The 243,555-nt window shown below is 47.3% G+C and overlaps 13 protein-coding genes, 2 long non-coding RNA genes, 273 other non-coding genes and 1 pseudogene across 296 annotated transcripts in view; 103 read left to right on the top strand and 186 right to left on the bottom strand.

Moving 5' to 3' along the window:
• The window catches only part of LOC134013877 (platelet-derived growth factor receptor beta-like), a 19,901-nt gene extending 8,823 nt beyond the window's left edge, over positions 1–11,078 (top strand). For 3 of the 5 annotated variants that reach the window (XM_062453634.1, XM_062453635.1, XM_062453636.1), the window contains exons 6-23: positions 500–659; positions 1,063–1,246; positions 1,486–1,601; positions 1,783–1,900; positions 2,121–2,329; positions 2,543–2,637; positions 3,089–3,221; positions 3,510–3,614; positions 4,221–4,331; positions 4,742–4,886; positions 5,001–5,152; positions 5,487–5,590; positions 5,903–6,025; positions 6,566–6,677; positions 6,953–7,052; positions 7,781–7,886; positions 8,146–8,363; positions 9,962–11,078. In XM_062453634.1, coding sequence (XP_062309618.1) covers positions 500–659; positions 1,063–1,246; positions 1,486–1,601; positions 1,783–1,900; positions 2,121–2,329; positions 2,543–2,637; positions 3,089–3,221; positions 3,510–3,614; positions 4,221–4,331; positions 4,742–4,886; positions 5,001–5,152; positions 5,487–5,590; positions 5,903–6,025; positions 6,566–6,677; positions 6,953–7,052; positions 7,781–7,886; positions 8,146–8,363; positions 9,962–10,103 — 2,433 coding nt within the window. In that variant the 3' untranslated portion in view covers positions 10,104–11,078. Of the gene's footprint in view, positions 1–499; positions 660–1,062; positions 1,247–1,485; positions 1,602–1,782; positions 1,901–2,120; positions 2,330–2,542; positions 2,638–3,088; positions 3,222–3,509; positions 3,615–4,220; positions 4,332–4,741; positions 4,887–5,000; positions 5,153–5,486; positions 5,591–5,902; positions 6,228–6,565; positions 6,678–6,952; positions 7,053–7,780; positions 7,887–8,145; positions 8,364–9,961 lie in introns of those variants that run through there. The other 2 variants (XR_009928990.1, XR_009928991.1) reach the window with 2 other exon arrangements.
• A 216-nt stretch (positions 11,079–11,294) lies between these two features.
• csf1rb (colony stimulating factor 1 receptor, b) lies at positions 11,295–23,233 on the top strand. The gene is made up of 20 exons (XM_062453070.1): positions 11,295–11,556; positions 13,378–13,659; positions 13,815–13,957; positions 14,230–14,401; positions 14,556–14,820; positions 15,181–15,296; positions 15,559–15,670; positions 15,785–15,954; positions 16,911–17,026; positions 17,447–17,573; positions 18,209–18,313; positions 18,485–18,595; positions 18,983–19,145; positions 19,526–19,593; positions 20,072–20,178; positions 20,303–20,425; positions 20,733–20,844; positions 21,077–21,176; positions 21,846–21,951; positions 22,305–23,233. Exons 1-20 carry the CDS (start codon positions 11,295–11,297, stop codon positions 22,512–22,514), a joined length of 2,970 nt encoding a protein of 989 aa, XP_062309054.1. The 3' UTR covers positions 22,515–23,233.
• Positions 23,234–26,737: 3,504 nt separating this feature from the next.
• On the bottom strand, positions 26,738–27,821 carry LOC134013825 (uncharacterized). Its single transcript, XR_009928986.1, has 3 exons — positions 27,786–27,821; positions 27,275–27,358; positions 26,738–26,845 (listed from the first exon to the last, which is right to left on the bottom strand). It is a non-coding gene; the product is annotated as an uncharacterized LOC134013825 (long non-coding RNA).
• Positions 27,822–28,746: 925 nt separating this feature from the next.
• LOC134013914 (vascular endothelial growth factor C-like) lies at positions 28,747–37,979 on the top strand. Its single transcript, XM_062453681.1, has 7 exons — positions 28,747–29,715; positions 32,137–32,347; positions 33,573–33,763; positions 33,942–34,078; positions 34,465–34,568; positions 34,676–35,012; positions 36,150–37,979. Exons 1-7 carry the CDS (start codon positions 29,614–29,616, stop codon positions 36,262–36,264), a joined length of 1,197 nt encoding a protein of 398 aa, XP_062309665.1. The 5' UTR covers positions 28,747–29,613; the 3' UTR covers positions 36,265–37,979.
• Positions 37,980–43,117: 5,138 nt separating this feature from the next.
• Positions 43,118–46,783, bottom strand: LOC134013882 (ladderlectin-like). The gene is made up of 6 exons (XM_062453643.1): positions 46,728–46,783; positions 46,493–46,568; positions 45,489–45,865; positions 44,733–44,867; positions 43,800–43,911; positions 43,118–43,656 (listed from the first exon to the last, which is right to left on the bottom strand). Exons 2-6 carry the CDS (start codon positions 46,545–46,547, stop codon positions 43,574–43,576), a joined length of 762 nt encoding a protein of 253 aa, XP_062309627.1. The 5' UTR covers positions 46,548–46,568; positions 46,728–46,783; the 3' UTR covers positions 43,118–43,573.
• Positions 46,784–52,048: 5,265 nt separating this feature from the next.
• LOC134013570 (uncharacterized) lies at positions 52,049–61,576 on the bottom strand (annotated as a pseudogene).
• Positions 61,577–66,495: 4,919 nt separating this feature from the next.
• On the bottom strand, positions 66,496–66,567 carry trnae-uuc (transfer RNA glutamic acid (anticodon UUC)). The gene has a single exon. It is a non-coding gene; the product is annotated as a tRNA-Glu (tRNA).
• A 109-nt stretch (positions 66,568–66,676) lies between these two features.
• trnay-gua (transfer RNA tyrosine (anticodon GUA)) lies at positions 66,677–66,766 on the top strand. Its single transcript is given in 2 exon segments — positions 66,677–66,713; positions 66,731–66,766. It is a non-coding gene; the product is annotated as a tRNA-Tyr (tRNA).
• Positions 66,767–66,859: 93 nt separating this feature from the next.
• Positions 66,860–66,931, bottom strand: trnae-cuc (transfer RNA glutamic acid (anticodon CUC)). Its single transcript has one exon. It is a non-coding gene; the product is annotated as a tRNA-Glu (tRNA).
• An 84-nt stretch (positions 66,932–67,015) lies between these two features.
• trnae-uuc (transfer RNA glutamic acid (anticodon UUC)) lies at positions 67,016–67,087 on the bottom strand. Its single transcript has one exon. It is a non-coding gene; the product is annotated as a tRNA-Glu (tRNA).
• Positions 67,088–67,197: 110 nt separating this feature from the next.
• On the top strand, positions 67,198–67,287 carry trnay-gua (transfer RNA tyrosine (anticodon GUA)). Its single transcript is given in 2 exon segments — positions 67,198–67,234; positions 67,252–67,287. It is a non-coding gene; the product is annotated as a tRNA-Tyr (tRNA).
• A 93-nt stretch (positions 67,288–67,380) lies between these two features.
• trnae-cuc (transfer RNA glutamic acid (anticodon CUC)) lies at positions 67,381–67,452 on the bottom strand. Its single transcript has one exon. It is a non-coding gene; the product is annotated as a tRNA-Glu (tRNA).
• Positions 67,453–67,561: 109 nt separating this feature from the next.
• trnay-gua (transfer RNA tyrosine (anticodon GUA)) lies at positions 67,562–67,651 on the top strand. Its single transcript is given in 2 exon segments — positions 67,562–67,598; positions 67,616–67,651. It is a non-coding gene; the product is annotated as a tRNA-Tyr (tRNA).
• A 436-nt stretch (positions 67,652–68,087) lies between these two features.
• Positions 68,088–68,177, top strand: trnay-gua (transfer RNA tyrosine (anticodon GUA)). The gene is given in 2 exon segments: positions 68,088–68,124; positions 68,142–68,177. It is a non-coding gene; the product is annotated as a tRNA-Tyr (tRNA).
• A 93-nt stretch (positions 68,178–68,270) lies between these two features.
• On the bottom strand, positions 68,271–68,342 carry trnae-cuc (transfer RNA glutamic acid (anticodon CUC)). Its single transcript has one exon. It is a non-coding gene; the product is annotated as a tRNA-Glu (tRNA).
• Positions 68,343–68,426: 84 nt separating this feature from the next.
• trnae-uuc (transfer RNA glutamic acid (anticodon UUC)) lies at positions 68,427–68,498 on the bottom strand. The gene has a single exon. It is a non-coding gene; the product is annotated as a tRNA-Glu (tRNA).
• Positions 68,499–68,608: 110 nt separating this feature from the next.
• On the top strand, positions 68,609–68,698 carry trnay-gua (transfer RNA tyrosine (anticodon GUA)). The gene is given in 2 exon segments: positions 68,609–68,645; positions 68,663–68,698. It is a non-coding gene; the product is annotated as a tRNA-Tyr (tRNA).
• Positions 68,699–68,791: 93 nt separating this feature from the next.
• trnae-cuc (transfer RNA glutamic acid (anticodon CUC)) lies at positions 68,792–68,863 on the bottom strand. The gene has a single exon. It is a non-coding gene; the product is annotated as a tRNA-Glu (tRNA).
• Positions 68,864–68,972: 109 nt separating this feature from the next.
• Positions 68,973–69,062, top strand: trnay-gua (transfer RNA tyrosine (anticodon GUA)). Its single transcript is given in 2 exon segments — positions 68,973–69,009; positions 69,027–69,062. It is a non-coding gene; the product is annotated as a tRNA-Tyr (tRNA).
• Positions 69,063–69,498: 436 nt separating this feature from the next.
• On the top strand, positions 69,499–69,588 carry trnay-gua (transfer RNA tyrosine (anticodon GUA)). The gene is given in 2 exon segments: positions 69,499–69,535; positions 69,553–69,588. It is a non-coding gene; the product is annotated as a tRNA-Tyr (tRNA).
• Positions 69,589–69,681: 93 nt separating this feature from the next.
• Positions 69,682–69,753, bottom strand: trnae-cuc (transfer RNA glutamic acid (anticodon CUC)). The gene has a single exon. It is a non-coding gene; the product is annotated as a tRNA-Glu (tRNA).
• Positions 69,754–70,024: 271 nt separating this feature from the next.
• trnay-gua (transfer RNA tyrosine (anticodon GUA)) lies at positions 70,025–70,114 on the top strand. The gene is given in 2 exon segments: positions 70,025–70,061; positions 70,079–70,114. It is a non-coding gene; the product is annotated as a tRNA-Tyr (tRNA).
• Positions 70,115–70,207: 93 nt separating this feature from the next.
• On the bottom strand, positions 70,208–70,279 carry trnae-cuc (transfer RNA glutamic acid (anticodon CUC)). Its single transcript has one exon. It is a non-coding gene; the product is annotated as a tRNA-Glu (tRNA).
• Positions 70,280–70,550: 271 nt separating this feature from the next.
• trnay-gua (transfer RNA tyrosine (anticodon GUA)) lies at positions 70,551–70,640 on the top strand. The gene is given in 2 exon segments: positions 70,551–70,587; positions 70,605–70,640. It is a non-coding gene; the product is annotated as a tRNA-Tyr (tRNA).
• Positions 70,641–70,733: 93 nt separating this feature from the next.
• On the bottom strand, positions 70,734–70,805 carry trnae-cuc (transfer RNA glutamic acid (anticodon CUC)). Its single transcript has one exon. It is a non-coding gene; the product is annotated as a tRNA-Glu (tRNA).
• Positions 70,806–71,076: 271 nt separating this feature from the next.
• Positions 71,077–71,166, top strand: trnay-gua (transfer RNA tyrosine (anticodon GUA)). Its single transcript is given in 2 exon segments — positions 71,077–71,113; positions 71,131–71,166. It is a non-coding gene; the product is annotated as a tRNA-Tyr (tRNA).
• Positions 71,167–71,259: 93 nt separating this feature from the next.
• Positions 71,260–71,331, bottom strand: trnae-cuc (transfer RNA glutamic acid (anticodon CUC)). The gene has a single exon. It is a non-coding gene; the product is annotated as a tRNA-Glu (tRNA).
• Positions 71,332–71,421: 90 nt separating this feature from the next.
• trnae-uuc (transfer RNA glutamic acid (anticodon UUC)) lies at positions 71,422–71,493 on the bottom strand. Its single transcript has one exon. It is a non-coding gene; the product is annotated as a tRNA-Glu (tRNA).
• Positions 71,494–71,754: 261 nt separating this feature from the next.
• On the top strand, positions 71,755–71,844 carry trnay-gua (transfer RNA tyrosine (anticodon GUA)). The gene is given in 2 exon segments: positions 71,755–71,791; positions 71,809–71,844. It is a non-coding gene; the product is annotated as a tRNA-Tyr (tRNA).
• A 93-nt stretch (positions 71,845–71,937) lies between these two features.
• On the bottom strand, positions 71,938–72,009 carry trnae-cuc (transfer RNA glutamic acid (anticodon CUC)). The gene has a single exon. It is a non-coding gene; the product is annotated as a tRNA-Glu (tRNA).
• A 90-nt stretch (positions 72,010–72,099) lies between these two features.
• On the bottom strand, positions 72,100–72,171 carry trnae-uuc (transfer RNA glutamic acid (anticodon UUC)). The gene has a single exon. It is a non-coding gene; the product is annotated as a tRNA-Glu (tRNA).
• Positions 72,172–72,280: 109 nt separating this feature from the next.
• On the top strand, positions 72,281–72,370 carry trnay-gua (transfer RNA tyrosine (anticodon GUA)). The gene is given in 2 exon segments: positions 72,281–72,317; positions 72,335–72,370. It is a non-coding gene; the product is annotated as a tRNA-Tyr (tRNA).
• Positions 72,371–72,614: 244 nt separating this feature from the next.
• On the bottom strand, positions 72,615–72,686 carry trnae-cuc (transfer RNA glutamic acid (anticodon CUC)). The gene has a single exon. It is a non-coding gene; the product is annotated as a tRNA-Glu (tRNA).
• Positions 72,687–72,957: 271 nt separating this feature from the next.
• trnay-gua (transfer RNA tyrosine (anticodon GUA)) lies at positions 72,958–73,047 on the top strand. The gene is given in 2 exon segments: positions 72,958–72,994; positions 73,012–73,047. It is a non-coding gene; the product is annotated as a tRNA-Tyr (tRNA).
• Positions 73,048–73,140: 93 nt separating this feature from the next.
• trnae-cuc (transfer RNA glutamic acid (anticodon CUC)) lies at positions 73,141–73,212 on the bottom strand. The gene has a single exon. It is a non-coding gene; the product is annotated as a tRNA-Glu (tRNA).
• A 90-nt stretch (positions 73,213–73,302) lies between these two features.
• Positions 73,303–73,374, bottom strand: trnae-uuc (transfer RNA glutamic acid (anticodon UUC)). The gene has a single exon. It is a non-coding gene; the product is annotated as a tRNA-Glu (tRNA).
• Positions 73,375–73,483: 109 nt separating this feature from the next.
• trnay-gua (transfer RNA tyrosine (anticodon GUA)) lies at positions 73,484–73,573 on the top strand. The gene is given in 2 exon segments: positions 73,484–73,520; positions 73,538–73,573. It is a non-coding gene; the product is annotated as a tRNA-Tyr (tRNA).
• A 244-nt stretch (positions 73,574–73,817) lies between these two features.
• On the bottom strand, positions 73,818–73,889 carry trnae-cuc (transfer RNA glutamic acid (anticodon CUC)). The gene has a single exon. It is a non-coding gene; the product is annotated as a tRNA-Glu (tRNA).
• Positions 73,890–73,998: 109 nt separating this feature from the next.
• Positions 73,999–74,088, top strand: trnay-gua (transfer RNA tyrosine (anticodon GUA)). Its single transcript is given in 2 exon segments — positions 73,999–74,035; positions 74,053–74,088. It is a non-coding gene; the product is annotated as a tRNA-Tyr (tRNA).
• Positions 74,089–74,181: 93 nt separating this feature from the next.
• Positions 74,182–74,253, bottom strand: trnae-cuc (transfer RNA glutamic acid (anticodon CUC)). Its single transcript has one exon. It is a non-coding gene; the product is annotated as a tRNA-Glu (tRNA).
• Positions 74,254–74,362: 109 nt separating this feature from the next.
• trnay-gua (transfer RNA tyrosine (anticodon GUA)) lies at positions 74,363–74,452 on the top strand. The gene is given in 2 exon segments: positions 74,363–74,399; positions 74,417–74,452. It is a non-coding gene; the product is annotated as a tRNA-Tyr (tRNA).
• A 436-nt stretch (positions 74,453–74,888) lies between these two features.
• On the top strand, positions 74,889–74,978 carry trnay-gua (transfer RNA tyrosine (anticodon GUA)). Its single transcript is given in 2 exon segments — positions 74,889–74,925; positions 74,943–74,978. It is a non-coding gene; the product is annotated as a tRNA-Tyr (tRNA).
• Positions 74,979–75,071: 93 nt separating this feature from the next.
• Positions 75,072–75,143, bottom strand: trnae-cuc (transfer RNA glutamic acid (anticodon CUC)). Its single transcript has one exon. It is a non-coding gene; the product is annotated as a tRNA-Glu (tRNA).
• A 90-nt stretch (positions 75,144–75,233) lies between these two features.
• Positions 75,234–75,305, bottom strand: trnae-uuc (transfer RNA glutamic acid (anticodon UUC)). The gene has a single exon. It is a non-coding gene; the product is annotated as a tRNA-Glu (tRNA).
• An 80-nt stretch (positions 75,306–75,385) lies between these two features.
• On the bottom strand, positions 75,386–75,457 carry trnae-cuc (transfer RNA glutamic acid (anticodon CUC)). The gene has a single exon. It is a non-coding gene; the product is annotated as a tRNA-Glu (tRNA).
• Positions 75,458–75,566: 109 nt separating this feature from the next.
• trnay-gua (transfer RNA tyrosine (anticodon GUA)) lies at positions 75,567–75,656 on the top strand. Its single transcript is given in 2 exon segments — positions 75,567–75,603; positions 75,621–75,656. It is a non-coding gene; the product is annotated as a tRNA-Tyr (tRNA).
• A 249-nt stretch (positions 75,657–75,905) lies between these two features.
• Positions 75,906–75,977, bottom strand: trnae-uuc (transfer RNA glutamic acid (anticodon UUC)). The gene has a single exon. It is a non-coding gene; the product is annotated as a tRNA-Glu (tRNA).
• Positions 75,978–76,057: 80 nt separating this feature from the next.
• Positions 76,058–76,129, bottom strand: trnae-cuc (transfer RNA glutamic acid (anticodon CUC)). Its single transcript has one exon. It is a non-coding gene; the product is annotated as a tRNA-Glu (tRNA).
• Positions 76,130–76,421: 292 nt separating this feature from the next.
• trnae-cuc (transfer RNA glutamic acid (anticodon CUC)) lies at positions 76,422–76,493 on the bottom strand. The gene has a single exon. It is a non-coding gene; the product is annotated as a tRNA-Glu (tRNA).
• An 80-nt stretch (positions 76,494–76,573) lies between these two features.
• On the bottom strand, positions 76,574–76,645 carry trnae-uuc (transfer RNA glutamic acid (anticodon UUC)). Its single transcript has one exon. It is a non-coding gene; the product is annotated as a tRNA-Glu (tRNA).
• Positions 76,646–76,754: 109 nt separating this feature from the next.
• Positions 76,755–76,844, top strand: trnay-gua (transfer RNA tyrosine (anticodon GUA)). Its single transcript is given in 2 exon segments — positions 76,755–76,791; positions 76,809–76,844. It is a non-coding gene; the product is annotated as a tRNA-Tyr (tRNA).
• Positions 76,845–77,253: 409 nt separating this feature from the next.
• Positions 77,254–77,343, top strand: trnay-gua (transfer RNA tyrosine (anticodon GUA)). The gene is given in 2 exon segments: positions 77,254–77,290; positions 77,308–77,343. It is a non-coding gene; the product is annotated as a tRNA-Tyr (tRNA).
• A 93-nt stretch (positions 77,344–77,436) lies between these two features.
• On the bottom strand, positions 77,437–77,508 carry trnae-cuc (transfer RNA glutamic acid (anticodon CUC)). Its single transcript has one exon. It is a non-coding gene; the product is annotated as a tRNA-Glu (tRNA).
• A 109-nt stretch (positions 77,509–77,617) lies between these two features.
• trnay-gua (transfer RNA tyrosine (anticodon GUA)) lies at positions 77,618–77,707 on the top strand. The gene is given in 2 exon segments: positions 77,618–77,654; positions 77,672–77,707. It is a non-coding gene; the product is annotated as a tRNA-Tyr (tRNA).
• Positions 77,708–77,956: 249 nt separating this feature from the next.
• trnae-uuc (transfer RNA glutamic acid (anticodon UUC)) lies at positions 77,957–78,028 on the bottom strand. Its single transcript has one exon. It is a non-coding gene; the product is annotated as a tRNA-Glu (tRNA).
• A 218-nt stretch (positions 78,029–78,246) lies between these two features.
• Positions 78,247–78,318, bottom strand: trnae-uuc (transfer RNA glutamic acid (anticodon UUC)). Its single transcript has one exon. It is a non-coding gene; the product is annotated as a tRNA-Glu (tRNA).
• An 84-nt stretch (positions 78,319–78,402) lies between these two features.
• On the bottom strand, positions 78,403–78,474 carry trnae-cuc (transfer RNA glutamic acid (anticodon CUC)). The gene has a single exon. It is a non-coding gene; the product is annotated as a tRNA-Glu (tRNA).
• Positions 78,475–78,583: 109 nt separating this feature from the next.
• Positions 78,584–78,673, top strand: trnay-gua (transfer RNA tyrosine (anticodon GUA)). The gene is given in 2 exon segments: positions 78,584–78,620; positions 78,638–78,673. It is a non-coding gene; the product is annotated as a tRNA-Tyr (tRNA).
• A 93-nt stretch (positions 78,674–78,766) lies between these two features.
• Positions 78,767–78,838, bottom strand: trnae-cuc (transfer RNA glutamic acid (anticodon CUC)). Its single transcript has one exon. It is a non-coding gene; the product is annotated as a tRNA-Glu (tRNA).
• A 246-nt stretch (positions 78,839–79,084) lies between these two features.
• Positions 79,085–79,156, bottom strand: trnae-uuc (transfer RNA glutamic acid (anticodon UUC)). Its single transcript has one exon. It is a non-coding gene; the product is annotated as a tRNA-Glu (tRNA).
• Positions 79,157–79,236: 80 nt separating this feature from the next.
• trnae-cuc (transfer RNA glutamic acid (anticodon CUC)) lies at positions 79,237–79,308 on the bottom strand. The gene has a single exon. It is a non-coding gene; the product is annotated as a tRNA-Glu (tRNA).
• Positions 79,309–79,417: 109 nt separating this feature from the next.
• Positions 79,418–79,507, top strand: trnay-gua (transfer RNA tyrosine (anticodon GUA)). The gene is given in 2 exon segments: positions 79,418–79,454; positions 79,472–79,507. It is a non-coding gene; the product is annotated as a tRNA-Tyr (tRNA).
• A 93-nt stretch (positions 79,508–79,600) lies between these two features.
• On the bottom strand, positions 79,601–79,672 carry trnae-cuc (transfer RNA glutamic acid (anticodon CUC)). Its single transcript has one exon. It is a non-coding gene; the product is annotated as a tRNA-Glu (tRNA).
• Positions 79,673–79,762: 90 nt separating this feature from the next.
• Positions 79,763–79,834, bottom strand: trnae-uuc (transfer RNA glutamic acid (anticodon UUC)). Its single transcript has one exon. It is a non-coding gene; the product is annotated as a tRNA-Glu (tRNA).
• An 84-nt stretch (positions 79,835–79,918) lies between these two features.
• Positions 79,919–79,990, bottom strand: trnae-uuc (transfer RNA glutamic acid (anticodon UUC)). Its single transcript has one exon. It is a non-coding gene; the product is annotated as a tRNA-Glu (tRNA).
• Positions 79,991–80,251: 261 nt separating this feature from the next.
• trnay-gua (transfer RNA tyrosine (anticodon GUA)) lies at positions 80,252–80,341 on the top strand. The gene is given in 2 exon segments: positions 80,252–80,288; positions 80,306–80,341. It is a non-coding gene; the product is annotated as a tRNA-Tyr (tRNA).
• Positions 80,342–80,434: 93 nt separating this feature from the next.
• On the bottom strand, positions 80,435–80,506 carry trnae-cuc (transfer RNA glutamic acid (anticodon CUC)). Its single transcript has one exon. It is a non-coding gene; the product is annotated as a tRNA-Glu (tRNA).
• Positions 80,507–80,615: 109 nt separating this feature from the next.
• trnay-gua (transfer RNA tyrosine (anticodon GUA)) lies at positions 80,616–80,705 on the top strand. Its single transcript is given in 2 exon segments — positions 80,616–80,652; positions 80,670–80,705. It is a non-coding gene; the product is annotated as a tRNA-Tyr (tRNA).
• Positions 80,706–80,798: 93 nt separating this feature from the next.
• trnae-cuc (transfer RNA glutamic acid (anticodon CUC)) lies at positions 80,799–80,870 on the bottom strand. Its single transcript has one exon. It is a non-coding gene; the product is annotated as a tRNA-Glu (tRNA).
• Positions 80,871–80,979: 109 nt separating this feature from the next.
• Positions 80,980–81,069, top strand: trnay-gua (transfer RNA tyrosine (anticodon GUA)). The gene is given in 2 exon segments: positions 80,980–81,016; positions 81,034–81,069. It is a non-coding gene; the product is annotated as a tRNA-Tyr (tRNA).
• Positions 81,070–81,162: 93 nt separating this feature from the next.
• Positions 81,163–81,234, bottom strand: trnae-cuc (transfer RNA glutamic acid (anticodon CUC)). The gene has a single exon. It is a non-coding gene; the product is annotated as a tRNA-Glu (tRNA).
• A 423-nt stretch (positions 81,235–81,657) lies between these two features.
• trnay-gua (transfer RNA tyrosine (anticodon GUA)) lies at positions 81,658–81,747 on the top strand. The gene is given in 2 exon segments: positions 81,658–81,694; positions 81,712–81,747. It is a non-coding gene; the product is annotated as a tRNA-Tyr (tRNA).
• A 93-nt stretch (positions 81,748–81,840) lies between these two features.
• Positions 81,841–81,912, bottom strand: trnae-cuc (transfer RNA glutamic acid (anticodon CUC)). The gene has a single exon. It is a non-coding gene; the product is annotated as a tRNA-Glu (tRNA).
• A 109-nt stretch (positions 81,913–82,021) lies between these two features.
• On the top strand, positions 82,022–82,111 carry trnay-gua (transfer RNA tyrosine (anticodon GUA)). Its single transcript is given in 2 exon segments — positions 82,022–82,058; positions 82,076–82,111. It is a non-coding gene; the product is annotated as a tRNA-Tyr (tRNA).
• Positions 82,112–82,204: 93 nt separating this feature from the next.
• On the bottom strand, positions 82,205–82,276 carry trnae-cuc (transfer RNA glutamic acid (anticodon CUC)). The gene has a single exon. It is a non-coding gene; the product is annotated as a tRNA-Glu (tRNA).
• Positions 82,277–82,385: 109 nt separating this feature from the next.
• trnay-gua (transfer RNA tyrosine (anticodon GUA)) lies at positions 82,386–82,475 on the top strand. Its single transcript is given in 2 exon segments — positions 82,386–82,422; positions 82,440–82,475. It is a non-coding gene; the product is annotated as a tRNA-Tyr (tRNA).
• Positions 82,476–82,568: 93 nt separating this feature from the next.
• On the bottom strand, positions 82,569–82,640 carry trnae-cuc (transfer RNA glutamic acid (anticodon CUC)). Its single transcript has one exon. It is a non-coding gene; the product is annotated as a tRNA-Glu (tRNA).
• Positions 82,641–82,730: 90 nt separating this feature from the next.
• trnae-uuc (transfer RNA glutamic acid (anticodon UUC)) lies at positions 82,731–82,802 on the bottom strand. Its single transcript has one exon. It is a non-coding gene; the product is annotated as a tRNA-Glu (tRNA).
• Positions 82,803–83,402: 600 nt separating this feature from the next.
• trnae-cuc (transfer RNA glutamic acid (anticodon CUC)) lies at positions 83,403–83,474 on the bottom strand. Its single transcript has one exon. It is a non-coding gene; the product is annotated as a tRNA-Glu (tRNA).
• Positions 83,475–83,583: 109 nt separating this feature from the next.
• On the top strand, positions 83,584–83,673 carry trnay-gua (transfer RNA tyrosine (anticodon GUA)). The gene is given in 2 exon segments: positions 83,584–83,620; positions 83,638–83,673. It is a non-coding gene; the product is annotated as a tRNA-Tyr (tRNA).
• Positions 83,674–83,766: 93 nt separating this feature from the next.
• Positions 83,767–83,838, bottom strand: trnae-cuc (transfer RNA glutamic acid (anticodon CUC)). Its single transcript has one exon. It is a non-coding gene; the product is annotated as a tRNA-Glu (tRNA).
• A 90-nt stretch (positions 83,839–83,928) lies between these two features.
• On the bottom strand, positions 83,929–84,000 carry trnae-uuc (transfer RNA glutamic acid (anticodon UUC)). Its single transcript has one exon. It is a non-coding gene; the product is annotated as a tRNA-Glu (tRNA).
• A 417-nt stretch (positions 84,001–84,417) lies between these two features.
• trnay-gua (transfer RNA tyrosine (anticodon GUA)) lies at positions 84,418–84,507 on the top strand. Its single transcript is given in 2 exon segments — positions 84,418–84,454; positions 84,472–84,507. It is a non-coding gene; the product is annotated as a tRNA-Tyr (tRNA).
• Positions 84,508–84,600: 93 nt separating this feature from the next.
• Positions 84,601–84,672, bottom strand: trnae-cuc (transfer RNA glutamic acid (anticodon CUC)). Its single transcript has one exon. It is a non-coding gene; the product is annotated as a tRNA-Glu (tRNA).
• Positions 84,673–84,781: 109 nt separating this feature from the next.
• On the top strand, positions 84,782–84,871 carry trnay-gua (transfer RNA tyrosine (anticodon GUA)). Its single transcript is given in 2 exon segments — positions 84,782–84,818; positions 84,836–84,871. It is a non-coding gene; the product is annotated as a tRNA-Tyr (tRNA).
• Positions 84,872–84,964: 93 nt separating this feature from the next.
• trnae-cuc (transfer RNA glutamic acid (anticodon CUC)) lies at positions 84,965–85,036 on the bottom strand. The gene has a single exon. It is a non-coding gene; the product is annotated as a tRNA-Glu (tRNA).
• Positions 85,037–85,145: 109 nt separating this feature from the next.
• Positions 85,146–85,235, top strand: trnay-gua (transfer RNA tyrosine (anticodon GUA)). The gene is given in 2 exon segments: positions 85,146–85,182; positions 85,200–85,235. It is a non-coding gene; the product is annotated as a tRNA-Tyr (tRNA).
• Positions 85,236–85,328: 93 nt separating this feature from the next.
• trnae-cuc (transfer RNA glutamic acid (anticodon CUC)) lies at positions 85,329–85,400 on the bottom strand. The gene has a single exon. It is a non-coding gene; the product is annotated as a tRNA-Glu (tRNA).
• Positions 85,401–85,509: 109 nt separating this feature from the next.
• trnay-gua (transfer RNA tyrosine (anticodon GUA)) lies at positions 85,510–85,599 on the top strand. Its single transcript is given in 2 exon segments — positions 85,510–85,546; positions 85,564–85,599. It is a non-coding gene; the product is annotated as a tRNA-Tyr (tRNA).
• A 93-nt stretch (positions 85,600–85,692) lies between these two features.
• Positions 85,693–85,764, bottom strand: trnae-cuc (transfer RNA glutamic acid (anticodon CUC)). Its single transcript has one exon. It is a non-coding gene; the product is annotated as a tRNA-Glu (tRNA).
• Positions 85,765–85,854: 90 nt separating this feature from the next.
• Positions 85,855–85,926, bottom strand: trnae-uuc (transfer RNA glutamic acid (anticodon UUC)). Its single transcript has one exon. It is a non-coding gene; the product is annotated as a tRNA-Glu (tRNA).
• Positions 85,927–86,343: 417 nt separating this feature from the next.
• trnay-gua (transfer RNA tyrosine (anticodon GUA)) lies at positions 86,344–86,433 on the top strand. The gene is given in 2 exon segments: positions 86,344–86,380; positions 86,398–86,433. It is a non-coding gene; the product is annotated as a tRNA-Tyr (tRNA).
• Positions 86,434–86,526: 93 nt separating this feature from the next.
• trnae-cuc (transfer RNA glutamic acid (anticodon CUC)) lies at positions 86,527–86,598 on the bottom strand. Its single transcript has one exon. It is a non-coding gene; the product is annotated as a tRNA-Glu (tRNA).
• A 109-nt stretch (positions 86,599–86,707) lies between these two features.
• trnay-gua (transfer RNA tyrosine (anticodon GUA)) lies at positions 86,708–86,797 on the top strand. Its single transcript is given in 2 exon segments — positions 86,708–86,744; positions 86,762–86,797. It is a non-coding gene; the product is annotated as a tRNA-Tyr (tRNA).
• A 93-nt stretch (positions 86,798–86,890) lies between these two features.
• trnae-cuc (transfer RNA glutamic acid (anticodon CUC)) lies at positions 86,891–86,962 on the bottom strand. Its single transcript has one exon. It is a non-coding gene; the product is annotated as a tRNA-Glu (tRNA).
• Positions 86,963–87,052: 90 nt separating this feature from the next.
• trnae-uuc (transfer RNA glutamic acid (anticodon UUC)) lies at positions 87,053–87,124 on the bottom strand. Its single transcript has one exon. It is a non-coding gene; the product is annotated as a tRNA-Glu (tRNA).
• Positions 87,125–87,541: 417 nt separating this feature from the next.
• trnay-gua (transfer RNA tyrosine (anticodon GUA)) lies at positions 87,542–87,631 on the top strand. Its single transcript is given in 2 exon segments — positions 87,542–87,578; positions 87,596–87,631. It is a non-coding gene; the product is annotated as a tRNA-Tyr (tRNA).
• A 93-nt stretch (positions 87,632–87,724) lies between these two features.
• On the bottom strand, positions 87,725–87,796 carry trnae-cuc (transfer RNA glutamic acid (anticodon CUC)). The gene has a single exon. It is a non-coding gene; the product is annotated as a tRNA-Glu (tRNA).
• Positions 87,797–87,905: 109 nt separating this feature from the next.
• Positions 87,906–87,995, top strand: trnay-gua (transfer RNA tyrosine (anticodon GUA)). The gene is given in 2 exon segments: positions 87,906–87,942; positions 87,960–87,995. It is a non-coding gene; the product is annotated as a tRNA-Tyr (tRNA).
• Positions 87,996–88,088: 93 nt separating this feature from the next.
• trnae-cuc (transfer RNA glutamic acid (anticodon CUC)) lies at positions 88,089–88,160 on the bottom strand. Its single transcript has one exon. It is a non-coding gene; the product is annotated as a tRNA-Glu (tRNA).
• A 109-nt stretch (positions 88,161–88,269) lies between these two features.
• Positions 88,270–88,359, top strand: trnay-gua (transfer RNA tyrosine (anticodon GUA)). The gene is given in 2 exon segments: positions 88,270–88,306; positions 88,324–88,359. It is a non-coding gene; the product is annotated as a tRNA-Tyr (tRNA).
• A 93-nt stretch (positions 88,360–88,452) lies between these two features.
• Positions 88,453–88,524, bottom strand: trnae-cuc (transfer RNA glutamic acid (anticodon CUC)). Its single transcript has one exon. It is a non-coding gene; the product is annotated as a tRNA-Glu (tRNA).
• A 109-nt stretch (positions 88,525–88,633) lies between these two features.
• Positions 88,634–88,723, top strand: trnay-gua (transfer RNA tyrosine (anticodon GUA)). Its single transcript is given in 2 exon segments — positions 88,634–88,670; positions 88,688–88,723. It is a non-coding gene; the product is annotated as a tRNA-Tyr (tRNA).
• A 93-nt stretch (positions 88,724–88,816) lies between these two features.
• On the bottom strand, positions 88,817–88,888 carry trnae-cuc (transfer RNA glutamic acid (anticodon CUC)). The gene has a single exon. It is a non-coding gene; the product is annotated as a tRNA-Glu (tRNA).
• Positions 88,889–88,978: 90 nt separating this feature from the next.
• On the bottom strand, positions 88,979–89,050 carry trnae-uuc (transfer RNA glutamic acid (anticodon UUC)). The gene has a single exon. It is a non-coding gene; the product is annotated as a tRNA-Glu (tRNA).
• A 417-nt stretch (positions 89,051–89,467) lies between these two features.
• Positions 89,468–89,557, top strand: trnay-gua (transfer RNA tyrosine (anticodon GUA)). Its single transcript is given in 2 exon segments — positions 89,468–89,504; positions 89,522–89,557. It is a non-coding gene; the product is annotated as a tRNA-Tyr (tRNA).
• Positions 89,558–89,650: 93 nt separating this feature from the next.
• trnae-cuc (transfer RNA glutamic acid (anticodon CUC)) lies at positions 89,651–89,722 on the bottom strand. The gene has a single exon. It is a non-coding gene; the product is annotated as a tRNA-Glu (tRNA).
• A 109-nt stretch (positions 89,723–89,831) lies between these two features.
• On the top strand, positions 89,832–89,921 carry trnay-gua (transfer RNA tyrosine (anticodon GUA)). The gene is given in 2 exon segments: positions 89,832–89,868; positions 89,886–89,921. It is a non-coding gene; the product is annotated as a tRNA-Tyr (tRNA).
• A 93-nt stretch (positions 89,922–90,014) lies between these two features.
• trnae-cuc (transfer RNA glutamic acid (anticodon CUC)) lies at positions 90,015–90,086 on the bottom strand. Its single transcript has one exon. It is a non-coding gene; the product is annotated as a tRNA-Glu (tRNA).
• Positions 90,087–90,176: 90 nt separating this feature from the next.
• trnae-uuc (transfer RNA glutamic acid (anticodon UUC)) lies at positions 90,177–90,248 on the bottom strand. The gene has a single exon. It is a non-coding gene; the product is annotated as a tRNA-Glu (tRNA).
• A 417-nt stretch (positions 90,249–90,665) lies between these two features.
• Positions 90,666–90,755, top strand: trnay-gua (transfer RNA tyrosine (anticodon GUA)). The gene is given in 2 exon segments: positions 90,666–90,702; positions 90,720–90,755. It is a non-coding gene; the product is annotated as a tRNA-Tyr (tRNA).
• A 93-nt stretch (positions 90,756–90,848) lies between these two features.
• Positions 90,849–90,920, bottom strand: trnae-cuc (transfer RNA glutamic acid (anticodon CUC)). Its single transcript has one exon. It is a non-coding gene; the product is annotated as a tRNA-Glu (tRNA).
• A 109-nt stretch (positions 90,921–91,029) lies between these two features.
• On the top strand, positions 91,030–91,119 carry trnay-gua (transfer RNA tyrosine (anticodon GUA)). The gene is given in 2 exon segments: positions 91,030–91,066; positions 91,084–91,119. It is a non-coding gene; the product is annotated as a tRNA-Tyr (tRNA).
• A 93-nt stretch (positions 91,120–91,212) lies between these two features.
• Positions 91,213–91,284, bottom strand: trnae-cuc (transfer RNA glutamic acid (anticodon CUC)). Its single transcript has one exon. It is a non-coding gene; the product is annotated as a tRNA-Glu (tRNA).
• A 109-nt stretch (positions 91,285–91,393) lies between these two features.
• Positions 91,394–91,483, top strand: trnay-gua (transfer RNA tyrosine (anticodon GUA)). Its single transcript is given in 2 exon segments — positions 91,394–91,430; positions 91,448–91,483. It is a non-coding gene; the product is annotated as a tRNA-Tyr (tRNA).
• A 93-nt stretch (positions 91,484–91,576) lies between these two features.
• trnae-cuc (transfer RNA glutamic acid (anticodon CUC)) lies at positions 91,577–91,648 on the bottom strand. Its single transcript has one exon. It is a non-coding gene; the product is annotated as a tRNA-Glu (tRNA).
• Positions 91,649–91,757: 109 nt separating this feature from the next.
• trnay-gua (transfer RNA tyrosine (anticodon GUA)) lies at positions 91,758–91,847 on the top strand. Its single transcript is given in 2 exon segments — positions 91,758–91,794; positions 91,812–91,847. It is a non-coding gene; the product is annotated as a tRNA-Tyr (tRNA).
• A 93-nt stretch (positions 91,848–91,940) lies between these two features.
• trnae-cuc (transfer RNA glutamic acid (anticodon CUC)) lies at positions 91,941–92,012 on the bottom strand. The gene has a single exon. It is a non-coding gene; the product is annotated as a tRNA-Glu (tRNA).
• Positions 92,013–92,102: 90 nt separating this feature from the next.
• trnae-uuc (transfer RNA glutamic acid (anticodon UUC)) lies at positions 92,103–92,174 on the bottom strand. The gene has a single exon. It is a non-coding gene; the product is annotated as a tRNA-Glu (tRNA).
• Positions 92,175–92,258: 84 nt separating this feature from the next.
• Positions 92,259–92,330, bottom strand: trnae-uuc (transfer RNA glutamic acid (anticodon UUC)). Its single transcript has one exon. It is a non-coding gene; the product is annotated as a tRNA-Glu (tRNA).
• A 90-nt stretch (positions 92,331–92,420) lies between these two features.
• trnae-uuc (transfer RNA glutamic acid (anticodon UUC)) lies at positions 92,421–92,492 on the bottom strand. Its single transcript has one exon. It is a non-coding gene; the product is annotated as a tRNA-Glu (tRNA).
• Positions 92,493–92,576: 84 nt separating this feature from the next.
• On the bottom strand, positions 92,577–92,648 carry trnae-uuc (transfer RNA glutamic acid (anticodon UUC)). Its single transcript has one exon. It is a non-coding gene; the product is annotated as a tRNA-Glu (tRNA).
• An 80-nt stretch (positions 92,649–92,728) lies between these two features.
• Positions 92,729–92,800, bottom strand: trnae-uuc (transfer RNA glutamic acid (anticodon UUC)). Its single transcript has one exon. It is a non-coding gene; the product is annotated as a tRNA-Glu (tRNA).
• A 109-nt stretch (positions 92,801–92,909) lies between these two features.
• On the top strand, positions 92,910–92,999 carry trnay-gua (transfer RNA tyrosine (anticodon GUA)). Its single transcript is given in 2 exon segments — positions 92,910–92,946; positions 92,964–92,999. It is a non-coding gene; the product is annotated as a tRNA-Tyr (tRNA).
• A 93-nt stretch (positions 93,000–93,092) lies between these two features.
• On the bottom strand, positions 93,093–93,164 carry trnae-cuc (transfer RNA glutamic acid (anticodon CUC)). The gene has a single exon. It is a non-coding gene; the product is annotated as a tRNA-Glu (tRNA).
• A 109-nt stretch (positions 93,165–93,273) lies between these two features.
• Positions 93,274–93,363, top strand: trnay-gua (transfer RNA tyrosine (anticodon GUA)). The gene is given in 2 exon segments: positions 93,274–93,310; positions 93,328–93,363. It is a non-coding gene; the product is annotated as a tRNA-Tyr (tRNA).
• Positions 93,364–93,456: 93 nt separating this feature from the next.
• trnae-cuc (transfer RNA glutamic acid (anticodon CUC)) lies at positions 93,457–93,528 on the bottom strand. The gene has a single exon. It is a non-coding gene; the product is annotated as a tRNA-Glu (tRNA).
• A 90-nt stretch (positions 93,529–93,618) lies between these two features.
• Positions 93,619–93,690, bottom strand: trnae-uuc (transfer RNA glutamic acid (anticodon UUC)). The gene has a single exon. It is a non-coding gene; the product is annotated as a tRNA-Glu (tRNA).
• Positions 93,691–93,774: 84 nt separating this feature from the next.
• Positions 93,775–93,846, bottom strand: trnae-uuc (transfer RNA glutamic acid (anticodon UUC)). The gene has a single exon. It is a non-coding gene; the product is annotated as a tRNA-Glu (tRNA).
• Positions 93,847–93,926: 80 nt separating this feature from the next.
• On the bottom strand, positions 93,927–93,998 carry trnae-uuc (transfer RNA glutamic acid (anticodon UUC)). Its single transcript has one exon. It is a non-coding gene; the product is annotated as a tRNA-Glu (tRNA).
• Positions 93,999–94,107: 109 nt separating this feature from the next.
• Positions 94,108–94,197, top strand: trnay-gua (transfer RNA tyrosine (anticodon GUA)). The gene is given in 2 exon segments: positions 94,108–94,144; positions 94,162–94,197. It is a non-coding gene; the product is annotated as a tRNA-Tyr (tRNA).
• Positions 94,198–94,290: 93 nt separating this feature from the next.
• Positions 94,291–94,362, bottom strand: trnae-cuc (transfer RNA glutamic acid (anticodon CUC)). The gene has a single exon. It is a non-coding gene; the product is annotated as a tRNA-Glu (tRNA).
• Positions 94,363–94,471: 109 nt separating this feature from the next.
• trnay-gua (transfer RNA tyrosine (anticodon GUA)) lies at positions 94,472–94,561 on the top strand. Its single transcript is given in 2 exon segments — positions 94,472–94,508; positions 94,526–94,561. It is a non-coding gene; the product is annotated as a tRNA-Tyr (tRNA).
• A 93-nt stretch (positions 94,562–94,654) lies between these two features.
• Positions 94,655–94,726, bottom strand: trnae-cuc (transfer RNA glutamic acid (anticodon CUC)). Its single transcript has one exon. It is a non-coding gene; the product is annotated as a tRNA-Glu (tRNA).
• A 109-nt stretch (positions 94,727–94,835) lies between these two features.
• On the top strand, positions 94,836–94,925 carry trnay-gua (transfer RNA tyrosine (anticodon GUA)). The gene is given in 2 exon segments: positions 94,836–94,872; positions 94,890–94,925. It is a non-coding gene; the product is annotated as a tRNA-Tyr (tRNA).
• A 93-nt stretch (positions 94,926–95,018) lies between these two features.
• Positions 95,019–95,090, bottom strand: trnae-cuc (transfer RNA glutamic acid (anticodon CUC)). The gene has a single exon. It is a non-coding gene; the product is annotated as a tRNA-Glu (tRNA).
• A 90-nt stretch (positions 95,091–95,180) lies between these two features.
• On the bottom strand, positions 95,181–95,252 carry trnae-cuc (transfer RNA glutamic acid (anticodon CUC)). Its single transcript has one exon. It is a non-coding gene; the product is annotated as a tRNA-Glu (tRNA).
• Positions 95,253–95,478: 226 nt separating this feature from the next.
• On the bottom strand, positions 95,479–95,550 carry trnae-cuc (transfer RNA glutamic acid (anticodon CUC)). The gene has a single exon. It is a non-coding gene; the product is annotated as a tRNA-Glu (tRNA).
• A 109-nt stretch (positions 95,551–95,659) lies between these two features.
• Positions 95,660–95,749, top strand: trnay-gua (transfer RNA tyrosine (anticodon GUA)). The gene is given in 2 exon segments: positions 95,660–95,696; positions 95,714–95,749. It is a non-coding gene; the product is annotated as a tRNA-Tyr (tRNA).
• A 93-nt stretch (positions 95,750–95,842) lies between these two features.
• trnae-cuc (transfer RNA glutamic acid (anticodon CUC)) lies at positions 95,843–95,914 on the bottom strand. Its single transcript has one exon. It is a non-coding gene; the product is annotated as a tRNA-Glu (tRNA).
• Positions 95,915–96,023: 109 nt separating this feature from the next.
• Positions 96,024–96,113, top strand: trnay-gua (transfer RNA tyrosine (anticodon GUA)). The gene is given in 2 exon segments: positions 96,024–96,060; positions 96,078–96,113. It is a non-coding gene; the product is annotated as a tRNA-Tyr (tRNA).
• Positions 96,114–96,206: 93 nt separating this feature from the next.
• Positions 96,207–96,278, bottom strand: trnae-uuc (transfer RNA glutamic acid (anticodon UUC)). The gene has a single exon. It is a non-coding gene; the product is annotated as a tRNA-Glu (tRNA).
• An 80-nt stretch (positions 96,279–96,358) lies between these two features.
• On the bottom strand, positions 96,359–96,430 carry trnae-cuc (transfer RNA glutamic acid (anticodon CUC)). The gene has a single exon. It is a non-coding gene; the product is annotated as a tRNA-Glu (tRNA).
• Positions 96,431–96,539: 109 nt separating this feature from the next.
• On the top strand, positions 96,540–96,629 carry trnay-gua (transfer RNA tyrosine (anticodon GUA)). Its single transcript is given in 2 exon segments — positions 96,540–96,576; positions 96,594–96,629. It is a non-coding gene; the product is annotated as a tRNA-Tyr (tRNA).
• A 93-nt stretch (positions 96,630–96,722) lies between these two features.
• On the bottom strand, positions 96,723–96,794 carry trnae-cuc (transfer RNA glutamic acid (anticodon CUC)). The gene has a single exon. It is a non-coding gene; the product is annotated as a tRNA-Glu (tRNA).
• Positions 96,795–96,874: 80 nt separating this feature from the next.
• trnae-uuc (transfer RNA glutamic acid (anticodon UUC)) lies at positions 96,875–96,946 on the bottom strand. Its single transcript has one exon. It is a non-coding gene; the product is annotated as a tRNA-Glu (tRNA).
• Positions 96,947–97,055: 109 nt separating this feature from the next.
• On the top strand, positions 97,056–97,145 carry trnay-gua (transfer RNA tyrosine (anticodon GUA)). The gene is given in 2 exon segments: positions 97,056–97,092; positions 97,110–97,145. It is a non-coding gene; the product is annotated as a tRNA-Tyr (tRNA).
• Positions 97,146–97,238: 93 nt separating this feature from the next.
• On the bottom strand, positions 97,239–97,310 carry trnae-cuc (transfer RNA glutamic acid (anticodon CUC)). The gene has a single exon. It is a non-coding gene; the product is annotated as a tRNA-Glu (tRNA).
• A 90-nt stretch (positions 97,311–97,400) lies between these two features.
• Positions 97,401–97,472, bottom strand: trnae-cuc (transfer RNA glutamic acid (anticodon CUC)). The gene has a single exon. It is a non-coding gene; the product is annotated as a tRNA-Glu (tRNA).
• Positions 97,473–97,581: 109 nt separating this feature from the next.
• trnay-gua (transfer RNA tyrosine (anticodon GUA)) lies at positions 97,582–97,671 on the top strand. Its single transcript is given in 2 exon segments — positions 97,582–97,618; positions 97,636–97,671. It is a non-coding gene; the product is annotated as a tRNA-Tyr (tRNA).
• A 93-nt stretch (positions 97,672–97,764) lies between these two features.
• trnae-cuc (transfer RNA glutamic acid (anticodon CUC)) lies at positions 97,765–97,836 on the bottom strand. The gene has a single exon. It is a non-coding gene; the product is annotated as a tRNA-Glu (tRNA).
• Positions 97,837–97,945: 109 nt separating this feature from the next.
• trnay-gua (transfer RNA tyrosine (anticodon GUA)) lies at positions 97,946–98,035 on the top strand. Its single transcript is given in 2 exon segments — positions 97,946–97,982; positions 98,000–98,035. It is a non-coding gene; the product is annotated as a tRNA-Tyr (tRNA).
• Positions 98,036–98,128: 93 nt separating this feature from the next.
• trnae-cuc (transfer RNA glutamic acid (anticodon CUC)) lies at positions 98,129–98,200 on the bottom strand. The gene has a single exon. It is a non-coding gene; the product is annotated as a tRNA-Glu (tRNA).
• A 109-nt stretch (positions 98,201–98,309) lies between these two features.
• Positions 98,310–98,399, top strand: trnay-gua (transfer RNA tyrosine (anticodon GUA)). The gene is given in 2 exon segments: positions 98,310–98,346; positions 98,364–98,399. It is a non-coding gene; the product is annotated as a tRNA-Tyr (tRNA).
• A 93-nt stretch (positions 98,400–98,492) lies between these two features.
• Positions 98,493–98,564, bottom strand: trnae-cuc (transfer RNA glutamic acid (anticodon CUC)). The gene has a single exon. It is a non-coding gene; the product is annotated as a tRNA-Glu (tRNA).
• An 80-nt stretch (positions 98,565–98,644) lies between these two features.
• Positions 98,645–98,716, bottom strand: trnae-uuc (transfer RNA glutamic acid (anticodon UUC)). The gene has a single exon. It is a non-coding gene; the product is annotated as a tRNA-Glu (tRNA).
• A 109-nt stretch (positions 98,717–98,825) lies between these two features.
• Positions 98,826–98,915, top strand: trnay-gua (transfer RNA tyrosine (anticodon GUA)). Its single transcript is given in 2 exon segments — positions 98,826–98,862; positions 98,880–98,915. It is a non-coding gene; the product is annotated as a tRNA-Tyr (tRNA).
• Positions 98,916–99,008: 93 nt separating this feature from the next.
• trnae-cuc (transfer RNA glutamic acid (anticodon CUC)) lies at positions 99,009–99,080 on the bottom strand. Its single transcript has one exon. It is a non-coding gene; the product is annotated as a tRNA-Glu (tRNA).
• A 90-nt stretch (positions 99,081–99,170) lies between these two features.
• Positions 99,171–99,242, bottom strand: trnae-uuc (transfer RNA glutamic acid (anticodon UUC)). The gene has a single exon. It is a non-coding gene; the product is annotated as a tRNA-Glu (tRNA).
• Positions 99,243–99,468: 226 nt separating this feature from the next.
• On the bottom strand, positions 99,469–99,540 carry trnae-cuc (transfer RNA glutamic acid (anticodon CUC)). The gene has a single exon. It is a non-coding gene; the product is annotated as a tRNA-Glu (tRNA).
• A 109-nt stretch (positions 99,541–99,649) lies between these two features.
• trnay-gua (transfer RNA tyrosine (anticodon GUA)) lies at positions 99,650–99,739 on the top strand. The gene is given in 2 exon segments: positions 99,650–99,686; positions 99,704–99,739. It is a non-coding gene; the product is annotated as a tRNA-Tyr (tRNA).
• Positions 99,740–99,832: 93 nt separating this feature from the next.
• Positions 99,833–99,904, bottom strand: trnae-cuc (transfer RNA glutamic acid (anticodon CUC)). Its single transcript has one exon. It is a non-coding gene; the product is annotated as a tRNA-Glu (tRNA).
• A 109-nt stretch (positions 99,905–100,013) lies between these two features.
• Positions 100,014–100,103, top strand: trnay-gua (transfer RNA tyrosine (anticodon GUA)). The gene is given in 2 exon segments: positions 100,014–100,050; positions 100,068–100,103. It is a non-coding gene; the product is annotated as a tRNA-Tyr (tRNA).
• A 93-nt stretch (positions 100,104–100,196) lies between these two features.
• Positions 100,197–100,268, bottom strand: trnae-cuc (transfer RNA glutamic acid (anticodon CUC)). The gene has a single exon. It is a non-coding gene; the product is annotated as a tRNA-Glu (tRNA).
• A 109-nt stretch (positions 100,269–100,377) lies between these two features.
• Positions 100,378–100,467, top strand: trnay-gua (transfer RNA tyrosine (anticodon GUA)). The gene is given in 2 exon segments: positions 100,378–100,414; positions 100,432–100,467. It is a non-coding gene; the product is annotated as a tRNA-Tyr (tRNA).
• Positions 100,468–100,560: 93 nt separating this feature from the next.
• Positions 100,561–100,632, bottom strand: trnae-cuc (transfer RNA glutamic acid (anticodon CUC)). The gene has a single exon. It is a non-coding gene; the product is annotated as a tRNA-Glu (tRNA).
• A 109-nt stretch (positions 100,633–100,741) lies between these two features.
• On the top strand, positions 100,742–100,831 carry trnay-gua (transfer RNA tyrosine (anticodon GUA)). The gene is given in 2 exon segments: positions 100,742–100,778; positions 100,796–100,831. It is a non-coding gene; the product is annotated as a tRNA-Tyr (tRNA).
• Positions 100,832–100,924: 93 nt separating this feature from the next.
• Positions 100,925–100,996, bottom strand: trnae-cuc (transfer RNA glutamic acid (anticodon CUC)). Its single transcript has one exon. It is a non-coding gene; the product is annotated as a tRNA-Glu (tRNA).
• A 90-nt stretch (positions 100,997–101,086) lies between these two features.
• Positions 101,087–101,158, bottom strand: trnae-uuc (transfer RNA glutamic acid (anticodon UUC)). Its single transcript has one exon. It is a non-coding gene; the product is annotated as a tRNA-Glu (tRNA).
• Positions 101,159–101,242: 84 nt separating this feature from the next.
• On the bottom strand, positions 101,243–101,314 carry trnae-uuc (transfer RNA glutamic acid (anticodon UUC)). The gene has a single exon. It is a non-coding gene; the product is annotated as a tRNA-Glu (tRNA).
• An 80-nt stretch (positions 101,315–101,394) lies between these two features.
• Positions 101,395–101,466, bottom strand: trnae-cuc (transfer RNA glutamic acid (anticodon CUC)). Its single transcript has one exon. It is a non-coding gene; the product is annotated as a tRNA-Glu (tRNA).
• Positions 101,467–101,575: 109 nt separating this feature from the next.
• On the top strand, positions 101,576–101,665 carry trnay-gua (transfer RNA tyrosine (anticodon GUA)). Its single transcript is given in 2 exon segments — positions 101,576–101,612; positions 101,630–101,665. It is a non-coding gene; the product is annotated as a tRNA-Tyr (tRNA).
• Positions 101,666–101,758: 93 nt separating this feature from the next.
• trnae-cuc (transfer RNA glutamic acid (anticodon CUC)) lies at positions 101,759–101,830 on the bottom strand. Its single transcript has one exon. It is a non-coding gene; the product is annotated as a tRNA-Glu (tRNA).
• A 90-nt stretch (positions 101,831–101,920) lies between these two features.
• trnae-uuc (transfer RNA glutamic acid (anticodon UUC)) lies at positions 101,921–101,992 on the bottom strand. Its single transcript has one exon. It is a non-coding gene; the product is annotated as a tRNA-Glu (tRNA).
• An 84-nt stretch (positions 101,993–102,076) lies between these two features.
• On the bottom strand, positions 102,077–102,148 carry trnae-uuc (transfer RNA glutamic acid (anticodon UUC)). The gene has a single exon. It is a non-coding gene; the product is annotated as a tRNA-Glu (tRNA).
• Positions 102,149–102,228: 80 nt separating this feature from the next.
• trnae-cuc (transfer RNA glutamic acid (anticodon CUC)) lies at positions 102,229–102,300 on the bottom strand. Its single transcript has one exon. It is a non-coding gene; the product is annotated as a tRNA-Glu (tRNA).
• Positions 102,301–102,409: 109 nt separating this feature from the next.
• trnay-gua (transfer RNA tyrosine (anticodon GUA)) lies at positions 102,410–102,499 on the top strand. Its single transcript is given in 2 exon segments — positions 102,410–102,446; positions 102,464–102,499. It is a non-coding gene; the product is annotated as a tRNA-Tyr (tRNA).
• Positions 102,500–102,592: 93 nt separating this feature from the next.
• Positions 102,593–102,664, bottom strand: trnae-cuc (transfer RNA glutamic acid (anticodon CUC)). The gene has a single exon. It is a non-coding gene; the product is annotated as a tRNA-Glu (tRNA).
• An 80-nt stretch (positions 102,665–102,744) lies between these two features.
• trnae-uuc (transfer RNA glutamic acid (anticodon UUC)) lies at positions 102,745–102,816 on the bottom strand. The gene has a single exon. It is a non-coding gene; the product is annotated as a tRNA-Glu (tRNA).
• Positions 102,817–102,925: 109 nt separating this feature from the next.
• trnay-gua (transfer RNA tyrosine (anticodon GUA)) lies at positions 102,926–103,015 on the top strand. The gene is given in 2 exon segments: positions 102,926–102,962; positions 102,980–103,015. It is a non-coding gene; the product is annotated as a tRNA-Tyr (tRNA).
• A 93-nt stretch (positions 103,016–103,108) lies between these two features.
• On the bottom strand, positions 103,109–103,180 carry trnae-cuc (transfer RNA glutamic acid (anticodon CUC)). The gene has a single exon. It is a non-coding gene; the product is annotated as a tRNA-Glu (tRNA).
• Positions 103,181–103,270: 90 nt separating this feature from the next.
• On the bottom strand, positions 103,271–103,342 carry trnae-uuc (transfer RNA glutamic acid (anticodon UUC)). The gene has a single exon. It is a non-coding gene; the product is annotated as a tRNA-Glu (tRNA).
• Positions 103,343–103,568: 226 nt separating this feature from the next.
• trnae-cuc (transfer RNA glutamic acid (anticodon CUC)) lies at positions 103,569–103,640 on the bottom strand. The gene has a single exon. It is a non-coding gene; the product is annotated as a tRNA-Glu (tRNA).
• Positions 103,641–103,749: 109 nt separating this feature from the next.
• On the top strand, positions 103,750–103,839 carry trnay-gua (transfer RNA tyrosine (anticodon GUA)). The gene is given in 2 exon segments: positions 103,750–103,786; positions 103,804–103,839. It is a non-coding gene; the product is annotated as a tRNA-Tyr (tRNA).
• A 93-nt stretch (positions 103,840–103,932) lies between these two features.
• On the bottom strand, positions 103,933–104,004 carry trnae-cuc (transfer RNA glutamic acid (anticodon CUC)). Its single transcript has one exon. It is a non-coding gene; the product is annotated as a tRNA-Glu (tRNA).
• Positions 104,005–104,113: 109 nt separating this feature from the next.
• trnay-gua (transfer RNA tyrosine (anticodon GUA)) lies at positions 104,114–104,203 on the top strand. The gene is given in 2 exon segments: positions 104,114–104,150; positions 104,168–104,203. It is a non-coding gene; the product is annotated as a tRNA-Tyr (tRNA).
• A 93-nt stretch (positions 104,204–104,296) lies between these two features.
• trnae-cuc (transfer RNA glutamic acid (anticodon CUC)) lies at positions 104,297–104,368 on the bottom strand. Its single transcript has one exon. It is a non-coding gene; the product is annotated as a tRNA-Glu (tRNA).
• Positions 104,369–104,477: 109 nt separating this feature from the next.
• On the top strand, positions 104,478–104,567 carry trnay-gua (transfer RNA tyrosine (anticodon GUA)). The gene is given in 2 exon segments: positions 104,478–104,514; positions 104,532–104,567. It is a non-coding gene; the product is annotated as a tRNA-Tyr (tRNA).
• A 93-nt stretch (positions 104,568–104,660) lies between these two features.
• trnae-cuc (transfer RNA glutamic acid (anticodon CUC)) lies at positions 104,661–104,732 on the bottom strand. The gene has a single exon. It is a non-coding gene; the product is annotated as a tRNA-Glu (tRNA).
• Positions 104,733–104,841: 109 nt separating this feature from the next.
• On the top strand, positions 104,842–104,931 carry trnay-gua (transfer RNA tyrosine (anticodon GUA)). The gene is given in 2 exon segments: positions 104,842–104,878; positions 104,896–104,931. It is a non-coding gene; the product is annotated as a tRNA-Tyr (tRNA).
• Positions 104,932–105,024: 93 nt separating this feature from the next.
• Positions 105,025–105,096, bottom strand: trnae-cuc (transfer RNA glutamic acid (anticodon CUC)). Its single transcript has one exon. It is a non-coding gene; the product is annotated as a tRNA-Glu (tRNA).
• A 90-nt stretch (positions 105,097–105,186) lies between these two features.
• On the bottom strand, positions 105,187–105,258 carry trnae-uuc (transfer RNA glutamic acid (anticodon UUC)). The gene has a single exon. It is a non-coding gene; the product is annotated as a tRNA-Glu (tRNA).
• An 84-nt stretch (positions 105,259–105,342) lies between these two features.
• Positions 105,343–105,414, bottom strand: trnae-uuc (transfer RNA glutamic acid (anticodon UUC)). The gene has a single exon. It is a non-coding gene; the product is annotated as a tRNA-Glu (tRNA).
• An 80-nt stretch (positions 105,415–105,494) lies between these two features.
• Positions 105,495–105,566, bottom strand: trnae-uuc (transfer RNA glutamic acid (anticodon UUC)). The gene has a single exon. It is a non-coding gene; the product is annotated as a tRNA-Glu (tRNA).
• Positions 105,567–105,675: 109 nt separating this feature from the next.
• Positions 105,676–105,764, top strand: trnay-gua (transfer RNA tyrosine (anticodon GUA)). Its single transcript is given in 2 exon segments — positions 105,676–105,712; positions 105,729–105,764. It is a non-coding gene; the product is annotated as a tRNA-Tyr (tRNA).
• Positions 105,765–105,857: 93 nt separating this feature from the next.
• Positions 105,858–105,929, bottom strand: trnae-cuc (transfer RNA glutamic acid (anticodon CUC)). Its single transcript has one exon. It is a non-coding gene; the product is annotated as a tRNA-Glu (tRNA).
• Positions 105,930–106,038: 109 nt separating this feature from the next.
• Positions 106,039–106,128, top strand: trnay-gua (transfer RNA tyrosine (anticodon GUA)). Its single transcript is given in 2 exon segments — positions 106,039–106,075; positions 106,093–106,128. It is a non-coding gene; the product is annotated as a tRNA-Tyr (tRNA).
• Positions 106,129–106,221: 93 nt separating this feature from the next.
• trnae-cuc (transfer RNA glutamic acid (anticodon CUC)) lies at positions 106,222–106,293 on the bottom strand. Its single transcript has one exon. It is a non-coding gene; the product is annotated as a tRNA-Glu (tRNA).
• A 90-nt stretch (positions 106,294–106,383) lies between these two features.
• trnae-uuc (transfer RNA glutamic acid (anticodon UUC)) lies at positions 106,384–106,455 on the bottom strand. The gene has a single exon. It is a non-coding gene; the product is annotated as a tRNA-Glu (tRNA).
• Positions 106,456–106,535: 80 nt separating this feature from the next.
• Positions 106,536–106,607, bottom strand: trnae-cuc (transfer RNA glutamic acid (anticodon CUC)). Its single transcript has one exon. It is a non-coding gene; the product is annotated as a tRNA-Glu (tRNA).
• Positions 106,608–106,899: 292 nt separating this feature from the next.
• trnae-cuc (transfer RNA glutamic acid (anticodon CUC)) lies at positions 106,900–106,971 on the bottom strand. The gene has a single exon. It is a non-coding gene; the product is annotated as a tRNA-Glu (tRNA).
• An 80-nt stretch (positions 106,972–107,051) lies between these two features.
• Positions 107,052–107,123, bottom strand: trnae-uuc (transfer RNA glutamic acid (anticodon UUC)). Its single transcript has one exon. It is a non-coding gene; the product is annotated as a tRNA-Glu (tRNA).
• A 109-nt stretch (positions 107,124–107,232) lies between these two features.
• trnay-gua (transfer RNA tyrosine (anticodon GUA)) lies at positions 107,233–107,322 on the top strand. The gene is given in 2 exon segments: positions 107,233–107,269; positions 107,287–107,322. It is a non-coding gene; the product is annotated as a tRNA-Tyr (tRNA).
• Positions 107,323–107,415: 93 nt separating this feature from the next.
• trnae-cuc (transfer RNA glutamic acid (anticodon CUC)) lies at positions 107,416–107,487 on the bottom strand. The gene has a single exon. It is a non-coding gene; the product is annotated as a tRNA-Glu (tRNA).
• A 90-nt stretch (positions 107,488–107,577) lies between these two features.
• Positions 107,578–107,649, bottom strand: trnae-uuc (transfer RNA glutamic acid (anticodon UUC)). The gene has a single exon. It is a non-coding gene; the product is annotated as a tRNA-Glu (tRNA).
• An 84-nt stretch (positions 107,650–107,733) lies between these two features.
• trnae-uuc (transfer RNA glutamic acid (anticodon UUC)) lies at positions 107,734–107,805 on the bottom strand. The gene has a single exon. It is a non-coding gene; the product is annotated as a tRNA-Glu (tRNA).
• Positions 107,806–107,885: 80 nt separating this feature from the next.
• Positions 107,886–107,957, bottom strand: trnae-cuc (transfer RNA glutamic acid (anticodon CUC)). Its single transcript has one exon. It is a non-coding gene; the product is annotated as a tRNA-Glu (tRNA).
• Positions 107,958–108,066: 109 nt separating this feature from the next.
• trnay-gua (transfer RNA tyrosine (anticodon GUA)) lies at positions 108,067–108,156 on the top strand. Its single transcript is given in 2 exon segments — positions 108,067–108,103; positions 108,121–108,156. It is a non-coding gene; the product is annotated as a tRNA-Tyr (tRNA).
• A 93-nt stretch (positions 108,157–108,249) lies between these two features.
• trnae-cuc (transfer RNA glutamic acid (anticodon CUC)) lies at positions 108,250–108,321 on the bottom strand. The gene has a single exon. It is a non-coding gene; the product is annotated as a tRNA-Glu (tRNA).
• A 109-nt stretch (positions 108,322–108,430) lies between these two features.
• On the top strand, positions 108,431–108,520 carry trnay-gua (transfer RNA tyrosine (anticodon GUA)). Its single transcript is given in 2 exon segments — positions 108,431–108,467; positions 108,485–108,520. It is a non-coding gene; the product is annotated as a tRNA-Tyr (tRNA).
• Positions 108,521–108,613: 93 nt separating this feature from the next.
• Positions 108,614–108,685, bottom strand: trnae-cuc (transfer RNA glutamic acid (anticodon CUC)). Its single transcript has one exon. It is a non-coding gene; the product is annotated as a tRNA-Glu (tRNA).
• A 90-nt stretch (positions 108,686–108,775) lies between these two features.
• trnae-uuc (transfer RNA glutamic acid (anticodon UUC)) lies at positions 108,776–108,847 on the bottom strand. The gene has a single exon. It is a non-coding gene; the product is annotated as a tRNA-Glu (tRNA).
• Positions 108,848–109,264: 417 nt separating this feature from the next.
• trnay-gua (transfer RNA tyrosine (anticodon GUA)) lies at positions 109,265–109,354 on the top strand. The gene is given in 2 exon segments: positions 109,265–109,301; positions 109,319–109,354. It is a non-coding gene; the product is annotated as a tRNA-Tyr (tRNA).
• A 93-nt stretch (positions 109,355–109,447) lies between these two features.
• trnae-cuc (transfer RNA glutamic acid (anticodon CUC)) lies at positions 109,448–109,519 on the bottom strand. The gene has a single exon. It is a non-coding gene; the product is annotated as a tRNA-Glu (tRNA).
• Positions 109,520–109,627: 108 nt separating this feature from the next.
• On the top strand, positions 109,628–109,717 carry trnay-gua (transfer RNA tyrosine (anticodon GUA)). Its single transcript is given in 2 exon segments — positions 109,628–109,664; positions 109,682–109,717. It is a non-coding gene; the product is annotated as a tRNA-Tyr (tRNA).
• Positions 109,718–109,810: 93 nt separating this feature from the next.
• Positions 109,811–109,882, bottom strand: trnae-cuc (transfer RNA glutamic acid (anticodon CUC)). The gene has a single exon. It is a non-coding gene; the product is annotated as a tRNA-Glu (tRNA).
• Positions 109,883–109,991: 109 nt separating this feature from the next.
• On the top strand, positions 109,992–110,081 carry trnay-gua (transfer RNA tyrosine (anticodon GUA)). The gene is given in 2 exon segments: positions 109,992–110,028; positions 110,046–110,081. It is a non-coding gene; the product is annotated as a tRNA-Tyr (tRNA).
• A 93-nt stretch (positions 110,082–110,174) lies between these two features.
• trnae-cuc (transfer RNA glutamic acid (anticodon CUC)) lies at positions 110,175–110,246 on the bottom strand. Its single transcript has one exon. It is a non-coding gene; the product is annotated as a tRNA-Glu (tRNA).
• A 109-nt stretch (positions 110,247–110,355) lies between these two features.
• On the top strand, positions 110,356–110,445 carry trnay-gua (transfer RNA tyrosine (anticodon GUA)). The gene is given in 2 exon segments: positions 110,356–110,392; positions 110,410–110,445. It is a non-coding gene; the product is annotated as a tRNA-Tyr (tRNA).
• Positions 110,446–110,538: 93 nt separating this feature from the next.
• trnae-cuc (transfer RNA glutamic acid (anticodon CUC)) lies at positions 110,539–110,610 on the bottom strand. Its single transcript has one exon. It is a non-coding gene; the product is annotated as a tRNA-Glu (tRNA).
• Positions 110,611–110,700: 90 nt separating this feature from the next.
• On the bottom strand, positions 110,701–110,772 carry trnae-uuc (transfer RNA glutamic acid (anticodon UUC)). The gene has a single exon. It is a non-coding gene; the product is annotated as a tRNA-Glu (tRNA).
• Positions 110,773–110,856: 84 nt separating this feature from the next.
• trnae-uuc (transfer RNA glutamic acid (anticodon UUC)) lies at positions 110,857–110,928 on the bottom strand. Its single transcript has one exon. It is a non-coding gene; the product is annotated as a tRNA-Glu (tRNA).
• Positions 110,929–111,008: 80 nt separating this feature from the next.
• On the bottom strand, positions 111,009–111,080 carry trnae-uuc (transfer RNA glutamic acid (anticodon UUC)). Its single transcript has one exon. It is a non-coding gene; the product is annotated as a tRNA-Glu (tRNA).
• A 109-nt stretch (positions 111,081–111,189) lies between these two features.
• Positions 111,190–111,279, top strand: trnay-gua (transfer RNA tyrosine (anticodon GUA)). The gene is given in 2 exon segments: positions 111,190–111,226; positions 111,244–111,279. It is a non-coding gene; the product is annotated as a tRNA-Tyr (tRNA).
• A 93-nt stretch (positions 111,280–111,372) lies between these two features.
• trnae-cuc (transfer RNA glutamic acid (anticodon CUC)) lies at positions 111,373–111,444 on the bottom strand. The gene has a single exon. It is a non-coding gene; the product is annotated as a tRNA-Glu (tRNA).
• A 109-nt stretch (positions 111,445–111,553) lies between these two features.
• Positions 111,554–111,643, top strand: trnay-gua (transfer RNA tyrosine (anticodon GUA)). The gene is given in 2 exon segments: positions 111,554–111,590; positions 111,608–111,643. It is a non-coding gene; the product is annotated as a tRNA-Tyr (tRNA).
• A 93-nt stretch (positions 111,644–111,736) lies between these two features.
• trnae-cuc (transfer RNA glutamic acid (anticodon CUC)) lies at positions 111,737–111,808 on the bottom strand. The gene has a single exon. It is a non-coding gene; the product is annotated as a tRNA-Glu (tRNA).
• Positions 111,809–111,917: 109 nt separating this feature from the next.
• Positions 111,918–112,007, top strand: trnay-gua (transfer RNA tyrosine (anticodon GUA)). The gene is given in 2 exon segments: positions 111,918–111,954; positions 111,972–112,007. It is a non-coding gene; the product is annotated as a tRNA-Tyr (tRNA).
• A 93-nt stretch (positions 112,008–112,100) lies between these two features.
• On the bottom strand, positions 112,101–112,172 carry trnae-cuc (transfer RNA glutamic acid (anticodon CUC)). Its single transcript has one exon. It is a non-coding gene; the product is annotated as a tRNA-Glu (tRNA).
• Positions 112,173–112,262: 90 nt separating this feature from the next.
• On the bottom strand, positions 112,263–112,334 carry trnae-uuc (transfer RNA glutamic acid (anticodon UUC)). Its single transcript has one exon. It is a non-coding gene; the product is annotated as a tRNA-Glu (tRNA).
• An 84-nt stretch (positions 112,335–112,418) lies between these two features.
• On the bottom strand, positions 112,419–112,490 carry trnae-uuc (transfer RNA glutamic acid (anticodon UUC)). Its single transcript has one exon. It is a non-coding gene; the product is annotated as a tRNA-Glu (tRNA).
• Positions 112,491–112,570: 80 nt separating this feature from the next.
• On the bottom strand, positions 112,571–112,642 carry trnae-cuc (transfer RNA glutamic acid (anticodon CUC)). The gene has a single exon. It is a non-coding gene; the product is annotated as a tRNA-Glu (tRNA).
• A 109-nt stretch (positions 112,643–112,751) lies between these two features.
• trnay-gua (transfer RNA tyrosine (anticodon GUA)) lies at positions 112,752–112,841 on the top strand. The gene is given in 2 exon segments: positions 112,752–112,788; positions 112,806–112,841. It is a non-coding gene; the product is annotated as a tRNA-Tyr (tRNA).
• Positions 112,842–112,934: 93 nt separating this feature from the next.
• Positions 112,935–113,006, bottom strand: trnae-cuc (transfer RNA glutamic acid (anticodon CUC)). The gene has a single exon. It is a non-coding gene; the product is annotated as a tRNA-Glu (tRNA).
• Positions 113,007–113,086: 80 nt separating this feature from the next.
• On the bottom strand, positions 113,087–113,158 carry trnae-uuc (transfer RNA glutamic acid (anticodon UUC)). Its single transcript has one exon. It is a non-coding gene; the product is annotated as a tRNA-Glu (tRNA).
• A 109-nt stretch (positions 113,159–113,267) lies between these two features.
• trnay-gua (transfer RNA tyrosine (anticodon GUA)) lies at positions 113,268–113,357 on the top strand. The gene is given in 2 exon segments: positions 113,268–113,304; positions 113,322–113,357. It is a non-coding gene; the product is annotated as a tRNA-Tyr (tRNA).
• A 93-nt stretch (positions 113,358–113,450) lies between these two features.
• On the bottom strand, positions 113,451–113,522 carry trnae-cuc (transfer RNA glutamic acid (anticodon CUC)). The gene has a single exon. It is a non-coding gene; the product is annotated as a tRNA-Glu (tRNA).
• A 90-nt stretch (positions 113,523–113,612) lies between these two features.
• Positions 113,613–113,684, bottom strand: trnae-cuc (transfer RNA glutamic acid (anticodon CUC)). Its single transcript has one exon. It is a non-coding gene; the product is annotated as a tRNA-Glu (tRNA).
• Positions 113,685–113,793: 109 nt separating this feature from the next.
• Positions 113,794–113,883, top strand: trnay-gua (transfer RNA tyrosine (anticodon GUA)). The gene is given in 2 exon segments: positions 113,794–113,830; positions 113,848–113,883. It is a non-coding gene; the product is annotated as a tRNA-Tyr (tRNA).
• A 93-nt stretch (positions 113,884–113,976) lies between these two features.
• trnae-cuc (transfer RNA glutamic acid (anticodon CUC)) lies at positions 113,977–114,048 on the bottom strand. The gene has a single exon. It is a non-coding gene; the product is annotated as a tRNA-Glu (tRNA).
• An 80-nt stretch (positions 114,049–114,128) lies between these two features.
• Positions 114,129–114,200, bottom strand: trnae-uuc (transfer RNA glutamic acid (anticodon UUC)). Its single transcript has one exon. It is a non-coding gene; the product is annotated as a tRNA-Glu (tRNA).
• Positions 114,201–114,309: 109 nt separating this feature from the next.
• trnay-gua (transfer RNA tyrosine (anticodon GUA)) lies at positions 114,310–114,399 on the top strand. Its single transcript is given in 2 exon segments — positions 114,310–114,346; positions 114,364–114,399. It is a non-coding gene; the product is annotated as a tRNA-Tyr (tRNA).
• Positions 114,400–114,492: 93 nt separating this feature from the next.
• trnae-cuc (transfer RNA glutamic acid (anticodon CUC)) lies at positions 114,493–114,564 on the bottom strand. The gene has a single exon. It is a non-coding gene; the product is annotated as a tRNA-Glu (tRNA).
• Positions 114,565–114,654: 90 nt separating this feature from the next.
• Positions 114,655–114,726, bottom strand: trnae-cuc (transfer RNA glutamic acid (anticodon CUC)). Its single transcript has one exon. It is a non-coding gene; the product is annotated as a tRNA-Glu (tRNA).
• Positions 114,727–114,835: 109 nt separating this feature from the next.
• Positions 114,836–114,925, top strand: trnay-gua (transfer RNA tyrosine (anticodon GUA)). Its single transcript is given in 2 exon segments — positions 114,836–114,872; positions 114,890–114,925. It is a non-coding gene; the product is annotated as a tRNA-Tyr (tRNA).
• A 93-nt stretch (positions 114,926–115,018) lies between these two features.
• On the bottom strand, positions 115,019–115,090 carry trnae-cuc (transfer RNA glutamic acid (anticodon CUC)). The gene has a single exon. It is a non-coding gene; the product is annotated as a tRNA-Glu (tRNA).
• Positions 115,091–115,199: 109 nt separating this feature from the next.
• On the top strand, positions 115,200–115,289 carry trnay-gua (transfer RNA tyrosine (anticodon GUA)). Its single transcript is given in 2 exon segments — positions 115,200–115,236; positions 115,254–115,289. It is a non-coding gene; the product is annotated as a tRNA-Tyr (tRNA).
• Positions 115,290–115,382: 93 nt separating this feature from the next.
• Positions 115,383–115,454, bottom strand: trnae-cuc (transfer RNA glutamic acid (anticodon CUC)). The gene has a single exon. It is a non-coding gene; the product is annotated as a tRNA-Glu (tRNA).
• Positions 115,455–115,534: 80 nt separating this feature from the next.
• trnae-uuc (transfer RNA glutamic acid (anticodon UUC)) lies at positions 115,535–115,606 on the bottom strand. The gene has a single exon. It is a non-coding gene; the product is annotated as a tRNA-Glu (tRNA).
• A 109-nt stretch (positions 115,607–115,715) lies between these two features.
• trnay-gua (transfer RNA tyrosine (anticodon GUA)) lies at positions 115,716–115,805 on the top strand. The gene is given in 2 exon segments: positions 115,716–115,752; positions 115,770–115,805. It is a non-coding gene; the product is annotated as a tRNA-Tyr (tRNA).
• A 93-nt stretch (positions 115,806–115,898) lies between these two features.
• trnae-cuc (transfer RNA glutamic acid (anticodon CUC)) lies at positions 115,899–115,970 on the bottom strand. Its single transcript has one exon. It is a non-coding gene; the product is annotated as a tRNA-Glu (tRNA).
• Positions 115,971–116,060: 90 nt separating this feature from the next.
• On the bottom strand, positions 116,061–116,132 carry trnae-cuc (transfer RNA glutamic acid (anticodon CUC)). Its single transcript has one exon. It is a non-coding gene; the product is annotated as a tRNA-Glu (tRNA).
• Positions 116,133–116,241: 109 nt separating this feature from the next.
• Positions 116,242–116,331, top strand: trnay-gua (transfer RNA tyrosine (anticodon GUA)). The gene is given in 2 exon segments: positions 116,242–116,278; positions 116,296–116,331. It is a non-coding gene; the product is annotated as a tRNA-Tyr (tRNA).
• A 93-nt stretch (positions 116,332–116,424) lies between these two features.
• Positions 116,425–116,496, bottom strand: trnae-cuc (transfer RNA glutamic acid (anticodon CUC)). Its single transcript has one exon. It is a non-coding gene; the product is annotated as a tRNA-Glu (tRNA).
• A 109-nt stretch (positions 116,497–116,605) lies between these two features.
• On the top strand, positions 116,606–116,695 carry trnay-gua (transfer RNA tyrosine (anticodon GUA)). The gene is given in 2 exon segments: positions 116,606–116,642; positions 116,660–116,695. It is a non-coding gene; the product is annotated as a tRNA-Tyr (tRNA).
• A 93-nt stretch (positions 116,696–116,788) lies between these two features.
• Positions 116,789–116,860, bottom strand: trnae-cuc (transfer RNA glutamic acid (anticodon CUC)). Its single transcript has one exon. It is a non-coding gene; the product is annotated as a tRNA-Glu (tRNA).
• A 109-nt stretch (positions 116,861–116,969) lies between these two features.
• On the top strand, positions 116,970–117,059 carry trnay-gua (transfer RNA tyrosine (anticodon GUA)). Its single transcript is given in 2 exon segments — positions 116,970–117,006; positions 117,024–117,059. It is a non-coding gene; the product is annotated as a tRNA-Tyr (tRNA).
• Positions 117,060–117,152: 93 nt separating this feature from the next.
• On the bottom strand, positions 117,153–117,224 carry trnae-cuc (transfer RNA glutamic acid (anticodon CUC)). Its single transcript has one exon. It is a non-coding gene; the product is annotated as a tRNA-Glu (tRNA).
• An 80-nt stretch (positions 117,225–117,304) lies between these two features.
• On the bottom strand, positions 117,305–117,376 carry trnae-uuc (transfer RNA glutamic acid (anticodon UUC)). Its single transcript has one exon. It is a non-coding gene; the product is annotated as a tRNA-Glu (tRNA).
• A 109-nt stretch (positions 117,377–117,485) lies between these two features.
• Positions 117,486–117,575, top strand: trnay-gua (transfer RNA tyrosine (anticodon GUA)). Its single transcript is given in 2 exon segments — positions 117,486–117,522; positions 117,540–117,575. It is a non-coding gene; the product is annotated as a tRNA-Tyr (tRNA).
• A 93-nt stretch (positions 117,576–117,668) lies between these two features.
• trnae-cuc (transfer RNA glutamic acid (anticodon CUC)) lies at positions 117,669–117,740 on the bottom strand. The gene has a single exon. It is a non-coding gene; the product is annotated as a tRNA-Glu (tRNA).
• Positions 117,741–117,830: 90 nt separating this feature from the next.
• trnae-cuc (transfer RNA glutamic acid (anticodon CUC)) lies at positions 117,831–117,902 on the bottom strand. Its single transcript has one exon. It is a non-coding gene; the product is annotated as a tRNA-Glu (tRNA).
• Positions 117,903–118,011: 109 nt separating this feature from the next.
• trnay-gua (transfer RNA tyrosine (anticodon GUA)) lies at positions 118,012–118,101 on the top strand. The gene is given in 2 exon segments: positions 118,012–118,048; positions 118,066–118,101. It is a non-coding gene; the product is annotated as a tRNA-Tyr (tRNA).
• A 93-nt stretch (positions 118,102–118,194) lies between these two features.
• trnae-cuc (transfer RNA glutamic acid (anticodon CUC)) lies at positions 118,195–118,266 on the bottom strand. Its single transcript has one exon. It is a non-coding gene; the product is annotated as a tRNA-Glu (tRNA).
• A 109-nt stretch (positions 118,267–118,375) lies between these two features.
• trnay-gua (transfer RNA tyrosine (anticodon GUA)) lies at positions 118,376–118,465 on the top strand. The gene is given in 2 exon segments: positions 118,376–118,412; positions 118,430–118,465. It is a non-coding gene; the product is annotated as a tRNA-Tyr (tRNA).
• Positions 118,466–118,558: 93 nt separating this feature from the next.
• Positions 118,559–118,630, bottom strand: trnae-cuc (transfer RNA glutamic acid (anticodon CUC)). The gene has a single exon. It is a non-coding gene; the product is annotated as a tRNA-Glu (tRNA).
• Positions 118,631–118,876: 246 nt separating this feature from the next.
• On the bottom strand, positions 118,877–118,948 carry trnae-cuc (transfer RNA glutamic acid (anticodon CUC)). The gene has a single exon. It is a non-coding gene; the product is annotated as a tRNA-Glu (tRNA).
• A 109-nt stretch (positions 118,949–119,057) lies between these two features.
• trnay-gua (transfer RNA tyrosine (anticodon GUA)) lies at positions 119,058–119,147 on the top strand. Its single transcript is given in 2 exon segments — positions 119,058–119,094; positions 119,112–119,147. It is a non-coding gene; the product is annotated as a tRNA-Tyr (tRNA).
• Positions 119,148–119,240: 93 nt separating this feature from the next.
• Positions 119,241–119,312, bottom strand: trnae-cuc (transfer RNA glutamic acid (anticodon CUC)). The gene has a single exon. It is a non-coding gene; the product is annotated as a tRNA-Glu (tRNA).
• Positions 119,313–119,421: 109 nt separating this feature from the next.
• trnay-gua (transfer RNA tyrosine (anticodon GUA)) lies at positions 119,422–119,511 on the top strand. Its single transcript is given in 2 exon segments — positions 119,422–119,458; positions 119,476–119,511. It is a non-coding gene; the product is annotated as a tRNA-Tyr (tRNA).
• Positions 119,512–119,604: 93 nt separating this feature from the next.
• Positions 119,605–119,676, bottom strand: trnae-cuc (transfer RNA glutamic acid (anticodon CUC)). The gene has a single exon. It is a non-coding gene; the product is annotated as a tRNA-Glu (tRNA).
• A 90-nt stretch (positions 119,677–119,766) lies between these two features.
• On the bottom strand, positions 119,767–119,838 carry trnae-cuc (transfer RNA glutamic acid (anticodon CUC)). Its single transcript has one exon. It is a non-coding gene; the product is annotated as a tRNA-Glu (tRNA).
• A 109-nt stretch (positions 119,839–119,947) lies between these two features.
• On the top strand, positions 119,948–120,037 carry trnay-gua (transfer RNA tyrosine (anticodon GUA)). Its single transcript is given in 2 exon segments — positions 119,948–119,984; positions 120,002–120,037. It is a non-coding gene; the product is annotated as a tRNA-Tyr (tRNA).
• Positions 120,038–120,130: 93 nt separating this feature from the next.
• Positions 120,131–120,202, bottom strand: trnae-cuc (transfer RNA glutamic acid (anticodon CUC)). The gene has a single exon. It is a non-coding gene; the product is annotated as a tRNA-Glu (tRNA).
• An 80-nt stretch (positions 120,203–120,282) lies between these two features.
• trnae-cuc (transfer RNA glutamic acid (anticodon CUC)) lies at positions 120,283–120,354 on the bottom strand. The gene has a single exon. It is a non-coding gene; the product is annotated as a tRNA-Glu (tRNA).
• A 90-nt stretch (positions 120,355–120,444) lies between these two features.
• trnae-cuc (transfer RNA glutamic acid (anticodon CUC)) lies at positions 120,445–120,516 on the bottom strand. Its single transcript has one exon. It is a non-coding gene; the product is annotated as a tRNA-Glu (tRNA).
• Positions 120,517–120,635: 119 nt separating this feature from the next.
• On the bottom strand, positions 120,636–120,709 carry trnat-agu (transfer RNA threonine (anticodon AGU)). The gene has a single exon. It is a non-coding gene; the product is annotated as a tRNA-Thr (tRNA).
• A 230-nt stretch (positions 120,710–120,939) lies between these two features.
• On the bottom strand, positions 120,940–121,014 carry trnan-guu (transfer RNA asparagine (anticodon GUU)). Its single transcript has one exon. It is a non-coding gene; the product is annotated as a tRNA-Asn (tRNA).
• Positions 121,015–121,116: 102 nt separating this feature from the next.
• Positions 121,117–121,188, bottom strand: trnaw-cca (transfer RNA tryptophan (anticodon CCA)). The gene has a single exon. It is a non-coding gene; the product is annotated as a tRNA-Trp (tRNA).
• An 11,697-nt stretch (positions 121,189–132,885) lies between these two features.
• LOC134013848 (uncharacterized) lies at positions 132,886–136,195 on the bottom strand. The gene is made up of 3 exons (XM_062453592.1): positions 133,658–136,195; positions 133,365–133,440; positions 132,886–133,243 (listed from the first exon to the last, which is right to left on the bottom strand). Exons 1-3 carry the CDS (start codon positions 136,145–136,147, stop codon positions 133,095–133,097), a joined length of 2,715 nt encoding a protein of 904 aa, XP_062309576.1. The 5' UTR covers positions 136,148–136,195; the 3' UTR covers positions 132,886–133,094.
• Positions 136,196–137,907: 1,712 nt separating this feature from the next.
• Positions 137,908–140,581, bottom strand: sra1 (steroid receptor RNA activator 1). Its single transcript, XM_062453815.1, has 5 exons — positions 140,451–140,581; positions 139,930–140,061; positions 139,416–139,687; positions 139,203–139,311; positions 137,908–138,858 (listed from the first exon to the last, which is right to left on the bottom strand). Exons 1-5 carry the CDS (start codon positions 140,473–140,475, stop codon positions 138,641–138,643), a joined length of 756 nt encoding a protein of 251 aa, XP_062309799.1. The 5' UTR covers positions 140,476–140,581; the 3' UTR covers positions 137,908–138,640.
• Positions 140,582–141,048: 467 nt separating this feature from the next.
• Positions 141,049–143,350, bottom strand: LOC134013954 (uncharacterized). The gene is made up of 2 exons (XR_009929006.1): positions 141,621–143,350; positions 141,049–141,590 (listed from the first exon to the last, which is right to left on the bottom strand). It is a non-coding gene; the product is annotated as an uncharacterized LOC134013954 (long non-coding RNA).
• An 8-nt stretch (positions 143,351–143,358) lies between these two features.
• Positions 143,359–154,320, bottom strand: apbb3 (amyloid beta (A4) precursor protein-binding, family B, member 3). The gene is made up of 12 exons (XM_062453740.1): positions 153,727–154,320; positions 148,800–148,981; positions 148,399–148,472; positions 147,724–147,775; positions 146,677–146,823; positions 145,817–145,944; positions 144,967–145,081; positions 144,788–144,875; positions 144,501–144,584; positions 144,234–144,349; positions 143,880–144,059; positions 143,359–143,624 (listed from the first exon to the last, which is right to left on the bottom strand). The coding sequence occupies exons 1-12, from the start codon at positions 153,773–153,775 to the stop codon at positions 143,397–143,399; spliced, it is 1,443 nt and encodes a 480-aa protein (XP_062309724.1). The 5' UTR covers positions 153,776–154,320; the 3' UTR covers positions 143,359–143,396.
• Positions 154,321–155,028: 708 nt separating this feature from the next.
• Positions 155,029–158,144, top strand: LOC134013652 (SLC35A4 upstream open reading frame protein-like). The gene is made up of 3 exons (XM_062453243.1): positions 155,029–155,304; positions 156,078–156,176; positions 157,452–158,144. The coding sequence occupies exons 1-3, from the start codon at positions 155,290–155,292 to the stop codon at positions 157,644–157,646; spliced, it is 309 nt and encodes a 102-aa protein (XP_062309227.1). The 5' UTR covers positions 155,029–155,289; the 3' UTR covers positions 157,647–158,144.
• Positions 158,145–158,209: 65 nt separating this feature from the next.
• Positions 158,210–177,023, bottom strand: LOC134013651 (organic cation/carnitine transporter 2-like). Of its 4 annotated transcripts, none has more exons than XM_062453240.1 (10): positions 176,379–177,023; positions 172,697–172,800; positions 172,089–172,243; positions 169,709–169,880; positions 167,444–167,570; positions 166,077–166,174; positions 165,350–165,564; positions 165,075–165,257; positions 163,772–163,907; positions 158,210–160,662 (listed from the first exon to the last, which is right to left on the bottom strand). In XM_062453240.1, the coding sequence occupies exons 1-10, from the start codon at positions 176,772–176,774 to the stop codon at positions 160,548–160,550; spliced, it is 1,701 nt and encodes a 566-aa protein (XP_062309224.1). In that variant the 5' UTR covers positions 176,775–177,023; the 3' UTR covers positions 158,210–160,547. The 4 variants fall into 4 exon arrangements, with proteins under 4 accessions (XP_062309224.1, XP_062309225.1, XP_062309223.1 ...); XM_062453239.1 differs by lacking the exon at positions 158,210–160,662 and adding an exon at positions 160,693–161,713 and having other exon boundaries at positions 176,379–177,021; XM_062453241.1 differs by lacking the exon at positions 166,077–166,174 and having other exon boundaries at positions 176,379–177,021.
• A 14,095-nt stretch (positions 177,024–191,118) lies between these two features.
• On the bottom strand, positions 191,119–194,051 carry rps14 (ribosomal protein S14). Its single transcript, XM_062453746.1, has 5 exons — positions 193,916–194,051; positions 192,535–192,685; positions 192,109–192,270; positions 191,621–191,697; positions 191,119–191,230 (listed from the first exon to the last, which is right to left on the bottom strand). Exons 2-5 carry the CDS (start codon positions 192,681–192,683, stop codon positions 191,163–191,165), a joined length of 456 nt encoding a protein of 151 aa, XP_062309730.1. The 5' UTR covers positions 192,684–192,685; positions 193,916–194,051; the 3' UTR covers positions 191,119–191,162.
• A 1,959-nt stretch (positions 194,052–196,010) lies between these two features.
• Positions 196,011–208,784, bottom strand: ndst1b (N-deacetylase/N-sulfotransferase (heparan glucosaminyl) 1b). Its single transcript, XM_062453522.1, has 14 exons — positions 207,724–208,784; positions 206,924–207,418; positions 206,535–206,622; positions 206,153–206,307; positions 205,738–205,923; positions 204,829–204,957; positions 203,369–203,551; positions 203,005–203,101; positions 202,700–202,823; positions 202,374–202,548; positions 200,246–200,416; positions 200,005–200,114; positions 198,664–198,766; positions 196,011–198,544 (listed from the first exon to the last, which is right to left on the bottom strand). Exons 1-14 carry the CDS (start codon positions 208,285–208,287, stop codon positions 198,425–198,427), a joined length of 2,700 nt encoding a protein of 899 aa, XP_062309506.1. The 5' UTR covers positions 208,288–208,784; the 3' UTR covers positions 196,011–198,424.
• A 19,876-nt stretch (positions 208,785–228,660) lies between these two features.
• Positions 228,661–234,033, bottom strand: LOC134013846 (ADP-ribosylation factor-like protein 3). Its single transcript, XM_062453590.1, has 6 exons — positions 233,718–234,033; positions 233,394–233,537; positions 231,572–231,688; positions 231,112–231,162; positions 229,080–229,265; positions 228,661–228,869 (listed from the first exon to the last, which is right to left on the bottom strand). The coding sequence occupies exons 1-6, from the start codon at positions 233,733–233,735 to the stop codon at positions 228,825–228,827; spliced, it is 561 nt and encodes a 186-aa protein (XP_062309574.1). The 5' UTR covers positions 233,736–234,033; the 3' UTR covers positions 228,661–228,824.
• A 4,859-nt stretch (positions 234,034–238,892) lies between these two features.
• The window catches only part of LOC134014043 (regulator of G-protein signaling 14-like), a 6,990-nt gene continuing 2,327 nt past the window's right edge, over positions 238,893–243,555 (top strand). Inside the window, exons 1-9 of one of the 2 annotated variants that reach the window (XM_062453875.1) lie at positions 238,893–238,973; positions 239,408–239,429; positions 239,886–240,064; positions 241,439–241,531; positions 241,649–241,789; positions 242,227–242,430; positions 242,872–242,995; positions 243,363–243,433; positions 243,521–243,555. The exon at positions 243,521–243,555 is cut by the window's right edge and continues 151 nt beyond it. In XM_062453875.1, the coding sequence (XP_062309859.1) occupies positions 238,929–238,973; positions 239,408–239,429; positions 239,886–240,064; positions 241,439–241,531; positions 241,649–241,789; positions 242,227–242,430; positions 242,872–242,995; positions 243,363–243,433; positions 243,521–243,555 (914 nt within the window). In that variant the 5' untranslated portion in view covers positions 238,893–238,928. The remainder of the gene's footprint in view (positions 238,974–239,407; positions 239,430–239,885; positions 240,065–241,438; positions 241,532–241,648; positions 241,790–242,226; positions 242,431–242,871; positions 242,996–243,362; positions 243,434–243,520) is intronic. The other variant, XM_062453876.1, reaches the window with a different exon arrangement.

Genomic DNA, 243,555 nt, shown 5'->3' on the forward strand with positions numbered 1-243,555 from the left:
GTGAGCATCTTGTGTCGCATTAAGCAATGCAGAGTGCCGTGATATCCTGTTTAAGTACCCCGCCCTGCTAAGAAGGTGTGCCCCCGACTGCGTGATATGACGAGATGCTAGTGACGCGCTAAGGTCTCGGAATCTCCTGCATGAACCAGCTCCGCCTGATTCAGACAAAATGGCAATGACCATCAAAATGTGGATTTCATGGGATCACTTTCCAATTCAAAGTCAGCTAATCTTGACATCCACCATGTTGTCAGCCAATGCTGGCCCAATGTTGGTGTCCATGAGCAATTTATCTCATAAAAAAATACACTAAGAGTCATGGGTAATGAACGTGTCTCATCCTTCATACTGTATATTAATCCTGGACCAGGAAGCAGGAAGTAGGTGTGTGGTGCGGGAAGTGTGTAACAGTAAGTGGGTGTGTGTCTTGATCCTCGACTTGGCATGTTTTTGAGGTATGATTGATATGAACTCCCTGACATCTTGTTGGGTTCCCCAGAAAATCGAACCGGTGACAGAGCTGATGTCCAGGAAGAAGATCCGGTCGTTTCTCAGCATTCCAGATGCCAGACTGGAGGATTCTGGGATATATAGCTGCACGGTTCAGGAGTCTGTCGAGGGACACACCGCCAAAGACAACCTGACTGTTATGGTCGTAGGTGAGCTTCCACACACACACACAAAGACACACGCATGGAAACTCACACACACACAAATGCATCATCATCATTGGCGAGTCAAGTATGATTGTCCTCCTGCTGGGTCCTTTTTGTGGATCTTCAAATGACTGAAGAGGCCAATTCTGGAACCACAAAAGTTCTTGCAGTGTTCACACTGATGTGAGGGGCTGGGAATGAGATATGGGAGAGCCTTTTTGGCGGGAACCCTCTCCTTTCTTTGCTTTCTATGCACACACATACACACACACCCAGACACACATGAAAACACGCACACGGGCATACACACACATACATGCACACACAAACACATGCACAAACACGTGGTCTAGCGGTCTGCTCCACAAGGGTTAGGGTGCATTTGATTTGTCATGGCGCTCTGCAGAGCGGGGCTACGTGGAGCTGGAGCCGAGACAGCCCACCAGGGTATCAGTGATGGTGGATGAGAGCGTGGAGATCAGAGTACAGGTGGAGGCCTACCCCGAACCCTCCGTCACCTGGATGAGACACAACTCCACCCTGATCGGAGACAACGTCTCGACGAAAATCAACAAGGTGCATGAAACCAGGTAACGGCCGCACGAGGTGGCAAGCACGCAGAGCACACAAGCACCAAGCGCACAAACACGCAGCTACACACACATACGCACAGAGTCTGCTGTGCACACACACACACACAGAGAGCCTGCTACACCCACGCAAACACAAAGCCTGTTACACACACACTCACACAAAACCTGCTTCACAACCACACACGTACCCACACAGAGCCTGCTATCCCCAGCCTGTGTGTGTTTTTCCTCTGCAGGTTGCTCAGCACTCTGACCCTGGTGAGGGTGAAGGCCGGCCAGGCTGGGCTCTACACCATCGTGGTAGCCAATGAGGAGGAGGCCAGGAATGTGACCTTTACCCTGCAGGTGACAGGTGAGGTGACACCAGGGACCAAAGAAAAGCGTTCAGTCACACACAGTGATGATGCGTTTCCTGTGTGTGTGGGGTGATGGCGTGTTTCCTGTGTATTGCGGGGTGATGATGCGTTTCCTGTGTGTCGCGATGAATGTGTTTTCTGTGTGTAGAGGGGTGATGATGCGTTTCCTGTGTGCAGTCCCTCCCAGAATTCTTCACCTGTCAGACGAGAGGGGGCCGGGCCAGGACATGCTGTGTGTCACCGAGGGCGTTCCCACGCCAACTATCAACTGGTACAGCTGCTCCAGCACTAACAGGTTGGGAGCCTGTACACACACATACATACAAGCATACATACACAAAAACATACACACACATGCACACACACACAGACACACACCGACACACACTCCATCACACACTTACACACACGCTCAAACACACACACACACACACAGAAATACACCCACACAAAGCTATCCGCTAAATGAACAATATGTAAATAAGATGTTTTGTGAACCCCTTCCCTCCCTCCAGGTGCAGTGACCAGTCCACACCCTGGCAACCTCTGACCTCTGGCCCGGAGGTCGTGGTGGAGGACAACGTGACCTTCGTGGAGGAGAGAGGGCTCAGTCGGGTGGCCAGCCGGCTCACCCTAAACAACATGGCCGCCGTCACTGCCTTGCGCTGTGAAGCTCACAACGAAGGAGGGATTCGTGCCCGGGACATACGCCTGGTCTCTAACTGTGAGTGTAGAGGGCGTGGTTGGGGGCTGCATAACATTGGTCTTTTTGGTCTACTGGTAGACGCGGGCTTAGAACAGAGTTTGATCAATATTGATTAGAAATGAGAGTACCCTTCCACTCTCCCCCCTCCTCTCCCATCACCCCTCCCCCCTGCTCCCTCCTCTCCCATCCCCCCTTCTCCTCCGTCTCTCCTCTCCCCCTCTCCTTCCCCAGCTCTATTCTCCCAGGTAGCAGTACTGGCTGCAGTACTGGCTCTCGTGGTCATCGCTATCATCTTCCTCATCATCCTCATTGCTCTGTGGAGGAAGGTCAGTCAATCAATCAGCAGGACTCTCAGTTGTCACAAATTGTAACATTTCTTCAACACCTTGTATTTCTCACATTGAGAAGTAGGGAATAGCTTGTCCCGCTATTACAATTAATGGATTAATGATCAACCCCCCCCCCCTCCCCCCCCCTCCCTCCCCCCCCCTCCCTCCCCCCACCCACCCACCCACCCTCCCTCCCCCCGCCCACCCCCCCTTCGCGAACACCAAACGTTGAAGTGGTAATATCGTGCTAAACTGTTTATCAAACTTGAGAGCCCTGAATCAGGTAACCAATCAATCACTTGTTCATCAAACGATGAACCAAGCAAATTGAATTCATATTCCACAGTTGCACTCTATCTAAATGTTACCTGTGTGTGTGTGTGTGTGTGTGTGTGTGTGTGTGTGTGTGTGTGTGTGTGTGTGTGTGTGTGTGTGTGTGTGTGAGCAGAAGCCTCGCTATGAGACCCGTTGGAAGGTGATAGAATCTGTGAGCTCGGACGGTCATGAGTACACCTACGTTGACCCTGTGCACCTCCCCTACAACCCCGCCTGGGAGCTACCCCGAGACAGCCTCATCCTGGGTGAGAAAACAAACACACCCCCATCTCACTGTTGAACCTGGTGACCACAGTCCTTCTGGTGCTGGTCTGCTGATCGGGGCACCGAATCAAGTTCTCCTCATGCTGGAGATGATCTTTGAACTAACTAGATCTGATGTGTGATTAACGGTGTTACAACAGTGTCATAACAACCCCCTCCCCAAGACTGTGAAGCTGACCACCCCCTCCTTGTCTCCCCCTTTCCACCCCTCCCCCACCATTTAACCCTCCCCCTGTCCCCCCCACCCCCTTCCCTTCCCTCCCCCCCAGGTCACACTCTGGGTTCGGGGGCTTTTGGCAGGGTGGTGGAGGCCACGGTTTATGACCTGGGACACAACCACACCTCCACCAGGGTGGCTGTCAAGATGCTGAAGAGTACGACTCTAGTCTCCTCCACTGTACTCTACTGGGCTCTACTCTGCTCTGCTCTACTGTACTCTGCTCTACTCCACTATACACTTCTCTACTTGACTATACTGTACTGTACTGTACTGTACTGTACTCTACTGTACTCTACTGTACTGTACTGTACTGTACTGTACTGTACTGTACTGTACTCCACTGTACTGTACTGTACTGTACTATATTGTACTCTACACTTCTAGACTGTCTCAACTGTCAACTGTATTACACTCTTCCCTGCTGGTAGGACATGTGCTGTGGTCGTCTGTGTGTGTGTGTTGTGGTTGGGTGTGTGTGTTGCTGTAACAACAGCTGAGCCCCATTTGTTCCAGCGACATGTGGCCACAGACCTCTCTTCTACTGCCCTGGCACAGTCACGCAATGTCTTTGTTTTTGTGTGTGTGTGTGTGTGTGTGTGTGTGTATGTGTGTTTGTTTCTGTGAATGTGTGTGTTTCCTCATGTACGTGTGTTTGTTTCTGTGTGTGTGCGTGAGTTTTGTGTGTGCGTGCGTGTTTGTGTGTGTGCCTGTGTGTGTGTCTCTCTGTGTGTGTGTGTGTGCGTATGTGTCCACTCTGCAGCTACAGCCAAGAGGAGTGAGACCCAGGCTCTGGTCTCAGAGCTGAAGATCATGAGTCACCTGGGCCCTCACCTGAACATCGTTAACCTACTGGGGGCCTGCACCAAGACAGGTGAGCACACACACAGACACTCACAGTCACACACACACACACAAGCACCAAGATGAGTAGGTCACCTGCCTACCCTACACCCCTTTCTTTGACCATCTCTCTCTCTACCTCCTTCTCTATAAACCCTCTCTCTCTCTCTCTCTCTCTCTCTCTCTCTCTCTCTCTCTCTCTCTCTCTCTCTCTCTCTCTCTCTCTCTCTCTACCTCCCTCTCTACCTCTCTCTCTCTACCTCCCTCTCTACCTCTCTCTCTCTTCATCTCTCTTTCTCTCTCTTTGCGTCTCTCTGTATATGTATATCACATCTCTCTCTCTCTACCTCCCTCTCTACATCTCTCTCTCTTCATCTCTCTTTCTCTCTCTTTGCGTCTCTCTGTATATGTATATCACATCTCTCTCTCTCTTCTCCTCAGGTCCCATCTACCTGGTGACGGAGTACTGTCGTCATGGTGACCTGGTGGACTTCCTGCATCGTAACAGAGCGTTGTTCCTGCAGAGCCAGGCTGACCAGCAGGGGGTCATCCTCACTGAGGAGAGCTCACCTGGAGGGGGACGCAGGTAAGACTGGACCCCTGGACACACACACACGTACACACAAACACACCTGCACACATAAGCTCACTACACACACACACACACACGAACACAGACACAGTGTTCGCTGTGTTGCAGTGGGTCAGATGGAGGCTACATGGACATGTCCATAGAGCAGTGTCTGGAGCATGAGGCCATGAAGGAGCAGAGCGATGCCATCAAGTACGCCGACATCGAGCCCTGCGACTACGAGACGCCCTGCCAGCACAGCAACGGTTACCAGGAACAAGGTACCGTTGCCATGACAACATCATATGGTTTCATAAAGTGCAGGGATGTCAGTCAGCTAGATGTGAATGCTTCTCTTGTCTCCAGTGGCCTAAAGATCCTCCTGTCTATGGTTCTAAAGTTCCTCATTTTTCTGAATGTTGGACTGTCCAGTGTTCTAAAGGTTCTGCTGTTTTCTAAAGGTTCTAATGTCCAGTTTTCGAAAAGGTTCTCCGGTGTTCTAAAGGTTGTAATGTCCAGTGTTCTAAAGGTTCTCCAGTGTAGTAAAGGTTGTCCAGTGTTCTAAAGGTTGTACTGTCCAGTGTTCTAAAGGTTCTCTTGTTTTGTTCCCCCCAGCTCCAGTGCTGTCTCTCAGTGACTCCACGGGCCTCAGCCTCCCAGACCTGGTGGCCTTTGCCTTCCAGGTGGCCCAGGGCATGGACTTCCTGTCTTCTAAAAATGTACCTCCTCATTCTCACTAGATCTTCATGACCTTTTTGCAGTATTAATCCGGGACACAAATCACGAAAGCGTTGATTTAATTCCACAATTCAGTTTGTCACGTTTCCTTAACCAATCACCCAAAAACACACACACACACCCCCACTGAATTTCTGTGCTTGCGTAATATAGTTCAGGTGTAACCTGACATCACACATCTAATGTGCCCATGGGTGCATCGGGTTTGTTCTTGGGTGCGCACCAATCTTTGGTATGTGTGCGTGTGTACATGTTTGTGTGCATTTGTGTTTATGCGTGTGTGTGCTCTCCAGTGTGTCCACAGGGATCTGGCAGCCAGGAATGTGCTGGTGTGTGAGGGGAAGCTGGTAAAGATCTGTGACTTCGGACTGGCCAGGGACCTCGCCAACGACAACAACTATGTCGCTAAGGGCAACGTGCGTTTGTTTATAAGTGCCTTACCTAGCTTACCATCAGTATTCTGTGTGAGCGCGTATGTCTGTCTGTGTGAGTGTGTGTGTGTGTATGAGTGTGTAGTTGTGCATGTGGGTGTGTGTGGCCAGGCCAGTGAAGGGCAGTAGTGGCCAGTCGGGGGGACCGTATCAGGAACGACCACACACACAAGTCAACTCAACTCACGTACATCACTTCCTGTTCCATAGTCATCGCTTCCTTTTTTTTGTAGGAGAGAGGGGGTTTATGTGGATATTCCGAGGCATTGTGTCAATAGAGTGTGTTGGTGGTGGCTTCTTCATTGGAATTGTACACAGCAATGTAAAAAACGTGTTTGTCTGTGTGCGTGAATATGTTGGTGCTTGTGTGTGTGTGTGGGGTCTGAATGTGCATGCTTGCACTCATGTATGATGTGTGAATGTATGTGTGTGCACGTGTGGTGTATGCATGTGTGCGTGTGTGTGATGTGTGTGCTTGTTAATGTGTGTGTACATGTGTGTGTGTGTGTGTGTGTGTGTGTGTAGACATTCCTGCCAGTGAAGTGGATGGCTCCAGAAAGCATCTTCCACAGCCTGTACTCCAGCCTGAGTGACGTCTGGTCCTACGGCATCCTGCTCTGGGAGATCTTCTCTCTGGGTACTCCACACACACTGAACTAATACACACACTGAACTAATACACACACTGAACTAATACACACACTGAACTCAACTGGACCAAACTGAACTGAACTAAACTGAACCAAACTCAACTGAAGCACATTTTATTTAACTGAATTGAATGGATACATACATTGAACGAAACGGTACTAAACCAAACTGGACTGAATCCGATTGAGTTGATACACACACTGATTGAATTGAATTGATCCTAATTGAATCAAAGTGAATCCCGACTCCCTGTGCCTCCAGGAGGCCCTCCCTACCCAGAAATCCCCATGAACGAGCAGTTCTACACTGCGCTGAAGAGCGGCTACCGTATGCCCAAGCCCGCCCACGCCTCCCAGCCCATGTGAGTCCGTCACGGCATCATCATGTCACGGTATCATCATGTCACGGCATCATCATGTCACGGCATCATCATGTCACGGTATCATCATGTCACGGCATCATCATGTCACGGCATCATCATGTCACGGTATCATCATGTCACGGCATCATCATGTCACGACATCATCATGTCACAGTATCATCATGTCACGGCATCATCATGTCACGGTATCATCATGTCACGGTATCATCATGTCACGGCATCATCATGGCACGGCATCATCATGTCACGGCATCATCATGTCACGGTATCATCATGTCACGGCATCGTCATGTCACGGTATCATCATGTCACGGCATCATCATGGCACGGCATCATCATGTCACGGCATCATCATGTCACGGTATCATCATGTCACGGCATCGTCATGTCACGGTATCATCATGTCACGGCATCATCATGTCACGGCATCATCATGTCACAGTAGCATTACGTCACAGTAACATCACGTTACAGTGACATCACAGCACAGTAACATCACGTTACAGTGACATGACAGTACAATATCAGCACATGAACGTAACAGTCAAACGTGTCACTCAAACATGAAACTAGGATTCATCACGCTTTACGGTTACATCAATTTACAGTCACAACACAACCCCCTTCCCCCGCTTTCCCCCGGGTACGGGGTAATGGGCAGCTCCTGTGTCCCCTCCCCCAGTCTAACCCTAACTGTAACCCTGCAGGTATGAGGTGATGTGCAGGTGCTGGGAGGAGAAATCCGAGTCGAGGCCTGGGTTCTCCTCCCTGGTCCAGACCACTGCTGACCTACTGTCGGACTCCTACAGGGAGGTAAGGTGTGTGTGTGCATTGTTAGGGTGTGTGTGTATGTGTGTGTGTTGTTCGTATGCATGTGTGTGTAGGTGTATGAAGTTAGTGCATGTGTGTGAGTGTATTTGGTGTTTGTGTGCGTGTGTGTGTTTGTAGTTAGTGTGTTTTGCTTGTTGCTTTCTGCTGAACTGCAGGGAAGCGGTTTTTGCGACCGCTTCTCTCGGACACCAGCAGAGTCGAACGTTTACGATCTCCTTCTTTTGGTTCTACTTCCTGTCAGCGCTACATCCAGGTCAGTGACAACTTCCTGCGCAGCGACCATCCTGCGGTGGCGAGGACCAGACCCCGGGCGGCAGACACACAGGCTGCAGACCCCTCAGAGGGGGTGGAACTAAAGGAGGCTGGCCCCTCCCACGTTGCCTACATCATACCTATACCTGACGTCACCATCGAAACCATAGTGGACGTGCTGGACACTCCCAAGGAGGATTCAGACAGGTACAACATCAACCTATGTACTGTGACTGCATCTATACATCCTAGTCCTAAACTCAGCCCTAACCCTAGCCTCTAGCCCCTTAGATCCCCTAGTTCCTAAGCGCCTATCCTAAATCCTTACTCCTAGTCCCCATCCTAACTCCTTGCGTCCCTAGCCCCTATCTTAATTTCTTACTCCTTTTAGTTCCCAACCTAACTCCTTGCTCCTCCAAGCCCCTATCCTAACTCCTTAATCCTAGCACTAACTCTTTACTCCTCCAAGCCCCTATCCTAACTCCTTGCTCCTAGCCCCTATCCTAACTCCTTGCTCCTAGCCCCTATCCTAACTCCTTGCTCCTAGCCCCTATCCTAACTCCTTGCTCCTAGCCCCTATCCCAACTCCTTGCTCCTAGCCCCTATCCTAACTCCTTGCTCCTAGCCCCTATCCCAACTCCTTGCTCCTAGCCCCTATCCTAACTCCTTGCTCCTAGCCCCTATCCTAACTCCTTGCTCCTAGCCCCTATCCTAACTCCTTGCTCCTAGCCCCTATCCCAACTCCTTGCTCCTAGCCCCTATCCTAACTCCTTGCTCCTAGCCCCTATCCCAACTCCTTGCTCCTAGCCCCTATCCTAACTCCTTGCTCCTAGCCCCTATCCTAACTCCTTGCTCCAAGCCCCTAACCTAATTCCCTATTCCTCCACCCCCTATCCTAACTCCTTGCTCCTAGCCCCTATCCTAACTCCTTGCTCCTAGCCCCTATCCTAACTCCTTGCTCCTAGCCCCTATCCTAACTCCTTACTCCTAGCCCCTATCCTAACTCCTTGCTCCTAGCCCCTATCCTAACTCCTTGCTCCTAGCCCCTATCCTAACTCCTTACTCCTAGCCCCTATCCTAACTCCTTGCTCCTAGCCCCTATCCTAACTCCTTGCTCCTAGCCCCTATCCTAACTCCTTGCTCCTAGCCCCTATCCTAACTCCTTGCTCCAAGCCCCTATCCTAACTCCTTGCTCCTAGCCCCTATCCTAACTCCTTGCTCCAAGCCCCTAACCTAATTCCCTATTCCTCCACCCCCTATCCTAACTCCTTGCTCCTATTCCCACTAGCCACTATTTCCTGTCATCTGACCTAGAGGAGATAAACATTGTTGTGTGCTCAGGGAAGTTGTGTGACTCACAAGCAGCAGTCAGCTACGCAACGATATTTCCCAATTCTGCCTGCATTTAGATGGTGAAATACTCACCGCAACCATGGCCCCCCTAGAGCACTGAAATCTGTGTAATGTTGTCGTTATCATATATAACTATTTTTTGACTGTAGAATACCACACACTTTGTCTTATTCTTTATGTGTGTTTTTATGTTATTATTTCATAATGATAATGTAACTATTTCATGTAACATATGTAAAGTCTGCAATCGTTTAGCAGATGTTTTGGATAACAGCAACAGCACGTACGGCAAACGCACAGGGGCAATCTCAAACTTGCGACCCTTTCATCTGCGGTCAAACATGAAAACAAATGTTTTAATAATATTTGGGATGATCTTTATCTGTCAAACCTACTGTTCTGATTCAATCAACCATTCAATAAATTACTTGATCAATTACCAAATCATCCAGCCCACAGGAGTCTGGTCTCCATGGCGATGGAGACCCCACCACATCTGAGCCCTTAACACCAGTGATGCAAACCCACCCAGAGGAAGAGGAGGAGCCAAGCCAGTCTCCCTGCACTCCTGAGGAGGAAGAGAGCTTCCTCTGAGGTCACCTGATGAATGTCACATGACTATGGTCACCTAACTAAGGTCACCTGATTAAAGATCTCCGTGACAACCTTTGTCTGATAATCATGTGACCACCACAGGAAGCGTTTTAGAAGAATATTTTGTGTTGGCTTTGTATATTGGTATTATATGTATGTCTAAGGAATGCTGCAAAGTGGAGAAGAATGTATCAATCGCTGTATTATTTTTCTATAATCTGTGTTATACTGCAGATGTTAGGGTGTACAAGGTTTGAGAACACCATAACTACACACAGTATCACCACATCTGCAAAAGCACTGAGGAGAAGGTAGACTTCTGTACTCCTGAAGGCGATAAAGGAGAAGGTAGACTTCTGTACTTATGAAGACTCCTATAGAGGAGAAGGTAGATCAATGTACTTCTTAAGACTCCGCAAGAGTCTGGAGGAGAAGGTAGACTTATATTCTGGGTCAGGGGGGAGTTTCCTGGTTAGGAGTTTCAGTCAGTTTCCCCCTCTGAGCAGCATAAACATGTTGACTTGGTCTGTTATGTGTGTTATGGTACACAGCCTAGGCACAACCTGTAACCAGCCAGAACCCTGAGTACCTCTTTGTCCTGCAAACGTTATATTTACAACGTTGTATTAATTTAGCAGACGCTAAATTCTTTAATGGAAGGTACAGCAGAACATCAAGGATCAGAAGTGTATAGCTCTAACATTATTACAGCAGTAACAGTCCAGCATACCAAAGTTGATATCATGCTACCTGATGACAAGCGTGTGTTTATATTTTGTAAAGGTACCAAAGCTAATACTTTTCTAAAATACTTTAACCAAAGACAATGGCAGGACCAGCTGAATAGATTAGAAAGGTGAAATGATTAGAAGTGTATTTTAGTGTCTGAGTATTTCAGATGGGGTTCTATGCTATGATGCTTTGCTTGCATATGTGTCAATTTTTAACAACATTAAAGGAACACTTTACAGGAAACGTAAGATGTTTTACTCATTATTATACAACATTCTATTTTACGACATTCTGTTCCATTACATTGCATTCAATCATGTTATATTCCACTCTTTTAAATGTATTTCTAGAATGTGAAATTATATTGTTTTTTATTCTGGAATGTTTCATTCTGCAGGAGTCTGTTCTATTACACTCTATTCCATTCTAGTATGTTCCATTGTAAGACGGTAGCTTGATATGAAAGGGGTCCTCTCTAACCACGAAGGGGGCTGGGGTACCGGAGGAAGTTCTGACAGCCTCGTACAAGGGAATGGAGGAGAAGTGCTGATTGAGCAGTTCAGGAAGAACAGAGAGGAGGAGCGCAGACAGCCAGCCGAGAGACCCAGACGCAGGCCGACTGAGACAGACCCACAGAGACGACACAGAGAGGTGGAGACTGAAGGAGAGATGCTGACCTTGCTGGCTCTACTCCTGGGGGTACTACCCTGCTCAGCCCCAGGTAAGCCCCCCATCCTGCTCCCTGCCCAGGCCCTGGCCCCAGGCTGGGGCTGGTGTGTGGCTGTCTGCAACCCCCTCTGCTCGTCCCTGGTCAGCTCAACCCAGGCCACAGGTGCGGGGGCCGACTGGTGCGTCTGACAGGATGAAGGCTCTGTGAACAGTTGGTTCAGTGTGTTTTCCACACATCAGGATACTCAGTGTGTTTTCAGGATACTTGTGATGCTGTGTGTGTGTGCGTGTGTGTGTTAGCATTACCCACCTGATCCGTCTCACACATCCGCTCAGGTGGGCAATGTTAACACACACATTGTTCTCCTGCTGAGTTACAGTTCAAAGGCTTTACCTGCATTGAGAGATGGAGCCCACTGCTGTACACACAGACACACACACACGCCTTATGTGTTTGGTACTTAAAACGTTTATTCGTCTTTCTATGTGGTAAACCTGAAATGGTTGTAATTGTTGCACTGTAGTTAAGATGTTATTATTACTGCACTGTGCCTGGTATCTGAAACAGGGATTTTGACTGTGTCTGAAAAATACGGACCATTCTTTGACGCTGACTTTCAAAATGCTGTTAGAACTTTGCACTTCTGATCCTCGATTTTCTCCTCTGAATGCACTATTTTTGTATCTCACTTTGGATTAAAGCGTCAACTAAATTGATAAAATTAGGTTTCCTGTTAGTCTTCTGAGGGTGCTTGTGATTTGAACAGACCGTTACCGTGGGAACAGGTGTGAATCTTTGTGGGTTTCACCTGGGAGAGACGCATATGTGTGTGTGGGTGTGTGTGTATGTGAGGGATGTGGTTGTGTGTGAGTGGGTGTGTGTATAGGTGGTGGTTGTGTGTGTGTTAGGGGTGTGTCTGTGTGTGTGTGTGTGTCTGTGTTTGTTTGTATGTGTGTTAGGGTTGCGTGTGTGTGCGTATATGTCTGACACGCCACAACCACCGCAACCACGACCCCTACACACACCCACGTACACACACACACACCAGAGGAAGGAGAAGTGAAAGTGGCAATGGAATCTGGAGACACTTTGTATCACCAGCGCAATGTGTTTCCTGGAGCCAGCACTGGACAAAGTTCCGTTTGAACCATAACCACACACCCACACCCACCCACACACACACGCACACCACAAAGCAGGCACACACAACCACACACACTCACCACAAAGCATGCATGCATGCACACACACACACACACACACACACACAGTGAAGACCCCTGCATTATTCTCGTTTCTCCTTTCTTCCGGCAAACTACAGAAATATGTAAAACGCACACACATTGTGAATCTCTTTACTCAGACAGACCAATTTAAAAAAATGACATAATAATATACCATAATATAAAGTATAATATTTCTGTAATAATGTAAAAATAATTTAGTAGGCGTACACAGTTTGAAGAGTACATAAAACAAGTGATTTATGCTTTTTTTGTGGTACCAGGTAAGTTAAGTTGTTCAGTTAAGTTGTAGCTAAGCAGTTCAGTTGATCAGGCAATTTCAGTTCATTTCAAATAACGTCATTGTCCAAAAAATCCAATATTGTGATGGGATGTGAGGTGAATGGTTTTGTAATGTGATGTTGCATTAATGTGGTGATATTGTAACGTCCTGTTGCTGTAATATGATATCGCTGTTATATGATGTTACTGCAATTAAAAAGCTGGCTTTTGACACAACAACAAAAACTCATGGATGCAGTACATCCACAAAACGTCCTCTGGCTTGTTCACATGTAAAGCGTGTTCGCTAACATGCAGAGCGTCTACATACATGGCGTATTTATGTAAGTGTGTTGTTGCTCTACAGACCCCACTACTAGCTTCGTTGTGCCTCGGAAGCTGAAGCCAGTGAAAGAGGGGGCAGACCTCTCCCTTGGCTGCCTACTCAGGGACCCCAGCGCCACCGACCTCAGGCTGAGGTCGCTCGGTGGCGGGGCCCTACCCGCCGGCATCAACTACACAGCCGACCCCCGGAAGGGTGTGGTGATACACAACGTCCAGGCCAATCATGGCGGCCAGTACTTCTGCAGCGCGAGGATCGGTGGAGTGGAACAGCGGTCGTCCAACTTCCTGGTTCAGGTCGTTCCAAGTGAGACGTGAACGCAGTCTAGTCTGAGTTTAGAATAGATGGATAGGACTTTATTCGAGTGCGGCTGTTCTGGACTCCCTCACCTGAACACCCGCAGTAACACCTGTACACCTCTTGTGCCGGCCTCCTCTCAGAACCATGTGACTGTGTTTCAGGGCATTATCCGCCTCCGCCTCCGCCTTCCTTGGAGACGCAGGAGGAGTACGTACGCATCGTGGGAGAGCCACTCAACATCACCTGCATGGGCAGCGACTCCTCCCACTTCTACACCCTGACCTGGAAGCACTCCTCCCTCAAGGTCAGAGGTCAGGGGTCACCTGGGGATGGCATGGCTTAGTGGTTAGAGCACTTGACTACAGATCAAGAGGTTGCAGGTTCAGATTCTCCCTTTACTGTAAGTCGCTTTGAATAAAAGCACCTGCTAAATGAGTCCATTAAATTATTATTATCTGGGGTGTTGAACCCATTGATGGTGTTAGCAGTGGTAGTACCGGGTACAGTAGTATGTGTGTGGGGTGGGGTCTGGGGCCTTTATCCCAGCTGTATTGACCTGTTGGCTGTGTCTCCCAGGTTCTGGTGAGCTCGTCCAGGTTGGTGAATTCATCCAAGGGCTCAGGCAAGGTGATTTTCCACAGAACCGTCTCTGTCCCTGCTGTCACCCACAATGACACAGGGACCTTCACCTGCGTGGCCACCAACAAGGGCGGAAACAGCACCACTTCCACCCACCTCACCGTCGTAGGTATGCACCAGGTTCAGGACTGGATGACTGGTTTATATAGATTAGACAGACAGACAGACAGATACATATGTACATACGTACATACACGCACACATGCATACATGCATACATACATAGAAAAACTCCGTCACGTGTTCCTCTCTCACCTCCCCAGATGAGCCCTACATCAGGCCTCTTCTTCCAGCCTCCACTCAGACGAACGTATCGCGAGATGAGGACACAGGAGATGAGGAGGGAGGACACAAGGACGCAGGACACAAGAGGACGTTTGGAGGAGAGGTGGAGGTGGCCGAAGGGAAGGACTTGGACCTCCAGGTGGAGCTGGAGGCCTACCCCCCACTCCTGACCCAGAGGTGGGAGACCCCCAGGCCCCTCAACACCTCCAGCCTGCAGCCCTCCTTCTCCAGCCACAACCACAGGTGCTAACGGGTCCCTCCACCCAGACACTTTACAGGGTGAAAATTTGGATGACAACTAACCCTGTCTTGCTCCCTCCCTCTCCCCGTCTCTCTCTCCCAAACCACCTCACTCTCTCTCTCTTCCAACTCCTCTTTCTCCCCCCCCTTCTCTCTCTCTCTCTCTCTCTCTCTCTCTCTGTGTTCTTTCTCTCTAACCCCTTTCCTCACTCGTCCCCTCTTTCTCCCCCCCTTCTCTCTCTCTCTCTCTCTCTCTCTCTCTCTCTCTCTCTCTCTCTCTCTCTCTCTCTCTGTGTTCTTTCTCTCTAACCCCTTTCCTCACTCGTCCCCTCTTTCTCCCCCCTTCTCTCCCCCCTGCTGTAGGTACCGTGCCAGGCTGCGGGTGATCAGAGTACGGCCAGAGGACAGAGGAGTGTATGTCCTCCACAGCGGCGGCCGTCTCCTCTCCAGCTCGGTGCACTTCCTCCTGCGTGTCGCCTGTACGAGACACCGCCGACACGACACCGCGCTCTGGAGCTTCCCCGCCAAGCCCAGCATGACCACTAACTCGGTTATCTGATCCCTTATTGCCTTATTAATCCCTCGTCCACGCTCTCTCTTCCCTCCCCCTTGACCTCTTCCCAACCCCCCCCCCCCCCCTTCCCCATCTCCCTCTCCGAACCCCCATCCCCTCTCCCTCTCCCTCTCCCTTTCCCCCTCCTTCCCCTCCCCTCGCATCCCCCTCTCCTCTCCATCCCTCAGATAAGCCCAGTGCAGTGATCTTGAAACAGAACTCCTCCTTTTTGACCTGCTCCTCCACTGGATACAGACTACCCACAATCCTATGGTACCTGTGTCCGGGGAACCAATACTCGTAGGTTGAACCCTCGTTCCCTCCCCCCCAATCTTCTCATCCCTTACAACCTCCTCCTGTTAATAGGTTGCCAGGTGTGTCATGAAAACCCTCCTGTTGTCACTGTGTTGCCAGGTGTGGTGACAATGACACCCTCCGTGTGCGTCCCACTCCTGAGATGACTCTCTCAGATGATGGGGAGGTGGTCCACAGCCAGCTGCCCTTGCCGTCCACTACTGATGATGTCACAGTTGAGTGCGTGGCTTCCAACAGTGAGGGAACTGCCAGAGACATCTTGGTCACACGTGAGTGATGCTGGAGAAACCTGGGTTAGAGTCCAGGTTAGAATCTGCTGTCATTTACTGTCAATCCTTTAGGTGTCTTTCATTTATCCTGCGCCAGGGCTAACTCAATCTATTATAGTTTTTTTCGACTGCTTAGATACATTGGTCAAAACTGAAGCCACGTTTTCAAAACTCTTCACAGATTTATTTTTACTATCATGAAATACTGATTAAAATGTGTAATGTGTAAAATAATTTACGGCTGTAAACTGCAAAGATAAAAGTTCATAATTTTTGTAATGCTCTCTGTTGTTAGTGTTTTTGTATTTCAGTGTGTTGTTTCAATGTATGCTTTTGGAGAGAGAACTGTTGTCTTTTGAGATATGTATAAAGTGTTTTGGTGGTTAGATCACTACTGTTTAGCCAACCTGCATGTTGCTAATGCAGACTGTGTTTTGGAAAATGTTTTGGAAAATGTGACTTCAATTTCAATGCGTGTAAGCAATTGAAAAAAACTGTAAATAGTGTCCCTCACTGATTTGTCAAAACTCACGCTAAAAGAAAAAAACGACCCCTTGCGTAGTTATCCGAGAACCCAGATCAAGAGTGGAACAGCCACGGGCCATTTCTCACATCCTCACACACTCTCTTAGGTCCAGGAGAAAGCAGAACTGAGCCAGTTAGGCACCTCTGGCCCTCGATACCAGCGCTGGGGGTTGTGGTTGTCATTGCTTGTTCTGAACCTTCTGAGTTGCAATGCTTTGTGTTGATGTTTTTGTCGTTGTCATTGTTGTTATTGTTGTTGTTGTCGCCGGTGTCATCGTCGTTGTCGCCGGTGTCATCGTCGTTGTCGCCGGTGTTGTGTCGTTGTCGCCGTCATTTTTGTTGTTGTCGTTGTTTTTGTTGTTGGTGTCCTTCTTGTTGTTGTTGTTGTTAATGTCGTTGTTGTTGTTGTTGATGTCGTTGTTGTTGCTCAGACATGGCTGCCACTGGAGTGTTGTCCCAGCTGGGTACACCCATAGTGATAGGAGCGAGCTGTGCGGCTGGTGTCCTCCTTCTTCTGCTGGTCATCCTGCTGTACAAGTACAAACAGGTACATACGCCTGGATACACCTGGGGGGTATTCCAGATAGCAGGTTATGCAACATAACCGGGTAAGTTAACCCACCAGCTGATTCACAATGTTGCAGCAACCTACTGGCAATGTTGCTACAACGCTGGGTGTCAGCTGGGGAGTTAACTTACCCGGGTATGTCACGGAACCTGCTTTCTGGAATACCCCCCTGGTTACACAGTTACACACACACCTGGATAAACAGGTACACACACACCTTGATACAACTGGATACACAGGTACACACACACATGAATACACTTGAATACACAGGTACACACAAACATGGATACACAGGTGCATACACACATGAAAACTTAGATATAAGTACAAAGGTAAAAATTCTCCAGGATACACAGGTACACTAAAACACCTGTATGTACTGTATGTGTCTTCCAGAAGCCCAAGTATGAGATCCGCTGGAAGATAGTAGAGAGCAGCGATGGGAACCAGTACACCTTCATAGATCCTAGCCAGCTGCCCTACAACCAGCAGTGGGAGTTCCCCCGGAGCCGGCTCAGATTGGGTACCACGCATAACATGTATACTAACATACATGACATAACATGTTAACTAACATACATGACATAACATGTATACTAACATACATGACATAACATGTATACTAACATACATGACATAACATGTTAACTAACATACATGACATAACATGTTAACTAACATATCATACATAACATGTTTAATAAAATACATCACATATACCAACATGTACGGCATAACATGTTTACTAACACAACATACATGACATGTATACTAACATGTATGGCACAACATGTATACTAACAGAACATACATAACATCACAGGTCAAGATCACAGGTTAACATGTATGAACATGATCACAGGTTAAGATTTGTATGACCACAGGAATACACGTATGATCATTGGTTAATGGTTTAACATGTTTGACCACAGGTTAACATATATGTCAGTAACCATGGGTTGGAGTATTGACTGTAACATACTTTAATTGAAACGGCCTGTGTATGTCTGTCTGCATTCTGTGTTTTGTGTTGTGATGAAGCAGGGCCAATCTGAAAGAGCAGATCAGTGTCTCTTGTGAAACATTGAAATAAACAGAGCACTCCCAGCTGCCGAAGGTTTAATGTTTACCTGTGTTTACCCCCCCCCTCCCCACTAGGTCCGGTGTTGGGTGCTGGTGCATTTGGCAAGGTCGTGGAGGCCACCGCCTACGGCCTGGGTAGTCATGACAATGTCACCACAGTGGCTGTTAAGATGCTCAAACGTAAGTAACCTCAACTTCAACCCCACATAAACCCGACCCTAAACTGTTCCCCTCAACACCAGGCTAACCACAACCTTGCCCTAATCCCTAACCCCAAAAATGAAGTGTGTTAAGGTGATGTCATAACAGAAGTTCCGTCGTCCTCTGCATACCCTTCCCCCTCACAAACAGCAAGCGCCCACTCGGAGGAGAGAGAGGCACTGATGTCAGAGCTGAAGATTCTCAGTCACCTGGGTAACCATGACAACATCGTGAACCTGCTGGGGGCCTGTACCCAGGGAGGTGAGTCAGGCTCAGGACACCTGGTCTGAGCCTGTGGATTTGATGAACTGAACAAAATTGTATTTATGTGAAGTTTGGACTTCAGCTGTACTGCACTGTGGACTACAGGTCCCATGTTGACAGAGTTCTGTAGTCATGATGAATTTAATGAATGTCAGTTGTCTGCAGCATAGTGACTTGACAACGCTGTGTAGTAATGTACTTGTACAATGTACAACAGCATGTATTTTATGGTATGGGTTGGTAAGAAGTGTGTATGAGGTTTGTCCATGTAATAAGTCTCTATATTCTGTACAGCTGTGTATAAACCTAACGCCATTAATGTAGAGCACAACAACAGTTTGTTTTGATGTTTGGACTACAACTCTACTCCACTGTGGACTCCAGGTCCCATGCTGATGATCACGGAGTACTGTAGCCATGGCGACCTGCTGAACTTCCTGCGAGGGAGGGCCCAGGACTTCCTGGAAGCCAATCTGAGTTGTCCGGAGGCTCCGGAAGACAAGAGCCTGTACAAGAACACATCTATCTCCACTGCTCGCATCCGAAGGTGAGAGGTCGCTCTGCACCAACGCAACAGGCCAGTTTAGGGTCAGAGGTCAGAGGTCGCTGGGTTAGAAGGTCAGGGAGCTGGAGGGAGAACCAGGCTGGCGTGGGGATGAGTTACACACATTTCAGTGAGTTAGTTGTCTTCAGTTCCTGCATCAGTTAACATGAAGCAGTGGTTACAGTATGTGCATGCACTTTAGCCACAGCGTGAAGGAAGGTTATTGTTCCCTGTAGCAGGATCTGAGAAAGGGGAAGCTGATCTGAGACTGTGTGTGCGTGTGTTTTCACCCAGCCTGGACAGTAATGAGTGTGCGTGTGTGTGTTCGTTCCCCCCAGCCTGTCAGTAATGTGTGTGTGTGTTTGTGTCTGTGTTTTCCATAGTGACAGTGGGATTTCCTCGTCAGACTCAGACCACTACCTGGACATGCAGCCAATCAGAAGCCCCCTAGGTAATCCCTTTACTGCTTCATAATGATTTTGTGATGTGTTCATTTAGCAGATGCTTCTATCCAAAGTGATGTAGAGAAGAGAACTTGAACCTGCATCCTTTTGATCTGCAGTCAAATGTTCTGTACTGGTCCCATCCACAATATACAGTATGCATCCAATCAATGACAAGACTGCCACATTCAATTAAAGACGAGACTGCCACATCCAATTACAGACAAGACTGCCACATCCAATCGATGACAAGATTGCCACATCCAATTACAGATGAGACTGCCACATCCAATCACTGACGAGACTGCCACATCCAATTACAGATGAGACTGCCACATATAATTGCAGACGAGACTTAGCATCTAATCACAAACCAGCAACAGGGGTGGGGAAGATAAAATCCACCTGTCTTTTTTCTCAGTCATTCTGTACTTTTGTTCTTCCTATCTCCCCCCTCCAAACTTCCCTCCCCCCCTCTCCCTGCAGAGCCCCAGTGTGAGGATGAGCAACCAGACTGGACTCTGGAGATGGATGACCTCATCCTGTTCTCCTATCAGGTTGCAGAGGGGATGGATTTCCTTGCTTCCAGAAACGTAACTTTTAATTTACAAAGATGCACACACACTCCTACGCAATGCACACACACACACCAGACACATCCCCCCCCCAACACACACACGCACACACACACGTCTCAGCCCAGCGTGTGTGTATCAGTGTATCCACAGAGACGTCGCAGCCAGGAATGTCCTGCTGACGCATCATCGCGTGGCCAAGATCTGTGACTTCGGCCTGGCCAGAGACGTCATGAATGACGCCAACTACGTGGTCAAAGGAAACGTGAGTTCAGTCTGACAGAAGACCTAAGAACGGCCAGCGTACAGACAAACCCTTTACTGCCTTCGAATTGCAATGATGTACCTTCGGTGTGTGTGTGCGTGCGTGTGCATCGTGTGTATGGGTGTGTGCTGAGTGTGTGTATTTGTGTGTGTGCATGTTTGGGTGTGTATGGGTGTGTGTGTGCATGTGTTGTGTGTGTATGCTTGTGTGTGATGTGTGTGTGTGTATGTATGCATGCACGTGAGTGTGCATTTGTTGTGTGTGTATGCTTGTGTGTGTATGTGTGTGTGTGCGTGTGCGAGCGCAGGCTCGTCTGCCAGTGAAGTGGATGGCCCCAGAGAGCATCTTTGACTGTGTGTACACGGTCCAGAGTGACGTCTGGTCCTATGGGATCCTGCTCTGGGAGATCTTCTCTCTGGGTAAAACTCTCTACTCTTTACTTTAATTCAATAATGTATTCCATTTGATCACTTTATTTGTTAACTGACTGTTGTTTGTTTGTGAATTGACTGGTGTTTGTTGACAAGTGTTTGTTTGTTGACGGGTGTTTGTTTGTCAACAGGTGTTTATATGTTGATGAGTGTTCATGTGTTGATACGTGTTTGTATGTTTGTTTGTTGACGAGTGTTTCTTTGTTTCTTTGTTGTCCAGGTAAGAGCCCGTACCCCAACGTGGTGGTGGACTCTCGCTTCTACAAGATGATCAAAGATGGCCACCATATGTCCCGCCCCGACTTCTCCTCTCCAGAGATGTGAGTCACTGCAGTCTAACCCTCACACAGAGACACACACGTATCACTGCAGGATGAGAGGCCAGTCTAGTCCAGTCCAATCCAGTCTGCAGTCTGGTCTAATTCAGCCTAGTCTAGTCCAGTGTTTCTCAACTGGTGTTTCCACACCAGCTCGCAATCGGTGTGGAGTGGGTCCGTACTTAGGCTCCGTCAAATATTTTTTTAAGTTACCGAACTTCCGATGGTGCACTTTTATTTTGAAAGCCGTCTAGAGTTATACCTGCACCCCCCCTCCCCCACCCCCTCTATTGTGACTTGATGACCAAGGACAAAAGTGGGTCCTGAGGTTAAACCAGTTGAGAACCATTGGTCTAGTCCATCCCCACCCAATTTAACATAGAAGTTTCACTACAGTCTAGTCAAGTTTAGCATGGTGTAGTCCAGTACAACATATAGGTTGTACACTGCAGTCTAGTCCAGCTTAGTATAGTGTTGTACAGTCTAATATAGATAGCTCAGTGCAGTTTAATCTAGTGTAGTTGTCCAGCCTTGACCAGGCTGGACCAGTACAACAGAGACATTCATTCCTGCATCTGATTCTCAATAACAACTCACACAGCAGCTCATGCACAACCAGAACTGGTTTTCCCCTCTGGTATTCAAACTAGCAACCTCCTCTGTGTTTCCCAGGTTCAGAATCATGACGCAGTGCTGGAGGCTGGAGCCCACGGACCGGCCCACCTTCAGAACCATCGCAGAGCTCATCCAGAACCTGCTGCCAGAACACACTCAGCAGGTCAGGGTTAAGGTCTACTGCTGTCAGCTGAAGCTGGGGACAATCCTGGGTTGGAGCTAGCCTGGGAGCTAACCTGAAGGAATGGGTGGAGCTAGCCTAATAGCTAACCTGAAGGAATGGGTGGAGCTAGCCTGGGGGGATGGGTGGAGATAACCTGGGATGCTGGGTGGAGTTAGCCTGGGGTGCTAGGTGGAGCTAGCCTGGGGGGATGGGTGGAGCTAGCCTGGGGTGCTATGTGTAGCTAGCATGGGGTCCTGGGTGAAGCTAGCCTGGTGAAGTGAGTGCTGGGTACTGGGTTGGATGGCCAAAACTGTCTCCAGCTGTCTGGTCTAATGTCGGTGTCTTCTCAACAGGCCTACAGGAACATACAGGCTGGCAGACCAGCCCAGTGGAGAGGAGGGGAGGAGAAGGAGGAGGATGGAGAGGAGGGGGAAGGAATGGAGGAGGGGAAGATGGAGGAGCAGGTCATTAAGAGCTGTGAGGAAGACTGTGGGGGTCCCACCGTGAACCAGGAGGAAGAGGAGGAGACTCTGATGAAGGGCAACAACTACCACATTTGCTGAGGTTAGAGGTCGGGAGGTCAATTGATCACTGCTGGCAGCTTGGGGTCATGGGGGTCAGGGTCAGTGTTAGGATTGGGTCTATGGTTAGGGTAAGTGGTTGGGGTTAGGGTTGAATTAAATTCAAACAGTAGCATTAATCATTATCATCAAAGCTGAGCTGTATGAGTTAACATTGCAGGTACTAAACTAGGCAACAATGTAAACAGACAGGTACTAATGTGAGTTTTGTTTTCTGTTTTACAAGTAAATAATTGTAGCTTTGTTGTTTTCTAACCTTTGAGATATGTCTTAAATGGTAATGTGATAGTATCAGCCATGTGTTACCGGGCAGAATTCATAAGGAGAATGTTCTCAGTTAGGAGTGTTGTCTCTTGCCTGGCCTTTTATTCAAAGCCACGTACAGAGTGGTTTTGAACCTCATCTTCAGTCAATGCTGTACTACTGAGGTAAACGGTGAGAAATATAACAATACAAATGAGATGCTTTTATCCTAATCGATGTATGGGGGGATTCTTGATCTGAAGTTAAATGCTCCACCACTGGCATAGACTCCCAGCATGTTCTCAATGGATCTTAATCTGGTAAAATGAAGGTTAAATAAAAAATGTTTTAAATTATCAATTTTTTTTTACTTTACAGTGTATGCAAGCAGGAAGGTTAAGGGTGCTAATGTCTCTATGATGTCATTATGTGTTTCTGAAATAAACTGTCTTTACAAACATCGACATCCACTGACTTCTTGCCGGGGAGGAGGGGGGTGAGAATGAGGGAGAGAATGAGGGAGACTCATACCGGTGTGACGAAAACATGTCCAAGTCTAAATCACCACTGCTGGGTCAGCATCTTCATGAGCTCCACCAAGCAAGTTCTCAGTTTGAACATCAGGAATCGGAACTTCCAGAAATACTGTGTCTTGAAAGCAAAGATTCCTATTGCGTAACTCAGTGTAGTTCTTCTTCTTTCTGTTCAGGAAGTGTTTTGTAAGCTGGAGCAGATGTTCAGTCACCCCGCCCCCCACCCCCCCCGCCCCCCACCCCCTCTCCAAAATCCCACTAGTGACTAGTGACTAGTGCTACTTTTACAATCTCAGTTTTGGTTGTTGAGCAGCAGTACAAATATCTGTAATTGTACTTCTGTGTTGTCATAGAAAGTTGTACCCCCCCCCCCCACACACACACTCGGAGGTGAGCTAGGTGTGGATAAAGGGCCCAATTTGTTTTGAATTTACATAACTAGTAATCTAGTGAGTTTTACCAACTTTTCAGAGAGCCAATAGTGACTTTTGGTAAGATTGTTTTTGACAACACTGCATAGTAGGTAACAGACATACCAACCCACAATGTTGGTAGATTCAAATTAATGGGTTGTAGCTCTGCAGAAGCCTGCTAACAACCATTCATTGGGTGTGCTCAAGCCTTCGGCGAGAGCACAACCTTTGTTCTCACACATATATATTATTATTCTTTTTGCCCCCCTAAAACTCAGTCAATATTTGGCCTACATAGACAAAGTAGGTGTCAAAAGTTTCGTCTTGGTAGCGATTGAGTTGCTTCTATTGGAATTTACGTTCCGTTGCATGGTTTAGGCTGAAGTTAAGTTTTTGTGGCGAAAAGTGAAGCTAACGGTGGCTAATTTGCTAGCCACAGTCACTGACGTTACTAACGTCACTACGTCAATAACGTCACGAAAACACGCGTGACTACCTTTGGCAGAACATTCGTTTCGCATCTGTTAACTTGGGGGATAGCTAGGCTAACTATAGCTTTACTGCAAGGCAGCTGCAGAAACGCCACAAGCAAAGAGGCCAGGGTGATAACTATTTACTCATTGGGTGTGCTTTGCCTTCGGCAAGGGCACAACCTTTGTTCTTTCACATATATATTATTGGGTGTGCTCAAGCCTTCGGCGAGAGCACAACCTTTGTTCTCTCACATATATATTTATTATTGTTTATTTTCGCCCCCCTAAAACTCAGTCAATATTTGGCCTACATAGACAATCTAGGTGTCAAAAGTTTCGTCTTGGTAGCGATTGAGTTGCTTCTATTGGGATTTACGTTCCGTTGCATGGTTTAGGCTCAAGTTAAGTTTTTGTGGCGAAAAGTGAAGCTAACGGTGGCTAATTTGTTAGCCACAGTCACTGACGTTACTAACGTCACTACGTCACTAACGTCACGAAAACACGCGTGACTACCTGTAGCAGAACAGTTGTTTCGCATCTGTTAACTTGGGGGATAGCTAGGCTAACTATAGCTTTACTGCAAGGCAGCTGCAGAAACGCCACAGGTAAAGAGGCCAGGGTGATAACTATTTACTCATTTTACTTTGTGATGTGAAACACAATTGTGAAATGTAATGTACAATATTAGCTGATATTATTAAGGAAGTAGGCCCACATCTACTTTCGGAAACGGTAGTCTACTATTTCACTGAAGCATTAGCATCATGACATTAGCCTCTGTAGCCCGGGCAACACATACTACAGTGGTCTATGATGCATCTGTTTTCAATTGTTAAAATAAACATTCCTCACAAATACATTTTCGTTGTAGGATTTATTATGACATTACATTACAAGTAAACGATTTGTTGGTGACATTATCATTACCTGTGGTTTCAAACCAGTGTTGCTCACTGCAATGCTGTAGCCTACGCGAGACACACTACAAAAACATCTACACTACACAGCTGTTTAGGAAGTCAAACGGCGACAGAACATGTTCGGCACTCCCCTTACTTAAATCAAAAGTCTATCTAACTACTAACCTGAACTTCATTGCCACAACCTAAACGTTGTCAATCTGTTCATGAAAATAATTAATTTCAGCTTAAACCGTACAACGGAACGTTAAATCCAATTCAACCAACGCAATCGCTACCAAGACGAACACAGCAGTAGTCTAGTACTGTACCGTAGTAGTACAATTTACCGGGGCAGCTTCTCCACACAGGGCTATATCGCATTTTGCGTTGTTACTGACAATGATCGCTACCAGTGAGCTTTTTATGAAAGCGATTTTCCACTAAATAAATGTCAAGTTTATTTACGTTTTGGGGGGCATATTTTCAGTTAGAAGATGGTACTGTTTGAATCGCGATTCAATCTTCTACTGCCGGTAACGTCGTAGAATAATCTTCAAAGGGGGTTCTTTATTCATGAATGAATGCAATATGTGTAGGCTAAATTCCTTAAAATATCACGAGAAGGGAAAAACTTAAAAGGACATTTACGTCATAGAGATTAGGTCAATTTTTACACCGGTCTGCCAAATTTATTCGTTTTGATTCAACGATGAGGATGCCTTTTGCAGGGGAATAGAGAAGATCTATTTCATTCTACACTTCACTCGTATTTTCAGTTGTAAATGAGCAGCAAAAAAAAAAATGCTTTTAAATCTATGTAATCTTTATAAATAGTAAGTATGCATTTTTATATAAAATATAGCCTACAGAAATATCAGTTTTAAAAATGTCATTCAAAAACGGACCCCTGTGCAACCGACACAAGCAAGCACACCCTACAATTTCCCCAGAAATTGTAGGCATTGAGTGACTTGAACGCTCCTAATTTATCCTTTGTGTAAACACTGGGTTTTTCAATTAAATATGTATAAATATCTGGCCACTCGATAGCTGGCCATTTTGATGGGTCAACTATCCAATCCTTGATTGAATATGGATCGGGAAGTTGGATTCCATCGCTTAATGTCAGTTTATTTACGTAACTTTCGAGATCTTTATGATTAAGCGAACGCAGGTATGAACTTACTTCAGCCATTTCTTTTGCCCCCTGAATGCGTGAGCACACTACATCGCGTGAGCATTGTTTACCAACGGCGAAAGGGTACCCTCTCTAGTTTTACTCTGTGATATGACACACAATTGTCATGTGTAATGTACAGTATAAGCTGATATTATTAAGAAGTACATCTACTTTCGGAAACAGTAGTCTACTATTTCACTGAAGTATTAGCATCATGACATTAGCCTGTGTTGCCCGGGCAACACATACTACAGTGGTCTATGATGTAGCGTTATCTGTTTTCAATCGTTAAAATAAACATTCCTCACATAATAAGTAGGCCTTATGCATTTTTATATAAAATATACAGAAATATCAGTTGTAAAAATGTCATTCAAAAACGGACCCCTGTGCAACCGACGCAAGCAAGCACACCCTACAATTTCCCCAGAAATTGTACCCTCTCTAGTTTGAGGTGTGTTGGAACAGGGAAACAACTAGAACATACCGGACAGTGGGTCCTGAGGACCAGGGTTGAAGACCACTGGTCGAACTGCATGGAGAAGGAAGCTGCACTTGTGTGTTGTGGCCTGTAGGGGACAGCAGACGACATCCAGTCTAACGAACTGGGCTCATCTCCAGAACCCTCTCAGACTTACATTTCTCTCCTTATAAACGTATAAACATCCTGGGACATACAGATACCAGACACACTACATCACTGAGCACACATTGACCTGTTTTACCCCTGCTAGCCCTGGCCTCTCTCACTCCCTCTCTCCCGCTCTTTTTGTGTTTCAGGCAGCTGGCTAGAGTTAACACAGGCTTGCTCTTTTGTGATGTATAGGGAGGATTTGAACCTGCAAGCCTCTTGATCTGCAGTTAAATGCACAACCATTTAATTTAAACCATTTTAACCCCCCCCCCCCACACACACACACCTACCCAACCATTAAGTGAGTTTGTGGGGATGACCGAGGTGGCTCATGGTTGTCATTTGGAAATGTTGTGTGAATCACCTTAGCTTCCCGGTGTGTGGCGTGGTGTTGAAGTGATCTTCTCCTGAACCCAGAGGAATGTGGGTTCTTCTGCAAGCCCCCAGGCTGGAGAGAGAGAGGGGGAGAGAGAGAAGGGGTGGAGAAAGAGAGAGAGGGAAAGAGACAGACAGAGAGAGAAAGAAAGACAAGGACAGAGAGAGAGAAACAGAGTAAAGAGAAGAAGTAGAGGGAGAAATAGAAGAAGAGGGAGAGAAAGAGATGAAGGATGTGGATTTACTGACAGGAGCATTCCTTTCCAACTCCTGTCAGTAAATCCACATCCTGGCAAATTGTCTGTCTTCCCTCCTTCCCCTCCCTCCCTCCCTCCCTCCCTCCCTCCCTCTCTCCCTCTCTCTCTCTCTCTCTCTCTCTCTCTCTCTCTCTCTCTCTCTCTCTCTCTCTCTCTCTCTCTCTCTCTCTCTCTCTCTCTCTCTCTCTCTCTCTCTCTCTCCCCCTCCCTCCCTCCCTCCCTCCCTCCCTCCTCCCTTCATACCTGTCCAGTCGTCATTCCCTCCTACATAATTTTTCCCTACTTCCTTCCGTTCTGTTTCTTCCTTTGCCCTACACACCCTGCCCTCCCTCCCTCTTTTCAAGGATCACAGAGTGCATCTCTGGGTTTCAGCAAGCTTCAGCACGTAGTCCAATCAAATCAGATTCACACACATGCATGCATACACACACGCACGCACACACACACACGCACACACTCTCACAGACAGATATCTGAGATATGTGCCCCCCCCCTACCCCCCACTCATTACATCAACACCTCTCAGCTCAACAATGCAGTCTCATGATGAAACACAAACTGAGGCAGGGAAATATTTATCAACCTCCCCACCCCCACCTAAAATAATACTTCCTTACTTTTCAACACCCGTGGAGCGCCCTCTAGTGTCTGTGGGCAGCCGGTGGACAAACGTGTGTGAATGTCTCTGTGTGCGTGTGTGTGTGTGTGTGTGAGAGGAGCTGTTAGTGAAGTGAGAGAGACAGGCTGCGGAGCATGATGGATCACCTCCATACATCACCATGACACCAGGACACACACACTCGGAAGGAAACACTAGGGATTCACACACACACACACACACAGAGACAAGGTTATAGGCTGAAAGCTGAGGAGTGGAGCTCGAGCAGAACATAACACCCTCCCAGACTAGAACAGAGATGGAGAGAGAGGGGGACAGGGATAGAGGGATAGAGAGAATTTTACTGTGTGTGGTGAACATGCACTTAATCAGCACTTATACACCTATAACTTCACACACACACACACACACATACACACCCACAGCTCTAAAAGGCAGCAGCTGCTCCTCCCAGAAACACAAAAGGCTTAGCAATAGGGAGTGAGAGAGAGAGAGAGAGAGAGAGAGAGAGAGAGAGAGAGAGAGAGAGAGAGAGGGGAGGAAGAGAGCAGGAGGAGTGCACTCCCAGTGTGCTGTCGCACATCGTGCACACCTCCTCCTCTACTGCTCGTGATAGAACACTGCTCTCTCTCTCTCTCTCATTCACTTGTTTTCATCTCTCTCTTTCCCTCTCTTAATCTCTCTGTATTCCCCCCCCCCTTCTTCCTTGTCGGTTAGAGTGTTTCAGCTCCTGTTCTCTCAATCCCGTCTGGGACAGCCAGAGAAGATCCTGCCACAGGCACAACAAGACAACAAGAAAAATCCAAGACAACCTAAACAACTTTTCTGAGACGAAACAAGACAGCAACGCCTCGAACATTAAGACAACTAGACAACGCTTCTGAGACACAACGACACAACAACAGCACCGCCTTTCAGACACAGCAAGACAACAAGGCAGTAACAACAACGCTTCTGAGACAACACGACAACTCCAGCGTCCTGCTGTTACCGTTGGATACGAACAGAACGATGATGTCAGATTCTGCGTGAGGAGAAAGAGAGAGAGAGAGAAAGAGAGAGAGAAAGAGAGAGAGAGAGAACGAGAGAGAGAACGAGAGAGATTCTTTCTCTCCTGGATAACCATGGTAACTGTGTGTTTGGAGGTCTCTCTCATGGCTCCTTTTCTCCACGCCGACAGTCTCCACGCCGACAGTCAGTTCCTGGTTAGCGATGACGAGAGGTCAACGGGGGGTCTCGCACTGATCCTTCATCGCCCCTCCCTTGTCTTCCTCCTCCCCCTTCCCACTCCTCCTCGTCTCACCCCTTCTCTCCCTCCTCCCTTCAACTTCTTCTTGTCCCACTCCCCCCTCCTCCGCTCCCTCCTCCACCTCTATCCCCCCCCCCCTCTTCCTTCCCCTCTCCCCCTCTTCCTCCTCCCCCACCTCCTCTACGTCCTCCTCCTCCATCACCATGTGGACTCTAGTGGTGGTGTGTGTGCTGGGTGTGGTGAGGCAGGTGGAGGGATATGAATCCTACCAGGAGGACTACTACACCAAGGACGTCTTCACTGAGGTGAGTTCACACACACAATCACTTCCTGCTACACACTTCCTGCCCAAACACTAATTTCCTGCTGTTCACATCTTGCTACAGACTTCCCGTTGTTGCTGTTGACTCAATAAAAATAGCGTTGATTAGTTGATGTTGTAGAGTTGATGTTAAAAACGAATGTAATACTAAGACTAGCACAGATCAAATGAGATTAGCGAGTTGCTTGGAGTCGTGTTTGGAGGCAGGGTGAGTTCCTAGTGACTGGGGGTGTCGAGGAGCAGGCAGACAGACAGGACGTGTATGAACAAGTATTGTGGATGTTAACCAGCCTTTCTCTGGCCTCACCGGGCCTCTCCTTCACTGTGGAGACGAGATTGAGATACTGCCTGTTCCAAAACTATGTATTTGTTTAGCAGACGCTCTAATCGACAAAGAGAGCAGCATCTCTTGGGATCTCCCTGCAACCTCTGGATCTGTGGCCAAATGCTCCACCACAGTCTGTCCATGTGTGAGAGAAAGGGAGAGAGAGAGGGAGAGACATTGTTTTACACAACCATTACTGGACTTTTGTGACACAAGGCTGTGAGACAGTGTGTGTTTGTGCTTTTGTGGTGACATGGGGCGTGAGTATATGTGTGTTTCACTAAGAAGGGGAATGTCTTTTTCCTGTGGTCACTGCTAAGGCTAGGGTGTGGTGTGCTTGTGTGTGTGTGTGTGTGTGTGTGTAACACTGGTGTGTTGCCAGACTTTGAATGAATGAAGTCAATCCCAACTGTTTGTCTTTAAAGTTTCACTGTCAAGAGTTTGGAGAGAGATGTAGAGAGAGAGAGAGAGGGGGGGGGATAGAGGGACTGAGGAGGAAGATAAGACTAGGCTAGGCAGCAGTGAGGCTGATATTTCAGCCTATAACATGTGGTGTTGACATAGGAAGTGGATCACAGCTTTGCATCTCCCAGAGGATTCTGGGATATCATGTGGAAGGGCCACACTGCTTACCAATTGGACGGCCATGACTTCACAGGGCAAGACAGATGACCTCATGTCATGTGATAAGGGCCGGGGCCTCATAATGAGCAAGAGAAGGTTCTAGAACGTCTGAGATCACTCCACAGTCTTCCTTCACAGACAATCTCCAGATTTTGCTGATAAAACCAATTTACTTCCAAAGCAACATACAAATAATGCTTAAAGAAAGTACAACAGAAGATCAAGGATCAGGAGTGCATAGTTCTGAGCACCATGTAAGACACAATATCCTGAGTAGACTGGAGGCCAATGCTGCGATGTAGGTGACCTTCAGGCAGGAAGCTGGATGTCTCAGATACACTGCCACTATTGTGTCTCCCATCTTATCTCCTTTGAAAGAAAGGGGAAGGACAGGACAGAAGGGGGGGGGGCAGAGAGAGAAAGAGACAGGGAGATAGACGATTGGAGAGAGAGAGAGAGAGAGAGAGAGAGAGAGAGAGAGAGAGAGAGAGAGAGAGAGAGAGAGAGAGAGAGAGAGAGAGAGAGAGAGAGAGAGAGAGAGAGAGGGAGAGAAAGGCAGAGAAAGAAAAGGAGAGAGTAGAAGGGTGGTTATTCAGAGTGAAACTTGGCTGGGGTGAATAGAGAGAATTTGATCTGTTGTTGATGACATTGTACAGTTCATTCAGAGGTTCCTAACATTTCCCTGTAGCAAGAATTACCAGCCAGTTGTACTAGTCAGGTGTACCAGTCAGGTGTACAGTACCAGTCAGGTGTACCAGGCAGGTGTATCAGTTAGGTGTACCAGTCAGGTATACAGTACCAGTCAGGTGTACCAGTCAGGTGTACCAATCAAGTGTACAGTACCAGTCAGATGTACCAGTCAGGTGTACCAGTCAGGTGTACCAGTCAGCTGTACCAGTCAGGTATACAGTACCAGTCAGGTGTACCATTCAGGTGTACCAATCAAGTGTACAGTACCAGTCAGATGTACCAGTCAGGTGTACCAGTCAGGTGTACCAGTCAGCTGTACCAGTCAGGTATACAGTACCAGTCAGGTGTACCAGTCAGGTGTACCAATCAATTGTACAGTACCAGTCAGATGTACCAGTCAGGTGTACCAGTCATATGTACCAGTCAGGTGTACCAGTCAGGTGTACCAGTCAGGTGTACCAGTCAAGTGTACTGGTCAGGTGCACAGTACTAGTCAGGTGTACCAGTCAGGCGCATGTGCATGTGTGTGTGTGTGTCTGTGTACGCAAGTATTCATGTGTCAGCATGTGTACGTGTGTATTCATGTGGCTGTGTGTATGTGTGAGCATGTGTGTGTGTGATGTAAAACACCACTGATAACCTTGACATTCCTGTTCTGCTTACCACAATTCGCACACACAGACATGCTTCGCCATCACCACACAACTTCCTCGCTTCTGTCAGAGTCACAGAGCATGGCCCTGATTAGTCCGTGTTTCTCCCCAGGCGCCTGTGATTGGCGGGAGGCAGAGAAGTTTGGATTCGGCCTCCAGCGTGGACGAGCTGCTTGAACTACTTTACCCAGAATACAGTTTGGTACAGCACTGCCTGCGCAGGAAGTCCCAGCGTGATCACGCCCCCTTGCCTCACGCCGATGATGACCCATGGGGGCTGCCTCGTCATGCTGCCGTCTACCGCCCTGATGGCACCTTCGAAAGTACGCTTACTTTAACATTTATTTCGTTAGTTAGTTTTTATTTATTCTCTGTTATCATATTTTATTGTATTTATTATTTGGTTTATTCTTCATATTCATAACATTAACATTCATTCTAAATGAAGGGGGAGGGTTAGCAAGGTGGGAGGTTCAGGGAGGGGCAGACAGGAGGGGGTCAGTTCAGGAAGGTTCTGACTGAGCATGGGGTTCAGTCTCAGTACAGCCCTCCCGTCGCCATGGAGACACTGAGGACCTATCCAGCTGCTCACAGAGGAGAATGAGAGACGTGTTTGTTTTCATAACAGTTAAAGAAGAATGAGAGACATGTTTGTTTTTACAACAGTTAAAGAGGCCCCTCCATGTCTCCATCCCTTCATCTCTCCCCTATTCTCCCCCCTCTCTCTTCCTCCCTCTACCCTCATTCTCATAACTTACTATTTCTCTCCTCACTCTCATTCTCACACCTTCTACCTTCTCCTCCTTCTCTCCCCTCCTTCTTCTCTCCCTGCCTCCTTCGTCTTTCACTCTCATAACTCACTCCTTCTCTCTCCTCGCTCTCACAGCTTAATCCTTCTACCTTCTCCTCCTTCTCTCCCTGCTCTCACTCTCATGACCTTGTCCTCCTCCTCCCTCTCTCTCTCCTCTGCTTTTTCTAGTCTAAACCCATGACGAGGTCTCTGATGACTGGCTCACTCACTACTGCTGGGAAAAGAACATTGAAGATTCATGAAAGGACTTTCACAATGATACTGTAACTCACACCTGATAATGTGGTGGCAGAGAGAAAAGAGGGAAACATGGAGAGCGAGGGGAGGAGAGGAGAGAGAGGAGGAGAGGAGAGGGAGCACATTACGATGAGAAAGATGAGAGAACGAGAGGGAGTGAGGGGAGGAAAAAGAGAGGGAGGAGTGGAAAGAGAGGAGGAAGGGAGACACACTGGGATTCCAGGCCATTATGTAGGATTTGTCACTAGAATATCCGTGTTGTGATGACGCCTTTGTCTCACTCTTGATTATGTTCAACCTCCGTAAGTGATTGGTCATGCCCAGTCATGTTTGGCACATCAGAACGTCATTCCTGTAAATGTGTGGCTTGTATCCCTTTCCTGGGAACTGCTTTACATAAGCTCCTTTCGTTGAGGGGATGTAGGAGGGGGCGAGGAATGGATGAGACTGGGTTTGTTCATGTGTGTGTGCCTGCGTGTGTGTGTGTGTGTGTGTCCCAGTCATCCTGGAGGAGATGCAGAGGACAGCGTGCCGGCCCAGGGAGGTGTGTGTGGAGGTGAATAAGGAGTACCCTGAGAACACTAGCCACTTCTACCTGCCCCGCTGTGTGGCCCTGCTGAGGTGTGGAGGCTGCTGCAACCATGAGGCCCTGTACTGCACCAACACCTCACACACACATGCCAACAAGACGGTGAGACACACACACACACTACTGCACCAACACCTCACACAACAAGATGAAGTTTGAAGGGTGTAATCCAGGTTGTAATTCAGGGTGTAATCCAGGTTGTAATCCAGGGTGTAATCCAGGTTGTAATTCAGGGTGTAATCCAGGTTGTAATTCAGGGTGTAATTCCTCCTCCGACCAGCTGCTGGAGGTGTCTTCCCCCAAGATGGAGCGCTCTGTGGTCACCCTCTCCTTCATCAACCACACTTCCTGTGAGTGTCTTCCCAAGAGGCCGCTGCACTCCATCATCAGGAGGGCCGCAGCAGAACACCTCGCCCTGTGAGTGAGTCACCTCTGACCTTTAACACTGACCCTAACCTTTAACACTGAGTCTAATCTAGAGCCTTTGACTTTTAACTTTTAACCTTCACTGTGACCCTGAGCCTAAACCTCAATCTTTCATTTGTTTCATTTAACTTAAATTTTATATTACGTTTCACATTTTATCCATTAGCAGACAGTTTTATCCAAAGAAACATAACATAACAACATATTTTACTGACCTTGACTGTGGTCATGATCCTAACCCATAAATGTAACCCTAACAATGACCTCAACCTAGTAGTATGACCTTGACCTTCACTCTTACATGCATCTGTGTGTGTGTGTGTGCCGTGTGTGTGTGTGTGTGTGTGTGTGTGCATGTGTGTGTGCTCCCTATCCAGGTGCTCTCCTCCAGATGTGCCCTGTGCTCCAGGTCTGCTATGGGACCCAGCCAGCTGTATGTGTGTGTCCTCCGACACCAGTCCCTTCTCCCCCCAGGAACTGGGTACAACCCCCCTCGATTACACACAAGATCACTGTTTTACTCCCAGATTACGCAGCCTCTAGTCCTGAACTTTAACCCCTGACCCCTGTCTACGTTGTTTCATTCAGACTCCCTGGACTCTGCCCTCCTGGTTCTCTGCGGCCCCAACAAGGTCCTGGACGAGGGCAGCTGTGAATGCATGTGCCGTAACGGGCTGACGGAGGCCAGCTGTGTGTCCGGCTGGAGGCTTGACCAGGACAGCTGCGAGTGCCAGTGCGAAGGCCAGCCAGCCCAGGGCACCTGCCCCCCAAACCAGCGCTGGGACCCCCAGCTGTGTGGGTGCGTGTGCAGGGCAGCATGCCCTCCTCGCCAGCCCCTCAACCCGGAGACGTGCCTGTGCCAGTGCAGGGAGAACCCCCAGACCTGCCTACTGCAGGGCAAGAAGTTCAACCCCAACTCCTGCAGGTTAGCGCTTTCTCTCTTCTTCGGTTTACATTGTTACCGTTCAGAACCGTTTCTAATCCCAGAGGAACATACACACACTCTAGAAACACACACACACACTCTATTAACAAACACACTTTAGTAACACACATAAGCTCAAGGCACTCACACACACAGACTCACACTTTAGTAAAACACACATCCTCTTGAATCCCTGATGATATTAACAGGTGTAAAGTCAGTGGAGCAAAATCGAACTAAATGGAAATGGAAGGTTTTAGACTAAACCCCCCTTGTTTTATGTAACACAACTCAAGCCCTCCAGCCAGGCAGATCATGGGTGTTCACATGCTGAGAAGAGCTCTTGAGGAAACATCTTCTGCAGCTCTATCTCAGTTCACACACTCTCAACATGCTGACCATTCCACCATCCCAGTGAACCGCGAGTACCCCCTCCCTCATAAGGATATCCCTTTTCCTCCCGGCACACATTCCCACGCTTGGTACAACATTCCCAGCTCTGGGACAGTCTGGGGGAAAGGTCAACTGGACTTGGGGTGAAAGGTCAGCTGGTCTCTGGGTGCTGTCCCGTTTTCCTCGTCACTGCACATGTGCCAGACTCTCCTGTTCATCAAGTTAGCGTGAGAATCCACTTCTTGTTTCTTCCCCAGCACGAGCCCAGAGACAGGAACACCGCACCTGCTGCCGTGGTTACGGTAACGGAGAAAACAGATTTACCCAGGGGAGACAGGAAGAAAGAGAGAGAAAGAAAGGGGGAGAGATCGGAAGGGAAGGAGAGAGAGAAGAAGTGAGAGGTAGTAGGGAGGGAGAGAAGGAGGCAGAGAGAGAGAGAGGTAGAGACAAACAAGATAAATCTGTTTATGATCTCATGTAGAGGAAAGGAAAGGTATTTCTTATACACCCATGCATGTATGGTACACACACGATACTGCTATACTTTATGGTTTGTTTGGTAACCTGTCTTTTTCTTTCTCTCTCTTCTCTCCTGTGTTTCTCCCCGCTCTGCCTTTTTCTTTCTCCTCTCTCCTCTTCTCTCTCCCCTTTCTTTCTCCTCTGTCCTCTCTCTCCTTGCTCTCTCCTCTTTCTTGTCATTCCACCTCTCTCTTCTCCCCCCCCCCCTTTCCTCTCCTCCTCCAGCTGTTACAGACTGCCATGCAGGAAGCCCCATCGCTCCTGCCAGTCTGGTTTCTACTACAGCCAGTATGTCTGCCAGTGCATTCCCAGCTACATGAGGGAACACCAGTGGAATTGACCTCTGCCCTCTGAGCTGACCTCTTCTAGACCAGCTGATCCATTACTGGACCAGTACCATCAGAACTATACTGGACCAGTACCATCAAGACTATTCTGAACCAGCTCAACTATACTGAACCAATAGAACTATACTGAACCAGTAGAACTATACTGGACCAGTACCATCAAGACTATTCTGAACCAGCTCAACTATACTGAACCAATAGAACTATACTGAACCAGTAGAACTATACTGGACCAGTACCATCAAGACTATTCTAAACCAGCTCAACTATACTGAACCAATAGAACTATACTGAACCAGTAGAATTATACTGGACCAGTACCATCAAGACTATTCTGAACCAGCTCAACTATACTGAACCAATAGAACTATACTGAACCAGTAGAACTATACTGGACCAGTACCATCAAGACTATTCTGAACCAGCTCAACTATAATGAACCAATAGAACTATACTGAACCAGTAGAACTATACTGGACCAGTACCATCAGAACTAGACTCAACCAGCTCAACTATACTGGACCAGTACCATCAGAACTATACTGGACTATCTCAACTATACTGGACCAGTACCATCAGGACTATACTGGACCAGCTCAACTATTCTGAACCAGTAGAACTATACTGGACCAGTACCATCAGGACTATACTGAACCAGCTCAACTATACTGGACCAGTACCATCAGGACTACACTGGACCAGCTGAACTATACTGGACCGGTACCATTAGAGCTATACTGAACCAGTAGAACCATTCTGGACCAGTCCCAGTACCAGCTGAACTATTCTGCACCAGTACCAGTAGAACAATACTGGACCATCAAAACTATACTAGCTCAACTAACGGGACCAGTAGAACTATAATAGACCAGTAGAACTATATTGGACCAGCATCCGCTATGTAAGGTTAGAAACCAGCAGACAGTGATGTGGACTAACCGGGACCAGACCCAGGCTGGACGTGTGTGGAGGGACTGGTTTATATACTGGAAGAACAGGGGAGATTGTCACCTCCCCAAACTGAATGGTGTTCCAGGTGGTATTCTGATCCCAGAGGGTGACATGGATAATCTGCTAAAGACTTCCCTTAGTCATGGACCTTGTGTGTTTTTGGCAGTAAGAAAATATAGACTGTTCAAACACACTATAGCTATGTTCTATTACGAAATAAGTTAAATGAGCACGTGTTGTCTCCTTCAGGAAATACATTAATTCATGCAATCATTCAGACATTGTCATTAATTCAGTCATACATTCTCTCAGTATGAAGAATGAAACCAGTTTAAAGAGCTGATGTCATTGAAGATTCATATTTATTACATCTGATGAGGTAATGGAGAGAAAAATCTCAGAGAGCAGAGGAGACGAGAGAAAAGAGAGGGGAGGAGGAAGGGAGAGAATGAAAGTGATAGAAATTCTACAACCAGTGACCTGACTATGTATAAATGTCTGCCTTGTCTGTCCAACAGATAGCTGTAGATAGAGTTTGTTTATATGGGTTTAAATCTTATATTCTTATAATAATATTGGTCATTGTATTTAAAATAAGTATTGACACAAACAAACAGATGACTGGCTTTTATTTGCTTCATTTGTAAATTAGTTGATGAATGTTTTCTTGTAGAGTGTGAGAAACAGACACACACTCTTGCTCAAAGGAGATGTGTGTGAGGGTAAGACATTCACAAAAGAGAGCCATTTGGAAACACACACACACTTGCAGGGGAATTAGATCTCCCGGTCTCAGATTCCTCTCCATGTGAGTTTGGAACAATAAACAGTCTTAATCTGGGACAGATCACAGGTGGCTCGGTCTGGTCACGTCTGAGGGGGGGGGGGGGGGGGGGTGGTTGGTGGGGGGGTTGGTGGGTCTGAGGCGAAGGGAGGGTTGGGGGAGGTATGTGGGGCAGAAAGGCCCACACGTTCCTGGAAGGCGTCAAGCAGGAATTCTCCGAACAGAAAACATCCGATGTGACAGCCAATCGTTTGTCGTCGTAGTTGTTGGGAAAATGCCGAACCCAGGTGTGGGCTGGGCCGTATGTTCACACATACTCTTCCAATGATACACGCACACTCTCACCGCACACACACCCCGCCACGCCCCCTACCACATGCACACACACACTCACCGCTGCCCCCCTGCCACACACACACCCTTGGGTAAGCTACAAGTGTGTGCATGTCATGTTTATGTGTTGTAATCCTTGACAGGGAGCATTCCTCCCAAAACCCACCTCTTCACTTCCTGCTGTGGGCAAACATGCAACAATGAGAGAGAACCCTCCCACCTGCTCTCACCCTGTATATCTGTCCATCTGTCTGTCTGCTAGTCCGTCTGTCTGTTTGCCATTTTCTGTCTAATTGACTCTCTGCATCTCTATGGCTGTGTCTACTACTGAGCACTTGTGCACTTCGAGCACTGACTTTCAGTGCTTAGGGCGCTTACACTGACAGAACCAGCAGGATTCAGGGCACTGAAAGTACCCGGATGGCGCACTGCAAACGGTCAAAAAATGCAGTGTACAACGATGGACACTACTCGCCCTAAACGGGCGCCATATTGGCTACGTAGCGGAAGAGGAGGAGCCCTTTCGGCAGCTTTTCATTTCATTTCTAAAATAATGGCGGACGAAATGACTCGCGAGCAGATTTGAGTCCGTCACTTCCGCCTTAGATTCGCGGGTGCCGCGAGCAGATTTGCGTCCGTCACTTCTGCCAAGTGGTTAACGTAAGTGTTCCATTTGAGACAGCACTAATCAGCGACGGAGAGCACTACAGATGTAAGTGCAGTGTATTGCAGTGCACTGTATTACAGTGTAGTTCGTAAAGTGTTCGGTAATAGACACACCCTATCTGACTGTCTGTCTGTTTGACTCTCTCTGACTCTTTCTATCTCTCTCTCTCCCCCCCCCGCCCTCCTCTTTAAACTGCTGAGGCTTGATGACTGGGTTGTGTAACTGTGACCAGCACCATAGTTTATGTGTAAACAAGGACTGCAGATGGGAAGAGGATCCACAGTAGAACAGCCAGAGACAGTCTGTATAAGAGTCAGACTATGTTAGTCTGTATGAGAGACTGATTGAATGAGAGACAGGCAGACAGACTGTTAAGTACAGTGTATATTGACTGACTGTGCGGTGTGTTTACAATATAGTTCTTACTAATGCATTTGACGGAAAATGTTAAAAAAATATATATTCCAGTCCATAATAAGGATTCAGAAGTTGCATACGGATGTGTACGATCAATCACAGCACAGACATTTCGACACTCCTGAACAGTAGCCTGAGAATAGAACATGGCACAAACATCTGGAAAATGGCCACCCTGTGCAGACAATTTATACAAATATTCTGGATTGACAACGAGGCTCTCAAGTCTCTGTATGAACCTGTTGAACACCATAGATCCTAGTTAGCGGGAAACAGCCCTTTAGCTCTCCCTGCTGGTGACTGGGTGCCACTGCAGCTCCAGACCAGTCAGCTACACATCTTCATCACAAAGAAGACGTCCAACACACGCCAGGTTTATTTGGTTCAATAGGTCATACAGTGGGAGGGATCTTCATTATGGCTCCTGTGATTGGGTAGCGTTTAGAAGTCATGTGCATCTGTACTTTTAAGTCCCTGTTCGGGCAACGTGTGTTCATAGCAAGTCTCACTTTGAAAAAGCAATCAGAGCATGGTTTTGCGAGTGTGTTTAAAGACTCAGCTGCCCTCTGGAAGAAAGGATTTTCCCAACAGATGGGCACTTCTTTTTAAAGTACCCATTTCCGATACCTGCATTTACACTAGCGTAAGAGGACCCATTATCGTCCGGCTAGCTCTTGACGCTCGTCAGCTATTTCACGAAAATGTTTCGGCTTTAGAGCATCTTAAGCCTACATAATCAGATGAAGCCTCTGTGCTGAAACACTGTGCAGTGGGGCAGTATAAGGACGGGGTGGGAGCCAACTTGGCTGAGATGTTGTGTAGTCGGGTGCTGTCTGTGTACAATGGATAGCGACACATTTTCACAGGTAGTTCAAAGGACCCACAGTCTGGTTGAACAGGGCAGCGTTTGTTGTATCTGATAGAGAGCTCATGGTCTGGAAGTGCTTCGAAGATCACCTGGCTGTATTTACAGTGGGCTGTTGGTGATTTGACTGGCCTTACAGTGGATGGAGGAGGTTGGAGTGGTTATATGCTCAGACTCTAGTGCAGTTCTGATGAGTGTACAGTCCTTCACATTCCTCAGTAGACAGGACCTGCTGTATGAGGTGCTCCGAGGTCACAATGGTGTGAGGAGGATGGGGGTGTGGGTAAAACTGATGTGGGTTCCAGAGTGCAGACAGTCTGGCTAAGCAGGCCCTCAGGGAGGATGGTGTCTATCAGTAAGGCAGAGGCTGAGGCCCTGATATGGACAGAGGTAGCCTGGTCTGGAGGTGGCAGAGAGAATGGGATGGAGGGAGGACAGAAAGACACCTGTACAGGGTTCAGGTAAAAGTCAGGCCAGTGAGGTAGTCAGGTAGATTAAGAATGGAAGAAGGGTTTATACCAGGTTGTGCCTTGGCCATTGTCAGCGGAATCAGCATCTGTTCATTCTAGGGAAAGATCCAAGCAGCCAGTGTGACTGTTGTTGTTGTTGGAGTCCATGGATCCTGTCCTGCTTCATGGTGGGCAGTATAGGAGGGAAAGGGAGAAGGTGAGTCTGAGGGCTCAGGGTATTACAGGACTTATGGTGGAGGCCTTGTTGTGGAATTGTCCAAGCAGAGAGAGATCTTCACTGGTCCTTTTTCTAAGAGAAAACAGACTAATAGGAGGATTTCTCTGGTCAACGTCAACACTCCAGGGCTGCGTTTCCCGATAACGATGGATCGTAGCTTTCTACAAGCAAAATAACCCAACCATCGCTTCCCGAACATGCTCGTAAGGAGTAGGCTAATCTACGAGCTTTCCAGAGCTACACATTTTCAAGAGCCACTTTAGCTACGATGGCTTTGGGAAATGGCCCGTAACACTAAGATCCGTCGTACGATGGATTCTACGATCAACTTAGGCTTACGACGCTTTCGGGAAACGCAGCCCAGTACAGTAGGTGGTTGTAATAGCATTGGATGCTTTTCACCTTAAAACACCACAGAAGGAGAATAACATGACTTTATTCAAACCAAAATGTGTCAGAGAGGGTTAATGGCTGACCTGTGAAACAGAAATAAAATACTAGTCAATAAAATCTATGAGAACTTAAGACATCAACGTGGGCTAAATGTCAGGAATAAGCTTTACAGTTCATACTTTCACAGTAGGATCAAGTAGCCTGAGACCACCAGTCAAGAAAGACTTTTTTTCAAATGTAGTGACATTTTTTTAAATTACAAATGATAATCATCTTCACAATTTGAGAAATGTTAACACATTTCAGAATATCTATTTGGTACGTCCCCCTTTTGCTTTAATGACAGTATGCACTCGAGCTGGCATGGACTTCACAAGCTTGTACTAAACCTGATGAACCAACATGATTTGACTGTATTCCAAATAGATTATTGTGATCTCTGAATGCTTGGCTTTCTCAGTCTTTATTTCCCTCATTAATTGTTCAATGTGGTCTCTGAGTTTTGGACATTACTGTACATATAAATTAATCATGTCAATTTAAACTAATTTTACTGTGATGAGGGGAAACAACGGTAAACATTATGTAGCTTGATATAGAATGTCTTACTGCAGTGTAATATACTGTATGTAGATATAACCTGTCAGTTCTCCATCATTGTTTCAGTTGAACAGTATTTAGAAAGGGAGAGCCCAGAGAACAAGAGGAGAAGAGAGGAATCTGCTTGTTGGCTTGGTGAGTATGAAACACCATTTTAAATACATATACAGAACAGTGTAGTGAACAAGGAGAAAGGAATAAAACCTTCAGTTTGTTTGAATATACATGTATATTTATTACTGTCCTAAACGGTGATGTTTGCTAATTGTTTTCTGGTGATCAACAATGTTCTCATTGTCACCTGCCTCACACCGAAGCTATTTCCATAAGTGGCTATTCCACTTTTCTTGTCGACAAGTTTTAGTGGAGCCCGCTGCAGCATTAGCTGCTTGTCCAGTGTTGCCAATTTAACAATGTTGTCGCTAGATTTAGCGACTTTTCGCCTTGTCTGCTGACAACAAATGCTTCATTATTTTCACCATATATCTCAGCCACTGTGTATTAGTTCTCGTTATCTCGCTTAGTTCACCAATGTCACAATCCCACATAACAATGCTCTACCAACTGCTATTTGAATAAACTGTTAACGATGCAGCAAATCAGTATTTATTTTTAACAGTATGTAGCTTACTGTATAAGGGCAATAGGATTTTGGCAACCCCCCTATAGGTTAGGACCATTTTTACACAGGATGGCCCAATTTCTTAGTTTTGATGCAACTGTTTCAACTTTTGCTGTACTTTCTCATGCACTATTTGTATGTTGCTTTGGATAAAAGTGTCTGCTATTTGAATAAAAATACACTATCAAGATTACCACAATGTTACTTATTACCCAAAGCACTAAATAACAGAGTGGTATTCCATTGAACTCTAAATGTGTACCTTTTTGAGGCATTTCCTTATTCGCAAATATAGGTAAAATCAAACAAGCCATTTTGATCATCGAAAGATTCCAACTCCACTGATAGGTGACTTTATAGTTTACTTATGTCTTTGCTGTTAATGGAATTTATTGAGAAGGTGAAAACATTGACTAATGTCCTAATGTAGCTTCCAAAGAAAGATAGATGCCAAGTAAAAACAAATGACAGGGCATCAAGTCGATGTTACTGGAAGAATAAACAAGGACACCATTATCTTTACTGTAAACATCACACTAATATGTTGATGGATTTTTATGAAACACAATAAAGAAACAATAAAACATTTACTGTAATAGACATTCTACATCTGAGGAAGAATCAGCAGCATACGGTGTACAACAACTGACAGTTCTCTCCTCCAAAAGGAGATATATTATTTCATAGTGAATTCATATTACAATACTATCGCATCAATCCCAAAGATTGAAAAACAGTAACCGATTAACATTCTGACAGTTGATTTGATTGATTAACATTCTCAGTACAGTTCATCCCTCAACTATAACATCAATGCTGTGGACATAACATACTTGGCTGGAATAAAGTTAGGTTTATGAGTTTAACCTTCCAGGAGGTGAGAAGAATTAGGAGGAGCAGAGTTAGGAGGAGCGGGGTTAGGAGGAGCAGAGTTAGGAGGAGCGGGGTTAGGAGGAGCAGAGTTAGGAGAAGGAAGAGCAGAGTTAAGAGGAGCAGTTAACAGAGCTGTAAGAGCAGATAAAGTAGTAATGGTTTCCACATTTGATGTCATTCCAGCGGTATTCACCTGAGGAATAAAGGAAGGGTGCCATTAGAGCGAGACTCAGACAGACTCAGTGAGAAACAAATACATTGATGCATGTACATATATACAAGTATTTACATAGATACACAGAAAGAGAGAGAGAAATATAATACAATGTACTTTACCTCCCGCGTTCATCACCATACATTCCTCGTCGCCTCCCTCATTATTGGGCTCCGTTCTGGCCCAGTTCTGGTAATCAAACCTGGACCCATCACTCCAGAACCACACCAGGTTCTGAGGGGGATGAAGAAGAGTTTTAATGTCAAGGAAACATAATGTAGCAACCTTGTTAGGATTTTCCAGCTATAGCTCAGTGGTTAGAGTGTTTGACTGGAGGATGCAGGTCCAAACCCCCCACTGTGCTGTATGTTGCTCTGGATAAAAGCTTCTGTTAAATGATGACATCATAATTATTTGTTGAAGACCAAATATTCGCAGTAAACTCTCAACCCATGGTCATTCAACCCTCCCATTACTAAGTTGCTGCATGTGATCCTCTGTAGAAAACCTTCAGGACCAGCAGGTTCACACTTTTTAACCTCCAAGTCATTAGACATTTAAAAGATTACTCCTAGTTGCCTTACGAGAGTACTGTTAGGTGCTGTTTATTTGCACAATAAATTGCACTACATATGTAATACGTACTGCTATCTGCCCCAAACACATTACACTACATACTGCTATCTGCCCCAAACACACTACACTACATACTGCTATCTACCCCAAACACACTACACTATATACTGCTATCTGCCCCAAAAATTACTGGCACTTTGGGCACTCCACATCACACAAGCCACATGTTTTACTATTTTACTTTTGTTCATCGTGTGTTTTTTCCCCCTACTTGTTTAATGTTCATTGCGCTGTAGCTACAAAGCAATAATCTAATTTCAAAATCATCCTGTATACTATGATTTGATAAATACATGTAGATTTCATTTGATTCACAGAGATAATGATCTAAATCAAGTGTGTCATATGGATATTTTATCAATATCTAAAATATCATTGACTGTTTTACATAGATGTGGTATATCTCTCTTCAAGCTCACCTCAACAGCATCAGAACCTCCAAGCCACACAGGTGAGAAGTCACTAGTCTCCCTTATGACCACTTCCTGAAGGAAGTGATACTCCAAAGAACTGTGCACCGAGGCCAGGTTGGCCCCAAAGTGCACACAGTAACGCTACACAGGAAGGAAGGAAGGAAGGAAGAATCACATATTAGTGAACTTGAGGAATGTTTGACAATGAGAATGATCATGTTACATGCTATTTTCTTGCTACTATCTCCACTCCTCAATTTAAAACATGCATGACTTCTAGAATATGACTTCATTGATTTCTTTGAGGGGAGTACCCTTCCACACAATCATAGTTTTGGACATACGTAATACAATTTATTGTATAGAAGCCAAAATATGACCACTGTCAAAAAGCTTGCTTGCTATATTTCCTAATGGTTCCAGTAATCAAACATAGCATGGCTTTGAAAAACGTCAGCCTTCTATATAAAAAGCAAGACACCTTCATACACTATAGAGTTCCCTTTCAACTGTATCAAACTCATTGCTTCAGGTCCTGAGCTACAAACATTTATGAAGGTTTCAGGCACCCTTTTCCAAAGAGATTATCTAGAATGCTAGTAGGGCATCCTCTGAAACAGCGTTCCATGTGCTTCCATAACCAATTAATTTCAGACAGAACCCTTTCATGTTTCCTGTAGGTAAAAAGGTGTTTGTGTACTGAGTGTGTGAATGGATCTACAGAGTGCATCTATCTGAAAGGAGTGAAGAGAAGATGGGTACCTCGGCTGCAGCCCATGTTCTTGCAGAGCGGACGAAAAGATAACAGCGAGATCCATATCTGGTCCATCCTGAGGGACAGCTGCTCCTGCTGTCTGCTCCATCTGACACCCTGACCTCACCTGTTTCCTCCTCCTCTAGTCTCTCCTCCTCCATTTCCTCTTGTACTTGTGTCTCCCCTACCAAACCCTCCTGCTCCACTTTTACTCCCACCTCCTCTGCCACCTCCTCTTCTACCTCCTCCTCTAGTCTCTCCTCCACCACCCCCTCTTGCACCTGTGCTTCCCCTACCAACCCCCCCTCCTGCACCTCCACCCCCCTCAGGTCTTTCTCTCTGTCCATCTTGAGAGACAGTGAGTGTCCCTCCTCGCCCATCTGACCTGGAGAAGCAGAGAGATGGAGGGTTGTCAGAGTCAGGTTGACTTACCAGCAGATCAAGCTCTGCATCACATTCCATCATTAAGGTTGTCAGGTGTTCCTACCATTCCATCATTAAGTTTGTCAGATGTTCCTACCAACCCATCATTAAAGGCAGGGTAGGCAATGTTGTTTAGAAGCACTTTTTGTCATATTTGCCGAAAGTAACTTCACATCTTGATAGCAACCAATATATCCAAAGGTTTGACGGTAATATGAAATCATTCCGACATATGTGGGCGTCGCAAAACACATAAATACAAGCAATCATTAAGGGGTACCCTGACTATTGATTGGACGGGCTACTTGTCTGTCTACCTACCTACCTGTGCGCACTCTGCCCCTCCACTCAATGCTCATTACTGTAGTTTTGTGGGAATGGGGAGGAGGTGGGATATTTTGGTTTGAATCGTGTCAAAAAGAAGCTAAAATAGCTCGCGCAACTTGCCAACCCTGCCTTTAAGGATGTCTACACAACTGATAACGTAAACAATATGGTAGATTGTAGTGTATTTACACTTTCGTCTGCAGATGCGGTGTGTGTTTGGTGTGTATTTGTGTCTGCAGGTGTGTGTGTGTGTGTATCTGACCTGTTACACCACTTAGAACAAAGCCAGCGCAGATAAGGAGTAGAATGGTCAACATCGCTATGGTGATGATGGAAGCCTGTCAAGAGACACACACACACAAAGAGAAAGAGAGGAGAGACACACACAGAGACAAACAAGACAGGCACAGCAGATTGAAACCCAAGAACCAAACAGATCTCACACAAACAGAATCAACAGTGTAAACCCAGCTGAGAGAGATTAGTTACCTCAGTACCTGGTGAAGTAAGAAGTGATGATGTGTCTCAAAGTTCTGTTGTACAAGAGAGAGAGATAGAGGTGCACTTATATCCTGCAGAAACAAGGAAATGAACAAAGAAAAATTGGACTGCTATCCATAAACCACATTTCTAAATAAGCCCTTGAAGAACCATATCATTATCTATGTCATGGCTGTAAACGGAGATCATAAAGCGTGAACCTTGGAAGTCTTGCTCACTTTCTTCATTCACTCTGAAGACGAATCAATCAATCAATCTTTTTTTAACATAAAACAAAACATGATCAAGTATATCATGTAGCATAGTATAGAACTCGCCTGAAAAGAGTTTGCAGTTTGTTCCAGAACACTACCATGTTGTTCAGTGTTCTAAGTGTTGAACCAGTGTGTAACATGTGAAAACCAGTTTATCTCAGACAGAAATGTTTTCCTCTGCTGTTAAGAAACTGAGATGCTTTTAAGGTGGGTTTCAGCATTTTGCTACAGGGTAAAATGGTCAAAAGGTGTGTGTGTGTTTGATGTGTATCTGTGTCTGCAAGTGTGTGTTTAGTGTGTGTGTGTCTGCAGGTGTGTTTGTCTGCAGGTGTGCGTGTGTCTTTAGGTGTGTGTGCAGGTGTGTGTGTCAGTGCAGAAGGAGAGGAATGGTCAACATGATGCTTCTGCTGCACTGTAACCGAGCACTACTGACATTAACAAAAGCTGCTGTAATTGAGACATTATTGTTGCTATATATTTAAGCAATTGAGATGTTATTGTTGCACTGTAATTGTATTGTACTGTAGTATCATTATAGTACACTGTAATATGATCTTAGTTCAGCACGCCTGCTAGCTGAGATGTGGTTGGTAAAGACAGACCAAATTACGGTGGAACTATGCACTTATGATACTTGATCTTTTGCTATACTTTCTTATGCATTAAATGTGCCATTGCTTTGGATAAAAGTGTCTGCTATGTGTCTGCTATAAAAAAAGACACTATCAAGATTACCACAATGTAACAGAGTGGTATTCCATTGAACTATAAATGTGTACCTTGGAATTTTTTTTTCCAAAGATTCCAACTCCACTGATAGGTGACTGTACAGTTTACTTATGTCTTGAGATGCTGAAAACATTGACTCATGTCCTTATCTAGCTTCCAAAGAAAGCTAGTTATCTAGCTTCCAAAGAAAGCTAGATGATAAAGTAATACATGTTACAGGGCATCAAGTCGATGTTACTGGAACAATAAACAAGGACGCGATTATCTTTACTGTAAACACCACACAAATATATTGATGGATTTTTATGACACAACAATAATGAAACAATAAAAAACTAGAGAGGGTACAATTTCTGGGGAAATTGTAAGGTGTGCTTGCTTGCGTCGGTTGGACAGGGGTCCGTTTTTTAATGACATTTTTACAACTGATATTTCTGAATTTTATATAAAAATGCATACTTATTATTTATAAAGATTACATAGATTTAAAAGCATTTTTTTTGCTGCTCATTTACAACTGAAAATACGAGTGAAGTGTAGAATGAAATGGTTGTCTTCTCATCTCCCCTGCAAGAGGCAGCCTCATCGTTGAATCAAAACGAATAAATTTGGCAGACCGGTGTACAAATTGACCTAATCTCTATGACTTAAACGTCCTTTTAAGTTTTTCCCTTCTCGTGATATTTTCATGCATTTAGCCTACTCATTGCATTCATTCATTAATAAAGAACCCCCTTTGAAGATTATTCTACGACGTTACCCGGCAGTAGAAGATGGAATCGCGATTCAAACAGTACCATCTGCTAACTGAAAATATGCCCCCCAAAACGTAAATAAGCTTGACATTTATTTAGTGGAAAATCGCTCATTCATAAAAAGCTCACTGGTAGCGATCATTGTAAGGTAACAACGCAAAATGCGATATAGCCCTGTGTGGAGAAGCTGCCCCGGTAAATTCTACTACTACGGTACAGTACTAGACTACTGCTGTGTTCGTCTCGGTAGCGATTGCGTCGGTTGAATTCGATTAAACGTTCCGTTGTACGGTTTAGGCTAAAATTAATTATTTTCATGAACAGATTGACAAAGTTTAGGCTGTGGCAATGAAGTTCAGGTTAGTAGTTAGATAGACTTTTGATTTAAGTAAGGGGAGTGCCGAACATGTTCTGTCGCCGTTTGACTTCCTAAACATCTGTGTATGTTAGATGTTTTTGTCGTGTGTCTCGCGTAGGCTACAGCGTTGCAGTGATACACTGGATTGAAACCACAGGTAATGATAATTTCACCCACAAATCGTTTACTTGTAATCTAATGTCATAATAAATCCTACAACGAAAATGTATATTTGAGGAATGTTTATTTTAACGATTGAAAACAGATACATCATAGACCACTGTAGTATGTGTTGCCCGGGCAACAGAGGCTAATGTCATGATGCTAATATTTCAGTGAAATAGTAGACTACCGTTTCCGAAAGTAGATGTGGGCTTACTTCCTTAACCTTTTCATGTTCCTGTTAAATTTGCCTGAAAACGCCTAAACAGCATACCCAAAGTAAATTGGAAGCTGTTCTTGAACCATTTGGAGTACATGCATGTAAATGATCTCTTTTGAAAGCTGACACTCTGAAGTTATGTCCCCTGTTGTCAGGACCCCTGTCAGTCCTTCTAGTGTTGAGTAATAGAAGCTTGAACACAAGGAAAGTGAAAATTTCTATTTCCGCCTAGATTTTGTTTTGAAAACAGAGGCCTGAATAGGCCTAGAGGTGGTAGGTATTATCTGGAAGACTAAATTGGACCACAGGTTGAAGCCTTACCCAATTCAAATCAAAAGTCAAACATAATACCACAATATATTCATATTTGACACATGTTTTTATAAGAGTACATCCAGGAATTTTCTAAAAGGGTCTTTTGGAGACTCCAAAATGACCCTTTGTAACCAAGGTCAAGGTCAAATAAAAAGGTATTATTTTTCATAATTGTTATCTCTGGCCCATCTCTGGTACTTAGAAATATCATATATAATAGCTAAATCCCTAATTAGTAATACTGAAACACAAAAACTGAAGCATGAACACATTGGAGTGCTTTATCTGATTCCAAGGATTGGCGCACAAAGAACACTGATTCTGTCAACCATATTGCGCAATCGACTGTTATTTTGAAGGCTCCACAGACGCATACAAATGAGGTATTGGCATTTTCAGCTAGCTGTCAGCTACAAGGCTAACGAGCTAATTTCAGAGCCAGTCGAAGCCAGTTCGAGAAATTTGTTTAGAACCAGTGTGGGGGGGGGGGGGGGGGGCGGGGGGCAGGACGCACAGACCTAGTTGGCTTTAGAGGGCTGTCAACGGGGCATGGAAGCTCCTATTGGGTCGAACAAGGTGTCAATCAAAAGGGGAGGGTTCAACGGACATTTTGAGACCTTCATTTTGTAAATACTCCGTTGATAAATCGGAGAAAATAACACTTTTATGTGAACAAGTTGTTTCTTCCGTCGGCTAACTTGCATAATGAAACAAAGGATAATGGCTATTCATGAACGTAAAACATTGTATTTGGACGAATTACTTTACATGGTTAGATACTTTGAACCCTTGGGACTTACGCAGATCAAGTTTTGATGGCATGATTTGCACACCTGGACCTATTTGAACAACTTAGGGTGAGTACAACTTTTTTCTTTGGCATTGTTGAAGGAATGTTCACCGGAAAAAGACGTTGACTTTGCTTGCTATTGCGACTTGATCTTGAATTGGTTTATTTCAATGGAAGCACAAGAATCGTAGCTTTCCAACGATGTATAACATGTGTAGCGTCTAAAAAATATATTTTTTAGAATTTAGTGCGTCGTAACTGAGGAAGGGGGAGGCAGCATTTTTGTCTCGCGGGCGAAACAGGAGCGTAAACGGGTTAATAATATCAGCTAATATTGTACATTACACATCACAATTGTGTGTCATATCACAAAGTAAAATGAGTAAATAGTTATCACCCTGGCCTCTTTGCTTGTGGCGTTCCTGCAGCTGCCTTGCAGTAAAGCTATAGTTAGCCTAGCTATCCCCCAAGTTAACCCTCACGCTCTCCTCATTGTCTATGCATCCTGAACTTATCCTTTGCGCTGTCTCCGGGTCATTGTGACCCACAGCGTTGTATATTACGCCACCTTCGCGCTGTCTCGGGGGTCGTTGTGACCCACAGCGTTGTCTATTACGCCCCCTTCGCGCTGTCTCGGGGTCGTTGTGACCCACAGCGTGGGAATGAAAAGTTTGACTTTATTTATTTTTGTATTATGAAAAGTTGTCAGAAGACCACTGTGGGTCACAAGGAACCAGAGACAGTGCGGGGTCTCGTAATAGACAACACAGACGTTGCCGTGTCTAACAAAAAGGCAGAGACAGCGCAATAAACCTTACGCTCTCCTCATTGTCTATGCAGCCTGAACTTATCCTTCGCGCTGTCTCCGGGTCATTGTGACCCACAGTGTTGTATATTACGCCACCTTCGCGCTGTCTCGTGGGTCGTTGTGACCCACAGCGTTGTATATTACGCCACCATCGCGCTGTCTCGGGGTCGTTCTGACCCACAGCGTTGTCTATTACGCCCCCCCTTCGTGCTGTTTCGGGGGTCGTTGTGACCCACAGCGTGGGAATGAAAGGTTTGACTTTATTTATTTTTGTATTATGAAAAGTTGTCAGAAGACCGCTGTGGGTCACAAGGAACCGGAGACAGTGCGGGGTCTCGTAATAAACAACACAGACGTTGCCGTGTCTAACAAAAAGGCAGAGACAGCGCAGTAAACAAGTATCTCCCTGGTGGTCTAGTGGCAAGACTGTGGGGCTTTCAGCTCCGTGGCCCGGGTTCGCTTCACAGTCAGGGCAAATATGATTTCATATTTATTTAGACGGATAATGTTTCACTTCACTATTTTTGTATTACGAAAGGTTGTCAGCACGAGGGTGGTGTAACAGACTAGGTATGGTGAGTCACAGCGCAGACTAGGATACAGCGCGAGAGTGTAATAATAGGCTAGGCAGACAAGGCTAGAAATAAAAGGTTTCACTTTTTTTATTTTTTATTATGAAAAAGTTGTCACAACGTCAGTTTGCTTCACCACGACCCCGAAACGGCACGAGAGTGGCGTCATAGACTAGGAAGACAACGCGAGGAATAAAATCAAATGTTTCACTTTATTTTTGTATCATGAAAAGTTGTCACACCACGCATGACACCGTGCTTCACAACGACCCGCAGACAGCACTAGGGATAGAACCTCCAGCCCGCCGTCCTGATACATCATCTATACATCCCATGCATGTGTTGGTAGTAGCGTTAGCAGCGCTGTGGCTTGAGCAAAGCCCTCTTCTGCACTCGACTGAGTTGTTCAGTCTTCTGCACACACTCCCGCAGGTCGTCCAGGGTCAACGGGAACCTCTCCTTGGCCGAAGCCCAGCTCGGTGGGGCATGTGGGGCAGTATACATGCGAACAGGATTTGCAGACAGGCCTCTTACACCCGCGACAAACGGTGAACGTTTTACGGTCCTTCTTCACCGGGCAGACTTGACATCTCTTCCTCTTACTGGCAGGGACCGGCGAGGTCGGTCCTGCCGATGAGGAGGCGGCAGCGGCGGCTGCTGCTGCCGCTGCCGCTGCGCCATCCTCTCCGGGTCGCCGTTGAGGAGTGATATGGAAAAATTCTAGCGGCACTGTGTAGATTTGAATAGTCAAGAGATGGCGGTTACAATAAATTTATTTTGCTTGTACAAATCAAGATTTAACAAAGTACTTTGTGATCAGTCATAACGAAGGAGGTGCTAGCCACAGTTCGCCAGAGTGATACAGAACAATCCCAAAACCCTGCCTTATATAAACTTTAGATCAAATGGTTCTTCTGAACTCTGTTGATTGGTCAGCTCTGCTCAGTGACAGTGACTTCATATCAAGTTCCCACGGTTCTTTAATGTGGCCTCTCTCCCCAAACCAGTAGATAGTAAAACCACAGGAGTTCAGCAGTCAAATGGTCAACTGTCCTTTGTGTGGGCCACTTCAAACAAGTCTACAGGAAGGGTCAGAGCAGCAGATCACAATAACAATACTGTTGAATCCACATTGTCTCCAGACCAACTGTCTCTTCCTCCCAGGTGTCATAAACTGCAAATGGCATCTCTACCAAATGGAGTTGACTCTTAATCAACTTTAGACTTCCGTTAAAACACATTCCTCATATATGAAACACACACATTATAACTGTATTCCAAAATTTCCACGACAATGCCACAATTTTTTGGAACAACGGATCGTTTAATCGAATTCAACCAACGCAATCGCTACCGAGACGAACACAGCAGTAGTCTAGTACTGTACCGTAGTAGTACAATTTACCGGGGCAGCTTCTCCACACAGGGCTATATCGCATTTTGCGTTGTTACCTTACAATGATCGCTACCAGTGAGCTTTTTATGAATGAGCGATTTTCCACTAAATAAATGTCAAGCTTATTTACGTTTTGGGGGGCATATTTTCAGCATATTTTTATTTTTTTACAATAGCATAAACCCAAACAATTAATCAAGAAAAATACAATTCAAACATTAACATAAGAAATGCTAGTCCCAAGACAAAACCCATTGTACCCCGTACACCACAAAGTCCAGGTTGTCGGAACGGATGCCATCTTCAGTTGGCTTGTAGACAAACTTCTTTCAGGCGGTGTAGTCTAGTCGAATCGATTGCAAACGACGATCAAATTGCTCAGGGCAACTTTCAACGACACTGCACTTCGCGTACAGCTCGAAAATTTCCTTGGTACTATGCAGAACGCGTATCCTCTGCTTCCGTCTCCAGACAAGGTGCACGCTTGCAATGGTTAGCGTGTATCCACGTTGCTCTCCTCTCCGATCTTAACCACCGGATTAGTCGTCAGGAGAATCTGGTATGGCCCCGTCCACCTTGGGTTTTACCAGGCGTTTCAGGTCCTTCACCACGATCCAGTCATCTGGTATCAAATCATGCAGCGGTCCAGTCATAGGAATAGCCTCCTTCACCTGCCTGTGAATCTCACACAAAAATAGACTCCAAAAAGGGTTGCACAGTGATAAACAAGCACATTCTCACAGAGGTCAGTTAAAGGTAACTGACTTCTTGTCGTCTGACTTAGTCTTCAAAGTTCTGTTCTCTCATTCAACTGAAGTGATTAACACAATGTTGAATCCTATCAACACCAAAATAACTTCCTTAAACAAGTGTGACCCATTATCATTACATAACCTCAAAGAAAAATCCCATCGAAAATAATCTAAATTAACAAAAGCTTGATCACTGAGAAGTCTAAAACTTCTTCCCATCAACAATCATTAAACAGTATCACTTCTCCAAAAATTGAACTCTACAAAATCCATCTATCAATACCCAAATAGTTTCTCTAACCTTAACTGTGAAGCTTATCGTGTTTAAATTCCTTTTCTCATAATACTTATCCCACATATGAAGAACTGACAAAATGACTATGCATCCATTACAAATCCTCTTGTATGCTAAAATAATGGATTCTTGATATCACACAAACTGTGGAGGCATGATCTTTCCATGTGTTCACTTAGCAAAATCTCAAGATAAATGTTTTATGCAGACCATACAACCTCAATTTTTTTATTCTCATATCCTTCCTTTTTCCAAAACGCATTTTCTTGTGGGTAAGTCCAAGTTCGAATCTCCATTCCACCATTCCTTTCTCCATCTGTCCGCTGTATTCTGTAATTCTTATCAAATATACTCAAACAAAACAAAATTCTCACTCTGGGTTAAATACAGTCCAATATTTTCAACTCAGCAATATCATATCAAACCCTCACAATCCTATCACAAATCCAAACTACTGAAACTAAATTCATAAAACCATAAAACCCCCATAGTCACTCTCTGTTTGGATCAGTCAGTCATCAGTCAGTCATAAATTCCTAAACGTCATCTCTTCCTCTCTAAGAAGCCTGCGCTTCCCTTAAAGAATCTGTAACAAATGTTGTATCAAGGTCACACAACAATTTTCCTCAATAGAGTCCTGTGAGCCCAAATTTGTCAAGTTAGGCTCATCCGGACATAGCAACATCATCTCATCACTTCCTGTAAACATATCAACATCAAAAACATATTCTAGTTAGTTCATCAATGCATTCAGGCAATTTAGAAACTGCTCCAGCTAGTATCAGCACTAGCATTTTCCCTGTGGAATAATCATAATTGTCAGAGTGAATTCCACATTTGCATACAGCAAGTTGTGTCCCAGATCAAACTAAGAAACTTCCTGTTTCCATACCTTTCCCAAAATCATATGTAACACCAATGATGTATTTAACTACCAGTAAATATTTTAACTCTTTTCCCTTTTATGAATTAACAAGCTTACACTGAAGCAAACAACTTTTGAACCAATTTGTATAAAATATAACTATTTTAGAAAACAACCAAATTACGAATAACCTCAACTTTTAGTCTCTTATTATCTTTTCTTCAAAAACCTTTAGGAACAGTTCAAATGAATACCTTTATATTTCAGATTCCCTTTTAATTTTTTCTGTATTTAAATTCACCAAATCAACTCTCTCTTTTTCCAAGACATGTAGAAAACTAGCATCACTACCCTAAACCAGATTTTAATCTGTATGATTCCAAAATAAAACATAGACCATAAAATGTTCTTAATGTAACCATTAACCAAACTTATACCCCATCTATATTTATATATAGGTTAGATAGGTAGAACTTCATAACTTGCTTTGGCTGCAGTCCAGAACAAGCTACTTAGCACAAACCATCATAACCACAATTTATCAGACTTAATGAGTCTTCCCAGATTATTTCAAAACCAAATTATCATAACCCTCTTTATGAACCAATACCATAATAAAACCTCATCACAGCCTAACTGTTTATCCCAAAACATTGTACCATGCCCTTAAGACAAAAGTAAATATAAACTCTCCCTTTTTCTTTTAAACCTTTAAATTCACAATTTAACATAAACCCGTAAAACAAAACCTTATTCTTTAACTCCTCAAAAGTTTTATCAAAGCATGTAATGTATACACCTTTGAATATTCCTGTATTTACCAGCTATCTCTCTTACTCTTTGTTAGTGTATCAACTCAAATAAACAATCGCGCATTTCAAACTCGAATCAAACAAACAGCGCCCTCTGGAACAAAGCAAAAAACTCTCAACCTTTTTTATTTCTTTTAAACAACACAGATGGTTGGCGTTTACCATCTATTCACTTAATTTTGCTAAAGTATAACTTTTCCAATCCAATTAGAACTAATTTATGAACCAGGGTCTAATTTCTGCATTTTTATGGATACCATCACACACCACAGAATTTCCGCTCGTAAATACAAGTTCTGGTCTGAAAGGCTCCTACCTCCCAGTTTGGCTAGGATTTAGAACAAATGTTAAATCATACATTTGTAAACCACCAAACTTCGAATTAATCTAAACGGACACATCTTTCACCATTAATACTCACATAATTATGCAGAATTACACCCTCTGGGATCACCTTTGTAAGACTCAATGTAACGGGACTCTTTTAGCCCCCACCTTTCCTCGGAATTTCTGAAACTCATTTAAAATGTCCTCAAACAAACAAAACCTTGTTAGCAAATGTCTCAAAATGCTCATCACGTAACATATTTCAAAAGTAACCAAATTAATATGTAAAATTCGCTCCAAATGTATCTATTTCTCTAAATTTGCGTCTTTGTAAATTTCTCAACTTCCATCTGCGCATGCGTCATGCGGTTACTCATCCTGGATCTCAAATATCAAGCTGCAATTCCTTTACTAGCCTGTACCCGCCTGTCGGTCTGTTAGTTTGTTAGCCAATGTCGTTGCCATAGTTGCAAATTCAACTTCCTGGACTCTCCTTTGTCTCAGGACAGAGCAAAATGCACTTCCTCCACGTTTTCACCATTAGCCATTAACCAACAGTCACAGCCTAGATTTTCTTTACAATTACAACCTTTACAATTCTATCAACCATTAGTACTATTTTATTTTCAACATAAAATTTTGGCTCCGAAATCTACATATGCACCTAATATCACTCGCCAGAGAATGACAGTTTACCCATGTATTAGCATTCTGGTTGGACAAAGCTTCAACTTCAAGTCCATTTAAATAGGTAAATATTAATACCACCAAACCCAACACATTTCAACAAATCATCTCAGCAGCAATAAACACACATATGTAGTACCTTTGCCCTTGACAACAATCGCAATTCAGTCTCTCTAACTAGTTCCCCTTGTATACACTTCAGTCCCTCGGACTGGCTCAGTCTTTCTAATCACTTCTTCATAACCCTTTACATATTTCTTTAAACAACAGTAACATCTGTGAACTTCCACAAAATTAATTAAAAACCATCGAACATTTCAAGACATAAACAAAAATATTCCTTAAACAACATAACATTTCCGTTTGAACACATAACTTTCTATAAAAGTTTCAATAACCCCGGGATTGTAATTCTTAAAATGAATACCGCTTTTATTGCCAAAACTGGCCTTTTACCAATTATCCTACCCAAACACTAAATTTCCAGTGCGTTATTCAATAACGAATCAAGCTCATAATATAGAAAATCGGTCTGTACATAATTTCCAAATCAAGAGTATGGCAACTCACAATATTTTGTTAAGTTCGACAAAGAAACAGAAACACACATCTGTTTTCCCAACCAATATACTTCACAATTCAACGTCAAATTCTCTATAAAATGAGTGTTTTTTTTTTTTTTTGCACTCATGTTTGGGCCACTGCACGCAGAATGAGCTTCACTGAAAGAATCAACTTCCGCTAGGCTCAAGCGCATGCGCCTCTTTTCAAGTGGAGAATTCAGTCAAAGAATTAACATTAGCATTTTCAAAACAGAATGTCTCCGTCTTCAAAAACAAATGCCTTCTGGCGGTAATCAGACCGATGTAAAGTCTAACATCAAACATATAACGGTTAACACAGAGTTGTAAAACAATCGTCTCTCCTCTACCAACAGTGTCAACCGATAAACATTGTACGCCACCATTTCGGAACTCAACTTCCGGTCACGAACCCCTCTGATTTGAGAGTTCGCTCACAATTTCTAGAAAACTTTCAACAAAGATGACACATCTCCGGACATTCACGTACATTTTGCTCAAATTCCCACAACTAAAGCACGCATTTTGGATTGACCTAGCAATTCGTGTTGGCCTACACGTTTTTCAACAGCATGTCAACACGCTCTGCATCAGCTTTGACCATAGCCCACAACACGCTTATTCCAAACACAACAGGGACTCAAACCCTTTGTTCCGGAGAGGACTTTAACCTTTCCTTCTTTGAAACACAATGGCAATTGAAAGTCAAGGCACAAGCTTCAATCTTTGCGGGAATCCAAAGCAAATTTATAAAGAGCTCTCCAATCAGGCTAAAATCTTTTATTTTCTCCACTTAAAACAACCGTGTATCTATTTCTCTCCACGAACCTATTTCGCAATACAATAAGGTCCTTACAACAAAACGACTCCACACTCGAAAATCCACATTTATCAATCCATATTTGCATTTGCAATAAACTATCGTTACCATACTTTTGCTTCATGTAATCGATGTTTGGACAGGTCAATTCTGCCTCCAGACCATTCATTTTCAGAATTACAATCCATAAACGATAACCAACGACGGAAAATAAAGACACAATTACCCCTTTTCTTTTCTAAAAACAATTAAATTCCGACTTCACAACTTTCAATGAAAATAACTGCACAATCATAAATTACAAATATTCAAACCGAAAAATAATTACAGTTTTGAAAAATAATTAAAATTTTGATTTTTGTAATTTGTATATAGGTTGAATAATAGACACCATTAGTTACTCATACTTCTTTTAACCTCAAAAAACATAACTTGTAATTAAAACAAAAAATGAACACGCGTGTTGCAAACTTAAAACCTCTACTTTGAAATTTCACAGGCCCTTCCTAACTCTTTTTTTTTTTTTAAACACTCAGCTGACTAGTATACTTTTCTCTCGGGACTTAGAATCACGTTTAGGCCGTAAATAAATAAGAACTGTTATGACCACCAAAGCCAATACAATTTCTCAAACTATCACTAACCCAACATATTCTAATCCTAGGGTCTCAAAAGACACATAACACGATATAACATGTGAATTTATCACCCTTTTGTGCGCTCGTCAGCACACTTTCCCTGCATGCTTTTTTACGACTTTCACGTAAAGGATAAGTTCTCCGGCCTTACCCGATTAATTTGTACGACTTGCACGTACAGGACAAAAGCTCTCCGGTCTCCGCCCTATTAATTTCGTACGACTTGCACGTACAGGACAAAGCTCTCCTCCGGTCTCTGCCCTATTACTAACTAAACCGAATTATTGACCATAGTCTAAACAACACACATTTAGACAACTCAAATTACACAGAAGCCAAAAAAGGATTTCTCACCGGTTCTTTCAGGATCCCGCGTCAGCCACAAAACGTCCAACGGGCGCCCCCCCTGGCCCTGCTGTCTCACGCATGGCGGAAGGAAAGGTGGCTTTTGCCGGAAGATCAATTCGCCGAGGGGAGCCGCCTGCTGAACGCCGTAGACCAATGAGGATCCCCCTACTGGCCACCAAGTGATATGGAAAAATTCTAGCGGCACTGTGTAGATTTGAATAGTCAAGAGCTGGCGGTTACAATAAATTTATTTTGCTTGTACAAATCAAGATTTAACAAAGTACTTTGTGATCAGTCATAACGAAGGAGGTGCTAGCCACAGGTCGTTCGCCAGAGTGATACAGAACAACCCCAAAACCCTGCCTTATATAAACTTTAGATCAAATGGTTCTTCTGAACTCTGTTGATTGGTCAGCTCTGCTCAGTGACAGTGACTTCATATCAAGTTCCCACGGTTCTTTAATGTGGCCTCTCTCCCCAAACCAGTAGATAGTAAAACCACAGGAGTTCAGCAGTCAAATGGTCAACTGTCCTTTGTGTGGGCCACTTCAAACAAGTCTACAGGAAGGGTCAGAGCAGCAGATCACAATAACAATACTGTTGAATCCACATTGTCTCCAGACCAACTGTCTCTTCCTCCCAGGTGTCATAAACTGCAAATGGCATCTCTACCAAATGGAGTTGACTCTTAATCAACTTTAGACTTCCGTTAAAACACATTCCTCATATATGAAACACACACATTATATCTGTATTCCAAAATTTCCACGACAGGAGGCGGATCGCGACAGCTGGCCATCCGTAGATCTTTCACAACCGCGGCAGCAGCTCCAGTGCGGGGCAGACATCGTCTTCTTTCGATCAGCGGAGTCACGAGGGACCTTCCGAGCTGCTCGAGGAAAAACCTTCTCTTGTTGCGCTTACGAGGCATCCAGTTGGGGTTGACCTCTCTCCATATCACAAAGGCGTTGTAGGAGGAGACGTCAACGATGTTGCTGAAGATGACGAGGGGCCAGCGGGCCGTCTTCCTTTTACAGCTGTAGGCCGTGATGACCTTGTCCAGATTGTCGACTCCGCCTTTGTTCAAATTATAATCCAGGACGATGGTCGGTTTGCCGTCGTTTCTGTCACTGATTTCAGCGTCTGTGTGGCGTGTGCTCATGACTAAAACGTTCTTATTTTTCTTCGCGAGGTAGGAAACCAGAGTGGTGGTTGGAGTGAAGGCGAACTGCGACGACAGCACCCGTCGCGTCTTCGTCGTCAGCAGCTCGGACGGCAGCTCGGCCCTGTTCTTTCGCATGGTGCCAACCACGGTCATGTTTCTCGTCGCCATGAGCTCTCGTCCGAGTTCGTAAGAGGTGAAGAAATTGTCACACGTCACATTGCGATCCTTCAGGCCCTCTGTCACGTCGAGCACGACGCGCATCCCCTGGTTCCTCTCCGGGATTCCGTCCATCTGCTTCCCGGTGTAGACTTGCATCTTCCAAGCGTAGCTTTATTTTGCATCGCACGCCACCCACGACTTGATGCCGTATTTCGCCGGTTTGCTTGGCATTTACTGCTTGAAAGGACTCTGAACGCGAGCAGTTGTTCATCCACGGTCACTTCGGGCCCTGGGTCGTAGAGGCGTGGTAATCTCTCTACCCACATATCCCAGACCTCTCTTATCGCCGCCAACTTGTCCGTCGCGCGTCTCGCCGCTCGTGTCCCACGGTCGTCAAATCGTATAGACGTCGAATAGGTGTAGAAGAGTTTCAGCTGCATGGTAGCGCTGAAAATCGCTCTGCCGCTTTGAGCGTCCCATAGACTGGCGGCCGCTTCGCCTCGGGACTTGTACACCCCTGCCAGGATTAGCAGCCCTATGTAGGCACGTAGGTCAGTGGCGTCCATGGCTTTCCACTCCTCTCCGCGTTTGAGATAACCTTCCCGATTTGTCACGTCCAAGATTACTCTTTCGATTTGTGGCGTGACAAAGAGTAAAAATGCGGAGACGATGTCGTGAGCGTGGGAAACGGCGTAAGCTGTGGGTCCTCTGGGGGTCCTCTCCGTACTGTCACGTTGCAACAGCAGCCTCGGATTCCTCCGATACGCAATCGAACACCATTCAATTTGGCCGTTTTTCGACAAGAAAGTATCTCTGTCGATTTGAGGGGCTTGGTTGGCGGCGGCGGCAGCGTCGTCGTCGTGGTTGACTGCGTCGTACTCTTGCCCGTCTTCCTCTTCTGACACATGCTCCGCGTACTCTTGCCCGTCTTCTTCCTCCTCCTCTTCTGCCACATTCTCGGCACACTCTTCCCCGTCATCTTCTGACACATCCTCGGCCTCCTCTTCAGACTCACTTTGCTCGATATTGGCAAACATCTGCTGTAGAACTTGCAGCGCACTGAAATCCCGAGCCGTAGCTGCGTTACCCTAGACAGAAGCTGTCCTGACCCCCACGGAATATGTGTTAGTAGCACTTGTCTACAGTTTACGTGCATGGACAAATTATTCCAAGGACGCCTCCCTAATTCGACCGCCAAAGAGCGATCAAGAATCGTCGAATCGTAAAAGGCAGCGCGAGCGCGCGGTTGAACCCCCCCAAAAAACTGAAATAATATAAAATAAATAAAGTGGACGAGACGAGGTCGGAGAGAGGCGTCCGTTTCATCTGTCTCCCTTCGTTCCGACCTTATAAATGTAATCTCGGTCAACGTGGCCCGTCTGATTCCGATGGCAGCCGCAGCCGCACGGCCGCTTGGCAGACGGGTCCGACCGCGGTTTTGATTTGTCTCCCGCCCTTACGACCTTATCAATTTAATGTCGGTCAACGTGGCCCGTCTGATTCCGATGGCAGCCGCAGCCGCCGCATGGCCGCTTGGCAGACGGGTCCGACCGCGGTTTCTCCGAAGCCAGACGTCACGTGGCCCGTCTACGTGCAACTTGGCAGCAGGGTCCGACGGCGGTTTTCTCTGGTTCTGTGGTTGGACCAAAAAAATAAAAAAATAAAAATTAAAGTGGTAAGAGAGGTCCGGCCGCGGTTTTCTCTGACGCCAGACGTCACGTGGCCCGTCTGCTTGCCGAGGCCGTCCTACCTGCAAACTTGGCAGAAGGGTCCGACCGCGGTCTTGTCTGACGCCAGGCCAATTCTCCCGCCGAGAGGGATCGCCAATCTTCGAATCGTAAAAGGCGGCGCGAGCGCGCGCAGTTGGACCAAAAATAAAATAAAATAATATAAAATAAATAAATAAAGTGGACGAGACGAGGTCGGAGAGAGGCGTCCATTTCATCTGTCTCCCTTCGTTCCGACCTTATCAATTTAATGTAGGTCAACGTGGCCCGTCTCATTTCGAGGGCCGCAGCCGCCGCACGGCCGCTTGGCAGACGGGTCCGACCGCGGTTTTCATCTGTCTCCCTTCGTTCCGACCTTATCAATTTAATCTCGGTCAACGTGGCCCGTCTGATTCCGATGGCAGCCGCAGCCGCACGGCCGCTTGGCAGACGGGTCCGACCGCGGTTTTGATTTGTCTCCCGCCTTTCCGACCTTATCAATTTAATGTCGGTCAACGTGGCCCGTCTGATTCCGATGGCAGCCGCAGCCGCCGCACGGCCGCTTGGCAGACGGGTCCGACTGCGGTTTCTCTGACGCCAGACATCACACTCATTCTTCCGCCGAGAGGGGTCGCTGATTGTCGAATCGTAAAGGCGTCATTAGACTCAGGGGAGATGTTGGAGGCGTGGATCAAACCTAGTCAAGTTGAGAGAGCCCAATGACGCCTACCTAATTCGACCGCCGTAATTGACAACCCAGACACTGCGGTGGGTCACAACGACCCGCGGACAGCTCCACCTAGTGTTAACTAGTGATATAACCTGATATATAAACTTCTGGGGCTGGCGGCGGGTTCACAATTGACAACGCAGACACTGCGCTGGGTCACAATGACCCGGAGACAGCTCCACCTAGTGTTAACTAGTGATATAACGTGATATACACACTTTGACAACGCAGACACTGCGGTGGGTCACAATGACCTGAGGGCAGCGCGAGTGTTCCTCCTAGTTTTAACTGTTGATATTATGTGATATAGCCCTCCCCAACGTATCTACGTTTTTGTATTAGGAAGAGTCGCACCGACACGGCGGTGGCAGGGTTAATACAAAAATAATAATTCTTTTTTTTTTTTAGGTAAAGGTATCGCTACACGACGGTGGGTCACAATGACCCCGAAGATAGCACAAGTGGTAGGTATATGTATCACAACACGACGGTGGGTCACAATGACCCGAAGGTAGCACAAGGGTTAACAGATGCGAAACGAATGTTCTGCCAAAGGTAGTCACGCGTGTTTTCGTGACGTAGTGACGTTAGTAACGTCAGTGACTGTGGCTAGCAAATTAGCCACCGTTAGCTTCACTTTTCGCCACAAAAACGTAACTTAAGCCCAAACCATGCAACGGAACGTAAATTCCAATAGAAGCAACGCAATCGCTACCAAGACGAACCTTTTGACACCGCCGTTGTGTATGTAGGCCAAATATTGACTGAGTTTTAGGGGGGCGAAAATAAATAATAAATAAATATATATGTGAGAGAACAAAGGTTGTGTATATATCACACCCAATAAAATACACGTTCTACATCTGAGGAAGAATTAGCAGCATACAATGTACAACAACTGACAGTTAACATTTCATAGTTAATTCATATTACAATACTATCGCATCAATCACAAAGATTGAAAAACAGTAATCGATTAACATTCTGACAGTTGATCTAATTGATGAACATTCTCAGTACAACTGATCCCTCGACTATAACATCAATACTGTGGCCATAACATACTTGGCTGGAATAAAGTTAGCTTTGTGAGTGTAAACTTCCAGGAGGAAAGAAATATTTGGAGCAACAAAGGAGCTGTAGGAGCCAGGAATGATTTATTTGTGTTATTGTTTATTATTGTGTGGTTGTGGTGTGATGGAGTCACGTGGTTTTGGGCGGTGACACTCAATTAGTGTTAAAGCTCCTGTACACCTGTGCACTTGCGGGCTTGAATGGAGGAAGAGGGGGTGAATGAGTCGCCTTACTTTTTGTTGACGGCAAAAAAACTTTGATGACAACATTTTCCAGATCGCTGTAATTACTTTTGACTATGATTTCTGAACATTCAGATACTTCAATACTTTTCAGCAATAAAAGCCACATCAACGCATTTCTTGGATCTCTACGAATCTTTTATTTTTAATAGCACGTCAGCCTATGAAGCAACCCAACCTCAGCCTCTCAGCGACTTTTAGTTTGGCCCAATGTAGTCGCTACAGGAGCAGAGTTAAGAAGAGCAATTAGGAGGAGCAGAATTAAGAGGTGCAGAGTTAAGAGGAGCAGGAGGAGCAGGGTAAACAGAGCCTTAAAGAGCAGATGAAGGGGAAGTAAAGATTCCAGAGGAGTTCACCTGAGGAATAAAGGGAGGGTGTTATCAGTGTGTGTTTGTGAGTGAGAAAGACTCAGACCGAGATACATAGATGCATAGACGTGTAGCACCTTGCTCAGATTAAATTTAATATTGCATTTACATTTGTTTGTTTATTTTTTCTATTCCAATGTTGTAAACAAATGCTGTTAAATTACATGTATTTTATATAATGATGTTTCAGCTGACTGTTAATATTTGGAATTCAGTTTTTGTCATCTCATTGGTTGATCAGTTTTTTGACCCTTGGCCTGTTGTTGTGGGGATATATATTGGAAACAGAAGGGGAAGAATGGAAATAGATGAGTAGGATGTGTTACCAAATAGGTGACCATATTATACATGTAATTGGTGAGCTGTCGGAAAAAGTAAAAATAATAATTTCGGGCCATTGATATATATTGTATATATTAAATGTAAAGATGTGTTATACCCAAAACCGAGGCATGAGGGGCACTACACATGTATAAAGGTATATACCAAGAAAATGAAGAGAGAGGTAATACAATGTACTACACTACATATTGTCATCTGCCCCAAACACACTATACTATACTGCCATTTTTCCCAAACACACTACACTAAATATTGTCATCTGCCCCAAACACTACATTACATACTGCTATCTTTCCCAAACACACTACATACTGTCATCTGCCCCAAACACACTACACTACATACTGATATCTGCTCCAAACACACTACATACACTACATACTGCTATCTGCCCCAAACACACTACACTATACTGCAATCTGCCCCAAACACACTACACTACATACTGATATCTGATCCAAACACACTACATTACATACTGCTATCTGCCCCAAACACACTACACTATACTGCTATCTGCCCCAAACACACTACACTAAATATTTTCATCTGCCCCAAACACTACACTACATACTGTCATTTGCCCCAAACACACTACACTACATACTGCTATCTTCCCCAAACACACTACATACTGTCACCTGCCCCAAACACCCTACACTAAATATTGTCATCTGCCCCAAACACACTACAATACATACTGCTATCTGTCCCAAACAAAATTGGCACTTTAGGCATATCACTCTACATCACACAAGCCACTTGTTTTACTATTTTTTACGATAGTTTTTTACTACTACACTATTTTACTTATGTTCCCTGCGTGTTGTGTTTTTCCTATTTGTATAACACTCATTGCAGTGTAGCTACACTGTATTCTATGATTTGATAAATAAACTTGAATTTCATTTGATTCGAAGACAAAATTATCTACTCTGTGGGCCTCATTTACTAACAGCATTGCGCCCATTTCAGGCGTGAAATAGCGGGTAAAGACATAACACTGTATTTACAAAGGCAGCGCGCTTGAGTAAAAACGCAGATTACCGCTGCTGGAAGGGTATAAGGGAAAAAGGGTGTGTATATTTCTAGATCCTGTTTGCGGAACTTTTTTTTTTCTTTTCCTCGAATCACCCATGGTGGCAGTAACATGCAGGCGATTTTTCCCGTCTTTTAACGGCGTGCTAATTAACACTAATGGGCGCTGATTGCCCGACGAGGATCTGGTTTGATAAATACCACGCAAAATACGGAAATACACCATCCGCTATTTGCGGTTGGGCAAAGGCGTAGATTAAGCTGCGGTCACAATATTAGTAAATGAGGCCCTGTGTGTCATATGGATATTTGATCACTTTATAAAATATAATTGTCTATTTTTCATAGATGTAGTGTATCTCTCTTCAGGCTCACCTCAACAGTTTCAGAACCTCCAAGCCAAGTACATGGGACATGCAAAACAAAGCAAGGCAAAGCGTTCCACTGACCCTAAAGTTCCCTGACCGGGAATCGAACCCGGGCCGCGGCTGTGAAAGCGCCAAATCCTAGCCACTAGACCACCAGGGAGACTCTTAAAAGAGGATTGCCTCAGCAATGCCTTTTTTTCTTGAGTGTCTGAACTGGAATATGGGAGATCGCATGCCTTCCTCGCAAATAAAACCTGCCACTTGCTCACCCTTCGATAGCTCAGTTGGTAGAGCGGAGGGCTGTAGGTTAAAAGCGGTTAGAAATCCTTAGGTCGCTGGTTCAAATCCGGCTCGAAGGAAGGATGTTTTGGCCTAAAAATGTGGCCTATCTGGCGACAATGCAGCTCTCTCAGCAGGCAGACCCCCATTTTAAGAGAGGTCTCAAAACAGATTTCCCTGACCGGGAATCAAACCCGGGCCGCGGCGGTGAGAGCGCCGAATCCTAGCCACTAGACCACCAGGGAGAGCTTGGCTTCCTCTGCTCGCTGTCAAACATGAGGACCAAGTTGCAAAACGAAGCATGGCAAAGCTTTCCACTGATCCTTAAGTTCCCTGACCGGGAATCGAACCCGGGCCGCGGCGGTGAAAGCACCGAATCCTAGCCACTAGACCACCAGGGAGACTTTTAAAAAGAGGATTGCCTCAGCAAGGGCTTTTTTTCTTGGGTGTCTGAACTGGAGGATGGGAGATCGCATGCCTTCCTCGCAAATAAAACCTGCCCCTCGCTCACCCTTCGATAGCTCAGTTGGTAGAGCGGAGGACTGTAGGTCAAAAGCGGTTAGAAATCCTTAGGTCGCTGGTTCAAATCCGGCTCGAAGGAGGGATGTTTTGGCCTAAAAATGTGGCCTATCTGGCGACAATGCAGCTCTCTCATCAGGCAGACCCCCATTTTAAGAGAGGTCTCAAAACAGATTTCTCTGACCGGGAATCGAACCCAGGCCACGGCGGTGAGAGCGCCGAATCCTAGCCACTAGACCACCAGGGAGACTCTTAAAAGAGGATTGCCTCAGCAAGGGCTTTTTTTCTTGCGTGTCTGAACTGGAGGATGGGAGATTGCATGCCTTCCTCGCAAATAAAACCCACCACTCGCTCACCCTTCGATAGCTCAGTTGGTAGAGCGGAGGACTGTAGGTCAAAAGCGGTTAGAAATCCTTAGGTCGCTGGTTCAAATCCGGCTCGAAGGAGGGATGTTTTGGCCTAAAATTGTGGCCTATCTGGCGACAATGCAGCTCTCTCATCAGGCAGACCCCCATTTTAAGAGAGGTCTCATAACAGATTTCACTGACCGGGAATCGAACCCGGGCTGCGGCGGTGAGAGCGCCGAATCCTAGCCACTAAGCCACCAGGGAGAGCTTGGCTTCCTCTGCTCGCTGTCAAAGATGAGGACCAAGTTGCAAAACGAAGCAAGGCAAAGGCAGAGCTTCCCACTGACCCTTAAGTTCCCTGACCGGGAATCGAACACTGGCCGCCGTGGTGAAAGCACCGAATTCTAGCCACTAGACCACCAGGGAGACTCTTAAAAGAGGATTGCCTCAGCAAGGGCTTTTTTTCTTGAGTGTCTGAACTGGAATATGGGAGATCGCATGCCTTCCTCGCAAATAAAACCTGCCACTTGCTCACCCTTCGATAGCTCAGTTGGTAGAGCGGAGGACTGTAGGTTAAAAGCGGTTAGAAATCCTTAGGTCGCTGGTTCAAATCCGGCTCGAAGGAAGGATGTTTTGGCCTAAAAATGTGGCCTATCTGGCGACAATGCAGCTCTCTCAGCAGGCAGACCCCCATTTTAAGAGAGGTCTCAAAACAGATTTCCCTGACCGGGAATCAAACCCGGGCCGCGGCGGTGAGAGCGCCGAATCCTAGCCACTAGACCACCAGGGAGAGCTTGGCTTCCTCTGCTCGCTGTCAAACATGAGGACCAAGTTGCAAAACGAAGCATGGCAAAGCTTTCCACTGATCCTTAAGTTCCCTGACCGGGAATCGAACCCGGGCCGCGGCGGTGAAAGCACCGAATCCTAGCCACTAGACCACCAGGGAGACTTTTAAAAAGAGGATTGCCTCAGCAAGGGCTTTTTTTCTTGGGTGTCTGAACTGGAGGATGGGAGATCGCATGCCTTCCTCGCAAATAAAACCTGCCCCTCGCTCACCCTTCGATAGCTCAGTTGGTAGAGCGGAGGACTGTAGGTCAAAAGCGGTTAGAAATCCTTAGGTCGCTGGTTCAAATCCGGCTCGAAGGAGGGATGTTTTGGCCTAAAAATGTGGCCTATCTGGCGACAATGCAGCTCTCTCATCAGGCAGACCCCCATTTTAAGAGAGGTCTCAAAACAGATTTCTCTGACCGGGAATCGAACCCAGGCCACGGCGGTGAGAGCGCCGAATCCTAGCCACTAGACCACCAGGGAGACTCTTAAAAGAGGATTGCCTCAGCAAGGGCTTTTTTTCTTGCGTGTCTGAACTGGAGGATGGGAGATTGCATGCCTTCCTCGCAAATAAAACCCACCACTCGCTCACCCTTCGATAGCTCAGTTGGTAGAGCGGAGGACTGTAGGTCAAAAGCGGTTAGAAATCCTTAGGTCGCTGGTTCAAATCCGGCTCGAAGGAGGGATGTTTTGGCCTAAAATTGTGGCCTATCTGGCGACAATGCAGCTCTCTCATCAGGCAGACCCCCATTTTAAGAGAGGTCTCATAACAGATTTCACTGACCGGGAATCGAACCCGGGCTGCGGCGGTGAGAGCGCCGAATCCTAGCCACTAAGCCACCAGGGAGAGCTTGGCTTCCTCTGCTCGCTGTCAAAGATGAGGACCAAGTTGCAAAACGAAGCAAGGCAAAGGCAGAGCTTCCCACTGACCCTTAAGTTCCCTGACCGGGAATCGAACACTGGCCGCCGTGGTGAAAGCACCGAATTCTAGCCACTAGACCACCAGGGAGACTCTTAAAAGAGGATTGCCTCAGCAAGGGCTTTTTTTCTTGCGTGTCTGAACTGGAGGATGGGAGATTGCATGCCTTCCTCGCAAATAAAACCCACCACTCGCTCACCCTTCGATAGCTCAGTTGGTAGAGCGGAGGACTGTAGGTCAAAAGCGGTTAGAAATCCTTAGGTCGCTGGTTCAAATCCGGCTCGAAGGAGGGATGTTTTGGCCTAAAATTGTGGCCTATCTGGTGACAATGCAGCTCTCTCATCAGGCAGACCCCCATTTTAAGAGAGGTCTCAAAACAGATTTCACTGACCGGGAATCGAACCCGGGCCGCGGCGGTGAGAGCGCCGAATCCTAGCCACTAGACCACCAGGGAGAGCTTGGCTTCCTCTGCTCGCTGTCAAAGATGAGGACCAAGTTGCAAAACGAAGCAAGGCAAAGGCAGAGCTTCCCACTGACCCTTAAGTTCCCTGACCGGGAATCGAACACTGGCCGCCGCGGTGAAAGCACCGAATTCTAGCCACTAGACCACCAGGGAGACTCTTAAAAGAGGATTGCCTCAGCAAGGGCTTTTTTTCTTGCGTGTCTGAACTGGAGGATGGGAGATTGCATGCCTTCCTCGCAAATAAAACCCACCACTCGCTCACCCTTCGATAGCTCAGTTGGTAGAGCGGAGGACTGTAGGTCAAAAGCGGTTAGAAATCCTTAGGTCGCTGGTTCAAATCCGGCTCGAAGGAGGGATGTTTTGGCCTAAAATTGTGGCCTATCTGGTGACAATGCAGCTCTCTCATCAGGCAGACCCCCATTTTAAGAGAGGTCTCAAAACAGATTTCACTGACCGGGAATCGAACCCGGGCCGCGGCGGTGAGAGCGCCGAATCCTAGCCACTAGACCACCAGGGAGAGCTTGGCTTCCTCTGCTCGCTGTCAAAGATGAGGACCAAGTTGCAAAACGAAGCAAGGCAAAGGCAGAGCTTCCCACTGACCCTTAAGTTCCCTGACCGGGAATCGAACACTGGCCGCCGCGGTGAAAGCACCGAATTCTAGCCACTAGACCACCAGGGAGACTCTTAAAAGAGGATTGCCTCAGCAAGGGCTTTTTTTCTTGCGTGTCTGAACTGGAGGATGGGAGATTGCATGCCTTCCTCGCAAATAAAACCCACCACTCGCTCACCCTTCGATAGCTCAGTTGGTAGAGCGGAGGACTGTAGGTCAAAAGCGGTTAGAAATCCTTAGGTCGCTGGTTCAAATCCGGCTCGAAGGAGGGATGTTTTGGCCTAAAATTGTGGCCTATCTGGTGACAATGCAGCTCTCTCATCAGGCAGACCCCCATTTTAAGAGAGGTCTCAAAACAGATTTCACTGACCGGGAATCGAACCCGGGCCGCGGCGGTGAGAGCGCCGAATCCTAGCCACTAGACCACCAGGGAGAGCTTGGCTTCCTCTGCTCGCTGTCAAAGATGAGGACCAAGTTGCAAAACGAAGCAAGGCAAAGGCAGAGCTTCCCACTGACCCTTAAGTTCCCTGACCGGGAATCGAACACTGGCCGCCGCGGTGAAAGCACCGAATTCTAGCCACTAGACCACCAGGGAGACTCTTAAAAGAGGATTGCCTCAGCAAGGGCTTTTTTTCTTGCGTGTCTGAACTGGAGGATGGGAGATTGCATGCCTTCCTCGCAAATAAAACCCACCACTCGCTCACCCTTCGATAGCTCAGTTGGTAGAGCGGAGGACTGTAGGTCAAAAGCGGTTAGAAATCCTTAGGTCGCTGGTTCAAATCCGGCTCGAAGGAGGGATGTTTTGGCCTAAAATTGTGGCCTATCTGGTGACAATGCAGCTCTCTCATCAGGCAGACCCCCATTTTAAGAGAGGTCTCAAATCAGATTTCACTGACCGGGAATCGAACCCGGGCCGCGGCGGTGAGAGCGCCGAATCCTAGCCACTAGACCACCAGGGAGAGCTTGGCTTCCTCTGCTCGCTGTCAAAGATGAGGACCAAGTTGCAAAACGAAGCAAGGCAAAGGCAGAGCTTTCGACTGACCATTAAGTTCCCTGAGCGGGAATTGAACCCGGGCCGCGGCGGTGAAAGCGCCGAATCCTAGCCACTAGACCACCAGGGAGAGCTTGGCTTCCTCTGCTCGCTGTCAAAGATGAGGACCAAGTTGCAAGGCAAAGGCAGAGCTTTCCACTGACCCTTAAGTTCCCTGACCGGGAATCGAACCCGGGCCGCTGGGGTTAGAGTTCCGAATCCTAGCCACTAGACCACCAGGGAGACTCTTAAAAGGGGATTGCCTCAGCAAGGGCTTTTTTTCTTGCGTGTCTGAACTGGAGGATGGGAGATCGCATGCCTTCCTCGCAAATAAAACCTGCCACTCGCTCACCCTTCGATAGCTCAGTTGGTAGAGCGGAGGACTGTAGGTCAAAAGCGGTTAGACATCCTTAGGTTGCTGGTTCAAATCCGGCTCGAAGGAGGGATGTTTTGGCCTAAAAATGTGGCCTATCTGGCGACAATGCAGCTCTCTCAGCAGGCAGACCCCCATTTTGAGAGAGGTCTCAAAACAGATTTCCCTGACCGGGAATTGAACCCGGGCCGCGGCGGTGAGAGCGCCGAATCCTAGCCACTAGACCACCAGGGAGAGCTTGGCTTCCTCTGCTCGCTGTCAAAGATGAGGACCAAGTTGCAAAACGAAGCAAGGCAAAGGCAGAGCTTTCCACTGACCCTTAAGTTCCCTGACCAGGAATCGAACCTGGGCCGCGGCGGTGAAAGCGCCGAATCCTAGCCACTAGACCACCAGGGAGACTCTTAAAAGAGGATTGCCTCAGCAAGGGCTTTTTTTCCTGCGTGTCTGAACTGGAGAATGGGAGATCGCATGCCTTCCTCGCAGATAAAACCTTCCACTCGCTCACCCTTCGATAGCTCAGTTGGTAGAGTGGAGGACTGTAGGTCAAAAGCGGTTAGACATCCTTAGGTCGCTGGTTCAAATCCAGCTCGAAGGAGGAATGTTTTGGCCTAAAAATAAGGCCTATCTGGCGACAATGCAGCTCTCTCAGCAGGCAGACCCCCATTTTAAGAGATGTCTCAAAACAGATTTCCCTGACCGAAATCGAACCCGCGCTGCGGCATTGAGAGCGCCGAATCCTAGCCACTAGACCACCAGGGAGAGCTTGGCTTCCTCTGCTCGCTGTCAAAGATGAGGACCAAGTTGCAAGGCAAAGGCAGAGCTTTCCACTGACCCTTAAGTTCCCTGACCGGGAATCGAACCCGGGCCGCAGCGGTGAGAGCGCCGAATCCTAGCCACTAGACCACCAGGGAGAGCTTGGCTTCCTCTGCTCGCTGTCAAAGATGAGGACCAAGTTGCAAAACGAAGCAAGGCAAAGGCAGAGCTTTCCACTGACCCTTAAGTTCCCTGACCAGGAATCGAACCCGGGCCGCTGGGGTTAGAGTTCCGAATCCTAGCCACTAGACCACCAGGGAGACTCTTAAAAGGGGATTGCCTCAGCAAGGGCTTTTTTTCTTGCGTGTCTGAACTGGAGGATGGGAGATCGCATGCCTTCCTCGCAAATAAAACCTGCCACTCGCTCACCCTTCGATAGCTCAGTTGGTAGAGCGGAGGACTGTAGGTCAAAAGCGGTTAGACATCCTTAGGTTGCTGGTTCAAATCCGGCTCGAAGGAGGGATGTTTTGGCCTAAAAATGTGGCCTATCTGGCGACAATGCAGCTCTCTCAGCAGGCAGACCCCCATTTTGAGAGAGGTCTCAAAACAGATTTCCCTGACCGGGAATTGAACCCGGGCCGCGGCGGTGAGAGCGCCGAATCCTAGCCACTAGACCACCAGGGAGAGCTTGGCTTCCTCTGCTCGCTGTCAAAGATGAGGACCAAGTTGCAAAACGAAGCAAGGCAAAGGCAGAGCTTTCCACTGACCCTTAAGTTCCCTGACCAGGAATCGAACCTGGGCCGCGGCGGTGAAAGCGCCGAATCCTAGCCACTAGACCACCAGGGAGACTCTTAAAAGAGGATTGCCTCAGCAAGGGCTTTTTTTCCTGCGTGTCTGAACTGGAGAATGGGAGATCGCATGCCTTCCTCGCAGATAAAACCTTCCACTCGCTCACCCTTCGATAGCTCAGTTGGTAGAGTGGAGGACTGTAGGTCAAAAGCGGTTAGACATCCTTAGGTCGCTGGTTCAAATCCAGCTCGAAGGAGGAATGTTTTGGCCTAAAAATAAGGCCTATCTGGCGACAATGCAGCTCTCTCAGCAGGCAGACCCCCATTTTAAGAGATGTCTCAAAACAGATTTCCCTGACCGAAATCGAACCCGCGCTGCGGCATTGAGAGCGCCGAATCCTAGCCACTAGACCACCAGGGAGAGCTTGGCTTCCTCTGCTCGCTGTCAAAGATGAGGACCAAGTTGCAAGGCAAAGGCAGAGCTTTCCACTGACCCTTAAGTTCCCTGACCGGGAAACGAACCCGGGCCGCAGCGGTGAGAGCGCCGAATCCTAGCCACTAGACCACCAGGGAGACTCTTAAAAGAGGATTGCCTCAGCAAGGGCTTTTTTTCTTGCGTGTCTGAACCGGAGGATGGGAGATCGCATGCCTTCCTCGCAAATAAAACCTGCCACTCGCTCACCCTTCGATAGCTCAGTTGGTAGAGCGGAGGACTGTAGGTCAAAAGCGGTTAGAAATCCTTAGGTCGCTGGTTAAATTCCGGCTCGAAGGAGGGATGTTTTGGCCTAAAAATGTGGCCTATCTGGCGACAATGCAGCTCTCTCATCAGGCAGACCCCCATTTTAAGAGAGGTCTCAAAACAGATTTCTCTGACCGGGAATCGAACCCAGGCCACGGCGGTGAGAGCGCCGAATCCTAGCCACTAGACCACCAGGGAGACTCTTAAAAGAGGATTGCCTCAGCAAGGGCTTTTTTTCTTGCGTGTCTGAACTGGAGGATGGGAGATTGCATGCCTTCCTCGCAAATAAAACCCACCACTCGCTCACCCTTCGATAGCTCAGTTGGTAGAGCGGAGGACTGTAGGTCAAAAGCGGTTAGAAATCCTTAGGTCGCTGGTTCAAATCCGGCTCGAAGGAGGGATGTTTTGGCCTAAAATTGTGGCCTATCTGGCGACAATGCAGCTCTCTCATCAGGCAGACCCCCATTTTAAGAGAGGTCTCATAACAGATTTCACTGACCGGGAATCGAACCCGGGCTGCGGCGGTGAGAGCGCCGAATCCTAGCCACTAAGCCACCAGGGAGAGCTTGGCTTCCTCTGCTCGCTGTCAAAGATGAGGACCAAGTTGCAAAACGAAGCAAGGCAAAGGCAGAGCTTCCCACTGACCCTTAAGTTCCCTGACCGGGAATCGAACACTGGCCGCCGCGGTGAAAGCACCGAATTCTAGCCACTAGACCACCAGGGAGACTCTTAAAAGAGGATTGCCTCAGCAAGGGCTTTTTTTCTTGCGTGTCTGAACTGGAGGATGGGAGATTGCATGCCTTCCTCGCAAATAAAACCCACCACTCGCTCACCCTTCGATAGCTCAGTTGGTAGAGCGGAGGACTGTAGGTCAAAAGCGGTTAGAAATCCTTAGGTCGCTGGTTCAAATCCGGCTCGAAGGAGGGATGTTTTGGCCTAAAAATGTGGCCTATCTGGCGACAATGCAGCTCTCTCATCAGTCAGACCCCCATTTTAAGAGAGGTCTCAAAACAGATTTCCCTGACCGGGAATCGAACCCGGGCCGCGGCGGTGAGAGCGCCGAATCCTAGCCACTAGACCACCAGGGAGAGCTTGGCTTCCTCTGCTCGCTGTCAAAGATGAGGACCAAGTTGCAAAATGAAGCAAGGCAAAGGCAGAGCTTTCCACTGACCCTTAAGTTCCCTGACCGGGAATCGAACCCAGGCCGCGGCGGTGAAAGCGCCGAATCCTAGCCACTAGACCACCAGGGAGAGCTTGGCTTCCTCTGCTCGCTGTCAAAGATGAGGACCAAGTTGCAAGGCAAAGGCAGAGCTTTCCACTGACCCTTAAGTTCCCTGACCGGGAATCGAACCCGGGCCGCGGCGGTGAGAGCGCCGAATCCTAGCCACTAGACCACCAGGGAGACTCTTAAAAGAGGATTGCCTCAGCAAGGGCTTTTTTTCTTGCGTGTCTGAACCGGAGGATGGGAGATCGCATGCCTTCCTCGCAAATAAAACCTGCCACTCGCTCACCCTTCGATAGCTCAGTTGGTAGAGCGGAGGACTGTAGGTCAAAAGCGGTTAGAAATCCTTAGGTCGCTGGTTAAATTCCGGCTCGAAGGAGGGATGTTTTGGCCTAAAAATGTGGCCTATCTGGCGACAATGCAGCTCTCTCATCAGGCAGACCCCCATTTTAAGAGAGGTCTCAAAACAGATTTCCCTGACCAGGAATCGAACCCTGGCCGCAGCGGTGAGGGTGCCGAATCCTAGCCACTAGACCACCAGGGAGAGCTTGGCTTCCTCTGCTCGCTGTCAAAGATGAGGACCAAGTTGCAAAACGAAGCAAGGCAAAGCATTCCACTGACCCTTAAGTTCCCTGACCGGGAATCGAACCCAGGCCGCGGCGGTGAAAGCGCCGAATCCTAGCCACTAGACCACCAGGGAGAGCTTGGCTTCCTCTGCTCGCTGTCAAAGATGAGGACCAAGTTGCAAGGCAAAGGCAGAGCTTTCCACTGACCCTTAAGTTCCCTGACCAGGAATCGAACCCGGGCCGTGGCGGTGAGAGCGCCGAATCCTAGCCACTAGACCACCAGGGAGACTCTTAAAAGAGGATTGCCTCAGCAAGGGCTTTTTTTCTTGCGTGTCTGAACTGGAGGATGGGAGATCGCATGCCTTCCTCGCAAATAAAACCTGCCACTCGCTCACCCTTCGATAGCTGAGTTGGTGGAGCGGAGGACTGTAGGTCAAAAGCGGTTAGAAATCCTTAGGTCGCTGGTTCATATCCGGCTCGAAGGAGGGATGTTTTGGCCTAAAAATGTGGCCTATCTGGCGACAATGCAGCTCTTTCAGCAGGCAGACCCCCATTTTAAGAGAGGTCTCAAAACAGATTTCCCTGACCGGGAATCGACCCCGGGCCGCGGCGGTGAGAGCGCCGAATCCTAGCCACTAGACCACCAGGGAGAGCTTGGCTTCCTCTGCTCGCTGTCAAAGATGAGGACCAAGTTGCAAGGCAAAGGCAGAGCTTTCCAGTGACTCTTAAGTACCCTGACCGGGAATCGAACCCGGGCCGCGGCGGTGAAAGCGCCGAACCCTAGCCACTAGACCACCAGGGAGACTCTTAAAAGAGGATTGCCTCAGCAAGGGCTTTTTTTCTTGCGTGTCTGAACCGGAGGATGGGAGATCGCATGCCTTCCTCGCAAATAAAACCTGCCACTCGCTCACCCTTCGATAGCTCAGTTGGTAGAGCGGAGGACTGTAGGTCAAAAGCGGTTAGAAATCCTTAGGTCGCTGGTTAAATTCCGGCTCGAAGGAGGGATGTTTTGGCCTAAAAATGTGGCCTATCTGGCGACAATGCAGCTCTCTCATCAGTCAGACCCCCATTTTAAGAGAGGTCTCAAAACAGATTTCCCTGACCGGGAATCGAACCCGGGCCGCGGCAAGAGCGCCGAATCCTAGCCACTAGACCACCAGGGAGAGCTTGGCTTCCTCTGCTCGCTGTCAAAGATGAGGACCAAGTTGCAAGGCAAAGGCAGAGCTTTCCACTGACCCTTAAGTTCGAACCCAGGCCGCGGCGGTGAAAGCACCGAATCCTAGCCTCTAGACCACCAGGGAGACTCTTAAAAGAGGATTGCCTCAGCAAGGGCTTTTTTTCTTGCGTGTCTGAACTGGAGGATGGGAGATCGCATGCCTTCCTCGCAAATAAAACCTGCAACTCGCTCACCCTTCGATAGCTCAGTTGGTGGAGCGGAGGACTGTAGGTCAAAAGCGGTTAGAAATCCTTAGGTCGCTGGTTCATATCCGGCTCGAAGGAGGGATGTTTTGGCCTAAAAATGTTACCTATCTGGCGACAATGCAGCTCTTTCAGCAGGCAGACCCCCATTTTAAGAGAGGTCTCAAAACAGATTTCCCTGACCGGGAATTGAACCCGGGCCGCGGCGGTGAGAGCGCCGAATCCTAGCCACTAGACCACCAGGGAGACTCTTAAAAGAGGATTGCCTCAGCAAGTGCTTTTTTTCTTGCGTGTCTGAACTGGAGGATGGGAGATCGCATGCCTTCCTCGCAAATAAAACCTGCCATTCGCTCAACCTTCGATAGCTCAGTTGGTAGAGCGGAGGACTGTAGGTCAAAAGCGGTTAGAAATCCTTAGGTCGCTGGTTAAATTCCGGCTCGAAGGAGGGATGTTTTGGCCTAAAAATGTGGCCTATCTGGCGACAATGCAGCTCTCTCATCAGGCAGACCCCCATTTTAAGAGAGGTCTCAAAACAGATTTCCCTGACCAGGAATCGAACCCTGGCCGCAGCGGTGAGGGCGCCGAATCCTAGCCACTAGACCACCAGGGAGAGCTTGGCTTCCTCTGCTCGCTGTCAAAGATGAGGACCAAGTTGCAAAACGAAGCAAGGCAAAGCATTCCACTGACCCTTAAGTTCCCTGACCGGGAATCGAACCCGGGCCGCGGCGGTGAAAGCGCCGAATCCTAGCCACTAGACCACCAGGGAGAGCTTGGCTTCCTCTGCTCGCTGTCAAAGATGAGGACCAAGTTGCAAGGCAAAGGCAGAGCTTTAAACTGACCCTTAAGTTCCCTGACCGGGAATCGAACCCAGGCCGCGAAAGCGCCGAATCCTAGCCACTAGACCACCAGGGAGAGCTTGGCTTCCTCTGCTCGCTGTCAAAGATGAGGACCAAAGCAAGGCAAAGCTTTCCACTGACCCTTAAGTTGCCTGACCGGGAATCGAACCCGGGCCGCGGCGGTGAAAGCGCCGAATCCTAGCCACTAGACCACCAGGGAGAGCTTGGCTTCCTCTGCTCGCTGTCAAAGATGAGGACCAAGTTGCAAAACGAAGCAAGGCAAAGCTTTCCACTGACCCTTAAGTTCCCTGACTGGGAATCGAACCCGGGCCGCGGCGGTGAGAGCGCCGAATCCTAGCCACTAGACCACCAGGGAGACTCTTAAATGAGGATTGCCTCAGCAAGGGCTTTTTTTCTTGCGTGTCTGAACTGGAGGATGGGAGATCGCATGCCTTCCTCGCAAATAAAACCCGCCACTCGCTCACCCTTCGATAGCTCAGTTGGTAGAGCGGAGGACTGTAGGTCAAAAGCGGTTAGAAATCCTTAGGTCGCTGGTTCAAATCCGGCTCGAAGGAGGGATGTTTTGGCCTAAAAATGTGGCCTATCTGGCGACAATGCAGCTCTCTCATCAGTCAGACCCCCATTTTAAGAGAGGTCTCAAAACAGATTTCCCTGACCGGGAATCGAACCCGGGCCGCGGCGGTGAGAGCGCCGAATCCTAGCCACTAGACCACAAGGGAGAGCTTGGCTTCCTCTGCTCGCTGTCAAAGATGAGGACCAAGTTGCAAAATGAAGCAAGGCAAAGGCAGAGCTTTCCACTGACCCTTAAGTTCCCTGACCGGGAATAGAACCCGGGCCGCAGCGGTGAAAGCGCCGAATCCTAGCCACTAGCCCACCAGGGAGAGCTTGGCTTCATCTGCTTGCTGTCAAAGATGAGGACCAAGTTGCAAAACGAAGCAAGGCAAAGCATTCCACTGACCCTTAAGTTCCCTGACCGGGAATCGAACCCGGGCGGCAGCGGTGAAAGCGCCGAATCCTAGCCACTAGACCACCAGGGAGAGCTTGGCTTCCTCTGCTCGCTGTCAAAGATGAGGACCAAGTTGCAAGGCAAAGGCAGAGCTTTCCACTGACCCTTAAGTTCCCTGACCGGGAATTGAACCTGGGCCGCGGCGGTGAGAGCGCCGAATCCTAGCCACTAGACCACCAGGGAGACTCTTAAAAGAGGATTGCCTCAGCAAGGGCTTTTTTTCTTGCGTGTCTGAACTGGAGGATGGGAGATCGCATGCCTTCCTCGCAAATAAAACCTGCCACTCGCTCACCCTTCGATAGCTCAGTTGGTGGAGCGGAGGACTGTAGGTCAAAAGCGGTTAGAAATCCTTAGGTCGCTGGTTCATATCCAGCTCGAAGGTGGGATTTTTTGGCCTAAAAATGTGGCCTATCTGGCGACAATGCAGCTCTTTCAGCAGGCAGACCCCCATTTTAAGAGAGGTCTCAAAACAGATTTCCCTGACCGGGAATCGAACCCGGGCCGCGGCAGTGAGAGCGCCGAATCCTAGCCACTAGACCACCAGGGAGAGCTTGGCTTCCTCTGCTCGCTGTCAAAGATGAGGACCAAGTTGCAAAATGAAGCAAGGCAAAGGTAGAGCTTTCCACTGACCCTTAAGTTCCCTGACCGGGAATCGAACCCAGGCCGCGGCGGTGAAAGCGCCGAATCCTAGCCACTAGACCACCAGGGAGAGCTTGGCTTCCTCTGCTCGCTGTCAAAGATGAGGACCAAGTTGCAAAACGAAGCAAGGCAAAGCTTTCCACTGACCCTTAAGTTCCCTGACCGGGAATCGAACCCGGGCCGCGGCGGTGAAAGCGCCGAATCCTAGCCACTAGACCACCAGGGAGAGCTTGGCTTCCTCTGCTCGCTGTCAAAGATGAGGACCAAGTTGCAAGGCAAAGGCAGAGCTTTCCACTGACCCTTAAGTTCTCTGACCGGGAATCGAACCCAGGCCGCGGCGGTGAAAGCACCGAATCCTAGCCTCTAGACCACCAGGGAGACTCTTAAAAGAGGATTGCCTCAGCAAGGGCTTTTTTTCTTGCGTGTCTGAACTGGAGGATGGGAGATCGCATGCCTTCCTCGCAAATAAAACCTGCCACTCGCTCACCCTTCGATAGCTCAGTTGGTGGAGTGGAGGACTGTAGGTCAAAAGCGGTTAGAAATCCTTAGGTCGCTGGTTCATATCCGGCTCGAAGGAGGGATGTTTTGGCCTAAAAATGTGGCCTATCTGGCGACAATGCAGCTCTTTCAGCAGGCAGACCCCCATTTTAAGAGAGGTCTCAAAACAGATTTCCCTGACCGGGAATTGAACCCGGGCCGCGGCGGTGAGAGCGCCGAATCCTAGCCACTAGACCACCAGGGAGACTCTTAAAACAGGATTGCCTCAGCAAGTGCTTTTTTTCTTGCGTGTCTGAACTGGAGGATGGGAGATCGCATGCCTTCCTCGCAAATAAAACCTGCAACTCGCTCACCCTTCGATAGCTCAGTTGGTGGAGCGGAGGACTGTAGGTCAAAAGCGGTTAGAAATCCTTAGGTCGCTGGTTCATATCCGGCTCGAAGGAGGGATGTTTTGGCCTAAAAATGTGGCCTATCTGGCGACAATGCAGCTCTTTCAGCAGGCAGACCCCCATTTTAAGAGAGGTCTCAAAACAGATTTCCCTGACCGGGAATTGAACCCGGGCCGCGGCGGTGAGAGCCCCGAATCCTAGCCACTAGACCACCAGGGAGACTCTTAAAACAGGATTGCCTCAGCAAGTGCTTTTTTTCTTGCGTGTCTGAACTGGAGGATGGGAGATCGCATGCCTTCCTCGCAAATAAAACCTGCCACTCGCTCACCCTTCGATAGCTCAGTTGGTGGAGCGGAGGACTGTAGGTCAAAAGCGGTTAGAAATCCTTAGGTCGCTGGTTCATATCCGGCTCGAAGGAGGGATGTTTTGGCCTAAAAATGTGGCCTATCTGGCGACAATGCAGCTCTCTCAGCAGGCAGACCCCCATTTTAAGAGAGGTCTCAAAACAGATTTCCCTGACCGGGAATCGAACCCGGGCCGCGGCGGTGAGAGCACCGAATCCTAGCCACTAGACCACCAGGGAGAGCTTGGCTTCCTCTGCTCGCTGTCAAAGATGAGGACCAAATTGCAAAACGAAGCAAGGCAAAGCTTTCCATTGACCCTTAAGTTCCCTGACCGGGAATCGAACCAGGGCCGCGGCGGTGAAAGCTCCGAATCCTAGCCACTAGACCACCAGGGAGAGCTTGGCTTCCTCTGCTCGCTGTCAAAGATGAGGACCAAGTTGCAAGGCAAAGGCAGAGGCAGAGCTTTCCACTGACCCTTAAGTTCTCTGACCGGGAATCGAACCCAGGCCGCGGCGGTGAAAGCACCGAATCCTAGCCTCTAGACCACCAGGGAGACTCTTAAAAGAGGATTGCCTCAGCAAGGGCTTTTTTTCTTGCGTGTCTGAACTGGAGGATGGGAGATCGCATGCCTTCCTCGCAAATAAAACCTGCCACTCGCTCACCCTTCGATAGCTCAGTTGGTGGAGCGGAGGACTGTAGGTCAAAAGCGGTTAGAAATCCTTAGGTCGCTGGTTCATATCCGGCTCGAAGGAGGGATGTTTTGGCCTAAAAATGTGGCCTATCTGGCGACAATGCAGCTCTTTCAGCAGGCAGACCCCCATTTTAAGAGAGGTCTCAAAACAGATTTCCCTGACCGGGAATTGAACCCGGGCCGCGGCGGTGAGAGCGCCGAATCCTAGCCACTAGACCACCAGGGAGACTCTTAAAACAGGATTGCCTCAGCAAGTGCTTTTTTTCTTGCGTGTCTGAACTGGAGGATGGGAGATCGCATGCCTTCCTCGCAAATAAAACCTGCAACTCGCTCACCCTTCGATAGCTCAGTTGGTGGAGCGGAGGACTGTAGGTCAAAAGCGGTTAGAAATCCTTAGGTCGCTGGTTCATATCCGGCTCGAAGGAGGGATGTTTTGGCCTAAAAATGTGGCCTATCTGGCGACAATGCAGCTCTTTCAGCAGGCAGACCCCCATTTTAAGAGAGGTCTCAAAACAGATTTCCCTGACCGGGAATTGAACCCGGGCCGCGGCGGTGAGAGCGCCGAATCCTAGCCACTAGACCACCAGGGAGACTCTTAAAAGAGGATTGCCTCAGCAAGTGCTTTTTTTCTTGCGTGTCTGAACTGGAGGATGGGAGATCGCATGCCTTCCTCGCAAATAAAACCTGCCATTCACTCAACCTTCGATAGCTCAGTTGGTAGAGCGGAGGACTGTAGGTCAAAAGCGGTTAGAAATCCTTAGGTCGCTGGTTCAACTCCGGCTCGAAGGAGGGATGTTTTGGCCTAAAAATGTGGCCTATCTGGCGACAATGCAGCTCTCTCAGCAGGCAGACCCCCATTTTAAGAGAGGTCTCAAAACAGATTTCCCTGACCGGGAATCGAACCCGGGCCGCGGCGGTGAGAGCACCGAATCCTAGCCACTAGACCACCAGGGAGAGCTTGGCTTCCTCTGCTCGCTGTCAAAGATGAGGACCAAGTTGCAAAATGAAGCAAGGCAAAGGCAGAGCTTTCCACTGACCCTTAAGTTCCCTGACCGGGAATCGAACCCAGGCCGCGGCGGTGAAAGCGCCGAATCCTAGCCACTAGACCACCAGGGAGAGCTTGGCTTCCTCTGCTCGCTGTCAAAGATGAGGACCAAATTGCAAAACGAAGCAAGGCAAAGCTTTCCACTGACCCTTAAGTTCCCTGACCGGGTATCGAACCCGGGCCGCGGCGGTGAAAGCTCCGAATCCTAGCCACTAGACCACCATGGAGAGCTTGGCTTCCTCTGCTCGCTGTCAAAGATGAGGACCAAGTTGCAAGGCAAAGGCAGAGCTTTCCACTGACCCTTAAGTTCTCTGACCGGGAATCGAACCCAGGCCGCGGCGGTGAAAGCACCGAATCCTAGCCTCTAGACCACCAGGGAGACTCTTAAAAGAGGATTGCCTCAGCAAGGGCTTTTTTTCTTGCGTGTCTGAACTGGAGGATGGGAGATCGCATGCCTTCCTCGCAAATAAAACCTGCCACTCGCTCACCCTTCGATAGCTCAGTTGGTGGAGCGGAGGACTGTAGGTCAAAAGCGGTTAGAAATCCTAAGGTCGCTGGTTCATATCCGGCTCGAAGGAGGGATGTTTTGGCCTAAAAATGTGGCCTATCTGGCGACAATGCAGCTCTTTCAGCAGGCAGACCCCCATTTTAAGAGAGGTCTCAAAACAGATTTCCCTGACCGGGAATTGAACCCGGGCCGCGGCGGTGAGAGCGCCGAATCCTAGCCACTAGACCACCAGGGAGACTCTTAAAACAGGATTGCCTCAGCAAGTGCTTTTTTTCTTGCGTGTCTGAACTGGAGGATGGGAGATCGCATGCCTTCCTCGCAAATAAAACCTGCAACTCGCTCACCCTTCGATAGCTCAGTTGGTGGAGCGGAGGACTGTAGGTCAAAAGCGGTTAGAAATCCTTAGGTCGCTGGTTCAACTCCGGCTCGAAGGAGGGATGTTTTGGCCTAAAAATGTGGCCTATCTGGCGACAATGCAGCTCTCTCAGCAGGCAGACCCCCATTTTAAGAGAGGTCTCAAAACAGATTTCCCTGACCGGGAATCGAACCCGGGCCGCGGCGGTGAGAGCACCGAATCCTAGCCACTAGACCATCAGGGAGAACTTGGCTTCCTCTGCTCGCTGTCAAAGATGAGGACCAAGTTGCAAAATGAAGCAAGGCAAAGGCAGAGCTTTCCACTGACCCTTAAGTTCCCTGACCGGGAATCGAACCCAGGCCGCGGCGGTGAAAGGGCCGAATCCTAGCCACTAGACCACCAGGGAGAGCTTGGCTTCCTCTGCTCGCTGTCAAAGATGAGGACCAAATTGCAAAACGAAGCAAGGCAAAGCTTTCCACTGACCCTTAAGTTCCCTGACCGGGAATCGAACCCGGGCCGCGGCGGTGAAAGCTCCGAATCCTAGCCACTAGACCACCATGGAGAGCTTGGCTTCCTCTGCTCGCTGTCAAAGATGAGGACCAAGTTGCAAGGCAAAGGCAGAGCTTTCCACTGACCCTTAAGTTCTCTGACCGGGAATCGAACCCAGGCCGCGGCGGTGAAAGCACCGAATCCTAGCCTCTAGACCACCAGGGAGACTCTTAAAAGAGGATTGCCTCAGCAAGGGCTTTTTTTCTTGCGTGTCTGAACTGGAGGATGGGAGATCGCATGCCTTCCTCGCAAATAAAACCTGCCACTTGCTCACCCTTCGATAGCTCAGTTGGTGGAGCGGAGGACTGTAGGTCAAAAGCGGTTAGAAATCCTTAGGTCGCTGGTTCATATCCGGCTCGAAGGAGGGATGTTTTGGCCTAAAAATGTGGCCTATCTGGCGACAATGCAGCTCTTTCAGCAGGCAGACCCCCATTTTAAGAGAGGTCTCAAAACAGATTTCCCTGACCGGGAATTGAACCCGGGCCGCGGCGGTGAGAGCTCCGAATCCTAGCCACTAGACCACCAGGGAGACTCTTAAAACAGGATTGCCTCAGCAAGTGCTTTTTTTCTTGCGTGTCTGAACTGGAGGATGGGAGATCGCATGCCTTCCTCGCAAATAAAACCTGCCATTCGCTCAACCTTCGATAGCTCAGTTGGTAGAGCGGAGGACTGTAGGTCAAAAGCGGTTAGAAATCCTTAGGTCGCTGGTTCAACTCCGGCTCGAAGGAGGGATGTTTTGGCCTAAAAATGTGGCCTATCTGGCGACAATGCAGCTCTCTCAGCAGGCAGACCCCCATTTTAAGAGAGGTCTCAAAACAGATTTCCCTGACCGGGAATTGAACCCGGGCCGCGGCGGTGAGAGCGCCGAATTCTAGCCACTAGACCACCAGGGAGACTCTTAAAACAGGATTGCCTCAGCAAGTGCTTTTTTTCTTGCGTGTCTGAACTGGAGGATGGGAGATCGCATGCCTTCCTCGCAAATAAAACCTGCCACTCGCTCACCCTTCGGTAGCTCAGTTGGTAGAGCGGAGGACTGTAGGTCAAAAGTGGTTAGAAATCCTTAGGTCGCTGGTTCAAATCCGGCTCGAAGGAGGGATGTTTTGGCCTAAAAATGTGGCCTATCTGGCGACAATGCAGCTCTCTCATCAGTCAGACCCCCATTTTAAGAGAGGTCTCAAAACAGATTTCCCTGACCGGGAATTGAACCCGGGCCGCGGCGGTGAGAGCGCCGAATCCTAGCCACTAGACCACCAGGGAGACTCTTAAAAGAGGATTGCCTCAGCAAGTGCTTTTTTTCTTGCGTGTCTGAACTGGAGGATGGGAGATCGCATGCCTTCCTCGCAAATAAAACCTGCCATTCGCTCAACCTTCGATAGCTCAGTTGGTAGAGCGGAGGACTGTAGGTCAAAAGCGGTTAGAAATCCTTAGGTCGCTGGTTCAACTCCGGCTCGAAGGAGGGATGTTTTGGCCTAAAAATGTGGCCTATCTGGCGACAATGCAGCTCTCTCAGCAGGCAGACCCCCATTTTAAGAGAGGTCTCAAAACAGATTTCCCTGACCGGGAATGGAACCCGGGCCGCGGCGGTGAGAGCACCGAATCCTAGCCACTAGACCACCAGGGAGAGCTTGGCTTCCTCTGCTCGCTGTCAAAGATGAGGACCAAGTTGCAAAATGAAGCAAGGCAAAGGCAGAGCTTTCCACTGACCCTTAAGTTCCCTGACCGGGAATCGAACCCAGGCCGCGGCGGTGAAAGCGCCGAATCCTAGCCACTAGACCACCAGGGAGAGCTTGGCTTCCTCTGCTCGCTGTCAAAGATGAGGACCAAATTGCAAAACGAAGCAAGGCAAAGCTTTCCACTGACCCTTAAGTTCCCTGACCGGGTATCGAACCCGGGCCGCGGCGGTGAAAGCTCCGAATCCTAGCCACTAGACCACCATGGAGAGCTTGGCTTCCTCTGCTCGCTGTCAAAGATGAGGACCAAGTTGCAAGGCAAAGGCAGAGCTTTCCACTGACCCTTAAGTTCTCTGACCGGGAATCGAACCCAGGCCGCGGCGGTGAAAGCACCGAATCCTAGCCTCTAGACCACCAGGGAGACTCTTAAAAGAGGATTGCCTCAGCAAGGGCTTTTTTTCTTGCGTGTCTGAACTGGAGGATGGGAGATCGCATGCCTTCCTCGCAAATAAAACCTGCAACTCGCTCACCCTTCGATAGCTCAGTTGGTGGAGCGGAGGACTGTAGGTCAAAAGCGGTTAGAAATCCTTAGGTCGCTGGTTCATATCCGGCTCGAAGGAGGGATGTTTTGGCCTAAAAATGTGGCCTATCTGGCGACAATGCAGCTCTTTCAGCAGGCAGACCCCCATTTTAAGAGAGGTCTCAAAACAGATTTCCCTGACCGGGAATTGAACCCAGGCCGCGGCGGTGAGAGCGCCGAATCCTAGCCACTAGACCACCAGGGAGACTCTTAAAACAGGATTGCCTCAGCAAGTGCTTTTTTTCTTGCGTGTCTGAACTGGAGGATGGGAGATCGCATGCCTTCCTCGCAAATAAAACCTGCCATTCGCTCACCCTTCGATAGCTCAGTTGGTGGAGCGGAGGACTGTAGGTCAAAAGCGGTTAGAAATCCTTAGGTCGCTGGTTCAACTCCGGCTCGAAGGAGGGATGTTTTGGCCTAAAAATGTGGCCTATCTGGCGACAATGCAGCTCTCTCAGCAGGCAGACCCCCATTTTAAGAGAGGTCTCAAAACAGATTTCCCTGACCGGGAATGGAACCCGGGCCGCGGCGGTGAGAGCACCGAATCCTAGCCACTAGACCACCAGGGAGAGCTTGGCTTCCTCTGCTCGCTGTCAAAGATGAGGACCAAGTTGCAAAATGAAGCAAGGCAAAGGCAGAGCTTTCCACTGACCCTTAAGTTCCCTGACCGGGAATCGAACCCAGGCCGCGGCGGTGAAAGCGCCGAATCCTAGCCACTAGACCACCAGGGAGAGCTTGGCTTCCTCTGCTCGCTGTCAAAGATGAGGACCAAATTGCAAAACGAAGCAAGGCAAAGCTTTCCACTGACCCTTAAGTTCCCTGACCGGGAATCGAACCCGGGCCGCGGCGGTGAAAGCTCCGAATCCTAGCCACTAGACCACCATGGAGAGCTTGGCTTCCTCTGCTCGCTGTCAAAGATGAGGACCAAGTTGCAAGGCAAAGGCAGAGCTTTCCACTGACCCTTAAGTTCTCTGACCGGGAATCGAACCCAGGCCGCGGCGGTGAAAGCACCGAATCCTAGCCTCTAGACCACCAGGGAGACTCTTAAAAGAGGATTGCCTCAGCAAGGGCTTTTTTTCTTGCGTGTCTGAACTGGAGGATGGGAGATCGCATGCCTTCCTCGCAAATAAAACCTGCCACTTGCTCACCCTTCGATAGCTCAGTTGGTGGAGCGGAGGACTGTAGGTCAAAAGCGGTTAGAAATCCTTAGGTCGCTGGTTCATATCCGGCTCGAAGGAGGGATGTTTTGGCCTAAAAATGTGGCCTATCTGGCGACAATGCAGCTCTTTCAGCAGGCAGACCCCCATTTTAAGAGAGGTCTCAAAACAGATTTCCCTGACCGGGAATTGAACCCGGGCCGCGGCGGTGAGAGCTCCGAATCCTAGCCACTAGACCACCAGGGAGACTCTTAAAACAGGATTGCCTCAGCAAGTGCTTTTTTTCTTGCGTGTCTGAACTGGAGGATGGGAGATCGCATGCCTTCCTCGCAAATAAAACCTGCCATTCGCTCAACCTTCGATAGCTCAGTTGGTAGAGCGGAGGACTGTAGGTCAAAAGCGGTTAGAAATCCTTAGGTCGCTGGTTCAACTCCGGCTCGAAGGAGGGATGTTTTGGCCTAAAAATGTGGCCTATCTGGCGACAATGCAGCTCTCTCAGCAGGCAGACCCCCATTTTAAGAGAGGTCTCAAAACAGATTTCCCTGACCGGGAATTGAACCCGGGCCGCGGCGGTGAGAGCGCCGAATTCTAGCCACTAGACCACCAGGGAGACTCTTAAAACAGGATTGCCTCAGCAAGTGCTTTTTTTCTTGCGTGTCTGAACTGGAGGATGGGAGATCGCATGCCTTCCTCGCAAATAAAACCTGCCACTCGCTCACCCTTCGGTAGCTCAGTTGGTAGAGCGGAGGACTGTAGGTCAAAAGTGGTTAGAAATCCTTAGGTCGCTGGTTCAAATCCGGCTCGAAGGAGGGATGTTTTGGCCTAAAAATGTGGCCTATCTGGCGACAATGCAGCTCTCTCATCAGTCAGACCCCCATTTTAAGAGAGGTCTCAAAACAGATTTCCCTGACCGGGAATGGAACCCGGGCCGCGGCGGTGAGAGCGCCGAATCCTAGCCACTAGACCACCAGGGAGACTCTTAAAAGAGGATTGCCTCAGCAAGTGCTTTTTTTCTTGCGTGTCTGAACTGGAGGATGGGAGATCGCATGCCTTCCTCGCAAATAAAACCTGCCATTCGCTCAACCTTCGATAGCTCAGTTGGTAGAGCGGAGGACTGTAGGTCAAAAGCGGTTAGAAATCCTTAGGTCGCTGGTTCAACTCCGGCTCGAAGGAGGGATGTTTTGGCCTAAAAATGTGGCCTATCTGGCGACAATGCAGCTCTCTCAGCAGGCAGACCCCCATTTTAAGAGAGGTCTCAAAACAGATTTCCCTGACCGGGAATGGAACCCGGGCCGCGGCGGTGAGAGCACCGAATCCTAGCCACTAGACCACCAGGGAGAGCTTGGCTTCCTCTGCTCGCTGTCAAAGATGAGGACCAAGTTGCAAAATGAAGCAAGGCAAAGGCAGAGCTTTCCACTGACCCTTAAGTTCCCTGACCGGGAATCGAACCCAGGCCGCGGCGGTGAAAGCGCCGAATCCTAGCCACTAGACCACCAGGGAGAGCTTGGCTTCCTCTGCTCGCTGTCAAAGATGAGGACCAAATTGCAAAACGAAGCAAGGCAAAGCTTTCCACTGACCCTTAAGTTCCCTGACCGGGTATCGAACCCGGGCCGCGGCGGTGAAAGCTCCGAATCCTAGCCACTAGACCACCATGGAGAGCTTGGCTTCCTCTGCTCGCTGTCAAAGATGAGGACCAAGTTGCAAGGCAAAGGCAGAGCTTTCCACTGACCCTTAAGTTCTCTGACCGGGAATCGAACCCAGGCCGCGGCGGTGAAAGCACCGAATCCTAGCCTCTAGACCACCAGGGAGACTCTTAAAAGAGGATTGCCTCAGCAAGGGCTTTTTTTCTTGCGTGTCTGAACTGGAGGATGGGAGATCGCATGCCTTCCTCGCAAATAAAACCTGCAACTCGCTCACCCTTCGATAGCTCAGTTGGTGGAGCGGAGGACTGTAGGTCAAAAGCGGTTAGAAATCCTTAGGTCGCTGGTTCATATCCGGCTCGAAGGAGGGATGTTTTGGCCTAAAAATGTGGCCTATCTGGCGACAATGCAGCTCTTTCAGCAGGCAGACCCCCATTTTAAGAGAGGTCTCAAAACAGATTTCCCTGACCGGGAATTGAACCCAGGCCGCGGCGGTGAGAGCGCCGAATCCTAGCCACTAGACCACCAGGGAGACTCTTAAAACAGGATTGCCTCAGCAAGTGCTTTTTTTCTTGCGTGTCTGAACTGGAGGATGGGAGATCGCATGCCTTCCTCGCAAATAAAACCTGCCATTCGCTCACCCTTCGATAGCTCAGTTGGTGGAGCGGAGGACTGTAGGTCAAAAGCGGTTAGAAATCCTTAGGTCGCTGGTTCAACTCCGGCTCGAAGGAGGGATGTTTTGGCCTAAAAATGTGGCCTATCTGGCGACAATGCAGCTCTCTCAGCAGGCAGACCCCCATTTTAAGAGAGGTCTCAAAACAGATTTCCCTGACCGGGAATGGAACCCGGGCCGCGGCGGTGAGAGCACCGAATCCTAGCCACTAGACCACCAGGGAGAGCTTGGCTTCCTCTGCTCGCTGTCAAAGATGAGGACCAAGTTGCAAAATGAAGCAAGGCAAAGGCAGAGCTTTCCACTGACCCTTAAGTTCCCTGACCGGGAATCGAACCCAGGCCGCGGCGGTGAAAGCGCCGAATCCTAGCCACTAGACCACCAGGGAGAGCTTGGCTTCCTCTGCTCGCTGTCAAAGATGAGGACCAAATTGCAAAACGAAGCAAGGCAAAGCTTTCCACTGACCCTTAAGTTCCCTGACCGGGAATCGAACCCGGGCCGCGGCGGTGAAAGCTCCGAATCCTAGCCACTAGACCACCATGGAGAGCTTGGCTTCCTCTGCTCGCTGTCAAAGATGAGGACCAAGTTGCAAGGCAAAGGCAGAGCTTTCCACTGACCCTTAAGTTCTCTGACCGGGAATCGAACCCAGGCCGCGGCGGTGAAAGCACCGAATCCTAGCCTCTAGACCACCAGGGAGACTCTTAAAAGAGGATTGCCTCAGCAAGGGCTTTTTTTCTTGCGTGTCTGAACTGGAGGATGGGAGATCGCATGCCTTCCTCGCAAATAAAACCTGCCACTCGCTCACCCTTCGATAGCTCAGTTGGTGGAGCGGAGGACTGTAGGTCAAAAGCGGTTAGAAATCCTTAGGTCGCTGGTTCATATCCGGCTCGAAGGAGGGATGTTTTGGCCTAAAAATGTGGCCTATCTGGCGACAATGCAGCTCTTTCAGCAGGCAGACCCCCATTTTAAGAGAGGTCTCAAAACAGATGTCCCTGACCGGGAATTGAACCCGGGCCGCGGCGGTGAGAGCGCCGAATCCTAGCCACTAGACCACCAGGGAGACTCTTAAAACAGGATTGCCTCAGCAAGTGCTTTTTTTCTTGCGTGTCTGAACTGGAGGATGGGAGATCGCATGCCTTCCTCGCAAATAAAACCTGCCATTCGCTCAACCTTCGATAGCTCAGTTGGTAGAGCGGAGGACTGTAGGTCAAAAGCGGTTAGAAATCCTTAGGTCGCTGGTTCAACTCCGGCTCGAAGGAGGGATGTTTTGGCCTAAAAATGTGGCCTATCTGGCGACAATGCAGCTCTCTCAGCAGGCAGACCCCCATTTTAAGAGAGGTCTCAAAACAGATTTCCCTGACCGGGAATTGAACCCGGGCCGCGGCGGTGAGAGCGCCGAATCCTAGCCACTAGACCACCAGGGAGACTCTTAAAACAGGATTGCCTCAGCAAGTGCTTTTTTTCTTGCGTGTCTGAACTGGAGGATGGGAGATCGCATGCCTTCCTCGCAAATAAAACCTGCCACTCGCTCACCCTTCGGTAGCTCAGTTGGTAGAGCGGAGGACTGTAGGTCAAAAGTGGTTAGAAATCCTTAGGTCGCTGGTTCAAATCCGGCTCGAAGGAGGGATGTTTTGGCCTAAAAATGTGGCCTATCTGGCGACAATGCAGCTCTCTCATCAGTCAGACCCCCATTTTAAGAGAGGTCTCAAAACAGATTTCCCTGACCGGGAATTGAACCCGGGCCGCGGCGGTGAGAGCGCCGAATCCTAGCCACTAGACCACCAGGGAGACTCTTAAAAGAGGATTGCCTCAGCAAGTGCTTTTTTTCTTGCGTGTCTGAACTGGAGGATGGGAGATCGCATGCCTTCCTCGCAAATAAAACCTGCCATTCGCTCAACCTTCGATAGCTCAGTTGGTAGAGCGGAGGACTGTAGGTCAAAAGCGGTTAGAAATCCTTAGGTCGCTGGTTCAACTCCGGCTCGAAGGAGGGATGTTTTGGCCTAAAAATGTGGCCTATCTGGCGACAATGCAGCTCTCTCAGCAGGCAGACCCCCATTTTAAGAGAGGTCTCAAAACAGATTTCCCTGACCGGGAATCGAACCCGGGCCGCGGCGGTGAGAGCGCCGAATCCTAGCCACTAGACCACCAGGGAGAGCTTGGCTTCCTCTGCTCGCTGTCAAAGATGAGGACCAAGTTGCAAAATGAAGCAAGGCAAAGGCAGAGCTTTCCACTGACCCTTAAGTTCCCTGACCGGTAATCGAACCCAGGCCGCGGCGGTGAAAGCGCCGAATCCTAGCCACTAGACCACCAGGGAGAGCTTGGCTTCCTCTGCTCGCTGTCAAAGATGAGGACCAAGTTGCAAAACGAAGCAAGGCAAAGCTTTCCACTGACCCTTAAGTTCCCTGACCGGGAATCGAACCCGGGCCGCGGCGGTGAAAGCTCCGAATCCTAGCCACTAGACCACCAGGGAGAGCTTGGCTTCCTCTGCTCGCTGTCAAAGATGAGGACCAAGTTGCAAAATGAAGCAAGGCAAAGGCAGAGCTTTCCACTGACCCTTAAGTTCCCTGACCGGGAATCGAACCCAGGCCGCGGCGGTGAAAGCGCCGAATCCTAGCCACTAGACCACCAGGGAGAGCTTGGCTCCCTCTGCTCGCTGTCAAAGATGAGGACCAAATTGCAAAACGAAGCAAGGCAAAGCTTTCCACTGACCCTTAAGTTCCCTGACCGGGAATCGAACCCGGGCCGCGGCGGTGAAAGCTCCGAATCCTAGCCACTAGACCACCAGGGAGAGCTTGGCTTCCTCTGCTCGCTGTCAAAGATGAGGACCAAGTTGCAAGGCAAAGGCAGAGCTTTCCACTGACCCTTAAGTTCTCTGACCGGGAATCGAACCCAGGCCGCGGCGGTGAAAGCACCGAATCCTAGCCACTAGACCACCAGGGAGACTCTTAAAAGAGGATTGCCTCAGCAAGGGCTTTTTTTCTTGCGTGTCTGAACTGGAGGATGGGAGTTCGCATGCCTTCCTCGCAAATAAAACCTGCCACTTGCTCACCCTTCGATAGCTCAGTTGGTGGAGCGGAGGACTGTAGGTCAAAAGCGGTTAGAAATCCTTAGGTCGCTGGTTCATATCCGGCTCGAAGGAGGGATGTTTTGGCCTAAAAATGTGGCCTATCTGGCGACAATGCAGCTCTTTCAGCAGGCAGACCCCCATTTTAAGAGAGGTCTCAAAACAGATTTCCCTGACCGGGAATTGAACCCGGGCCGCGGCGGTGAGAGCGCCGAATCCTAGCCACTAGACCACCAGGGAGACTCTTAAAAGAGGATTGCCTCAGCAAGTGCTTTTTTTCTTGCGTGTCTGAACTGGAGGATGGGAGATCGCATGCCTTCCTCGCAAATAAAACCTGCCATTCGCTCAACCTTCGATAGCTCAGTTGGTAGAGCGGAGGACTGTAGGTCAAAAGCGGTTAGAAATCCTTAGGTCGCTGGTTCAACTCCGGCTCGAAGGAGGGATGTTTTGGCCTAAAAATGTGGCCTATCTGGCGACAATGCAGCTCTCTCAGCAGGCAGACCCCCATTTTAAGAGAGGTCTCAAAACAGATTTCCCTGACCGGGAATCGAACCCGGGCCGCGGCGGTGAGAGCACCGAATCCTAGCCACTAGACCACCAGGGAGAGCTTGGCTTCCTCTGCTCGCTGTCAAAGATGAGGACCAAGTTGCAAAATGAAGCAAGGCAAAGGCAGAGCTTTCCACTGACCCTTAAGTTCCCTGACCGGGAATCGAACCCAGGCCGCGGCGGTGAAAGCGCCGAATCCTAGCCACTAGACCACCAGGGAGAGCTTGGCTCCCTCTGCTCGCTGTCAAAGATGAGGACCAAATTGCAAAACGAAGCAAGGCAAAGCTTTCCACTGACCCTTAAGTTCCCTGACCGGGAATCGAACCCGGGCCGCGGCGGTGAAAGCTCCGAATCCTAGCCACTAGACCACCAGGGAGAGCTTGGCTTCCTCTGCTCGCTGTCAAAGATGAGGACCAAGTTGCAAGGCAAAGGCAGAGCTTTCCACTGACCCTTAAGTTCTCTGACCGGGAATCGAACCCAGGCCGCGGCGGTGAAAGCACCGAATCCTAGCCACTAGACCACCAGGGAGACTCTTAAAAGAGGATTGCCTCAGCAAGGGCTTTTTTTCTTGCGTGTCTGAACTGGAGGATGGGAGTTCGCATGCCTTCCTCGCAAATAAAACCTGCCACTTGCTCACCCTTCGATAGCTCAGTTGGTGGAGCGGAGGACTGTAGGTCAAAAGCGGTTAGAAATCCTTAGGTCGCTGGTTCATATCCGGCTCGAAGGAGGGATGTTTTGGCCTAAAAATGTGGCCTATCTGGCGACAATGCAGCTCTTTCAGCAGGCAGACCCCCATTTTAAGAGAGGTCTCAAAACAGATTTCCCTGACCGGGAATTGAACCCAGGCCGCGGCGGTGAGAGCGCCGAATCCTAGCCACTAGACCACCAGGGAGACTCTTAAAACAGGATTGCCTCAGCAAGTGCTTTTTTTCTTGCGTGTCTGAACTGGAGGATGGGAGATCGCATGCCTTCCTCGCAAATAAAACCTGCCATTCGCTCAACCTTCGATAGCTCAGTTGGTAGAGAGGAGGACTGTAGGTCAAAAGCGGTTAGAAATCCTTAGGTCGCTGGTTCAACTCCGGCTCGAAGGTGGGATGTTTTGGCCTAAAAATGTGGCCTATCTGGCGACAATGCAGCTCTCTCAGCAGGCAGACCCCCATTTTAAGAGAGGTCTCAAAACAGATTTCCCTGACCGGGAATTGAACCCGGGCCGCGGCGGTGAGAGCGCCGAATCCTAGCCACTAGACCACCAGGGAGACTCTTAAAACAGGATTGCCTCAGCAAGTGCTTTTTTTCTTGCGTGTCTGAACTGGAGGATGGGAGATCGCATGCCTTCCTCGCAAATAAAACCTGCCACTCGCTCACCCTTCGGTAGCTCAGTTGGTAGAGCGGAGGACTGTAGGTCAAAAGTGGTTAGAAATCCTTAGGTCGCTGGTTCAAATCCGGCTCGAAGGAGGGATGTTTTGGCCTAAAAATGTGGCCTATCTGGCGACAATGCAGCTCTTTCAGCAGGCAGACCCCCATTTTAAGAGAGGTCTCAAAACAGATTTCCCTGACCGGGAATCGAACCCGGGCCGCGGCGGTGAGAGCACCGAATCCTAGCCACTAGACCACCAGGGAGAGCTTGGCTTCCTCTGCTCGCTGTCAAAGATGAGGACCAAGTTGCAAAATGAAGCAAGGCAAAGGCAGAGCTTTCCACTGACCCTTAAGTTCCCTGACCGGGAATCGAACCCGGGCCGCGGCGGTGAGAGCGCCGAATCCTAGCCACTAGACCACCAGGGAGAGCTTGGCTTCCTCTGCTCGCTGTCAAAGATGAGGACCAAGTTGCAAAACGAAGCAAGGCAAAGCTTTCCACTGACCCTGACCGGGAATCAAACCCGGGCCGCGGCGGTGAAAGCGCCGAATCCTAGCCACTAGACCACCAGGGAGAGCTTGGCTTCCTCTGCTCGCTGTCAAAGATGAGGACCAAGTTGCAAGGCAAAGGCAGAGCTTTCCACTGACCCTTAAGTTCCCTGACCGGGAATCGAACCCGGGCCGCGGCGGTGAGAGCGCCGAATCCTAGCCACTAGACCACCAGGGAGACTCTTAAAAGAGGATTGCCTCAGCAAGGGCTTTTTTTCTTGCGTGTCTGAACTGGAGGATGGGAGATCGCATGCCTTCCTCGCAAATAAAACCCTCCACTCGCTCAACCTTCGATAGCTCAGTTGGTAGAGCGGAGGACTGTAGGTCAAAAGCGGTTAGAAATCCTTAGGTCGCTGGTTCATATCCGGCTCGAAGGAGGGATGTTTTGGCCTAAAAATGTGGCCTATCTGGCGACAATGCAGCTCTTTCAGCAGGCAGACCCCCATTTTAAGAGAGGTCTCAAAACAGATTTCCCTGACCGGGAATTGAACCCGGGCCGCGGCGGTGAGAGCGCCGAATCCTAGCCACTAGACCACCAGGGAGACTCTTAAAACAGGATTGCCTCAGCAAGTGCTTTTTTTCTTGCGTGTCTGAACTGGAGGATGGGAGATCGCATGCCTTCCTCGCAAATAAAACCTGCCATTCGCTCAACCTTCGATAGCTCAGTTGGTAGAGCGGAGGACTGTAGGTCAAAAGCGGTTAGAAATCCTTAGGTCGCTGGTTCAACTCCGGCTCGAAGGAGGGATGTTTTGGCCTAAAAATGTGGCCTATCTGGCGACAATGCAGCTCTCTCAGCAGGCAGACCCCCATTTTAAGAGAGGTCTCAAAACAGATTTCCCTGACCGGGAATTGAACCCGGGCCGCGGCGGTGAAAGCGCCGAATCCTAGCCACTAGACCACCAGGGAGAGCTTGGCTTCCTCTGCTCGCTGTCAAAGATGAGGACCAAGTTGCAAGGCAAAGGCAGAGCTTTCCACTGACCCTTAAGTTCCCTGACCGGGAATCGAACCCGGGCCGCGGCGGTGAGAGCGCCGAATCCTAGCCACTAGACCACCAGGGAGACTCTTAAAAGAGGATTGCCTCAGCAAGGGCTTTTTTTCTTGCGTGTCTGAACTGGAGGATGGGAGATCGCATGCCTTCCTCGCAAAAAAAACCTGCCACTCGCTCACCCTTCGATAGCTCAGTTGGTGGAGCGGAGGACTGTAGGTCAAAAGCGGTTAGAAATCCTTAGGTCGCTGGTTCATATCCGGCTCGAAGGAGGGATGTTTTGGCCTAAAAATGTGGCCTATCTGGCGACAATGCAGCTCTTTCAGCAGGCAGACCCCCATTTTAAGAGAGGTCTCAAAACAGATTTCCCTGACCGGGAATCGAACCCGGGCCGCGGCGGTGAGAGCGCCGAATCCTAGCCACTAGACCACCAGGGAGAGCTAGGCTTCCTCTGCTCGCTGTCAAAGATGAGGACCAAGTTGCAAGGCAAAGGCAGAGCTTTCCAGTGACCCTTAAGTACCCTGACCGGGAATCGAACCCGGGCCGCGGCGGTGAAAGCACCGAATCCTAGCCACTAGACCACCAGGGAGACTCTTAAAAGAGGATTGCCTCAGCAAGGGCTTTTTTTCTTGCGTGTCTGAACTGGAGGATGGGAGATCGCATGCCTTCCTCGCAAATAAAACCTGCCACTCGCTCACCCTTCGGTAGCTCAGTTGGTAGAGCGGAGGACTGTAGGTCAAAAGCGGTTAGAAATCCTTAGGTCGCTGGTTCAAATCCGGCTCGAAGGAGGGATGTTTTGGCCTAAAAATGTGGCCTATCTGGCGACAATGCAGCTCTCTCATCAGTCAGACCCCCATTTTAAGAGAGGTCTCAAAACAGATTTCCCTGACCGGGAATCGAACCCGGGCCACGGCGGTGAGAGCGCCGAATCCTAGCCACTAGACCACCAGGGAGAGCTTGGCTTCCTCTGCTCGCTGTCAAAGATGAGGACCAAGTTGCAAAATGAAGCAAGGCAAAGGCAGAGCTTTCCACTGACCCTTAAGTTCCCTGACCGGGAATCGAACCCGGGCCGCGGCGGTGAGAGCGCCGAATCCTAGCCACTAGACCACTAGGGAGACTCTTAAAAGAGGATTGCCTCAGCAAGGGCTTTTTTTCTTGCGTGTCTGAACTGGAGGATGGGAGATCGCATGCCTTCCTCGCAAATAAAACCCTCCACTCGCTCAACCTTCGATAGCTCAGTTGGTAGAGCGGAGGACTGTAGGTCAAAAGCGGTTAGAAATCCTAAGGTCGCTGGTTCATATCCGGCTCGAAGGAAGGATGTTTTGGCCTAAAAATGTGGCCTATCTGGCGACAATGCAGCTCTTTCAGCAGGCAGACCCCCATTTTAAGAGAGGTCTCAAAACAGATTTCCCTGACCGGGAATTGAACCCGGGCCTCGGCGGTGAGAGCGCCGAATCCTAGCCACTAGACCACCAGGGAGACTCTTAAAACAGGATTGCCTCAGCAAGTGCTTTTTTTCTTGCGTGTCTGAACTGGAGGATGGGAGATCGCATGCCTTCCTCGCAAATAAAACCTGCCATTCGCTCAACCTTCGATAGCTCAGTTGGTAGAGCGGAGGACTGTAGGTCAAAAGCGGTTAGAAATCCTTAGGTTGCTGGTTCAACTCCGGCTCGAAGGAGGGATGTTTTGGCCTAAAAATGTGGCCTATCTGGCGACAATGCAGCTCTCTCAGCAGGCAGACCCCCATTTTAAGAGAGGTCTCAAAACAGATTTCCCTGACCGGGAATCGAACCCGGGCCGCGGCGGTGAGAGCGCCGAATCCTAGCCACTAGACCACCAGGGAGACTCTTAAAAGAGGATTGCCTCAGCAAGGGCTTTTTTTCTTGCGTGTCTGAACTGGAGGATGGGAGATCGCATGCCTTCCTCGCAAAAAAAACCTGCCACTCGCTCACCCTTCGATAGCTCAGTTGGTGGAGCGGAGGACTGTAGGTCAAAAGCGGTTAGAAATCCTTAGGTCGCTGGTTCATATCCGGCTCGAAGGAGGGATGTTTTGGCCTAAAAATGTGGCTTATCTGGCGACAATGTAGCTCTTTCAGCAGGCAGACCCCCATTTTAAGAGAGGTCTCAAAACAGATTTCCCTGACCGGGAATCGAACCCGGGCCGCGGCAGTGAGAGCGCCGAATCCTAGCCACTAGACCACCAGGGAGAGCTAGGCTTCCTCTGCTCGCTGTCAAAGATGAGGACCAAGTTGCAAGGCAAAGGCAGAGCTTTCCAGTGACCCTTAAGTACCCTGACCGGGAATCGAACCCGGGCCGCGGCGGTGAAAGCACCGAATCCTAGCCACTAGACCACCAGGGAGACTCTTAAAAGAGGATTGCCTCAGCAAGGGCTTTTTTTCTTGCGTGTCTGAACTGGAGGATGGGAGATCGCATGCCTTCCTCGCAAATAAAACCTGCCACTCGCTCACCCTTCGGTAGCTCAGTTGGTAGAGCGGAGGACTGTAGGTCAAAAGCGGTTAGAAATCCTTAGGTCGCTGGTTCAAATCCGGCTCGAAGGAGGGATGTTTTGGCCTAAAAATGTGGCCTATCTGGCGACAATGCAGCTCTCTCATCAGTCAGACCCCCATTTTAAGAGAGGTCTCAAAACAGATTTCCCTGACCGGGAATCGAACCCGGGCCACGGCGGTGAGAGCGCCGAATCCTAGCCACTACACCACCAGGGAGAGCTTGGCTTCCTCTGCTCGCTGTCAAAGATGAGGACCAAGTTGCAAAATGAAGCAAGGCAAAGGCAGAGCTTTCCACTGACCCTTAAGTTCCCTGACCGGGAATCGAACCCGGGCCGCGGCGGTGAAAGCGCCGAATCCTAGCCACTAGACCACCAGGGAGAGCTTGGCTTCCTCTGCTCGCTGTCAAAGATGAGGACCAAGTTGCAAAACGAAGCAAGGCAAAGCTTTCCACTGACCCTGACCGGGAATCAAACCCGGGCCGCGGCGGTGAAAGCGCCGAATCCTAGCCACTAGACCACCAGGGAGAGCTTGGCTTCCTCTGCTCGCTGTCAAAGATGAGGACCAAGTTGCAAGGCAAAGGCAGAGCTTTCCACTGACCCTTAAGTTCCCTGACCGGGAATCGAACCCGGGCCGCGGCGGTGAGAGCGCCGAATCCTAGCCACTAGACCACCAGGGAGACTCTTAAAAGAGGATTGCCTCAGCAAGGGCTTTTTTTCTTGCGTGTCTGAACTGGAGGATGGGAGATCGCATGCCTTCCTCGCAAATAAAACCCTCCACTCGCTCAACCTTCGATAGCTCAGTTGGTAGAGCGGAGGACTGTAGGTCAAAAGCGGTTAGAAATCCTTAGGTCGCTGGTTCATATCCGGCTCGAAGGAGGGATGTTTTGGCCTAAAAATGTGGCCTATCTGGCGACAATGCAGCTCTTTCAGCAGGCAGACCCCCATTTTAAGAGAGGTCTCAAAACAGATTTCCCTGACCGGGAATTGAACCCGGGCCGCGGCGGTGAGAGCGCCGAATCCTAGCCACTAGACCACCAGGGAGACTCTTAAAACAGGATTGCCTCAGCAAGTGCTTTTTTTCTTGCGTGTCTGAACTGGAGGATGGGAGATCGCATGCCTTCCTCGCAAATAAAACCTGCCATTCGCTCAACCTTCGATAGCTCAGTTGGTAGAGCGGAGGACTGTAGGTCAAAAGCGGTTAGAAATCCTTAGGTCGCTGGTTCAACTCCGGCTCGAAGGAGGGATGTTTTGGCCTAAAAATGTGGCCTATCTGGCGACAATGCAGCTCTCTCAGCAGGCAGACCCCCATTTTAAGAGAGGTCTCAAAACAGATTTCCCTGACCGGGAATTGAACCCGGGCCGCGGCGGTGAGAGCGCCGAATCCTAGCCACTAGACCACCAGGGAGACTCTTAAAACAGGATTGCCTCAGCAAGTGCTTTTTTTCTTGCGTGTCTGAACTGGAGGATGGGAGATCGCATGCCTTCCTCGCAAATAAAACCTGCCACTCGCTCACCCTTCGGTAGCTCAGTTGGTAGAGCGGAGGACTGTAGGTCAAAAGCGGTTAGAAATCCTTAGGTCGCTGGTTCATATCCGGCTCGAAGGAGGGATGTTTTGGCCTAAAAATGTGGCCTATCTGGCGACAACGCAGCTCTTTCAGCAGGCAGACCCCCATTTTAAGAGAGGTCTCAAAACAGATTTCCCTGACCGGGAATTGAACCCGGGCCGCGGCGGTGAGAGCGCCGAATCCTAGCCACTAGACCACCAGGGAGACTCTTAAAACAGGATTGCCTCAGCAAGTGCTTTTTTTCTTGCGTGTCTGAACTGGAGGATGGGAGATCGCATGCCTTCCTCGCAAATAAAACCTGCCATTCGCTCAACCTTCGATAGCTCAGTTGGTAGAGCGGAGGACTGTAGGTCAAAAGCGGTTAGAAATCCTTAGGTCGCTGGTTCAACTCCGGCTCGAAGGAGGGATGTTTTGGCCTAAAAATGTGGCCTATCTGGCGACAATGCAGCTCTCTCAGCAGGCAGACCCCCATTTTAAGAGAGGTCTCAAAACAGATTTCCCTGACCGGGAATCGAACCCGGGCCGCGGCGGTGAGAGCGCCGAATCCTAGCCACTAGACCACCAGGGAGAGCTTGGCTTCCTCTGCTCGCTGTCAAAGATGAGGACCAAGTTTCAAAATGAAGCAAGGCAAAGGCAGAGCTTTCCACTGACCCTTAAGTTCCCTGACCGGTAATCGAACCCAGGCCGCGGCGGTGAAAGCGCCGAATCCTAGCCACTAGACCACCAGGGAGAGCTTGGCTTCCTCTGCTCGCTGTCAAAGATGAGGACCAAGTTGCAAAACGAAGCAAGGCAAAGCTTTCCACTGACCCTTAAGTTCCCTGACCGGGAATCGAACCCGGGCCGCGGCGGTGAAAGCTCCGAATCCTAGCCACTAGACCACCAGGGAGAGCTTGGCTTCCTCTGCTCGCTGTCAAAGATGAGGACCAAGTTGCAAGGCAAAGGCAGAGCTTTCCACTGACCCTTAAGTTCCCTGACCGGGAATCGAACCCGGGCCGCGGCGGTGAGAGCGCCGAATCCTAGCCACTAGACCACCAGGGAGACTCTTAAAACAGGATTGCCTCAGCAAGTGCTTTTTTTCTTGCGTGTCTGAACTGGAGGATGGGAGATCGCATGCCTTCCTCGCAAATAAAACCTGCCATTCGCTCAACCTTCGATAGCTCAGTTGGTAGAGCGGAGGACTGTAGGTCAAAAGCGGTTAGAAATCCTTAGGTCGCTGGTTCAACTCCGGCTCGAAGGAGGGATGTTTTGGCCTAAAAATGTGGCCTATCTGGCGACAATGCAGCTCTCTCAGCAGGCAGACCCCCATTTTAAGAGAGGTCTCAAAACAGATTTCCCTGACCGGGAATCGAACCCGGGCCGCGGCGGTGAGAGCGCCGAATCCTAGCCACTAGACCACCAGGGAGAGCTTGGCTTCCTCTGCTCGCTGTCAAAGATGAGGACCAAGTTTCAAAATGAAGCAAGGCAAAGGCAGAGCTTTCCACTGACCCTTAAGTTCCCTGACCGGTAATCGAACCCAGGCCGCGGCGGTGAAAGCGCCGAATCCTAGCCACTAGACCACCAGGGAGAGCTTGGCTTCCTCTGCTCGCTGTCAAAGATGAGGACCAAGTTGCAAAACGAAGCAAGGCAAAGCTTTCCACTGACCCTTAAGTTCCCTGACCGGGAATCGAACCCGGGCCGCGGCGGTGAAAGCTCCGAATCCTAGCCACTAGACCACCAGGGAGAGCTTGGCTTCCTCTGCTCGCTGTCAAAGATGAGGACCAAGTTGCAAGGCAAAGGCAGAGCTTTCCACTGACCCTTAAGTTCCCTGACCGGGAATCGAACCCGGGCCGCGGCGGTGAGAGCGCCGAATCCTAGCCACTAGACCACCAGGGAGACTCTTAAAAGAGGATTGCCTCAGCAAGGGCTTTTTTTCTTGCGTGTCTGAACTGGAGGATGGGAGATCGCATGCCTTCCTCGCAAAAAAAACCTGCCACTCGCTCACCCTTCGATAGCTCAGTTGGTGGAGCGGAGGACTGTAGGTCAAAAGCGGTTAGAAATCCTTAGGTCGCTGGTTCATATCCGGCTCGAAGGAGGGATGTTTTGGCCTAAAAATGTGGCTTATCTGGCGACAATGTAGCTCTTTCAGCAGGCAGACCCCCATTTTAAGAGAGGTCTCAAAACAGATTTCCCTGACCGGGAATCGAACCCGGGCCGCGGCAGTGAGAGCGCCGAATCCTAGCCACTAGACCACCAGGGAGAGCTAGGCTTCCTCTGCTCGCTGTCAAAGATGAGGACCAAGTTGCAAGGCAAAGGCAGAGCTTTCCAGTGACCCTTAAGTACCCTGACCGGGAATCGAACCCGGGCCGCGGCGGTGAAAGCACCGAATCCTAGCCACTAGACCACCAGGGAGACTCTTAAAAGAGGATTGCCTCAGCAAGGGCTTTTTTTCTTGCGTGTCTGAACTGGAGGATGGGAGATCGCATGCCTTCCTCGCAAATAAAACCTGCCACTCGCTCACCCTTCGGTAGCTCAGTTGGTAGAGCGGAGGACTGTAGGTCAAAAGCGGTTAGAAATCCTTAGGTCGCTGGTTCAAATCCGGCTCGAAGGAGGGATGTTTTGGCCTAAAAATGTGGCCTATCTGGCGACAATGCAGCTCTCTCATCAGTCAGACCCCCATTTTAAGAGAGGTCTCAAAACAGATTTCCCTGACCGGGAATCGAACCCGGGCCACGGCGGTGAGAGCGCCGAATCCTAGCCACTACACCACCAGGGAGAGCTTGGCTTCCTCTGCTCGCTGTCAAAGATGAGGACCAAGTTGCAAAATGAAGCAAGGCAAAGGCAGAGCTTTCCACTGACCCTTAAGTTCCCTGACCGGGAATCGAACCCGGGCCGCGGCGGTGAAAGCGCCGAATCCTAGCCACTAGACCACCAGGGAGAGCTTGGCTTCCTCTGCTCGCTGTCAAAGATGAGGACCAAGTTGCAAAACGAAGCAAGGCAAAGCTTTCCACTGACCCTGACCGGGAATCAAACCCGGGCCGCGGCGGTGAAAGCGCCGAATCCTAGCCACTAGACCACCAGGGAGAGCTTGGCTTCCTCTGCTCGCTGTCAAAGATGAGGACCAAGTTGCAAGGCAAAGGCAGAGCTTTCCACTGACCCTTAAGTTCCCTGACCGGGAATCGAACCCGGGCCGCGGCGGTGAGAGCGCCGAATCCTAGCCACTAGACCACCAGGGAGACTCTTAAAAGAGGATTGCCTCAGCAAGGGCTTTTTTTCTTGCGTGTCTGAACTGGAGGATGGGAGATCGCATGCCTTCCTCGCAAATAAAACCCTCCACTCGCTCAACCTTCGATAGCTCAGTTGGTAGAGCGGAGGACTGTAGGTCAAAAGCGGTTAGAAATCCTTAGGTCGCTGGTTCATATCCGGCTCGAAGGAGGGATGTTTTGGCCTAAAAATGTGGCCTATCTGGCGACAATGCAGCTCTTTCAGCAGGCAGACCCCCATTTTAAGAGAGGTCTCAAAACAGATTTCCCTGACCGGGAATTGAACCCGGGCCGCGGCGGTGAGAGCGCCGAATCCTAGCCACTAGACCACCAGGGAGACTCTTAAAACAGGATTGCCTCAGCAAGTGCTTTTTTTCTTGCGTGTCTGAACTGGAGGATGGGAGATCGCATGCCTTCCTCGCAAATAAAACCTGCCATTCGCTCAACCTTCGATAGCTCAGTTGGTAGAGCGGAGGACTGTAGGTCAAAAGCGGTTAGAAATCCTTAGGTCGCTGGTTCAACTCCGGCTCGAAGGAGGGATGTTTTGGCCTAAAAATGTGGCCTATCTGGCGACAATGCAGCTCTCTCAGCAGGCAGACCCCCATTTTAAGAGAGGTCTCAAAACAGATTTCCCTGACCGGGAATTGAACCCGGGCCGCGGCGGTGAGAGCGCCGAATCCTAGCCACTAGACCACCAGGGAGACTCTTAAAACAGGATTGCCTCAGCAAGTGCTTTTTTTCTTGCGTGTCTGAACTGGAGGATGGGAGATCGCATGCCTTCCTCGCAAATAAAACCTGCCACTCGCTCACCCTTCGGTAGCTCAGTTGGTAGAGCGGAGGACTGTAGGTCAAAAGCGGTTAGAAATCCTTAGGTCGCTGGTTCATATCCGGCTCGAAGGAGGGATGTTTTGGCCTAAAAATGTGGCCTATCTGGCGACAACGCAGCTCTTTCAGCAGGCAGACCCCCATTTTAAGAGAGGTCTCAAAACAGATTTCCCTGACCGGGAATTGAACCCGGGCCGCGGCGGTGAGAGCGCCGAATCCTAGCCACTAGACCACCAGGGAGACTCTTAAAACAGGATTGCCTCAGCAAGTGCTTTTTTTCTTGCGTGTCTGAACTGGAGGATGGGAGATCGCATGCCTTCCTCGCAAATAAAACCTGCCATTCGCTCAACCTTCGATAGCTCAGTTGGTAGAGCGGAGGACTGTAGGTCAAAAGCGGTTAGAAATCCTTAGGTCGCTGGTTCAACTCCGGCTCGAAGGAGGGATGTTTTGGCCTAAAAATGTGGCCTATCTGGCGACAATGCAGCTCTCTCAGCAGGCAGACCCCCATTTTAAGAGAGGTCTCAAAACAGATTTCCCTGACCGGGAATCGAACCCGGGCCGCGGCGGTGAGAGCGCCGAATCCTAGCCACTAGACCACCAGGGAGAGCTTGGCTTCCTCTGCTCGCTGTCAAAGATGAGGACCAAGTTTCAAAATGAAGCAAGGCAAAGGCAGAGCTTTCCACTGACCCTTAAGTTCCCTGACCGGTAATCGAACCCAGGCCGCGGCGGTGAAAGCGCCGAATCCTAGCCACTAGACCACCAGGGAGAGCTTGGCTTCCTCTGCTCGCTGTCAAAGATGAGGACCAAGTTGCAAAACGAAGCAAGGCAAAGCTTTCCACTGACCCTTAAGTTCCCTGACCGGGAATCGAACCCGGGCCGCGGCGGTGAAAGCTCCGAATCCTAGCCACTAGACCACCAGGGAGAGCTTGGCTTCCTCTGCTCGCTGTCAAAGATGAGGACCAAGTTGCAAGGCAAAGGCAGAGCTTTCCACTGACCCTTAAGTTCCCTGACCGGGAATCGAACCCGGGCCGCGGCGGTGAAAGCGCCGAATCCTAGCCTCTAGACCACCAGGGAGACTCTTAAAAGAGGATTGCCTCAGCAAGGGCTTTTTTTCTTGCGTGTCTGAACTGGAGGATGGGAGATCGCATGCCTTCCTCGCAAATAAAACCTGCCACTCGCTCACCCTTCGATAGCTCAGTTGGTGGAGCGGAGGACTGTAGGTCAAAACGGTTAGAAATCCTTAGGTCGCTGGTTCATATCCGGCTCGAAGGAGGGATGTTTTGGCCTAAAAATGTGGCCTATCTGGCGACAACGCAGCTCTTTCAGCAGGCAGACCCCCATTTTAAGAGAGGTCTCAAAACAGATTTCCCTGACCGGGAATTGAACCCGGGCCGCGGCGGTGAGAGCGCCGAATCCTAGCCACTAGACCACCAGGGAGACTCTTAAAACAGGATTGCCTCAGCAAGTGCTTTTTTTCTTGCGTGTCTGAACTGGAGGATGGGAGATCGCATGCCTTCCTCGCAAATAAAACCAGCCATTCGCTCAACCTTCGATAGCTCAGTTGGTAGAGCGGAGGACTGTAGGTCAAAAGCGGTTAGAAATCCTTAGGTTGCTGGTTCAACTCCGGCTCGAAGGAGGGATGTTTTGGCCTAAAAATGTGGCCTATCTGGCGACAATGCAGCTCTCTCAGCAGGCAGACCCCCATTTTAAGAGAGGTCTCAAAACAGATTTCCCTGACCGGGAATCAAACCCGGGCCGCGGCGGTGAGAGCGCCAAATCCTAGCCACTAGACCACCAGGGAGAGCTTGGCTTCCTCTGCTCGCTGTCAAAGATGAGGACCAAGTTGCAAAATGAAGCAAGGCAAAGGCAGAGCTTTCCACTGACCCTTAAGTTCCCTGACCGGTAATCGAACCCAGGCCGCGGCGGTGAAAGCGCCGAATCCTAGCCACTAGACCACCAGGGAGAGCTTGGCTTCCTCTGCTCGCTGTCAAAGATGAGGACCAAGTTGCAAGGCAAAGGCAGAGCTTTCCACTGACCCTTAAGTTCCCAGACCGGGAATCGAACCCGGGCCGCGGCGGTGAGAGCGCCGAATCCTAGCCACTAGACCACCAGGGAGACTCTTAAAAGAGGATTGCCTCAGCAAGGGCTTTTTTTCTTGCGTGTCTGAACTGGAGGATGGGAGATCGCATGCCTTCCTCGCAAAAAAAACCTGCCACTCGCTCACCCTTCGATAGCTCAGTTGGGGGAGCGGAGCACTGTAGGTCAAAAGCGGTTAGAAATCCTTAGGTCGCTGGTTCATATCCGGCTCGAAGGAGGGATGTTTTGGCCTAAAAATGTGGCCTATCTGGCGACAATGCAGCTCTCTCAGCAGGCAGACCCCCATTTTAAGAGAGGTCTCAAAACAGATTTCCCTGACCGGGAATTGAACCCGGGCCGCGGCGGTGAGAGCGCCGAATCCTAGCCACTAGACCACCAGGGAGAGCTAGGCTTCCTCTGCTCGCTGTCAAAGATGAGGACCAAGTTGCAAGGCAAAGGCAGAGCTTTCCAGTGACCCTTAAGTACCCTGACCGGGAATCGAACCCGGGCCGCGGCGGTGAAAGCACCGAATCCTAGCCACTAGACCACCAGGGAGACTCTTAAAAGAGGATTGCATCAGCAAGGGCTTTTTTTCTTGCGTGTCTGAACTGGAGGATGGGAGATCGCATGCCTTCCTCGCAAATAAAACCTGCCACTCGCTCACCCTTCGGTAGCTCAGTTGGTAGAGCGGAGGACTGTAGGTCAAAAGCGGTTAGAAATCCTTAGGTCGCTGGTTCAAATCCGGCTCGAAGGAGGGATGTTTTGGCCTAAAAATGTGGCCTATCTGGCGACAATGCAGCTCTCTCATCAGTCAGACCCCCATTTTAAGAGAGGTCTCAAAACAGATTTCCCTGACCGGGAATCGAACCCGGGCCACGGCGGTGAGAGCGCCGAATCCTAGCCACTAGACCACCAGGGAGAGCTTGGCTTCCTCTGCTCGCTGTCAAAGATGAGGACCAAGTTGCAAAATGAAGCAAGGCAAAGGCAGAGCTTTCCACTGACCCTTAAGTTCCCTGACCGGGAATCGAACCCGGGCCGCGGCGGTGAAAGCGCCAAATCCTAGCCACTAGACCACCAGGGAGAGCTTGGCTTCCTCTGCTCGCTGTCAAAGATGAGGACCAAGTTGCAAAACGAAGCAAGGTAAAGCTTTCCACTGACCCTTAAGTTCCCTGACCGGGAATCGAACCCGGGCCGCAGCGGTGAAAGCGCCGAATCCTAGCCACTAGACCACCAGGGAGAGCTTGGCTTCCTCTGCTCGCTGTCAAAGATGAGGACCAAGTTGCAAGGCAAAGGCAGAGCTTTCCACTGACCCTTAAGTTCCCTGACCGGGAATCGAACCCGGGCCGCGGCGGTGAGAGCTCCGAATCCTAGCCACTAGACCACCAGGGAGACTCTTAAAAGAGGATTGCCTCAGCAAGGGCTTTTTTTCTTGCGTGTCTGAACTGGAGGATGGGAGATCGCATGCCTTCCTCGCAAATAAAACCCTCCACTCGCTCAACCTTCGATAGCTCAGTTGGTAGAGCGGAGGACTGTAGGTCAAAAGCGGTTAGAAATCCTTAGGTCGCTGGTTCATATCCGGCTCGAAGGAGGGATGTTTTGGCCTAAAAATGTGGCCTATCTGGCGACAATGCAGCTCTTTCAGCAGGCAGACCCCCATTTTAAGAGAGGTCTCAAAACAGATTTCCCTGACCGGGAATTGAACCCGGGCCGCGGCGGTGAGAGCGCCGAATCCTAGCCACTAGACCACCAGGGAGACTCTTAAAACAGGATTGCCTCAGCAAGTGCTTTTTTTCTTGCGTGTCTGAACTGGAGGATGGGAGATCGCATGCCTTCCTCGCAAATAAAACCTGCCATTCGCTCAACCTTAGATAGCTCAGTTGGTAGAGCGGAGGACTGTAGGTCAAAAGCGGTTAGAAATCCTTAGGTTGCTGGTTCAACTCCGGCTCGAAGGAGGGATGTTTTGGCCTAAAAATGTGGCCTATCTGGCGACAATGCAGCTCTCTCAGCAGGCAGACCCCCATTTTAAGAGAGGTCTCAAAACAGATTTCCCTGACCGGGAATCGAACCCGGGCCGCGGCGGTGAGAGCGCCGAATCCTAGCCACTAGACCACCAGGGAGAGCTTGGCTTCCTCTGCTCGCTGTCAAAGATGAGGACCAAGTTGCAAAATGAAGCAAGGCAAAGGCAGAGCTTTCCACTGACCCTTAAGTTCCCTGACCGGTAATCGAACCCAGGCCGCGGCGGTGAAAGCGCCGAATCCTAGCCACTAGACCACCAGGGAGAGCTTGGCTTCCTCTGCTCGCTGTCAAAGATGAGGACCAAGTTGCAAAACGAAGCAAGGCAAAGCTTTCCACTGACCCTTAAGTTCCCTGACCGGGAATCGAACCCGGGCCGCGGCGGTGAAAGCTCCGAATACTAGCCACTAGACCACCAGGGAGAGCTTGGCTTCCTCTGCTCGCTGTCAAAGATGAGGACCAAGTTGCAAGGCAAAGGCAGAGCTTTCCACTGACCCTTAAGTTCTCTGACCGGGAATCGAACCCAGGCCGCGGCGGTGAAAGCACCGAATCCTAGCCTCTAGACCACCAGGGAGACTCTTAAAACAGGATTGCCTCAGCAAGGGCTTTTTTTCTTGCGTGTCTGAACTGGAGGATGGGAGATCGCATGCCTTCCTCGCAAATAAAACCTGCCACTCGCTCACCCTTCGATAGCTCAGTTGGTGGAGCGGAGGACTGTAGGTCAAAAGCGGTTAGAAATCCTTAGGTCGCTGGTTCATATCCGGCTCGAAGGAGGGATGTTTTGGCCTAAAAATGTGGCCTATCTGGCGACAATGCAGCTCTTTCAGCAGGCAGACCCCCATTTTAAGAGAGGTCTCAAAACAGATTTCCCTGACCGGGAATTGAACCCGGGCCGCGGCGGTGAGAGCGCCGAATCCTAGCCACTAGACCACCAGGGAGACTCTTAAACAGGATTGCCTCAGCAAGTGCTTTTTTTCTTGCGTGTCTGAACTGGAGGATGGGAGATCGCATGCCTTCCTCGCAAATAAAACCTGCCATTCGCTCAACCTTCGATAGCTCAGTTGGTAGAGCGGAGGACTGTAGGTCAAAAGCGGTTAGAAATCCTTAGGTCGCTGGTTCAACTCCGGCTCGAAGGAGGGATGTTTTGGCCTAAAAATGTGGCCTATCTGGCGACAATGCAGCTCTCTCAGCAGGCAGACCCCCATTTTAAGAGAGGTCTCAAAACAGATTTCCCTGACCGGGAATTGAACCCGGGCCGCGGCGGTGAGAGCGCCGAATCCTAGCCACTAGACCACCAGGGAGACTCTTAAAACAGGATTGCCTCAGCAAGTGCTTTTTTTCTTGCGTGTCTGAACTGGAGGATGGGAGATCGCATGCCTTCCTCGCAAATAAAACCTGCCACTCGCTCACCCTTCGGTAGCTCAGTTGGTAGAGCGGAGGACTGTAGGTCAAAAGCGGTTAGAAATCCTTAGGTCGCTGGTTCAAATACGGCTCGAAGGAGGGATGTTTTGGCCTAAAAATGTGGCCTATCTGGCGACAATGCAGCTCTCTCAGCAGGCAGACCCCCATTTTAAGAGAGGTCTCAAAACAGATTTCCCTGACCGGGAATTGAACCCGGGCCGCGGCGGTGAGAGTGCCGAATCCTAGCCACTAGACCACCAGGGAGACTCTTAAAAGAGGATTGCCTCAGCAAGTGCTTTTTTTCTTGCGTGTCTGAACTGGAGGATGGGAGATCGCATGCCTTACTCGCAAATAAAACCTGCCATTCGCTCAACCTTCGATAGCTCAGTTGGTAGAGCGGAGGACTGTAGGTCAAAAGCGGTTAGAAATCCTTAGGTCGCTGGTTCAACTCCGGCTCGAAGGAGGGATGTTTTGGCCTAAAAATGTGGCCTATCTGGCGACAATGCAGCTCTCTCAGCAGGCAGACCCCCATTTTAAGAGAGGTCTCAAAACAGATTTCCCTGACCGGGAATCAAACCCGGGCCGCGGCGGTGAGAGCACCGAATCCTAGCCACTAGACCACCAGGGAGAGCTTGGCTTCCTCTGCTCGCTGTCAAAGATGAGGACCAAGTTGCAAAATGAAGCAAGGCAAAGGCAGAGCTTTCCACTGACCCTTAAGTTCCCTGACCGGTAATCGAACCCAGGCCGCGGCGGTGAAAGCGCCGAATCCTAGCCACTAGACCACCAGGGAGGGCTTGGCTTCCTCTGCTCGCTGTCAAAGATGAGGACCAAGTTGCAAAACGAAGCAAGGCAAAGCTTTCCACTGACCCTTAAGTTCCCTGACCGGGAATCGAACCCGGGCCGCGGCGGTGAAAGCTCCGAATCCTAGCCACTAGACCACCAGGGAGAGCTTGGCTTCCTCTGCTCGCTGTCAAAGATGAGGACCAAGTTGCAAGGCAAAGGCAGAGCTTTCCACTGACCCTTAAGTTCTCTGACCGGGAATCGAACCCAGGCCGCGGCGGTGAAAGCACCGAATCCTAGCCACTAGACCACCAGGGAGACTCTTAAAACAGGATTGCCTCAGCAAGTGCTTTTTTTCTTGCGTGTCTGAACTGGAGGATGGGAGATCGCATGCCTTCCTCGCAAATAAAACCTGCCATTCGCTCAACCTTCGATAGCTCAGTTGGTAGAGCGGAGGACTGTAGGTCAAAAGCGGTTAGAAATCCTTAGGTCGCTGGTTCAACTCCGGCTCGAAGGAGGGATGTTTTGGCCTAAAAATGTGGCCTATCTGGCGACAATGCAGCTCTCTCAGCAGGCAGACCCCCATTTTAAGAGAGGTCTCAAAACAGATTTCCCTGACCGGGAATTGAACCCGGGCCGCGGCGGTGAGAGCGCCGAATCCTAGCCACTAGACCACCAGGGAGACTCTTAAAACAGGATTGCCTCAGCAAGTGCTTTTTTTCTTGCGTGTCTGAACTGGAGGATGGGAGATCGCATGCCTTCCTCGCAAATAAAACCTGCCACTCGCTCACCCTTCGGTAGCTCAGTTGGTAGAGCGGAGGACTGTAGGTCAAAAGCGGTTAGAAATCCTTAGGTCGCTGGTTCATATCCGGCTCGAAGGAGGGATGTTTTGGCCTAAAAATGTGGCCTATCTGGCGACAACGCAGCTCTTTCAGCAGGCAGACCCCCATTTTAAGAGAGGTCTCAAAACAGATTTCCCTGACCGGGAATTGAACCCGGGCCGCGGCGGTGAGAGCGCCGAATCCTAGCCACTAGACCACCAGGGAGACTCTTAAAACAGGATTGCCTCAGCAAGTGCTTTTTTTCTTGCGTGTCTGAACTGGAGGATGGGAGATCGCATGCCTTCCTCGCAAATAAAACCTGCCATTCGCTCAACCTTCGATAGCTCAGTTGGTAGAGCGGAGGACTGTAGGTCAAAAGCGGTTAGAAATCCTTAGGTCGCTGGTTCAACTCCGGCTCGAAGGAGGGATGTTTTGGCCTAAAAATGTGGCCTATCTGGCGACAATGCAGCTCTCTCAGCAGGCAGACCCCCATTTTAAGAGAGGTCTCAAAACAGATTTCCCTGACCGGGAATCGAACCCGGGCCGCGGCGGTGAGAGCGCCGAATCCTAGCCACTAGACCACCAGGGAGAGCTTGGCTTCCTCTGCTCGCTGTCAAAGATGAGGACCAAGTTTCAAAATGAAGCAAGGCAAAGGCAGAGCTTTCCACTGACCCTTAAGTTCCCTGACCGGTAATCGAACCCAGGCCGCGGCGGTGAAAGCGCCGAATCCTAGCCACTAGACCACCAGGGAGAGCTTGGCTTCCTCTGCTCGCTGTCAAAGATGAGGACCAAGTTGCAAAACGAAGCAAGGCAAAGCTTTCCACTGACCCTTAAGTTCCCTGACCGGGAATCGAACCCGGGCCGCGGCGGTGAAAGCTCCGAATCCTAGCCACTAGACCACCAGGGAGAGCTTGGCTTCCTCTGCTCGCTGTCAAAGATGAGGACCAAGTTGCAAGGCAAAGGCAGAGCTTTCCACTGACCCTTAAGTTCCCTGACCGGGAATCGAACCCGGGCCGCGGCGGTGAGAGCGCCGAATCCTAGCCACTAGACCACCAGGGAGACTCTTAAAAGAGGATTGCCTCAGCAAGGGCTTTTTTTCTTGCGTGTCTGAACTGGAGGATGGGAGATCGCATGCCTTCCTCGCAAAAAAAACCTGCCACTCGCTCACCCTTCGATAGCTCAGTTGGTGGAGCGGAGGACTGTAGGTCAAAAGCGGTTAGAAATCCTTAGGTCGCTGGTTCATATCCGGCTCGAAGGAGGGATGTTTTGGCCTAAAAATGTGGCCTATCTGGCGACAATGCAGCTCTTTCAGCAGGCAGACCCCCATTTTAAGAGAGGTCTCAAAACAGATTTCCCTGACCGGGAATCGAACCCGGGCCGCGGCGGTGAGAGCGCCGAATCCTAGCCACTAGACCACCAGGGAGAGCTAGGCTTCCTCTGCTCGCTGTCAAAGATGAGGACCAAGTTGCAAGGCAAAGGCAGAGCTTTCCAGTGACCCTTAAGTACCCTGACCGGGAATCGAACCCGGGCCGCGGCGGTGAAAGCACCGAATCCTAGCCACTAGACCACCAGGGAGACTCTTAAAAGAGGATTGCCTCAGCAAGGGCTTTTTTTCTTGCGTGTCTGAACTGGAGGATGGGAGATCGCATGCCTTCCTCGCAAATAAAACCTGCCACTCGCTCACCCTTCGGTAGCTCAGTTGGTAGAGCGGAGGACTGTAGGTCAAAAGCGGTTAGAAATCCTTAGGTCGCTGGTTCAAATCCGGCTCGAAGGAGGGATGTTTTGGCCTAAAAATGTGGCCTATCTGGCGACAATGCAGCTCTCTCATCAGTCAGACCCCCATTTTAAGAGAGGTCTCAAAACAGATTTCCCTGACCGGGAATCGAACCCGGGCCACGGCGGTGAGAGCGCCGAATCCTAGCCACTAGACCACCAGGGAGAGCTTGGCTTCCTCTGCTCGCTGTCAAAGATGAGGACCAAGTTGCAAAATGAAGCAAGGCAAAGGCAGAGCTTTCCACTGACCCTTAAGTTCCCTGACCGGGAATCGAACCCGGGCCGCGGCGGTGAGAGCGCCGAATCCTAGCCACTAGACCACCAGGGAGACTCTTAAAAGAGGATTGCCTCAGCAAGGGCTTTTTTTCTTGCGTGTCTGAACTGGAGGATGGGAGATCGCATGCCTTCCTCGCAAAAAAAACCTGCCACTCGCTCACCCTTCGATAGCTCAGTTGGTGGAGCGGAGGACTGTAGGTCAAAAGCGGTTAGAAATCCTTAGGTCGCTGGTTCATATCCGGCTCGAAGGAGGGATGTTTTGGCCTAAAAATGTGGCCTATCTGGCGACAATGCAGCTCTTTCAGCAGGCAGACCCCCATTTTAAGAGAGGTCTCAAAACAGATTTCCCTGACCGGGAATCGAACCCGGGCCGCGGCGGTGAGAGCGCCGAATCCTAGCCACTAGACCACCAGGGAGAGCTAGGCTTCCTCTGCTCGCTGTCAAAGATGAGGACCAAGTTGCAAGGCAAAGGCAGAGCTTTCCAGTGACCCTTAAGTACCCTGACCGGGAATCGAACCCGGGCCGCGGCGGTGAAAGCACCGAATCCTAGCCACTAGACCACCAGGGAGACTCTTAAAAGAGGATTGCCTCAGCAAGGGCTTTTTTTCTTGCGTGTCTGAACTGGAGGATGGGAGATCGCATGCCTTCCTCGCAAATAAAACCTGCCACTCGCTCACCCTTCGGTAGCTCAGTTGGTAGAGCGGAGGACTGTAGGTCAAAAGCGGTTAGAAATCCTTAGGTCGCTGGTTCAAATCCGGCTCGAAGGAGGGATGTTTTGGCCTAAAAATGTGGCCTATCTGGCGACAATGCAGCTCTCTCATCAGTCAGACCCCCATTTTAAGAGAGGTCTCAAAACAGATTTCCCTGACCGGGAATCGAACCCGGGCCACGGCGGTGAGAGCGCCGAATCCTAGCCACTAGACCACCAGGGAGAGCTTGGCTTCCTCTGCTCGCTGTCAAAGATGAGGACCAAGTTGCAAAATGAAGCAAGGCAAAGGCAGAGCTTTCCACTGACCCTTAAGTTCCCTGACCGGGAATCGAACCCGGGCCGCGGCGGTGAGAGCGCCGAATCCTAGCCACTAGACCACCAGGGAGACTCTTAAAAGAGGATTGCCTCAGCAAGGGCTTTTTTTCTTGCGTGTCTGAACTGGAGGATGGGAGATCGCATGCCTTCCTCGCAAATAAAACCCTCCACTCGCTCAACCTTCGATAGCTCAGTTGGTAGAGCGGAGGACTGTAGGTCAAAAGCGGTTAGAAATCCTAAGGTCGCTGGTTCATATCCGGCTCGAAGGAGGGATGTTTTGGCCTAAAAATGTGGCCTATCTGGCGACAATGCAGCTCTTTCAGCAGGCAGACCCCCATTTTAAGAGAGGTCTCAAAACAGATTTCCCTGACCGGGAATTGAACCCGGGCCGCGGCGGTGAGAGCGCCGAATCCTAGCCACTAGACCACCAGGGAGACTCTTAAAACAGGATTGCCTCAGCAAGTGCTTTTTTTCTTGCGTGTCTGAACTGGAGGATGGGAGATCGCATGGCTTCCTCGCAAATAAAACCTGCCATTCGCTCAACCTTCGATAGCTCAGTTGGTAGAGCGGAGGACTGTAGGTCAAAAGCGGTTAGAAATCCTTAGGTCGCTGGTTCAACTCCGGCTCGAAGGAGGGATGTTTTGGCCTAAAAATGTGGCCTATCTGGCGACAATGCAGCTCTCTCATCAGTCAGACCCCCATTTTAAGAGAGGTCTCAAAACAGATTTCCCTGACCGGGAATCGAACCCGGGCCGCGGCGGTGAGAGCGCCGAATCCTAGCCACTAGACCACCAGGGAGAGCTAGGCTTCCTCTGCTCGCTGTCAAAGATGAGGACCAAGTTGCAAGGCAAAGGCAGAGCTTTCCAGTGACCCTTAAGTACCCTGACCGGGAATCGAACCCGGGCCGCGGCGGTGAAAGCACCGAATCCTAGCCACTAGACCACCAGGGAGACTCTTAAAAGAGGATTGCCTCAGCAAGGGCTTTTTTTCTTGCGTGTCTGAACTGGAGGATGGGAGATCGCATGCCTTCCTCGCAAATAAAACCTGCCACTCGCTCACCCTTCGGTAGCTCAGTTGGTAGAGCGGAGGACTGTAGGTCAAAAGCGGTTAGAAATCCTTAGGTCGCTGGTTCAAATCCGGCTCGAAGGAGGGATGTTTTGGCCTAAAAATGTGGCCTATCTGGCGACAATGCAGCTCTCTCATCAGTCAGACCCCCATTTTAAGAGAGGTCTCAAAACAGATTTCCCTGACCGGGAATCGAACCCGGGCCACGGCGGTGAGAGCGCCGAATCCTAGCCACTAGACCACCAGGGAGAGCTTGGCTTCCTCTGCTCGCTGTCAAAGATGAGGACCAAGTTGCAAAATGAAGCAAGGCAAAGGCAGAGCTTTCCACTGACCCTTAAGTTCCCTGACCGGGAATCGAACCCGGGCCGCGGCGGTGAGAGCGCCGAATCCTAGCCACTAGACCACCAGGGAGACTCTTAAAAGAGGATTGCCTCAGCAAGGGCTTTTTTTCTTGCGTGTCTGAACTGGAGGATGGGAGATCGCATGCCTTCCTCGCAAATAAAACCCTCCACTCGCTCAACCTTCGATAGCTCAGTTGGTAGAGCGGAGGACTGTAGGTCAAAAGCGGTTAGAAATCCTAAGGTCGCTGGTTCATATCCGGCTCGAAGGAGGGATGTTTTGGCCTAAAAATGTGGCCTATCTGGCGACAATGCAGCTCTTTCAGCAGGCAGACCCCCATTTTAAGAGAGGTCTCAAAACAGATTTCCCTGACCGGGAATTGAACCCGGGCCGCGGCGGTGAGAGCGCCGAATCCTAGCCACTAGACCACCAGGGAGACTCTTAAAACAGGATTGCCTCAGCAAGTGCTTTTTTTCTTGCGTGTCTGAACTGGAGGATGGGAGATCGCATGGCTTCCTCGCAAATAAAACCTGCCATTCGCTCAACCTTCGATAGCTCAGTTGGTAGAGCGGAGGACTGTAGGTCAAAAGCGGTTAGAAATCCTTAGGTTGCTGGTTCAACTCCGGCTCGAAGGAGGGATGTTTTGGCCTAAAAATGTGGCCTATCTGGCGACAATGCAGCTCTCTCAGCAGGCAGACCCCCATTTTAAGAGAGGTCTCAAAACAGATTTCCCTGACCGGGAATCGAACCCGGGCCGCGGCGGTGAGAGCGCCGAATCCTAGCCACTAGACCACCAGGGAGACTCTTAAAAGAGGATTGCCTCAGCAAGGGCTTTTTTTCTTGCGTGTCTGAACTGGAGGATGGGAGATCGCATGCCTTCCTCGCAAAAAAAACCTGCCACTCGCTCACCCTTCGATAGCTCAGTTGGTGGAGCGGAGGACTGTAGGTCAAAAGCGGTTAGAAATCCTTAGGTCGCTGGTTCATATCCGGCTCGAAGGAGGGATGTTTTGGCCTAAAAATGTGGCCTATCTGGCGACAATGCAGCTCTTTCAGCAGGCAGACCCCCATTTTAAGAGAGGTCTCAAAACAGATTTCCCTGACCGGGAATCGAACCCGGGCCGCGGCGGTGAGAGCGCCGAATCCTAGCCACTAGACCACCAGGGAGAGCTAGGCTTCCTCTGCTCGCTGTCAAAGATGAGGACCAAGTTGCAAGGCAAAGGCAGAGCTTTCCAGTGACCCTTAAGTACCCTGACCGGGAATCGAACCCGGGCCGCGGCGGTGAAAGCACCGAATCCTAGCCACTAGACCACCAGGGAGACTCTTAAAAGAGGATTGCCTCAGCAAGGGCTTTTTTTCTTGCGTGTCTGAACTGGAGGATGGGAGATCGCATGCCTTCCTCGCAAATAAAACCTGCCACTCGCTCACCCTTCGGTAGCTCAGTTGGTAGAGCGGAGGACTGTAGGTCAAAAGCGGTTAGAAATCCTTAGGTCGCTGGTTCAAATCCGGCTCGAAGGAGGGATGTTTTGGCCTAAAAATGTGGCCTATCTGGCGACAATGCAGCTCTCTCATCAGTCAGACCCCCATTTTAAGAGAGGTCTCAAAACAGATTTCCCTGACCGGGAATCGAACCCGGGCCACGGCGGTGAGAGCGCCGAATCCTAGCCACTAGACCACCAGGGAGAGCTTGGCTTCCTCTGCTCGCTGTCAAAGATGAGGACCAAGTTGCAAAATGAAGCAAGGCAAAGGCAGAGCTTTCCACTGACCCTTAAGTTCCCTGACCGGGAATCGAACCCGGGCCACGGCGGTGAGAGCGCCGAATCCTAGCCACTAGACCACCAGGGAGACTCTTAAAAGAGGATTGCCTCAGCAAGGGCTTTTTTTCTTGCGTGTCTGAACTGGAGGATGGGAGATCGCATGCCTTCCTCGCAAATAAAACCCTCCACTCGCTCAACCTTCGATAGCTCAGTTGGTAGAGCGGAGGACTGTAGGTCAAAAGCGGTTAGAAATCCTAAGGTCGCTGGTTCATATCCGGCTCGAAGGAGGGATGTTTTGGCCTAAAAATGTGGCCTATCTGGCGACAATGCAGCTCTTTCAGCAGGCAGACCCCCATTTTAAGAGAGGTCTCAAAACAGATTTCCCTGACCGGGAATTGAACCCGGGCCGCGGCGGTGAGAGCGCCGAAACCTAGCCACTAGACCACCAGGGAGACTCTTAAAACAGGATTGCCTCAGCAAGTGCTTTTTTTCTTGCGTGTCTGAACTGGAGGATGGGAGATCGCATGGCTTCCTCGCAAATAAAACCTGCCATTCGCTCAACCTTCGATAGCTCAGTTGGTAGAGCGGAGGACTGTAGGTCAAAAGCGGTTAGAAATCCTTAGGTTGCTGGTTCAACTCCGGCTCCAAGGAGGGATGTTTTGGCCTAAAAATGTGGCCTATCTGGCGACAATGCAGCTCTCTCAGCAGGCAGACCCCCATTTTAAGAGAGGTCTCAAAACAGATTTCCCTGACCGGGAATCGAACCCGGGCCGCGGCGGTGAGAGCGCCGAATCCTAGCCACTAGACCACCAGGGAGAGCTTGGCTTCCTCTGCTCGCTGTCAAAGATGAGGACCAAGTTGCAAAACGAAGCAAGGCAAAGCTTTCCACTGACCCTTAAGTTCCCTGACCTGGAATCGAACCCGGGCCGCGGCGGTGAAAGCTCCGAATCCTAGCCACTAGACCACCAGGGAGAGCTTGGCTTCCTCTGCTCGCTGTCAAAGATGAGGACCAAGTTGCAAAATGAAGCAAGGCAAAGGCAGAGCTTTCCACTGACCCTTAAGTTCCCTGACCGGGAATCGAACCCGGGCCGCGGCGGTGAGAGCGCCGAATCCTAGCCACTAGACCACCAGGGAGACTCTTAAAAGAGGATTGCCTCAGCAAGGGCTTTTTTTCTTGCGTGTCTGAACTGGAGGATGGGAGATCGCATGCCTTCCTCGCAAATAAAACCCTCCACTCGCTCAACCTTCGATAGCTCAGTTGGTAGAGCGGAGGACTGTAGGTCAAAAGCGGTTAGAAATCCTAAGGTCGCTGGTTCATATCCGGCTCGAAGGAGGGATGTTTTGGCCTAAAAATGTGGCCTATCTGGCGACAATGCAGCTCTTTCAGCAGGCAGACCCCCATTTTAAGAGAGGTCTCAAAACAGATTTCCCTGACCGGGAATTGAACCCGGGCCGCGGCGGTGAGAGCGCCGAATCCTAGCCACTAGACCACCAGGGAGACTCTTAAAACAGGATTGCCTCAGCAAGTGCTTTTTTTCTTGCGTGTCTGAACTGGAGGATGGGAGATCGCATGCCTTCCTCGCAAATAAAACCTGCCATTCGCTCAACCTTCGATAGCTCAGTTGGTAGAGCGGAGGACTGTAGGTCAAAAGCGGTTAGAAATCCTTAGGTTGCTGGTTCAACTCCGGCTCGAAGGAGGGATGTTTTGGCCTAAAAATGTGGCCTATCTGGCGACAATGCAGCTCTCTCAGCAGGCAGACCCCCATTTTAAGAGAGGTCTCAAAACAGATTTCCCTGACCGGGAATCGAACCCGGGCCGCGGCGGTGAGAGCGCCGAATCCTAGCCACTAGACCACCAGGGAGAGCTTGGCTTCCTCTGCTCGCTGTCAAAGATGAGGACCAAGTTGCAAAATGAAGCAAGGCAAAGGCAGAGCTTTCCACTGACCCTTAAGTTCCCAGACCGGGAATCGAACCCGGGCCGCGGCGGTGAGAGCGCCGAATCCTAGCCACTAGACCACCAGGGAGACTCTTAAAAGAGGATTGCCTCAGCAAGGGCTTTTTTTCTTGCGTGTCTGAACTGGAGGATGGGAGATCGCATGCCTTCCTCGCAAAAAAAACCTGCCACTCGCTCACCCTTCGATAGCTCAGTTGGTGGAGCGGAGGACTGTAGGTCAAAAGCGGTTAGAAATCCTTAGGTCGCTGGTTCATATCCGGCTCGAAGGAGGGATGTTTTGGCCTAAAAATGTGGCCTATCTGGCGACAATGCAGCTCTTTCAGCAGGCAGACCCCCATTTTAAGAGAGGTCTCAAAACAGATTTCCCTGACCGGGAATCGAACCCGGGCCGCGGCGGTGAGAGCGCCGAATCCTAGCCACTAGACCACCAGGGAGAGCTTGGCTTCCTCTGCTCGCTGTCAAAGATGAGGACCAAGTTGCAAGGCAAAGGCAGAGCTTTCCACTGACCCTTAAGTTCCCTGACCGGGAATCGAACCCGGGCCGCGGCGGTGAGAGCGCCGAATCCTAGCCACTATACCACCAGGGAGAGCTTGGCTCTCTCTGCTCGCTGTCAAAGATGAGGACCAAGTTGCAAAACGAAGCAAGGCAAAGGCAGAGCTTTCCAGTGACCCTTAAGTTCCCTGACCGGGAATCGAACCCAGGCCGTGGCGGTGAGAGCGCCGAATCCTAGCCACTAGACCACCAGGGAGAGCTTGGCTTCCCCCCTGCTCGCTCTGCTCACTGTCAAAGATGAGGGCAACGTTGCAAGGCTAAGCTGTCAAATGAACCTACCACCAGGGAGAGTTTGGCTTCCTCTTGGGCCAAAAAAGGCACCGCTGAGATTTGAACTCAGGATCTCCTGTTTACTAGACAGGCGATTTGACCAACTAAGCCACGGCGCCTTGCTTAATGCTCCATGACGGGCTCAGGCTGCTGTGTTCTCTTTGGGTAGGTGCTTTGAGGTGGGGTCTACAGCGTCTTTGAAAGACACCTCCGAAGGTTATGCCCAGCATGCAGCAAAGCCTCTCAAGGCACCATAATGAAGAGATTTTTCAGCTTCTTTGACTCTGATGGCGGTACAGCTCATTGTCACACAGGCAGGACCCACAACAGAAGTAAACAAGAAAACCCTCGTCCCTGGGTGGGCTCGAACCACCATCCTTTCGGTTAACAGCCGAACGCGCTAACCAATTGCGCCACAGAAAGCCTGTCTCCGCAGAACCATGACTGAAAAATGGAAGGAAACGCTCTCACTGCGTCCACAATAAAGAATTTTTTTTCCCAATGGAGGGCCACACATAATGTCCGCTGACCCCGACGTGATTTGAACACACAACCTTCTGATCTGGAGTCAGACGCGCTACCGTTGCGCCACGAGGCCTGTGTGCCTGTTAGGAGGCAACACTCGGACGTGGACTCTGATGTGCAAACGCTGTGCCGCACAGTGCGCTGAGAGTACCAACTATGGCGTGAACGCCATCAGGATTGACGTCCAATGGACGTCGCCAAGCTTCTCCTGGGATTCAACAAGATTAGTGTCTGTGCAACACTGCCTGAACGATTCCACAGAAGAAGTCCCCAAAAACGCAATTCTAATTGCAACCTGGCTGAGATCACGCAGACTCAGTCTCGTGACCCCTGCAGCTGTTCCTTGAACCAATCTCATAACAAGTTCAAAATCAAACTCGTTCATACGATCCATATTGACCTTACATGAACAAATTTATTGTCAAAGACATTTTGAAGGGTGCGTGCTCACTAATGTTGACGATTGGCGAAGTATTTCTATTCTTCAACGAGCAAACCCCGCTACACTTGCCGGGGATTCGCCATACGATCCTTAAGGGTTTGTGTGGGCGAGGAGATTTACATGCGGAAGTTCCACAAAATACTCTGAGTTTTCTGTGCTTCCAGAGCCCGGATAGCTCAGTCGGCAGAGCATCAGACTTTTATATTTTACTTTTATATATTATACTTTTCTTCAAGACCATCAGATGAATTAGGCAATGATATGCTATGAGGTCAAGGTGATGAGGTCTCAAGTGTGCCACTAATCCCCTCTCTCTTCCAGTCATACATGGAGTCCATCAGTAGCAATGGAAACAACAATGCCCTCTTGTGTGTCCATGGAGGGCTGTGAGGCCTAACACATCTTCACAGAATTCTCCCTTCTCTTCATCAAAAAATCTGACAAACACCAGAAGTTTTGCGTTGTCTGGGTTGTCTGTGGATTCATCCAAAGCCAATGAAATGCATTTAGCCTTTTTTATAGCAGACTTCATTTGGTCCAGCAAATCATCAGCAAGGACTTCAGTTCGCTTTACAGCAGTGGAATCAGACAAAGATATTTGGTTTATTTTTTGTATGATGTCATCTTTTTGAGTTCCCTCAAACAGGGCAATTGCTATTTCATTCATGCATTCCTTTACTATCTCCGAGTCGGTGAACGGTTTCTTGTGCTTTCCTAAGAGCCATGCCACTCTTTATGAGGCTTCAGTTGCACGCTCTTGTTGGGTGGCTGATCTAACTATTACACCGCATGTTGCTTGATATGATGATTGCAGTTGGTTTATTTTTCTGGCCCTTACCTCAGAGTTCTGGGGGTAATTTTGTTCAAAGTTTCCATGCTTTGTGTCATAGTGACATTTCACGTTACCACTCTTGACAAAGGCAACCGTCTCATTGCAGATTAAACACTTCGGCAGCAAAAATGCATACTTGTCAGTCCACTCGCAATTTTTGGAATCAACTTTTTGTCGGGTTTAGAGCTAATGTGACCAGACGTCCGGATTTCGTCCTGACAGTCCGGTTTTCCAGACCTTTGTCCAGACCGCTGTTGCGTGTCCTCCTTTTCGCCTCCTTTTCGCCCTTTTGTCCACCTTTTTGATCCTTCCTGCCAGGGGCGGACTCTCTTTACAGTGGGGGCGGAGCTTCATCACAGGGCCCTCTGCTACCAAGTCATTTTAAAATTAAAAACATTAAAAAAACGTAAAAATATCTGATGAATGCATATGTTATAATGTGTCACTGGTTCAGCCAAGTAAGCCTATATGTCAAATAAAACACAAAGAAAAGCCACATTTGTTGACAAGTTTGTATTGACGAACAAAGAAAACAGTTTGCCAGTCAAATAAAATATTTTCAACACCACGGACAGCTGATTGACAGCGATGGTGCTCAGTGCTCTCAATCAGTGCCACACTATTTCTTACAATTTTGTTGTCTGCTTAACGATCCTCCAGAACAAATAAATCTAACAAAACTATATGCATATCATGGTCCCTTATTACATCTTCATCCTCCTCTCCTTCATGGTGGCAAATCTGCCAACCACCTTGTCCTTGTCAATATGTATGTCCCGCTCCACACACAGCAAAGTGAGATTTGACAGTCTGGCCTCATCCATGCACGAACGCAAGTATGTCTTAAAGAGCCGCAGACAGCTGAAACTTCGTTCAGCACTGGCGCTGCTGATGGGAAGGGTTTTATAAATCCTGTGGAGAATGTTCAGGTGTGGGTAGGCTCTATCCATGTCGTTGGCAATGAGGAATGGCAGGACGGCAACGGTGGTGAGATCCATGTTTAACTCAGAATACAATGCACAAAAAGAGCGAAACTCCTCCACTGCGTCTTCTGGCTTGGGCATGTCTTCTGAGTAGTAAAGGGCCAGCTCAAGAATTTTCTCCTCAGCATCAGGGTGCTCAAACCGCTTTGGGCAGAGTACTGTGAACAGTTTGGCCATTTTTTTGAAGTCTGAAAATCGACTTTCAAACTGCCCCACAAAAAGAATGTAAAAATAACTATCTGCTTTGAAGCGGCGTCTGCTGTCCTCGATCTGGTCATCCTCTGCGTCCTCGTCAAAATGCCTTCTTCTCTTGTGAACCCTCTCCTCCGCAAACTCGGTGGCTACGTCGCTTTCTCTGGCCATATTTCATGCTATGTTCTCCATTCTGTCAAAGGCCTCCTCTGTGCGTAACTCTCTGATCTGAGTCCACTGTGGATCCAACAGATCCACAGTACTGTCAATAAGATCCACAGCAGTGTTGACATCCAGTGATTCTTTTTGTAGGTAATTCGACAGGATGTATGTCCTCTTCAACAAATCGTTCCAAAACACCAACACAAAAACAAATTCAAATGTGCTGAGTTTTGACAGCAGGCCGCCAGCTTTAGAGGCTGCCTTGGGTGTGCTGTTGTGGTGGTGTTGGATACGGTTCAGGGCTTTGAGAATTGATGGGAGGCTCTGTATCACCGCTTCTGTGGCTTGCTTCCTGGAGGCCCACCTTGTGTCAGAAAGGCTTTTCAGTGTAAGAATGGTTCTTTACAGTTGCATGTTTTCCTGCTCCTCCTCCAGTATTTAAACCTCAGAAGGCTTGCAGTTAAAAAGCAGTATAAGGTCTCAAGTGTACCGTAAAAAACTTTAGCGCTACACAAACAACACGCAGCATCCATCAAAATCAGATTGAGGTTGTGTGCGCAGCAGTGGACATAAAATGCCTTGTCTGAGCAATTTTCCTTGACCCTGGCTTGCAGCCCCGTTAACTGCCCATACATCGTTCTCGCACCATCATATGCTTGTCCCCTCAGATAATTTACATTAAGACCAAGGTTCTTTGTCAGCGAATTATGCAGAACATCATAAAAGGATGCCACACTGCCATCAGGTACCTCCTCAAATTTAATAAAGCGCTCAATGCTGCTGCCTGTTTTGGTGACATATCTGAGTGAAAGAGAAAACTGATCCATTTTTGGAATCTACAATAACTGAAAAAGACTTTACTGACTTTATCTCATCGATTATTGTGCTCAGTGTCTCTTTGGAAAGAGCTGCAATGAGCTCGTTTTGGGACTGGTGACTGAGGTATGTCACGCTGCTGACCGGGTTATTCATGTGATGCTCAAGGATGGAGTCGTAGTGAGCCGTAGTGAATTGACCAGCAACTTCAGGAACTGAAGTTGCTGGTCAATTCCCATAATGAAAGGCCTCTCTCTCTCTCTCTCTCGCTCTCTCTCTCGCTCTCTCTCTCTTTATCTCTCTCTCTTTATCTCTCAGGCTCCCGGCCTCTACTCTGCCTAAATTTGCCGTTTGTTCGAAATACAAATGTAACTTCATGAATTTCATTTTTTTAATGTGTCTGCTTAGAATGTAGCGTTTTGTTGCCTGGTAATTGGGTGTGCTCACGCCTTCGGCGAGCACAACCATTGTTCTCTCACATATATATTTATTTTTGTTTCTTTTTGCCCCCCTAAGGATCCGTCAATATTTGAACTACATAGACGTTTGTGTCAAAAGTTTTGTTGTGTTAGCGATTGAGTTGCTTGTATTTTTATTTACGTTCCGTTGCATGGTTTAGGCTGAACTTAAGTTTTTGTGGCAAAAAGTGCCTTGTGTCAACCAATTTGACAAGACCCATGTAATTGGCAAGATATGTTGTGCTGCTATACAGTACACACGGAGCACGGCTAATTTAGGTAGTCACCTGAAGAGGCTACATGGTATTTGTGTGGAGACGTCTGCCTCCCCCTCAGATTCAGCTATGGCTACAGTCAGTGGCTAGCTCCACCGGTAACCCTAGCAAGAATAGGAAGCTATTCTCCGAGAAACAAATCCCTGTTGTGTACGACAAAGTAAGACGAGAGATAGCTGAGTCATTGAGAAAAACCTTAAAGTAGGACGTATGAGTTCAATTTAGTGTGTGGTGTTATGACAGTGTTTACAGCAACTTGTGACTGCCAGTAATAGTTTTTTTTTTTACATTCAGAGAACACATACAACAGGAAAGAAGGACTGGTTTAAGGCAAGGTCCAGGCCTAGTGTTATTTTATCTTTTGTCAGAGACTTTGTTTAATATGTGAAGTAAACCTTTCACTTGTTTAGTTAATTGATGATTTGCTGTCTGACAAAGAAATAAATCATTATGTACCATATTAAATTGCATAGCATCATATTTTTTTGCATCGCATCTCATTGAATCGCATAGTGTCGAATCGCACTGCATCGCAATAGGGGTGAATCGTATCGCATTAGTAGTTGCTTTTATGTATCTTTAATGTATCGGATCATTGGCAGTGCATCCAGATGTGTATCGCATCGTCCTCAGTGATGGAGATGCACATCCCTACTATTAAGCCCCATTGTACCGAATTTTGTTGCAGTTCCACCAGAGTTCCACTGGAGTGATTGCGTCGAGTGCAAAATGAATGGGAGTCTATGGAGCTAAATTGGTCTCTTTCACCTGATTGTCGTTGAGAAATCTCTGATTTGATTGTAGTTTTTGCATGTTCAACATGGATTACCGGTCGAAAGTTGAATGAACGAGTACTCATGTCCTTTCGATTTCTTACAGGGTGAGTCATTGTTGCCCATAACACGCTAGTATTCTGCTAACGAATGCTGATTGGTTAGTGAAGGACTGGCCGGCCAGAGATCCCGCATGATGGCATCCGAAGCAGAACCAGAATGTCAGAGCATTAGCAACATTAGCAACAACCATAGACTTATATATTAATAGACACAGCTACTTTTGTTTTCCAAGATGGCGTCCACATTCATTTCTATAAAAAGTGCTCAGTGGCACAGTGAGGCAAGCGAGAGCGTGAAACAGACCGCGCCATCTTTCCAGTTCCGGCTCTTCCGGTCTAGCGTAGAACAGTGGCTCGCCTTTTTCCTAGCTCCCAGACTCGTGCACGCTTGCAACTAGCTGTACACGTCATACTTTGCGACAAACCAGTTGCGAGCGTGTGAGCTAAGGCATTGCAGTGGCAGAACGGGTCAAGAAGCAGATACATCATGTGAACTTTACGAAAATCAATATTATAGGTACTATATAGCATTCCTTTCCCTTTTTTTTTTAAATATAGGCCTATTCTAGATGGACATAGGCTACATTCCACATACGACTCTCTTGACTCACCAAATATACGTTGTTCTTTTTGCTTCGTGATTTTAGTATGACTGCTTAAGTATTGTGTCAGATTAAACTGTAAACTTGGATATCTGGCTCCGTCGTTGTTGTAGCTCGATCGGCAAAACAAGCTAATTAAATAAGCCTATAAATGTTACTATTATAATGATGATGAGTGTTGCTTTACTATTACTAGCTTACAGTTATTGTTAAAGCCATCATTGTGGTTTTAACTGGCATAACATTACATATCCATAACAATATTGTGGTTATCAGACATGATTTATTCATCTTCGTCTTTGCTCCACATGCCACAATATCACATATTATATTTGGCTATAATTACGTTTGTCATACCATGAACATAATGATGTTCATTACAAAATGGTTAAATCTGCTTTAAACTACCGTAAATAAACTACAAACAACCTTCATGTATGTGTGCAACCATTTGTAAAACGGGCTACAGCAAAGGCAGGAAACTGTAGATTATCAAGCCTTTTCTCCTTGTTCTCATTCAGCTCAGATAAATCAGCGATCGGCTAATAATGTTCCCTTTTGTGCTCGTGCCCTTTTCGTATCCGCGAGCACATTTGCAGTCAACTGTTCTTGACGTAAGCAAATAAATGGGGTGCTAGTTTACCCATTTCGGATTGGTTTCAAACTCAACAAAAATCAGGAAAAATGATTCTATGAAAAAGTTAGTAGTATGAGCCAGGTTTGAGAATCTAACCAAAATGATTGGGGGAGATAGTTTTGGATATGTTGACTGGAGTTAATAGAATATAAACGACCGGAAGAGCCGGGTGCCTAACCGGAAATGCAATACCACCTACATCCACCGGGGCCGTTGCCTCAAGCCAAGGGGCGAGGGTCTGGCAACAACATTAGCAAACCAAAACTTTTTCTAGCATGTGTATTGACAGGGAGAGCCCCCCTGTCAGCTGTGTTGTCAATGCCTCGAGAGAAAAATGGAAGTGACCAGAGCTTGCCGTGAAGCAGTATCTCTGGCCGTACAATGTGTATGACGTCATTGACATTTGAAAAGGCTTTTTAGAACAAAAAGGCGACTTCAAAAAAAAAAAAAAAAAAAAATCAAACACCCAGCAGTGTGTATTTTTTTGCCTCCCCTTTCAAATTCATCATTCAAATTACTAGACAAAAAATGACATCCTGAGAAGTGGATTTTGAGGGGAATAGCTTAATTCTGCACTCGACCGTTAGCGCCCTCATATGGAACTAGAGTGGAACTGCAACCAGTTCAGAAGCCGGAAGTTTCCCGAGTTGCAGTTCTCCCCATATTAGACATTCTCTGGTTTGATACTAAAGCTGAGACGATGTTTGGTTGCACCACAGATACGTAGCCTACGTTTCATCTTAGCTACACCAAAGAGTATTCATAGTTTTCACATGATGTCATGTTCCAAGGGGCACGCCCCCTTGGAGGGCAAAAAAGGCTTTCCACTGCCCGCCACCCATTATAAAGTCATACATTTTCTTTGAGTCTGTTGCTTTTGTGTTGCCAAAATGCCGGATAGTTGTTGTTCTATCGGATGCAGTAATCGAAGAGGAGACAAGCCTGGGTTGTGTTTCTTTAGAATTTCGTCCGACAAAGAAAACCCAGAGAGGAGGAGATTGTGGATTTGTGCCATTAAATCTAACGTTACCTCTATCTCCGGGGAGGGCAAACAACGCCAGCCGTCCAAATATACACGTATTTGCAGATAACACTTCATCAAGCTCAAGTAAAGTTAAACACAAAAATATACAGGTATATTAATTATGGTATTTTTTGGCCATAAAACACATGTTTATGTAATCGTTTTGACATAGTTTGTTGTGTATCGAGGCGACCAACTGCAGCGGTCGTAGTGATTTAAAGTTAGCTAGTTGCTAACTTGTAGTAAATAGTTGGGTTGTTGTGTTAGACACAACTAAACTCAAAATGCATTTGGAATTTAATGATTTGGAAATCCCTTTACACCGATATTCAACTGAATGTAAAACAAAGACAATGTGTGAGGCTTGTGTTAAGAATGTTTTCTCATACTCATTTGGTCCTTTTCTTTATTTACGTTTTTCACAGCATCCTAACTTTTTTCGGAATTGAGGTTGTAATAAGTAAACATTTTAGGAAAACTTGACTTTCCGTTTGAATAGTTTGGGCGAAGTCTGAAAAAGTCGCTAGATTTGTCGCTAGTCACTTTTGACAATAAAAGTCGCCAGGAGGGTTTAGAAAGTCGCCAGATACAGCAATAAAGTCGCTAAGTTAGCAACACTGCACTCTTCCTCCATGGACTCCCCCTCTCATCCTCACGCTCCCTCTTCTTGCAACATTGCCTTACATTTTTGATGAGGACAGGTACACTGACCTGTTGCCTTTTTATAGTGCTTAAGGTCTTTGCACACTGAGTCTGAAATTTGTGTCCCAAATGTTCGCACGTTAAAAAATAAATACGACCTCACGTTATGTCAATCACGCTTACATACTGTCTCCGAAACTTTCGGCCGTCAAAAAAAAGTTCGGATCGGGTTTTATTTTCAGCGTTTTTCGCATCCATAGCCAGCATTTTTAGAGTTTTTTTTGGACAAAGCCACCGAATTTTTAGGTTACGAAAAAACGCATACGAAAGTTTCGCACTCAGTGTGCAAAGACCTTTACACCTGATTGGTATGTTTACAATTAAGCACTTTAGTGCTTGTACACCTGATGCCTGTGTTTGATCCATTCATTCACATATGTGGCATTTTACAAGGCAGTGTCTTGAAAAGGCAATTAAGTGACATAATCTTTATATCTTATATTTCTGTGTCTAATGTAGAAAATGTGTTTAGTGATTTGCAAAACACTGTGTGTAGTATTTTGCAAATAGTGTGAGGCTGAGAATGTGCTTATAGTTGTGCAGATCTGGGCTGCTGTTTTGCTCCTTGAGTGTCAGGTTTCACTAAGTGTGTTATTAGACATTTTTGTGCTTAAGCAATTGGAAAAAACTGTAATCGGTATCTGGTGGCATGATCAATACTATTTCTTTGCGCACCATTTTTAATTTCCTGGTGTCACATACAACAAACGTAAGCTACCATGGAGCAAGGCGAAGGCAACAAGAGAAACCTTTTTGTGTCGTGTTATGTTTTGTTTTTTTTGCAAGGTTGAAACAATATTGGAGTGTTTGCACATGTGAGGAGTTAGTGTGAGGCACTGATAAATTCGTGTGGCATTTTGATTGGTTGTGTTTGAAAAAGGAAATCAAGATACTTCCTGTTAGATTTACATTTAGCAGATGCTCTTATCCAGAGCGACTTACAGTAAGTACAGAGACATTCTCCCCGAGGCAAGTAGGGTGAAGTGCCTTGCCCAAGGACACAACGTCATTTGGCACGGCCAGGAATCGAACTGGCAACCTTCAGATTACGCTTCCCTCACCGCTCAGCCACCTGACGCCCCAGAGTGGTTTTTGTGTGTTACATAGAGAATTGTGTGTTGTGTTTGTCAAAAAGTGTTTTATGTAACTGAAAACTGAGTCAAAGGCAGAGAATTAGTGTATGGTTTTGCAGATTTGGTGTGTGGTTCTGGTGTTTGTGTCGGGTTTCAGAAATTGTGTGACAAGGAATTTGTGTGTAAGCCATTGAAAAAAACTAATGCAGCAAAGTCATTTGCCAACCATGCTATGACAGGCCTATTATTGATGAAAGGATCTCCCTGCATTTGAGGACAAGTGAGGAAATAGACATAGAAAAAGACAGACTCACTGAATATCTTGTTTGGAATAGAAAGTGGATTTCTTGTTTTTGTGAGTCGTTTCTTGGACAGACACTCAGAGTACCTTAGGTCAGGTAAAGGTGCTCTCAGAGTACCTTGAGTCAGGTAAAGGTGGTCTCGGAGTACCTGTATCACAAGCTTCATTATGATAAAGAAATAAAGCCTCTATGATGACCCTGGAGTCTCTGGCCTCGTTTACATGGAGGAAAAACACATATTTTCATGCGGTTTGGCCTTTCATTTACACGAAAACTGAGGTTTTATCACAGAAAACGATCATTTCTAAAAACTCCGGCCAAAGTGGAGATTTCTGAAAACTCAGTTTTTGTGTTTGCGTGTGCACTAGGTTAAACAGAGTTTTAGGCTCTCAAACATCACAGTATGCGACTAAAAATGCATTACGTCATGTGAGCATCCTATGTTTACAGTTTCTTACTGATGCTGTCAAAGAACTTATATTGACTCTTTGATGCTGTTAAGGTGGTGCTCATTTATGCGTTAATGCAAACCCTTTTGGCCTGTTTGTATTTACAAACACAACTGATTTTTATATCGAGGAGCAGAGGCGAAGATTTTGAGAATTCTGATTGGTTTGCATGGCTTTATCCTTCTCATTACACTGCCGTCTACAGGTTTGGCATAGTTATGATGGCGCTCGGGGGCGTATTTATACGGGTTCATGTAAACAGAAACATTTTTGAAAACGATCTTGTGTGTACGTTATTTTTGAAAACGGAGGGGCTGAAATATTCGTTTCTGTAAATACCCGGCTATGTGTAAACGTGGCCTCTATCTGCTTATGGTGAATGTGCATATCTGTCTTTTGATTTACCTGTTAATGCTATAGCATTGTGTCCAACCACAACATACACATCAGTCCATCAGAATCTTAGAACCTTTAGTTTTCTAAGTCAACGCACACCTCCCTGTGCTATAGCTTTGTTAGGAAAACAAACAGGATCGTTACACTCCAACTGCAATATAACTTGTTTATTGACAATGATCAGATACAGTAGAGTGTTCCGGATGGTAGTGAGTCTCTGTGATGGTCTACTCCTGATATCCACTCAGCCCAGCGAGTTCCAGCCAGGTGAGAAACTCCCAGTCCTCGTCCTTCCTGCTGAAAGTACATTTCTGGCTCCATGGCAACGGTCCTTACGTTGTCCGGGAGAAAGTGGGCCAGGAGACCTGCAGGGTACAAGAACTGAGAGGCAGGAAACCAGAACAAACATCCCACATCAGCCTCCTGGAGAGCCTCCAGGCCGTATGTCCAAGTGTCCTTGAGCAAGACACTGGACCCCAAGCTGCTCCCGATGAACAGGCAAGCCTTGCATGGCAGCTCCGTCGCCGTGGGTGTGTATGAATGGGTGAATGAGAGGCATAATGTAAAGTGCTGTGGTTGCCGGGATGGGCGACTGTGGCTCAGAGGGTAGAGAGAGAGTTTGATTCCCAACTCCTCCAGGCCATGTGTCCAAATGTCCTTGAGCAAGACACTGGACCCCAAGTTGCATGTGAATGGATGAATGAGGGGCATAATGTAAAGCACTTTGGTTGCCGGGACGGGCGGCTGTGGCTCAGAGGGTAGAGAGAGAGATCTATCCCCAAATCCTCCAGGCAGGAACGTGTACAGATAGACCCCTAGTGGTGCTCAAGCACCTGCCCTTTTGCCCTGGATGAGAAAAGTGCCCCTTCTGCTGGAGCCCTATTTTTTCTTCATTCATCAATATTTAAAAATACAAATTAACAAATTGGCAATGGGTGCCCTTTTTTTGGTTTGAGCACCTGCCCCCCAAAATGTCTGTGCACGTGCCTGCCTCCAGGCCATGTGTCAAAGTGTCCTTGAGCAAGACACCGAACCCCAAGTTGCTCCCGATGGGCAGGCGCCTTGCATGGATGAGAGTGTGTGTGTGTGTGTGTGAAGGCTCCCTTAGTGAAGCGGACCTGGTAGAAAATCCAGGAAATGCTGTGTGGTCAAAGTGAGGTAAAATACCTGGGCTGTTCAGTGGGTCATGGGCCCCCCAAGCCCCAAAGTAAGAAGGTAGAGGTCGGGGAAGAACTGGCCTTGCCCCACAACCAAGTCAAACGTTACAACGTTTTTCCGGTTTGGCCAGTAATTATGGGGCTCATCAACCCATGCTAGCAATGCAGGCTCGCTACACAGGCTTTCATCAAAGGTTCAACTCTTTGTTTTCCTCTGTTGCTCTGCTGATGAACCTCACCAAAACAGGTAGGCCAGAGAAAGTGGTGTGGAAATCAGAGCTGGAGCCAGCCTCCCAGTCTCTGAGGAACAGACACACCAGACCTCCAGGTTTGTACTGAGGCACAGACACACCAGACCTCCAGGTTTGTACTGAGGCACAGACACACCAGACCTCCAGGTTTGTACTGAGGCACAGACACACCAGATCTCCAGGTTTGTACTGAGGCACAGACACACCAGACCTCCAGGTTTGTACCTCTGAGACTGGACTCAGTCAAGTCTTGTCCCAGTAATTTGACCCCGAGGAGCACCCATTATCTTCTGACAGAAGCTCAAACCAAGGGAAGGAAAGTATGCAGCAGGGGAAAGGGAAGGGAAGCTCTGGCTAATCTCACTCTACTTAAACGTATCAGTTGGCCATCCTACTGGCTACCAGACATCTTGAATGTCTTGGCGATGGACTTTCGAAGCGCACGGAACATTCTTACGTGTAGAGGACGTCTAGGGGGCTCCTGGTTGGTCGTGTGGTCCTTCGACAGCTCCAGATTGGCAGGCGAACCACACTTAGCCCCTGTGACAAGACAACATTTTAAATTGGTGAATTTGAAGTTAGGCTTTGTCAGAGTAATTAGCCAAATCTACAGGATCACTTTGTGATTCATTAAGGATGACAAGCAGTGGTGGTCGCTCACCAGGTGTGACGTGAGAGCTGGTGGGAAGCTCCTCCTGGGCTGAGGGCTTCTTGGGCACCGTCTTTCTCTTCAGAAACTGCAGGGGAAAACACAGAACATGCTGGAATCTATGGAAACTATATGACGACACCTCTCAGTCCATTTAGAACAACAACAGCCACTCTGTCCCAACACTGGCTCTTCATTCTATACTTGCTCCATTACATGAATAACCAACCCATGGTCATTCATTCTGTACTCATACGATATACATTAGGCTCTGCTCTATAAGCTCTATTACATAAATAACCCACCTTGTTCTTGAAGAGCTTGGCTTTCTTCGGCAGGCTCCACCACTTCAAGCCCTTCTTAGGCTTTCTCGTCTCTCCTGCAGAGGTCGACGCTGTCCCAGCATCGATGATGACCGTTGCAGGGCTGAGCTCACCGAGATCTTCCCCAGGACACGGAGCTGCAGCAGCAGACTCACACAGAGTGTCCATCACTCTCTCCGTCAGGATCCTGACCGTGCGGTCCAGGGTCTCCTGGCAGGCCAGGCTGGAGGTCGAGGGAAGGGTCAGCTCTAGGCACTTCTGCAGCTGACTCTTAACCGAGCTCTCAGCAAAGCTGTGGATGAGCTCCTGTCTGGAGGGCATGGGGGGGCTTTCTGGCAGCATCAGCTCTGACGTGCTTCTGGTGGAGCTCACGGGGCTCTGAAGATGCAGGCCGGTGGTGGCTGTCTGCCGGCGGAGCCGACGGACGTTGGCGAGCAGACTCTCTGAGGCGTTCTTGATCTGGAGCGCGTCCAATCCGGCGGAGTCCAGTCTTACGGCGGCATTGGAGACTGTTGGACCCTCTTCGTCCTCACATAACTGGCTGAGATTCTCCAGTATGGAGTCCAAGAGGGCACAGGTCAGGAGGCCGTCCTCACTCCTCTTCAGTTCAGCAGTGGAGCACTCTGGGGAAGCTGCTACTTCTGCTCTCATGGCACTGAGAATCACCCCAAGGGTCCTCTTGGTCCAAGAGATGGACGCCTTCGGAGGGATGATCTCAAATGCACGATCTTCAAGAGCCGACAGCTGGTCTGCAGCTTTCTGCAGGGTCCTCAGTGTGCTGTCATAAAGCTTCTGGCTGGAGGAGTGGACCTGCTCCCAGAACTTCATGCCACCAGATCTCGTCTTTGCTGAGGCCCTGTGCTGCTCAACCACCTCGTGGAGATCGTCTAGGATCGCTCCAAGCAGGTTCTCACAGTTCTCAGAGGAGACCAGCAGAGATGGACGCTCTGAGCTCTCTGGTTTGGCCGCATGAGGTGAGCCACGAGGGGTCGATGGCTGGCGAGAGAGCTTCTGTGTCGCTCTCCTCAAGGCCTGCTGGAACACATCTTTCCCTTTGGTCGCGTACTCTTTCATGATGGTTCCCACTCTCGTGTCACAAGCCAGGCTCTGCCCAGCTGTGGGTGGGCCCTGAGGACATAAAAAAATCAAGGTCTCCAGGACCTCGGTGGTTCTGTGTCCACTCCCTGGCAGGAGGGAGTCAACAAACAAGGAGCGGTAGATGTGGGAAAAGGACATCTCCGGACGCCTTAGGATCAGCGAATGATCCAGGATGGCTGAGATGCCTTTGATGATCTCATCGATCTCCACTTCCTCCATGCCCTTGTTTAGACAGGCCAACATCTGTTCGTTGGCCAGCTCCTGGAGTTTGGTCAAGCCTTCGTTCTTGGCACTCTCCCGATAGCAGAACTCACTACTTATGGCTCTGCAGGCTGCTGTCACCATGTCGACAGACCGGATCAACAGAAGCCTGATGAGAGACGGGGGCAAACTTTCCAGAGACGTCTCGTTCATCAAATAGACGCTCTCGTCCGCCGTCACATCTCCCATCCTGGAAGAGCTCACCAGGGGGGTCAGTTTGGCCGCTGCCTTGCAGACCATCTTCTTGACTTCAGAGGAAACATCCCTTGCGTTAAATCCTGTGAGGGAGGAGCTGTTCCCTGCTCTGGATGATGAAGACTGGCTGTCCAGCAACTCAACAGCACTTTTCACGGATTCAATGATTCCATCGACCAGGTCACTGGCCAGGGAATGTCCAGAGCGACCGCTCCCCAGATAAGGGATCATGACCAAATCCTCAGTTAGTGATAGGCTGGATTGTGATGTGGACGAGCCCTCCTTCCTACACGGCCCAAACTGCTCCTCCAGCTTCAGCTCCACAGCCTGGACAACGTTGGTCCTCGACATGGTGGTCAGGAGCTCTCCGAGGGACCTTCCAGAAGACAGACTGCTGCTCCCTGACCTCCTCAGTAGCGGTAGAGTCTGCACGTCGGCACAGACAGCGGAGAGGAAGTAGCTCACAGAGGAAAAGGTAACAGGCCCTTTTGCTTCTTCTTGGAGTGCGGCCCTGGCTGCTAAGACGTTGCCGATGACTGCCACGATCACCTCAGCTGCCTCAGAGCCCAGACTGGCCTTGGCCTCCACCTGCAGATCCAGAGAGGGGGTTCCACTGTGTCTGCTGAGCGCCACCTGGCTTTCTGCGTCAGCCTGCAGCAAGGCGGACACTTGGGTCAGCATCTCCTGGGCTAGCAGCCCGGCAGCTGATGTGCTGCAGGTCTGGGCGCCTGGAACATCTCGGCTGGCGTCCAAGTCAAGCAGCAGGTCTGGCAGCCTGTCGTTGTTGATCAGCTGCAACACCGCTCTGATCACAGAGATGGGCAGCTTGGTGCGGCTCGACAGGGCTGAGGAGCAGGCTGTCTTCATCGCCCTCTGGCTGGCAGACGTGGTGCTGCTGCTGGCTGTGCCGGGGGGCATTCTCTCCACTCCACTGACGCCCTGGGAAGTGGACGCAACCTCCAGGGCTTCCAGCTGGCCTTTTGACCCAGTGGCGGGTACAGAAGGAGGGGGCAGATCTGAAGACTCGACCAGGTCCATGTCCTCCAAACTTGGAGGCCTCATGGTCAACACCCTGATGTAGGTCACCTTGTTTCCAGACACACTCCCCTCTCTTCCCTCGTTCACCCCGGGCTGAGATGAGTCTGTCTTATCTTTCTCCATATCTCGTCCTTAGCACTTGCTGCTGCAGTCTGGTTTGAGAGAGAGGCTTTGACACCTGATCCCTTGAAAAGGCAGACGTTTCCAAAGAACACAGAGAATATAATTACTTTTTCAGAATAATCTAATATCTATACTTACATATCTACATGAAATCATTTGTCTTGGAAATGTAAACCTTGCAACTTAAGGTGCAAAACAATTGGACCCATATTACATTATAATATGTCTGTGTTCCAATACGAATTTGTCAAGGTGAAAGTGTTGCAGTAATCCAAATCCTTGTCCAATAAAATGTTTATGTAAAACTGAGCACAGTTATCAGAACGGCCTTTTACAGTATATTTGATGAATTACGTCATAATACAGCAAACGTCATTCAACAGCAGACTACGAAATTTTAAGATGGCTCTATTTACTTTTCCAAAGAACACAGAGAATAATAGGCTACAATAACTTTTTCAGATTAATGTATTATCTACCTTCATATCTAACCGAGAACATCGTCTTGAAAATGTAAACCTTACAACTTGAAAAAGTCTAAATATCTCCCTTACAACTTGAAAAAGTTGCAAGGTGCAAAACAATCTGAACATTTTACTTACATATATAATATATCTGTGTTCCAATACGAATTTGTCAAGGTGAAAGCGTCGCAGAGATCCAAATCCTTTTCCAATAAAATTTTCTATAAGAAATGAGAGCAGTGATCAGAACGGCCTTTTATAGTTTAGTTGATGAATTACGTCATAATACAGCAAACGTCATCAAACAGCAGATGGCGCTCTTCATAGATATATATAAAGAGTAGATGTTTCGTCCGCGTTGCCGGACAACGGAGTCGAACGTCCGCACATGGCGACCATCTTGCTACAGTCAACTCGCTCACCCATAACATTGTGTTGATGCTACATGTACTTTTTAAATGACCATAACTTGCTCAATTTTCAACCGATTTTTAAACGGTTTGGTTTGTTATCAACGTCAGAGATGCCGTTATGCCACTGCGTACTTCTATTCTATATTAAAAAAAAACATAATTATTCATAAGTATGCAGTATCTTTTATATATATCTATGGCACTCTTTACCAAAGAACTTATATTGACTTGAGTGCTTCCTAGATGTTGTGAGTCTATATAAGACTTGTATGTGTGTATTGTGTTCGCCATCGCTCTGCCGAACGACTTTCAGTAATACGTGTCCTCCAGTATGACTGGTCACTAGGGATGGGCGATATATCGAATATTAGCGATAATATCGCAATAATTTTGATGACAATGTAAAATTAGAAAATACAGTGAATATCAAATATTTCAAATGCAAGCATACTTTCCCAAAGAACGTGCCGAACGTCCAATATTACGTCCCCCTTTGGTCTTGTCGCGTATTCCCACGCAAGAGACGTGAGGTGGGGGAGGGTCTTTTTTTAACTGCTTAAATTTGCACTAGACATTTTGTACTTTGTAACAATAGCTGTTCTATCTAAATTGTTTTTGTTGTTTTCTAAGGGAGGCAAAAGAAAATCATGTTTTTTATTATTTAAAAGCAAATGCAAACATATAGATATATCGCATATCGTAAAAATGTTGACAATATCAAGATATTATTTTTTTATATATATATTGCCCAGCCCTACTGGTCACAGAGTACTTTGTTTCGTGCTTTAATATTCGAAGAAAGCAAATGCAACAATCCAAGTATACAGTGACTTCAGAAAACTTCCTTTAAAGTGGCCCTAATACTTTTCCATACCATCCAATTTAAAGTACTGTACCTGCGTTAATGCGTCAGTGGCTTTAGAACAAATTTGCATTACTGTGTGATTGCGAACAACCACTATTATTTTGACCATCATCGTGATCCCAATAATCATCATTATTAGAACATCATCAGCATCATCATCATCACTACCATCATCTTCATCAGGGAATACCTTCACCCACAGTCAACAATAACAGGGCAGTCAGTTAAACAGAGTGTGATGTGAGAGCTATATACAAGGAGAGTACAAGGATGCATAGAACACAGGTGGGAAGGACCAATACCCTTCTCCCCTCCCCATTCCTCTCTTCTCCTCTCCTCCTCTAAACAGAACGCAATGATCGTCACAGTGACAGAATCTCAGGAGAAACATCCCTTAATAATAATCCCTGACAGGCAGCTGGGGGCGGAGCCGGGCTTATGAGGTAGACACAGAGAGCCACCCCCACCCCCTAACTCCAGCCCAGAACACAACCCTCGGGTTGCTAGGTTACGGAGAGTCAAGAACTGGGCTGTCTGTGTTGTTGTTGTTGCTCTCCTCCTGTTCCTCCTCCTCTTGTTCCTTGCTCAGGAGGTCAGGGCTCAAGTTCCTGGTCTCGGCGATGAGGCGCTTCACTCCCACCATCCATTGGCCCACCTCGGTCACATGGTCGACCATTAGGGAGCGGTGGATGTCATCTGCAGAGTCCCAGTGACGACCACGCAGCTCTGAGGAGTCCACACACACACACAGGTTGGGGTGGGGCTGTGTGTGTGTGTGTGTGTGTAACACCCCCCTCCTAGTGATACGTCAGAAGACCCTCACATTTTATAAAAGTTTCAAAAAGAGCAGTTTTGTTATTTAAAAATAAAACTTTTGCTAAGATTTGTTGAAATCAAGACCAGGGTTGATTTAGTTTGAGTAACACTGCCAGGATGGGGTGGGGGTTGTGGGGGTGTATGTGTGTTATGGTGTGTGTGACTGTATTTGTGAGTGTAACCATGTGTCTGTGTGTATGTATTCTTGAGCGTATGTGGGTGTAGGTGTATCTGTAGGTGTGTGTCTACTGCACCTTGTGCCAGGGTGCTCATCCTGCGTCGTACAGGAAGTGACAGCCTGCCAGACCTCCACATGTCCTCGAACAGTCTCACACGCTTCTCCACGTCATCACATACCTGCTTCTGTATGGGGACACACCAACAACACGCATGACCTCAACAACATGCATGACCCAACAACACACGACTATAGCAGAGAGAATGTGTGTGTAGGTGTCAGCCCTTACCCTGACAGTGTGCCGACAGGCAGTCAGCGCCCAGTTGAGACCAGCCAGTACATCGTCAATGACAAGCTCCTTCTCCGATTGGCTGCTGCCAGTGCCTCTGTGCGCTGCCATTGGACACTGAGCAGGAGGGGGTGTTCCCAGTCCACAGGGGGGCTTGGCGACTGGAGGGCAGGCACAAGGGGGTGTGTTCATACTGCATGGAGGAGGGGCTATTGGGTTGGTGGGAGGAGTCAGTGGCACTGTTGTGGGTGGTGTCATTCCTGGAACTGGACCTATGAGAGAAGAAAACATGAAGACTTTGGGATGGAGGGAGAGGAGGAGGAAGAGAAAAGAGGAGGAGAAAAAGAAGGGACAGGGAGAGTAAGCAGAGGTGGAAGTGTTGGAGAAGAGGAGGAGGCAGAAGTGGAAGGGAGGAGGAAAAGGAGACAGATTATGGAGAGGAGAAAGAAGACAAGAAAGAGGGAGAGGAGGAGAAAGGGTGTTGTTGAAAGAGGAGTCAGAGACATTAACCTACAAGGAGATCCAGTGAGTTGTGGAGGAGGGACTCTCTTGTTGAGCAGAGTCCGTTTGGGGCCGCCCTGCGTCTGGGCCGCCTGGAGTCCGTAGGAGAACTGAGGCGGGTCGTTCCAGCCTCGGTCCTGGTTACCTGGGAGACAACGGGGACACGTTCACCAGAACGCAAGTTCGGTCACTATTGTTACTAGCTAGTAAATACGGAAATTGACAAACACTCGTCAACAACCACGAGTAACGTTATCAAAACTAGTCTATTGTCTGAAAGTTTGTACAACACTTGTTTTTCATAATTCCCCAAGCAGAGTAGTTGACAACGAAGCAGTAAGACTTCAAAATCACAAAGTTTGCTAGTAAAGATGTCTCTGAATTGAATTCGCTTCTGATACATTGCTAGTCTAATTCTAGCCAGCGAACTGGCGATAACCTACTAGGTTACATAGTAGATTTCCATGTAATCCATTTCCGTTCACTTGAGATCATTTTGCTCGTTATAGTAATGTGAAATCACATGTCAAATACCTGGTTTTATGTACAGATCCTCCATAGCTGTGTCAAACTTCGTCTCACCCTGAACAACTTTCCGTGATCAGTAGTGATTGCAGTGTTAACTGTGGCTACGTGTTTATTTCCGGACACGTGGCTGGCTGACGCGTATCGTGTAATGCATTTCCTTGACGCCCTTTAGATTTCTGAGACCCAAAATACAGCTGACAGTACAAGACAATACACAGACAATGCCTTATGTCCACGGTTGTGCAACCTTTGTATTTATTTATTTTGTCCAATTGAAAGGACATCATGGGAATGTGAACGACCTCAGGAATTGGCGTGTAATTCTACTCAGTTAACAAAGTTATAGATGCACTAATACTATGATAAGAAAACTAGATTTTTACATGCATTTTCCTTAAAATATGTTTATTTGCCACATCCAACCACTTATATTATGTGAAAATTTCAAATTTTCATTTTATTTTAATGCACAACTGTGTAGGTAACAAAGCTTGTTTCAATACTAAGTCTCTCACTTTCTTTTTCTCTCTCCCTCTCTCTCACGCGCACACTCACACAATATTTTCAATAAATCGTCCTCCACAGGTGAAAGAGCAGACAGACACAGGATTCACCAGCTGTTTATTACTCCAGCAGAGACCATCACTGGGGTTCTAGGTTGATACAACTGGGCCAAAACAATCACTGGTTAAAAAAAGTAGCTTCATTTACATGACATCCTATTCTCTTTGTGCTAATTACTGCAAATATATAGATAGAGAAACATATTTATATTCTACAATTATAAATAGCAAAAACAAAACAAACAATTCTCAAGGTGCTACATGATCTTTCCCTCTGTAACATCCCTCAGATCTCAATCAGAAACAGTAGACAGCATTTTGGGTGCATTTGATTTGCGGCAGAGTGAGATCTTTAAAGGAATGTCTTTAATGGGCTCATTGTACAGGATAAATCAAATCAAGTGCACATCATGTATTTGGCCCAGAGCTGATCTTGGTCTTCCTGCCTCACCCTCTTCCCAACCTGCCTCAACTGACTCACCCTCCTCCTAGCCTGCCTCATCTTCTTCCCAGCTAGCCTCACCTGTCTCACCCTCTTCCCAGCTAGCTTCACCTGTCTCACCATCCTCCCAGCCTGCCTCACCTTCCTCCTAGCCTGCCTCACCTGTCTCACCCTCCTCCCAGCCTGCCTAATCTGCCTAAATCTCCTCCCAGCCTGCTTCACTTGTCTCACTACTTAAAAGGGGACCTGAGTTGTGTTCTCATATAGTACATGATGCAGAATGCAGGGAAAGGGGCTGTTGCATATTAGTATTATAGATCATAGATGGATACATACGTACATAGCCTCTCTGTGAGGCCTATCGTGGAGCTGTGGGGCCTGTCGTGGAGTTGTGTGAAGGTTGCAATCCCTCTCTGAGAATATTCATGCATAGTATCCTGGAGCAGATCAGTACCCCAGTCACCTGCACAGGTACCCCGTCAAAGCACACCATATCGGTCATTCAGAGCTTATGCAGTGCAAATGTATGTGTGTGCACGTGCTATGTGTGTGTGTGTGTGTGCACGTGCCATGTGTGTGTGTATCGGGGGCATTCCTGTTAAGTGTGTCACTTTGTGTTAGGGGTTAGGGCCTAAAGTACAGGTGCTGGGTGGTGTGTGAGCCAATCGCGGTGATGGTGGGGTACCTGTGGCAGCATTCAGTTGCCAAGCGTGTTAGCGAGCATGCCTTACTGCTGTGATTGGGGGGGGGGGGACTGGAGAGAGAGAGGGGGGGGACTGGGGCGAGGGAGCCGACAAACGCATCACCAAACTTCTGTTAAATCTAGAACATGTTGTAATGCTTTCCTCTTTGTTTATTTTCAATAAGCTGGTCTGAAATCAGCTAGCTCACCTTTAGTATTTATTATACTGAGTAGTCTCACCCTATCAGAGAGCTAGCTGACCTATCTTCCTGCTGACAATCTATGGATCCAGTCAATCCGAGAGCTCGCTGATCTAGTTTCCTGCTGACAGTCTCGGGCTCCAGCCAAGCTTGATGAGTCAACTAGCCTTTACACAATACAAACTCCACTCAACCATTAGTACACTGGTTGTCAGACTCAACAAAATAATTTTTGTTTTTGGTGTCATTCAATGGGAATATAAGGTTGACACATTGTGATGAATATACCTCAATTACATACTCCTTGATATACATGTAAAACTCCCTTATTATACTATATGGGTTTATTTGAAATAAAACAGCCCATGTTACAGACTACTGTGTCCTGGTGGACCTGGTCCATGAAGGACCTGGTCTTCTGCTGATGATCAAATTCATTGATAAAATGGTTCAGTTATTGCTGCTGTTATTGTTGATGGGCAGTTTAGCCACAGGTGGGGGGCTGGTAGGGGACATGGTATGGTGAAAGGTGAAAGGTATTCTGGGTTATGGAGTCAGGATGTCACTCCTCTCCCTCAAGTCTGGAGGTTCAGAAGTGACCTTCTAAGAATTGATGTTAGTTTTTTTTACCTTTCAAAGTAAAAGTAGAATGACCTTAAATGTTAACATTCATTACCACACAAAGCTTCCACAGAGGTTAAACATTTTTCTCACAATGTTTCTGATATTAAACTTCAATCAAACTGGGAGTCCAGAGTGAATCCCCAGTAACTCTGTGGAGTTGCTTGTGCTGAACTGTAGTTTAATGTCCTCACAACTAGATGGCAGCACACAACCATCCTTGATGCAAGCTAGAGGACGCAGTCACACCCTCTTCCATCAACTAGGGAGAATCTCTTCGACTCCCCTGTCAAACTGCTCTCATAGCTTCGATCACCCCCCTCCCTCATTCCTTCTCTCTACCCATCTGTCCCCCCCCCACCTTCCTCCCCACCACCACCTTCTCCCCATTCACCTACCTCTCTTAACTCCTCCCTCTTCCTCCCTTCCTCCCCCCCCCTCCTGTTATGGGGTGGACACAGTTGACTGTTTGTTCCGGAAGGTTTCGAAGAACGCCAGCATGCCCTTCTTGACACTGGGGGCAGAGCCTGCCTTGGAGGGGGCGTGTCCCAGATGGCGTGGTGGGAAGGTGAAGCCATCCATGGAGTTGGCCCGCTTGACCTTTGAACCCGCTCGCCACATCTTTGACCTGGGGGGTGGAGTCTGGGCCACCAAGCACTTTTGGTACTGGACCTATAGGGAGAGATCTGTTTTAGAGATCTGCCTTAGCTAGCATCCCTCCATTCCTTCCTTCTTTCTTTCCTTACTTCCTCCTTCCTGCCTTCCCTTCTTCCTTTCTTCCTTCCCTTCATCCTCCTCCCTCTTTTATTCCCATCTTCTGTCCTTAACACCTTCCTTCCTGTCACTAATAAGGACATACAGCTACTCACAGCGAGCATGACCCCTCACTTATGACCCTTGACCCATCCCGTCTGACCCCTGACCCACCATGCATGCGGCCTGCACAGCCTCAGAGATGATGCCGGCGTCCGGTTCGCACCAGAACACGTGACAATCGAAGCCCTGTGTGCCAGCGTCCACGATCACGGCAAAGGTGTGGGTGTCATGGCCGACGCCCAGGAAGGTGAGGTATCGCACCTCAGACTCCCAGAACGACTCATCCTTATCCTGAGAAACAGACAGGTCAGACAGACAGGTTCCTTATCCTGAGAGACAGACAGGTGCAGAGAGAGAGAGAGATAGAAATAGGATAGGGGGTAGAGAAAGAGAGGTACAGAGCGAGAGGTAGAGAGAGAGAGGCCGGGGGAGAGAGGGTGTAGTATGTAGTGCAGTGCTCCTCACCTCTCCTTTCCACAGGGACAGCACCTTGTCAGTCACATGGAGGACAATGGGCTCCCACTCATCCCTGTCTGTGGTATTCATGATGCTCTCTATGGCCCTGTTCAGAACCTCCATACCTACACCGACAGGAGAGGAGGAGGAGATGAAGAGGAGAGGAGGAGAGTAGAATGGCAGAAGAAAAGGAGTGGAAAGGTCAGGAGGAGCAGGAGAAGGGGAGGAGAGGAAGAGGAGAAGAGCAGGAGAGCAGGAGAGGAGGAGAGGACTCACCCATGGCCCTGCAGACAGGCAGGTTACCGACGTACTGGACATCAAACTTCTGCACCCTCTGTCTGACGGCATCCAGGAAGTCCACTGCAACGCAGCACACAACGTCAGCCAATCACACAGCCATGCCATCACCGTCACAGCCAATTACACAATAACCTTCATTCTTACAACCAATCACACCATCAGCCCAGGTCATTAGACCAGGAGGATCTCTGTAGCAGAGCATCAAACCACCTCCACAATGTAACCAGGCTCACAGGATTGTTTCCGAGGTAAGGCAGCTTCACCTTGGTGTGGGAGGTCCTCGGGGGAGATGCTCTCCATGGTGACAGAGCGGGCCATGGATGGGTGGAGTGATGCCTTCTCCGACATAATCTACACACACACACACACAGACACACATTTATTAATAGAGCAAACTCATTGTGTGTGTGCGCTTGCGTGTGCGTGTGTGTGTCAGCATCACCTTTGAGCACATCTGGTGCAGTGCGCTGGCGATGGCCTTGGCTGGAGCGTTGCAACGGAACACATGACACTTGAGCATGCAGGTGTCTTTATCACTAGCCACGAACGCAAAGTCCCTGAGAGTATGAGAGGAGAGGTGGGAAGAGGAGAGGAAAGGGGAGGGGTGGGGAGGAGAGGTGGGGAGAGGAGAGGAAAGGGGAGGGGAGGGGAGGGGAGGGGAGGGGAGGGGAGGGGAGGGGAGGGGAGGGGAGGGAAGGGGAGGGGAGGAGAGGGGAGGGGAGGGGAGGAGAGGAGGTAGTCCACACCTCAGCATGAGTTGAATAGGAGACATTAAGTCAGGCAAGACTAAAGGATCCCAGACAACATTGTAAGCATGTCACAGATAATGATTGTTCTGGTCATTCTAACTCAAGTCATTTTCAAATACAGAAAGCCAAACCCATCCACCCATCTCTCCATCCATCTATCTATCCATCAAGCCATTCACCCATCCATTCATCCATCCATCTGGCCAGTTGTCCAGAACATCGCTACACAGCCCATATCAGACTAAACTTCTGGAGATGCTACATGATGATGCAAGCTGATGACGAAGCACAAACGTCACTGCAACAGAAAGTCCACCAATAAAATTCTGATTACCTGTCTCTATGGCAACCAGGGGCGGAGAGAAAAGAAGCAGAGTTAAAAAGTTAGAATCTACAGGAAGCTGCTCCACAGGGCGGACAACCAACAGGAAGTAAACAGTAAGTAGAAAAGCAATGCCAGCAATGAACTGCAGTCTCACGGACAAACAGACCGCAATCTGACTGGCTGAGTACCATGAATGAGCAGCAATGCCATTGGCTGACCTGCCATTGTTGCAGCCCACACCCCACACACGGATGCTCATTATTGGCTGGCAGTGGATGAGGGTGTGGTCTATGGGGTCCATCAGGCTCAAGGTGTCCTTCTTCAGAACCATCATCATGTCCTGACCCTAAGGGTCAAAGGTCAACTCTTGTTAGGGTTCATAATAATAATGAGTTTAGTAGACGTTTTTAGCCATAGTGACTTACAGATGGGGATGATTCATTCCATATCATCTCTTCTTCTCCCCTCTCCCCTTCCTCACTCAGTATTTTTGTTAAACAAAAAACCCAAACATAAGGCAGCAGAACCACAAGGTCTGCCATGAGAGGCGACGGTATAGTTCCCTTAAGGAAAAGCACTTTTAGTAAATCCGCTTTCTCTGTGAGAGCTTCCCATGTCTGGAATACACTGCCATCAGACACACATAACTGCACCACCTATCACACTATCACACCAAAAACATGAAGACATGGCTAAAGGTTAACCAGATTTGTGAACATAAGCCCTAACTGTGTAGTGCCGCTTTCCATGTTGTCTGTAGCTTGTGAGGTGTGGAAACACTTTGTTGTTTTTATGGATTTAGTCTTGTTGCTTTTTGTTCTATGTTGCTCTATCTGTATGCTACGTCTTGCTTGTCCTACGTTGCCCTGCGTGTGCTCATTGTTTAATGATTGTATTGTAACTGTTTTTAATAACCTGCCCAGGGACTGCGGTTGAAAATTAGCCGGCTGGCTAAAACCAGCACTTTTACTGAAACTTTGATTAATGTGTACTGTCCCTGTAAAAATAAACGAAATAAACTAAACTAAACCTCCCCCCTCCCCTCCCCCCTTCCTCATCTCCCCTCCACCTTCCTCACCTCCCCCCAGGCCCCCAGCACGTCGCGGTCCTCAGCCTTGTTGTGGGAAAGCTGCTGGATGCAGTTGTTGACAGCAAGACTACTTTTCCCAGGAGTCAGTTCTTCCTCTGGAATCTCTACCCAGCCCAAGGAGCGCACAGCGAAGCACTGAGGAGAGGAGGAAATGAAGAGAGACAGGGGGGAAGGAGAGGAGGGAAGTGGAGAGGAGAGGGAAGGAGAAGAGAGGGAGGGGAAGGAGAGGGAAGGAGAAAAGATGAGGTGAGGAGAGGAGGGGAGAGGAGAGAGAGGGGAAAGAGAGGAGAGAAGGGGGAAGGAGGTGAGAGGAGGGGAGACAAGAGATTAAGTGTATATATGGAGCATCTCAGTACTGCATGCAGCAATCTATTATCCTGCCAGATCAATACCCCCTGCCCGGCTCCTTACCTCTGCCCCCCCCTTCTCCACACCCCCTCCTCCCTGTACCTCCCCCCTCATACCCCACTTAAGTGCACAGCTCTATCAGCTTTATTGGAGACAGTAAATGTACCTGAGTGCATTAGTCCTGTAAAGGCTACTTTGTGTGTGTGTCTGTGTGTGCATGGGCATGTGTGCGTATCTTGGCCCTGAACAGAATATTACAACAAAAAGTCCTGTTGACCAGGGCGGTCTCCATTACACTCCCACCCCCTCTGGTTTAACCCCTGGGAAGATTAATGCAGATCCCAGCAAGGGGGTGGGCGGGAGGGGGGGGTGGGGGGAGACAGACAAAGATGCTGAAACAGCCCTTCTGTTACCTCCGGTTACTTCCTGTTACCATGGAGAACTCTGAAGAGATAGGCAGGTCTGGGCTCTGATCCATCTAAATCATTATTGTGCCATTAATTTCTGTTCTATATCATTCGATTTCATCCATTTATTCCATCCTGTATCCCTCTATTCCCCCCCATCTCCTGCAGTATTTAGTTCAGGAGGTCAATCCTGTATCATCCAAGACATTTCTGTAGGGTTACTGCAGTGCATTGGAGTATGTGTGTGTGTGCGTGTGTATGTGTGTGCATCTGTAAGTACCTTGGAATCTGGATCCATGCTGGCAGAGAAATAATCATCCTGCCAGGAGAGCCTAGGACACAGGGACAACACTGTCATTAGAGGAGAGTACTGCTGACACGCACACACACACACTAACACTCACAAATCCATGCCAACACATACACGTGCACATACAGGCACATGCACACATACTCGCATACTTTACACACACATGAGGAGAGCTGATAGGTCGGGCAGGGGACATCTGGCGCTCCATAGAACGCAGCAACCCTTGAAGAACAGCCAGAATTCCCGCCCTCCAGATCAGCTCAGCTGAATCATACACACGCCTATGCACATACACCCACGCACACACGCACACTTACACAAGTACACTTACAATCACACAAACAGGTACACACACACTAATGCACATACACTCACACACACTCAATAAGTGTATATCCTAATATATATATATTAGGATTCATATTGATATTACTGAAGTGATTTCATCAAAATGAAATGACCTTCAAGGGGAGCAGAACTGGAATGCAGGTCTCAATAACTTGACCTGATATGACTGATTACTGTCATCCACAGATGGTGACCTAGGAATCTGTGTGTGTGTGTTTGTGTGTTTTTGTGTATTTATGTGTGAGTGTGTGTGTGTGCGTGTTGTGTGTGCTGGTATGTGAGTGTGTGTGTGTGTACCTGTTGTTGATAGAGGTGGAGGGACTCTCTGTTAACCTGGGTCTGGACCCTCGTCTGCCATCAACATCTACAATCTGGAGAGAAGAGGACACGTGTGTGTACATGCGTGTGTTGGTGTGTGTGTGTGTGCTGACCTTGCTCTTGCTGTGTGAGGCTATGAGGGTGCTGTAGGGGTGTGTGTGTGTGGTCTTGTTTATCCACCCTTGTGGCGACCAAATATCCTCACAAGTATAGTGAAACATGAAAAACTTATAGATTTATAGGTTTTAGGGTTAGAATTATTGTCAGGGTTAGAGGTTAGTGTTAACACAATATTGAATAGAAGTGACAGGTTGGGCCCCACTAGGATTAAAAAACGTGCTTGTGAGTGTGTGTCTGTGAATGTGTGTGTCTGTGCTGACCTGGGTCTTGCTGTGTGAGGCGGTGAGGGTGCTGTCCTCCTCAGCGCTGTAGGAGGGATGCTGCCACTGGGTGGCACCAGTGGGGACGTGCCAGTAGTAGGTGCCCAGGCTGTCTCTGATGGTGCGCCAGCCAGACGGCAAGTCACCGTCCAGATCCACACTCTGGTCACTCCACAGGCTGTCTGTGGAGACACACACACGTACACACACGTACACACCAACGTACACACACACACATGTACACACACACACGTACAAACACACATATACACACACAGTAACACAAATAGGAGTCAGAGGAGAGGATGAGATCATTTCAGTAGGCCAGCTGTCACCTTTCAGATCTCCTATTAACCCCTGTACAGTACAATGGATATACTGTGAGTGATAACATGGATCTCAGGAGGATAGAACAACAGTCCACCATGATCCGGACTGAAAGTGCAGAGTAAGAATTTATGAAGAGCAGACTCTCTCCTTGGCAGAGGAGGTGAGAGGAGCAGAGGGAGGAGGATGCCGTTAAGGGAGGAGGGAGAGAGGGTTGCGTTCCGTGAGTGCTCGGCACGCAAACCTGTTCTGTGACATCAACGCAATGTGCTTAACTGGAGGGAGTGGTGAGAGAGAGAGAGAGACAGAGAGAGAGAGAGAGACAGAGAGACAGAGAGAGAGAGAGAGAGAGAGAGAGAGAGAGAGGAGAAAGAGGGCAGATGGAAAGAGAGAGGGAGAAAGAGACAGTTAGGAAAGGTAGAATTAGAGTGAATTGGAGAGAAAAATTTGAGACAGAGAGAGAGAGAAACAGAGAGAGAGTTTTAGTAGAGAGATGGTAAAAGTGGGTCAGTAGTGACAAGAGCTAGTCTGGGCACGGGTGGACTGTGAGAGCGCATGTCTGTGTATGCGTGTGTGAGTGTGTGTAAATAAATGCATGAGTGTGTGTACCTTAAAGGCCTACTTTGTGTGCCATTCTCAATATGAGGGCAGAGATGAGTGCGGGAAAGGGGGAGTAAGGGGGGGGGAGGTTGGAACGGAAAGAGAGGGGGTGTTTGTGTCTTTCTGAGAGTTAAGATCTCTCATCAGATGAAAGATTGTGGCTGCATGGTGGTATGGGGGGATAAAGGAATGGTGGGAAGGAGGCTGAAAAAGTTTTATTCTATAAAGTCTTATTGACTAACTCTCTTACTAACCCACTTCTTGACTGACTCACTGTTTTACCTACTGTTGAGCTGACTGTTTTACTGACTTACTGCTTAAATGACAGCTGAACCGACTGACTGACAAGCTGACTAGTGCCCGTGTGTATTATGTGTTTGTGCCCAGATTTGCTGTCGCTCTTGTTCTGTTGTTCTGAGTGGAGGTGTGTGTGTGGGGGGTGGGGACTTAAAGGTCTTCTTCCAAACATACACAGACCTGCCTGTTCTACCATCCCCTTTACTGTTCTCACTTCTCCTCTCCTCTTCTCCTCTCCTTTCCTCTGCCCTCCTCTCCTGTCCTGTCCTGTTCCAGTATTGAATGGTTAGATGATACAGGGTATCATATTCCAGCCAGACGGACAGAATTCCTGCATCTCCCCTCACCTCCTCTCCTCTTCTCTCTTCACCTCACCTCCGTGTCTCCTCACTTTCCCTCCTGCTCTCCTCTCCTTACCTCCTCACCTCCTCTTCTTACCTTCTCTCCTCACCTCCACTCCTCTTCTCACCTTGTCTCCTCACCTCCTCCTCTCAACTCATCTCCTCCACTACTCTCCTCACGTCCTCTCATCACCTCCTCTCTTCACAGTGCTCACTCTGCAGATATTCAATAGAGCTGCTCAGATTTCAATGTTTTCCAATTTTTCAAGGGAGAGAGAGTGAGAGAGAGAGGGGGGAGATAGAGAAGGAGAGGGAGAAGGATGGAGAGAAGTAGTGAATTATTGATGAGCCTCAAAGAAGAATCTTATCAGTCCACTGTAACTCCAGTACATATGGACATACACAGTGTTTTCGTGTATGTGGTATAAATGTGTGATTCATGTGTGTGTGCATGTGTGTGCGTGCATGTGTGCATATGTGCATATGTGTATGTGTGTTGTTTGTATACGTACAGCTCCTCCTCTCACTGTCACTTATGGCGCCAGTCGCCACAGCGCCAGGCCTTCCAGCCAATCAGATGCTAGATACAGATCAGCGGCAGACTGGCTCCTCGGGACTCCGACCGTTACCTAGGCAATCCCAGGTGGCCAATCAGAGCTGATGCAGAGAATGAGCTGCTGAGGGGGGCTTCTAACAGCTGTAACTACTGTCACATGTGTCTCTACATCTCTCTTTCTCTCTTTTTCTGTCTCTCCTTCCTTCCCTCCCTCTTTCCTTCTATTTCTGTATCTGTCTTTCCTTCTCTCTGTCTCATCTCCCTCCATCGCTCTGTACTCTACCAGTGAGGATCTGGGGGATAGAGGGATAGAGAGGAGTAATGAAAAGAGAGAAAGAGAGAGGATGCTGCATCTGGTGAGTAAGGTCAGAGACTGCCAGAGGGATTACTGACCAGAGAGGATCACAGCATCAATCAGGGATCAGCACACACACACACTCCACACACACACATACCCCACACACGCACAACACACACACATATACCCGATGTACACACACACATACCCCACTTACACGTGCACGACACACACACGCATACATACACGCACACCTACACACCACATGTGCATTCATACTCAAACACCACACATATACACACCATACGCACATACATACTCACACACCACACATACACACACATACCCCACATACACACACAACATACACACACGCATATATACACACACACACTGACACACACCATATGTATACAATCAACTGATAAACCCCTAACCTTACACAACAACAACTTTCTTGACCCTGGTCTTCATGACCCTGGTCATTCCCTGTAATGTAATCATCTCTCTTTCTCTTTCTATTATTCTCTCTGTCTCTCTGACCTTTTCTCCTTCTCCCTTTTGCTTTCTTTCTCTCCCCATCCTTCTCAGCCCCCCCCCCCTCTCTCTATTGGTTAGCTCCCCTCTTCCTTTGCCTATCTCTCTCTCCCTTTCTCTTTCCCTCTCTTCATCTCTCTCTTTCTCTTCGTCTCTTTCTCTCTCTATGTGAGGGGAGCTATTTTTGGAGCAGTGACGTAGGGTGTTAAGACAGAGGCCAGTGTGTGTGAGTGTGTGGTTGGGGGGTGGGGGGGTGGGAGGGGTGCCTGCGCTGGTGTATTAGAGAGAGTGATACCAGTGCAGTGATGTTGTGTTCTGAATAAAGGGTTATTCAACAAATGAAAATATTTTTGTGAAAGATGTATTCTAAGTCTTCAAGTTTCAAACTGTGTCATAAAAAATGACATAAACAAGTGTCCTACATAGTGTTCAACCCAGTTAACTGTCTGCATCCCTCTCTCTGCACGTGGCAACAGTTACCACGACAACACAGTCCTGTGGCAACTACCAGCTAAACATATCCCATAATTGGCATGTCTGCAGAGGACCACTCTGGTGGCCTTCAGAGGAGGGGCGAGGATAGTACAGCTAGCCCAGACTTTGTCTGGGCTAGGATAGTAACCTTCACATAGGCCATTCAGAGAGGAAGGGCAACGACAATACAGTGTAGAATTCAATACCATCAATACCTTAGAATTATTTAGACTGTTGTACTTTTTCTACTTTTTATATTTAAGATTCTTATATGTTTATCTTATGCACCTTCCTGCCACAGTAAATTCCTTGTTTGTGTGAACTTACATGCAAATAAAGCTCTATCTGATTCTAAACACTCGTCCAGAATTTAACATGCAGGCTACGGATTTACAATCCACACCCTACTATGTTAGCATGCAGGCTTGTGAACAAGCTAACTCCACAATGTTAGCACGCAGGCTTGTAACAAGCTTACTCCACTATTAGCATGCAGATGTGTAACACGGTAACTCTACTATATTAGCATGCAGGCTTGTAACAAGCTAATCTCAATGTGTTCAAATGCATGTGTGTAACAAGCTCCACACTGTTAGCATACAGGGGTTTACCATGTTAACTTTCCTACGTTAGCTTTCTTACTATTCTATGTTAGCATGTAGGCATGTAGTAAGGTAACTCCCCTAAGTTAGCATGCAAGCTTGTAACAATCTTACTCCACTATTAGCATGCAGACGTGTAACCAGCTAACTCTACTTAAGTAGCACGCATGCTTGTAACAAGCTAATCTCACTATGTTCAAATGCATCCGTGTAACACAATAACTCCACACTGTTAGTATGCAGGGGTGTAACATGCTAACTTTCCTATATTAGCATGCAGGCTTGTAACAAAACAACTTTTCTATGAGAGCATGCAGGAGTGTAACAATGTAACAAGCTAACTTCTCTGTGTTAGCATGCATGAGTGCAACAAGGTAACACGCTAATTCAACTATGTTAGCACGCAGGCTTGTAACAAGCTACCTCCAGCTTGTTAGCATGCAGTCTAGCTAGTGTCTGAGGCGTGTGAGGAATGATGTGGTGGTGGTGGGGGGCCTTCCATGAATCAGCACCTGTAGTATAACACTGCGTTAACATTAAAAGGATGGCGGGAAAGAGAGAGAGAGGAAGGAATGAAGAGCAAGCAAGGTAGAGAATGAAGAAGATAAGCAAAAGGAAGTGAGATCGAAGGGAGAGAGACGGGCAAGGAAGGAGGAGGAGGGGTTTGGGGTGGACAGACCAGACAGTGCACTCACACCTGCAGACAGATACTAACGCCTCCCTCTCTCCTCCCTTTCTCCTCTTTCCGCCCTCTCTCCTCCCTCTCCTCAGCAAACATGTGACCAGGAGTAAGAGAGTGGAGGACTAGGTTAGGTGAGTCCAGGTTAGAGTATGTTGGGTGCTGTCTGGGTGTGTATATGTGTGAGTGTGTGTGTGTGTATGTGTGGGTACTCACCCTCATAGTTGACTATGATGATAGCCAGCATGTAATCCTTTCCCAGCATGGTAGAGGTACTCCTGTCCACCTGCTTAACTGTGACACATTCCACTCCTCAAAGCTCCCACGTCACCAAGACAACTGCCCTTCTCTCTCTCTCTCTCTCTCTCTCTCTCTCTCTCTCTCTCTCTCTCTCTCTCTCTCTCTCTCTCTCTCACAAACACACACACCCTCACACACACATTAATGCTGCTCGCAATGACTGCACTCAGAGCCAGGCATACACTCACATGCCAAAAGGATTAAAATCTACTCCACTCTCTTTCTCAATACCTCTCTCCCAATCTCTCTCTCCTCCTTCCTCTCTTTCTCCCTGAGCAGTCCCGGCACTGTTGTTCTCTCTCTCTCTCTCTCTCTCTCTCTCTCTCTCTCTCTCTCTATCCCTCTACTCTATCCTTTCTCTTTCTATCTCTTTCCTCTGATCTATCTCTCCATCGGAGCTGGAGGGATGCTGCTTGTTTTATGGCTGCTGTCTCTCTTTCCGCTCTTTGCCTGTATTGTGTTCCACGACGCCTGCAGCTCTCTCTCCCCTCCTCTCTGCCTCCACCCCTCTCTCTTTCTCTCCTCCTTCTCCTGCTCGCTCCACCCTCTCTCCCTCCACATATACCCACCCCTCGCAAGGAGAAAACAGGACAGGAGAGAAGCTCCAAAGAACAGCGGTCTCCTCCAATGCAGACTGGAACTAAAGTAGACCATCCCCCCAGACATGACTAATGACCTGTAGTGCGTATACATGTGTTTGTAAGCAAATGAAGGATAATAGGATTTAATTCCATTTGCCTTGCACCCATGCATGTATGTGTGCGTCTGTGTGTGTTTGTGGTGGAACCTGTTTTTGTTATGGTCTCTGTGGTAAACACATTCAATGTCCTGGGAGGAAGAGAGACAGCATGAGAGACAGAAAGGCATCATATTTTAACTTTATACAGACCATAAACATGATAAATCACAGGTATATAACATCTGGATTTTGAGATTTAGAGATTGTTAAAGTCCCAAACAGCAAACAGACAGGAGAGATGGATGGATGGGTGAACAGGGGGTGGATGCATGGGCTGTGGATGTGTCTGTGATCCAACATTTGATAGAAAGCTATCCTGTCTGTAAAGCTGTGAGGTCCATCTTAATCAAAATCCCAGCTCCGTCACCGGTATTGCCACCGCCACCGGCCTGCTCCCCGCTTGCATCATCCTCCCACCTCACTTCCCCGTTACCTTGACAACTGCTACCCGCTCGCGCGTCAGAGAAGGAGGCTGAGTTTGGAAGCGAGGTAACGACAAACTGAACAGTGCAGGTGCAGCTGTACAGTAATGTATGCTTTAACCTACTGTTAAAACATGTCAACAACATAGAGTAGCCGTTCTTCGGAAACCTTCCCTAAATTATAACTTGTAGAGCATGAGTCAGAATGGCGTAAATAAAACACAGGAAACGAGAGAGATATGGGAGAGACGCGGTTTGTCAGCCACACCACTCGGGCAGGACAATTAATCGAGACCAGATGTGCAGTGATTCGCAGACATGTCGAACGACAAGGTTAGTGGCATAGAGGCGAGGGAGAAGAGTTCAAATGAACTCTTTAAAGTCGCTCTATGAACGCCTGTGTATTTGTCCTCTATCTATCCGGTATGGTCAACAGTCTGTCGGGTGTGACTGTTATTTTTACGGTAGTTTAACTTTAAGCTAGCTAGCTGAACTACTTGCTAGCATAAGTTAACGCGTTAGCTTGTATGTATCCTGGGAAATTTGCATTGCCCGATAACTAGAACTAGCAGTAACAAAACGATAATAACTGCAGCGATAGGCGCGTTATCTTTGTCATTTAGAAATTCTAGTGTCTTCTGCCTTTGAGACAACTTGTAGTAATGTGTGGTAATTTAATAGTGTGACGACTTTTTTCCCATGAGCTTGGTTGTACAGTCACTGACTCATAGCTGTTAGATTGCCAGCCAAGTCTGAAGTAATCGATGCCAGAATGTTGTGGGATGACTTTTTATGCTCTACGTTCGCACATACTCTTCAGTATATCAGTATAGGTCTACTGATATATTTTAAAGGACTTTAAAGGCCTACTGATATACTCAGAGCATATATATAGTCAAGGAACTTGACAGGCACATGTTTAATGTGTCTTGTGGACTGACTGAGGATGTTATGTTAGGATTTGAAACGTGTGTTTTTTGTACCCAAGAGTATGGAAGCAAAGAATATAAAATCTTCTAGACTCTTTCATTGTACTGAGTATGGTTGCTTCTTATTGGCTAGAAGTGTATCCCGTGTACTGAGTGTGGTTGCTTGTTATTGGCCAGAACCCCCTGAACAAGTTGAGGGATCTAGCGGATCTAAAGGACCAGCTGGAGGACATCCAGAGACGTGTGGAGGATGAGGTGCAGGCTGGGGTACCACAGGTACTGCTGGAACGCTCTACACTCACTCACACATGCACACACACATCCTTATAGCCACACACACACACCCTGGCCTCGGGGTATTGGCAGAGCAGTACTACACAGTAATATTCTAGGAATGCACAAACACACAAATAATACACACACATAGATACCACACACACACACACTCTGACTCCAGGGTACAGACAGAGCAGGTATTACTACACACACACACACGTTCCATACACACAGTCTGATAGTCAACCTAACCATAAGCAGCATTCAGCTTTGTTGTTGACTCATTTAAGAAGGTTAGCTGTAGTAGCCACAAGTTTTACTGTATCTAACATGTAGCCTTCATTTTGCTCTTCTTGTAACCAACCTATACACGGAGGATGAGACACATCCATGGATTACCCATGAGTCTTTGTTTATTTAACCTTCTCATGGACACAGACATGGGGCAAGCTTTTGCAAACTGAATGCATGCATGGTCAATGGCAAGATTAGGATCAGGATTTCCCGCAGCACTTTTCAGTTAAGGCGGCCGCCTAAGCAACACACGCCTGCCACCTTGACTACGTCGTCAAATAAACAAAAGCCAAACCGTGACCAACACCAGTCTCCCTTCTCTGCAGAACGCACTAGTCTATTGCACAAACTACCCCCGCCCGGTCTGACGGCAAACCGCACTCTACCACCTTAACTAACACATTTTCATCAGAAAAACCTTGGTAATCATGTATAATTTCACAAAATGAAATATATTATTGTGCGAACTTGGTTTTACGATTGACCGCTCACATGTTCCAGGGTTTCCCGCAGAAAATGTGTTAGTTAAGGTGGTACGTAGGGGTTTGCCGTCAGACCGGGCGGGGGGGCTAGTTTGTGCGATAGACTATTGCGGGGGGGGGGGGAAGGGAGACTGGCGTTGGTCACGGTTTGGATCGCTATCGCTATAAAAACATTTTTTTAAAGCTTTTGTTTTTTAGACAATGTAGTTAAGGCGGCAGGTGTGTGTTGCTTAGGCGGCCGCCTTAACTGAAAAGTGCTGCGGGAAACCCTTTGTTCTAAGGAGCTCCCATAAAGAGGAACAGTTAGCTTTGAGCTCATTTAGGGTTCTGTTGCAATACGTGACAAGTTACTGCCTAGTTACCGCTAGTCCTATGAAATGAACTTCCATGTTGTGATGATGTCTTTGCCTCAACCTTTACATTTTTCACATAGGAACTAACATGTAGCCTCTGTAGTCTGGCCTCCCCATTACAATATAGTTCCTCCTCCTGTCCACAGGGGGGCAGTGTGCTGGCGTCCCCCTTCCTGAAGGGCTTCCTGGCCGGCTACATTGTAGCCAGGCTACGTTCCTCTGCCGTCCTGGGCGTCGCCATAGGAACTTGCACCGGCATCTTCGCCGCCCAGAACTTTGAGGTGCCGAACATAGAGCAGACTCTGAAGGACTACGCCAGCATGCTGAGAGGACCCAAGTGAGACCAAGCAGGCGGAGAGAGGAGATACTGCGTCTTCTCCTCCTAGGAGGAGGAACTGTGTGTCATTGAACCATCTCGACCTTCTCCAGAATCTCTGAACCGGGAACTCCCGCCTCCACTCCCTGCCCAACCCCCCAATCCCTCCGACTCTAAGTTTGCACTTGTTGGGTTTGAACTGTAAGAGAAGGTGACGTGTATTGTTGGGTGGAATGTCTCTTTAAAGAGAGCTGTGAGGTGTGTGTCTGGCTGGTTGATGTATCGTTTCATTCATCTGTGCAATCATTTCTCTCTGTGCAATAGCCTCTGGGCTTGTCTGTCGCTTGTTTTATATATCAACTGGACATTATGTTGTTGTCATTGTTGTTTTGGGAAAGCGGGATGTTTGGGAAGGAAGTGTTTTTATTTTAAACATTTTATGTAAACAGTGTCTCATCTCCACCTGCTTCACCTGGCTAGCTAGCAATAATAACTATACATTATAACATTAAAGCTGCATCATCATCATTAAAACAAGGGTACTATTTCCATATACCCTACCCAGCAATTATATTCCCCCCCTCCCCGCTAGCAGTGGGGTGTGATGTCAGGGGGTGGGGAGAGCCATGCTGAGAGGCCCTCTTCGTCTATGATGTCACACACAAGTCTGAGCCAGTGTGTACACGTTACTACAGTGGCATCTGGTGGCCAAAGCACGCCACTGCAGCTATGTTATACATAAGATTGTATCCATTTAGAAAATGCTTGGATCCAAAAAGGGATGCAGAAATAGTGCACATAGAAAATCAAAGGTCAGAAGTGCATAGTTCTAATAGTATTTTGGTTATCAGAGTCAAGGATCAAAGAAAAGTCTACTGTTCCTGGCCATGTGGCCTAGGTGAGAGTGCAGACTTGAATCCAGATGAGTCTGTTCTCAGTTGAACTTGATCTTCTTCTGTCATGAAGTAGCTGTTCCATTAGAGGAAGTGTTTGTTCCTGCATGTTTGCATGCTCTATCAGTTACTGTACGACTGACTCAGTCTCTTTCTCAGTTTCTTTATATTATATTGGAAGAGTTTTTTTGTTTGTTTTGGTACTCAAACTGTATTAAACTTGAATTATATCAAGGTTCTTGAATAAAGTGTTTTTAACACAGCTAAGTGGCAGTTAATGATCTATGTGACTTGAATAATAATGGATTCACTTAGCAGCCACTGTTATTTAAAGTGACATACAAATGTGGAATGAAACCTGCAACCTCGGATGCTAATGCTCCACCACTGAGCTATACCCGCCACCCCCAACCTGGTGGTAAGTGTTGCAGAGATGGTTTAGGTTTCGGGTGTGAGGACTCCCTGGTTTCCTGGTAAGATGCAGGATGGGGGGTTCCCATGTCTTCTTTACAGGATTGACTAGACAGGAGACTCTGCCTTCTCTCTCTTGTTCTCTCACTCACACACACAGACACTATATGTGTCTAGTCAGGCAGGACTAGAATGGTGGCTAGGTTGAATACATCAAGGCTGAGACAAAAAACATTTGAACGTTTGGATTTCATGGGATCAGCAGTGACTTGTTACCTTTAGCAACAGAACCCTAAATTATGGTCATAGGTCATTAACGGATGTGTCTCATATATGGATCTTGGAGTGTGGGCGTGGCCTGAAGGAAACAGTAGGTAACACAGTAACACTGATCGGAACGTGAATGTGTTGTCACATGATTCTTATAACACTCAAGTCACATCAACTCATTTAACTTCATTTAACTTCATTTATTGGTTACAGACAGTATTGGGGGTACAAAATTTACATTTGTCTGTAACGCAGTAATGTAACGCATTAGGTTCTGTTGCTAAAGGTTGGGTATAGCTCAGTGGTGGAGCATTAGCATCAGATCAATAAGACTGAAGGATGGGTGGTACATTTAGTCATTTAACAGATGCTCTTATCCAGAGCGACTTACAGTAAGTACAGGGACATTCCCCCGAGGCAAGTCAACATCATTTTGCAACCTTCAGATTACTAGCCCGATTCCCTAACCGCTCAGCCACTTGACTCCCTAGAGTTTCTTAGAATCCTGCCAGCTTTCCTGAGGCATTGTGTGTGTGGTAGGTGTCCTATAGGGCAGGGAGCTTCCTGCCGATGATGAACTCAGAAGACCTGACCACACTACGTAGGGCCTTGCGGTCCCTGTCTGTGTAGCTCCCATACCACACTGTGATGCAACCAGTAAGAAAACTCTATAGTGCATCTGTAAAAGTTAATGAGGATGACCGAGTCCATGCCAAACTTCTTCAGTCTCCTCAAGAAGAAGAGGCGTTTCCGGGCCGCTTTGACCACCTTGTCAGTGTGAGCAGACCAGGTAAGCTCATTGCTGATGTTCACCCCTAGGAACCTGAAGCAGCTGACCTTTTCCACTATGGATCCGTTGATGTGTAGGGGTGCATGCTCCTCCTCCTGCCGCCTCCCATAGTCCACAATCATCTCCTTGGTCTTACTGACGTTGAGAGAGAGGTTATTGTCCTGACACCATGATATCAGGGTATCAACCTCCTCTGTAGGCTGACTCATCACTGCCAGAGATGAGGCCCACGATGGTTGTGTCGTCAGCAAACTTAACACTTAACTTAACGCTCTGGATAAGAGCGTCTGCTAAAAAAGGACTAAATGTAAGGAGGTTGGAGCTGTTGGTTGCCGCACAGTCGTGCGTGAACAAGGAGAACAGGAGAGGGCTGAGCACACAGCCCTGGGGGGTGTCTGTGTTGGTGATCAGTGTGGATGAGGTGCGGTCACCGATTCGCACAACCTGTGACCTTCCCGTTAGGAAGTTGAGGATCCACTTGCAGAGGGAGGCGCTTAGTCCCAGGTGTGATGATGTGTGTCTGCTCCCTAGCGCCATCCTGACGGCGTGGCATCTGTAGCGTTCAAGGAGCCGGAGGACGCAGACGTGTGCCAGGTGGCCCTGGAGGGGCGCTGGCTCGGGGGACGCAAGCTGTCGACCCAGCTCTGGGAGGGAACCACAGACTATCAGGTGTGTATCTGTGTGAAAGAGTGTATCTGTGTGAAAGGGTGTGTGCTGAGAGAGAAATAATAGATAGCTAGAAAATAGAAATAGCTAATGGTGGCTAACTAGCTAGCAACAGTCACTAACATCACAAACCAACGCGTGATTACCCATAGTAGAACATTAGTTTAGCAGCTCGTTAACTTCTGGGAGATAGCTACCTAAAACTGCAAAACAGCTGCAGAAGGGCTACAGGCCAAGTCCAGGATGATAACATGTAGCTAGCTATGTTTCCAGGCTGTGATATTAACACCCTCTATTTTTGTACGCCCTTTCAAAGCTTGTTGTATTTGCCAGTTTTCCAGAAATACATTTCAAGCTTATATGCTTAAAAGCTTATACAAGCTTTGGGGGGCATATTTTCAGTTTGAAGGTGGTACTAGATTCCAACGAAGATACTACCAGTGACAACGTTGTTAGAATCAGCTGGTTTCAAAGGGGGTTCTTTATTAATAAATGCAATGAGAAAATGTTTAAAAAAATATCCCTAGAAGGAAAAAACTTGAGGGTAAGTTTAAGTCATAGGCCTAATATAGGTTAGGACCATTTTTACACAATTGTTTTGATGCAACTGTTTCTACTATGTTAGGCTTCCATAAAGCCTATCACCATAAACATTCAAATATATATTATCTATGTTACATATGATTTGATATGTAGTATTGCAATATATATATATTAGTGTCATGTCTTTGAAATAAAGACACTGTATTCTATTTCATTTTCTGTCATTTGGGAGTGAGGTAAACAAAGAAACCACTTTACTGTCAATTATAAGTGAACATAAGTGTTCTCTACTGGATGGATAGATTAGACAGACAAAAACAGAGCTAGTAAGTCAACCATCTGCTAAGCGACCATAGAGATTCACACTATAGCTAACAGTATGTTCAGAGATCATGTGACAGATAAATACATGGGTCAGCTGAGGGGCTTTTGAGTGTTAGCTGTCGCGACATCTCCATGGCTCGCTCGTCCTCCTCTCCTGATGGACAGGTGCATTTACACACCTCTCGCTTTTTACACCTATGAGAAGGAGAGGGATTTTGTTTTGAACACTTGGCTAAAACACTCTTCAAAAGCTGGCTTTGAGACACTGGAGACTCATGGCATCAAGTGATGTACTTATTTACATTTAGTCATTTAGCAGACGCTCTTATCCAGAGCGATATTTAATCCACAGATGGACTGTAATCATGTTAGGAACTAAACCTCTGCAGTGGTTAAAGTACTTAAATAATGTCTGAAAGTACTTAAATAAGATCTGAATTATTTCTCTGCATCTTTGTAAAGGAGACACTGAAACACAGTTACAGAAGTTCAACAGCAGGGGGAGTGAGAAGATCCATTCATAAAACTAGAGAGGGTACAATTTCTGGGGAAATTGTAGGGTGTGCTTGCTTGCAAAGGGGTCCGTTTTTGAATGACATTTTTACAACTGATATTTCTGTATATGTTATATAAAAATGCATACTTATTATTTATAAAGATTACATAGATTTAAAAGCATATTTTTTTTGCTGCTCATTTACAACTGAAAATACGAGTGAAGTGTAGAATGAAATAGATGTCTTCTCATTTCCCCTGCAAGAGGCAGCCTCATCGTTGAATCAAAACTAATAAATTTGGCAGACCGGTGTAAAAATTGACCTAATCTCTATGATTTAAACGTCATTTTAAGTTTTTCCCTTCTCATGATATTTTCAGGCATTTAGCCTACTCATTGCATTCATTCATTAATAAAGAACCCCCTTTGAAGATTATTCTACGACGTTACCCGGCAGTAGAAGATGGAATCGCGATTCAAACAGTACCATCTGCTAACTGAAAATATGCCCCCAAAACGTAAATAAGCTTGACATTTATTTAGTGGAAAATCGCTCATTTATAAAAAGCTCACTGGTAGCGATCATTGTCAGTAACAACGCAAAATGCGATATAGCCCTGTGTGGAGAAGCTGCCCCGGTAAATTGTACTACTACGGTACAGTACTAGACTACTGCTGTGTTCGTCTTGGTACTGTAGCGATTGCGTTGGTTGAATTGGATTTAACGTTCCGTTGTACGGTTTAAGCTTAAATTAATTATTTTCATGAACAGATTGACAACGTTTAGGCTGTGGCAATGAAGTTCAGGTTAGTAGTTAGATAGACTTTTGATTTAAGTAAGGGGAGTGCCGAACATGTTCTGTCGCCGTTTGACTTCCTAAACAGCTGTGTAAGTTAGATGTTTTTGTCGTGTGTCTCGCGTAAGCTACAGCGTTGCAGTGAGCTACACTGGTTTGAAACCACAGGTAATGGTAATTTCACCAACAAATCGTTTACTAATGTCAGAATAAATCCTACAACGAAAATGTATATGTGAGGAATGTTTATTTTAACGATTGAAAACAGATAACGCTACATCATAGACCACTGTAGTATGTGTTGCCCGGGCAACACAGGCTAATGTCATGATGCTAATACTTCAGTGAAATAGTAGACTACTGTTTCCGAAAGTAGATGTACTTCCTTAATAATATCAGCTTATACTGTACATTACACATCACAATTGTGTGTCATATCACAAAGTAAAATGAGTAAATAGTTATCACCCTGGCCTCTTTGCTTGTGGCGTTTCTGCAGCTGCCTTGCAGTAAAGCTATAGTTAGCCTAGCTATCCCCCAAGTTAACAGATGCGAAACGAATGTTCTGCCAAAGGTAGTCACGCGTGTTTTCGTGACGTTAGTGACGTAGTGACGTTAGTAACGTCAGTGACTGTGGCTAGCAAATTAGCCACCGTTAGCTTCACTTTTCGCCACAAAAACTTAACTTCAGCCTAAACCATGCAACGGAACGTAAATTCCAATAGAAGCAACTAAATCGCTACCAAGACGAAACTTTTGACACCTACGTTGTCTATGTAGGCCAAATATTGACTGAGTTTTAGGGGGGCAAAAAGAAATAAAAATAATAATAATAATAATAATATATATGTGAGAGAACAAAGGTTGTGCTCTCGCCGAAGGCTTGAGCACACCCAATAAAGATTTAGTGCCCATCCTGCAGTTACTGTATTCAGCCAGTGGATGCCATTTTCCTCCTACCCAGGGAAGCTCTGCATGTGGTCGACGGTGTCGGGAAGAGGCACGCCGTGGCTCTCTGGCAGCAGCAGACTGAGCAGTCCGGACAGAATGGTCAGACCACCTATCAGGATGTTGGGAAGGGACTTGGAGTACTCCCCTGAAACACAGTGTGAGAGAGAAGAAAACACAGATATAGATCAGAACAACAATAGATGGACAAGGAGGAGGGAGAGAGAGACGAAAAGGAAAAGAGAGGCGAGAGAGAAGGAGAAAAAGAGACATGCAAAGTAGACATACAAAGTAAAAGTAGAAGAAATGATTCTACAAAAGAAACACTAATCACTATTATTTTTGGGGAAACTGTCAAAAGATAGAACATTCTGCAACCCCTTTCAGGTGACAGGATATAACCCACCCTTGTACAAGAGAGATAGGAGAAAACATTCTAGAACTCGCCTATATACAAACCCAATTCCGAAAAAGTTGGGACAGTATGGAAAATGCAAAAGAACTAACAAAAATAGTCATTTGAAAATTACATTCACCCTGTGCTATATTGAAAACAAATTATTAACACATCATTTGATGTTTTACTTTGTGAATTTAATACATTAAAAAAACACTCTGACTGCAACATTCTCCAAAAACGTTGGGACAGTTGGGACATCAACTTTCAACTTTATTTATCCTTCAAAAGGAAATTAGTGTGCAGCAGGGGCACGCGCATTCAGAAGTGGTTTTTGGCCTTGCCCTTTACGCACCGAGATTTGACAGGATTTCTTGAATCTTAAAATTATATTGTGCACTGTAGAAGGTGAAATGCCCAAACTCCGACCGATTTGTCTTTGGGGAATTTTGTTCTCAGTGTTGGATAATTTGTGACGCATCTGTTGGCAGATTGGCAAGCCTCAACCCATCCTTGCTCTTAAAGGACAAGGCCTTTTTTTGGAATCTCCTTATATACTATGATTACATGATTGCCTCACCTGTTTCACATCACCTTCGTAAATCAACTTGTCACATTGCTATTAGTCCTAAATGGCTCCTGTCCCAACTTGTTTGGAATGTGTTGCATGCATCAATATCAAAATAAACATTTACCTAAAACTATGCAGTTGATTAGGTAAAACATAAAATACATTGTCTTTATATATTTTTTTGTTTAAATACAAAAAGTATTTAAACAAACTACATTTACAATCATACAAACATCACTTTAAAACAAATACAAACTCTGTTTTTATTAGCATTTTCCATACTGTCCCAACTTTTTTTGGAATTGTGGTTGTCCACAACAGACAGAACAGAACATTCTAGAACCAACCCAGGTATATGAAGTACGGCGCTGAGATGCTGCCAACGCGGGATGCCATGGAGCACACCCCCACGGCTGTGTTTCTCAGGACAGTGGGGTAGAGCTCCGCTGTGAAGGCGTACAAGATGGAAAAAGCCGCCGTCACGCCAAACTTCCCCAACATTTCCAGAGTCGTGGAAATCCAGCTCAGGCCTGAAGAACAGATTACAGAGAGAAAGGCCAACGTGATCAGGTGTGGAGTCTGAGACCTGGAGCTATGAGCTGTGACTCAAGGGTAGTCTCACCTGGAGGTAGGAGGAGGGTAAAAAACATCATCACTCCTCCCAGGAACAGTGTCCAGCAGAGGGAAGGCCGTCGTCCGCAGAAGCGGAACAGGAGCCAGGCCAGCAGGTAGGCCGGTACCTCGATGGCCGCCGACACAAAGCAGTTGAGGTAGGAGCTGCCATGAAGGTTGGACGTGTTGAGGGACAGGGCGAAGTAGCCGATGGAAATGACAGTCCTAGACAGAGACGAAAGGGGGGTTGGTAAGGGATAGAGGGATGAAGGGTGGGAAGGTAAAGGATAAAGGGATGAAGGGTGAGAAGGTGATGGATGGAGGGATGAAGGGGGTAGGTAAGGGATAAAGGGATGAAGGGTGAGAAGGTGATGGATGGAGGGATGAAGGGGGGGTTGGTAAGGGTGGTCCGAGATAGAGAAAAAGGGAGAGAGGGCTGTGTGACTATGTTACAGGCTGGGTTTGGAGGTTGGGGCTGAGGCTTGGGTAGAGTTAGAGCTATGGCTGAGAGTAACACTAGGGCTAGGGCTAGATTGGTCTGGAGGTCAAGTATGGAACAGGCCTGAGGCTAGGGCTAGGGGTAAAGAAGTCTGGGAAAAGCTGAGGCCAGGGCTAGGGGTAGAGAAGTCTGGAAGCTGAGGCTGGGACCAGGCTAAGGCTGAGGCTCCAGGAACATCTGGGTGCTCTGTGTTTGTTGCCGGCGACTCGGGCGTCTGAGGGGCATCTGAGCGACTCACCAGACAATCCACAGGGTGACTGAGACCAAACAGATGTTTCTAGAACGCAACAGGTCACAGATGTTGTAGGTTTCTAACTTCCCAGACGCCAGCTCCATCTAAACACACACACATATACGCACAAATGCACACACACAACCACACACACACGTACAGGACTCAGAGATAATTGTGTTTCAAATGAGAGGAGGGTGGGCGCCAATATGTCAACAGCCAGCCAGCTTTGTGGACATAGTGGAACTAACACCTCCAACTTTGGGTCAGAGATCACCTAGGGCAGGTGCACTGCGAACAAAATGGCGGCTCTGTTGTTCCTAAACTGCATCCTTCATTCCCTCCTGCCTTCTGTGCTTCCTTTCTTCTGACTATTCTTTGTTCCTTCTTTCAATCTTTATTTTTTCTCTCTCTCTCTCCATCCATCATCTACCTCCATCCATTGTCCCTCCCTGCCTAAACCCTCCATTCAGCCATCCATTCTTCTTTTCTCCTAATGTACTCAACATCACTGAAAGACTGGTTATTAGACAGAAGAAAAAACAGCTTCTTATTCAGAGCTGTCCTTAATGTAAACGTAAATATTTACTTAAAAAAATGTTTAATCGAAAGTGACATGCAAGTAGTTAATATCGAAAGTACAGCATAAAGTCATCAGGATCCGAAGTGTATAGTTGTAGCAGTATTTTGGTGGTGAGAGTCAAGGAACGGTCTGTATTTACCAGGTACAGTGCATTTGTGCAACATTAACATCTCAAATACAGTGCAAAAATGATATCTCAACAACAACATAACATGTTAAATCAGTCAGAACAGTTACAAACTGAACATGGAAACCTTTGTAGGCCTGTAGGCGAGTTGCGAGGTTCTCTGTGCTCAGCTCACTAAACTTCGACATTCCTGCTTCACAGGGTTCCTGTCTAATTGCAAAGTGCTGGATGCTGTTCCTGTCAGAGGCATTGCTTATCATGGAGGACCAGGCTGCAGGGAACACACTAACTAACCGATGTGTACTTCCAGTGAAAGAAGGGGATTTGTTGTTGGTCAGTGTAAGCCTTGGCAGGAGTCCAATCTTTCTTTCTCTTTCTCTCCATCCATCTCTCCCTCATCCATTACTAAGTATGTCTTTGTTGCCATCTGTCTTTTTCACTCTCTCCCTTTCCCCCTTTCTCTCGTACACCCTCTTAGTCCCCCTCTGACTCTTTCAATCCTAGTTTCTCTCTTCCTATGTTTCTCTTACTGTCTGTTCAACTCTCTCCCTCTCTCCTTTTCATCCAGATGGATGTGCTATCCGATGGTCTCCAACTGCGACCAATCGCTGACCACTGTGCGACCCCTGGACTGATCAGGACTGAGCGAGCAGCTAGACTGACCAGTGGAGGCTGAAAGATGACGTCAGGAGCCTGAACTTGGTTCTGTCTGGCAGCTCTCCTCAGTATGGCCTCGGCTTCCTCCACTCTGCCCTGAGAGAGCAGCCACCGGGGGGACTCTGGGATGAACCTGGACACAAGAACAGAAGATAAAGACTCAACAACATCGATTCCAAATTAAAAGAACCACACAAGAATACACAATGTGCTCAGTATGACACAGTCTACGGTACATACATGTAGATATAGTGTAATTCACATAGCAAACTGGTATAAAGACAGCAGGCAGGCTCGGAATCCAAAGACAGGCAAGAGTTTAAAAACCAAACACTGAATTCAAAATGACAGGCAAAATCAGGAACAAAATACAGGCAGGTGTACAGGTGTCAGAAGTCGAACATGTGGGCCATGCGGCAGCACGAGAGGAGAGCTCAGGCCTAACTTGCTTATAACTTTCCTTAAAAGGGTAATTTACTGATTTTATAGGCTAATTCACACTGTTCCTTAAGGTCTTCGAATAAGGTATGTATGTTGGGCTGAAAATGGCCCGGGTGCTGTTCTATGCGCCCAAATGCACCCTGTGTACTGATTGTCAGGCTGAGTTTAGTTATCAATGGAGTAGGCCTACTTCCAGCCTAAAACATCACATGCAAGCAAAGCACACAGCTAGCAGCAGCAGTGTTAGCAGCACCAGCGGTAGCAGCAGCAGCGTTTGCTGCGGTAATATAAAGCAGACAACACTTGACAATGTTAACCTTTTCATGTTCCTGTTAAATTTGCCTGAAAACGCCTAAACAGCATACCCAAAGTAAATTGGAAGCTGTTCTTGAACCATTTGGAGTACATGCATGTAAATGATCTCTTTTGAAAGCTGACACTCTGAAGTTATGTCCCCTGTTGTCAGGACCCCTGTCAGTCCTTCTAGTGTTGAGTAATAGAAGCTTGAACACAAGGAAAGTGAAAATTTCTATTTCCGCCTAGATTTTGTTTTGAAAACAGAGGCCTGAAGAGGCCTAGAGGTGGTAGGTATTATCTGGAAGACTAAATTGGACCACAGGTTGAAGCCTTACCCAATTCAAATCAAAAGTCAAACATAATACCACAATATATTCATATTTGACACATGTTTTTATAAGAGTACATCCAGGAATTTTCTAAAAGGGTCTTTTGGAGACTCCAAAATGACCCTTTGTAACCAAGGTCAAGGTCAAATAAAAAGGTATTATTTTTCATAATTGTTATCTCTAATGAAAGGTGGTACTTAGAACTATCATATATAATAGCTAAATCCTTAAATTTGACATGACATTTCCTAAATATATAACAATGTGTATGTTCAATATTGTACAGCCTATCTTTTAGTAAATAAAACTCCCTCACAATTTCCTCTTGTTATCCTCCAGTTATTTGAAGTTAAGTACACCCCCAATCTATCCCCCATACTTTTCTTTGCTCTCTCGACGAAGGCGGTCGCATTTTTCTCTCCTCCCCTCCTTGACCTTCCCTGCTTGGCTGTGTCTTGTCTTGTCTCAAGATACTCTCTCATCATCACTCTCCGAAACTAGAAGCATGGAATTAATTAGCTGGTCTCTCAATGCTATTGACACCATCTTCTCGAAGAGAAGCTCGGGTTCGGGGGAACCCAACTGTCCGGACGGGACGTTCGCAGCTGGCTACACGATGGACGCGTGGGAGAATTGGCGTGTCGTGTGTCTAGCGGCGCTTTCCGTGGAGGACGTTGAAGACATCTTCATATTCGGTACCATGATTACAGGCTTTCTGCTGTTTGGAATAAGCGCTGGCTTTGTATATCGGAAAATCAAGGAAACGGCTGCAGCCATCAAAAGCCCCGTTAGGCTGCCCGACATGATTGATGCGTTGGGCAGAGCTGTTGGAGCTCAGACTGTGAACTTAACAGGGATAAGTTTGCGGCTCTGCAAAGGAAGATGGAGGACATGGAGACCTTCCTGAAGGGTGGACGTGAAAATTGAGTGCGGCTACTCGTCAAAACAACTACCCCAATCTTATCCACTTTCGGCCCCGTAACCAGCACAGGCCTTGGCCAAGGCCGTCGCTGGAAAACAACTCCCCTGGAGAGCGCTGAAGCGAGACTATCTTGCTCCTCCCTCCCCCCCCCCCCCCCCCCCATCTGCATGTGTTTTCTTAATTTGCATTGCGTTTGCACATGTCTGCCACCGTAGAAAAGCCCTCTCATACTCAGTGGTTGCCACGGCATACATAAACACACACACATGCACACACACTTACCACCACAACGGCACATATAGGACGCCAGGCAGGGTAAGAACCAGCAGCAGCATCCTCCACTCCCTGATAAGGTAGGCCCCCAGAGGGAGGAGCATGTAGCCCAGGGCGAAGCTGACACACAACCCCAAGGTGGAGAACACCATCCGCACTTCTGGGCTCAACAGCTCCGTGCCTGGAGATAGAAGCTACCGTTACTTCAATCTGCCTATCTGCATCGTCAAATCGTTTTGTTCTGAATTAGATGGAGTGATACATGGATTGATGAATCAAAAAACATATTCATTGATTGATGTATAAATGGATAGACAAACCAACAGATGGACAGCTTGTACCTTAATTTAGTTATAATTACTTATAACTTGACCTTAGGACAAGATGGATTTAGTTTAATTACTTTACTTTTATATTTCCTATAGTTATATTAGTGGTGGGCATAGATTAATTTTTTTAATCTAGATTAATATCACTGTAATATTGGCGTTAATCTAGATTAATCTAGATTAAATGGCTCATTTGAATTCCGCCGAAGGCATTCAGAATATGTGTGCTACCCAAATAATGACTAAAAGTAAGTCTTTGAGAACGGGTTTCTCAAGCCAGGTGGCGCATTAGACCAGGAGCTCATCTCCTGTTTCCAAAATGCATCACAAACTGCTTGAGAAAGCGGTTCTACTATGATAAATGGTGATGAAAATAAATTATGTTCAATAACATGTACTGGTGTTTATTAACTGTTTATTAGATTAGTTAGCTTGGCTGATAGAGCTGTGCTGACGAGCTTGCCTCGGTTGCACTCAAACATCGTAGTTTGACGACGACTCTTTCCCTGCGCTACATCAGTGCTTGGCCTGGCATCTTCCGCATTAGCTAAGGGATGCTTTGCGTTTAGGTGGTATTTGAGACTGGAAGAACTCCTACAGTAAACTAATTCCGCATAGCACAAGGTGCAAACAACCTTAGTCTTGTCGAAGTTTCCATTGGGAAGCTTCTTAAAAATACATTTTCCCTGAAGCAAACCAGGCGGCTTCATAGCTGCATCCATGTTAGCCCGTTACGTTTGATGTTATTATTTCATACAGAAGGCATCCACACAGGTTCGAAGACTCGTTCTCGCCCCCTACAGTGCAATTCGGCTAGGTTTACATCCGCGCTAAAATATCAAGGTGAAAGTCATCATAGCTTGCGTAGTATAGACCCAGCTCCCAACCCAACTTCGAGAATAGATTAACGGCGATATTTTTTTTTATCGCCGATAAGAGTCGCAGCGCGTTTACGCGCGTTAACGCGCTGCGATATATATATATATATATATGTAATTAAAGTTTCCTCAATGTTAATAGTGTGTATATATATATATATTAAAGTTTCCTCAGTGTTAATAGTGTATATATATATATATATATATACACACTATTAACATGGAGGAAACTTTAATTACATTACTGATTGTGGTACCTGCGTAACTGGCCATTTCTGCATGTTGTATTTGAGATCCTGTTCTAGCACTGACTCATAAACAGCTACAAAATGGGCAAAGATGTTGTTCTTAAGATCTTGTTGTTTTTGTATTCTCAGAATTATGTAATATTGTAGTTCAGATAATGTTATTGTTGCACTGCCTGGTCAAACAGACAATGTATTGGCACTAACCCAAGGGCGTAGTTTGTGGAGGGGATAGGGGGGAGGTAACCCCCCTTAACATTCAAACGAGTAAGATGTTTGAATATTATTAATATTGTGCTATATTACTTCAACCCCCCCTTCCACCCCCCAAAAACAAATCTACGCCCTTGCACTAAGCACTGAAATACTGTTAGAACTATGCTATTTCTGATTCTGATTGATTTGTCATCAGTGGCACAGCCAACAGGGGGCTGGGGGGGGGGGAAACTGCCACTCTGATACAATTACTGGGCCCCCCACTCCCTAGTCACTGATCAACTGGAATAATGTTTTATGTCCTCAAAATGTTAACCAATGTTAACAATGGACATCAGATATGCATCAGATAATTAGTAACATTAATTGTAAAATAGGAACCCAAAGTACTAAAGTAAGCGATTCCTTTCATATTGACATTGTACTATACTACAACAGCATAATATAATTCCTGAAAATCTATGGCTTTTGATTTTGGTTTGCCACCCGAAGATTTTCAGTGACCCCCCCGGCCACCCCTATGAAATATTTCTGCTTCTCATCCTGGATAATCTGATGCACTTACTACTATTTGCATGTCAATTATTATTTATATTTTTTACTTTGGGTTTCAAAAAGTTTGCTAAATTGATACAAAAGGATTTAATGAACAAATTACTAATTTAAAACATCTGCTACATGAATAACAACATTTTTATAATCAAATGAACATTCAAAGTACCAAGGACGAAGGCAGCCACGTAGTTGGAGATCTGCCCCATGCCCACGATGAAGTGTAGTCCACAGAACATAGACCAGGACAGAGAGAAGACCTGGATGAAGGTGAACACTGTCTGGACCCCCATGGTTACAAACAGCACAATCTTCCTCCCAAACCTGGAGAAGAGAGCATATCAACACATGGGTGTGTGTTCAAGTTCCAGTTTCAGGTTTATTTTCATTTGTAACGATTGTTACAATAAACATTGTTTATGGTAGGACAGATGGCTATCTGTATTAACTATTTCTATATAATATCAAGAAAATCTGGAAAAGTTTAATAATACTAAATGATTCACCTAACAACTGAGAATAACCCAATCTTATAAAAAACAATTAAGAATAATCTAAGCCTAACTGTATATTAAAGTAAAGTGACTTGTGCTGGCAGTTGAGAGAGATGGAGTTTGATGCAGCGGGTCTAGCAGGAGCAAGGGAGAGTAGAGGGGCAGACAGGTCAGGGATATGTGACAGGTGTGAGGGCAAGCAGGGGTGGGGGGTACAGTCCAGTGTGTGTGTGTGTATGTGTGTGTGTGTGTGTAGACCAGGCTGTGTGTGTGTGTGTGTCACCTGTCTGATAGCTGTCCTGACAGGAAGGAACCAGTGAGGACACCACAGAAGAAGATTGAGGAGGTCAAAGGGTTCCTCCACTTTTCATCACAAACCAGGTCCCACTGTTATCCGGCGCACACACACGGGATGGGGTATAGTTCAGTGGCAGTGCAGATCAAGAGGTCCCACATTCAAATCCCCCTGTATAGTGCTTTGGATTAAACCGTCTGCTTTAATAAATATATTGTGCTCATTCAGCTCAGATAAATCAGCGATCGGCTAATGTTCCCTTTTGTGCTCACTCAAAACGGAGCACAGCTGCCAGCTGTATGTATATGCAGGTAGCAACGCTAGTGCTAAATAACTATTTAGCTGGTCGGCTCCATGACGCAGGGTAAAGGCCAAAATATGCTACTCTGACTCCGTTTACGGATGGGCGGGCGGACAGATACGGACGGATACAGACGGATAGACTTCGTTTATGGTTCTCCGTAGGCTGTGGGTGCTGAAAACAATGCACCGCCAGAAGAGTATGTGGCGCAACGGTAATGATGTCGTTAGCGGACCAATCACAGCCAAGGGGGTATCAGTAACTAAGTTAGGAAATTCAGGAGGTGCACGGCGAGCTCTCCGGGGCTCTACGAGGGCTCTCGGAAATGTGCTATATAAATTAAGTTTTATTATTATCTATGAGTCGTTGCGAGTTTCCTTATGAAAAAAACGTAATTCAAGCGTAAACCGTGCAACAGAACCGAAGGCAAGCACACCCAATGACACTTATAGAAGATACAACATCATACAACTCGTCCAGACAAATGACGTATGATGTGCTGTGACAAAGAAAATCGGCCCGTGGATCTGTTCATTTTTCCGATCCCCGATCCAGCTATTTTGTCAATATTGGGGCTGATATCCGATCTTAATATCGGATCGGTGCACCCCTAAATATTATACAGTAATAGCATTGATTTTGATTGAGTTTGCATCATGTATCTGATTCTTAATCGGGCTTGTACCCCATTCAGAAAGTTTTCTGATTCTACTGCACTGCCTGCTCCCACGCTCGCAACAGGTTGTTGCAAAGTATGACGTGTACAGCTGCAGATGCAAGCGTGCACGAGTCTCGGAGCTAGGACCAAGGCTGGACAACTGGAGCCACTGTTCTGCGCAAGACTGGACAAGCCGGAACTGGAAGGATGGCGCGGTCCATTTCGCGCTCTCGCTTGCCTCACTGCGCCACTGAGCACTTTCCATAGAAATGAATGTGGACCTCATCTTTAAAGAGCAGGCTTGCTGTGTCTACTGTATATAACGGTACGTGTCCACTACAGCGTTTTTTAACACTGCACCGCTTGCCTTCCCACAGTACACCACGCTCGGGGGCGTGTTAGACAAGTTAATACAGAGTTGTAGTTCTCTAAGGTCACTGTTGTATTCATGACCAAGTGTGCAGACTTGGGTTCATGTACTCACAATATCGATCAAAATACCCCTTTTACACAATATTTGTGTAAAAATACACAATATTTTACTAGTGCAAGATTACAGGACATGTTACGCCACTGGTCACTCAACCAGTCATGTGTCGGCTGGGCTAGCGAGCTAGCATTGGCACAGAACAAAGACTGAATTTAAAAGTATAAAAAACACACCATGGTAATTGACAACATCGGCAACCCTGCACCATGCATTAATATTTTAACGTAATCTTTAAATTCAGTCCCGTCACATTACGTAACTTTGTTCTGAACAGGACTGGGTGTCCAGCCTCACCCCAGGGTTTCCCGCAGCACTTTGCAGCTAAGGCGGCCGCCTAAGCAACACCCGCCTGCCACCTTAACTACGTCGTCAAAAAAATAAATCTATTCTATCGCAAATTTTTTGTTGTTGCGATATCCGCCGTGTTACTCTGTCCTGTTTCATTCCAAACCGTGACCAACGCCAGTCTCCCTTCTCTGCAGAACGCATTAGTCTATTGTATCAGTCTATCGCACAAACTAGTCCCCCCCCCCCAGAATGCATTAGTCTATCACCACCCCCACCCCCCAACCGCAAACCCTACCACCTTAACCGAAAATGATTAAATCTAAGGGTTTGTGCAATGTGTCAATGTTATTTGGTTAGCTAGAATCAGTAAACAAATTGGAGTAATTGATAAAGAGCTATTGTCATTTTAATAAAACATCATGTCACTTTGTTGACGGTCCCTAACTGCTTTGAGCGAATGTTAAGAAACTGAATGGAAAAATCTATCGAATATCCAGCCTGAAACTAACTTTACCTCGGTGGTGTGCAAGCACAAATCAAAGACAAAAATGTCTGAAACTAACACTAACAGGGCTGCCAACGAGTGAGTGAGACAGAGGCATTGTTAGACATAAAACTCTACTGGGGCACAGGACCCTATTCATATCTAGAGTTGGGTACCAAAACCCGGTTCCACTATGGAACCGGTTCCTACGCATACGATAGGAATCGGACCGGATTAGAACGCACATTTCGGTTCCTTATTTCGGTTCCACTTAATGTGTCGACTGAAATATTTTCCCTCTGTTGCTCCGAAACGGACGTAAACTATCACACTTTCTCTGTAGTCTAGCTAGCTACCATAAATAGAGGCTACTTTCAAAATGCCATATTTTCCCTTTGGGCTCACCAAAACGGACTTTAAAGCATATTAACCCTTCACTGCACGTGATCACTAGTAAACATATTACACTTGCTCTGCTAGTCTATCGTTAGCTAGCTTTTAGTGCATTCAAAATGCCTAAGCGAAGCAGTCGAAAGTGTGACTGTATTTCACAGCCAAGGATTCCGACATCGCAAAATGCAACAAATGTTTCAAAACGATTACGTGCAAAGGGGGAAGCACGTCGAATTTATTGAAACATGCGGCGACACACGGAATACTTCTTAAAGCAGAGGGATGCACCGTGTCCGACAGCTTGCGGACATCAGTCCCTGGTCCCGGGACAGCCTCCCCAATTTGTCTGCCCTTTCAAACTACCTGTGTGTCCAGGCCTCTTCGACACTATCTGAGAGAGTTTTCTGGTTTATTTAGCATACCAACTCAACATTTATTTTGTTGTTACTTGTTAATAGTGTATTATTGTAGTTGTGTGTTAGGTGACTTAGGTTTAGGCTACTTATTATATATTTAAGTAGGCTACTTCAAAACGTTAATATATTGTAACATTTAAATAATTTTCCATTAAATAAAAAAAACTGTAAAAGAGCCTTTATTTGATTACTTTCAGTTTTCAGTTTTTCAAGAATCGGTTTAGGAATCGGAATCGTTTTAAAAGTACCGGTTCGGAATCGTATAAATCAAAACAATACCCAACCCTATTCATATCCCTTTTTTTCTTTCAAGCTTGCTGCGCACAATGAACTATAGGCTATAGAAACTCCCCTTGCTCAACCCACTATACAACAGTTCAGGGACGCAAGTTTGATATCAGCCAAAAGAAAATTGCATTCATTTGAGTTTTTTTGAGCTTCATGTAATTATGTTTTTGTTTTATTATTTATTTCGGATTATTCCAACGGCAGAATACGAGGCCCAGGGAATTTAGAGGTGGATAAACGCAATTTCCGCAATGTAGAGGTGGATAAACGCTATTTCCCAATTTCGGGAGGTGCGTAAACGGCGTTTACGTGCGTTTAGCCCCCACTACATCCCTGGACCCTATCAACGCACCTCGGTGACAATAGTAGAGATGTACGTCCCTTGGTCGTACTTCCATCCGTCCAAACATGTCTCGAGGGGTAACTCACTGACGTTCACATCAATCCCCGGGACGTATCCGCTATTCGACAAGTTTTTGATGACATCCAGCCGATACCGAGAGCATTTGCTGAGAGACAAAGTTCCACTTTGATCTTCCTCCCAGGGAATACTGTGGTTCCTCCATTCGGCACTGATGTTGCTTCCCGCGGGAATAAGGCAACGATGGGGCGGTGTGTCTCCGATGAATACAATGGACATGCCGGTAAAACCATTAGGTATGGCACTAGAGCACAATAGAAAAAACACTGTTTGTTGGAACGGTCCCCATTGTCCGAGGAAGGCAATGCTTTCCTCATAGTCTGTCATGTTGGGTCATCCAGCAAGGCGCTGCTCAGGTGATAACTCTAAATGATGTTAGTATAATCGAGGTTCGGGAAACGACCACAGTGGGAATCCTCCCAGTTTCCCACTTGACTTTCTTATTTAAACGCACCTTTGCCCTGCCCCTTTCTGACACAACACCAATCAACTTTTGTGATTTCAGTAACATCCATGCTAAACCTAGAGTAAAAATGTTGTGGAGACTAGACATGTCAAAGCAGGAAAAACACTGGAGATTAGGTGTCCCACATTACCCAATGTCCCGTAGGCCTATTACCCGAATTCACCCTGTTGGGCTGGTCAGTCCGGTTGTGCCGGTGTTCCACTCCCCTACGCCCCCCCCCCCCCCCCCCCCCCCATCCAGTTTCGAAAAAGAGCGCTCCCCGCTGGCGTTGGTTACAGGCAGTCATAAATAGCCGGAGTGCTATGTCAACATTTGGAAACACTGATTGTAGTTTCCTTGCTCTAATACGTTGCTGTAATGACCTTCTTGAGGTGTCCTCATTTTCTTTGACGAATTGTCTGACATCACTGATAACGTGAACGATGTTAGCCGATGATGCTAGCTGGCAGTCCTGCTGTGGATCATGGTTTCGACTGGATGTTGATTGAGATTCAGCAGGCTTGAAGTATCCTGTCAATTTAGAGATGTGTTTTCGTATATGTTGGTCTCGTTGTTCTTTTAATTTCTGTGTTTTGCGTTTTACTTAAATATTTTCTTTCGGCCATTCTGCACTATGCCATATAGCAGTGAGTGATGAAAATGATTGTCTGACATGACTTGACCAGGAGCAGCTGATTGGACATCTACCCAATCATCTGCTTTTTTTTTTTTTTTTTGCGTCTTTATTTTGTTCGCGCTAAAGTACATTTAAAATATTAAAAAACAATCCGGCCAATCCGGGGCCCCCTGCACACGCGGGGCCTCTAGGCTGCAGCCTAGGCAAGCCTTTTAATATTTTAAATGTACTTTAGCGCGAACAAAATAAAGACGCAAAAAAAAAAAAAGCATATGATTGGGTAGATGTGACTTGGGTCACATCTGTCTCCCAAACTGTTAACTCCTTAATGGAGAAAGTGTTCGTCTCTTCACTAACGGAGTTACCAAATTAAACTGAGTTGTGGGTTTTATAAGAAGCCTATTATCAATATGCAGATTGGAGAGTTTTAACACGACGACGACGACGAGGATAGGACGGTGTGAATAAAGAAAATTAGCTCAGCCCACCAAAGCGATAGGGTTATATGAATATTGCCTATGGCTACAATAACCTACATTTTACTGTTGGTAAATTCCTAAATACTTTGATCAACTTCAAAAAGTCTAATATAAATGGCTAATTGTTTTAGTTAGCCTATATTTTGTTCATAACGGTATGTAGGGGTGTCAAGAATTGTGGCACGGCACACATGGTTTCAAAATAAATAAAAACAATTATTGATGACATTTTATTTTCTTGATATTAAATTGAAGGTATAATTGTTTCCATTTTCATTAAACATAAATATATTATATTAGGCTGATTTGTACACATTTTTCACTTTTTGCCATTGTGGTGCCAGTAATTCTGGAGTTGGCTGTATGAACAGGTGATAAGGAAATGGCTATTGTGATCAGCATAAGCACATAGGAAATCTCTTTTCTTCCACCTCCTACATCCCTGAAATGTTCAAATAGAGCTGTGTTCATCTATGTTTAATACCTTTAAATGCCCCATTATTTTCACCATGTATGCATTGCAGTAGGCTACTGTGTATGAGTTCTCTTTATCTTGCACGCTATCTCACCAATTTAACAATCCTGAAAATCAACTGCTACTTGAATCATAGGCTGACTTATATGAATCATATAAGTCACCACTGCCCTCCAGTCTGCCAGAGCGGCTTTGAGGTCTTCCGTCATCATTCTGCTGGACCTTTCTGCAGCATTTGATACGGTTAACCATCAAATCCTGCTCGCCAGACTTTCTGAGATGGGCATCACTTGCACTGCACTTCAGTGGATCTCATCCTACCTGTCGGGAAGATCCTACCAGGTCATGGGGAGGCAAAGTGTCAGGCCCCCTGGTGGTAGGCTTCTCCTACCACTGCTACGCTGACGACACGCAGCTGTACCTGTCGTTCCCGCAATGTTTTTGTGGCTATCTTGTTGTTATGATCAGTGACCTATGCACTTTGTAAAGCTCTCTCTTGGAAGTCGCTTTGGATAAAAGCGTCTGCTAAATGAATAAATGTAAAATGTAAATGTTCCCCCCGACTGAGCCGGGGATCTCAGCTAGGATTGAGGCCTGCCTCACAGACATCTCCGCCTGGATGACCGAGCACCACCTCCAGCTGAACCTCGCCAAAACAGAACTCCTCATCATCCCGGCCAAACCCTCCATCTCCTACGATCTCTCAATCACCCTGGGATCTGCGACGGTGACCCCTTCATCCTCTGCCAGGAACCTCGGGGTGATCATGGATGACAAGCTCTCCCTCACAGCAGATTCACCCTCTACAACAGGGGTGGCGAACCTGCGGCTTTGCCACACCTCTTTGCCTGCTCCTGTGAGGCTCTTACTGAGCGGCTGGGGGAATAAAAGGAATAAAAAACAATATATACTATATATATATATATATATATATATATACAGCCGTCACAAGGGGGCTGCGAGGCCCTGTGCGAACTTAACATGCGAGGCCCTGCTTATTGACATACACGTGATGTACGCGCAAGAATCACTTTCAACCCGCACGGGGACTGTCCATAATTCCGACAGCTGTTATCCTGCACGCGCGCGGAGCCACACCATTTCTGCAAGACGTGCTGACAAATGTATCCAGCGAATCTCGAATTGACTTGTGAAATTCTTGCTTCTTTTTAGTTTTATTCCTTTTCTCAGCACCCAACTCATGTTTGCAAAATTGGTCTCGTCTCCTCGCACTCTCACAGGGCGTGCATCGCCCTGTGGTGTAACGTAAATCATGAACGAAAATATAAATAAGGTTTTTTGACAAAGAGGAATTTCATTTTAGAGCACATAGAGTCAAGAACAGCAATAACAAAATATTGAAAGTAGAAAATAAATAAATAATTGTGATTGCAAACCAGGCCCCCAGTGCCCAAGACCCTGTGCGGCCGTATAAAAACTGTTATGCTTTGTATTATGACTGTCATTAGATCTGTAAGCCGCTGTTGTAGTGCGGGCGTGCATGTGTGGCTCTTTGCTATGGTGCGGTTTTTTTGGGCTCTTTATGCTGGACTGGTTAGCCACCCCTGCTCTACAACATCCGGAAGATCAGGAATACCTGTCTGAGCATTCCACCCAGCTGCTAGTCCAAGCACTTGTCCTCTCAAAGTTGGACTACTGCAACTCGCTGCTCGCCGGTCTCCCAGCATGCGCAACCCGACCTCTCCATAGGATTCAGAACGCGGCAGCCCACCTGGTCTTCAATCTACCCAGACACTCCCATGTTACCCCGCTCCTCATCTCCCTTCACTGGCTTCCCATCACGGGCCGTATCAGATTCAAGACCCTGGTACTGACCTTCTGAGCGGTGAACGGGACTGCACCCGACTACATCAAGTCTATGCTCCAGCCTTACACCCCCACCCGCCACCTACGGTCTTCTTGTGACAACCGTCTGGTGGTCCCACCTCTCAAGAGCGCCCGGTCCCAACCCAAGCTCTTCTCCTGTCTGGCCCCACAACGGTGGAATCAACTCCCCACCTCCATCAGAGACACTGACTGTCTCCCCACATTCAAGAAAAGGCTCAAAACGCCCTTGTTCCGGGAGTACAACGGTACTTAGGAATGATTGGTTGTAACTGACTTAAAACTATTGTACTTGCTGTGAAATATATTTTTGTTGCTTGCTTTTTTCCACAGGTACACCCTTGCACTTTTGCTTCCTTTTTCCACAAGTGCACCCTTGCACTTTTGAGGTTCATGTTGTTTAATTTTAACTTGTTTAACTACAACCTCCTATGGTTCTTCCCTTTGGGAATTATTTAGTTGTTTCATGTTTTGGCTACCCGCAATGTTTGGGGCTATCTCGTTGTTATGATCAGTGACCTATGCACTTTTGTAAAGCTCTCTTTTGGAAGTCGCTTTGGATAAAAGTGTCTGCTGAATGCATAAATGTAAATGAATCAACTATTTAGCGATGCAGCAATTCCCCCCCCCCCCCCCCCCCCCCCCCAGTAGGGGAAATTTCGGCACAACATAGATTGGTTGAAAACTACAGTAACGCGCATCGAGTGCAGGGGTTGAGTGCGCGCAGGTCGGTAGTTGTACAGAAAGGTAGCCCGTCTAATCATTAGTCTCGGAACGGTGATTTGTAGTGTTTATTACAGTCCTGTGATAACCACACGTTGGATTGATTTCATATTACAGTCAAACCTTTATTGCTTGCTATCAAGACATGAAGTTTATTTAGTCAAATATGACAAAAGGTGCTTCTCAACAACATCTACACAGATCTACAAACGCCTACACCATCTTTAAGTACAAACGTTGATTTTGACAGTGGCGTTAACTCCGCTGATCATTAACTTTATGAGCTCTTGAGCTATTGGGCAACAAAGTCCATCAAACTTAGACAACTTAATAAAACTGTAATAAACTGTGACATAATCATGGTTTCAATTATCTCTATTATCACAATAGGCTATTTGGGGTATTAACAGTGTCTAACTGACATGTTGATCTACCTCATCTCTATTAGGTCTACACACAAGCCAGTCCTATGCAGGATTGTCCGTTTTATTGTTTGTAGCCTACTTCTTTTGGAACATGGACATTTTTTGGTCAGCAATATATGAGAACACCGGAAGAGCTTGGGATAATTATATGCACACAGGTGCCACAAACAGAGCTTTACGTGACTGTATTCATATTGTTATTATTTTATATCTTCATTAATAACTCATATAAACATTCTGTTAAAATCATGAGCCTAAACCTGTTTTGTGATGATCTGTTGATATTTGCTGAGTCAGGAACACAGAATGTAGTTAATCACATCTGTTATCCATTAAACAAATCAAGACAAATCTGCCCATCACCACATTATTGTGTTCACTGCACTCCATAAGCAGGGGCGTAGCCACGTGGTGGCCAGGGGGGGCCACGGCCACCATTGGTCAGAGAATGGCCACCCTGCCGCCCCCCCCAACCTCACAAACTTTTTTTTTTTAAACCTTACTGGACAGAAACGGAATAAAGCTGAAATAAATGCATTAGTATTTTTTTTATAATGTCGTCTTATACTGGCATTTGTCACTTATGCTACACTTATGCTACAAGCCCCATATTCGCAACATGTTGGGCCACGCCCCCATCAACAGCGCAAGACACAAACCAACGTACCTGCATTCTGACAGCGCTTCAATGGAGACTAGCAGCTAACCACTGGATACCGTTAGAAAACTGCTGCTCCGAGTGATGCAGTGTGTGAGTTTTAAAATAGTAGTTTTTGACAATCAAGTGCCACCCCAAATAAAAGACCGGCCAGAGCTGGCCGCCCCAGAAATAATGTCCTGGCTACGCCCCTGTCCATAAGTATCTTGGTTGAGTATCCATCTATCCTTCCATCCATCCAGTAGGGGCTAAATCCCTCAGAGCGTCATGGACGTCCATATGGATGTTGTCGCTAGGGGGAGTCTTCGCATGGACGGACAGCGATGATGTTCAGAGGGCTATGGGGAGCGGAATATGGCGAGCGGAAAGGGACATTCTAAGGCTTACCAGGAGAAGGAGCAGCCTAACCATACGTCGCCGCCTGACCGTGTGGATTTTTGAATGGGACTGAATGGGACTGCAAACGAGAGATTGGCGGCGACGTGACGGCGACGGCCAGGGCTGGGACAAAAAATCGGCCCTGGCATTGAGATAGCCACCTCTCCTCCTTCCTCTACAGGTAATGCTGATGTTGAAGCAGCTAAAGCCTACCCAAACATGTTCGAAATTTTTGCACATTTTGTGGCATTCACCTGTAGATTTGTTATATTTTTCGGTTATATATGGTCGTTCGGTTATATATGGTCGTTTCTCCATTTTAGCGATGCTAAACTTTAACGATGCTAAACCAGCATACGCATTAGCCAACAGCTCGTGTCTCAAGGCCTGCGAGAGGCGATATTATGATTCAGGGGAAGGGGGTTCCTGGATTTTATTGGGTCAGGCCAGTGCCAATAAAGAAAATCAACCAATGGGCCGCTGTCAGTTCTCTATAGGCTGGCCTGAACAATTTTTTTTTACCAATGGGCCGCTGTCAGTTCTTTTTGGTCCGGCCCGACCAAAAAAAAAGAAAAAAAAAGCATATAAATTATATTGCCGATTCGGCCCAAAAATGCGTCGGCCCACTGGGCAAATGCCCGGTATGCCAGATGGCCAGTCCAGCCCTGGCGACGGCATGTAAGGAACGTCTACCGGCAGTGACGTCGCGGCGACGTATGTTCAAAAGTATTTTAAAATCGTACGCCTACTCAGGGGCGAATCTAGGTTACCACTTTTGGGGGGGCTAAGCCCCTAGATAAAACCTATTATTTTTCCTTTGACCCAGCAAAACTAGGGGGGTCTGGGGGCTTTTTCCCCCAGAAGAAAGTTTTTAAAATATCTTTTTAAATAGTGACCTCTAGTGGGTTTTAGGAAGAAAAATTAACAAATTTAGATTTAAAATATGAAAGAGGGGGGGCTAATGAAACTTTTGGGAGTCCTCCAGCCCCCCCAAAATAGGGCTAGATAAGCCCATGCGCCTACTTAAGGCCGATATATGCTTCTCCGTTTTCCAAAAAACGGACACATGGGAACGCCCTCCTCTACGGGGAACGCCCTCTCCGAGCTCTCCGAGAGCCCTCGGAGAGCCCCGGAGAACACCTCCTGAATTTTCTAACTATCCGTCGTAATTTCGGATAGTTACGGATACCCCCTTGGCTGTGATTGGTCAGTATTAAGAACCGCTTGCGTCATAAACAGGACGAACAGAATCCTTTGACCGCCTGTAAGTTTTTACAATTCATATTTCAGCTAAACAGTACATGTAAATCAGCATCTGAATTAAAATGTGACGAGAAATGGGCAGTGTAGTTGCTGAAAATGTGCGTATAGTACTCCGAAGGCTGTGGGTGCTGAAAACAATTCACCGCCAGAAGAGTAGGTGGCGCTGCACTGCGATGCTAGCTAGGTTATTGAAAAGTCGGAGCAAATTTACAAATTAGCCGTTTCAGCAATAACATAAGCACATTTTCAGCAACTACACTGCCCATTTCTCGTCACATTTTAATTCAGATGCTGATTTACATGTACTGTTTAGCTGAAATATGAATTGTAAACTTACAGCAAAGGCGGTCAAAGGATTATGTTCGTCTTGTTGGTCACGGCAACCCCGCCCCTGACGCAAGCGGTTCTTAATACGGACCAATCACAGCCAAGTGGTATCCGTAAAATGACGGACGGATAGTCAGGAAAATCAGGAGGTGCACGTAGCTCTCTCCGAGGGGCTCGGAGAGGGCTCGGGCGTTCCCTGTGTCCGTGTCCATGAAAACGGAGTAGTATAAATCGGCCTTAAAGATCCTGTGAAGTAAATTCCATGATTTGCTTCTCAGTACATTATATACGTGTGAAATGAGTTCCTGAAAGCATGTGCAAAGCGCTAAAACTTTGTCGCACTGAAATGTGGAGTTAGACCGTAGAACAGAAGTTTCTCTTCCGTTTTCAGATCAGGTTTTAATGGGTGGGGCCAAAAAGTTACCCATCTACGTCATTTCGACCCATCTACGTCAGATAACTGAATGGCTCCTCCTACTGTACTGTTATTGTAGCCTACATCAGCTAGCTAGCCAGCTTCAGGATGTCTCCCTCTACCCGCAACTGCATCTTCCCTGGATGCAAAAACTTCAGCTGCGCTGCAACGCTATTTAATTTCCCTATTGATGAGGAAAGGAAAAATAGGTGGATTGATTTTGTGAAGAGCCACGCTGATGGAAAGCTTTGGATAAACTCCAACAGCTTCCTCTGCAGTGACCATTTCACGGTGGATAGTTTTAACATGGACCAGAGACAGACGGGGTTCGCGGACACACGGCTTCTCTTGCAGCGCTGAGCCGTACCGAGCATCGCCCTCCCGGCCGTTCCTCCTCCGGTCGCACCTGGACCATCCACCGCCGCCAGCAGTTCATCACTCAGTTCTGTGTGCTTGTTATAATTATACTAGATAACTTTTCCAGAGGTATCTCTGCTATGAGTTAGTGCAAACCGCTAACTTGATATTAGGCTACTCGGTGTAGAATGATGGTATTTTGGTGAAATGGTAGCTAATGTGCTAGAAGTAGTTGGAGAGCTCACTGTCTGCGGTCTCTGGTGTCCATTTTTACTCCTGTGTTACAGCTCAGGGGAACATTTCATTTATATGCATCTGTATGTTTTACTCTTTGAACAAATACATTCTAATTCTATACTGTTTTGTTCGGCTTGACGTAGCGTCCATTATCTGGGTCGTATGTAGGCAGCGAGGGGCAGAGCTTCAGCTCCTTCAGGCGACACGCCCCCCCAGTCTCAAGCAGAGAAAAGTGCTGATTTTGTCACGATTTCAAAGCCTAATTTAACATACTTGTCTGTGTTTTTTTTCATTTGAATTTGGATGGGTAGTTAATAACACATTCTTCTGTGGTGTGGTGAACTTAAAACTCGTTTTCAATTCCACTTTACAGGATCTTTAAGCATTATTTTATTTTGAGACATTTTGCTTACTGCCAGTACTGTAGCCTTATGCTTGACAACTTTTAGGTTGATGTTCACAACTTTTTTGTCATCTTTGTGGTATTAAAAAACATAAGAGAGATATTGTGTATGTCCTCATTATAATAAGAATTTGAGTCGATTTGGGCATATATATGGTACATATATTGTTATTTGGCAAGTGCATCTCAGGTGATGTTATGGAGTAATCCAAAAGTAATGTAACTAGTAGTGTAACTAGTTACTTTCAGCAGTGAGTAATCTAGTAGTAGAGTAGGCCTAAAGTAGGCCTAAAGCATTACCTTTTTTTTAAGGAACTAGTAATGTGTAATCTATTACTTTTTTTGAGTAACTACCCCAACACTGGTTACAGATGACAATTTGAATAACTTTATTAATCCCCAGGTATTAATCAAGATCACAGGAATAAATGTTTGTCTCTGGTTCAGAACAAGCAGAGGTTAGTTGAGAGAACACATGTATAGAAACACATCTGATGAGATAGTATGAGATAAAACACCTGTCTGCGAGAACTTACAGAGCAGCATGCTAACTATGCTAGGTCTAGCGCTTTCAGAACATGCTATGCTAGAGCTAGCATGCTAACTATGCTAGAACTAGCATAGTTTTAGCATAGCTAAGTCTAACCCTAACAGAGCATGCTAACTATGCTAGGTGGCAGAGCATGCTAACTATAGGTCTCGATAATATAAAGGGGAAGGTGGGGGTGCAATGAAGCAAAGAGGTGGGGTGAGCTGGCTGTAGTCCTCAGCTCAGCCTCATGCCCTGGATTGGCCTGGAGGTTCACTCCTCTGAAACAGAGACATGGAGAGGTGGGGGGGAGAGAGGTGGGAGAGACATGGAGAGAGGGGGAAAGAGAGGCGGGAGAGACATGGAGAGAGGGAGAAAGAGGACCCTTTCAGGATTAGTGATTCTCTGAGACCGGAAGCAGGAAGGAGAGGTGTGACATCATAGGATGACATAAACTCAGAGACCCAGTCCGGACATCCCCAAGCTTATACAACGTACACACTGTATGTAAAATTTGATCTTTAAACCATGGAAAGTTCCCAAAAAAACAATACAACAGTATGCTGGAAAGAGGAAGTGAAACAGTGAGTGATTTTATGACTGATGCTGTTTTCAAATACACATTCCCTATTCCATTACATTAAAAAGGAACAGTTGAAACTAGTAAACCAACTTGTTAAGATACGTACATTTAGTCATTTAGCAGACGCTCTTATCCAGAGCGACTTACAGTAAGTACAGGGACATTAGCAAGGGTAGCTAACCCTTAAAGTCTATACAATGCCACATATTTAAACAAATGATTCACCTAAGGAATCGCCAGTGCTTGTTTTATAAGTCATAACAGGCTTAAATCGGTGAAACATGATGAAAAAAGGACTCCCAAAAGAAACACATGAGCTTTGAAGGGAAACTGTGATAGATAAAGCAATTCTGACTTGATATTTGACGCAGGGACAAAATTCTAACGACAATCAAAAACCAAACTCTATTGATGCACAAATAAGGTTTATTCCAGTAACTATTACACCTGTTCCAGCAGTGTAGTTATGGTGGTCTACTACTACATCGTATGTCACGAAACACTTTGTTTTTGCATCACCAGAGGTAGAGTTTTCGTGGTCATTTGGCAGTCAGAGGGTCAATGCTCACCTGTGAACACCAGGCCATGGCTCATTCCTGGGAAGCAGAGAGAGAGATGATTAGAGATGCTGATGACATATACAGGACTGTAACCACATATGAGGTACCCAAGCTATAAAGTTAATTATGTAAATATTTAAATGTTAAATGGTCCCAGAACTATGACTAATCTGAGATTGAGATTCAACTTTATTGTCATTGCACAGAGTACAAGTACTAAGACAACGAAAAGCAGTTGTCTTAGTACTTGTACTGTGGTTGGACCTCACTATAACTCAGATGCTGGTTACAGGTCAGGAAGTATACATGAGTTATCTGTGACAAACTACACCACCTGGTGATCTATTCCTGCAGAAATATGGACATGATCTACAGGTGTCTGAGTGTGTGTGTGTGCGCGTATGTGCATGTGTGACTGTGTGCGTTGATGTGTGCGAAGGCGCACATGCATGCGCTTCTGTGTAACTGTGTCTGAGTCTACGTGCTTGTGTGTCTGTGCATTGGTGTGTGTGTGAGTACATGCAAGTGTGACACTGTGTGTGTGTGACTGTTTGTGTGACCGTACCAGGGGAGACGGCGCAGAAGGCCTTGCCGTGCTTAATGGAGCCTTCGACCTGAATTCCGGAAGCATCCACGCACCAGCACAGGTCCTTCCAGCACTGCTGAGGCGTGTAGTTGCCCTCCTCGTCACAGGCAGGCCTGAACGAGGGCATCCTCTCAGGGACCAGACCCAGGGCCTCCAGCTGGCACTGGGTCCCATCCACAGGACTAGGACCAGGCAACTCGGTGGAGGAGTCCTAAGATAGCAAGCAGACAGACAGTATGTCAGTCACACAGACAGCCATACACAGGCAGTATGTCAGACACACAGGCAGACATTATGTCAGTCACACAGACAGGCAGACAGAGCTCCATCCATCTTACCTCGTCCTCCAGATCGACTAGTTTGGGCATGGGGTTCATGGGCACATGCATCTTCATGGGCACAGAGGCTGGGGCAGGGAGACAGGCTCTTACAGCAACCAACAGACAGGCGCTTCACGTGTGTGTGCATTGTTGTGGATGTGCATGTCTGTGTGTGTCAGTGCATGTGCTTGCGTGTGCATGCACTTCTCACCAGAGCGGGAGTTGGTCATCTGACCCTTCAGGCTGTCGGTCTGCTTCTCCAGACCTGAGATGTCATTTCCTTGTCTGAGGAGGAAGTAGGCAGTGACTGCCTGGCCAGCAATCAGCAGACATGCAAGCAGGGTGAATCCTACCACCTTATAGGCCCGTGTGGAAGAGAGGGAGGGGCCACTGGAGGGCACAGATGTCACAGCAGATCAGAGGTTTAGACTCTAGAGAATTATACCTTCATCTAGTATTTTGAATCACTACGGATAGTATTCAAAATGTCTGTCATATTATATTCTCGACACAATAAGTCAACTCAAAAGTATTTATAATCGTCATATCAAATAGTAGAATTGTCACTTCAAATGGTTTATATAATTGTCATTTCAAATATTAGTTGTAATCGTCATTACAAATATTAGGCTATTTAAAATAACTGTCAAATAGTATTTAGAATCATCACTTCAAATAGTAAAATCGCCAGTGAAACAGTATTTTAAAATGACTAGATGTTTGAATTCTGAGGTACAGAGTTTAAGCAAGTGCGTATCTGAAAGCTTTTAAAAGTGTATTTAGAAATACTCCCCACATATCTTGTGGACCGAGGATAGTGTTATGAATCTCAACAGACAGCTTCAGTAATTTAACAACCAATAGGAAGGAAGGAGACGTGGTGATGTAACAGGTTGCCAAGCAGCTACCATTTCCACAAAGTTATCTCAGCATCCTTCTGATGTTATTTTGAACTACAACTTTGTTTTAGTGATACTAGTTTTACATTTATACATTCTATAAGTGACTCATGGGGATAAATCACACATTAAACCCCACTATTTTATTATACTACACTACAAAGTCATGTATTATGCTACACTTAACCCCAGTCATATATTTTCCTATACCTAAACCAGTCATATTACACTACATTATACCTAAACCATCATCATATATTACACTTAACCCCTGTCATTTATTACACTATACCTAAACAAGTCATTATTGTACTACACCTTAACCAGTCATATATTACACTACAATTAACCCCAGCATGTTACACTAGTCATGTATTACACTACACTTAACCCCAGTAATTACACTACTGTAAACACCAGTCATCAGTGTTGTGTATGTGCTTGAGTTCAAAAGAACGCGTTCATTTTTATGAGAACGATGAACTGAACGCAACTCAACTTAATGAACTATGAACTAGTTCAGAATTTAAATGGTGAACTATGAACGTGAACTATTCATTTTTACTTGTATGAACTTAACTTTGAACAAGTTCACGAGAGGTATGAACGTGCACAACACTGCCAGTCATGTTACACTACATTTCAAACTCAGTCACAGTACACTTCCATCATATCCCACAGTAACTCCCTACATCATATCTTACACTACAGTTGGTGTTCCCACGTCGACCATGGTCTGCTGGCTGGACGCTCCAATCAGAGGTCTGGTAGGCTCCGACTCAGTCATGTTGGCTCACTCTGCTGCACGCTCGCTATGGAGAAATACACCCTGCTATCCAAATAACACCACAATAATGTTGCAATGGACTTCTTCAGGTCAGGTCTAGGCTGATACTGACAGGACAGAGAGAGAGAGTTGGTAATGTAGGTGAGAATGAGGAACTGAGGCTGGGAGGGAATTCAGAATCTCCCCTTTACCAGAATCTGGTTAGTCAGGTCTGGGGCTGCCAGAAGAATTTTCTGATTGGCTGTCCCTGATCAGCACCCCTAGTTGTCAGGGGCAGACTGCTCACTCAGGAACTGAATGCCTGAATGTAATTCTGAACTTGACTCCGGACATCTCACAAATATGGATTAGCGAGACTGGAGTAGCATTCATAATTAAAATGTTTACTTCATTGAGACCTTATCTGAGCCTGACTAACACCCACACACCCAAAGAGAAAGCAGACCAGTGAATGATGAGCACTCAGACATTCCCGTTTGTGGAGACTTGGTGTTCCCCTTGACAGGGAAACCACCCATGTATTTTAATTTCACAGAACCGGCAGATACCCTGGGCTGCGTTTCCCAATAACGATGGATCTTAGCTTTCTCCAAATAAAATAACCATCGTTATTTCTTACGTGCCCGTAAAACTAAGATCCATCGTACGATGGATTCAATGATTAACTTAGGCTTACGATGCTTTCGGGAAACGCACCCCATGTCTATGAACAGAGCTCTTTAGGATGTTTAACAATGCATTGGATGAAGGTGGTCTTCCAGTTATATAGTGTGCATTCCAGACACAAAAAGGGTTTATTATAGTACACAGTATTACCTGTTACAGCACTGTAGCCAAGTTGGTCTACTGTACTATAAATCTCAAAATGGTAAATGGACTGCATTTATATAGCGCTTTTCTACCTTAGCGGCACTCAAAGCGCTTTACAATGTTTGCCTCTCATTCACCCATTCATACTCACTCACACATACCGACGGCAGCGAGCTACCATGCAAGGCGCCGGCCTGCCCATCGGGAGCAACTTGGGGTTCAGAGTCTTGCTCAAGGATACTTCGGCACATGGCCTGGGAGGAGTCGGGGGTCGAACCGCCAACCTTGTGATTAACAGACAACCCTCTCTACCCCCTGAGCCACAGCCGCCCCTCAAAACACCCTGTTAGTGCATTGGTAGAGCTAGGGTTGTGGTCTTCATTCAAATTCTCTCTGGGGGCTTTTCATCACAAAGCTTAACAAAACAGGTTCGCTTTAAATTAAGATCCAGGTTAACAAGAACTCACTTTATACTTGTTTAACAACTGACTCGACTCTTCAGAGTGGACAGAACAGACAGAGGCAGCAGCTGGGATTAACCTTTTATTGAGTGAAAAGCTCAACAGAAGCACATTTACAGACGTCGGCCGCGGCGTCCTCCCTTTCTGCGGGTGCTGTCTGATGGAATAGGGGTGACGTCCTCTGAGGGGGGGAGGAGACAACATTGAGATTCAGACACGCTGGACATGCATGGGATACAGATACACGCACACAGGATACATACACACTAGTTGGGTGACCGACACCAGCGAAGAATGAGGAAGCGTTGGCCTAGCTCTTTGTAGACCATGTGATCAGAGAAGGTCGACTCGGCACTACCTGTCTAACCTCAATCCTGAAGGCTTGGGAGTGTGTGATATTTATACTAGCTACAGTCTGCCAGTCTGGTGTCCATGGAAACAGGCCAAGATGTAGGTGGCCTCAGAACATCCTAACTGTATCCTAACAACTGTGTGTGTTGTATGTATGCATGTGTGTGCTTGAATGAATGCATGTGTGTGCATGTATGCATGCACGCGCTCCCAGTCTCACCGATGCGTCCGATCTTCATGCCGGAGCGGGCCAGGGCCCTTAGGGCAGACTGGGCTCCTGGTCCTGGGGTCTTGGTTCTGGAGGGAGAGAGGGGGCCGGGTCAGGACAGGGTGGACCACACCAGCAGCCAGTGGGAGATACTACTCAGTAACCCCCCACCCAAATGCCAGGATTTCCCACTACATCCAGCACTGCATAAAGCTAGGTTATGCAATATGCATGCCAGCATGCTTTTTGGACTATTCCGACCCACAATACTTTAAGCAGCGGAAGAGGCGTCAATTGCAGAGAAACTGGGTCAACTAACAAACTGGCCATCGCCAGTTCTCTGACTGCATGCACCGGTACATACAGTAAGGGGAGCTGCAGTACATACTAAAAAGTTGAAATTATGCGATTGGGAGTCCTGTACCCCCCCCCCCCAAAAGCCAGGTTCCATAGCCCCGCTCTACTCTGCTATAAAGTCGTCATCTTGTGCCCCATCTCACCTGTTGCCCCCGGTGGCGCGGAGCTTGATGTGCAGCGCGGTGATGCCCAGCTCCTTGCAGCGCTGGGCCACGTCCTGGGCAGCCAGCATGGCAGCGTAGGGGGACGACTCGTCTCTGTCGGCCTTCACCTTCATCCCCCCGGTCACACGGCAGATGGTTTCCCTGAGGGTGGACGGGGGGAGACGGGAGGAAGGAGACAAGAAAGCGAGGGGGAGAAGAGAGAGATTGAGGGAGGGGGGAGAGGAGGGCAACAGGAAGGAGAAGAGATGGAAGGGAAAGAAAAGGACAGACGGAGAAGTGGAGACAAAACAGATGTATTAGAACAGCAGAAGGAACATGCCTAGCTGATGACACGCACTCAACCAACACACTCAACCAACCAACACAGACACTCCTCCAGGTGGGGAGGGACGGAGGGGTACCTACTTGCCAGAAAGGTCGGTGACGTGGACAAAGGTATCGTTGAAGGAGGCGAAGATGTGGCACACTCCGAACACGTTCTCCCCCTCGGCCACCTGGGGTCCCAGGCTGATCACCTGCTCCTCCTTCTTCTCCTTACCCTTACGAGGTGCCATTGCTGCAGGACAGATGTCAGAGCCAGTCAGAACCTACTGGAACATCAGTACAGAGCAGTACATGCCGGACCCACTGTATCTAGTGGAACATTCAGGATCTTTAGTACTACTTAACAATCGGACAGCACCTAACAGAATCTTATGGACCCTCAGAACCTAGCAAAAGCTACTGGGCCTTCAATATCTAATCACTAGTCTGCACCCATCAGAAGTTAATGGAGCATCAGGATCTAGTAGAACTCAGCTAGACCATCAGAACATTTCTGAATCCCACAGGAGCATCAACTTACAACTGGAGCACCCTTACTGGTGCAGTATCGCGTGTCAAGTGTCATTTTTAAGTACTGAAAGTAACCGTTTTGTAAACCAAAATCCATTTAAATTCGATTACAGCCAATTCATTATCCAAGCATCGTTCTTGACCACGACTGTGCGTCCAGGTAGGCTCAAGTCGGCTGTACAGTACAGTTACGCTTGCTGGAACAGTAAAATTCAAGCGTTTACGCCAACAGATAAGTAACTAATCATACAGATTAACAACGTAAAAAATGTCTACTTAGACCGCAAGTTAGGTCCCTCAGTTCACACCTCTTTTTGGTAGCTCGATTCAAGCATGGCACCGTTAGCGGACGAGATGGTTAGAGCTAGCTACAGTAACTAATCAAGAATCTAGCTAGCCAAACTACGTTTTTAAACCCTACTGTAAACAGTTATGCTGACCAGTTACATGTGCAGGAATGCTTTACACACCCAAGTGTCTAGCTACTTGTCCATGAGATCTTGACTACTAGTAGCTACAACTTCAGTTACGGTCAGTAGGTACTGTAGGCTAGCTAGCCAACATTACTCTGCGCTACAGTGCCATTAGTCAACTTCATTTCCATCCAAGCATATTCTTAAATCCCCAATACTTTAGCCGAACTTACAGCCACACTGTAAAATACTTACAATTAATACGACACTAACTAAAGCTAATCATGGAAGCGAACTCGGTTATGTTCTCAAGTACATGCTTTCAGCTAGCGACATTTAGAGGGGCCTGCGTTCGTCACATCTACGGATGCTTGCCTGCTGTAACGAAGCCAAATACACAAATGTAAAAAGCCAAATTCCAACAAATACCGCCTTCCTCTGTAAGATACGCATTCAGCTATGCATTACAACCAAACATGGACACTTAAATGTTATAGATAATTTGGATTGACTCGGATAAAAAATTGGGGATAATTTACCTATGTGTGTCTCTTTAGAAAGCCGAAACAGGAAAGGAAAGAGCTAATGCAACCGGGTTCACAGTTCAAGTTTTTCTTCCGGAAATGACCAATGCCTTCGCCTGTACTGCCATCTAACTGTGTGAGTGTGTACCGGTATTAATGTTGTCGAAGCATAATATCTGAGTATGAACTGAAACTATTCAGAAAATATAGTGATAGAAAATCATGAATTATTCCACACTGAAATTGACCGGTTTTCCCATTCACTTCTCTGTTCGGTTTAGTTTAGCCATTGCAAATATGATTCTATTTTTCAGATGCGAGCTTGATGTATGCCTAATACGACAAATGTACGTTAATATCATTTTTTTTTTTACTTAAGCACAATTTATGTCAAATACTTTCAAGTCTTTTACTCAAGTAAGATATATATATTCCAGTATGATTATCTAATAGCCTGTATCCACCTTTGATGTCCCCTATTTGAATCGACAGAGAGAATAGGCCTACATCTGTATTTTTTCTCTCCAGATTTGTAGCACAGATTAGGGTGGATGTATATTCGCTCATTGGCTGTCAAACTCTTTTTCAGTTGTCAATCACATTGTCTAACCTCACTGCTGTTACTGTGAAACTCGGCAATGCTGCAATGAGTCATCACCTGCAGTAATCACAGATTAATCCTGGAGTTTATTGAGTAAATGGTGGGTTTGGATTATACCATGTTTTACATGGAACAGAATTATTAAAAGTGACTCAGTATTTTGACAGCTGACCCGTCACAGGGCCCACGTTAAATCAGGCTTTCAGCGAAATGTTTCCGCAGGATCAGCACGAACATATATATCCTTCCCGGTACAAGCAAGTGAAATGAACTATCCACATGATAATCATATTTAGAATTTCCTTAATTCAATGCATATTACACAGTGGTGTTATTTGATTGTAGAGAAGCAAAACCATTTAAAATTAAAATAAGACGTAGCCTAAAAAAAAGCCAGCAGAAATCACTTTGATTGTAAAATGTAACATTAGAGAAACTATCAACACTGGAGGTCAAAATCTAAAACAATACAAATGTGCTCCAGGGTGTGGTCTCTCATTCCCCTTCCAGCAGACACAGCAGAGGAGAACACCAGTGATGATGGAGGAACACACAACTACTGATCTGGGGGATGAAGAGGTCTATCCTTAAACCATTGATCAGTTAACAACAATTAAAGATGATTATTTTATTATTTCTATACTGTTTGGAAGGTTCTGAATATAATAAACAATGTTTGATCTATACCTTGCAATATTAAGCTCATGAGCACATAACCATTGGTTATGTCCAGGAGAGAAATATGCCTATCTATTAATTATGTTTCTTGTATCATTGATAAACTGTCATTTTACTGTTTTATTATGCCTGCTTAGCCATAAGTTGGGTCTTTGTAAGGTGTGACTAGGAAAGTCCTGTTTTGCTGATGTAAGTCAGAGGTCAGAATTTTTGCCAAAGTGTATAATGCCATGCAACTTTGAATGAGGAAAATAGGAGTGACAAGGCAATTTCTAGGAGCCATATCTAAAGACCTAAACAAAAGATATCTAACCTACAGTGTCCTTTTTCAGTGCCTGCAAAAGGCTATGTTAATCGTTTTGTATCCTCCCATATTGTGATACCATGTACTCTCTTGATTTCCTGTATTCATTGTCCAGTCTTCAAATCAAATGTATTTGTATAGCCCTTTTTACACGCAAGCATGTCACAGAGGTCTTCTGTGATACTCAACTTGAGTGTAACAGACACCTGCACCTCACATATGTGTAATACATACATTGATTTGTCTTGAACTTGTCTTGAACTCATCTTAACTATTCCTTTCATTGACTTGGCACTTTCAGAGCAATTGGGTACTATCTAATACGTCTTCAGGGACACCAGACAACACTAACCAGCCCCCCTCCCCCACCCCAGGTGTGGCTGTGGTTAACATTTCTCACATTGTGTTAAGCTAAATCCAGCTATTCGGGTCTGTGGATTTTTCTACATGCAATGTATGTATCCAAACCAATGTATAGTGGGGGATTTTTTTTCATAGGATTCATAAAATATGCACGAGAGACAGAGTGATTAAAAAGACAGTGGTTTCTTTATTTGTAAATTAAAATCACAAAAATATTAGCTACCAACAATAAAAAAGGTATTAACAACAATAGATTGATTGTACAGTTTGGATGATGGTGATTATTATATAACATTAATCAATGAGAGTCACTACTAATCATATCTGACAATCAGACTGCGTCCAAGAGCACGGCATTGGCAGTGGGTGTGTGTGTATGGGGGAGTTGACAAGGAAGGTGGAAGAGGGTGTTAGTATGTGTGTGTGTGTGGTGTTGATGAGGAAGGTCGATGTGGCTGGGGTGCTAGTACGTGTGTGGGGGTTTATGGGAAGAATATTGCATCGCTCAACAGGAGCTGGTAATGCTGAAGACCTGGTCCGTTATGACTCCCAGGACAGACTAGCCAGCATGTTAAGAATGTGTTCATGCTTGCATGCCTCTGTGTGTGTGACCTTGTACCTTTTACCATACAGCTTATTTGGAGACTGTACCCCCCACCCACATTGCCCCCAGCACCCCTGGCCTTTACCAAGCCCATTTCTGTTAAGACTGGTCTGAGCAGTCCAGGGGGACAGTGCCCCTAGTGGTGAAATAAATATTGTGCTTCTGGTTGAACAAGGGGCCCTATGTTGCTGGAGCAGAGTGTGTCTCTCAAGAAACAATGCAACGATATGTGAGGTATTACACACACAATTTGACGTATTGTAAATTTAATAACACGCTAAAAATATCCAGAAACATTAGTTGTAAAATGTCTCGCATCGTTTCTGTGAACGTAATCCTATGGCAATATACTCATCTATATCTGTTGTTTTTCCCCAGTAGGAACACCAGCAGAATGGTGCAGTATTCTGGGTTTTACGCTACACCAGCAGAATAGGTCCCCTGTTGATTGAACATGAGCTATTACCACATCCTTTACATGTGGACGTGGGTACAAAAGCATCGTCCGGCCGTGACAAATAAAAGTTGAGAAATTTAAAGTGCTCTCTCTCTCTATTTTTCTCTCAGAGAATTTTCCAGAACTGAGGTGGATATGAAGGGTCATCTCCTTATTCCAGAGTTTATATTGACATTCCAGTTGAAGTATGTTGAACAATCCTTGTTTTTGAGTCAGCAGTGTCATTCGGATAGCTTTCTCTCTCTCACTCCATTCTTCTTTCTCTGTCACCCAATCCTTCGTTCTCACTCCATCCCTCCCTCCCCATCATCCCTGGTAGGGGGAGCAACAGTTGTGATGTCACTATGACGCCTCCCCTTTGACAACAGGACAGAATCAGAACCAGCATGACTCTGATTCAGGGATGATGGTGATGGTGCATCCTCCAAGTTGCTGTCATCACCTTTAAGGCTGTGTAATCATGCATGTTGCATCCCAAAAATATACCTAATGTGTGTCTATCGTGTGTGTGTTTGTCCAGTTTGACTCCATAGCAGGCAACTGTCACAGAGGCTTATAGGAGGAGGGACTGGTATGGATACATCATTAAGGCAGTAGCAAGCATCACCAAGCACCTGGAACATTCCACTGGCTCAGATAAAGCCCACCTGCCTCTGTAGCCAGTACATTATAACCACTCCTGTTCTCCACAGAGCCTATCAGCCACTAACGGTAACTCTGATGCTAACTCTGGTGCCAATGCTGAAGCTAGTGCTCACTTTGATGCTAACGCTAACTTTGATGCTAACGCTATCTCTGATGCTAACACTATCTCTGATGCAAACACTAACTCTGATGCTAACATGAACGCTGATCTAAGCCTCTGAGTTGTGGCCCGCGTTAGCCATGGTAACTAAAGAGTGGGAGGGTTTCCCAGGTGTCTCCAGGTAAAGGAAGAGGAGGAACAGGAGCAAAGGGCCATTGTGAGCCTCAAAGATCAGTAAACAATGCATGGTTATCCCATAATCAGAACCTACAGGAATGGCCAGTGTCTCGGTCATCCCAGAACCAGAACCCAGGCCATGTGGGCCTCAAAGTTGTTGAGTTACATCCAGCAGAGCGAGAGTCAATCAAGGTCATCCAACAGTTAGGATGTTTCAGATGAGACATTCCCCTCTGGCGCCTCCACGTTTGGCTAAAGTGTCCTCATAACTGGCACAGAGATATGAATTCCTCTCTCCTTCACACGATGCAGAGAGAGACTGTGTGTGTGTTTGACGGGACAAGGAGTCATTGAGTCTTTTCACTTCTCCTATCAACAGACAGTGTTCCCCCCCCCCCCCCCCCCCCCCCCACAGACCATGTTGCGGGCAGCAGCAGAGGCTCTCTGGCAGCAGTGATGCCTCAGTCCACAAATCTGCTCTCACCTCTGTCTGCTCCCTGGAGAGGAGGGCGAGGCTGGGGGTGTCCTGGTGCCACCCCCCCCGCCCTGGTTCAGGGTGTCTTGGGGCCCCCCGCCGTCCCCCACCCTGCCTGGGCTACCTGCTGTGCAGCAGTTCCTCCCTCAGCCAAACCGGAAGTGGCTGCCCCATCTTGTAGAGCAGCTTGGACAGCTCTATGTTGTGGTCTCTGTAGTGATCCCTCAGGAAGGAGCGCGACTGCAGGGGGAGGAGGGAGGGGGTGTGAGTATGCTTGTGTGTGCGCACAGGTGTGTGTCTGCCCATGAGTGTGTAAGCATGTGTGTGTGCGTGTGTGTGCATGAGAGTGTGTAACTTACATCTGCGTCCATGTCGGGGTACCTGCGGCCCTTACTCTTCCCCAGACACTTAGTCTTCCCCCCATCCATCAGCTGACACCAGAACCCCTTCTTAGGGTCGAACCTGGACACGCACACCACACAAACAAGAAAACCTGGTTTAATTTTAAGCCAAATTCAAATATGATCCTATCTTAATATATTTATTGAATCTTAAATTACATTGTAATGCACAGTTGTGATGTAATTAGGACTGGGTAAAAATATAGATCCTAAAATTAGTCGCAATCTTCATTCGAACGATCTAACATCAGTTAGTGCAATCCCAAGATTGATCTTTTAACCAAGGCTTTTCCTTTCAGGGAAGCGTGAAAATGATTAGCTGAACATTATTTGTAATGTGCCTCGAATCCCGCAGATGTCACAGAATTTATCAAATGCATCGTTCTAAGCTGAACTAATGAATGAACAATGGTGGAACCTGTGCCTATGTAAGCAGCCTGTCAAGGCAGATGTGTTGACGCGTTTCGGTGCAGACAAAGACAACCTTGACAAAAACAAGCTATGTGAAAGCTGTGTAACCTGGAAGTGAAATATTGCGGTAACAAAAAAAAAATCCAAAACCATGTCTGATTTCCTACTTGGTTACTTTACTTTTCAGCATAAAGTCCTCTTGAGAATGCATTTGCATCCAAGCTTCTAATTCAACTCACAATCAAAAGATAACATAGTCTATATATCTAACCTTATTTGTAAGAATATATGCCTGAACCGTGTGGTTGAAAACATTAGCTTCTGAAACTTTATAAGTGCATTGGAACCAAGTTATGTTGTATACTCAAACATTTGAGTAAAGTGGCAATCCCAAAGTTAAATGCTGATGTTAAAGCCAGTGTCACACCTTCTCTCAAGTCTGGAGAGAGACTTGCCTTAACTCGTGACAGCTGGTGTGACCTTTTAGGTAAATGGATTCATATGTTAACCATCACTAAACACCACATTAGTGATGATTGGACACTCGTGTCTCACGTTTCACAGACCAAGGTAATGCACACTAGCCACACGGAAAGTAATCTAGCCACAAATGGTATGCAATTTTCTAAAAACTGAAATTGTCACATCTGTATTAATCAATAACAGAAATCAAATCCGAATCGGAATTGACTTGAGAGCTTGTGAATTGGAATCAAATGGGGAAATCGGTGCAGATACCCAGTTCTAGCTGTACTGTAAAGTAGCATTGTCGTGTACAGTTGCATTGTCCTGTACAGTTACATTTTTGATGTAAAGTTATGTTGTCACGTACAGTGACATTGTCATGTAAAGTTAATTAGTGATGTAAAGAAATCTGGGGAAACTCACGCCAGGATCTTGTGGTAGTTGAGTGTGTTGGTCAGACCCAGAAACTTCTGGATCTTGTCCATCACAGCAGCTGGCTCCGACCTTAGAACCTGCCCGTCCAAAACCAGGATCTGAGAAAACACAGGCTAGCATGTTAGCATGGTCTACTAGCAGGAACACATATAGGCAAGCATGTTAGCATGGTGGCTAAGGGGAACCTTGGGGTAGTGGAGTGGTAGTGGTGTGGTCATAAAGTAGTTACCTGGCTGGAGTGGTAGTGGCTGAGCCAGCGGCCCAGGTGTGTGGCGTACCAGCCCGGCACCAGACAGCGACTCTGCAGCACACGCAGCTTGATGGGGGCATCGCGTCCCGCGGTGATGACATCATGGAAGGTGTGCTTCAGGGCGACAGGGTCATCATGGGCTCGTTGGTGCTGGAGGGGGAGGGGGACTCATTATTATACTATGTAGATAGGATACTAGTACAACAACGTAGCATACTACAACCTAACACACAAAACAACAGAGCATACTACACAATCTAGCATACTACACGACACAGCATCATGGGAGATTGGAGAACACAGAGTCTAGGTTAATTTGTTCTCCTGTGCACGTATATGCTACAACATAATAACAATAAAAAACTAGAGAGGGTACAATTTCTGGGGAAATTGTAGGGTGTGCTTGCTTGGGTCGGTTGCACAGGGGTCCGTTTTTTAATTACATTTTTACAACTGATATTCCTGTGTATTTTATATAAAAATGCATACTTATTAATTATAAAGATTACATAGATTTAAAAGCATCTTTTTTTTGCTGCTCATTTACAACTCAAAATACGAGTGAAGCGTAGAATGAAATAGATGTCTTCTCATTTCCCCTGCAAGAGGCAGCCTCATAGCTGAATCAAAACGAATACATTTGGCAGACCGGTGTAAAAATGGACCTAATCTCTATGATTTAAACTTCCTTTTAAGTTTTTCCCTTCTCGTGATATTTTCAGGCATTTAGCCTACTCATATTGCATTTATTCATTAATAAAGAACCCCCTTTGAAGATTATTCTACGACGTTACCGGCAGTAGAAGATGGAATCGCGATTCAAACAGTACCATCTGCTAACTGAAAATATGCCCCCAAAAACGTAAAAAAAATTGTTTTTGTGGAAAATCGCTTTCATAAAAAGCTCACTGGTAGCGATCATTGTCAGTAACAACGCAAAGTGCGATATAGCCCTGTGTGGAGAAGCTGCCCCGGTAAATTGTACTACTACGGTACAGTACTAGACTACTGCTGTGTTCGTCTTGGTAGCGATTGCATTGGTTGAATTGGATTTAACATTCCGTTGTACGGTTTAGGCTGAAATTAATTATTTTCATGAACAGATTGACAAAGTTTAGGCTGTGGCAATGAAGTTAAGGTTAGTAGTTAGATAGACTTTTGATTTAATTAAGGGGAGTGCCGAACATTTTCTGTCGCCATTTGACTTCCTACAGCTGTGTAGATGTTTTTGTAGTGTCTCGCGTAGGCCACAGCGTTGCAGTGAGCAGCACTGGTTTGAAACCACAGGTAATGATAATTTCACCAACAAATCGTTTACTTGTAATGTAATGTCATAATAAATCCTACAACGAAAATGTATTTGTGAGGAATGTTTATTTTAACGATTGAAAACAGATGCATCATAGACTACTGTAGTATGTGTTGCCCGGGCAACAGAGGCTAATCTGTCATGATGCTAATGCTTCAGTGAAATAGTAACTAGACTACTGTTTCCGAAAGTAGACGTACTTCCTTAATAATATCAGCTTATACTGTACATTACACATCACAATTGTGTGTCATATCACAAAGTAAAATGAGTAAATAGTTATCACCCTGGCCTCTTTGCTTGTGGCGTTTCTGCAGCTGCCTTGCAGTAAAGCTATAGTTAGCCTAGCTATCCCCCAAGTTAACAGATGCGAAACGAATGTTCTGCCAAAGGTAGTCACGCGTGTTTTCGTGACGTTAGTGACGTAAGTAACGTCAGTGACTGTGGCTAGCAAATTAGCCACCGTTAGCTTCACTTTTTGCCACAAAAACTTAATTTCCACTTAAACCATACAACGGAACGTAAATTCCAATACAAGCAACTCAATCGCTACCAAGACGAAACTTTTGACACCTCCGTTGTCTATGTAGGCCAAATATTGACTGAGTTTTAGGGGGGCGAAAATAAACAATAAATAAATATATATGTAAGAGAACAAAGGTTGTGCTCTCGCCGAAGGCTTGAGCACACCCAATAATATATATGTGAGAGAACAAAGGTTGTGCCCTTGCCGAAGGCAAAGCACACCCAATAAAAATAATGCAGTCATGTACTGTTAATGCGTTTGGTCATGCTTACCTGGTACCAAGAGTAAGCACGGTCGGCGGGGTTGATGAGGATGGTGATGATCTTGGCCTTGGGCAGGAGGGCCGCAGCCCGGCTCGCTGCCACCTCAGAGTCAAAGTAGTTGGCGCTCTTCTCATAATAGTAGTCTGAGCTGGTGTTGGATGGCAGCGGGAAGTACTCCATGTACCTGGACACACACACACACACACACACACACACACACACACACACACACACACAGGGTCAGGGTTATGTGAGGGTAGTGGGGTCAGGGTTGGGAGAGAGAGGTGGGCTCAGAGTTAGGGTTAGGACAAGTGGGTCAGGGGAGGTCCACCCACCAGTCGATGCCTCGCTGGTAGTTGTGTCCGCTGAAGAACTGGATCTCTTCAAAGGTCTCTTTGCTGGGGTAGTTACTGGTGAGGTCTGGGTGCATGCCTAGGAACAGGTACAGGGCTGTGGTTCCTGCACACACACAGGTACACACACACACACACACATACGTATAAACACACACACACACACACACACACAGACACATACGTACACGCACGCAAACATACACAACAGGTTAGTCAAGCCAACAGTAGAACTGCCAGGCCATTTCCTGTAGTTAGTGAGAGCTGATAGGCCAGTTGTCTCTCACCAGTCTTCTGTGGACCAATAATAAGCAGCTTGGGAAACCGGTCGCAGGTCTTTTCCTTGGACCAGATGTCCTTGTGCCTCTTGTCCTCACAGGGGTCCTGTAGCAGAACAGGAAGTGGTGACCCTCAAGACAGGAGTAGCCGGTTCTTCGATCTCTCCATCCCTCAACTTTTTTCACTCGGATCGCTTCGATTCTTCCACCATAACATCCTCCTCTCCTCCCACACACAAATGTTTTATATACACACACACTCACATCCCCCCTCCCGCCCTCCCCACACACACCCTTACCAAACAGAACCTCACACACCCCCACACCTTCACTCACACCTTCACCCCCCACCCTAACACCCCTCCACACACACCTGCCAGATGGGATCCTTGTCCTGGGGGAAGATGCTGAAATATTTGTGTGCCAGCTGGACAGGAGCCAGGGTCTGTAGTCGCAAGTGTGTCCAGGTCTGGGTGAACGCCACCAGCTTCTTAAAGGTGTAGAGCCCCAGACGGTCGTTCCCATAGTTACTCAGGTGTGTCATGAAGATGCTGATCTGGAGTAGAGAGAGGACCACACCTCCGTCACTGGGGCCAGGTGTGTGTGTGTTTGTATGTGCGCGTGTGCATCTGTGAGAGTGTGTGTGTGTTTACAGGGTTATGAAACACAGGGAGGAACAGCCGTTTGTGTGAGTGATGGTTTGAGCATGTGTGTATCTTGTATGTGGTTGTGTCTGTGTTTGTGCATATGTGTGCTTAAGTGTAGGAGTGTGTATGGGGAGTTGTATTGTGTGTAGGCCCATTATCAGCAACCGTCACTCCGGTGTTCCAATGGCACTTTGTGTTATCTAATCCAACTTAAAAGGCTAATTAATCATTAGAAAAGCCTTTTGGAATTATGTTAGCGGAGCTGAAAACTGCTGTGCTGTTTAAAGAAACAATAAAAACGGGCCTTCTTCAGACTAGTTGAGTATCTGGATCATCAGCATTTGGGGGTTTGATTACAGGCCAAAAATGCCCAGAAACAAAAAACTTTCTTCTGAAACTCGTCAGTCTATTCTTGTTCTGAGAAATGTAGGCTATTCAACTGCCAAGAAACTGAAGATCTTGCACAAGCAGTGTACTACTGCCTTCACAGATCAGCGCAAACTGGCTCTAACAAGATTAGAAAGAAGAGTAGAAGGCCACGGTGCACAACTGAGCAAGAGGAGAAGAACATTAGAGTGTCTAATTAGAGCTATGTGTCAGACTGGTCAATAGAAAGAAATGATTACGATGGGCAAAAGAACATAGACACCGGTCAGAGGAATATTGGAAAAAAGTGTTATGGACAGCACAGTCACCAGATATCAACCCTATAGAGCTGTTGTGGGAGCAGCTTGACTGTATTGTACGTAAGAAGTGCCCATCAAGCCAATCCAACTTGTAGGAGGTGCTTCTGGAGACTTGGGGTGAAATCTCTTCATATTACCTCAACAAATTAACAACTGTATAATGCCAAAGGTCTGCAAGTCTGTAATTGCTGCAAATGGAGGATTCTTTGACAAAAGCTAAGTTTGGACCCAATTATTATTTCAATAAAAGAATCATTATGTATAACCTAGTCAATGTCTGACTATATTTTCTATTCATTTTGGAACTCATTTCATGTGTGTTTTCATGGAAAACAAGGACATTTCAAAGTGACCCCAAACTTTTGAATGGTTGTGTGTATGTGTGTGTATATCCGTGTGGTGTATGTGTGGTGCGTGCGTGTGTGTGTGTGTATATATGTGTGTGGCGTGTGTGTATATGTGTGCGTGGCGTGCGTGCCTGTGTGTGTGTGTGTGCTTACAGGGTTGAGCAGCACTGTGAGGAACAGCTCTCCTCCGTTGATGAGCTTGTCCAGCTCCTGAGGGCCTCCGGGGTACTCACTCTGGAAAATGGTGTGTGTGAACAGACCACACGTCTGCCTGGGCAGCACCTGCGCACACACACACACACAAACGCACACAATCACGAGTGCGCACAAAAAATAAGGGGTTATTACTTGTAAACACAGGAAAGTAAAGGTCAAAAGATGGTCAGACAGAAGGAAGAGAGAAGGGGGGGGGGTAGAGAGAGGGAGAATGAGAGCGTGATATAGAGCGGAGGATAGATAGAGAGGTAAACAGAATAGACAGTAAGACGGAGAAAAGGGTAGAGAGATAGCAGAGGATAGACAAAGAGAGAGGATATATACAATAGATAGAGAATATTAGATACATACAGTAGATAAAAAAAGAAGATAAATGTATACAGTAGATAGAGAATATATATATACACAGTAGATAGTGAATAGAATAGATACAGTAGATAGAGAATAGATATATAAAGTAGATAGAGAATAGATATATACAGTAAATAGAGAATAGATATATATATACAGTAGATAAAATAGATAGAGAGAGATAGAGAAAGAGATAGAGAGAGCAGAGCTCCAGGGGAATATTTTACAAGTAGGTGTTATGATCGGAAATACCATCGCAGTGACAACCTCACACTGCTGTAGCAGACAGAATATAAATAAATACAGGTGTGTGTGGGTCTGTGTCCTTGTGTGCGTGTGCATGTCCTTCTGTGTGTGTGTCTCTGTGTGTGTCTCTGTGTGTGTGTCTCTGTCTGTGTGTGTGTGTGTCTGTCTGTGTGTGTGTCTCTGTGTGTGCCTCTGTCTGTGTCTGTGTGTGTGTGTGTGTGTGTGTGTGTCTCTGTGTGCGTGTCTTACGCTGATGTCCCTGTGTATGAAGCCTCGTCGGTGGCGGGCAGGTTTGAGGTGGGGGTATTCCTCCGTGCTGGTCACCCTGATGCCCCACACTCTCCTCCATGCTTCGTATAGCTGCAGGTGCACCGGGTACACCCCCGAGTGGTGGGGGGCCACGGCATAGCCCATGGTGGTGGGGATACCATGCTCCTGGAGGAGGGGGTGAGGGGGGGGAGAGAGTCAGTAGGGGGAGAGACAGAGAGAGAGAGGGGGAGAGAGACAGAGAGAGAAACAGAGAGAGAGGGAGAGAGAGAGGACACACTAACCCAAACACAGTGAGAAACCAAGCCTCACTCCCACCCCCAACCTACCTCTAGCCTCATCCTTACCCCTACCCTCAGCCTCACCCCTATCCAGCCTCACCCAGCCCCAGCCTCACCACAGCAAACTTCTTGTTGAGCAGCATCTGCTCGGCCAGCACGGTGTGGTTGTGGAAGAGGTGAGGCTGCATGTGACTCCACATGTGAGGGAACCACCAGAAGTGTTTCCCATAGGACAGCAGGAGGTCATCTCCCTGGTCCTCCTCCTCCGTACCTGGACACACACGGATACACACGTACAGGGATACACACAGAGGGATACACACACACACACACATACAAAGGGATACACACGCACACACACACAGACACACACACACATTCGGACAAGCTTAAGATAGGTGCTAGGGCTTATTAAGTGTTACATGAAAATTGATGCCCTGCCTGTGCATGTTAGTGTGTGTGTGTGTCAGCAAGTATGTATGTGCGTGCAGTGCTCACCGGCATGGAAAAACTTTCCGGAAAAGCCCAGGTTGAAGGTGAAGTTGGGGACGAAGGCTCTCAACTCCTGCTGGGTCTCTAGGAGAGCCTGGGGGGGGGGGGGGGGGGAGGGAGAGAGAGCGAGAGAAATTAGGCTACACACACACACACACACCGGCTGCACACTAGAACACTTGTCGTTCTAGAGAGGGGCGTTCAGTGACAAAGATGACAATCACAACAACATTACCTTCGCAGATAAACTAGTCAGCATCTGTCTTACTCAGGAGAGGAGAACAGAAGAGGAAAGAATAATGAAACACACACCTACACACCGCTACACCCCTCCACAAACACACTTACACACACACCTCTACCCCCCCCCCCCCCCCACACACACACACTCCCACCTTGACGTCGTCCACCTTCATGCGCGTGCCCTCCTTGCCCACGAAGATGTCGTCTATGTCCACCAGCAGGTGGCGCTCCAGCGCCAGTGCCAGCCTCTTGCCCGTGAGGAACGCCAGCGCATCCACAAACACCAGCTTGTGCAGCCAGAAGTTCAGGTTGTTCCCGAACAGAACCCTCTGGATGCCGTCGTGGAGACCCAGGTCCTGGACCACGGACGCGTGCAAGGGGGCCCCCACCCCGGAGGCCAGAGGCGGGGCCGGGTCGCGGACGGGGTCCCGGGACCGGGCGAGCAGCACGGGCTCGTAGGTGGAATGGTTGGACTGGAAAACGGTCCAGTCGTCACCAGGGAGGGGCCCCCGCTGGGTCTGGCCCCCCCGCGTGATGAGGAGGAGCGGGGAGCGCGGGTTGACTGAGCAGTCGCGCAGCGCCAGGTTGGAGTGGAGGAAGAGGGGGAAGCCCTTCAGCTGGGCGCTCGGCAGGCTGTTCTCATTGGCCTGGAGGGAGGGAGGGGGTGAGGGAGGAGAGGAGGGGAGGATGTGGGGGAGGAGGAGGGAGGGGTGAGGGAGGGAGGAGAAAGGTAGAAGAGGAGGGGGGAGAGGATAAAAGAGGAAGGGGAGGGAAGAGGGGGGGGAGAAAAGGAGGAGGGGGAGAAGGGAAAAGAGGAGGGGGGGAGAAGAGGAGTGAGAAGAAGGAGGGGGGGAGTGTAGATCAATTTTATTTGACATTTATGACATTTACGACAGATGGATGACCTTACTGTGTGCGTGAGTGTGTGTAGGCTTGTGTGTGTGTGTCCTACCTTAAAGAACCCTATGATTCCCACTCCATACTCCACACAGTACTTGTCCAGCAGCTCTCGGTTCCAGGCATCCAGGTTCACGTACTTTAGAATGTTCTCGTAAACGACCAGCGTGAACCTCCCCCGTTCCCCGTCCGTTAACGTGGGCATGTCCCCCTTACCAGGGGCGATCTCCGTCCGGTAACGGAACCTTCCGGATTCCAGGATGGCCACGATGTCCTGTCCCAGCTGGGAGTACTGGCTCTCCACAAACACCAGGACCACGGCCTCGGTCCGGGCGGAGTCAGAGGGGCGAACCGGGCGTCCCAGCGAGGAGGAAGGTGGCGCGGTGGGGGTGGCAGCAGCCCCTCCTCCTCTATCCTCACCCTCCCAGCCTGGGGTGCCCCTGCCCTCCCCCGCACCGCCGTCCTCCACCCCCCCCGCCGGCTCCAGCCCTCCCCGGGCGGCGTACAAAAAGTAGGCGGAGACCAGCACGCTGACCATGCAGAAGAGGAAGAGGAGGAGCAGGCTGGTCTGGAGGGTCAGCTGACGGAACAGCCGGCGCACGCGGCCGCAAGCCAGCATGGTCGCCGCGCCTCGCAAACACCTGCACGCACACACACACCTCAGGTGCAGGTGAGTTTAGGTGTCCTCCAGGTGTGTAGGTTGATCAAAAGAGACTTGTTGTGAAAACAGGAAGTAGAAACAGGGCTCCAGCGTGCATCACTTCCTGTCATGTGACCATGGTGTGACCAAGAGGAGGAAGTGAGTGGAGCTGGGAGCAGCATCAGTAAAGGGGGGTGGAGGGGTGTGTGGCGGGGGGGAGGGGGGTAGGAGGAGGGGGCTCTCTCTCAGCCGTGACCCTTGACCTCAACCTCCGGCTCCTGCCCCCTGCCCTCCCCACCCCCCCGTCCCTGACCACAACCCACGTTCTCCTTTTTAGGGTGTGTCCCCAGTCCTGGTTGGCTGTGCAGGTCTGGGGGCAGGGCAGTAGGGGCTTCTGTGAGCTGTAGTTTCCTGTGGGTCTGTTAGGTGGTCTGCTAGGGCTCTCCTCTGATTGGTCATCACCAGAGGGTCAGAACACACCTAGAGAAGAGAGACCAGAAGATACACTTGTTAAGATACACCTGGAGACTAAATATACCAGCAGAGAGACTAGTTAGGATGGAAACTAAAGAGAGACCACCAGAGACACAAGTTAGGATGGAGACTAGAGAGACTAGTAGAGAAACCAGCAGTGAGACTAGTTAAGAAACACCAAGAGACTAGAGAGACCAGCAGAAAGATTAGAAAGGATGGAGCCAGAAGAGTGACCAGTCAGGATACTGGAGTGAGACCAGCAGAGAGACCCAACATACAGCCAGGCAGGTTGCATTCTAGCTGCAGTCAGGCAGCTTCACCAGGACCACACCTTAAGCTTTGTATTCAGCTACAAAAGCATCTAGGACAGGTTTGTGTGTGATGTGTGTGTGTGTGTGATGTCTGTGTGTAGGGCCTCTGCTATACAGAGTTAACATGATCCAGCGTGTCAGAGCTGCAGGATCAGCCAGGGGCTTGGAGGGAGGGTAGAGGAGAAGAGGACAGAGGAAGGCGGGGAGGAAAGAAGAAGGAGGGAGGAGAGAGAGGGAGGGGAGGAGAGGGAGGGAGAGGAGTTCTGAAGTTGAATAAGGTCAAAGGACACACCCAAACTCTCTTTACATTACAGTACACACACATGCACTTAAGCTCCTAGCCTAATACCTGTCTGGTCCATTGTGAGATATTCCATTAGCTCTCAGAAGCTTTAAAGGGGGAGTAGACCTCCGCTGTTAGCAGCATTAAAGGGGGGTTGGTATGTTCCTTCTGCCTAGTCATCCTGTTGATACTCTATATCCACATCAGGTACAAAGTCTAACTAATACTAAGGGGATTTATAATTAAAAAACAAAATATATAAAAAATAAAATATAAAGTGGACATAATTTACAATATAAAAATACATAATTCTTTTTTTAAATACAAATAGTACAAAAAATACAAATAGTACAGATTTGTAGTATTTATATAGTCAGCAATTTACATGAGGAAAATATGCAAAGGCTTATGGATTATAAACAGACTTGTCTCGTCCATATATTGATCCTAGACAGGAAGCAGGAAGTTCTAACCAGTGCCAGGCAGGATGACCGGCCTTCTGAGGGGTCAGGCCCAGCCAGAAGGGACAGGTCAAAGGTCAGGGGTCATAATACTAACACTGTAATCCTCATCGGACAGAACAGATGAACTAACCAGACAGGCAGTGAAAGACACAGACAGACATCTGTGTGTGGTGTGTGTGTTCGAGTGAAAAATACGTGATTGTGTGTGTGTGATACAGACAGACGTTAGTGTGTGATACAGACAGACGCGTGTAATCTCCAGCTCCACAGGGACATTGATTACCCCACTGACCAGCCCCCTGTGGCATAAGCCCCCCAAAAGGCATGTGGGTGCACATGGTACAGACAGACGTGTGTGTGTATTAGCGAGGTGTGTGTGTGTTAGCGAGGTGTGTGTGTGTTAGCGAGGTGTGTGTGTGTTAGCGAGGTGTGTGTTTGTGTGTGTGTGAGCGAGAGGGATTACCAACCCTGCTCAGGGGTGTCCTGATTATGTCAGGAAATTAATGGACATAAGGAAACACAGTGTGTATGTGTGTATGTGTGTCCTGACTGTCTATGAACGCTGGTAAGACTTCACATGCTTCACTTATGCATACACAACTGAAAGTGCAGCTCTCTCCATCTCTCTCTCCTCCTTTTCTCTCTTATTTGAGTCCCTCTCCCTCTGTTTATCTCTCCCTCTCTCCAGCATGGTATTATTCCCTTTATTGGGCTTTTAGGCGAAAAAAGAAACATGCGTGTGCGTGCACACACACACCCAAGCATTCCTATGAGACTTTAAGCAATTACTTGAAAAGCAGGAGTGCAGTCTCCTGCATTGATCTCGGGGGAAAACCTTCACACCCAACAATAGACGGGGAGGGGGCTAACAACCAACCAAAATGATGTGTTGACATAGGCTACCTAGCTAACTGTTCTACATTTAGTCATTTTACATTTTGAGCACTATAAGCACTGGATAAGAGCATCTGCTAAATGACTAAATGTAAATTTTCTAAGGTTTCAGCTAGCTTACCATTCTAGAATGTCCAAGCTAGCTATCTGTTTTACAAGGTATGGGGTAGCTTTGCTCAAGAAGGTTTGAACTAGCTAACTGTTCTAGCCCTCCTATTGTGTTCAAAACGTGTTTACACCCTTGGTGTAAACACGGGTCAAATTTGACCCGTGTTTGAATACATTGACAAGCACTGAATTAAAGCAAAACATATCTGTCAATGAAATGTTTTATCTGCCAAGTGACATATTAGCCATCCATATCCATAATTAAACATATATTACTTTGAATTTTTTAAGTAGCTTAGACTATATTGAACTTACAATGTGCACGTTTTATGTACAAAAAAGGCACCATTTATCTATTTTATTTGGTTATGATGTACTGAACAGGGAAATGATTTATAAGACCAGAAGAGAAGATGATAATGATAAACAATGTCATTCCCCCAAAAGAAGTGGGCTCTGTTTGATTTGTATACCCCAGGCAGGTACACCAGGTAAGCATTGAAATGGCATGTAGCAATGTGTCAATGGCAATGTGTCAATCTCCCTCTGACTTTTCACAAACACTAGTCTTCCCTCCATGTTGGTCATGTCAATGAGGATCTTTCTATAGGCTGTGAGATATCCATTGCTCATGTTGACAACTGCAGTTCAGTCAAGACACGTATTAGATTTCAGCATTAATTGACAACCACAGACATGGAAATAGGTTTGACTTTGGCAGAGTGGATGCATCTAGGTGAAGCACTCCCTGCCTCTAGCATTAGCGAGCAACACACAGACTATGAGGTAGGGAGCAAGTAGAGAAATAATCTCACCTGATGGATAGTAACATACAGACAACACAGGGAGCTGGGGATGGCGGAGGGTGGCAGCAGCACAATAATACAACAACAGCAAAAAAGTAATCAATATGAGAGATGAAATTGTATTTTCATGTTTGTGTGGGTGTATGTGTGTGCACGTGCTGCGGTGAGACGTTAGAAATAAAGTGTGAGAAAGCCCAAGCCTATATACTGCTATACACCCTACACCCTATACTCCCTTTGGCACTTATTTGGTTTTTCATGCTTCATGTTTTGGCCGCTCGCAATGTTTTGGGGCTATCTCGTTGTTATGATCAGTGACCTATGCTCTTTTGTAAAGCTCTCTCTTGGAAGTCGCTTTGGATAAAAGCGTCTGCTAAATGCATAAATGTAAATGTAATACAGCTGGGGGTACAGAGAGATGTGGGGGTGGGGTGGGGGTGGGGGTGGATGTGAGTAAAAGAGAGAGTGGGATGGGTGTGTGTGTGGGGGGGGGGGGGTCATAGTATTTGATGCATGCTACAATTGAATTCAAGTCGATGCGATTCATTGGCATGAAACATCATTTGAATACTTTTACACAATATTAATATACTATTATTGTAGGCTTTTATTCATAGCATTTATGTGTTGTTGACCTTTTAGTTATTTATGATGACTTGGCAACATTTACTGTTTATTTCCCTGCTTAAACCACCCATAATTACTACCGGGTCAAATTTGACCCACAACACCACAGATGTTTTTATAGGTATTTAAAAAAAACGGATCAAATTGTGTTTGATTGTATTCAGTAGACCACCGTGGAGGCATTAATGAAGCCTTGTTTTGATCAGAAATAATTTAAGGTGTCTTTCATGCATCTAAACTTCAAAATGGGTCCAATTTGACCCAAACACAATAGGAGGGCTAGAAGGTTTTTGCTAGCTAACCTTCCAACAAGGTTTTAGTCTGTTTAGCCCTACCCAGGGGCTAACTGTTCTTGAAGCTAACACAATTAGCCCTCGCCAGAGCCATAGTGTGACCACGAGAGTATGTCTGTATCGAGATGCAGTGTGTGTGTGTGTTAAGAAGCACAAATTAGAGATGAGATGTTTCCAGGAAGCTGCTTGGCCTCCAACCAATGCTGTTGCTCTGAAGTTCAGTTGAGAGCCTGACCCTCTATCTATTTTGGTCCCTGCTGGCCCCCGTACACACACACACATTTATCTTAATTAGGGCCAGCCAGCAATGGTGAACGAACAGCAGCTGATACGGATAACCTTGTTACAGCTGTAGGAAGTGTGTGTTTCTTTGAATGTGTGTGTGTGTGTGCAGAGTGATTGTGGATGTATATGTGTGTCTGCGTTCTGTAACTGTGTTGGACCAGCCAGAGAGAAAATAGTTGTTTACTGGTGACACTGTGTGTATGTGTATGTATGCGTGTTTACTGGTGGCACTCTGCGTGTGAATGTGTATGTATGTGTGTTTACTGGTGACAATGTGCATGTGGCACAATTCATAGTAGAAGAATGTGTCCACTCCTCAACCCTGAACAGGAGACAAATAACCACACAACCATCCCTCATTAGAGAAGATAAGACTCACCTTGTGTGTGCTGTGTGCAAGTGTGTGTGTTTCCTGCCCTCAATATTCCCCCTACCTGAATAACAGTGAAAGGGGAAGAGAGAGGAAGAAAAGAGAGACGGAAAACCAAGCAAGGGCAGGCCAAGTGATACATCAACCTGTCACCCAATGTGTGTGTGTCCGAGTGTGTGTGTCCCACAGTGTGTGTGTGCACAAGTGGGTTCTGTGTGTGGGGGTGCAAGCATGTACATTATAATTGGACTCTATTGGATTGTACGGGAAACCAATACGATTGGCCCTCCCATAGATACATCAAAGTCAGGGATATCCAATTAAAAAGGAGGATATCTCCCAATGTCCTGGTCATTGATCCTTTCTGTTTCAGCTTCATGGATACCTATACAAACACACACACAGACACACACACAGACACACAAACAGACACACACACAAACACACGTTCCTGCCAGTGTTCCATCACAACATGTTTGAACGGAACATTAATTATTAAATTCTGCCAATGGAGGCAGAGTTCATCACTCTGCCTCCAAACTTCCACTGGAATGTGATGGGGGTGTGGAAAGTGTGTGTGTGTTTGTGTGTGTGTGGTAAAAGGGGCTTTCTTTGACATCCTTTTGCCTATACAATGAAGCAGGATTTGGGGTTAGCGAGGTAACTTTAGGTTTAACCCTGGGTTTCAGTGTCACGATGGTGGTACGATCACCATGGCAACTTACGCTGCACAACTAACCTGCTCCGGATAGTGAGTCATGTTCGACATAACAGATCGACATGTATCAAAGCACCGCCAACTGACCAATCAATATTGTCTTGGAAAATGGAATCACCAATACTACATGAGCCCCTGTACCTCAGTGCACAAATAATGAGAGAGTCTCTTTGGGAGGCAAGGGTTTTTAGACACTGACCACTGAAAACCATTGGCTTTCCCTGAAGAGTATCTATATGAAAGATATGGACTCTTTGCAGAGGGAATGGCTCATCTTTGTCAGTTTCTTAAGCCAGCTTTCCTTCCTGCCTTTGGCAGCAGCATCTGTGTTGCTTTTAGCTTGAATTTTAGTTTTAATTTTTCATACTTGTTTAATATTATAGTTTGCCTAAAATAGTATTGTTAATATTCTGTAACATATGCTGCTCTGGTAGACTTGTCCATGTTTGAGAATGGTCATATGATGCAAATACTGCCACTTTTTTGTGACCGTGCTCATAACTAGATTGGGAAAGCCTGGCTTGAGTTAATGAGTTGATAACCACCTGCTCATGCACAATTGTAATTGTTATGATTAGTGAAGCCAGCTGGCGAAATTATATCCTGGGTCTGTTGAACTTGTTTCATTGTGTACACCTTGGGAGTATAGTTTCCTTGAAATAATGTCTATTTTTTTAAGTGATCATTGTTCAGAATTGATTGTCTCAGTCAATACTAACCCTCCTCTACTCCACACACACACAAACAAACAAGCCCCTCTTCACTACTTCATACACATGGCCCTCCTCACCTCTGGTGTTGTGTCTGGCCCTGGTCCAGAGGCAAGTGTATGGTCTCCTCTCCAGGAGCAGAGGTAAGATATCACTCCAGACCAGTTGTCAGGAGCCAGGAGGGGCAGGTTATGTGGGCTCAGCCTCCTTCAGGAACTGATACCAGGTCTGCCTAAAGATACACAACATACACTGTTAAAGGCTAAATTCTTCAGTGGAAACAAATCGAATAAATCAGGGAACATGTGAGTGAGAGAGAGAGAGAGAGAGAGAGAGAGAGAGAGAGAGAGAGAGGGGTAGAATGAGAGAGAGAAATAGACTTCACCACAGTGTCAGAGCAGACTGACAGTTGAAAAACCACATTTTCCATGGGGCTGGAGCATGAGCACACACACACACACACACACACACACACACACACACACACACACACACACACACACACACACACACACACACACACACACACACACACACACACACACACACACACACACACACACACACACACACTAACTGGTCTCAGCCACACAGCTCTGGGACTTGTATGTTTCCTTGTCTTTAGATGATGTAATAATTTGTGGTTTGAGAAGGAGTCAGAGACAGACAGATACAGAGAGAAACAGAGAAAGAAGAAGAGAGAGAATGGGGGGGGGGGAGGCCCTTTACCGCAAGTCCTCAGCCAAGACAAGTATGTTCTAATGTTCTGAGGCAGAATCTCACAGGCCAGTGTAACTTCCAGGGCGCACACACTCCATAGCTCCCCCCCCCCCTTCCCCATGGCCCCTCCTCCTGCTACATGGCCACTCCCCCTGCTCCACAGCCCATCCCCTCACCTAGCTCCATGAGCCTTCCCCTGCTCCTCCCCGTACACACCCCCCCCCCCCCCCTCACTCCAGAGAGGGTTAGGGAGGACAGGTTATCACAGCTCCATTACCGGCCTCTTGTGGCCCTCACTAAGGCATTAGTCCCCCAAAGGGAGAGCCTGGATACTGGAGGTAAATATGCCTGCTAAACACACACACACACACTCTACTTCTCACCTAGGGAAGTCCCCTGTTCCTACATTCTCTCAGAGGGGATGACAGCTATCACACCATTAGGCTGATAACAGGCTGATTATAACACCATCACCAGCTAACGTGCAAAGGGGTTAACACCATCGCCAGTTGACCGGTCAATAAAAACAGCATCACTGGCTAACGCTCTTAGAGGCTAATAATAACACAATCACCAGCTAAAATGCTAACAATCTAAAAAATAACACCTTTACTAGCTAACATGTCTAGTACAGACGCAGCAAGGATGCTTGGCTGACCACTGTGAAGGACCATCACAAGGACCTATCCACTAACAGATAGGCTAACAAAATGTCTCTTCATCACTTTAAGTCTCTCTCAATCTACATATTTCTTTCCATCTCTAGATCCATCTCCCTCTCTCCATCTATCTTTATTTCCATCTCCATCTCTCTATCACTCTCTCTCTCTTTCTCTCTGAGGCAGAGAAAACAGGAAAGGCACAAAGGCAACCACTTAGTAATTCAGATGAACACAGTCCTTTTCCGTCAGCACTTCTCAGCACACACACACACGCACAGACACACACACTGGCATGCACACACACACACAGACAGAAATGCACACACATCAGCTCAAAATCAGCTCTGGTTCGTCAACTGGTTCCGTTCAGGCTTCTTGGATCTATTCCACCAGTTTTGAGCAGAATTGATCACGATGGCCGTCTTTTTTTGTTTTTTTTTGTTATTACCTGCTATGTTTTGGTTCTGGCTGGGAACCAGTTTTTCGAGTTCTAACCAATTAATTGTTGATAGAAATGCTCCAAAGTTCAAAATTGGGGAACCGGAACAGAACCGGTTGCATGTTGATGGAAAAGAAGTATCAGTGACCCTCAAGTGATCCTCTTCTCATATGACATCACATGCGAAGAGGATGTGATGTCATAGTTCAGTGTGAACTCAAGCACTGTGTTCCAGGGATGGAGGTATGGCCAAATAAAGTAGAACAAGAGATGAAAGGAGGGCTGTACAGAGGTCTACCCCCTGGTAGCCTACCGGAGCAGACCATGTGACCCGGAGTTAGAGGGCTCTCCTGACCAGGGTGGAGTTAGAGAGCTCCCCTCATATGCACTGAGCTATACTCATTGCCAAATACTCATTGCCATGCCACTGAGCTATATCTATCCCCAGTCACACACTTTAAGAGTAAGCATGTTAGTACAGGGAGAACAGGGGTGGAGTACTTGTGTGTGTGTGTGTGTGCGCGCGTGTGTATATGTCTGTATGAGGATTTAGTACTGAGATCCATGTGTGATTACAGATGCTAATACCAACCCCTGGCACAATGTACTACCTGCAGCTACAGAGGCTGTAGAAAAAAGAGACTGCAGCCAAACTGACCTGCAGTTAAACTAACCTGCAGCTCAACAGACCTGCAGCCAAACTGACTTGCAGCCAAACTGACCTGCAGCCAACCTGGCCTGCAGTTGAAGATAGTGCAGCTACAGAAGCTTCGGATAAAGGACTGTGTCCATCCCAAGCAACACAGAGGGGATTACCGGATCATATGCAGATTAACATCAGACCCTGCAGCAGCACCAAGGCCATTAGGGCCATGTCACTGTCCTGGGTACGATGGTCTGGACTGGTCTAGGTTCAGGGCTGGTCGGGGTTTACTGTAGTCTAATCTGTTTTGGGCTAATCTGCTCTGGACAGTGTGTGGTCTGGGCAGGCCTGGACTGAACTGGTTTGGTCTAGACCAGGGGTGGGCAATTCATTTTTACAAGGGGCCACATGACAAACCTGAAATGTGTTGGAGGGCCGCATCCACGATAACTTGAACTTAATTCTGCTCATTATTCATTTTCTCCCATTGTAAAAAGCAGTAAAGTATATATTTTGATTAGCTGCTACTGGTTATCAGAAAAATAAGGATATTCTGTAAATATTTATATAAATATATGAAATTGTGGAGTAGGTCAAATAGGAAAAGACTATAGAAGTAATAAACAGTAAAAACAAAAAGTGTTCAGTGAGAGAAATCCAGTGGGCTTGAACAAATGCATCGAAATCTGGCTGAATGTCTGAGGTGGATATGCGAAGGACAGCTGACAGGTGATCATCAGGGTCTGCAGTAAAACTAGCAAATCATCAGCGGCCCACGCCTACCGAATCAGTCAAGGTCTTGTACCGTATTTCTTTGAATAAGCCGCAGCGTTTATTACCCAATGATCATTTTTGGTGCAGCGTTTATTCGAGGGCGGCGTTTAATTAGTAAGACAGATTTAGATCATCGCAGCCGCAGTGCAGCCATAGACAAACAAAGAATAGACAAGGAGGTCAAACACAAAGCCTAGTAAAAAATTGAAGCCTCGCGAATTATGCAGCATGCCGAAACGTTCTTACAATTCCAGCTTTCAAACTGAAAGCTGTGCAGAAAGCACTCACCAGTAGCAACAGATCTGTAGCATGCAAACATGGGGTTGATGAAAGGCGAATTCACCAGCGGTGAAGTCAGCTACCTCGCTATATTGTAGGCTACATGTAATTGTCGCAATTACATTATTATAATGTATAATTTGTTTTCAACCAATGTCATAATTTTGAATTATATACTTGCATTCAGTATCAATTTAACTTATTTAGTAAGAGTAGGCCTACAGTGCCTACGCTCATGAGTGAGTCGACAAGCTAACAGCATGCGAAGCACGGACAATTTAATGTTCCGATTAAATTTTAAGGTTATTATCGGATGTTAGCGATCTAAGCCTTCGGAAACCTCTATTCCCTTGTGTACAGCATGCAGCCAACGAGGTAAGTTGTTTTGTGTCTGCATTTTACTTTGGTGAACGTTATTTACATGCTGCGCATGTCATTGTATGTTCATATTAAGCTAATGTAGTCTTTATTTTCTCGTTTTACTGTGGGGTTTAGTTTTCACGGTGGATTTGGAGAAGAAGCTTCAAACCTGTAGCAAGAAAGCCACTTGTGTCTGCCATTACTTCGAGGGAATTATAATACACTTGTGATTTACTTGTGTAATAATACTGTGTTTTAATTTAACCAATTAAATAACCGTTTTCAGATTTTTTGGGTGCAGCGTTTAATCGAGGGTGGCGTTTATTACACAATGTTCATTTTTGGTGCTGCGTTTATTCGAGGGCGGCGTTTATTCGAGGGCGGCGTTTAATCGAACGGTATTTGTCCACGTGTTTAGTCCCTTAGTGCCGATTCAAATTGTAATCCTTCAACACAGCGACCTGTTCTCCACAAACTAAGCACACAGCTTTGCCTTTTACTTCAGTAAACAGATACTTAAAAGCAAGGCCGTAATCATAATATATATTGGGGGGGATACACCCCCCCCCCCCATATTAAAATCTGGTCAAAATGTCCCCCCCAATATATTGATATACAAATATAAATGTGCTACGATACGACAGGCAACCACATACGATGTCCGAAATTATAATAAAATAATGTAATAATGTTGACTCCATGGCTACGGCTATCGTGTTTTACCGTGCGCGGACATTTTCGAGGACTAACCAACAGCTAACTCTCCTGTCGGTGTGGTTGCGTAAGCGCACATGTGCGCTTACGCAACTGAATGACTACAGTGACTACAATGACTACAGTGAATGACTACAGTGATCAGGCGATTTACATGTAAATCGCCTGATCACTGTAGTCATTCAGGACTACAGATGTACTACCGCTCAACACATTTATTTATTTTTAATTTACCTCATGCGGGCCGGATTGGGACAGCCCGTGGGCCGGTTGTGGCCCGCGGGCCGTACATTTCCAAGGTCTGGTCTAGACCATGGGTTGTCTTGGCTGCTTTGTTGTCTGGCCTGCCTGCCTGCCTGTAGCCTAGTCTTTGTAAACAATTTTCTCCAACATGGCCAGTGTCAACACAAACAACATGCTGCCTTAATCACACCAGAGAGACACAAGATGTGTGAAAAAAAACACTTGTTTTCTCCAACGCTGTCCATCTGTCAGGAACAGCCGAGACTCTGCAACCCATCCTGGTCCAAACGGAGGGCCAGACGGGGGGCCAGACAGGGGGGCTGGGGAGAAGATGGGGGGGCTAGATAAGGGTCCAAATGGGGGTCCAGACATGGGGCCAGACGGTTCTGATCAAGTCAATCTGGACTGGGTTGTCAGACAGCCGCTGGTGGAAACAGATCTTCAAGGTGCATGAGAACGTCAAAAACAGGAAGTAACACATGTCTCTGGCTCTCTTTCATATCTCTTTATTGGTTTCTCAATGTCTCCTTTTTATCTCTCTCCGGCTCTCTGTCTGTTTGTCTCTTTCTGCCAAACAGCTCTGATAAATCAGTTTGGGGAACACTGATAAAAGGCCTGATATTAAACAGCCAGCATGGTTAGCCTCCAGTGGTACTCGTCTTCATTCTTGATACAAGCCAGACATCCTGCACATGAATCCAGACAGGACCATGTGTTTGTTCCACCAACTGTAGGCCTCTGTCATGAACATGGCCAAGATCAGAGATCTGCACGCACGCACCAGGGCCTTGATCAGAGATGTAACTCCTTGTCACTGAGACTATTTCATCGCCCCGCTCCGACAGAGATGTCACCCCACTCCTTGCTTTGTTAAGAAGTCAAATAGTTAATAGCTAATTAGGTGTTTATTGCCAGTTAGGTATGAACAACACATGACAACAGTAAAGCCCAGCAGGAGTCTAGACAGCTGGATAACCATTAGCCAGGGTCCAGACAGTCAGGGGGCTTAAAAAGGGGGGTTGACCACGTGCTGCCACAGCTGGGATAGAGACTGGGCTGGGGGGCCTGGTGACGTTAGCACGTTAGCTTGCTCCCCATTGTTAGCCTCTAATTCTCACATTAGCTAGCTCCTCTTGTTAGCTAGCTCCTTGGTGCTAGATCCTAACCCTCACACAGGAAGTACTACAAGCATACACACAGACGTACACAAAAAGGTTGCCCTGGAGGCCTCTGTTCATAAACTGTTCATCAGACAGAACGTCCAAGCACATTGGACTTCTCGGTGGTGATAAAGGTGAAATGTTCTCAGATAACGTCAAACATGCACTCTTTCCAAATCTGAACTTTGAACCTTGCCGAGTTCAACAGCAGGTGAACTATTCCCTCCCCTCCTTATCATCCTCCTCCTGTTCTGTCCTTCTCCGTCTCACCCTGTTCATCCTTTTATCGCTGTTTCTTCCTCTTTTTCCTGCTCTGGTCTATTTTCTTGACCTCTCTCTCCATGTCCTTCTCTCCCTCTCCTTCCGGTCCCTCTCCTTCTCTTCCCACCCTCGCCAGTACCTCCTCCTTCCTCCCTCTCATCCTCCTTCTACCTACCTACCTACCTACCTACCGACCTCCCTCCCTCCCCTCTTTCTCCCCTTGCTCCTCATCCTTCCCTCTTCTTCTTCCTCCAAGTCCTTTTCTCCCTCTCCTCCCCCTCTCTCCCACTTCTCCTCTCCCAGTACTGGCGCCAGCTGGGCACCAATACCCCGTGCTGACAAGTAGGCGGAGAGACAGCCTGCTAGGAGACAGTTCCAGCAGGGACAGAGTATGTGTGATATAGAGAGTGAGTCTATGATAAGAGTGTGTGAGAGCAATAGAGAGAGGGATAGAAAGAAGGAGAGACAGAGAAAAAGAAAGGGAGGAAGAGTCAATGAGAGAGGGAGGGAGAAAGAGAGCGGGAGGAGTGACTAGGCCAGGGTTTGGCAGCGTTCCTGTGAAGAAGACAAATTGTTGTGCCGTCCCTGAGAGCTGGCACACTCCCTCAGCAGATTAATTACACCTCCTTGCATGTCCAACTGACGGAGGCAGGGGGAGACATGGGGGGGAAGGGGGGGATGGAGAGAGAGGGGGGAGGTGGGGCTGGGGGAGGGGGTGGAAGCTGGGGAGTGTGCAGAAAAGATAGAGCAGAGGAGAAGAGAACAGAATGGAGGAGATACAGAAGTTAGTCCAAGGGAGGGGTGGAGGCAGGGGGAGGAAAATGGGGACCAGGAAGAGAAGGAGATGGGAGAGGGAGTAGGGGACAGAGGCAGCAGGGGAGAGATTGAGTAGGAAGAGAGGGAGTAGGTGGAGAGAGAGCAGGAGAGAGATTGAGTAGGCTGAGAAGAAGCAGGGATAAGGAGTAGGCAGAGAGAGTATGGAAGAGAGGGAATAGGGAAGAGAGGAAGTTTTTTAGATCAGTAACCATGGTGATCGTTAGAATCAGATGTAACTAACCTGATTCAGATTAGTAACCATGGAGACTGCTAGAATCTACTGTAACTAACCAGATTCAGATTAGTAACTTTGGTGACATTTACAACCAGCTGTAACAAAACTAAATCAGATTAGTTACCACGGTTAACGTTAGAATCAGGCTGAATTGGGCAGTGACAGTTTGTTCTATATAGTCGACTGGACACACCGTATACTGATGTCCATGACCAAATACACTGGCCTGGCTTAGCCTGGATTGGTGTGGTATGGCCTAATCTGGCATCATCAGTGGATATCTGTTATAATGGCTTCAGAAGTGCATCCCCATCAGCTGATACCCTTAATACCCCGACAATGGGCTTTACAGCCTCTCTCTTTACGGCCTGTAAAAGCTCAGAAGATCTCGTTCCCAAGAGCCTGCATAGACATTGACCGGCCATGAAACATATTAAAAGATTACGGAGCGGGGAAAAAAGCAGCTGTTCTTTATTGGGATAAAGGGCCATTAGGCAGATTATGTGCGGTGAAGATGGGGCTGAAACTTAATTGCTTGCGGCCAGGAGATACTGATGAGTCCTTCTTGAGGGTGACAGTGACGAGGGGAGGGTGAGATGTGTGGTTATAACAGTTCACGAAGGATGTGTGTGATAAAAATTCACAAGACGTGTGTGATTATAACAGTTTATAAGAGATGTGCGAGATTATAACAGTTTACAAGAAATGTGTGTGATTATAACAGTTCAGAAGAGATGTGTGTGATCATAACAGTTCATAAGCAGTCATATTATCACTGAGGAGTCATGTGTGAGAGTGAAAACATGCATCTGAAGAGACCAGTTATCAGCACCTGTAACGGCCCCGACCTGAACGACCTTGGACTCTGCATCAAGCAACCAATCATTAACTTACGCCTGGTAACAGCAGTATGTCGACCTGCCTAGCCATTGTGTGTGTAGAAGGACTGTGTTAGCATGTGTTAGCTAGTCTAGCGCCATACATTCACAGTGTAGCTATAACACAGCATGGAACTTGTATTAGCCCAGCGCCATAACATTGCCATAACATAGCATGGAGCCTGTTTTCTTGCCCACCATCATAATGAAGCCATAATACAGCATGGAGCATGTGTTAGCTAGCCTAGCGCCACAGTGTTACTCATAGCACATAATGGAGCCTTTGTCAGCAGCTTGCCTAACACCACAGTGTAGCCATTACACTATAAGGGCCCCGTGTTAGCAAACCCAGCACCGTTATGTAGCCATAACATAGCATGGAGTCTGTGTTAGCTAGCCTAGCGCCAATATGTAGCCATAACACAGCAAAGAATGTGTGTTAGCTAGCCTAGCGCCACGGTGTTACAACACAGCATGGAGCCTGTGTTAGCAGCTAGCCTCGTGCCACAGTGTAGCCATAACACCGCAAGGAGCCTGTGTTAGCCAACCCAGTGCCGTTATGTAGCCGTAACACAGCATGGAACCTGTGTTAGCAGCTAGCCTAACAGCACAGCCTGGCTGACTGGCAGAAAGTTGGCTGAGAGATTCATTCTCTCCATAACAAAGATGCTTTTCATCAAAGACAATTAATTCATGTCAGTGTTTCATGTCAAACTATCAAAGGGCCTTGTGAGCAGAGATAATAAATCACAGGCTTGAGTAGAGAGGGGGGGGGGGGTGAGTGTTTGTATGTGTGTGTGGGAGAGAGCGAGACAGAGTGAGAGAAATGGCGAGTGTTATGTGTGTTGGTTGGGAGAGAAAGGAGGGAATACAAACTGACTACAAAGGAAAATACAGATTTCAATTCCATAATGGTGTCATATAATGCTCCAGAATACCACAACCCCCCAGTCATGCTCCATACCCAGGCCATAGAGACACGGGAAAGTTTAAAAATATGAATGAGATTAAAGTTTAGCCATGTTTCAAATGAAACATGAACAAGGGCATTACATAATGAACAAGCAGTGACTGATCCATCTACATCCCAGAGAGATTTCAATATATCTAATGACAACACTATACCACGATGGTAATGAAAGTATTTTTCTCTCCTATCTTTCTCCTCTTTTCTCTACCCCCATCTACACACCCACCCGCCGCCATCCTCCTTCCTGCTTTTATAAATATATCAACTAGCCTACTTCTTACAAAGCAATTTTACTAATGTGGGCCAGGCTTGAAGGGTAATGTAATGTAAGGGTAGAGATTACCATGTAAGGGTAATCTCTAGATGAGCGAGCCAAAGTTACCCTTGGGTAACACGGAGAAGAGCATGTTGTGTTTTACTGTGTGATTTGATTTAGCTCTGCTGAAGGACTGTCTGACTGACCCCAAACCCTGCCCTGGTTCTCTCCCTCCCTTATTCTTTCTTTTTTGATCTCTCTCCCTTCCTTACACTCTCTTCACTCTCTGCCCCTCTCTTGTTCAGTGTGTTGGTTCTTGTTTTCTTCAATCCTTAACTGCTCTTTACCTCCCTCCCTTTCTCTACCTGTCTTTAGCTCTCTCCCCCCCCCCCCCCCCAACACTCTAACCCTCTCTACCTCTCCAACTTTCTACCCCTCTCTCCAACTCTACTTCTCACTCTCCAACTCTCTTTGTCCAATTCTCTACATCCCTCTAATATTCAACCCTTTCTGGATTACACAGCTGTTCTGCCCCCAAGAGACCTGTCCTGGTCAAGAGGGGGCAACCATACCATGCCTGTCAGCTGTCCCCTTTACCCCCTGGGGGGTCATGATCACTCCCCCCCCCCAAACACCCACACCCACACAAACACACACACTCTCAAGGGAGGGCAGGGATTGGGAGGTTATCTCTGTACAATCTGGAGCAGTCCGAGGCTTAAACTGACACATACGGCTAGTCCACATAGACACTGTCTGGATCACTAGTCTCGTCATTGCTTCTCCTACCTGTGATTCAAATCGATATCTTGCCAACGATTCATATTAATAAGATGCAGTTCTTCTGATAATGTAAAGGCAAATAGACTTTGAATATGCACAATACACTGATTTGCTGGGATCAGACTTTAAAAACACACATGCATCCATTGATACCCAGTCTCTCTACGGTACATCTGTGCACGCTTGCTGAAGTCTGCTCTCATACTGTTCCTAATTCAATAGTAGACCCTTCAAACCCTTAAATCCGATTGGCGGAGAGGTCGATGAGTAACGATGTGTCTCAAATTATCAGATACAATACAGCTATTCAGTTGTGTTGGTGGCACAAGGCAGGACTGTTGTTATGCAGAGTTCACAGGTGAACGAGGGATACCGGCACACAACAATAGCTTGCCAACTAGCTAGATAGGCGTCTGTTGTTTTGCTCTTTTTGCTAAAGCCAGCTCGCTAACGTTAGCGGTCTGTGCCGTCTTGAAAGGCATTAGCTTCCACGCTAGCCATTGGAAAAGAAGCTGGCTGGATCTGACTGTTGCAAGCATGTCCGTTTTTTTCACAATAATCACGCTGCAAAACCACAGTTTGCGGTGCATTCAAAGGTAGATAGGAAACCAGTATCAAAATGTAACATCCCAGATCGGCCCGGTGGCATTAGCTGCTAGCGGTCTCGCTCCCTGCGCCGTTGTCTAGCAGGCGCACTCTCGAGAGTAGAATTCAGAAAAGGGGGGACCTTCAGCAGCCAACGGGGACCCGCGATGTTCTGCCCGTTACACGCTCGAAAGAAGAAACCCCCCGTTATCTCAGATAAATGCGTAACGCAAGCATCTTACCTATTACGCCGTCTTGTCGTAACGAGTTCTGTACGGACGTTAGATTGGCTTCGGGCCCCTCGTCCAGAATTGGGGCGTCCGGGACGACTCAGTTGTGAGTAGCCAGCTAGCTGCTGGCTTTCTGGAGGTTGTTGGGAGAGAAACACGAGAAGGGCTCGCCTCCCGTTGTTTTCCCAAAGAAGCCTCTAGAGGGCGTACATGTTCCGTTTCTTCCTGTAATTCTCCTCTTGTTTACTACCTTTCTACATTAAACCTTTTCTGTCTTTTCACGGTAGTGAATCAGATGTGAAATTACATAAAATGTGAGAAGGGGGCAAGGGGGTGACCCCACGCTAACAAAAGTGCCCTCTTGGATGCCCCTATGGTAGATAAACATTATAAAGGATCCTGCACGGTGGCCCAGTGTACAAGAAAACATGATAAACTCCCCTCAGGAGTGCCCTTTCAGTGGATAAAACAAAATGTAGTGCCCTACCAGTAGAGAAAACAATTTTATTTTGATTCTAAAACGAGATTTTAGATTCTTTTTAGGGGTGCTCAAGCAGCGCCTCTCAGCGCCCTTAAAAATAATAATAATAAATACTTAAATACGTTTTAGTGCTCTAACGTAAGAGTTTGCAAACGTGTCTGTTAGTGACAGATGACAAACAATTACAGGTTCAAAGGGCTTTAAACAGGTTTAATATCCAGTGTAAGATACCTTTTAACGTTGGTAGTCTGCCAGTAAAACCAAAGGAGAAGAAGTAGGTAGTTAATTTCATGGCGCAGATTAAGAACACAAGTCATATTCTCATTGGGGGCTGAGTCCCCCTAAAGGTCTGATCCTAGAATCGCCCCTACTCTAAAATAATAACTAGTCAAGACTCATGAGTTCAGAGCTACCAATTCTCACGCCAAGGCTTTTGGAAAAGTTGGCAGCCCTGTGAGTCTCGATTGTATTTTCTTCGAGTCCATCTTACCTAAAACACTCTGGCCCTCGTGTACGTACAAACATAGCGTACAAACATAGCGTTATCAGCGCTATGTCCAACCCGCAGATATTTCAGTTTACTTTGTATTTACCAAACCTGCAGTTCATCGGGTAAGCAGCGCCTTTATCAACGAAATTGATGTGCTTGTTCATGAGGTAACACCGAATTTAAATATTGTACAAGGCCGGAATTCCACACCGACATAGAAAATGGCATCTGGACCAAAATGACAAATTCCAGTAACTGTAGGGGAGACTGGGTATGGTTGTAACACTTTTTTCTTCAGCACCTAAAACTCTTCAGCACCTAAAACTACCTTTTTTTTAGCTACACGTCTGAAACTTTCAGGCAAAGTACCCATATTTGTCTACAACAAATGGCAACAATTTAAATGTCTTCAACTATATCACAGACTTGTGAGATGATGAAAAATACAAGGGGTCCACTACCGGGGTAGGTTATAACACATACCGGGGTAAGTTGTAACAGGTAGACAAAATGCACAAAAAACAAGTGATATGCCACAACAACAGTTTTATTTTAAATGAATGGCTGCAACAATAAAATATTAGTATTAGCATGCTGCTTTGAAATTAGCAGGAGGTTGATACACCATTCTTTACTTGAGAAACTACAGTTTGACCTGATATAACTCATACAACATTATCTACAACGGTAGAATTACTAAACAAAATATTATCTTTTTATTTTTTTACTTTCTTACCTCAGAATTACATTTTCTGCTGTAGCTTCAGGAGAGATAGCAATACAGACTGGAAAACCTCCATGTGGGATCGTAAAGGAAGCCTGAGGAAACTGAAATTGTCACATGACTCCTATCTTATCCCTGATTCGTGAAATTGGTAGTGTTACAACTCTCCCCGTGTTACAACTATACCCAGTCTCCCCTAATATTGCATGGCTTAATCTGTAACACGTAATGATTTTGTGTTCAGTAAACTAAAAAAGTGTGATCCTTATTGCAAAAATACTTTCAGCTTGTCTCCTTGGCCTATGTCGCCGTCTGGCTCGGATTACTGCTGCCATTTCACCAGGAGGCATATCAAGGAAACCCGCATTCTTGTTTACACCTGCTTTTAAGAGGTGCAGAATTTTCACCCCAAAATGGAGGCACGCTTTCACAGGCGGTTTCTGTACATACCGCGGAATACATTTACGCATCCCCTCCCATCTCTTCATGGGAAACTCCCACTTTCCACTTGACCCTCCCGTGAATGCATATGCATGACACGGAAAAGCGCAATTTGCCATTTTCAGTTCCCGCGACATGCCGCCTAGGGCGGCATTTTCCGAAGTGCTTCCATTAATTAACCCTCCCGCACTACCAGCAAAGGGTGCCAATCGCGCCACGTCATATGTCCGTGTTGTGGTTGATTTGCGTTCCCGGGGTGGGGGGTTGGGTGGGGGGGGGAGTGCTCGTGATAAATCTTGCCTAGGGCGCCAAATGTGCTAGGACCGGTACTGGTCGGAGTAGTATAAATCGGCCTTTAGTACATGAAACTGTAAGTTTAGCTTGCCCTTCGAAGCCTGACCATTTACTGCCATGTGGCGGTGCTGTTGTTTAATTTTCAACTTTCCTGAACTTCCATTTAATGCAAATTCCAAGGCAGATTCCATGACCTGCAAATGTCTGTGGTTTTATGATCTTGTTATACTATTGTGAATTCTATGTTGTTGTTTTTTTATCAAGACAGGAAGTTTGTAATGTTGTGTGCTGACCGCAATGGTGTAATGACTATCTTGGCCAGGATGCTCTTGAAAAATACATTTCACATCAGTGAAATTTTTACTCATATCATTCTTTTGTTTGTCTTTTTGGCCTCAGTTTGGTGGAAAAAGCTTGGCGGCAAATAGCTTTGTTTTTGTTTAAAGTTTCTGTTTCTGTGAAGTCATATCAGTGATGAATGCTTTCTCTCCTGGTCATACCCCCTGGAAGCACTCAGACTCAGAGAGTCACCTTCACAAAGACACACTTATCTGAAACATGCTCAAACCTCCTAATTCAATAAGGTGTTTATTTACTCTCATACTTTGCTCATATGATGAAGGAAAACTAATGTTCAGGTTGTATCTACACACACTGCTAAGTGACATTCAGTACAGTCAGTGGTGTGAGTGTTCCCATTCTGGAATGATTCTTCAGGAGGTCAAGGGTCAGGGTTCACTTCTTGTTGACGATGTTGTTGCAGATCCAGTTCATTCCATCCTGTGAGAGTTTAACATGTATTATTCATACAGTATACTAGTATATTATACCATATACACTAGTATAGTACACCAGTATACTAACACCCTGCTGCTGTGACATCACATCCTGTTTCCTGTGCTGTTCCCCCTTCCTGGTATTCCTCCCTGGAGACGGCAAAATCTGAAGAAAGGTGACATCACATCCTGTTTCCTGTGCAGTTCCCCCTACCTGGACGCCCTCCCCGGAGACGGCGGAGCAGGCCTGGACCTGCCACTGGCAGTCGCGATAGGTGTGCAGGTTGAGCCCCTCTGCAATCTCACTGGCTGGGGAGGCGGTGGCCAGGTCCTGCTTGTTGGCGTAAATCAGGACTGGGACACCCTGAAGGTTTTCCTCCTCGATCAGCTCTGACAGCTCCTGGGGTCAGGGGTTAGGGGTTAGAGTTCAATGGTTAGAAGTCAGTGGTTAGAGTTCAGGGAGCACAGGTTAGGGTTTTGAGGTCAGGGAGGTCAGGTAAGGTAGCAGGAATGAGATTGCGGGGTCAAGGGTTAGAGGTCAGGAGATAAAGAGCAAGGCCAGCAACCAGATCCGATCTCAGTCTGTCAGTGAACCTCACCAGCATAGGCGGCGCTAGGGAGGGTATAGCAGGTGCTTCGGCACCCCCAAGAAAGACCAAAGCACCCCGATAGCACCCCCTAAAATATTGCTCATTTAGTAGTAGTATTCAGGCCCGGAGTGGCCATCGGGAGAATCGAGAGAATTCCCCATGGGTCGCTCTGCCCGCTCATAAATTGGGCCAGCAGATCGCCTGCTTTCTCTTTGTTTTTTCACACACCGAATAAAACGATATGAGTTAAGTTTGTTAAGTTACAGTGTGACTGATAGTAAGCTAATAGGCTACACTAGGTTTTAATCTAAATAAGCGCACGATCAGACTGTGCATTAAAAAGTGCTGTTTTCAGTTGTCGCGCATCAAATCAACATTTATTTGTATAGCCCTTTTTACATGCAAGCATGTCACAGAGGGCTTCACATATGCCCATAGAACTGCCCCTCAACCAAAAAGAAAGAGAGCGCATGCTCTCTTTCTCAAACACAAGCGCGTGTACTAAAGGTTGTTTTCATGGAGACAACCCTAAACCATCATTTATTGTTGTGGAGGGAGTTAGCAAGATTAAGCTGATGCAAAAAGAATAAAATGGATGAGAAAAAGATGCCAGGAGGAACTGAAGAAGCCAGGTAAAAAAAGAAAGATCTGTCACTTCATAAATATAGGTTCCTGCAAGGGTGGGAAAAATATGTTTTATCAAAAGCCCTGAATCTTTCAGGTAAAAATTTGGGTTGTAATTTCCGGAAAATATAACGATATGAGTCCAACGTAATGTTTATATTACATAAAGCTCAAAAAACTATTTTGCACTGAAATTAAAGATCTCATGACATGCTGTTTTTGGATGCTTTTAGATAGGCCTTAGTGGTCCCCTAATACTGTATCTGAAGTCTCTTTCCCGAAATTCATCCTTGGTGCAGAATTACAGCCACTACCAGCAGTCCCACAATGAGCTTTCCTCAGGACGCGCTGTTTCTGTGTCTGTAGATTTAAATGCTATGAGGAAGAAAGAGGCGGGGCTAACTGCCATGCTTCGGTCGTGCAGAAAAACCAATGTGGCGCTCGTGCGGTCGTAGTTCATTTTCTCATTGGTTGGCCAAATTCTCTGCGGGGCAAAGCAGAGAAAGGGGAGGTAACCTTCCTCCTTGTGACGTCACAAGGAGAGGATTTACAAAACTGAGCGTTTGAGCTCTCATTTTCTCAAAGGCGGAGAAGAATACCCAGGTCTTGGTTTACACCTATTGAAATTTCTAGCCACTGGGGGACCAAAGGCAGGCTAGGGGAACTCATATTAATGTTAAATAACCTCCTAAAGTGAAGTTTTCATGTCAAGGGACCTTTAATGCAAAGAAATGTGCTCGCGCGCCGGGCGCGCTCGCAATAATGTGAAGTTCCGATTTCAGCTCACACAAAAACCTTGTCTAGGTCCTAGGTTCGGGTTAAGCCTCGAATGTTCAACGTATGGCTTGGCCCCTGGTGGGGATGGGCTGGTTTTGGCCATTACACTCCCGTGCTGAAAATGGGTCCCACTCTTTTCCGCCCTGATAGTATTTATATAAGATATATATATATAATTGCGCAGCTCCCCCTGTCAATGATCTAGCACCCCCTCAGCACCTGCATTAAAAATTATCTGGCGCCGCCCCTGCTTACCAGTCCAGTCTCTTCAAACCTCTTCTTGTCTGCGCTGTCAATCACATAGATCTGGTGGTGAGACAACAGGTTAGACCCCACAGAGCACCCGTCTGACAACATGTTAGACACAGAACCAGCCTGACAACAGGCAGGTCACATTCAACCATGATAACTAACTCACCAGCCTATTCTATGCTGACTAACTCACCAGTATAAACTGCAGCCAGTATAAACTGCACCAGTATAAACTGCACCAGTATATCTCACCAGCAGGACTAACTCACCAGCAGATCTATATAGCACTTACTGACTCACAAGTATGTTGATTAACTCACAAGTCTTTACAATGTTGACTAACTCACCAGTCTATATTATACAGACAAATACACCAGTCTGTACTATGTTTACTGACTCACCAGTCTATACTATACTGACTACCGTCTGTATAGTACCTACTATACTACTACTGACTACTCACCAGCAGATCTGTGTTCTCCAGGTATTTCTTCCAGAAGGGTCGGATCTTTCTCTGGCCTCCAATGTCCCACACGTTCAGCTTCATGCCATGACACGAGATGCTCTTGATGTTGAAGCCCTGCATAATAGAAAAAAGAACCATCATCTGTGTACTCTGGAGGAACCACCTACTGTACAATCTGGAGGAGAAACCACCTACACTCTGGAAGAGGAACCATCTATACTCTGGAATCTATACTCATGTTGGCTGAGATGCTATTTTATATTGTGCCTAATAAATACAAACCATACCTTGACACAAACCACCAAAATAATGTTAGGACTACTAAGCTATAGACTTCTGATCCTCGATCTTCTACCATACCTTCTATATCGACTTTTTGTATGTTGCTTTACAGCAATATATGATAAGATGATAACCGGGATCTAGACCTTCACCTGCAGATTTCTACATTCAAGTTAAAGAACCATCAGGTCTACCCGAGCCATAACTCAAATCCTAAACTTCTTTAATGGGTTGAAGTCAAACTTCATAGACAGAACTTGTATCCAGGGATCAAACATTGCTTGGTGACATGACTGAAGATGACCATGACCTCAGAGCAAGTTCTAAGTGTCTCAGTAAATTTAATCACCAGCTAAATTGGTATAAACCTCACCCTGCTATCTTTAGATATAACCCCTGATCATACAAACCTCCACAGTATTCATATCACCTCCTGGGATCAAACCCGGGTCATATCCTGGAGTACCTCAGCATGAGAGCTTGGCTCCAAACCACCTATACTGCATTTAGAAGTGTAATGATATATGTCTTGAAACCTCTATGCAAAGCTGTGCCCCTCCTCCCCCTCATTTTTCTCATCCTCCGTGTTAACCTACTCCTCTCTCTCCTCTCTTCTCACCCCTCCCTTCTTCTTCTTCCCTCCTCTTTTTCCTCACCCTCCTCTTCCCCATCTTAACCTTCCTCCCATCCTCCTCTCTCTCTCTTTTCTTCTCCACCACCTCCCTCTTCCCCCTTCTCCTCCTCTCTCTCCATCCCCCCCCTCCCCGAGGTACTTTCTGACCTGAGGATTAAAGCGGGTCTGCCTCTCTGGTTTTAGCTGAGCTGTAAACGGAGCAGTAATCTGCTTTAAACGGCACGCTGCATATCCTAAACTCCTCCTCAGTGGTCCCTTTCAGCTTCTGGATCACTGAGAGCAAGCCCTGACATACACACACACACACACGCCACTCTCCTTATGGAAACACTGCACCTCAGCACACAGTTCCAGATCCGCACCACATGGTCAACCCGCAACGATCAACAACAAAGTCACACGCTGATCGAAACTGAAGTTTCCTGTATATTTCAATATTAGTAAGATATCAGTACACATTTTATAATAATGTCAAGGACAACTGATACTCTCAAAATGGTAGACATCTTCAAGAAAAGTGAAACCAAAAAAATACACCTGTAAGAATTGGGTGATCAACCACGAATATTCTTAAATGTTTACAACAATCAGGGTGGCCTGACCCCTGTCCCTGATGGTGTCATGACTGTTCCAGGAAGTCCCTAGAAGAGCCTGAGCTGCCACTAATGAGGATGAGCGGCCATCTTGGTGAGGTCACAGTATCAGCCTGAATGGGCCAGCAATGTCTCGTCTTTTGTTTATGTCTCACTCTTCCACACACACACACACACACACACACACACACACACACACACACACACACACACACACACACACACACACACACACACACACACACACACACACAGACTACTTGTCTACTTAAACACACACACACATGTTACTATACGAACACACACACACCTGTGTAGGAGTGATGGTGTTGACATCTTCGGACGCTAGTTTCTTAAGAAGAGTGGTTTTCCCAGCGTTGTCTAAACCCAGCAGGACAATCCTTAACTCCTCCTCTGTGGTCCCTTTCAGCTTCTGGATCACTGAGAGCAAGCCCTGACATACACACACACACACGCACACACACGCATGCACACACACACACAGGCATGCACATACACACCAATCATACACACACATACACACAGCCATGCACACAAAAGAGGCACATAATATAATATGATATGCTGTGTTGCTGGTCTGTGATTGCTAGTTGGTTCCTCTGGAGAACCCTACCTTCTGGACCTCCCCCATAGTGAAGCACTGTCTTCAGAAGGCAGGAGAGAGGCCAGGACACATCCCAAATCAAAGCTCCAGAGAGTAGTCTTGTATCCAGGTAGATGCCTCCACAGCCGTGCAGGTAGCTATGTCCACAGGTGTGCAGGCAGGTAGATAGCTCCACGGGTAAACAGGTAGATGTCAAGGTAACGAGATCCATATGCAGGTAGCTTCAAGTTGTGGAGAACCCCTCCTCCCCCCGACATCCGTTTGACCAGAAACAAGACCGCCCTGTGCGTTCTCACCTGACCTCTCGGTTGCCTCTTTTCCTCTCTCTGTGTGATGTAAAGTGTGTGTGTGTGTGTGCAGAGGCAGGATTATAAAGCTACATTTAGCTCTTCCCTCCTCCCCCCTCCCCTATGAGCGGAAGTTCGTTCCATTTAGGTTCAATCTCACTCCTCACCATCAAGGTGTGCGTGTGCTGGTGGTGTGCGTGTGCTGGTGGTGTGTGTGTGTGCTATGTGTCCGCGCTCTGTGTGTTTGTGGTTGTGTGTGTGCTGTATGGTGATGTGTGTGTGTGCTGTGTTATGTTGTGTGTGTGCTGTGTGGGTGCTGGGTGGCGGGATGGGTTAGGCTTAAAGATGTATTAGGGTTAGAGATGGGTTATGGTTAGAAATGGGGTAGAGTTGGATATTGGTGTGGGCACTCAGAATAGAGCTGTCTGAAAGTAGAGCTCAGTATCACAGTATTGACCGCTCATGGCACCCTTACATCTGCTGCTTGCCAAGTCTTATTAAGAAAGCCAAAAATGTGTGTGTCTGTGTGAATTTGTGGGCATGTGCATTCATGCACAAGTGTGTTGTTGGATAGCTTACTCTCAAGGCTGCTGCCATGACAACAATTGCAGCTGATCTACAGACAGCTTGTGCCACAGACAGGCAGGGACACAGACAGGTTGAGCCACGGACAGACAGGAAGATCCACAGACAGACTGAAACACAGACAGACAGGAAGACCCACAGACTGACAGACCCACAGACAGGCATGGACACAGACAGGTTTAGCCACGGACCGACAGGAAGACCCACAGACAGACAGGGACACTGACAGACAGAAACACAGAAGGTGGTTGGTGTTTCAAGACGGGGTCCCATCACTAATGTGCTCCTGCTGTAAAACACATACCTGCACCTCCATAGAAACTCCCTGGGCTGGGAGGGGGGCTGGCTGGCTGTACTAATGGCCTCCCAGGCTATATGGGTGTGTGTGTGAGAGCGTGTGTGACCACGTTGGATCCCCAGTCACAGCCAGTTCTGGTTGGATCTGACCTGTAGGGTTGTCCATGCAAGCCATGCTGATGACATCATACACAAAATTAGATAATATTGCTACCGACCAGAATGTAGTATACGATTTGACACTTCAGAAAGAATGTAGAATACACTTAAAGTAAGTATTATTCTTCTGGTTCGAAGGCCTCAGATGGACAGTTCATCTCTCCCACTACAGTGGATTACTTACAACACTTTGAACATCTTCATCATTCCTATCTTGTACCTGGGATGGATTGTGTATGCCTGGCTGATGAATCTCTGTGTCCACAGGGATTCATGAGACAACACCCCCCCACACACACACACATACACCCTCACCACACACCATGACTACTTGAATTCCTTATATTACTGACAGAGCAGAGATCCTACAACTCAGCATACAGTATGGAGTAACCATATACAGACAGTATAAACCAGAGTAGATACTGAAGCAGCTAGCCACATACTGAGGCAACTATCCTTATACTGAGACTGCTTGTCAAATACTGAGTCTGTTAGTCAGATATTGATGCCGCTGGTCAAATACTGAGGCTGTTAGTCAGATATTGATGCTGATGGTCAGATATTGAGGCTGCTGGTCAGATTCTGAGGTCGCTAGCCAGAGGCTGAGGTTGCTATCCAGATACTGAGGTCGCTAGCCAGATACTGAGGTTGCTGGTCGGATACTGAGATTGCTTGCCAGTTACTGAGGTTGCTAGTCAGATACGGTGGACACTAGTCAGATACGGAGGTCGCGAGCCAGAACCAGAGGTTTGGATGCAGTGTATTCCTTCAGGGCGGGGCCTAACCAGCCAGGCAGGTTTCCAGCTGGATCATACCAGACAGCGGGAGGATGACAGCTGCTGCTCACAGGGATGATGTTTGCTCAGGGCTGGACTGTGATGAACAACCATTAACTAACTGCCTTCATCACTAGCAGCCTGGGTCTGGGAAGATCACCTTGTCCCTCTCTCCTCTTCTCATCCCTCTATCTCTTTTTCTCTTGTGGAGGGGATGATCATGCATCGTCTTTCTTGATTTTGTTGACAACTCTCTTTAAATATAATCTGATTATTTACAACACTATCTGTGTTCTTCACTCCCTTCCTCGTCTCTTCATCCCTCTCTCTTTGCTGCCATCATGGAGACTTCAGCTTCCCGGTTCCATTGGCTTCGATCGGACAGAAGAACTATGGTAGAACCCACCGAGAGAGTTCCAGAGAACAGCACGGGAGCAGAACCCAAAAAGAAGAATACAGAGAGGAGAACTGCAGAAGGACAGAGAGAGAAGTTAACAAAAGAGAAGGCTTCAGAAAATAGAAGTGGAAAAGAACCCAGAGAGAAGGTTCCAGAAAAGATCACCAACGCCCGAGGAGAACTGAGAGATAAGATATTACACTGGGGGACCCCAGGAAAACCTAAAGACAAAGTTCCAGATAAAATACGCAAGGAAGAACCTAAAGAACAGGTTCTAGACAAGAAACCCAGAGGAGAATTTGAAGAACTGGCTCCAGAACATAAAGATGGAATAGAATCTAAAAAAATAATTCAGAAAGATCATTCTCCAAAGCAGAAAGTTCCAAAACAGATTTTTCTAGAAGAGGAGGTCCCAAAAGGGAATTCTCCAAAACAGATGGTTTCAAAAGAGAACTCTCTAAAACAGGAGATTTCAAAAGAGAACACACTAAAAGAGAAAGTTTCAGATAGGAGAACTGGAGAAGAACCACAAGGGAATTTACCAGAGAAGAGAACCATTGGAGATCTTAAAGGCAAGGTATTAAACTGGAGAACAGCAGGAGAACTAAAAGTGAAGGTTCTGGACAAGGGAACCACTGTAGAACCCAAAGAAAAGATCCTGGATAAGGTGAGCAGTCGAGAACCCAAAGTGAAGGTTCTGGAGACAAGAAATGCAGGAGAACCCAGAGAGGGGGCTTCGGAGAAGAATTCCAGAGGAGAACTCAAAGACAAGATTCTGAAAGAAAAGAAAGAGAAGGTTCACAAACAGAAGACGGCTGGAGGAGAACCTCAAGAGCTTAGAACTCCAGGAGAACCCAGAGAGACGGTTCTGGAGAAGAGAACATCAGGGGAACCCAAAGAGAAGGTATGGAACTGTAAACTGATTTTACGTTCCGCTTACAGTCATGCTTTAGCTGTGAGACATTTCTGCTTTTAAAGATTCTGGGTTAATTCGGTGCTGTGTATGTTTTAGAGTTAGTATTAAGGCTTAGTGTAGTGTAAGGGTTAGTGTTAGTGTTAAGGCTTAGTGTTAGGGTTGAGGGTTAGCGTGTTATGTTTAAAGGTTAGTTTGAAGGGTTAGTGTTAAAGGTTTAGGATTAAAAGTTAAGGTTTTGTGTTGAGGGTAAGGGTGTAGGGTTAAAGGTTAGGGTTAGTGTTAAGGGTTAGGGTGCAGGGTTAAAGCTTAGGGTTAGTGTTAAAGGCAGGGTAGGCAATGTTGCTGCAATCCACTTTTTGTCATATTTTCCGAAAATAACTTCAGAAAATAACACGTCTTGATAGCAACCAATATATATAAAGGTTTGATGGTAATATGAAATCATTCCAACATCTGTGGGTGTCACAATACTCTAATAAACACGACCAATCATTAAGGGGTACCCTGGCTATTGATTGGACGGGCTACCTGTCTGTCTACCTACCTGCCTGCGCACACTCTGCCCCTCCACTCAATGCTCGTTACTGTAGTTTTGTGGGACTTTGAAGGGAGGAGAGGTGGGATATTTTGGTATGAACTTTTTCAAAAAGAAGCTAAAATAGCTAGCTTCGCGCAACTTGCCTACCCTGCCTTTAAGGGCTTCATGTCATCCTATGTTGTGTGTAGAGAAACCAGGTGTTCAAGGAGATCAGCAAGAGCTTCTCACACCTCACCCTGAGGACCTCCCTGAAGAGAAGGCTAGAACAACGACAGACTGAGCTCAGCAGTACCAGGGTAACACACACACACACAGAAGCATAAACACACACACAAGAATATGCGCACACTTGCAGGCATACATACACAAGCATTCACACACACGCACAGGCTTACACACACATGCAGGCATACGCACACTCACATGCACACACTCACATACATGCAGGTATACCTACATAAACTCACACACATACACACATGTATGCACATGTAGGCATATTCACAGACAAAGGGCCGGTCCTTCCTATAGGCGACATAGGCAGCCGCCTTGGGCGGCATGAAGAGGGGGGCGGAATTTTCCGAAGTGCATCCATTAATTAACCCTCCCGCACTACCAGCAAAGGGCGTCAACCGTGCCACGTCATATGTCCGTGTTGGGGCTGGGGGGGCGGCGGCACCCCGATTTGCGCTCCCGGGGGGGGGGGGGGGGGTGCTCGTGATAAATCTTGCCTAGGGCGCCAAATGTGCTAGTACTGGTACTGCACAGACACATGCTCACACACAGACACACTCACACACACTGTGCCTGTTCCCCTGACAAGGAGGCTCAGTGCAGCTCTGGCGTAAACGTAGTCTTCTTTCACTTTCAGTGTGTGTGATTATGTGTTAGTCTGTGAGTGTGGGTGTATGTGCTTGTCTGTGTGTTTGTGTGTGGTTATCTGTGTGAGTGTGTGTCTGGTAGGTGTGTCATTGTTTGTGTGTGCGGATGTGTTTGTCTGTGTGTGTGTGAGTGGTTGTCTGTGAGTGAGCGTGTCAGTGTGTGTTGTTATCTGTGAGTGTGTGTCTATGAGTGTGTGTCTTTCTGACTATCAGGGTTTGACGAATGCCCGCACATCCTCTTGTGGCATGTTGCTATGGCGATACTTCCTGTTCTATCCCGGAAGTGACGATGATAGCTGCAGAAGTACTGTACAAGTTGATGGGAACTTCTCAGAGTCATCTAGACACACACACACACAAACACACTCTCACACAGAGAGCATGTTTTTAAGGCACGACCACCTTGGAATAACCAATATACATCCAGTAAGTCGGCCTATACTTCTATGTTACATGTTTTACTGTGTGTGTGTGTGCGTGCTTGTGTCTCTGTGTGTGTGTTTTCAACTTCATAGTCTTCTTTGCAAAGTTAGTTTTGTTCTTCTGGTTTGATAATTCATTTCTCTCTCTCTTTCTCTCTCGCTTTTTCCTCCCATCTCTCTCTATCTCCCCCTCTCTCTATGTCTCTCTCCATATCCCCTTCTTCTTCTCTCTATATCCTTCTGTCTCCCTCTTTGTCTCCCCCCTCTATTTCCCTCCATTTTTATCGTCATCTCTCTCTCTCACTACCCCCAACTCTCTCCCCATCTCACTCTTTTTCTCCTTCTCTATTGCTCTCTTTTTTCACTCCTTCTTTGTCCATCCCTCTCTCACTCTCTCTCATTAACCCCTCTACCTCCTCCCTCTCTCTCCGTCTACAGGCATTGGCTGCGTCTGATGGAGGTGAGTTTATCTCTCTTCACATCCAACACGTTGTGTAACATCTCATCCACCCCTCATCCACTCTTCATCTACTGTTTCTGTCTCCTGCACATAAGTGAGGAGGGTGTTGGTGTTGGTGTGCATGCATGCATGTGTGTTGCATGTCTGTGTGTGCGAGCGTTGTGTGTGTGTGTGTGTTTGCGTGTGAGATGCAGGTGCTATTACAACGACTTCCTCCATTCACCCCTCTAGTCAGACAGGAAGTGACACAAGGTTTCTGTCTTCTCCACCAGCATGCATGTCTGCAAAGACAGTCTCCCCTCTGTGTTACTTCCTCTGTGGTGACACTGTGGCTTTGCTTCAACCTCAGCATGAGAATGACTTTATGTCCATCTGGTGTGACAAAAGAGCTGTTTATGTCACATAGATACAGCATACTCACATATGATTGGCCCTCCTGGTTTCCTCCCCCTGCAGAGCTGAACGTGGCACCTGAGGAGCGGGGGGGCGTGGCCGAGCTAGGCCACACCTCCAGCAGCAACTCCAGCCTACCCACAGTGCCGAGCGGCGGGGGGAGTGGCGTTGGCAAGGTGGCGAGCTGGGCCGTGAGCTTTGAGAGGCTGCTCAAGGACCCGACAGGAGTCCTGTACTTCACGGTCAGCTCACAGGGAATCACACCATCCCTCCACCTCCCTTCACCCCCCTTCATCTCCCTCCACCTCCCTTCACCTCCCTCCCTCCACCTCCCTTCACCTCCCCTCCTCTCTTCACCTCCCTCCATCCACCTACCTCCCTTCATCTCCCTCCACCTCCCTTCACCTCCCTTCACCTCCCTCCACCTCCCTTCCTCCACCTCCCTCCCTCTCCCTCCCTTCACCTCCCTCCTTTTCACCTCTATACCTTGACTCACTCCTTTACCCTTACTCACTTCTCTCCTTTCCTTCCATCCTCACCTCCCCCTCCTTCCTTCCTTCTTTCCTTCCTCACCCCGTCCCCTTTTTCCTTCCTTCCTTCCATCCTCCCTTCCCCCTCCTTCCTTCCTTCTTTCCTTTCTTCCTTCCTTCCTCCTCCCCTCCTTTCTTACCCACCTCTCTCCCTCCTTCTTCATCCCCCCAGTGCCTGCAGGCCCTTTGGGAAGCCCAACTCTGACTCACCCCTGCTGTCTGGTACTATGTGGGCGGGGGATATAGATAGAGATTGATCTTGGTGAGGATGTATGCGGTGAGCAGTGTGTTTGTGCATGTGGTGAGCACTGCGTGTGTGTGTATGTGTGCGTATGCATAGAAGCTTTACTGTAATTGAGAAACTGGCAAACACTTTACTCTGAAATCTTCACTAATAAAAATACTGTGGTCCTGAGCTTAGATAGACAGGTAGGCAGAAAGATAGACATACAAACAGATACATCTTGTATCTGTATTCATACAGACAGTTGACATTTACCAACTCTGACCGAAGTTGAACACTGGATTTTGGTGTTTCAACACCCATTGACACTTCCCTGCTGTATGACTATGTTAAGCCTGTGTTCTGCACCTCTCTTTCACCAACCGTCTCTGGAGGAGGGGATCCCTCACTGAATTGCTCCTCCCAAGGTTTCTTCCATTTTTTCTCCTCTAATTAGTTTTTCTGGGAGTTTTTCCTTGTCTTCCTTGAGGGTTTAGGTTGGTTGAGGGGCAGTTCTATGGGCGTATGTGAAGCCCTCAGTGACATTGCTTGTAAAAAGGGCTATACAAATCAATTTTGATTTGATTTGATGATACACAGGCAGGCAGGCAGATAGACAGACAGTAAAACAGGCCAACATACCGACCAATATACTGGCAGGCAGGCAGGCAGGCAGATCCCTTCTCTTGTCTGTTTTGGATGTTGTGGTTGTTGTTACTGTTTTGTGACTTCAGTTAAATCTGACAGTGTGATTGTGTTAGCTGACAGACTGGTATAGTGACTGATTGTGGTGGCAGTTAGTGGTGATGGTTTGTGTTGACATGTCTGACTGCATCCTGTGTGACTGGTTCATGTCTCTCCAGGCTTTCTTGAGGTCAGAGGTCAGTGATGAAAACATCCTGTTCTGGCAGGCCTGCGAGAGGTTCCGACACATACCATCCAATCACACAGATAAAGTAGGTCCTGCCCCCTACATACCAGCCAATCACACACACACGAGACCAGCACCACCACCTACACACCAGCCAATGATTGGGTGCTCAGTGTCAGACTCCACCTCTTCCTATCCCCAGCTGAACCAGGAAGCTCGGTCCATCTACACCAACTTCCTGTCGTCCAGCGCCAGATATTCTGTCAACGTAGATGACACTGTCCGTGTTGAAGAGGACATGAGGAACCCCCAACCTGACGTTTTCAACAGCGCTCAGCAACAGGTGCCCTGACCTTTCCCTATAATAACCCCTGACCCTTTACTAACCCCTGACCCTAAACTAGCCCCTGACCCTGTACTGACCCCAGACCATAAAATGACCCCTGACCCTATACTAGCCCCTGACCCTGTACTGACCCTTGACCCTATACTGACCCCTAATCCTAAACTAACCCCTGACCCTATACTGACCCCTAACCCTATTATAACTCTTGACCCCTGACCCCATACTAACCCCTGACCATATAATAACCCCTGAACCTTCCTTATACTAGCCCCTGACCCTACGCTGACCCCTGACCCTATCCTAACCCCTGACCTTTAATCTGTTCCTATACCTTTTCTATATAAACCCTCAACTCCAGCTCCAACCCCTAACACCTAACCTCTAAACCCCAACTAATTTCCTTCTCTTTCCTTACCTTCTCTCCCCTCCTGCAGATATTCAAGCTGATGAAGTTTGACAGCTACCGCCGTTTCGTGCGCTCCCAGCTGTTTCAGAGCTGCATGCTGGCTGACGTGGAGGGCAGGCCACTGCCGGAGCTCTCTACCCTCACACAGAGCCCCCAAGCTGGGCACGCCAGCGCCAACAGTAGCCCCTCCCGCTCTGACGCAAGCAGGGCGGCGGAACGCAAGCTCAAAGAGGTAGTAGAACAAAAAAGGCAGTAGAATAAGCTCCAAACACCATGTCCTAAGAGGAAGTGAGAGTCCGACCAATGCGTTGCATCTGTCCAGTATCTGTCCACACTGAATCCGTTAATTATTTGCTTCTGTTATGTCATGTAAAAAAAAACACGTAACCACAACACTGTGCACTACAGAGCTTTTCAACAGAAAGTAAATAGAAACAAAAAAGAGCTGCGTTGTGTTGTTTTGCCCGAGGCCATTTAGGACATTCCAATAGAAAACAAGGCATCTAGACGATTTTGTGACTGACGCTCGCTCACGTTGCATTCAGTCAGGACATAGTGTAAGAGGTCCTAGAAGACACAGGCTCTCAGATGTCCGCCAAGATGGTAGTTGTGGGTGACAGAGTTGAAAGGTCAGTGTCTGAGCATGGGGGTGGGGTTGTGTGTGCTCCTCCAGGGGTCAAAGCTGAAGCCAGGGAGGAGCCCCCCTGTGGAGCACAGAGCAGAGAAGAAGAGAGGAGGAGGTCTGGCCAATAAACTCTCACGAGACAGACGGCAGGAGAAGAGAGGATCTTGGGGAGGTTGGATTGGCTGATGTGTTAATTAGTTGATTGGTTAATTGGGAAATTAAGTGGGGATGTTATGTGCATGGTAAGTGTGTGGGATGTGTGTGTGTGTGTTTATAGTAAGTGTACACATGCCTGGTGCGTGGTATGTTTGGTAAGTGTGTGTGTGTGTGCATAATGTGTGGCATTTGTCCAGCATGTAGCAGCTGGTAGTACTACAGTACTTGTTTTATCTTTATCTTTCTATTTACAATGCTACAATGATACTACCTTACTATGATACTTATTGTTAGTAACCAACCTACCATAGCAAATTCCTCGTATGTGTAAACCTACTTGGCAGTAAAACCTATTCTGATTCTTCTGTGCTGTTCCGTCTCAGCAGAGCTAGCCAATCATGCTGCTGCATTGCAATCTGACCCTCTGAGCATGCCCAGACAAGCGGGTGCTGTGGTGAGACTTCTATTCTGTTCTGTTTTAGTTGACTCTATATTGACTTTTATTATAATGTATTCTAATGCATTTTATTCTGTTACTTAGCAAGGAGAAAAAGTGTCTAGTGTAGGCGGAGCTGA

Source organism: Osmerus eperlanus, chromosome 27 (assembly GCF_963692335.1).
Source record: "Osmerus eperlanus chromosome 27, fOsmEpe2.1, whole genome shotgun sequence".
NCBI lineage: Eukaryota > Metazoa > Chordata > Actinopteri > Osmeriformes > Osmeridae > Osmerus > Osmerus eperlanus.

Bases quoted from the DNA above. Each gene is read 5' to 3' on its own strand.
- csf1rb (XM_062453070.1), top strand. From the start codon at position 11,295: ATGAAAGGGGTCCTCTCTAACCACGAAGGGGGCTGGGGTACCGGAGGA. The intron at 15,955-16,910 runs GTGAGTGATGCT...GTTGTTGCTCAG, and splicing joins CAGAGACATCTTGGTCACAC to ACATGGCTGCCACTGGAGTG. The intron at 21,177-21,845 runs GTGAGTCACTGC...TGTGTTTCCCAG, and splicing joins GACTTCTCCTCTCCAGAGAT to GTTCAGAATCATGACGCAGT.
- LOC134013914 (XM_062453681.1), top strand. From the start codon at position 29,614: ATGTGGACTCTAGTGGTGGTGTGTGTGCTGGGTGTGGTGAGGCAGGTG. The intron at 33,764-33,941 runs GTGAGACACACA...TCCTCCGACCAG, and splicing joins ACACACATGCCAACAAGACG to CTGCTGGAGGTGTCTTCCCC. The intron at 34,569-34,675 runs GTACAACCCCCC...TGTTTCATTCAG, and splicing joins CTTCTCCCCCCAGGAACTGG to ACTCCCTGGACTCTGCCCTC.
- LOC134013882 (XM_062453643.1), bottom strand. From the start codon at position 46,547: ATGTTGACCATTCTACTCCTTATCTGCGCTGGCTTTGTTCTAAGTGGT. The intron at 44,868-45,488 runs GTACCCATCTTC...CTTCCTGTGTAG, and splicing joins GAACATGGGCTGCAGCCGAG to CGTTACTGTGTGCACTTTGG. The intron at 43,912-44,732 runs GTGAGCTTGAAG...CATCCCCCTCAG, and splicing joins GAGGTTCTGATGCTGTTGAG to AACCTGGTGTGGTTCTGGAG.
- LOC134013848 (XM_062453592.1), bottom strand. From the start codon at position 136,147: ATGCCCCCCGGCACAGCCAGCAGCAGCACCACGTCTGCCAGCCAGAGG. The intron at 133,441-133,657 runs GTGGGTTATTTA...TTTCCCCTGCAG, and splicing joins CCAAGCTCTTCAAGAACAAG to TTTCTGAAGAGAAAGACGGT. The intron at 133,244-133,364 runs GTGAGCGACCAC...GTCTTGTCACAG, and splicing joins CAGCTCTCACGTCACACCTG to GGGCTAAGTGTGGTTCGCCT.
- sra1 (XM_062453815.1), bottom strand. From the start codon at position 140,475: ATGGAGGATCTGTACATAAAACCAG. The intron at 140,062-140,450 runs GTATTTGACATG...GTTGTCTCCCAG, and splicing joins GGATCTGTACATAAAACCAG to GTAACCAGGACCGAGGCTGG. The intron at 139,688-139,929 runs GTAGGTTAATGT...CTTCTCTCATAG, and splicing joins ACAACTCACTGGATCTCCTT to GTCCAGTTCCAGGAATGACA.
- apbb3 (XM_062453740.1), bottom strand. From the start codon at position 153,775: ATGCTGGGAAAGGATTACATGCTGGCTATCATCATAGTCAACTATGAG. The intron at 145,082-145,816 runs GTCAGCCAATGG...TCATACTCTCAG, and splicing joins GTGGGCTGCAACAATGGCAG to GGACTTTGCGTTCGTGGCTA. The intron at 144,350-144,500 runs GTGAGTCCTCTC...CTGTCGGTGTAG, and splicing joins GCCTGTCTGCAGGGCCATGG to GTATGGAGGTTCTGAACAGG.
- LOC134013652 (XM_062453243.1), top strand. The intron at 156,177-157,451 runs GTACTGCTGGAA...TCCTGTCCACAG, and splicing joins TGCAGGCTGGGGTACCACAG to GGGGGCAGTGTGCTGGCGTC.
- LOC134013651 (XM_062453239.1), bottom strand. From the start codon at position 176,774: ATGACAGACTATGAGGAAAGCATTGCCTTCCTCGGACAATGGGGACCG. The intron at 166,175-167,443 runs GTCAGTCTAGCT...GTGTGTGTTTAG, and splicing joins TCATCTTTCAGCCTCCACTG to ATGGAGCTGGCGTCTGGGAA. The intron at 165,258-165,349 runs GTGAGACTACCC...TCTGTTCTTCAG, and splicing joins TACCCTCCTCCTACCTCCAG to GCCTGAGCTGGATTTCCACG.
- rps14 (XM_062453746.1), bottom strand. From the start codon at position 192,683: ATGGCACCTCGTAAGGGTAAGGAGAAGAAGGAGGAGCAGGTGATCAGC. The intron at 192,271-192,534 runs GTAGGTACCCCT...GTCCACCCTCAG, and splicing joins GTCACCGACCTTTCTGGCAA to GGAAACCATCTGCCGTGTGA. The intron at 191,231-191,620 runs GTGAGACTGGGA...TCCCCCCCTCAG, and splicing joins CATGAAGATCGGACGCATCG to AGGACGTCACCCCTATTCCA.
- ndst1b (XM_062453522.1), bottom strand. From the start codon at position 208,287: ATGCTGGCTTGCGGCCGCGTGCGCCGGCTGTTCCGTCAGCTGACCCTC. The intron at 205,924-206,152 runs GTGAGGCTGGGG...CCCCTCCTCCAG, and splicing joins TCAACAAGAAGTTTGCTGTG to GAGCATGGTATCCCCACCAC. The intron at 204,958-205,737 runs GTAAGACACGCA...GTGTGTGCGCAG, and splicing joins TCATACACAGGGACATCAGC to GTGCTGCCCAGGCAGACGTG.
- LOC134013846 (XM_062453590.1), bottom strand. The intron at 231,689-233,393 runs GTGTGTGTGTGT...TCTATTATGCAG, and splicing joins ACACCATCACTCCTACACAG to GGCTTCAACATCAAGAGCAT. The intron at 229,266-231,111 runs GTAAGCAGGGGC...CCCTGACCCCAG, and splicing joins GGTTTGAAGAGACTGGACTG to GAGCTGTCAGAGCTGATCGA.